We start from the raw sequence: 288,358 nt of genomic DNA on the forward strand, positions 1-288,358 counted from the left end.
TGAAGTAAGAAAAGTTAAGAGAAAAATAAAATTTCTCCTTTTTAACACACAACCATCTACAATCGATAGTAAATAGGTCTTTGCATCTAAAACCATGGTTGGTTACATTGAACGCCCAAGCACCACCCATGGAACAACCCCTTGAGGCAGAATAATGCAAAGGAACCACAAAAGTACATTTTCAAAAAAAAAAATTTGGTTAATGTGGGCCTTTGTGTGAAGCTAGGATTTTTCACACTCATATTGACTTCAGTGATGTAACATTGATGTCAGCACCCCAACTCTGCAAATTGTTCCAGCACCACTTATGTAAAGGTGCTGAACTATGTCCCCAAGTCCAGTTTTAAAACAAACAGTTGCAGGTATTCTCCAGCAAGACTCGGGGTAAAACTTCCAGTCAATTTTGCAGATTTTTTTTTTTTTACTCCACAAAGCTATTTCAACCAAGAATGTGTTCATCTGTACATGATCATTCACAATCATCCCATCTGTGTATGACTTTCACAAGTAAATTTAGAGATATGTATGTGGCCTAACAGCCAGAGCTACTGCCTTTGGATATGGGAAACCGGGCTCATGCCCCAGTGTTGGCTCTGGAAAAATCACTTAATCCACAAAACGGTGATGGCCACCAGACTACCTCTCAAGAAGGGGAGAGAAAGAGTTTAATTGATAGGGGGTACAGTCCCCCAAAATAATACCTTAACACATTAGGGTATCCCACACACAAGAGTAAACTCAAACATGTGTGTACAGAAAAACAAACCCTGCTTCAAACAACCAAAAGGTTTTCTTTGTTAGACCCTCTCCCACTCTGTTAGTGGCATGCTTCATCATTGGTTCTCATTCTTGTCCAAAAAACAAGGCTAGATTTAATCATATTCCAGGGACCACTTTGGATATTATCACAGCCGGGATCTTAGGAGTAAGATAAAAACACCTGGAACAACCCAGGTATCCTTACAATATTGGTTGTCCTGATATATATAAAACCAGAAATAGGGTAAACCAGGGATGTAATGCCTCTCTCACTTGTCAAAATATTTCAGCACTACTTTACTAGGCCTCTTGAGTCCAGGGCTTTCATAGTAACTAACAAGGTTCCCTGGACTTTTTTGTCAACCTATCCAAATAGATAGGACAAACAACATACGACATATAAACATGAAGCTATAGAGTCTACTTGCCTAATTGTAGCAATGTTTTGTCTTGATTCCCTACTTCAGAAACATATTATGCAACATGGGAGGAGGGGGTCCTATGGAACATACTTTTAGTCCCATTCTCCTACTGATTCCTCTTGGAGGTAAGAGAACAGGGCTAAAAGTAGATTCCAGAGGTGACACGGTACCCTTGATAATTGTGTGACTACAGGGGCATGTCCCCCTCCCATGTTGCAGACTCAAAATTTCTAGCCAACTACTTTCCTATCTCACGGCTACCCTACCCGACAAACATCATGGAAAAGATATTAAACAAATGCCTAGCCACCCACCTCACAGATAAACACATCCTAGACTCCATGCAGTGGGGATTCAGACTCAACCACAGTACAGAGACTGCCCTTATCGCCTACAGAGATGACATTTGGATGATCATGAACACAGGTGACACTGCAGCCCTCATCCTACTGGAATGTTATGCAGTCTTAGACACTGTCTTCTACCTCAGCCTTCTCCAACAACTGCACAAAGTCAACATCCACGGTCCAGCACTTCGCTGGTTTTGCTACTTCCTGACATGCTGCACCCAGTTAGTCAGACTGCCCCCCTTCACCTTGGATGCTGTGTGGATTTCCATAAGGATCCTCAATCAGCCTCACTCTGTTCAACGCCTACATGACCGTACTCCCCTGCATAATCCATGCCCACAGATCGAACATCATATCCTAAGCTGATGACACCCAGCTCATGTGCTCCCTCTCTGACAAAAGGCCAAACACCCAGACCAATTACTTCGACTGCATGACCGTAGTTGTCAGATGGATGAAAACCACCGGCAGCCTCCATCTCCTGCTTACACACACTCAAGATGATCAGGATGATCTTCAAATAGCTCCTCACCAACACTCGCAGCACCATCATCCAAGCCCTCATCACCAGCAAATCTGACTACTGCAACACAGTGTATGCTGGAATCAATGCTCAACTGATCAGAAGACTCCATGCCATACAGATCTCTGCAACCAGGCTCATCCTCAACCTCCTACCATGCACTCGCATCACTCCACACCTCAAAGGGGTCCACTGACTCCCAATTCATAAACAAGCTCTTTTTGACATCCTCACAAACACATACAAAGCCTTACACAACATTGGCCACATGTGCCTCAACAACCAAAAAAACTTCCACAGGCCAACCAGACACTTCCACTCAGACTCCTCATCACTCTTACCTACCCTCATATGAAGAACCAGATCCAGCAGTCATGCCGCCTTCTACCTCGCTCCTAAAGCCTGGCCCTGCACATCAGAGCCTCCTCTTCAGTTGTTGAATTCTGCAAGAAACTGAAGACCTGGCTCTTCACCTAGCCCAGACCCTAGTGCAGCCCATACAGCCCCTGCTTTAGCATCAGGATATCCTCCTAGGTGAGTTGTGCGCTTTACAAATACATGTAACATAACTGTACCCACACCTTGGAAGCAGCAAATCACAGTTCTAAAATATGTCAGCTGTACTGAATCTGATTGACTCTTGTTAAGAAAGAAAAGGTAAGATAATCGATTTTTCTTTTTATTTCTGTGTCATATAGCGGTTATAATATCTTTAGAGTCAACCATTTCCTAATCTCTCATGCATTGGTTAAATGATTGCACTACAAAGAGGAGACAATTGTTGTCTATCCCAGTGGTCTTCCTAATGACCACTGTTATTCAACTTACTTATCAAACCACATTTTTCCATAACTGGGACTGCAGATCTGAGCTTAGGCAGAAGACACATAAATGTATCTGTGAGTCAAAGGTCAACATGACGACTTCTAAATTTCAAAAAGCGGTTTAAGAGAGGTTGGGGAGACTGAACTAGAGTGAACTACAGTGGCCTCAAGCTCACTGGATCAAAGACCGAAGTTCTCCTTATGAATTTGAGACAGAAACTCCAACTTTCTGAGAAACTCAGTCGGCCTCAGGGTAGTTTGAATGTCAACATTGTTTTCCAAGAATTCAAAAAAATATTTCCGGAATGTGGGACGCACATCTCCGTTTTGAGGCCCACTTCAGCTTGACATTTGAATCTGCATTTGTTAGTCTGCGACAAGAGAAATGTACTATAGCTTAATAGGTGGATTAATTAGTACCAAAGGGTCAAATAGCCACACTGTAATATATGCAAAATATTCTGTGAGGATTTTTCAGATGCAAGAGATTGTTTAGCATTAATGAAGTACAGCGTGTAGAGGCAATTTAGTTTGTGGGTTGTGCCTTGTAAATAATATAGTAACGTATAATGACTTAAGTATATTTACTATAAGAAAGTGGTGGTTTATGTTTTTGTCGTTGAAATAATAATGCAAGTACAAAAAGTACTAAATATTTTATTTTATTTTCACCACATAACACAGAAAATGAAATGCAGAATCCGTATAAGATACATACAAAGGTTGTGCACCCTACTGAATAGCTGTTGGACTCTGATGAATCATATGTGACAATGTCTTGGGCTGTGGCAGCCATGACACTCTGCTATTTGCTGTACTGTTTCTCTTTGTAAATGTTTCAATAAACAGATTTGGAGCAACAACAACAAAAAGATACACACAAAATAGCAAGTACTGTTTCAATCAGATTCATGAGTACAGAGCAAGGCACTCTTAATATAACTGTTGATCTCATATTCCAATCCACAGCATATTTGACTATCAAGATGAATAGGTCTTCTGTTTCCTTTAACTCAATATACCTTTCAAATATTTGTCAGTTAAACATGTAAATAAGGCAGATCAAGATTCAAATCTATCAACTGTAGATTATGTTCCATATTTTCTCCCTTTTGAAACCAAGGCATATCTACTATTCATTTTATAAATCCATTTCTGGCAGCACCACTCCCTTGCACATTTACACAAATCTCCAAATATCTCTTGCATGCACAAAGTTTCCTCTTCTATTTATTCCAGCACTCACGCTTTTTGCCCATGAATTTACATGCTATATACTGAGAAATCTTCCTTAAGTAGCTTTCACCTGCTTCTTACTCGATTTCAAAATGATGTGCATGTAACAGAGATATTCCCCAAGCACCATACACTCCCACTTTCGCTTTATAGGAGTCTTGTTGACTTCTTTAGAGGTAATGACTACTGATAGTCTGCTAGTGCGGAGGTAACATCAAGGGTGCCTGTATAAACTAGGAGTGGACAACTGTGTGTTTCCTTGCACAATCAATGTGGTATCACAATTACAGGTTTTATTCGTGCTATGCATCAGCATTAGGAAATCATTTTTATTGCAAGATCACATTTTAAATCATATGCTCAGGAGTAAAATGTATCCCTCACCTCTGTTAGCTGCCCTAATAGCCACAAGGAAGGCATATACACTTGTGTAAAAAAGTCAAGCAAGATACCTATGTCCAGACAGTTCTGTCAATACATTTTCTACTCAAACTAAGAATTCCATGAAGCAAATTTAGGAGATCGCATAATTGGCATAAATGTAAACAAACAAATTAACTAAAAAATAGATAACCCAATAACCTGGGCGTACGCATGACTATACTCAAGTAACGATAATTATGCACAGCTCAACTATAAACCATTGCTTACCCCCCTTGCGGTCTTATATAGAGATCTAACCAACCTCTTGCTTCTGTTCTCACCAGGGACAGCTCCTCCATATGGGCGGAGGAGCGTCACCTCCTGCCAGCAGTAGAAGCTGCAAACCTTTCAGAACAAAAGGATGATAAACGAAATGGGTGGGCATTGGGGGAATTGGGGGTGACGTGCACTAAGGGAGAGTGCTCACTCTCGCTCAGAGTGCATGTCTGTTTGGCTGGCCGTCTTTGGCCGGCCAAACATACATGCGCAGCAGGCTGTTCCCGGGCTGCAGAGAGCCTGCACAGGCTCCCAGTCTGACTGGGAGTGCCCTGCCTGGGCATTCCCAAACAAATCCTGATGCTGCTCTGAGCAGCGTCAGGATTGGTGCAGGGCAGGCTAGGAACCTGTGCCTGCAGCAGAAGGCAGCAGAGACGTGATGTATTAAATGTAATGTATTTCCCCAATACCTTTGGGAATTTGAGGCATAACTATACCCGTTTTAAAGATGGCTCGAGAAATTGCCACCTACACAGATTATCTTAATCAATGAGGTGATCACACCTAGCCACTGTGAGTGATAACTTCCCATGAAATCATTTGTTAGGCCCTCAGAATGATGGACTTTCTGTGTTCTTACCTTTCCCAAAACGTTTTCGACCTCCACCTGTGACGAGGTTCTTACAAGCGAGGTTGCCAGTCCATGATTCACTGTATGAGGTTCCCCACATCCGTGCTTACAGTCTACAATGCACAGTCTGTCTCCATTGGGCGTGATGCCACAACCCAATTATGTCCTCAGACTCTGCATTTTCCTCCGCAAACTTATCAGATGTGTAGTAGAAGATAAATATCTGGTACCCCATATTGCAAAGATGGTTTGTATGTTATCAGGAGCTAAATTATTTTCTACATACATTTATTATAAAGGAAGATAAACAAATTCACACATTTATGAATATCACCGGTTTCAAAGTGACAGCTGTTTGATTTCACTAATGCTCTAAAAATAAGCTAAACATAGGAAAAATAATACTTCTGAGATTCAAACTGAAGTAAGTGTATTATAATAAAACATAATATAGTTAGACACATTATGGAATTTGATACCAAATTAGAAAATCTGTTTTTCACTACTTTATGTATATATTTTATTTTTATTATAACAAAAGCAGTACATTTGTTTTACACTCAACATATTTTATATTTCTACCATTCACATATCTTATTTTATTTTAGTCATAATATTTTTTGTACATAAGGAAAGGCCTTAATTTTACAATAAATAGTTTGTATTTTTGTAGCATCAGAATTATTTAGGTCCCACTTTAAAAAACTGGTTAGGTTCAAGGCAGTCATTTTTATTTTTCTCACTTTATTATGGAAGTATATCAGAGGTGAAATCACATGTGCCTATTCTGCCCAATCCTGGTATATTTAGCAAGTGTCCGCCCAGAATTCTTATGCAATTCATCGATGTGTGAACCTAACAACTTTTCAAATTCTTTAGCTCTTTTTTCTTCTTCACGGAGAAAATGTTCTGTTGCTGAGAATGACATATGTTGGGAAGGCTGAAAAACAAACATACATAGTGATTAACAGGTAGTTTTTCATTAGAAGGATTATCAGTCTGCTGATATGGACATGTATTTATATCAAAGAATAATTTATACAACCTTCTGTAGTACATGTACTCAGAATGCACAATGGAAGAAGGTGTTTCAACTGCAGCTGTAAGGAGTTTCTGAGATGATATTCCTCTATCAACAATGTTTATAATTATTTTGCTTATATTGCATAGACTGCAAAACTTAATTTTGTAGGTGCAGAAGCTTTATAATGCACTAAATGGTGATGGATACAGTGAATGAATTTGAAAAGTGGCTTACCTCACCTTGGTTACATAGTTCAGAGTATGTTACTTGTAGCAGTAACATGGGCCTGTAGGTCCCACAGCTGAGAGCACATAGTTACATTATGCCATAGATGATGGTTAAGTTAATCAGGAATTGTGGGTCCAATACCAGGCAGTTGTGGTTACTATGAATAAGTCCAATAGGTGTTAGCAGCGTCACCTGGTTTCTATAAATCATTTTATATGACATGCAAGCAAACTAAGACGTGAGTATTATACACTATGCAATATAAGCGAGTGATGGTGATGCAGGATTAAAGGGTTAGTACAGGTGATCGTTAGAAATTAAATTTAGTTATGAAATTGACACAGATGTGGGTCTATTCATTATGACCCCTCACTGTTAAAATAGGTTGCCTCAGGCAAGCTCCTATTGAACAAATTCTGCCAACGATCAGAGAGTGTGTGTTTGTGCCTGGCAAAATGGAAACTCTATAACATTGCCTGAGTTCCACGATCTCAGATTTGAATATGAGCACTATATCCTCTGGTGTAGGGTTTCATGAATAGTAGAAATGTTAAGACACTCGTGAGTGATTCAAAACATATAGGAGGACATTATGAGTCTGGCCGTCACTACCAGACTCGCGGATGGTAGTCGGTCCCCGAGCACCACATTACAGCCCAGGTGGTCGAGCTGGCTGGGAACCACCAGCTCCACCAGGGTCTGGAGCTGGTGGCGGTCCTAATCCGCCAGGACACCGCGGCAAGCAAGCATCGCTGCCCTGGGGATTATTATCCCCTCTCCACCAGGGGTTTCATGGCAGTACCACCACCATGAAAATGCTGGCAGAAAATGGGTGCAGGGGACCCCAGGGGGGTCCCTGCACTGTCCATGCACTTGGCATGAGCAGTGCCGGGGCCCCCCTGGCCAGCCTCATCACAATATTGCGAGGGTGCTGGTGCAGCCTGCAGGCTACAGCATTGCCGCTGGCTCGATTACGAGCCAGAGACAATGCTGTAGCCTCTTTCCCGCTAGGCCAGTGGACCTAGCAGGAAACTCTTAATGGGGCTGGTGGGGAGGTAGCCTGTGTGGCTGCAACTTCCCCGTCGGAAGTTCAGCGGGCGATCAAAACCGTCCGCCGAACTCATAATGACCCCCATAATGTTCTTTATTATATTTTGTATTACCATGAGCACCCAAGAGTTTTTAAATTCAGGAATTAAAGCTAACAAAATGGATTAAGGAAAATCAGTAATAAGGCAATTTTCTTGGCGCCAAGATGTGCAAATGAATCCCTGTGATTTCTCATTTATGCAACATGGACCTAGAAGCCTGACACACTGCATCCACATCAGACTAAGTTTCTCTCCTGAGATCTATCTCAGTGAGTCCAGAACCACTCTCATGAAAGAAGGTTGTTCTACTGTCTGAGTTGTTTCATTAACACAAACTAATATTTACCTAATTACAAAGGGCAACTATAGTTTTTCCTGGCCTTATCTGCTCATTATCCTCACATTTCTATTGTGTGCTACCCCTCACAATTGATGCCTCCAGTTGCTGTTGCAGCAAGGAGTATTTGTTGCTTGGGAATGTCATGTCGTTTAGCCCAACTTCTTGCTCTACCCTTTAGTCAGCTTTGAAAGAAGCAACAATATTATTAGTTGGGTGACTGAGCCTAGGTATGAGTTTCTTAGTCCTCTTCAATTGCAATCTGGCAGGTCAGATGCATGGGTTGTGTGCTCCTCACTGATATGCTTCCAGAAGAAGGTTCATCATTAAGCAGATAAGGAACAAAAACATACATCAGTAGATACCCTTATAACTAGGAAAAGCCAAGATTTCTCACCCACATAACATAGAAGAATGAACAACTGCAGAAATAATCCTTGAGTGTGGTTAAAACTCCTGTTGCACTCCACAATCAGGGATTGCTTCAACAGGGCTCGGAAGACACATGTTAGCTCTCATGGAAAAGCAAGAAAGAACATCTTACTCCCAACTAATCTTCTGTCACCTAGCACACATGGCAAAATCCTAATGTAATCTTTATAGTTTTCCTAATTAGGTACTCCCTATATTATTTCACATACTAATGTATTCAAATGCATGTTCTTTTCATTTTAAATGCACAAAAAACAGTATTGTTTAACAATGGTTTTATTGCAATGTGATAATTCAGTTTGCTTACATATATTGTTTGTTTCAGTATAATCTTAAATCTTAATTTCCAGTTATTTTGTTCCAACAGTAAACAGTGTTTCACAGAACAATAAGCAGGTGAAAGGGCATTAGGTCTCCTATATTGATTGTTTGTTTCCAACATATGCAATAAAGGTTAATCAGCATATATAAGTTGCAATACAATGTTATTTGGGGAGAGAGGGCTTGTCATTTCCAGGGGATAGCCACCTGAGGGCCATGAAGAGAAAGCTATAAACATCTTTTCATTTCTAAAGGCTAAAGGAAGGCACATCCAGCTCCAGACAGGCTTATCACTATGTCTGGAGACGCCAAAGATGCTAATAGTGGAGACAGAAATAATAGTTGTCTTTTTACGGAACAATACTTCATTTGTTCCACTAAGGTATGTGGCTTAGAGCAAGGCCACTTAAGAAACTCACACAGGTTCCTGTTAGTGCTAAGTGTAGCTTAGTTAAAGAGATCAAGGAACGAGTTGGACAGCCGATAGAGAGAAATTCATATTGTGTGCACTAGGATATGTTTTTGATTGTAATAAAATCAAAAAGAGCATTCTTAGTGGACATTCTTGAGTGGAAACAAAAGGTTTGGAGTCCACAAATACTCCTGTGAATCAGACAGGACTGATTGTTGCCTAATACATACCTTCCTTATATACGGCTTAGTTCATTGGGATCTCTGTCCCATTATGCCATGTTGACCAAGCAGGCACAGCTAGTTGGTCTAGAGAATCCAAATATTGCACCATTTTCTATAAATATGTCAGAAAACATATTATAGGTATTAATGGCCCTAGAGTCATTGCAAGGACTCTAGTTCAAGTGTAAAATTAGAGCAGTAGATGGGAGAGAGGCTAGCTGATGCTGAACTGGTAACAGCTCATATAAGCTGTAATGCTCTTTGTTGAGGATACTATTGACAGACAAAAGCAACCTAAATCCCAAAACTTCTTTTATCATCCAAATATAAAGAAATATATACTCCTTGTTTCAACTAATTTGCTCACAATGTACTACAGAGTGTGAATGGGGAGAATCCAGATAAGCATTACTTACTACATTAGACAGAAAAGGCCTACAGGTCTTAGAGATTCTGCTAATTCCACCAGAGATGTGATATTGTTGTATATTTATGATGTCATTAATCATGTCACTCTATTTGATAATATGTACTGTGTATAGTGATCATTCTGTTTCTCATTCCCAAAGTGGCTGCACATTAGAATAATAAATACAGAATTATTGTAAGACATCAATATTGAATCCTGAATATTGTTTGTAATAATATCCCCATTGGGGGTACATTTATGATGAACTCTAATAGGACAGATGGTATTTAAAACAACGTATTTATGTCAGGCAATATTCTGACAACACTATTCTGGGACTACACCCCAAGTAGGCTGGATAAGTCCTGGTTAAAGGGCCATTTTACCTAGTTCCTTCTCTAAACTCGCTTTGACTGGGTTAACCTGTAAGTAATATGTTATGCCACCAATTCATGGCCCTTTTCTAGCTTTATATTTTCTATTAGAGCTTGTCGGAGGTCAAATGGTCCTCTACAAAATGCTGCGCTTAAAATAAACTGTACAACAGAGTTGACTTTATGCTAGCAATAATACTATTACTGAATGTGTTGTTTTAACAGAAAGTGAACTCTAGCACGTTTTGAAAGGAGTACTCAGCTGTCCATAAGGACTGCAAGGCCTAAATAATTTCTTCTGCCATAACTCACTAAAAGTGATGCACACCAGGGCAAAGGGTTGGTTTCTTATTTACTTTCCAGCACACAAACAAAAACAGTGCACAGCTTTGTCTCAAGAGGGTGTCCCTTGGGTGGTACATGGGTGTTCCCATTTAATTTTCAATATGTTTTCGATGCAAAGGCCTGTCTACTTACATTTGTAGACAGAGCATTGCACCAATAAGTTATGCATCCTCGAGGCAGGCACAAAGAAGGAGAAAGGGTTTCTTTTCTCCAAATTTTTCTAACTTTGCATGTGTGATGTACAGTATAGCACAAATACCAAGTGGGGAAAGGTTACAAGTAAGCTTATTATACTGTCGCCCATCATTAACTCAGAACCATACTAATGGTTAGCGGTGTTCGTAGTGTCTCCTCTTTGGCAGTCTCTCCCACTCGCCCCCATTGGCAAAATCACACTCATGAAAATGATCGTACTACCCAGGTTGCTATACTATTTTGAAAGCCTTCCACTTGTTCCTCCCCGCTTCTTCTTCATGGAGTTAGATACATTAATGAGCTTTTTGTAATTTGGGAAGCAAATTGCCCTCGGTAGCCCTCAAGAAGCTGCAGCTCCCAGTGGCGCTGGGTAGGCTGTGAGCTCCCTCCTTTAAGAAGTACTATTTAAGCGCAGTTGCAGTGGGTATCGTGCTGGACAGCAGGACGCTACATGGGGGAGGCTAGAGACTCCAGTGGCATCCTCACACCAGCCACATTACGTAACTTACTCTTTCCTAAAGTGCTATCCTCCCCCCACGGTCCTTGCAGGTGAAAACATCACAGGCATACAGGGAGTGCAGAATTATTAGGCAAGTTGTATTTTTGAGGATTAATTTTATTATTGAACAACAACCATGTTCTCAATGAACCCAAAAAACTCATTAATATCAAAGCTGAATATTTTTGGAAGTAGTTTTCAGTTTGTTTTTAGTTTTAGCTATGTTAGGGGGATATCTGTGTGTGCAGGTGACTATTACTGTGCATAATTATTAGGCAACTTAACAAAAAAAAATATATACCCATTCCAATTATTTATTATTACCAGTGAAACCAATATAACATCTCAACATTCACAAATATACATTTCTGACATTCAAAAACAAAACAAAAACAAAAACAAATCAGTGACCAATATAGCCACCTTTCTTTGCAAGGACACTCAAAAGCCTGCCATCCATGGATTCTGTCAGTGTTTTGATCTGTTCACCATCAACATTGCGTGCAGCAGCAACCACAGCCTCCCAGACACTGTTCAGAGAGGTGTACTGTTTTCCCTCCTTGTAAATCTCACATTTGATGATGGACCACAGGTTCTCAATGGGGTTCAGATCAGGTGAACAAGGAGGCCATGTCATTAGATTTCCTTCTTTTATACCCTTTCTTGCCAGCCACGCTGTGGAGTACTTGGACGCGTGTGATGGAGCATTGTCCTGCATGAAAATCATGTTTTTCTTGAAGGATGCAGACTTCTTCCTGTACCACTGCTTGAAGAAGGTGTCTTCCAGGAACTGGCAGTAGGACTGGGAGTTGAGCTTGACTCCATCCTCAACCCGAAAAGGCCCCACAAGCTCATCTTTGATGATACCAGCCCAAACCAGTACTCCACCTCCACCTTGCTGGCGTCTGAGTCGGACTGGAGCTCTCTGCCCTTTACCAATCCAGCCACGGGCCCATCCATCTGGCCCATCAAGACTCACTCTCATTTCATCAGTCCATAAAACCTTAGAAAAATCAGTCTTGAGATATTTCTTGGCCCAGTCTTGACGTTTCAGCTTGTGTGTCTTGTTCAGTGGTGGTCGTCTTTCAGCCTTTCTTACCTTGGCCATGTCTCTGAGTATTGCACACGTTGTGCTTTTGGGCACTCCAGTGATGTTGCAGCTCTGAAATATGGCCAAACTGGTGGCAAGTGGCATCGTGGCAGCTGCACGCTTGACTTTTCTCAGTTCATGGGCAGTTATTTTGCGCCTTGGTTTTTCCACACGCTTCTTGCGACCCTGTTGACTATTTTGAATGAAACGCTTGATTGTTCGATGATCACGCTTCAGAAGCTTTGCAATTTTAAGAGTGCTGCATCCCTCTGCAAGATATCTCACTATTTTTGACTTTTCTGAGCCTGTCAAGTCCTTCTTTTGACCCATTTTGCCAAAGGAAAGGAAGTTGCCTAATAATTATGCACACCTGATATAGGGTGTTGATGTCATTAGACCACACCCCTTCTCATTACAGAGATGCACATCACCTAATATGCTTAATTGGTAGTAGGCTTTCGAGCCTATACAGCTTGGAGTAAGACAACATGCATAAAGAGGATGATGTGGTCAAAATACTCATTTACCTAATAATTCTGCACTCCCTGTATATGTTTCCCATTCACCGGCTCACACACGGTAAACTGTGTTACGCGCCCAACATCCCTCTGGTAGGCCTCCCCCACTTTCCAGGTTACTATGCCGCACAATCACTGCAATAGTGGACATCAAGCTCATTGCACACCATAGAAGATTTATATACTGAGGGCCACTTCCTCTCCTTCGCCCAAGTGATCACGGACTGCGCACTTCCTGCTAGACAAATTCGAACCTATCAGCAACTATGCATAATGGCTCAAACACTGTGGGGTGCCGCGGACACTGAACTGCCTCCACATCAGGTCATACGCACAATACTCACAATGGACACAGGTTGCCACTGTGTCACCTGGCTCTATAAGGCTGAACGCGAAACCACTGACACTCCTCTTGACGCTCTCCAACAATGGTGGGAGGCAGACATAGGGAGGACATTGCAGGACAAGGAATGGGAAATAGCATTATCACACCCGAAGCAAGTCTCCCGGTGCTTCTAATTCAACCATATACAATTCTACATTTTGCACAGTGTATATCTCACCCCAAATGAACCGCTATATCCCACTGCACATATCACCTGCCCACACTGTCCCCTCCTGGGTGTGGACTTCTGTCCCATATTGTGGTCCTGCCTATCCTTGCAACATTATTGGACCTCAGTACATGCCAAACTCCATTTGGTGGAACCGAAAGCTATAGCAAAACCTAGAGACCCAAGGGGATTTGGAGATTAATGTGTCTTCACAAACTATGTTCTATAGGATAACGTTGCCCGTCCATTCTAATGTATATGCCTGTATTATATGGATTTTAGTGCTTTAACTGCATAACTACTAGAATATCATTGGGAGCTGTTTCTCTGCAATAGATGGGACTACGACCCATGTGGTTTCTTTTGGAGTGCTGTAGCATTTTATCTACTTACTTACCGTGCCTGAAAATCCCATGGTAAGTAGAATATTTACTCAGCCAAACAAAAATTAAAAGCAGTGCACTTAACTACTGGAGAAGAAGGGTTTTCTATCATCCATTGTTTGACCGGTGTCGTTTACATAGGGACTGGTCATTTTCATTGACCCAAAAGTAATCAACCAAAGAGCTGTTCAGTCAAAACTTTCACTTGCCTACCCAGATCCATTTTGTTTATACTAATTTGCTACAGAGATCTCATACACAGTTTTGTATTCCCCTCTAGTTCAATTGAAACATAATATGATACACAGTGGCAATACACTGAGAAGCAAGAAGTCAGAGCTCAGCAGGACTCCAGTTGAACAAGGCACCTGCCGGCCGCCATCTTGACTCGAGTCTAATTACAGGGTCAAAGGAGCATACCTGCAAAGTGGAAGATGCCCACCAGTTCATCATTGAAAATGACAATCACTTGGTCTGAACCGGTAATGACCAGAGCACGGTTTACAACATCCGACCTTGAGTAGATTCCGTACTGTTTCCCAGTCATGCGGGCCGCACAACCAACTCCCAAGGGGCCGCAAGGTTTCTGCACGACCCTTTTGATAATTTCTGAATATGAAACTACAGCGGTGTAAAGCTGACCGCTTTGCTCCACGCCAGCTTTGAGCTATTGCAATCCCTTTATAAAACCTGGCGACGTTCCATGTGTTGCTAAGGTAAGTCTATGATCTCTGCTATTACTGAGACGGAAATGAAAAAAAACAGACGGCATGAAAGATTTATCAGGTGCGCTAGACTCGCTGTGGTGTCGTGACACGTCTGATGGGAGTGAAGATTCTGAACAAAGCCGAAGAGCTTCCACGGCGAAACCTATAATTCCTTTTCAGCTGACCTGTTGTTAAAACGCCTCTGTGAGTGCGCCTGAGCTGCCATCTTGCAATGGATGCTTAGCCTTTCTTTAGGCTTCTTCTCGTCCACAGTCCCTCAAAATGGTTTCTGCTCTTATAGTTACTGTTCTTTTAGTTCTTATTAACGCGCTCAAATCTATGCAGCAATAATACATCCGCTGGCATCATAAAAAAGGAATGGCTCTCAGAAAATAATTTATTTTCACATAATCGCCAATAGCCTCTTCTGTCATGCATGTCAGTTCTCATTCTATTATTATGTCGTGTTATTTCGTAGTACTTCTCATGTTAAGATTCTAGGTGAACATCAAATAGGGTCCGGGGGCCAGAGTGACAGTAAATAATTGGCCCCAGTTTAGTCTTAAACCACACAGACATCAATGAAGCATTTATTGTGGAATCATTTCTTATGGACAAAAATAGTCGGTAAAGGGAACTGGGCACAAGACTGGAAACTGTTTATTCAAATATGCAGAACGTTTTCAAATCCTCCTGTTATTCCCACAAGTACGTTACAGAATTATAGATGTGTAACAGTGAACATGTAGTTAGAGTTATTTATTAGACTGGAAGTCATAAAAGTTATTATCACTACAACGAGCAACAACAAAAAGTTACCAAAAGTCATCCTCCCTGTAATGGTCCCACGTTTATGTTGGTTTTCTTCAGATAGAATTGTTATAGTTTAATTGTATGTCTTGTTACCTTTAAAAACCAGGGCCCCTGCATAAATTTTCGCCCTGTGGATTCCAAGCGCTTCTGTTGCTACAGATGCTGCTGGAAGTCGCAGGACGAGGATCTTTTGGACTTGGGCTCCTTCCAATAAAGTACTGGAAAAATTTGTATTGACTTTGCTGTCTAGCTGTACTTCACATTTTTGCGACGAGAGTGCCCTGAAAGAGCTCACCACCCCACAGGTTTAAAATATTTATTTTTATGTTTGTACTTGGAAATTTGGCTCACCTCACAGCACAGAACTTTGCAGACGGTTCTCAATCAATCATAGCATTTGTAAAGCGCAACACTATCAACCCTAAGGGTATCTGGAAGCTGAGGGTGCAGTGTCTCCATTCTAAAGCCATGCCATGAGTCTCCTTCTAAAGTCCGCCAGGGAAAGTGCTGTTCGGAGGTGGAGGGACAAGCTGTTCCAGGACTTGGCCGCAGTGTAGGAGAAGGAGCCGCCTCTGCTGTGGCTGCGATGGATGTGGGGTGTGTGTGAGGTTTAGCGAGGTGGAGCGTAGTTGTCTTTCTGGGTTGTAGAAGCTCAATCAATGCTTAATGTAGGACAACCCTAGGTTGTGGAGAGCCTTGTATGAGAGTGTGAGGATTTTGAATTGGCATCTCTTCTGGACAAGGAACCAGTGGCTGTTCCTGCAATGTGGGGGTAATGTTTGAGCACTTGGGGAGGTTGAGAATGAGTCTGGCTGCAGTGTTCTGTAGAGTCTGAAGTCTTTTAAGTAGCTGGGAGGACACTCCGGCTTAGAGAGATTTGCCATAGTCAAGGCGGCTGGTGACCAGGGCGTTTATGATTGTCTTTTTGGTGTCGGTAGGAATCCATTTGAAGATTTGGCAGAGCATACGGAGAATGTAGAAGCAGGAGGAGGTAACACATTTTACGTGTCGATTCATGGATAGTTGGCAGTCGAAGATGATGCTGAGGTTTCATGTGTGGTCTGATGGAGAGGGCGTTGGTACAAGTTCTGCTGGCCACCAGCTGTGGTCCCACACAGAGAAGATCAGGACTTCTATTTTGTTGGTATTTAGTTTGAGGCAGCTGTTTTTCATCTGTGTTGCTACCTCAGTGAGAGCATTGCTGAAGTTGGCTTTGGTGTTGTAGGGGTCTTCGGTGAGTGAGAGGATTAGTTGAGTGTCATCAGCGTAGGAGACTATATTGAGTCCATAGGATCTGACGATGTCTGCGAAGGGGGGTCATGTAGATCTTGAACAGGGTTGAGCTGAGGAAGGATCCTTGGGGTATGCAGCAGGTGATGTTCTTGGGTGTAGAAGTGAAGGAAGTCGGATGATCTACGTGTGTCCTGAGAGGAAAGAGGTGACCCACTTAAGGGGGTTTTGTTGAATGCCTTTGCTGTAGAGTCTGTTGAGGAGAGTGTGGTGGTAATCTGTATTGAATGCTGCAGAGAGGTCCAGAAGGATCAGAGCTGCCAACTCTCCTGGGTGAAGGAGGGTCCTGATGTCATCTGTGGTGGTGATCAGTGCAGTCTCCGTGCTGTGGTTGGCCCGGAAACCTGATTGTGAGGTGTTTAGAAGGTGGTTTAATTCGAGGTAGTTGGTGAGCTGTTGGTTAATGGCTTTCACAAGCAATTTGGCCAGGAGGGGGATCAGGGAAATCAGTCTGTAGTTTTTGAGGATGCTTGGGTTGGCGGAGGTGTTCTTTAGGAGAGGTCTGACCTCTGCTTACTTCCATTCGCCCGGGAAGACTGCCATGGACAGGAAGGTGTTGAGGATGTGAGTTAGTTCTATCCTAATAGTGTTGGCCCCGAAATTGAAAAGCCAATGGGGAAGGGGTTGGTGGGTGCCCCAAAGTGGATGGCATGATTGCTGCGGTAGTCTGTGCGGTAATCAGGGACTAAGAGGCTCTTGTGTGGCTGGAGTAAACTGCTTGAGAGAAGTTTGTCTAGGCTGGAGGTGGAGGGTTGATGGTTGAAATTGTTGTATCTTGGTGTGGAAGTAGTCTGAGAGTGTGTCGCAGAGTTCCTGGGTTGGGTAGGTGGTAGTCTCTGTGGCTATCAGGTTAGAGAATTCCTTGATGATTGTGAAGAGTTCTTTTGTGTGGTTGGCTGCGGTGTTGATGCGGGCAGTGATTGCTGCTCTTTTTTCTGCCTTGAAGTGGTGGTGGTAGTTGTTAAGGGCTGCCTTGTAGGTCGCTCTGACAGAGGGGTCCTTGATCATGCGCCATTGTTTCTTGATTCAATGGCAGTCATGTTTGGAGTTTCTGAAGTCCAGAGTGTACCATCTTGCTGGGTTGGAGGTGTTGTTGGTTTTAGCTGGTTTCAGCAGGGCGACACTGTCAGTGGATTTGGTGATCCAGGTGGTGAAGTTTTGGACAAGGTAGTGGTCTGCTGTGGGCTCGGGTTGTGCAGTGCCTACGTCCTGTGCCCATAGGGTCTCAATTACCTTGCTCCAGCTTTGATGGGGGTGCTAAGATGCTTGGAAGTAGTGTGCTGGGAACTGGAGATAGTAAAGTGCACAATGACGTGGTCTGTCCAGGTTTGTTCAGTCATGTGGGTGAAATTGATTCTGTCGCTAGGTGACCAGTTGGGTGAGGCCGATGTTGCTGAGGTTCTGTATGACGGAAGCGGAGTTGGCGTCGCTGGGGTCATTAAGGTGGAGATTGAGATCACTGAGTAGGACATAGTGGGGGGAGTTGATGGCGAGGGGGGTGATGAGGTTGGCAATGGTGTCTTTGAAGGCTGGGTGTGGTCCAGAGGGTCTGTATGTGAGGATGCCTTGCATCATTGTGTTGGCATCGGTATGAAGTCGGAAGTTGAGGTGCTCCAGGAGGGGCATTGGGTCGTTGTCGTAATGGAGCATTGGATGGTTTCCTTTAATATGATGGCGATGGCCCCATCATGTTTGTTGGTGCTGTCTTGGTGTATCATCTTGTAGCCGTCAAGGGTGGCTATGGCGATGTTGGAGTTTGAGGAGGGTGTTATCCATGTTTCAGTGATGAAGGTGGCGTCTGGGTTGTGTGTGGTGATGGTGTCGGAGATGGTGTCGGAGATTTCCTTGGCATGTTTACATAAGGCGTGCACGTTTAGCAGGAGGTACTGGAGTCACAATCTGGCTCAGGAATGCTGGTGGAGCTGTCACAATCAGGCTCAGGAATACTGGGTGGAGAGGCAGGAAGGCCGTAGAGTGACTTGGGAGCTGTGACTGGAGGGGAGGTCCAGGAGGAACAACGTGAGACTGGTGGGAGTACTAAAGGGCATGGAGGGCCAGAGCATGGACTTGTTCGTAGAGGAGTTGGTCCTGAATAAACTTAAGCCAAAACGACTATCCAACTTCTTCTCAGTGGAGAGGATACCTGGCCCTCTGCCTAAAGCAGGGCCCCCACCACGCACTATAGTATCTAGGATCCTAAACTATAGAGACCGGGATGCCATCCTGCAAGCGGCCAGATCAATTGGGGATGTAAAACAAGACAATGCTGTAATCCGCATCTTCCCTGACTTTACCCTTAATGTGCAGTGCCAAAGGAAGAAATTTGAGGAAGTCAAAAAAGCACTAAGGGCCAGGAAGCTGAAGTACATCATGCTTTTCCCAGCTCGGCTGTGCGTGGTGGCGGACAGCAAGACCTGGCTCTTCCGGTCCCTGGAGGAGGCATGGGACTGGCTGGAGGGCAGGAGGCCAACAGGCAAAAGTCAGGGAGACAATGGACAGCCGCCCTCAGCCGGCACAGAAGGAGGGGCACGACCCCGTGCAGGGGGAGGCACATCCTGCAGACAGAGGAAGGGACAGACTCTGGAGTGTGATAAGGGGCATGACAACCAGGAGATGTATGGGGGGGTACCTGGGTTAAATGTTGAGGTAAAATCTGTGCAGAGACACCATACAGGCAGCAACGGATATCCCCAGCGAGACATGTTACTGTTTGGGGCGACAGGCGCTCTGCAAGATGGGATGGTGGGTAATACTGGACCCACAGAGCAGGGTTGCTGGGAGTGGGGAGTTGGGGAAACAAAGTTTAATTTTGCACCTTTGAGGGAAGTTATGTTTTCAAAGCCGAGTAGGGGGACAATTTGGGTTGACACAGCGCAGATGGGTGGGCTCAAGACACTCGATTGGGAGAGAAGGAAGTGGGCCAAACTTGCCTGGCCTCCACCTCTACAAAACACTGACAAATGGGCAGTCCTTAATGGAATCTGACCACATGATCATGGAATGTCAATGGTCTGGGTAGTAGGATCAAACGCACACTGGTGATGCAGCATGTAAGGCATCACACGCCAGACATAGTCCTGCTCCAGGAGACTCATCTCCAAGGGAATCACTATAAGGCACTTGATAGATTTGGATACATGGTCAGGGCGCACTCTGGGTATACCATTGACTCCAGGGGAGTGGGCATACTAGCTAAGATGTCGGTAAGATCTTTAAGATCTTTTGTGAGCATTCTGGCTACACGATAAACTGGCCAAAATCGGTGGTGTTCCCCCTCTCTGGGGAGAGACCCAGCCTCCCCTAGGATTGCGAGGCGGCGGTGGTCAGAGATGCTTCTGTTATCTAGGCATCTACGTGACTAGGGATCACCTGGACTTCCTGAAAAGAAACCTAGCTCCCTAATTAGAAAGACTTAAAGGGGATCTAATGCATTGGCATAGCCTCCCACTGACCCTGATGGGCAGTGCGGCACTCTTTAAAATGATGAGTCTGCCGAGACTACTATACTTGAGGCACAATGCTCCTTACAGGATTCTGAGACAAACCTTCAGCACAATAGAATCGGAGGTGCGTAGGCTGCTGTGGGGGTAGGGGTTTGCCCAGAGTCGCCCTGGCCAAACTACAGAGTGGGGTGTATGACGGGGGACTAGCAATACCAGACATCTGGAAATATTACTGGGCATTACACCTTATTGTGGCCAGCGTTCAGGATGGACTGGTGCATGATGGGTATGGGAGGACCCGAGGCTCTACTGCATGACACCAGATATGAGCAAACCCTGCCACACCACAAAAGGGCATGGAAAGAAACATCTCACTATTTGAGGTTGGCTGGGAGGCTCACTGACGTTGCTCCATTGTGGCATAGTGATGCCCTTGCTCAAGTGCGAGGCCTAGAGAGCTTCCGGAAATGAGGGACAATAGGCATAGAGCACTTGGGAGATGTGTGGAGGGGACAGGCTTATATCAGCTTTGAGATACTCAGAGAGGAATACGTGATGGCAGACACTGAACATTTTCGATACCTGCAACTGGGGCACGCACTAAGGACACACCTCAGGGAAGGGGATCAGTTGCCAGAGACCTCACCGCTGGAAGACAGGGTCCTAGTAGAACCACTTCCCCGAAAGGGAATCTCGCTGATTTACAAAAAAGTGATCAACAACTCCCCATACCAATTGAGCAAGGGCATGGGGAGCACAACCATCCCACTAGTATCAGATTAGCAGCGTGACCTAGACTGGTGCCAGAGGGCGAAGAAGGTGATATATAGAAGCAGGGGTTTTCCTAAGAAATGGGAGAAGATATGGGCAGCCTGAGTGACAGCTCAGAGGAGTGGATCTGGGGAGGGCCTACTGGAGATCACAGAGGGAGGGGATGGAGGGTGGGGTACGAACTTGACCAGAGAGGCCGTAAAAGCGCCATGTTGGTCCGGGAAGACATAGCTAGAGGCAGTGTGCCATCAGTGAGAAACACCCATGAATGAACCTTCTATGCATTGGTGCACCCAACTTTGCAAACCCTGTATTGATTGGCTTTTTTGTTTGAAATAAAAAAACAATAAAAAAAAGTTTTAAAAAAAAGAGCTTGAACGTCACAGAAAACCCAGTGCTGCCCTTTCATGGTGAGAGTGTGCACCGGTAAACGTTTTGGGCATAATTTTGGATACTGTGTCACGTGTACACAGCTCCGCCTGAAAAGACACACACATGCGAAACTCGTGCATTGCACACATCGCAACGGCGTGCTGCGGTGTCCTTGAAACAACAGGTAGCATTTGATTGGTCTCTACTGTCAGAGGCAGTCACATGAACACCTGACGTCATCACGCAACGTGTGGAGGTCATCTTGGTTTGAGTCCAAGCCTAATACAATAGCATTGGAGATTTCTGAACACACTGAATTAGTTATTCACTTGACATCGAACTTCCGTTTCAAAGGAACAGTTATCCGAGAAATATAAGAAGATACTTCACCCGAACATTTCACACTCTGGTTAGGTTCTTTATCAATATTAACTTTAAAATACAGAGTTTTCCACAGCAATGGCAGGTTCCTCACAATTAGTACAAATAAGTCAACTTCAAGCACTGCCAGACAAACCACCTATTACTTGGAAAGTGTGGTTTCGCTCTTTTGAGAGCTAACTAATTGCATTTGCATTACTCTTAAGTCACCTCGGGCAGGAATGGCAACACGTCTTTGACAATTTACCTGACTTGAGCCCTCTACCTGGGGATCAGGATGACTGAGATAAATACACAGGCAAAGTGCTTTACTAGAAAGGTACAATTTTTTCAGACAAAAACAGCTACAAGATGGAATAGTTTAGGAATAATTTGGTTTTGCGCAATTTGGCTTCAACCTGTAATTTTGGGTCATCTTTGGATACTTATGTAAGAGACCAGTTTGTGTATAGTTGTTCGCCAAAGGAAATACAAGAGTGTCTTTTAAGCTGCAGAGACCCATCAATTACCGAAGTGATGGACATAGCTGAAGGAATTAAGTGTGCCATTATTTCCAGTAAATGCATTGCTAATGATAGTCCTAGCTTGACTGCACATAACACAGAATCAGTTAATGCAGTCTTGTTGAAAGATAGATCTGTGAAAGTGTTTCAAAAGAAAAATGGTACAAAATGCTTCAGGTGTGGTTCATGAACACATTTAAAAAACAGTACTGGTTACCCAGCACATGGTAAACAATGTGTCAAATGTTGTAAAATAGGATATTTACAGGATGTATGCAGCAGGTTAAAGAATGTTATTCAAGTAAGCAATGTAGATGTTGAGGAAACTTCTCTGCAAGATTAAAATTATGTCTGTGAGCTTGATAAAATGGTCCTTACAGTTGATGTGGCAAATTTGTCAATCTAAAAATTTAACAGTGAATATGATGGCAGAGTCCGGTGCACGAGTGACAATAATTTCAGACACTCTATACATCCAAAAATGGTCAACAAAGGTACCTCTATAACCCACTGATATCTTACCAGAAGCCAATGGGGATTAAGATATTATTATAGTGGAATATGTTTTGGAACAAGGGATGTGTTTAAACAGATTAATGCATACCAACGTTTATGTTGTGGAACAAAGTAAAAACATAAATGGGTGGCAGGACTTGGAAAAGATGGGCCTAAAACTTGTTCCAGGTTCTGAAAATCCTGTACAAATCAATCAGGCATGTGTTGCCTTGGTAAATGATGATCAAAATGATATAGACATGATTATAGCAAAATATCCTGAAGTATTCAGAACAAATATTAGAAATATCAAACATGCCAATCCTTTAGCACACAAGGTATGGCCTATCCCGCTTAGCATAAGAGAAGATCTCAAGTTGTTGCCGGATGAGCTAGTTAAAGAAGGAGTAATAACGAGCACATATTCAAAAAATCCCACTTTATGCACTTTAAATAAAAATATAATCATTGACTGTCACCCTCCTGCCAAAAATTCAGTACCTTTTGTCCGCTATGGATTCAACAAAGATTTTCACACTTTTGGACTTAAGGTCAGCATACCACCAGATTCCTTTAGCCCGAGAGTCACAGGATCTCACCACCTTTGTAACACCTTTTGGTGCATATTCATTTTTTAGGCTACCCTTTGGGTTTGACTCAGCAGCAAGCATTTTACAGAAATTAATTGATAAAAGTTTGGCGGGGTTGATTGTGTTCAAGTCTACCAAGATCACATTTTGAGTTTTTCTAAAACAATTTCAAAGCATAAAATAATCTTGGAAAATGTTTTGAGCATAATTAAAGAGGTAGGAATAACTCTTAAGCTTGACAAATGTCAATTCTTGACCAAAGAATTAAACTATTTGGGGCATAACAGCACATCTTCGGGAATCAAACCAAAGTTTTCTCTGGTTCAAGCCATTGCTGATGTCACGTCTCCCAAGGATAAAGATACCTTAAGGTCTTTTCATTAAATGAGTGAATATTACTCTAGAATTATTTGTGGATATGCTCAGACTGTACGGCCTCCTCGGAATCTCTTAAAAACAGGAATGATATTCACTTTAGACACTGTAGCCAACTAAGCATTTCACATTACTCGTTTGGAAAGAAATGCTTTGTTATCATGGACGCAAGCCAATATAGCTTAGGAGCAGTACTTTCCAATGGGTGCCAGGCACAGAAAACACTGTTGCATTTGCCTCTTGTAGTCTGAAGCAGGCTGAGTCCCACTATAGTACAATAGAAAGGGAAGCTCTTGCCTGTTTTGGGGCAATAGGAAAGTTTAAGACATGTTTGTGGGAACATTTTGAAAGCCTTATGGATCATTACATCTACTAAATGTTTACAGGGCTGGCAAAGCATTTGCAAGACTAGTTAGGCTTTTGTCATGCTTGCAAGAGTACAACCTTACTGTTAAATACATCTCTGGTGGACGTAATGATGGAGCTGATTGTCTTTCTAGATGCCAATTCAAACAAATTCTGATGATGAAGACTCATATAACATAGGGTGTGTTGTACCCGCAGTAGAATATGTACTAGAGTCAACAAGGGTTGTAAAATACAAAGATTGGTTAGATGAACTGAGTAAAGATGAGGTCTTATGTAAAGTTATGGAGTATGTAAAAAAGGTTTGGCCCAAAGAAAGACCTTTACTTTCACCCCTCATACCTTATGCTCAGATTGCAAGTGAATTGACTATTGTAAAAGGCATTCTTATGTGAGCTGATATATGTGTCCCTCCTATGATGATTTGTGAGCTACTCATCAGGACCACTCATGAAGGACATCTAGGTGTGGGAGGAAGTTCAACAAATTTGAAATTGTATGTTTGGTGGTCTTACATGGACACACAAGTATCAAAATGGATAGATAACTGAACAATGTGTCTTTTATCTGATAAACACTGGAAGCCAAGTAACACTCATCTCCATAGTGTGCCATTACCTTTAGAAGTTTGGGATAAACTGGATTTGAACTTTGCAGGACCATTTGATATTTTACCATGTGAGAAAAGATATCTCAGTGTTTTAGTTGACTTCTATTCCAAATGGGTATATTTTGAGTTTGTACCTCCTCCAAACACGGCTGTCATAAAATGCTTAACAAAAGGTTTTGACATAGAACGCCCACCAAAAGAATTAGTTACAGACAACGAAACACACTTTACAAACTTCACCAATGAAAAAAAATATTTCATCACACCATATAAAACACTTACAATTTGCGCTGTATTCACTTTCTTCCAATGGACTTGTAGAAAGAATGAACAAGGAAGGAATACATACCACCCAAACAAAAACTGTGGTCATATTTTGTTAAACTAAACAACAATATTGGCATTTCGCCTATTCGTTTATTACGAAAAAGGGAACACAGATCCTGTGAAGGTGTCTAAATGTTCTCTACTTTTAAACAAAAAAGGATGGTTGAGGTAAAGATGTTTGGTTAAATTAACAGAAGAACAGGTGACTAAAATCATGCAAAGTAAGAAAAGACATGATAGTTTGCTTGACACTTCACTTTGGCCAACTACCAATTTAGGATCTATGATTGAGAATGTCACTAGAGTCAATTATGGTCTTGAGGTCAATGATAATTCTAGAAGTTCCAATGTACTTTGTGATGTGTCATCCTCTTTATCTACAAGTGATTTTGGTACTGACTCACAAAATATTCATTCGGATGAATCACAAGAGTTTCAACTAGAATCAGTATCTGGTGAGAGTGCTGCCGTGCAAAATGAGGTTAATGTGGAAACAAGATTTTCTTGTAATGTTTCCATGCCTCTGAAGTATATAGACTATTTTCTTCATTAACAAAAATGATTTTTATTTTTTATTAGGAGGAACAAGATGTTATAATGTAACCTTACTTGGTCCTACATTTATGTTGGTTTTCTCCGGATAGAATTGTTACTGTTTAATTGTATGCTTAACAGTGCTTGTTATCTTTTAAAACCCAGGCCCGTGCATGCATTCTCGCCCTGTGGATTCCAAGCACTTCTGTTGCGACAGATGCTGTTGGAAGTCACAGGACGAGGATCTTCCGGACGTGGGCTCCTTCCAATAAATTACTGGAAACATTTTTATCGATTTCGCTGTCTGTCTGTACTTAACAGAATACAGAAACAGTATCTTTGAAGTGTTGAAGATGGGCAAGGTGGAAAGAAATACTTGTCCTTTTACTGAAGTGTTAAGTATGGCTTCCATTGCAAGCTATTAGCATCAATAACCAGTTTCTAAGCCTAGGTATTCTCTGCTATTATGTTGCAATAGCAGGAAACAAAAACAAGTGAATCAAATAGGCAACAAGAGCAAAGTTCGAGTTGTCCAAGATATCACACAGAAGTCTGAGGTGAAAAATCCCTCTTATTCACTTTTTACCCATCTGTCATTTTTAGTTATGTATGGCCACTAAATCATCTGCCCTGCTTTCAAAATCTGCGCAGGGCCAGACAAGTAATGGAGGAGCCATACATAGCATAGCCTACCTTTCCAAAGTTAAAAAAACTGGTCTCCTGGCACCCATCCCAACCACCATCTGCACTACGCTGACATGCTCTCCAAGAGCCCTGTCAGTGCAGCCACAAGTTCCTTTATTATATAGCACCAATGGGAACTATATTTTCCATTTCAAACTGTTGCTGTGTTCAGTGGTGATTAATATTTCTTATTTTTGTGGTTTCTCCCTAATTGAAATTTGAGACGGAAAGAGGTGAGAAACCACAGGAAAATCCTCAAAGTTTTACATTCCTGAAAAGTAGACAAAAGTATGAATCCTGCAAGAGGTTATTTGTGTAGACTGTTCATGGTTTTCCCAAATAAACGAATTGTTTGACAACATGACATTTTTTGCACACTGACTTACATTTGAAAGCCAAAAGGTACGCACTTTTAATATATAACAATGAAAGTTCTAGTATTCTATTTTCCCCATTTGTCCTCAAGAACGCTATCTCCCACGTTTGTTTGAGTGGGTCTATCCTAGTGGACTAGAAAGGTCGTAAAACACACCATAGCAAAGTTAATATTTTTTATTTGAATTACATTGGTTCTTAGAATGTGGGTAGTAATGGTGCTTGGGCCTGAGGTTGCCAGGTACCCAAGATAACCTAATAAACACATAGAGTTTGGAAACCTAGATACTGGTAATACAAGTGGTGTAGCTTCTGTGGATCTCGCTACTTACTTTTGTTACCCAGAATGGTAAAAAGTTCTGGCATGTGCTGGGATCCAAAACATCCTACCACCCAGCATTCCCTCATGTCTCCTGATGAAAACAGTACCCTGTTTGTGTAGGTGGTATATCACCTGGGACAAGAAAGGCCCTAAAATACACTGTGGAAACATCAATGTTTTCCTTCAGATTTAGGTCATTCTGAAGATGAGGGTAGCTGTGAAATTTAGGCCTGGAAACAGCAGCCAGAATAATTTGCAAATGTCACAACTATGTATAAAACCACCCGCCTTCCCTTGGGAATGGCTATCCCTGCTGTGGCAATCACTCTGGACAGAAAATGGTACATTGAACCCTGCATCCAGGGGCTCACTCTCTCTCCATGTGCTCATATGCACTAATAGAGAACAGAAGAGGAGATCTGCATATAAAACGCTCTGAAGAGCTGGAGATCCATCTTATGCTGCAGGCTGGAAGCATAAAATGTCCCCAGAGAGGCAGTGACCATGCCAATATTATGGGATGACAGCTACCATGTATCTCCTCAAACGGGAAACCCAGAGGTCGGGGCGTGGCCTGACGCCGATGGCAGAGGAAGCCTCTCCGTGAGGCTCCTGCCAGCGATCCCCACTCCGGTCCAGCCTGGAATGCAGTGGACCCCCAACCCGCCCATTTGCCTGGCTGGAGGTGCGTAGGGGTCCCGAGGCTCATTTTGAGGGGCCCGATCCCAGAGGGAGGAGAGTTTCGGGGCCGAATTGGCGGCCGACGGAGTGCTGCGGAAAAAAAGGGAAAAAAAAGATGGCGGCTGCGATCTGAACGGCGTACCCGGCGGCAGACGATTCACTGAAGCTGCTCCCTGATCCTTTCCCGCTCACCCCTCTGGGAGACAGGAAGTACAAGGGGACCTGGTGGTTCCCTCTGGGGACCCACGCCGTCGAACAGGGGGGCCCAGCACTGAGCCTGTGCTTGGATGAGGACCGCAGAGCACACACAACATGGCGACCGACAGGGAAGGTCCGAGAGGATCACGGTGAGAAGCGATAATTCCGGGGTTCCCCCAGAGCTCCTTTGGCAGCTCCCCTCTGAGGACGACTGATCGCAGTCTGCACGGCAACACCGGGGGGTACTTCTGGGGAGGCTCGACTCCATGGACCTGCGGAGGTGAGCTGGAACGTGGAGGGCGAAGTCGGCGACTTGAGGGGGCGAACCAGGCCTGCACTGGGGCACGGTGCAAACGGCCCCCCTCTACAGAGGTCCCCCTAAATGCGCAGTGCTACATACAGGAGTGGGCAGGGGGCCCCCAGACACTGGACGGGAGTCATGCATGCTTGAAGGCGCCCTTCACGAACGGTGAGGCTGCTTGGTCCGACAGGTCCACACCCTGACTGGGAGAAGAGAGAGGGTCCTGTCTACCTGGCGTGTGATGTCCCCCAGAGGTTCTTAGCGGCCTAGAGTGCGGAGAGCAGCTGGCACTGGAAGGCGATAAACCTCTTCCAAGTGCACCGAGCGCCAGAATCAGCAACTCTCTAATAAAAAGGTCGGCGATCCCTCTGGCAGTGCAGTATACAACGCAGTGGTGGGAGAGTTGATGTCCAGAGCCCACCGCCCAGACGGAGTTGGAGCCATACCCCAGAAGATGGGTAAAGTCGGTCGCCGGAAGGACATAGAACAAAAAGGTGGGTCATCAGCTGAGGCACAGGCAGACCCGCCTGAACCCAGGAATGGCGCTTCAGGAGAGGGTCGTGACGATCCCACACTTCAAGATGTCCTACAGGCTATAACGGCTTCCCGTGTAGCACTGGAGGGGAAAATCGATGCTTTGGCCACGGATCTCACAGTACTGCGAGATGATCACCGCCGCCTGGCCGAAAAGGTGTCCACCACCAACAGACAACTTAAAGAGCTTCTTCCGGAGGTCAAGGATGCCACTAAGTCTACACAGCAGTTGGAGACCAGGATCAGGGCCCTGGAATTAAGGGCCGAAGACGCGGAAAATAGATCACAACGCAATAACATACGAGTGATTGGTATGCCTGAAAGTGTTCCACAAACTGGCCTGGCGGAATTCCTCGAGAGGTGGCTCCGAGAGGAATTAGCGGGCGACGGACTTTCTCCTTTTTTTGCGATTGAGAGGGCACATAGAGTTCCATCGCGTCCTCCCCCTCCGGGAGCCCTCCCGCGACCTATAATAGCCAGGCTTCTTCATTACCGAGATAGAGACTACCTGTTGCATCAAAACAGGACCAAAGGGGACCGCACAATGGACAATCACATGGTTCGTATCTTCCCAGACTTCTCCCGGGAAGTACAGAAACAACAGGCCACCTTCGGTGCTGCAAAACAGAAACTGCGCCAATTGGGTCTACAATATGGCATGCTGTTCCCGGCGAGGCTTAGAGTAGTGACCAAAGACAGTACACAGTTTTTCACAACGGCGGAGGAAGTATGGCAATGGCTTGATCTGCGTCCACATGAGGGGAATGGTCCTCCGACACAGGGACCTGAACATGGACGGAGGAGAAGGGCAAAACGCAACACGGCCCGTATAGTAAATAGTCCCTCGCCTGTGGAGATGCAAACTGAGAGGCAAAAAGCCATGGAGGCAGCAGCCTCATTGAGCGGCTCTGATCGCGGATCCCAAGTACAGCCTGCTGCGGACTGTGAACCATCTGATTCGGACCATGAATCCGAGACTTCCCAAGTATCCGACAGATCGAGCCCGGCCATCACACCGGGCACTTCTGACTGTATCATATGAGAATCCTCCCATCGAACTACGCTTGCGCCAGTTGTCCTGGTAATGAGAGCCTCCCCTGGCAGGCACCGTGGAGGCCGGTGAGGTGGGCGTACTAGCTGTCACTATGGGGGTCGTACCCGCCAGTTGGATGAGACCGGGGTCCACAAGTACTACTATATCTTGCAATCCGGTAGTGGGGATTAGAGCGATGGCCCACTCCTTTTGTGATCTAGGAGTTACCCCACTTTTGATAATCTAGTTGACTTTTCGCGAAGTTTGGATGAGAGCCGTTCGAACTTTTGTCCTGGGGAAGGGGAGTTGGGATGTTAATTGTTGGGGCTTGTTTAGGGGGAGTGATGAGTGGTGGATGTTTAACACTGGACTGCTGTTGATCTATAATGTGAAAGTAGGGATCTTCGTGATATATGCTATCTCTGCATGGGGTATGTCACAGACGGGGATTAAAACACAGTTATGGCGTTGTTAGGCACTTATAAATTTCTCTCATGGAATGTACGGGGCATGCACACAATATCTAAGAGATATAAGGTATTCTCACATTTACAGCGGAGGGGGATTCAGATTGCGTTGCTCCAAGAAACACATTTAACCCAAGCTGAAGGGCTAGCACTGCAGAAAAGGTGGAGGGGCCAGGCATACTATACCTCTTATTCCACATTCGCCAGGGGCGCCTTGATTTGGATCAGAGCCGGGGTTCCATTCCAGGTATTAGACACGCTCGTAGACCCAGAGGGACGTTTTGTAGCAATCCAGGGTCGATTGGAGGGAAGAGATCTAGCGTTGATCAATGTCTATGCCCCGAACTGGGACCAGGGTGAGTTCTTTACACGCCTATCGGGCCTCCTAGCCACCTATTTGCAGTTCCCTCTAGTGATGGGGGGCGACTTTAATTGTGTGGCCGATCCCTCTAGGGATCGCTCCCACCCTCCGTTACATGATTCCCCTCTGATGAGAGTAGCAGGGCTATTTTCCTCCTGGCAGATGAGTTGGGGGCTGGTGGATGTCTGGAGACGACTGCACCCAGAGACCAGAGACTATTCCTTCTTCTCCCCCCGGCATGAGCTCCATGTCCGCTTGGATGTGTTTTTCTGCTCCCCAGACATTTTCCCTCAAGTGCATAATGTTGAATACCTGACCCGCACAATCTCTGATCATAACCCGCTATTACTAGAGTTACGCTGGGGTTCGCCCCCTTCCCGCATCCCCACCTGGCGACTGAAGACTGAGTCACTAGAAGACGCACCCTTTCGTGAGGAGCTAAGACAGCATATTACCCACTACTTTGTAGATAACGAGGCTTCGACCAATAACCCCTTGATTGAATGGGATGCTTTTAAAGTGGTGGTGCGTGGGCGCTGTATCGCGGGAGCAGTGGGGGTCCGAAGGACTCTAATTAGGGACACTGAACAAGCAGAGAGAGAGCTGCGTGAGATTGAGAAAAAAAGGCCTGAAAATCCGCTCCTTCAACCTACTATCTTAGAGCTTAGAGCAACGGTCGCTGACTGTGTGGAGCGTCTTCGATGCTTTGACTACCAAAACTATATCACACCAGCACACGGGGAGAGAGACAAAGCGGGTCGGATGTTAGCTTGGGTAGTTTCGCAAACGCATAAGACATCACCTATCCTGGAAATGATATCGGAGTGTGGGAATCCCCTTCACGGGCAGGAGCAAATTAACTCACACCTCATGACCTTTTACGAACGATTATATAAAAGCACTCTTCGTCCTGACGGTAACTCCACCGATAGATATGTATCTAGACTGCAGTTGCAGACACTACCACCAGAAGCTGCGACACAACTTGAGGGCGCCATCACACAACCAGAGATTCGGAGGGCCATTAATGAACTATCGAGGGGAAAGACTCCGGGGACAGATGGTCTCCCTATCGAATTCTATGCCACGTATATAGATTTGTTAGCTCCTAGGCTCGAGATTCTATATCAATCCGCCAGAGACCAGGGAATTTTACCGGCAACAGCGAGGGAGGCGGTAATAGTGCCCTTGCTTAAACCTGGGAAAAATCCTGCGGAAGCTGGGCCATACAGACCTTTATCCAAGCTGAACCTGGATTACAAGATCCTCAGCAAGGTTCTGGCCTCTAGGCTTCTCCCCCACATGGCAACACTAATACATACTGACCAGGCAGGGTTCATCCCGGGGCGCAACACAGCGGATAATATACGCAGATTTATAGCGGTCATGAACAATCGAAAATCGACTAGCCCAGCCCCTGGAGTGCTCGCAGTCGATATAGAAAAGGCCTTTGATAGCTTGGAGTGGGCCTTCCTTTATACAGTGATGTCCCGCCTTCGTTTCGGACCTGAATATATTGCCTGGGTCAGATTGTTGTATACTGAGCCCACTGCTAGGGTACGGACTGGATGGATTATATCCAGACCTTATGTCGTTGAGTGAGGTACCAGAAAGGGGTGTCCCCTATCGCCGCTGCTATTTGCACTGGCTATGGAGCCATTAGCAGCTGCGGCGCGCGGTGATGGTGGGGGTCCCGGCATAGTGGCAGGGGGCAAGAGACATCAAATAGCGTTGTATGCGGATGATCTGTTGATCTTCTTAGACGATGTACACAGAGACCTTCCCCCGACCCAACAATTGCTCTCGCAGTTTGGTGAGCTTTCTGGACTTCGGGTGAATTGGGGCAAGACCGGCCTGTTTCCTTTGAACGCTACTGTAGCCCCGCCATTAGAGTTGGGAAATGTCCAGTGGGTTCCAAGATGCCTCTCATACTTGGGGGTCAAGATTTTCCATGACCCACAGGATATAATAGACAGCAATATTGGAGGCTCATTGCGTTCCCTCCGTTCCAACATGGCTTTCTTGCAAACCTTGCCTCTATCTGTGGCGGGGAGAGTAGCCATCCTTAAAATGGTGGTGTTGCCTCGCCTCCTATATCACTTCACTGTCCTGCCGGTTTGGATTCCTAAGGCCATATTTGCAGAACTAGAATCCATAATCATAGCCTTTATCTGGGGGAGTGGACGGAAGCGAGTGGCTCTGGCCAAACTTCAGAGGCGGTCCACAGACGGAGGCCTAGCAGTCCCGGAGTTTGAGGCTTACTACTTGGCAGCACAGCTCCAGTGGTTGGCGCAATGGATAGCCAACAGAGCAGCGACAGGGTTGGGGGTAAAGACATTTACTCCCCCAGAGTCTAGATTATACGAACTGTTGTTGGGGTGTCCGGGTACTGGGACGCATGATTCCCTTGAATTTAAAGTCCTCGCGCGCTGTTGGAAGAGCTTATTGCGTAAACTTAAAGTAAAGACCCCTTACTCCCCTGACTTACCCCTCTTGTCCCTAACAGCATTGCCCCATCGGGGTGACTGGGGTGGACTCCAGTCCTGGGTGGAGGCCGGGATACAGACGGTAGGAGCACTATTTAAGGAGGGGACACTGATGCCGTTTGAAGTCCTTCGGACACAATTCGGTCTACAAAGAGGGCACTTCTTATTGTATGGTTCAGTAGTGGCTAGTATCAGGAAACACTGGCTGACATGGACAGGAGAGCTCACTACACAAACAACCTGTACATACTTGGCGACTTCTTCTGGCACCTTTAAGGCAGTTTCTAATCTCTACAGCAGGATTCAGGCGGATAGGACCATACCTTTGACTCAGCTCAAATCGTCTTGGGAAGTAGACCTGGGCACAACTATATCCGATGTGGATTGGGAGCGTATTCTGGGGGGCTTCCCCAAAATGACTCGCAATGCCAGATTTAAGCTGATTAATTTTTATGTACTTCATAGGGCATATCTCACCCCTGAACGGATCAGCAGGTACTTTGAAGCGGAAGGAGTAAATTGCCCGAGGTGCGGGCTAGAGAAGGCGGAATTTAGGCATATGTTCTGGAGCTGCCCTACGGCGGAGGTATATTGGGCGGAGGTGAGCTGACTAGTGGCTGGAGCGATAGGAAGAGAAATCCCTTGCTCAATAGAGCATTGTCTGCTTGGCTGGTTTCCACGCACGGCTAAGTACAAAATAACCAACAGGTTCCGAGACTTGGCCTACGTACTGGCCAAGAGGGAAATAGCGATGTCCTGGAAGAATCCAATTGGGCCGAGACTGCCCCAATGGACCAGAGAGCTAACTAAGTGGGCTGGGTGTGAGAGTGCTGTTTTACATAGTGAGGCCACCTCCAGGTTGGCGGCCCCTGGAGGCGGCGCAAGGTTGGGATGCGATATTAGACTCCTTTAAGAAGGAACACCGATTAGGTCCAGTCCCATGATTGAATGATGATGATTGGATGCTTTGAGAAGTTACCAATAATCCCAATCCATTGGTGCCAATACGGATGACCTCGGGGCAGGATCATACGGTTGGACTAGAAAGGGTAAATACTCTCACACTGTGAGCGGAGGGTTGACTCCTTCATAGCACACCTACATACAATACAACTGTTCAGATATGCTACCAGTATCATCACTGGGGGGTGGGGCACTGTTGGGGAGGTTGAGGGATGGGGGGGTAGGGTAGTTGTTGCAACATCAGATTGCTATTAGTGCAGAGAAGTGTAGATTAAAAAGCCCTTGCTCTCAGAGTCACTGTATATTCTCTTATACTATGTTTACCTACTCACTGGTTGATCGAAATTGCAATAAACTTTGTTTACAAAAAAAAAAACGGGAAACCCAGAATCTGTCAGTGTCCCCCATCCTGCATGTGCCACTGTGCATGTGCCCTGCATACCTACGTGCATCTGGTGCAGATCTCTGCAAACAGTAAAACATTTCTAATTTCTTTCTGCTGGCCAACGATGGCTTAGTGGGAACCCCTCATCGAATGGTAGGAGACTGGAGAGTAGGAGAGCGTAAATGATTCCCAGATGTAGGAATGTTGAGCTGTTGTTCTACCTCAAGCATTAACTGGAGACTTATTAAAGTTTTGAGATGGATCTACTGCATTTAATTTCACCCTCATTCTGGAGGCTAGGACTCTCACCTGTTGTAAGACCCCTACCTTCAGTCTTTCCTCATCCATTTGAGCTGCCAGCCTGTCCATCTAAGCACAGATGCAGTAAAGTGAAAACTGTAGCCTGAACAGTGATGCATAGGCTCCAGCTTCCCTCAGTTGGACTCAAGAGCCCCCAGTCTTCAACCTATCCATGGGCTACTGTCCTGGCTCTATAAGTTTTGCTTTCTAAATTTCATGTTTTACCACTGCAGGGACATAAAGGCCTTAAAAGGTTAATCAGCTTCCTTGTCATTCTCTGCTCCCAGAGACCAATCTGTGCTCAATAAGGCCTAAGCAATCTTGTAGTAGCATGCGATGGGATACGGTTTAGCATAATGACCCCCAGAGTGACTGTTGGCATACCTGTTTATCTGTATAATTATTGTTAGTATTTCTTACAGAGCTCCTTGTTTCAGGTGTTCTGCCAGGTTCATATACCATTTTAGTACCACCAAAGGAGATGAAAGCCTCAAAGTGAGGTACCCTCACCATCCACAGGAACATCACATTAGGGGAGACACCTGCAAAAAGTTCCCTGGCAGCATTTATTATGTCCTGTGAGGGGATAACTAGTTTGTTTCCTGTTTGGGACCACTAGGCTTCCCCTGGGAGTGTCGATGAGGAAACAAGTAAATCAGAACAACCTTCCTAAATGGGCAATATCCCATACATACAATGATTGATGGCCTCACGGTGGACAAACTGTCAGTCAAAGGTTTCTGCCAGCCTGCTGAGGCTCTGCTGGCAGAAACTTAGTGCTTCACTCAGCACTAAATAGGCAAGTCATAAATTTGATAGACATGCATTTGCCACTTTTTCCAGATGTTCTGCAAGCCCTAACACTTAATGATCCCCTATGTCCTTTTCAGAAGAATTTTAAAATACAGAAATCCTTTCTTCAATTATTTAGGAATTATGTCACCAAAACGGTGGGGATGTAAAGATTCTCTGTCGATCTAATATTACCTTTTTTGAGGTGGTAATCTATCTATCTATCTATCCATCTATCTATCTATCTATCTATCTATCTATCTATCTATCTATCTATCTATCTATCTATCTATCTATCTATCTATCTATCTATCTGTATTCACTGAAAAAAACAAAGGCTACAGGGACATTCTAGTTAGGAAAAAGCATTGAAAAAAACTTAGCAATTTACTAAAAAACCAAAGGTTACAGGGATGGTATAGTTAGGTTCAGATGTTACACATATAAAACCTTAGAAATTCAGCAGTTATAGTTATAGTTGTCGCAAGAAACTATAACTCATGATCTAAACATGCCTTTCCCCTCCCAGGCCGATTTCAGCCCTGGGACCCATCCACTGGGACAAAGCACCATATTTAATGGGGAAGGGAGGACACAGCCTACCTCCCTGGACTGATTTTGGCCCGCCCTCCCCCCCCTGTGGTCCAGAACACTTTTTTGGGTGAGAGGGCACATGGCCCTCCTTCCTGGGCTACTATTGGCCCCAGCAATCCCATCCCATGGGGCCTGGTGTATGTTGTGGTGGAGAGGATCATGTGCCCCCCTCCTGAGCTGATATTGGCCCCGGGAATCCCATCCCCCAGGGCCCGGCACTGGCCATCGAAGGGTGGTTACCCTGGTGCCCTGCCAGGGCACTCACCACAATTTCTCTGAGGATCTTGGGGGAACTCCAAGGTCCCCGCACCTCCAGTTAGCCCCCCCCACTCCCAGTGGGAGCCGGCACTGCTCCCACCTTCAGGTAGCAGCTAAAAATGCTGCTCCTTGCAGGCGGGAGCAATCTCTTCATATGTTTCCCTGCTCGCTTCAGTGTAGGCAGGGAAACCAATGAAGATTCTGCTCCCAGCGGGTGGGAGCATTTTTCATGCTCTTACTCGCTGGGAGCAGAATTGGTGTGTACTCCTACTTGACGGTAGTTCTGAAATTGCTCCCACCAAGCGAGAGCAAACACAGTTTTCCTTGCCCAGTGTGGACAAGAAAGCTGCTATATCCCAGGTTTGGGCACACCAGGACATAGTATCAGCCAGACCTGGGAGATGGGGTCCCCAGGGCAATTAATGGCTCAGAAAGGGGACCCGCGAGGCCCCTTTCTTTTTGTTGATGTGACCATGCCCCAGGGGATGGGTTTCCCAGGGCTGACGTTGGCCCAGGAGGGGGGCCGTGTGCCCCCTCCCACTTTTTTCATAAGGCTGGACCTTATGGGATGTGGTCACCTGGGCTGAAATCGGCTGAACTATAACTCGTGCCCTAAGGTAACTATAACTCATGCCCTCGCCATGCACAGTTTCTTCATCAAAACTTTTACTGCAAATATTACAGTGATATTATCAATGATGTTATCAAATATGTCATGAGTGCCGTAATTTGCGGGGTAATTAGCAGTACATGGCGAGGGCGTGAGTTATAGTTACTTAAGATAACTCTAACTATAATAGGTGAATTTCTGTGGTTTTGTACTTTTAAAATGTGAGCCTAACTATAATGTCCCTGTAATCTTTGTTTCTTTAAGTGAATTTCTATGTTTAAAAAAAATTCTATTTCCTAACTATAATGCCTCTGTAACCTTTGTTTTTTTCTGTGAATTTCTATGTTTTTTTACTCTAAAGTAATTTTCATTACTATACCTTAATCCAACCACCGCTGCGTATGGCCTTTGGCCGTGTGCCACCGCGGTTAACCACCCAACCTAGTGCCACAGATGGCCTTTGGCCATGCACAGTGGGGTTGACCACTGGGCCTGGCATGCAGCCAGCCCCTGTGGCCCATCCCCTAACCACCCAAACCAACGCTGCGCATGGCCTTTGGCCATGCGCAACAGGAGTTGGCTGCAGGTCTGCATGACCACACTCCCCCTGCCGATTTTAGTCCCAGGGACCCCAACCCCCGGGGCATGACCTTCTATTTTTTGGGGGGTTGGATATCAGCCCTTGGGACCCCATCCCCTAGAGCCCAGTGTTAATTTATCTTTTTGGGGAGGGGGCTGCCTGGCCCCCCTCACTGGGATGATTTTGGCCCTGGGGACCCCATCCCCCAGTGCCCGGCCTTCTAAAGTTTTTGGGGAGGAAAGGGGGCCATGCATTCCCCCTCCCTGGACAATCTTGGCCCCAGGGAGCCCATCCCTGGTCTAAACATTTTTTTTTGGGTGGGAGGGCCCAAATAACTTGGCCAATCTTGGCCCCGGGGACCCATCCAACAGGGCCCGGCCATGCCACTTGGATGCCCCCCAGGGCACCAAGTCAAAATGTCTGGGACCCCCAGGGTCCCAGCCGGCTCCTCGCCTTCTGCTGGAGCCGCCATTGCTGTCACAGAGAGGGAGCTGCTAAAGATGCAGCTACCCTCTCTGTGAGAGCAATTGTTTCCTCTGTTTCCTCTGTTTCCCTTCCTGCATGTCTGTGGGCAGGAAAACACAGGAACCCTCTGCTCCCAGCACGAGAGAGCTGTTTGACAGCTCTCACTTGCTGGAACCAGAGTGTTTGGTCTGACTTGGCAGGAGCTGATAAAGCTCCTGCCAAGTCAGAGCAAACAGCTATGTCTCGGGGATGGACACCCCGGGACATAGCAGAGGCTGGCCCTGGGGGTGGCGATACCCAGGGCCCTCTATGGCTCCTCCAGGGCTCTGCACGGCCACCTTCCAACTTAATCAGCCCCAGGTAGGTGGTGGACCCCAGGGCTGGGGGGCCGTGATGGACCCCCTTCAGTGTTTAAATTCAGCCCTGGGGAGGTGGCGGTCCCTGGGGTTACGGTAGAGCTGCATGCCCCCCCCCTTGAGTAAGATAAATGGCCCTGGGCAGGTGGCAGTTCCTAGGGTTGCGGGGGTCCACGCAACCCACCTGCATTCACAATGTATTTAGCCCTGCCCCCCTGCATACACAATGGCCCGGGGAGGTCCCTGGGGCTGCAGGTTGGCCCCCCCCCACATTCACAATGTATTTAGCCCCAGGGAGGTGGCAGGTTCTTTAGCCTTTGGGCTTCTTTGTGTGTTGAACTATTTTTAAGTTAAAAGTAATTGAAAATCAATAATACATGTCTTTGCAACAATAAGAATCATATTCTTATTTTAAATATCTTAAACTACATCAGGTTTTCATACTTGTTCTAAATATATCTGCTTGTTAGGAAGCATCTGTACCATTCTAAAAAAATTACATGCAATGTTTTTTATTTTTTTATTTACACTTTTGTCGCAAGCATATGGGTGTCACATTTAGGCGGCAGAATGTTTTATTACTTCTTCTTTGTATTTGTGTTGCATAGCTTCCTTAATAGTATGTTTAATAAAACAGCCATTTTCACACATAGCTAGGAAGCTTTTGTCTTTCTGTAATGAGCTGAGGAACTGCAGGAAAGAGGTAGTCTTCCTCTTTTACAGACAAGTTTATCAGTGATGCAGAAGTGACAGAAGCAGTTTCCAGCCTTTCTCTAGAGCTCCACAGGAAACAGCTATAGAAGTGGTTTGAGCTCTGCTCACTTGGTGGCAGAATGATATCACATGCAGATGGAGGGCATCACATCCATAGTTGCAGAAAACAAGATGAAAATCACCTATACCTAAACTGCAAAATCTTCCAATAAATAAATGTGAAAAACAATTAGAGAAATCCTTCATCAGAAAGGAAACCACAGGCCAACATTTTATAAACAAGTCACCAGCATAAATAACTTGCTACTTGAGTGCTAATTTGTGTTTTAGGTCTTGCCTGCAAGAAAGCACAATTTGTCTCTTGGTGAAAATAACTATTGTGTGATTACACTGGACTTAGAGCCCACCCACTGCTTACTATTGGCTGGCATTATTATCACTCTCATTTGCTTGATTTCTGTTGATTAGCTTGTGTGGGCTTTACTTCTTCTTCTTGTGTTTGTCTCTCCCTGGGACATGGACAAAGTACTTGCATTCTTCCATTGCTCAGTTTTGAAGCACTACTACTTTCCTTTTGGGTAAGCACGCCATGAGAGTGCTTGTGTACTGCTTTTGCCTCCAACACTGTGCTTTTGTTGCTTTCCCACCGTCGTGTGCTTCTCCTGCACCCCCTCTGTGTTGTGCTATGCCTCATGTGCTTCTCCCTCTTTTCTCTTTGCTCTATAGACATACTGCCCCGTTCAATAGAGAAACCTGTGTGTCATTTTTAGGCAATGGGAGCTACTGTGGTCTCTGACCTTTGTACCTCTCCACATTCTAATGTCTGTTCCAGAGATGCACACATGGTCAGTGCTACTGGATGGGTTGTTCAGGTAAACAATGACACATCCAGACCAAAGCCAACGGTTGACTGCTTAACTTGTCTATCTGTGGCCTCCAGGTTTGGGAAAAGCGTGGCTGTCTCAACTCATGACAAACCCCATCATATAGTGAATCGTGGCTGAATCACATGGTCTCTGCTCTACATGACATCTGGGGAACCAATGAGTGAGGGCCATGCAGATGATGTTCCCTCAAGAGTACATAATTATACAGCATAGAGTCCCCTACAAGCATATTTTTAGTGTACTGCCAAGTTCAGTTTCAGACAGTCAACAGGAGAGTTCAGGCAGATCTGACTGGCAGAGGCACTAGATGGTGATGTAATGGTGCCTGATGTATCTGACTCAAGTAGCATTCAGGTGAAATAAGATCTGCTATCAAACAGGACTATTTACAATTCGAGGTCATTTGTCAAAAACACACACATGGTAGGAACTTTCTATGCCTGTTAACCAACTGATAAAGAACATAGCTTAATGTGGTCAGGTCTGGGTACTTCTTGAACTCTAAGAGGTATATCATACGTGGCAAAGGGTGCAAACAGACTGTTATGGCAAGACCTAGGGGTACCGAGGGGTCATGTAGATGCCCCACCTATGTGCCAATTCGTGCTGTAATTTCTCTGTATTAAATAATAATCATTCAATAGCATCTGAGTAGAACAGATTGACAAAGGGCATCACTTGCTGTAGAGGATGGATAAGTAAGTAAAACATTTATACATTGCACTAATAGGCCATGCAATGTCAAACAAGAAGAATCTGCTCACCGGTGGGCTGCTGTCCCCTTTGCTGTACAAAGAATCCATCAGAATGTTTGACATGTCAATCTCAGAATGCAGGCTTCTCTGGTGGTGCTGATCCCCATCAGCTGTAAATGAGGGTATATCGTCCATGATTGGTTCACCGCAGATGCTGAGTCTCTCAGAGGGCGACGCCATGCCACTGTGACTGGGACTTACATTACCTTCACTACCCAGGGCACTGTCTTTGGTGGTATGGTATCTGAGATCCATTAGACTGTCCATCGGCCATTCCTCTTCATGTTCGAAAAGTCTAAAAGAAAGTAATACAAATATATAGTTATTAATTGAATTATGTACTTGAATGAATGAAACCACTTATAAAGTGCGCACATCTACTTTTATGGAAGTGTTCCAGCGCTATAATGGAAACCTGAGATTACCAGTTATCACAAACACACTGATCCTATTTATGAATGAGCAAAAGTACAAAAAGATGGAGGAAACAGCGATAACAGGGATGGTTGCTCCAAACAAAGAAACGGCTGCCACGATTATCTAATGTAGGCCCACAGGAATGTTTTAACTTGTTTCCTCAGTAAGGTTTGGTTTAGGAAGAATGAAGAGTGACATTGAGTTCCACATCTTCCTGGTGGTAATGACCAGCGAACTGTACCTTGTCTGGCTTTCCTGAATTTAGGGGTCATGACTAGAGAGCGATGTTTGGATTATAGTTCTCAAGATGGAGCATAACAGGAGAAAAATGTCACGTCATAATGGTGGCCTCACATGGGCTATAAATTGTTTTGTGGCACAGACCCAAGGCTTTGAACAGGCATATTGGTAGCCAGTGCAAGTGCTGTAGGTGCTTTGAATTAGGTAGATCTCTCCTGAGGCCAAAGATCATTCTCACAGCTGTGTTTTAGAGAAGTTGAAAACGATATATCACATATAGCTGCAATAACTAGGGGTGGGTGAAAAATTCCACTCCACCAACAGAGTTTGGGGAGTTCTGACAAGTACGCGTTACACATGTAACATGGAGTTCTAGGCATGTTCTGCACTCCGCCGCATTATGGAATTTAGGGGCATATTTATACTCTGTTTGTGCCGGATTTGCGTCATTCTTTTTTACGCAAATCCGGTGGAAACGTAACTCCATATTTATACTTTGGTGCTAGACCCGCCCAGCGCCAAATTTATAGAGTGCGAGTCATTTTTCAACCGTGGAAACCTACCTTGCGTTAATGAGATGCAAGGTAGGCGTTCTACGGCAAAAAATGACTCTAAAGCCTTTCCGTCTTATTTATACTCCCATGCAAAAATTACGCATGGAAGGAGGAGGGCCTTAAAAAGTGACTCTAAACCATTTTAGAGTCATTTTTTAACGCCTGGGTCAGGGCAGGCGTTAAGGGACCTGTGGGCTCATTTTCATGGTTTCTGACCATGGAAGCAGTCCACAGGTGCCCTTCCCTGCCCTTCCCTGCCCCCAGGGACACCTCCTGCCACCCTCGCCCACCCCTGGAGGACAACCATGGATGGGGGACCCATTTACGGTCAGTAGAGGTAAGTATTTTTATTTATTTTTTAAAGTGCCATAGGGGGGCCTAACTTTGCTAAGACAGGAGTCATTTCCATGGGGGTTGTGAGTCAGAAAATGACGCTAGTCAGGTTTGAGTCAATATTTTTGACTCCAACCTGACTTGCACCATTCTATGACGCACAACCCCCATTCTTCCCTACGGCTCCACTGCCCGGTTAGAATAATTTATTTTGACGCTTACCATGCTTCAGCGCCGGCTAATGTAATTCCATAAATAAGGCTCCCGGCTGGCAGGTTTGAATGGTGTTAGCAGGCGGTAAACTTTTTGATGCAAATCTGCGCTAGCGCTGATTTGTGTCAAAAAGTTTAAATATAGGCCTAATTTTTATACGCGTCTCGCCAACTGTAAGTTGGTGAGTCAGAGTGAGAAATGGCATCCCCAAGCACGATTTTCAGGCTCTAGGAGTGCACCTGGCTAGAGTTTCCTACTGCGGGCGGACATGTGCGGTCACGACCGCACGTGTTGGAAAAGCTGCTGCTCGAGTTGAAAATCTACTTGAGCAGCAGCAAAACCAACTTGAGCATCAGGGCCCTCTGGTGTGCTGCATGGTGCCATTCACGCTGATTTCTCAGCACGGAACAAGCTCCCAGCGCTACAAATCAGTGCAGACAGCACAGCATACTGATCTCCACCCGCTCATGAAAACTCCTCAGAACGTCTCAGAGTTTTTATGTAACTCTGCGGTATTCTGCAGAGTGAAACTGCGAGTTTCACCCACCCTTAACAATAACCCATTCTGGGTACAATAGGAGCTCAAACAAGTCCTTCCTGCGAGAGGAGGGGGATAAACGGCAGAAATGTTCTGGTTATATGAAGCAGCTGGAATCTCTGTGTTCAATGTGTCATGAGCATAAAACTACTTCATTTTAGATTGAACACCGTTTTAACAATACATTTACAAAACATCAGTGCATGGCAGGGGCCCAAAGTACAGTTAGCTCACTGAACATTAACTGGCAGATTTTTGTGTTTTATTGTTTTTTTAAATTTTAGTTTTTGTCTCATTTTAACACCTAACTGTAATGTTTCTTTAACCATGTTATGATGAATATCTAGGGTTTTTTAACATAATCTAAGCCTGTTACCGTACCTAATTGTAGCCTCACTTTTACCTTTGGCTTTGTCTGTGAATTTCTGTTGTATTTTAATGTAAGGAAAGATCATACTACCATACCTAACTATTATGGCTCTTTACCCTTTGTCCATTTCTGTGACTTTGTTTTTCTTAAATCATATATGGTCAACACCGCACTGTGCACAGCATTTGGTAATGCCCAATGAACGTTGGCCCATGCCCGCCACATGTGGGTGACCAACTCCCATCTGTGTGTGGCCATTGATTGAACACAGTGAGGGGCAGGATGGCCCAAGGACCTGACCAGCCCCAGTTCACCCACCCCCCCATTGGTGCACAGCCTACTTGCCCACATGCACAGTACGGGATTGTCTGGAGGCCCTGAGCCCATTCCCACAGCTGACCGACAACCCCTCACTGAGCATGACCTTCAGCAGTGTGCAGCCATGTACTGACCCTAAAACAACACACTGCAAGCAGTCAACCCCCCACGATGCACAGCCTATGTCCTGCACAGTGATGATTGGCTCCAGGGTCTGCTGCCCAGCCCCTCCCACCCACCGTGCATTGTCAGCTTGCTGACATTAACCTTCTAACCTACTCTGCGTTGTCAGTTTGTTGCCCCTGTCCCTTCTGGCTGCCCTCCATGGTGAGCTGTCTGCCTCTGCCTCTCCCGCCTGTCCTCTGTTGTCTATGTGCTGCTATTGACCATCCTGCTGGCCTTCTGTTGCTGCCCATCCTCCATTGTACTTGTGCTGCACCTGCTCCCTCCTGCCTGCCCTCTGTTGTCCATGTGCATCCCCTGCCCCCTCTCGTCTGCCCTCTGTGGTCAACCTGATGTCCCTGACTGTGGCAGCCACGGCCTTTTGTGGTCAGAATGCTCCTACTGCCTATTCTGGCCTGCTTTCCGTGATCATCGTGCTGCTCTTGCCCAAAGGCCATCCTGCCCTCCATGGTCCGCTATGCCATCATAGCTCCCAGGTACTGTATTATCTGTGTGTTCCCCCACATCCCACCGGGCTGGTTGTTTTGTTTTAATAATTACCTCTTCCCTGTGGTACCAAAGCAATCATTCTTTTTATTGGTTTTATCTGTTCCATGGTACTACCGAAATCATCCATTTAGGGCCGTGCTGGGTACCCATATCCTCCATTTTTTTTCTTTTTTTTTAACCGCTGGGGCTCCCTTTGGAATACCAGCACATTACCCCGGGGGTCAGATTGTGCCCACCCTGTTCCCTTAGAGGCTATTTAAAATTTTCTCAAATACTCGGGACCAAGTCTCTTAGTCCTATAATTGCTGCTGCCACATTTTGTGGCTTGTTGCAACCAGCCAATCAACTTCCTCAGTACAGCAGTACAGCTATAGGTAATGCGGTAGCGAAAAGAACCAAGGCAGAACAAGCTCCCAGGGCCAGTCAGAAGGTCCCATCTTTTAAAATTACAGTCCTACAAAACTCCAGTGGGACCAACTTTACAGATATACCTATTTTTTAACCATTTCTAGCCCACTTGAGTGCCCTTTTAAAAGCAAATTTCTCAAACAGATTTACACCAAATCATAAAAAGCACACATTTTTAGTACAGTTCTAACTTTTTGCCAAATTTGGTGCACTTCACTTCTGCTGTTTTTTTTCTGTAACTGCAGCAGACATTTCCAGTGGGAATTAACATGGGACATGACTGTTTTGAAATTCCCCCATTTTCATGCGCCCCCACTTTGCGGATTGGAGCAAAACTTTCCAAGAAAGAGCTGAAATAGATAAAATAGTACTTCGTAATGTTTGCAAACCTCAAGAATGTTTTGAAACTAGAACACATTTCTCACCCTGGACACTACATTCTAAAAGAAGAACATGATGTGTCACAATGAGTGAAAAATGTAACATATTTTTGTAGAACATGTTGTTAACAACTCCTGTAGACTGATCTGTAAACATTGAAGAGAAGGAAAAACGTTCACATAGAGGTCATGTCAGTGTTGGGCGAATGGGTTTTGCAAACCCAGATGTTATCACTTACGGCCATGGATCTTGTGAGCAGGAGCTCTTCATACAACTCCTGGGTTATATGTCAGAATACTGAGGACCCAAATAGGGTCATACAAAAACATTGTGGCCAAAATAGCAACAACCAAATATTCGCCAAGCTACATCTTGCATGTTTAATTCAGCATACATGAGCAGTCAATATGGTTCTCCATTCACATTAGTCGTGTTCTGTCATTCTGCCATGACACCTGGACCAGTGTACCAGCAAGCGCAAGAAGCACTGGTACAGCAAACAGGTTTCACCTTTGGGACCTATTGGCTTTGCCAGTGGTTTTTAGTTATGTTGCACATGCTCCAAGTTGGACTGGTAGCTTAAAAGAAAATGTGTGAAAGTGTTTTTTTCAAGCGAGTAGGCGAAGTAACTTAGGGATGGAAGCAGTGGAGGGCAGACATGACACAGGTTTGGAGGGCGCAGATGGGTGTAGGGGGAAGGCTAGGTCAAAAAAGAGAAGTGGAGCAGCAAGCGATATGAATACTAGAGCATATCAGAGGGGGTGGGTGAGAGAACTATACAAGGGAAACAGCTGGAAAATATGTGTACTCTCATGGAGTGCTTAAACCAAAAGAAAAAACTAGTGCCTTAAAAGTGACCAGTTGAAGGACACAAGTAATGCATTCATGCTCAAGCAGAGTGAAAAACAAAAAAAAGAGGAAGGAAAGCCTGCACACTAATGTATAACAAAAAATCAAATGTGAGCAACAGACAGGCTCAAAGTCCACTGTAAGCTAACAATATGTCTCGCAATTGACTGTACATGTACTGTTTAGTTGGTGAGACTCAAAAAGGGCACTGCCTTCTCTATAAGAGTAAACATATATCTCTGTCAAAGGCCATGACAATATATAGATCACACTCTAGTTTATCTGCATTCATGGAGGGTCCATAGCCACAATTTAAGAGAAGTGACATTGCCCAGCCTTTTTAAATGAAGACCATAATGAATTACATAATGTGTCAATGGCCCAGTCCAAATATCAGTAGTGGTACTGCATATGTGTCTTGATCTCTGCAGGTTTTTGGTAAGCCAAGAAAGAGTGAAAGAAACTTATCTGCACTGTAGACTAATCTAGATATGGATCTTAGCCCCCATGGTGGGCACTGTCATTCGAAAGTAAAGGTGCTTTCATCAAAGACATGCCAGTCAGAAAATACTGATGGTTTTATTTCCGGATTTGACACACTCCTTATTTTCCGGTGGTGACTTCCAGATTGTTCTGTCTGAAATGATAAGATGTACCTCATGCACTCTGTGAATCATAAGGAAGTAAGCAAATTGATATTCTCTTATTTTATCCAATGCAGCCTCTTACAAGGGGATTGTCTTGTCATGCCATTTGGCTTAGATGGTACGAACAGGGGGTTTGTTACCTTGTGTGCTTTATAATTTATTTAGCTAACTTTATTTACTTGTGCGAATTAATGACTGTGTGCACATGAATTCTTCAATCATACTTCTGGTGGAAACCACGCTTGTACTTCTTCCTTTGCCATTTCAGGTAGGGCAGAAAAGGTTTTTGAGGAGAGTCTCAAAATCCTGTTGTCATCTGTGATAGTCAGAATATGCTTGTCCGACGTATAGGCTGTTGCCGCTGGCACTTAATGTAAGAGGAGAATTCAGTGTGCCATGCTTGATCGGGAAATCATAATATAATTTCGTGGACAATTCATAAATGGTAGAAGCATATTTTTAGATTTCACCAGATTCTTAGGTAGTTTCATTCTAATTTTAAGGTGAGGGAATAGCAACCCACAGGATAATGCTCTGAATGCTTTTGTACTTGGGTGACAAGAAAGACATTTAAGTATAACCACTACAACCTCAAGCTTAAAGAAGGATGGTGGGGCTCACAGATGTGCAATTGATTGATGGCCAGATACATATTATTGGATTTTAATTGTTATTCAAGCAAGAGGCATTTCCCCAAGAGGTGTATTTTGGATGTGGCTTCTCTAGCCAAGCATTAATGAGTAGCATAAATATGCATTCTTTTGAGACTAGTTGTTCTCTGTTTTTGGAAGCCGGTGCAAATGTTGTTTAAAGTAGTCTGATTGACTGTTTAGAAATGCAAGGGCCAAACCAATATTGTGTGACAGGTGTAGGATGGGGAGAACATCCACAGATGGAAAACATCTTCTTTGAGGTCAAGGTTTAAGAGAAAATCCAACAAAATACTATTTGTTTGCCCATGGTGGTAGGACCATCCTGATGAATGGAGGATGTGTTAGGTCTTCCCTGTCTAATAACAGGATCATTAACTGTCCGTTAATGCAAATAAAATTTGCCTGCATCAATTGTCAGAGATATTTTAGACACTTAACATCTTCTTTGAGTTGTACCCTCTGCTCTGCTTATAGTTTTACATCCAGGGTTTCAGTCCTTTCACTAGGCCGGGGGCTAGGCTGAAATCTGCACACCACACTCATGGGCTCTAAAGCAGAAATTGGGTTTTTACTTAGTGATACAAGGTAAGTCCAAGAAGGGTCTGCAATTGAACATTGTCTTGTGGCCCTTGTTTAATTTTATCAAAAGTGTGGTGACAACCACAGGCTCAGGTGTTGAGCAATCTCGCAAGGCCAGCCAGGTATTTGTGAAGAGGGTGATGAGGAGGAGAAGCTTGGAGACACTGACTACCCTTGCATTGAAAATGCCTATTGGAGGAGGTGATTTCTTGAGATTTCTGTACAAGCTGCATTTATACTACAGGTCACTTGCTGTGAATGTTTTTTACAAAGACCCTGTTGGGGCGTGACACTGTGTTTACTCTGTACTCTGGAGAGATGGGCGCCAGGGTGGAGGGATTAGAAAGAAGAAGAGTCAATAGAGTATAAGGATGAGATGGAGAAAAGAGAAATGGAATGAAAGAAAGAAAGGGAAAGAGTGAAAGATGGAAAGGAAAGGAAAAACTGATGGAAAGGAATGGGATAAGAATAAGCAAAGGGGATGGGAAAATGAAGAGAAAAGGGTGAGAAATAAGAATCCCAGGGAAAAGACCAGGAGGAAGGAGATAGATGATAAAGATGTGCTGCAAAATATAGGTTTGAGAAAAAAGGGAGGAAAGAGTTAAGGGTATGGTTAAGGGAGATAAGAGTTGGATGCAGCTAGGAGAAAGAGAAAGAGGAGACAGAAGAATTGGGGAAAAAAGAAATGCGGAAGAGAAAGGGAGGAAGGGGTTTAAGCAAAGTGAAAAAAGAAAAACTGGGCAAGGGAGGAAGGAGGGAAGGATGAGTCAGAGGTGGTAGGGGAGAAGAAAGAAAGAGGAAGGGATGAGGGAGAAATATTATGAGAGAGTCCTGAAGTGTGAGGGGACCACTGCACTCTAATTATGGTCATCTTTTTTTACTCCCCTACGGAGTAGGGGGATCATTTTCCGTGTCTTTCTTTGTACATCCCCGTTTGAAGAGTCAGTGTGGCAGATGTTTGAGTGTTCACCTACAAGCAGTCAACGTGTTTGTTAAGGATAGAAGTTGAGATGTTTTGCATAGCTCAGACAAGGAAGCACTCGACGGTATGTGGGCTGCTGGCCAAGCCAGTTCGCAGTGAGCCTTGAGGAGTTATTTTGTTGAATTCTTTGCATTCTCAATGTAAGTCTGCAGCTGGCCCTCATTCACTCCCATTTGTGCAAAGCTATAGCTGCAGAAGTGTATGCAGCACTCTATGTGCTCTATTATTAGCTGTGCTTTTTTCACTCAACACTTTCTCTTTTACATTGTTTTATTTGCCGGAGATCTTTCCACTAATAACAATTTTGGGGAGTGTTTAACCTCTCTTGCAGATGTGAGAAGGACAACCAACAGCAAGGCACCATCCTGCCGGGACTACGGTCAACTGCCTGCTAGCTGTATGGTCTCCTACCTGATTCCCAATCATGGCACAATGACTTAGTTTCTACACCAAAATAGTTATTTATTCAATCAGGCTATAGAGATGCGCACACTTGTTTTTTTTTGGGGGGGGTGTGTGGATGGTCCAATTGCGAGGCTTAAGCTAAACTGTCACACAGGAAGTAGCTGACAACAGTAGGTGTATATGAGGCAAAGCTTCAGTCCACTTACAGGCAAAACAGAGGATGCAGGTTCACAGTCCTCTGCAAAGGAAATAGTTTTTCCACCCATGCAGCATTGTAAGACTGCATCATTTTAGCAGTAGGCAGGTGGTGGCCTGTGTCCCTGCCTTATCCCCGATACCAAGAAGGGAGGGGTTCACAGCTTCCTTGATTGTATGCTTTACGAAGTCTAGTCACTGCACAAAAACCATCTGAAAAACAACAGTTCTGGTGACCATGGACTAACACAGGCCAAGAGAATACAAGGGGATTTGAAGTGGAGTAAGCAGAACAGCTATGGCAAGACGCGTGCACTAGTCATGCAAGAGAGGAATTGAGTACTCCACTCATACTAGCTCAAGCACTGTCACAAGGCTTGTCACGACTGTTAATGAGCTACCAAGACTGTGCACCCAATATAGAGAATCAGGAAGAGTATATCATTTACATAACACCTTCCAACTGAAAGCTGGTGTCAGCTGGAGACAAAAAACAAGGGCCCAGATTCACTATGATTTTGTGTTGGGGTTGCGTCACCTTTGAGGTACATCCCGAAGCAAAGTCATTTTTGGAATTTCCTAAACCATGCAAAGTCACTTTGTGTGGCTTTGCTTGATTTAGTAATTCAGAGCAATGCAACACAGCACATAGCACTGCCTTGCGTTACTTTGTGTTGGGTCGGCGTTACATGGTTAAAGAATGGCCATTCCCATGCATGCATCCATGGTTTTTGATGATGCAAACCCAGAGTTACAAAGTCTTGTAGAGCTGGGTTTTCACCAAAATGATGCGCCTACCCAACAGAGGTGTAATGACGGGAAATATCTTTCCTTCTCCTGGTTACTTCCTCTTTCTATGTGTGTTGCATTGTGCAGCACACATGGAAAGGGCAGTATGTCGCTTTGGATTGTTTTTGTGTAGAATCCTGCCCGTAATGCAGGCACCCTTGCACTATGGTGCAAGAATGCCTTTGTTGGTGCTAGACTGCACGCAGTGTGCCAGCACACAGAGAAGACATACATGCTCAATACCTTTGTTAGTTTGGAGCATTTCTTCTGTCTCCCTTTCATGCAACCCTTTGCATGGAATAATAATAAATAATAATAAAATTGCCCCAATATATCTTATGGGAAAGGAGGCTTCTTTAGCGAGGAAGGAGACTAGCTTCCTTAGTGTTTTATACACCAGTGCCTATACGTCTATACAATATTTTGCAGGAAAATGAAGTTCTTTGGCTTAGTGGTAGGAATGCCTGTCATAAAATGAGGCTCCGCCTCAGTCCAGTAAGCAGTGTGATGAGGCAGCTGGTAAGTGGTAATAAAGATATACAATTATACTCTACAATACACTGACACACCAAGGCTTTTTAACTCGCTTCAGTGTATATATGTGAATAGCGCTTATTTCAAGTTCCATAGGGTATAATGCACCAATAAGGTAATAAAACAGAACATGATAAGTGTCATGTTTGTGACGGAGTAAACTGTTTGACAAACTCTAAATAGGTCCTGTTGGGATGAAAGTGTGATTGCTCTATTGTCAGATATAGTAAATAAGGAAACAATGTTGCAACAGAGACTCATGCAGAAAGTCAGTGCTACAATGTTATTACATAGCCTCGACATTGTAGAATATCCCCTTTTAGTTTCCAGTGGCTGCAGATTACACTAGAAAAAAACAGCTAAAATTACAAAACTTTAAAAAGGAAATAATGCGATTCAATGCACCCATTAAATATCTTCCGTGGAAACATTATCTGGTGCTCTTAGCTGTTTTATATTGATTTCTCGGGTACTCTACAGAATACCGAGCAATTTATAACAATCAAAGAGTGTTTCATTTATGAACTGGCGGTCTGTGGTATGATTTTTGCTACTTTTCTCTGTGTCTTTGGAAAGAACCTGCTCAGAAGCAGATGAGTTCTCCATTGCAGGAACATCAATCATTTGTTCCCATTCACCGAGTTCAACAAAGCCACATCGAATCCGACAAAAGAGGCAAAGTAAAGAGTCTTTATGTGCAAAGATGATGTGACCTGTTTCCTCAATGTGCCACGAGGCACTGGTTAATGCTTGAGGAGTCTGCTGATGGACTAATATATGATACCCATATACACTTGGCTGTGCATACATAAGCAAGCATTCACTACACAATTATGTGTCCCACATGCACAAATACACCAACACACATGCAGGATACCATCATACTGGAGACAAAGAATTGCAATTAAAGGTATAACATGGCAACAGGTCTTCTCCATCTCTGTACCCTGGATCTCTAACATGTCCCATTTTAGGAAAGAGCTGAAGATATAACTCTTTAAAAACGACTACATCACAGAACAGGAACAGTCCAATCCCGTTATCCGAATCCAGCTACCCCTCCAATCAGTCAATAATTGTATCTTTACCTTTGACCACATACAGTCCTACGCTATAATTTGACTGGGTTAGTGCTAAACAAACGCCACCTACACATGCCTACAACATAAGCACATCTGTTGAGAATGCTTGAACCATAGTATTTATCAAAATATATATTATCAAAAAGTAGGGTCTAGCAATTATCCCCACTGTTTTAAGTAAACGGGCTTAAATCAACGAACACTTCGCAAACCAAATATAACCTTATAGCTGTGTAATGAATTGAATGGCACACATAAATGCTAACACAGGGCATGCACAGTGCTTAATTTGTGCTTGTGATTTCCATGCGGGCACCGGCACTTATTTTTCTGCCTACATATGGGAAAGATGGGGAAGAGAAAAACAAAAAATCATCACACAGGGAGAAAGCAGAAAGCTGCAAGAGAGAATGAAGGGGCAGAGAGTGGCTGTAAATGGATTGAAGACACCCGAGATGGCTTTACGATTACGCTTCCTCAGTATTCAGTGTTCACACATTTAATTGCAGCAGCCACATGTTTAAGAGGATGGCTTTTGGGCACTGGCACGTTTTTATTTACAATTTAAGCACTGGACATGCATAAAAGAAGGCAGTGCCCACAAAACCAAAAATACTCTATATAGATCTTTTAGCTCCAGCATAAATGAATGTGTTCATGGGATAACTAATTGAAGTACTGAGATGCTGCTATAAAAAAGACTGAAATAGCTGTGAAAACCATTGAAAGAGCACGGTATACCTATAGGTAAGTTTGGTCAGTCGATATCCATAACCCTCTTGGAAATACAAATAGTACAGTTCATTCTAGCAGTGTGCATGGAAATGAAGAAATTGTCTGATACATATCAACTTAGTACCAATAAGTGTGTTTAAACAGAACTTGCCCAGATTTTAATTCCTTTATTACCTTCTGTTCAAATGGGCACACAGTTTTGTCCGCACTGTGGCGGCACTGAAGGATTCTCTTATGTAGAGATGTAGGTCCTTCAGTGGTGCTGATGGTGGCATCTTCAGCGCTTCCTCCTATGGCCCTTTTCCTTCTGGGCATTGTTTTCCTCATTCAACTGCAACCAATCAGCTTTCTGCCTTATAGCAGGGTCCAAGTAGTGTCTCCTTGCAGTCTGAGTTGGAGTTCCCAGGTTTCTAGTCCTGAACCTGGATGAGGGAATTGAAGCTGACTGCACTAACTCTAGCGCACAAAGAGTTTTTCAGTCGCCACAGGGGTGGAGACCCTGGTTTCTGGTAAAGAACTCATTTCACACTAGCTGGAAGTTTCTGTCTCATCTTTATACCAACAATGAAGGCAGTAATGGTGCACTACAACAGTCAGTTGAGACTGTTTCTGAGCCGTGCTCCCTCTTTTGCTTATTTCACTCAAACTGATCCTTAGAAAATCTTTGTTACAAGGTGCTAGCAGGGAGGTGGAGCTGGAAGTCTTTTTTTCATGAGAAACCCAAGCAAGGGTACAAAATAGAGCAAGACTGTCACACTTTATTACCAGTTACGGGGCTAGAACTTCAGGCGAATGTGGCGAAGTGGCAGGAAAAGGCAGTGCAACTCACTAAGCTACAAAGGGCCCCCAGCCTTCTCTCATCCACACCCAAAAGTCAGCCCCATTATAAAGGGTCTCTGGAATGTCCTGGAGGAGCTCAGAAAGTCACATCTGCTATCTGAGCTCTCTACAACTCTACTTTGCAAGTACCACTTGGCTGTAGCAAAATGGATTCTAGTATGACATGTTTCCCACATGGTACTGACATTCAGCTCCCTCAGTCCTATGCTTACCTTCCTGCTACAGCTCCTGGGTACCCTATCAGGTAATTAGCCATGCAGTACAAATCAACATAACACAACACAACATAACACACATTCCACATGCATCCTCTATAGAAGCAGATGAGTATGCAAATGTGATATTCATGTCCCACATGGATGGGTGAAGGGCCCAGTTGCAGGGGACTGGAAGAACAATGTAAAAAGGGTATCAGTAGATGCAGGAACAGGCAAATAGGCCTGCCTGGCCTCTTCAATGTTTATTGTTGCCACCACTGTCAGTCTACTGCAGCCTGGCGAGCTGACATTAGTCAGGCTTGGTGAGGAGGGTCACATGGTGTGCCTCTCCCAGACCACAAACCCCGCTCCAGGTCTCAATACGCGATGCCATGATGAACTGAGGCGGAGAGCTCGCTCTTCAGAGGCATTCGGGGGGACCTTTCGCCATCCCAAAAAGGAGCTTGTGAATCGGCACTGAGTCTTGGCAGAAGATTATATGACATCTGAACATATTTTAAGGTTTCACCAAATAGCAAAAATAACACCTTAAGGGCCTTGTAAATCCGTGCTTAGACTTGCTCTAATGCATGCCATTACTACTTTGGAACACATTCCCATGTTTCAGCGTGTAGGAAACTCATGCATGAATTTAACAGAAATAAATCCTAAAAATCTCCTATGATTGGAAACCCTACAGAGCACACAAATTATTCTGTTGTCAAATGAAACCCATTTTACATGGATTTAATATTTCCATTTACAGTTTGTTCCTTGTCACAAAGGCATTTTTATTTTAACACAAATAAGCATATTTTTCGCCAGGTGTTTTCTAAGTTCTGACATCAGGCACTGAAGACAAAGAATGTGCTTCAGTTTAAAGCAATGATGCTTGGTAGCATATTAATCTGTGACATGTTTATTCTCGTACCTGAATATTTTATAATCGGTCTTCTTCTCCAAATCTTTATTTAGATCACAGATGTTATCATATTATCCCTCAGGCTTACAACCAAGGTAGTAAGACTTGCAATATCTTAAACACATATGTCCTCCATTCTTGCAAAGAAAGCCATAGCGCCAGGCTTTTCTTTCATATATGAAGACTGGGGACAGGAGGTGGCATTAATGAAGGAAGAGGTGACTTATAAGGAGCTATGCACGCATGGCACTGGGCAAATTTGTGCTGAGTTTGCAAGCCTTTATAATTGTAAGCAAATCGACTCAATGCTTTGCATTGCTTTGCACCAGGAGAACACCCCTGCAAAACTTTTCTAATAACTGACTGTGTTATTGAATGTTTTATAGTTGTATGTAATGTACCATATAGGATCAGTGGCACACTGTCTAATACGTAGTTAAATTATGCCAGCATTGTTATGCATGCATTTTGGTGCTATACCTTTCAAGCTTGCTTGTGTAATTTGTAATGAAGTATTCGAGTAGCACGTACAACTGCATGTGAAAAGCATATTTGTCAACTTAAAGTGGCAAGATAATACTGAGATAGACATTGAAAAGGCGCTAAAATGACTGAGTAACACAAAGAACAGAGAGGACAAGAGTAGCAGTAGCCGATCCTCACTTCACACACACGAGTGATATTACACTGCTGCAGCACATGTTGTACCTGGTGATGACAGCCCAATAGTATCTGCTACTGATGGAGGTCCCACTGCAGGGATAGTGACCTACTATTGCCTGGTTACTAGGGAGAAAGGATTGAAACCATTTGTTGACCAGGTTCAATACCTTTACCACCTCCTGGTATCATGGTTCTGGGTTTGAAAGCTGTGGACAGATCCAGACTTCATCAGAGTTCTCATAGCAGATGCCTGAACATCTAACTAAGGGCAGCCCCTCCATACGAGTGGAGGAGTGTTGTCCCGCTAAAGAAAATGCCCACAGAAAATTTAAATAAAATAGTAATAAACTTTGTTTCTTACCATTATATTTTTCGGCACCCAGTCCTGGACTGAGTGTTAGGATGAGGCGGGGTGATTGCTCCCAAGTGGCAACAGGGAGCTCTGCATTTGTTCAAAGTGCGCATGTCCCTTTGGCCAGCCATCTTGTGACTGCCAGCCTGACATGCACACTTTCTTAGTAAGCCCAAGCCTCCAGGGCTCTTGTGAGCACTGGTTACCAGCATGAAAGTAGCACCAGGATTGACTTGTGCAGTTTCCTGGGTCCTGCCACTCGTCAGAGTCAGGAGAGACGATGAGAGGAGAGAAGATTGTCCTCAGGTAAGTACCTTTTACATTTTTTTATTAATATTGTACCCCCCCACACCCTCCCATTGTAAATACGAGCCAGCCACCCATGCATCTAACAGCACAACGTCAGTCTACATCCCTTTACAGGACTACAAATCCAGTTTTGTTCCCAATAATGTTATTTTCCATGAAAATCTTGAAGTTGTATTATAGAGTCTTTCCCGAGAATCCTTAGCAAGAGCGGAACTTTCCCTTTAATATATTCTACAATACAACGAACCTAATAAATCACATTTTATTCATCAAATGGGCAGTATGCCTTCAGGACGACCTTCCACTATAATGCCTTCCTTGCTACATCTCTCACCTCAGTCATAGTCTACCACCAAGAAGGAAAGGACCTACTAGACCTAGGTGAACCAAATCCTATTGAGTTATATTATCCCCACATGTATGCGCAATTTAAGTCTCTGTTCACCCTCAGACTTTGTGGAAGGTTTTTATTGTTAAATATATTTTTCTGCTTACAATGGTCATGTCAAAGCTGCAGCATTCACTCCCCACCTCTGCTCTGAGCTCTAGCCTCTGTAGTTTGTCCATGGAGATGTTCACAGACTAAAGGATTGGCATTCCAGCAAAGGGGAAGAAGGAGAATATGTTGGCTGGTAAGTATTTTTTTCATTTAAATTACAAAAAAGATTTTCTTATTAGCTGGTGCCGGCCTCTGTGTGTACCCCCTTCCTCCTACCTCCCTGTCAAGCTAGTCTATGAGAGAAGGGGGCAATGAGTGGGTGAAGCAGTCACCAGCAAAGCCAACGTCAGTAAGGAAAAGTTTAATTAAAAAACAGGGCTGCCTTGCGGGCACTGCTACACCCTGAAGGGTGCCCAGACCAAACAAGCACAGGGAAAGCCAATAAGCCTGACTTTTAACTGAATGGTTCCAGCAGCACCTAAAAAGAAATATGTGGATAGGAAGCAAATGTGGACCAAAAGGAGCCCACTGCACACAATACATCTGTTCCTAAATCAAGTCAGTCAGTAGGCCACTTGTCCTCCCTGTCACAACTCCCTCGTTACCCCAGCATTTTGCAATATTCTTCTGATGCCACCATCAAACCACTACTCATTGCTTAGTTTGTAAAATATTAAGGGCCTGATTTTGAGTTCAGTATGTGGGAATTTATTCCATCAGGGCAATGGCTAAAGAACTCCATCAACTTGAGGGCGAGAATATTCCTGCCACATTTTGAAATGACTGCCAGCACAGTGGACATCTATTGCATTAACAGAAACTACCATCACAGAAGTGCCTGTAAATCCATTGAAAGTTTAGTAAATGGTTCCATTAGCATGATGGAGCTGGTTGTCAAACTTTCAACTTTTTATTATTTTCAAAAAGAAAATCCCAAAGAGGGATTTCCTTTTCGAAAAGAAAAAGAAAATACCCCCATCACCATGGGAGATTTCGTCCAGGGCGTCAAGATGTGGGGTTCATTTTGCAATGTTTGACAGAAAAAACTGGCCTTGTGTTCTCCCACTCTAAACAGAACGGGTGCATACATGGCCAAACCTCTGACGGCCCGTACTCCGTTGACCCATTTGAGGTGTATATACATAGTGAAGATGGAATAGTTTCTACTGTCTGCATACTCCAGTTCCATCAGGAGTGGCTCGCAGTGGCAGATAGGGGTCGGGCGGGGTTGTACGACGGAATGCCGACTGACAAAACAACGGGTGCCTAAACAACGAGGTCAGAACACCGACCTCGTTGTTACTACTAATGCCTTTACCACGAATGCCTTAACAACGATATTTCGTTGTAAAGGCATTCCTGGTAAAGTCATTAGTAACAGGCACCCATTGATCCTGCATGCCTCACCCCACCCCCCAAAACCTAAAACCCCCGACCCCCCTCCCCAAAACCAAAAACGCCCCACGCCCCCACCCCACCCCACCCCAAAACCTAAAACCCCGACCCCCCCACCCCCTCCCCAAAACCAAAAACGTCCCACCCCCCCAACCCCACGCCAAAACCTAAAACCCCGACCCCCCACCCCCTCCCCAAAACCTAAAACGCCCCACCCCCTCCAACCCCACCCCAAAACCTAAAACCCCCGACCCCCGACCCCCCACCCCCTCCCCAAAACCAAAAACGCCCCACCCCCCAACCCCACCCCAAAACCTGAAACCCCCGACCCCCCACCCCCTCCCCAAAACCTAAAACCCCCCACTTACCTGAGTCGTCGCCTCATCTGCGTCGTCCTCCTCAGCCGACTCCCTTGTTTGTACCTTAACCATGCATGTTCGTTGTTCAGGACATGCGTGGTTAAGGCACAAAATAACGAAGTCGTGGTTAAAGAAAGCGTTGTTCCGCTTTCGTTAACCAGGACTTTGTTATAAAAATGTCAGTATAAAGGATGTTTCCCATCGGGAGGCACGTGCGCGCATGGAGGGGAGGGGGGAAATTAATAAAAAAAACATACCTGTGCCGCCGCCGTCACCACCATGCTGCTCCTTTCCTAGGCTACAGACAGGCTGCGGCCAATCCTGATGCTGCTCAGAGCAGCGTTACGATTGGCTGGGAGCGCTCAGCCAGGGTGCTCCCAGGCAGACTGGGAGCCTGTGCCTGCTCTCGCCAGCCCAGCAACACAGTGCTGGGCTGGAGAGAGCCTACTGTGCATGTGTGTTTGGCCGGCTGGAGACAGCCGGACAAACTTACATGCGCAGTGAGGGGGAGTGCTGTGTACTCCCCCTCAGAGCTCGTCACAGCCTGTGGCCCCATCACTTTTTCCAAAAAACGATAATAAACATAGTTTACTATCGTTTTTTGGTAAAAGGTTTGCAGCTGCTGCTACTGCTGGTGTGGCAACGCTCCTCCGCCTAAGTGGAGGAGCGGCCACTGAGTTTCACCTAATTCGAAATGAGGCAGGCAGAACTTTCCTTTGGCAGAGAGGTACTCTGTCGCCATTTCAACAGAGTACCGTTTCTGCCAAAGTTTAAATTAGATCTTAAGTGCCGGGGCCCCATGGTTTACTGAGAAGCCTGCGGCTGGCGATAATTTGGTTTGGGGTGCTGAATACCAAGGCTGTGTAGTCTTAATTCCACCTTGTGCCTCTTAACCCACCACCAAACAATCTTTATCCCACTCTTGCAGGTTTTTCATCCCTGCCTTTTTGCTTTGTCACAATTTTCTGTTTTTCTCTTCATCTTTCTTTCCCCCGTTTGTACTTTTTTTCTCTCTTGCTCTAAATCAAAATCTGTTGCGGAAAAAAAACTGCTGGTCTCCAAAAATGAGTGCCAGTTGGCCCCATATGCAACTACAAACTCAAATTAAGCACTGCGACTTCTGCACTGGGAGGAGTTGTTAGCTAGACAACATGGAGTGCGGAGGCCATGCCACAAAAGGTCTTGGAGCATAACAGAACGAGAAAACCTTACTCACAGAATTTGGTGCTGATGTTGAGAAGTTGGGCAAGTCACTTAAGACAACGATTGTCCTTGACGATGACCATCGCTGAGAGGTGATTTATATAATGATCTGCTGTGTAGAAGCACCTGGTTAAGGAAAAGGTCACTCATACCTGCCACAAATACCCTTTTAGCTTACCAGCCCTAGATGGAATCTCAGGAATTAATTGTTGAGTCAGGTGCTGTAGAACCATGTGCAGCTGTGAAATGATGCACCTCTATTTGAAAAAAAAAAGTCTCTAGCCATATTTAGCTTTCCAAGGACAGAAGAGAAAAAAGTTGGTTCAGAGTGGCTTTATGAGGTCAGGTGGCATGTACAAATTCCCAACCGATAAAATGAGGCAGGACCCAACACCACCAAGGGATGACTTTTAAGCTGCCACAGCTATGGTGAAGATAATCACACACATGATCATATTGCTTAGGGTAACATTCATGCGAAGATAGTTTGCAGCAGTGACAGAAATGTAATATTAGTCATAAGTAACAACTTAGTGTTAGTGTCAAGTGGGACTGAAACCACACCATGAGATATAACAGGCAATGTGACAGCAGGGTCAGAGAACTGGGAAAGAAGATAGGCCCAGACACTGAAATAAAAGTCGCCTGCAATAAAAAGCTAAAAATAGTTGCCCACATTTGCAAATCAGGACAGTTTTGAACTTGTAAAGACAGGCTGTATAGGTATATTGAAAGGTATGGGAGAATGTATGGATTTGTATTTGTTGTAGGCAATGTTTGTTCTAATAGCAGGCAAATCAACAGTTAAAAAAACGACTCACCAGACCATAACACAGGCCACAAACAGCCAAACAATCTACCCACACACTGACCTGTCAGATCAGCCCATCGTGCACTGCCTGATTTCCCTATTGGCCAGTCCGGCCCTGTGTGGTAGTGATCCACAATGAGTATCCAATTATTGAAGGCGATAAAAGAATCCATCATAAGGATCCCAATGCAAGGTACAGGTAACACACAAGTCTACCATTGCATACCGCATCCGAAACGTCTTGGCCGTTGTGATACAGTTCAAAACGTACTATTCCCACATTCATATGTAGCTAAAAAAATAAGTGCATGGCAAACTTCAGGACATTTGATCAACATAGGCTAAATTAATGTGCAACAGATTATGTAGGAATCAAAATGTAAGAAAGAACTGAAAATATTTGTATTCAAACTTTAGTGATTGTAGGGCTCCTGTGGTTCCTTGTTTCTTTTCTGTCTCTAGTTGCCTAAAGCGCGGGAGACTTTTTTGAGTAGCTGTGCACTACGGAAGAACCTCTCACGCATTGATTAATTAATTCATTCAAGAGAATGGGACAGGACAACGGTCAGAACAATGAAATGCGAGCATGTTAGCAGACTGGTCTGCCGGCTCACAGTAAGATGTCCAATAATGTGCACAAAGGGCTGCAAGCTTGAAATAGCCGGCAGAGGTTCACACGAGCCAGCAAGTGCATGCTTGGTGCTTGGAATTTTAATGGAACACAAGCATCAGAAGAGCCACAGGTCCAAGTACAAGATAAACACCTGGGGGCATATTTAAGAGACCCTAGCTCCACTAAGAGTCACTTTTTGTGAATTCAGTGGCGCTATGCCCTGCGCCATATTTAAAATGTGGCTTTAAGTCACTTTTTGTGGCTTAATGTCACCTTGTAAAGATGGCCCCTTCATACGCAGCACTTTTGTATAGATGGGGCGTGCAATGGGTGTTGGTGTGGGTGTGCCACAGCAACACCCATTGCATTCTGACGCTGCCAGAGATTTACAAGATTTCGTAAAACTGATGCAGCGCCAAAATCTAATGCTAGCCCAGAGGTGGCATTAGAGTTGCACAACAAGGAGAAATGCTTTCATTTCTCCTCATTTTTTGCATAGAAAGAGCAAATCACCATTTACGAATGTTTTTGTGCAGGCATGTGTTCCTTCCTGCACAAAAACAATCTCCCCCTCAACGCAGCCATCCTTGCACTACGGTGCAAGAGTTGCTGCACTGGCACACAGCTGCTAATATAGCGCTGGAGCAGGGGGAAACACAGGGGTGCGCATATATTCAATTAAATACAGTGCATTCCTGCATTGTGAAAATGATGGTGCACGATGCTGCAAAATTTAGCGCAGCGCGGTGCACCGTCATTTCCCACTAAATCTGGCCGCTAGTGCTTTGAAGCGCACAGGAGTGACAGGGAGCCGGATAGGAGTCACTGTCAAAGGAACTTTGAGGCCTGTGGGTGATAATTTAGCATCCCGGTGATGGGGAACGCTAGGCTTCTGGTGTCAGAGGTTGGTCCTGGTGGCCAGTGTGGCGACTGCTGTGATTTGCTTCCTTGCTCTCGGGGCTGGTGCCTACTCTGATCTGGCGCCTCGATCTGTCCTGTTCAGAGGTCTCATCCTCAGGGAAAGCACGGGGAGAGAAGATGGCGCATGATGATGTCAGAGTCTGTACTGTGGCAACTGGAGCAAACAGTGGCTGCTTGCTTTTATGCTTATCTGTTAGACTATTTCGTTTGAATATAATATTGTACTTCAAGCCATTTGATGGGATGGGGCATTAAATGGTGTGATGGGCATTGGTTTTAAAGTGCTATGATGTGCCAAAATAAAATACGTTCCCACGCCCTGATCTTATTGTTGTTTTCCCTTTGTGAAAAAAATTGTTCACAAAACAGGAAACAGTAAATACTATGTAATTATTATTCTATTCATTGTTATTAGTATTATTCTATTTCTTGAGAATGTGGATTCTTTGAGTCCTTGCTGTTAGTAACATCTCCCCACCTCTCAAGCTGAAGGAAAGGGAAAGGGACAGGGAAACGAAAAGGAAAGGGACAGGGACAGAGAAAGGGGAAAGGAAAGGGACAGGGAAAGGGACAGGAACAGGAAAAGGGGTAAGGAAAAGTAAAGGGAAAGGAACAGGGACAGGGAAAGGGAAAGGGAAAGGGACAGGGACAGGGACAGGGAAAGGGAAAGGGACAGGGAAAAGGGAAAGGAAAGAGAAAGGTAAAAGACAAGGGGAAGAGCCTGGTGTGCAGGGACGGCTCATCCTTTGGAGCGTGGGGGCATTGACCCCCTACTTTGAGCCACTACACCCCAGACAGGCTCCTTTACACCCATTTGTTCGGTTCCTTTAGGGTGGAGATGGGGCTGAGGAGCTCGGTCTCTTGGAGACGACTGAATGGGAGGCTGTGTTAAGTGAACTGCATATGTCAAATCAGACAGAATTTTTCATATGAGCAGCCTCACATATGAAGTTCAGGCTTCCTCAATCAACACGACATGGAAGCTGGAAGAGCAGAGACACAGCCCAATCGGTCTCTGATGGAGCATTGTGCGTCCCTCACCCAGCCAATCCTGACAATGCTTTTATGCTCTTTGGTATTAAAAGTAGCATGCCGACAGGCTTGTATCGGCTGGGATGCTATGACCAGCATGAACATCTTCATCAGGCTGAGCTAGGCAGGAGAATGGCATATAAAGAGGTAAGGAAAAGTTTATTATTACGTTTATTTACTTTACAGCAGTACTTTCAATATGCTGCCATATTAAATTTGTATTGCAGAGGTGATCAGGGCACATTCTATTTGAATAGACTGTATCTTTGAATAGAATATGCCCTGATCACCTCTGCAACAACAAAATTAAGCACATCTGTTGTACATAAAAGCTTTACATGCCCCACCACTTTGGAAAGCCGCCAGCAGCCGATGCTGGTGTGAGCAGAAAGAAAGCTACGCCTGGTGCGCTGAAATTAAAAAAAAAAGAAAGGAGATTTCAAAACAGTATAGAAACAACCGTGAGCTTGCCAAAAAAAATCACGCTGGTAATGCCAAAAGAAACAAACTGCAGAACTACAATCCAAGTATTGCATTTACAAAAAATTAAACAAATCATGTTCCAAAGCCAAAAGCAAAAAAAAAAACAAGAACCACCATATCAAGCCAAAACTGCAGCAGAAGATCTGCACAGCTGTGAAAGGCTGTGCACTCATATAACAAGCATTGGCAAAGCCCCACCTTTATTATGAGCGTGCCAAGCTACTGACTTTGCCAATGTTTGGTTCTAAACCACTGTTTAAAAAATGGGAAAGGAAAAAACAGTTAAAAATACTGACGTTAAAGCAAACAAATATATTAAGGATTCTCGTAGATGTAAACTGAATTCATTATTTTTAATCTTTATAAAAGGAATGGTTTATTTTTCAAATAGTTATTACTTGTGAAACTCTGAACGGAGTAGAAAAAGGATAAGGAAGTCTAAAGGAAAACACTTGCAAAAGCCTAGTTTACTTTCCACTGGGCTCAGAACTGCAACGCGTTCCAGCCATTTGGTCCTCTGCATTAGCCCAGAGAGCAGATTTATTAGCCTCCAAGATAAAAGACTTATCTTTTCCAGTCATGGTAGTTGCACCTCCTGCTCAAATGCTAGTGAGTGCAGCAGCAGGCTCCATCCCCAGAATCATGAATCCTATGTGCCCTAAGGCATGACCATTTGTGCAATATGTGTAATAAAGGAACTAAAACAAAAACAACACAAGGGGCCAGATGTACAAAGCGTTTTGCATGTCGCAAACTGCGAAATTCGCAGTTTGCGCCATGCAAAACGGGCATCGCGATGCACATTCCCATTTTGCGAGTCGGTACCGACTCGCAAAATGGGAATTCGACTCGCAAATAGGAAGGGGTGTTCCCTTCCTATTTGCGATTCGCACCGCGATGCAGAATTGCTTTGTGACCGCAAACGCGGTCGCAAAGCAATTCGCAGTTAGCACCCATGTCAAGTGGGTGCTAACTCATTCGCAAAAGGGAAGGGGTCCCAATGGGACCCCTTCCCCTTTGTGAATGTCGCCATAAATATTTTTTCAGAGCAAGCAGTGGTCCAATGGACCACTGCCTACTCTGAAAAAACAAAAACAAATGGTTTCATTTTTACTTTTGTATTGCAACTCGTTTTCCTTTAAGGAAAACGGGCTGCAATACAAAAAAAAAAAAAACTGCTTTATTAATAAAGCAGTCACAGACACGGAGGTCTGCTGTCTCCATCAGGCCACCATCCCTGTGAGTGCAGGGAATCGCAAGGGGGTCACAAATTGCGACCCACCTTATTAATATTAATGAGGTGGGTCTTTGCGACCCCCTTGCGATTCGCAGAAGGTGTCTGCGACACCATTCTGCATATGATTTTGCGACTCGCAAATTGCGAGTCGCACTGACTCGCAATTTCCGAGTCGCAAAATCATATCTTCCTACATCTGGCCCAAGGTCTGCTCTTTAGTCATACCCTGTTGCTTCACTTTTACAGGCAAGGTGGGAGGGATGGAGACCAAAAGAGACCATGGGAGAGTATTTGAGAGGGCAAGCACAGTACAACAGAGAGAGTAGGAAATCCCATGCACTGTTATGGAGTGCTGAGTCAAAAACCGGCATTGGCAAAGTCAATAGGTTTCACCTATGTGAAATGTACACGGCGCAAGTGGGGTTAGTGTGACTGGAAGTTGTGCTGCTGTGCTAAATAAATAAATAAAGGTGTCCGCAACCATCAGAGACTAGCACAAGGTGCCGTGTCTGAGCAGAGGGCCGGGTAAAGCATGTCTGACCTCAGTTGGACAGTATCTAAGGACACGATGCGTGTGCTTACATCGATTGTGTGCGCGTGTCTCATTTGCACTTGCCAAGTTTTCTCTGTGAATTATCCTTTGCAGAATATGTTTTTCCCGATTTGAGACAGTGCACGAAAGGGGAAAGCATTTCAGAATCAGGCCTTGTGTCTTTTTCTCAGAGATGACATTATCCAGCAACGTGTCTCCTGAGTTATCAACATGTGCTACAGATTTTAGCTTGGGGAAGTATAGTTTATTAAGCACAACTCAGCTGTGTTATGTACTTCTTTCTGCTTATTATATGTTTTCAGATGTCACTGCTCCGTCCATGACCCCTCCCAGTGCTTCCTGCTATGATTTCTGGCATCTCACATTTGGGTGCCACCTTGGACTGAAGCTAAGCTGCATTCCCAATGCTTGGTTTCCCTTGCACCCTCAGCAGTAACACCCTGGGAAGTCATTAGGATGAGCAGACGTGGGATGACACTTGGGGCGGGGCAGGCAAGGTTGCATAGCAGGCTAGTTTTAAGGACTGTTCATTAACTAACATGTCGAACCAAAACAAAAAATGGGTTTTAAAAACAGAAAATGCCCCCACTAGGCTTCCAATTTTAATTTGGGACATTTGTTTGAAAAAGACCCAATGTGGGAGTAAGCAAGGGTTATGAGATCTGGTTTTAACTAACCAAGGCAGTGTTAGTGAGAAAGATTAGTCAGGAGACAAGTGCCTCGAGTAGGATTAAGGTCTGTCACACGTGTATCAACCTTCCAGGCATTGGGTTGCCAACATACTGTACTGAAGGATATTTTAAAATACAAGAAGCCAGAGTCACTTAGTATTTTGTTAGTGAAGCAACATGCTCTTGAAAAGGTTCACATATGAAGTTGGGGGAAACGAGGGATCTTACATCAGGCAGTTACAAGCACTGTTTTCCAAATTCCATCTTATTGCGTGTGCATATGCAGCTAAAGCGCTCCAATACCTTCGGGTGGTGTTTGCGCTGTTTAAAAGTGGTTAAAAAAAACGGGAATAGTATGGTAGGGGAGGTTGGGATCTGGCAGGGAGGAGGAGAGGCTCTGTATGTAGTAATCGGAGTTTAGCGGGCAAGCTGCAACAGGCGGGAGTGGTGGTTGTGGGTGGTATGGGGAGATTAAGTGAGTTACAGGAAGATGGAAGATGCCATAATATATCATTAAAAAAAATAAGTACCTCTGCAGGCACGTGAAGGAAAAGGGTGACAGCAAGCTGAGAGTAAAGAGACAGCTTGCACATGCTTGCATTTGGAGGAGTGGTAATGAAACGAAAAAAGTACCTGGACACTGAGTAGCCAGTGGAAGGACAAAGGCTAGCAGACAGTGGCAGTGACCAGAAGGAGTACTTGCTCCAGACTCAAGATGATGGCATGAACGGTAGCACGGCAAAGCAGCAGAGAGCAGGAAGTGAAAGCAGATGACGTGCTGGCCAATGAGAAGCACATAAATCAGAGTGTCACTGGACTTAGCCAACGGTAAGTTCAGGTAAGAAAGGGGAGCGGTTCTAAGTCTCTTCTAAGATTTTTTTCTATTCACAAAAGATTTTGCAAGCATAACACACAAGCGCACGAGTGCAGGTGAAACCTAATAAAAAGTAGCTCACTAAATATGAGCAGTGGAAGGATACAACTCAGGCAAACAAAAGGATGGTAAAGAGGCTCTGCTTTAGGGGATGGACACATTCCGAAACAGGAAGACAAGTCATGATATAAGAAGCAAGGACATAAGAATGACAATAAAGCCAAATAAAAATTAGTAAGCAATGGGGTGGCTCTAAACTCACTGTAAATTTTTTATATGGTCGACAAAATGGTTTTGCGTACAGACAGCTAAAAGCTGTTGGGTAGGCGAGCCCAAAAAACAGAATGGACAACCCCGGAATTCAGTACCTAGAAGGAGCTCACCCAAACAAGCTAATGACTGAAGATGGCTGTGCCAAAGCTCTTGTCTCCAAGGTATATGTTTTGTTGTGTGTGATTTGTCAGGCAGCTAAAGACTATTAGTAGCTAGACCTGAAAACGATGGTGTACCCGGCCCTGTAGGATCTAAACATTTCTGTAAGGCTTATGAAAAAAATGGGGCCACATTGCCTGGGGGGGGGGTTAGGGGGAGCCGCAATTCTCCTGCTTCATCTGAAAAAAACATATATTTACAGACAGATTGTTTAAGTGGCTTAGTTGCTCTTCTGACATAATTAAGCGGGGGTCCTGGATGGCACTGGTCACATGCTGGGACCAAATGGGCAGGGCACAGGAAGACATAGATGGAAGAGCAGGCATTGGCTGCCTGCCCTCTCTCCCTTGAGAAGACTGACACCTATCAGCCACATCTAACCACGTGACTCCATTTAACAACCCTCACTCCACCTGTGAAGCTAAAGGTGATCTCTTGAATGTTGCCGGCAGTCTGAAAGTGTCATAGTCCCCAACAGTGAGCGCCGGTGCTCACCACACAGCCACAAATTAAGCAGTGCTAAATACAGGTGGAGACATTGACTTCTTATGCTTTTATTGCATTCAGCTCTAAAAAGCATCTAGCTTGTCCTTTTCATGCATTGCCATAACACTGTAATTGCAATGGTTGTTGCCTCTGTGTTCACTACGGCAATTGCTAACATGCTGCAATCTCTAAATATCCTAAGGGCATAGTTCAGATGATTGAGAGTATTGCAGTCAGATTCCCTCTGGACTTGGGAAACAGAGACCTTGGATGTGCCTGAGCTGCAACAGCTACCAGCGTCTATGTGGATAATCTTCAAATGCCTGTGACCTTGTCACAGGGCTATTCATAACCTAGGCCAGATTTCAGAGGTACAGACAGCCCTGTTTGGTGTCTCCACTCTGCGACTGCTCACCACTCTTTAGTGAGCTCAAGTAGGAGGTCAGGCGTCCTCTACCTTAACTTCTAAAGTATGGAACAGTCCCCCTTTCTCTCTGGAGTGAAGCAAACTTTGAAATGTTGCAAAAAGCTCAGGATTTGGGTATCTGATACATCCTGTGCTTTGTACATTTTTCGCTTTTCTTTCAGAGTCTGCAGTTGCGGTTGTGCGGTACCAATTCCCATCATCATCTGAAATGGATGAAAGCCACTCTGTTAAAACCAGTTTGAACTTCTCTTTCACCCCGTGGTCCTCTTGTAAAGATCCCAGTTGAAAACAAGCGCTTCACCGTGATGTGAAAACCTCTATCCTGACAGATGTGTGGAGTTGACCCTATTCTAAGGGGTGTGTTTACACTGATGAATTAACCTGAAGATGGATGGCGTAAGGCCCATTTCGTGTGAAAAACTGCTGGATTTAAATTGCAGGTCTGAATAATGCATGCCTTCCTTTGTTTACCGGGCCTTCCGGAAGATGGAGAGGTGATCGGTTGTGTTGGTGCAATTATCCACCCATCTCGCAATCCATATGTAGCAGATACGATGAAATGGGCTTTTTATTTATGCAATGGAGACTGTGAAATATTAATCGCCCTGAACAGCTCTCTACGTGTCAGTCTGCAAGTGTGCGTAATTAGGCGCGCAGCATGACTGCTGCAAGAGCTCCCTCGCCAACTTGGGGACCTCATGATAGACTCTGCGACGAGTACGGTACGCGGTATTACTTTCATGAAAGATGAGGAAAAGCATGCTCGGCCGTTCACAAACTTAGTGTGTAAGTTTAGCTCACACAAACACACGCACACCCCCTTATTTACGAATGCTAAACCCCCTTACGCGCACACAGCCTTATTCACGACTGTAAAACCACCTTCCAGGCGCGCACATAAACACACACACGTACAGCCCTATTTACTAGTGTAAAACCTCTCATGCAATTCATAAAACTGGCTCTTACGTTCAAGAAAGACACACATTTTCACAAGTAAACTACTCTCAGTGGTGGGTGGGAAATGTAAATTCTAGAGTGAGAATTGCACTAAAACCTTGTGTCTACCCACAAACATATGAGGGTATTCACAACTTTTTTAAAGATTCAGGCCCAGATTTATGGTGGTCTTGCGTCATTCCAACTCCACATTAGCGTGATTTTTTGTATGCTAATGTGCCGTTGGAAGGGCAGAAACGCCACGCCATATTTACAAAGTGGCACAATGCTTACATTGTGCCACTTTGTAACCCCTTGCGCCACATTATGCCTGTGCCAGGCATAATGTATACAAGGGGGGTGTTCCGGCGCCAGGTGCAGGCATTAAAAAGAGGCTCTCATTGGTTACAATGGGCCTCTGGGTGCTTTGCAGGATTAGCGTCATAATTTTTTATGCTAATCCTGGAAAGCACTGGACTCGCATAAAAAATGATGACGCTAGTCCTCCTGACTACCGCCATGGTGTGCCGTATTTTAAATACGGCACACACATGGTGGCGTTAGGGGGGCACCCCCAAATTAGTAGGAGTGTAGTAGAAGAGGTTTCTCCGTAGAGAAAAATTATTTTCACAGTGTAGAAGGCAAAGTATAAGTGTATAACAGCCCACTTGGGACAGCATTTCCCCGTGCCTTTTGCCTGCTGCCCACATGCCTTGCTGCTGAGACAGGTATGTGGGATTTGGGGTGGCAGGGGTAGAGCTCATCTTCCTTGTAGCCAGGAGTCAGATGTCCAGTAATCCTGGTGTTGACCTAGCTCTGTTCCTTGTCCTGCCTCCAGCCAGAAGCATGGCGCATCGGCACACAGCATGGGTGCGCCATGGAAATAACCTGGGTCAAGGCCAGGCCAATTCATGGTCCACCAGAGTCTATGGGAGGCTGGACGGGGCTAAGAATCTTAGGGGCATATTTACAAGCCCCTTGTGCCACGTTAGCGTCATTTTTTTTACGCTAATGTGGCATTAAGGCGGTATTGTCGTTGTGCCATATTTACAAAGTGGCGCGATGCAAGCGGTCTGGTACCAACTTATACCTGCTCTTCTTCAGTGATGTCTAGTAGCCCTGGTCTCTGTCCGCTTGTCCTCTTCTCGCTTTACCCCTCTTCAACTCTGTCATGAGGTGAGTGGGAGGTGGTTTCTATATATAGATCACATAACTGTGGTGTGTGTTTTAGAAATTCATAGGATGTGCAATGCTTCCTTTTTGATGGTTGTTTTAGAAGCATATTTCTGAGCTGCACAATAATTTGTTTGCTTGTTTGAGAAAAGACCAGGCCTTCCCTTTCCCCCCATTTTATTGCTCCCTGTATTATTCCATCTATCTAATGGTGAAATATGAGTGGGTTAGAGACATGGGACTCCTCCCTGGAATTGACAGTTTGAGGAACACCCAAGATAACTAATCTAATTAAGGGTGTTTCTTTCATGAGCAGTGGGCCTCGGTCTAAGTGTGCCCAGGCTTCATTAGTTTCACTCTCTAATATATGTGAAAATGAAGTGTGGCGCCTCTAACAAGCAGGCCTGGCTCGAATGTGTGGTGGGTCTGGTGATGGCTTTCTGAAAATTATTTATTGGAATATTTATGAGAAATAAACAATCCTGCCCAACTAGTTACAGAAGCAGAAAAATCAGATTACATGTCCTTCATCCTAAAAAACCTGGTGACCACTTGAAGCTAGTATAGACTCAACAATTTCAATTTACACCGGCGTACCGCCATCTCAGAGCAATAAACTGAACCTCGCAGGTGGGCAACGAGAAGCAAGAGGCAAAAATTGATTAATTCTGAAAATACCTAAGACCGCAAAAGCCAAAACAAGACAGGTTTTTCCATACCTAGCTCCCAGACTGTAGAACACTGCCCGAAGCACTAACCTTACGACTTCCAGCAAAGACCTAGAAGCACATCTATTCAGACCATAGCTTCCCTATTTATCTTTTCTGTTATCACCCCACTGTTCTTCGCTTAACTTTTCATTGTTTCACTTATTACTTGTGCAGCGCTCTGCTACCCAGTAGCTAGGCCCAAGCTACAAAAATAATTGAAATATATAAATAATAAATGTATATGCATATATGTAACCAACAGTTAATCACAGTTTTTATGATACTACATATGTTTCTCAAGCGAGCTTTTGTGGGCAAATGCAAAGTCACAGCTGCAGCGAGCCTTAAATCCAAACTAAAGCAATTGTAAGAAAATAAATGAGAAAAGAGCAGCAGTGGTTTGTAAGGATTTGAGAGAAAAAACATAAATGATCTCATCTTTGACGTTGGAACAGTCTCAAATTCCCTGAATTCTAATCCGAAAGGAAGAGCTAAAGAGATCAGGCGAAGCAGCAGAGTCAGGGGAATGCCAAAGTAGAGGAATCATATTGGCAAACTAGGCTATATAAAAGTGAACAACAAACAGTGATAGCAAAACCTTACATACCTACCACCAAATCAGGCAATGTTCCATTTGCTGGACACAATTTGGGCATGGGTATGGGAAGGGGAAATAAAGTCAAATTAATGTAACACTTGTACTGTACAATATTTAGAAATGATGATCAGCATCACTGGACCAATATCAATTTTTGAAACAGTGAGTGAAAAATGCAGACACCTGATTGATGCTCGAAACCGATTGCGTGAAATCTGCAAATTTCAGTGTGCATGGGCTGAACATGTGTTTAAGGTGCAAAAGATTCTGCTACTAGAGGCAGCTTTCTCTAGCTTCAAGTCAAACAGAACGGATGTTGTTTGTCAAATAGATTATAAAGATAATGGAACAGCCTGTACCAGAAACCATTCATGTGAAGGACAATTTGAGGACCCTAAAGTAGAAGCTAAAGACAAGTCATGTGAGATAAAACTTTGATGGAAAGGTTAGATAACAAACCCGAGCGGGGATAAGGTCAAATAGAGCCTAACAGTGTTGATTTCAGTAATAACCTTGTAAGGCTGGACTTCCTATCTATTCTCTACCTCTGAAGCAACAAAGAGACCCTGAAGAGCAAAAAAGTGGAACACTGGGGCATATTTACAAGAAAGTGGCGATCTCGATGCGCCACTTTTCTTGCATTGCCCTACCCCACCTAATGACACTATGTTACAATACAGCGCACCATGGCGGCCCTTAGGATAATAGTGTCAACATTTTTGACCCTGTGTGGTGCTGTGCTGCACTAGCGTAAAAATGTTTGATGCTAGTGCAGCAAAGCACAGGGAGGCCCATTGAATAAAATAGGTGCGTCATTTTAATGCCTGCTCTGAGCAGACGTTAAAAACCATGGAAAAAATGGTGCAGTGAAATGTTGAAAATTTCAACGAGCCATTTGTTTGGGCCTCCCTGTGTCGGAACGCAGGCATAATGTGGCGCAAGGGTTTACAAAGTGGGGCAATGTAAGCATTCCATCACTTTGTAAATACGGCGTGGGAGAAAGGGAGAAACAAGAGGATGCAATTCTGTAAACAAATGTGACATAAGTGCTGCAAGGAGACTCAACATTCGCCAAAGAAATCCTGGTGTGTGGGATAAGTTTATGAACAAACGTGAGTTAACCTTCACAGATATAATTATGGCAGGAAACACCTTTGATGTTGAGACATAGTATGGCATAAAGAAGTGGGAGGCATAAGAATTTGTGGACCAGTGAAAGGAAATCAATATTATCCCTCCAGAAAAAGTGAAGGAATGTACAACCTTGGAAGCTAAACTTGTTAATGCCTATGTGGAATCCATATTGTTCCAGCTTCCGTTTCGTGACACTCTATATTACTACTCCCTCAAATATTCAAAGTGTTCTCATTTATACTTTATTCTCAATATTTGTATATTCATATCACCACCTTACATGACTACTTCAACCAATTTCCACTTCAGGTTGAGTTTTCTTTTTCTCCATGAGTTATTCCAAATTGTCTTGTATTAATTTTCTTTAGCTAGGATCACCTGGGATCTTCACTAGTATTCCATTCTTCCTCTTTTTAGGAATGTCTCCCATCAATTCATCTTTTCACACTTGCACCTGATCAGGCAAACTTTCTGTACCAACCACTTCTGTTCTTGATTCTTCCAGGCATAGTTAGGCTCCAGCAGTCACTGGCACCGTTTGAGCCCACTCATCATTATTCCTTTCTTAGATGTGTCACGTATCATTAACATAAATATTAAAAATCGGCGTATTGTACGCTCTTCTTTTCAAGAGATTTACACGTTTTGACTTAGAACTGCAAAAGGGATCTATTGATTCAATTACATTTTCCAAGTGTGTTCTCTGCATCAAGTTGCCTGCTTTCCCCCTCAGCCATCATCACAATTCTTCAAACTCCTCTAGTCATTTTCTCCTCATGAGTGTGCTACATATTTCATTAATAAATGGATTATATTTTTGCACATTAACCTTTTGCCTCTACTTTTGAAAGAACCCTTCTCTTTCGCCGCATCTAGGGATTGTTTCTCCTTCTACAATGCTGTTGTTATGCTCTTATTGAAAACATATTAATTTGATGCCTCACATTCATGAAACTTCAAGTTAATTTCCTTAACTCGTTTTCAATCTCAAGTAAAGAAAAAAACTGTACATTGTCAACATTATACTTTTCTCCACTCTCAAAACACTATTTTAGGTACAATGTTTTTTATCACTTTAGCTTTCAAACTATTTTCTCATGATCTTGTTCTTCTAGATGTGCAACTTTTGACACAGTGGATCACCCTACCTAATTAACTTGCCCTTGTTAGGTATTTCAGGAACTGTACAGTAGAAGTTTAATTCTCTGTTTAAGAGCTCTGCATTTGGACCACTTTTATTGTCCCCACTCCAGTCAATATTGTTTTTGGTTTTGATGCACATTTTGATGTTGGTGACTCTCAAAGTTTCCGTTTTCTTTCACACTGTTTCTTTTTGTAATTCCGATCTTTTTATTGATATTGATATTTTATACCGTGCCAGAAAGTTAAGATATATTTTATCACTACAGCTCTTCTCTCCAGATACCGAAAATAATGAAAACCACATCCGTAGAAAAGTGTGATTGTCTTACTACATTAGAATATTTCTTATCTCCCAGTCTCTCAATGGCAGCAATTCAATTATTACTGCTGAAAGTCTGCATAATTTGCTTCATCATAGTTGACCATCACCAATTGTTTGTTATTGTTTTAATTGCTGATTGCAATTCTTCATTATACTTCGGGTGCCTTCAATATGTTAATGTCTGATTTTTTGTTTTAATTAAACTCCTTCCTTGTCCGCTAGGTTATTCTATGTAGTCTGATTTTTTTAAGTATGGCCTTTTTCTTCCAATCCCTCCTAAACCATCTCTGTTCATAATTTGCTGTGTCTTTTGTTTGTCATGTCTCTCCCTCTGTCAATTAAGTCGCTAACCAAGTGTGTTCCATTTTTACACTTTTCTGTGTTGTATGCATTGAAATGTAATAATTCGTTACCCTCTCCATGTTTCTTTTTCCTCTTTCTACCCGCTCACTGTGTATTCTTTACTGGATGCCCTTTGTCTGTCTGATGTGTCCACCCACCCTGTGCAGCTTCTACATTTTGCGTGTCTTCTTTACTTGTATCAAATCTATCAAATGCTCTCCCTTTGTATGCCTGTCACACCCTTGCCCAACAACCTTTGTATGTTCAAAGTCTGAAATGCCATATTTTCACCCATATTTTTTTTATCATATTTTTCATTAAAAGTTACTACTTTTGTACTTTTGTATCCTAGTTTCTCTACTGTGGTTTATTTTTGTAAAGCGCTACTTTCTGAAGTGCATCTGTTGTTCGGTGAGCACTGGAAGGAAGAACACTTCCTTTCCACACAGTTTGTTATTGCTGGCTTCACAGTGGCCAGCTACACTCGGCTCTTTATCTGCTGTATGTGAGATCTTTTGACAATGAAGTTCAGGTTAAGGAGGAATGCTTTCATCGGTCAAGAAATTAAAACTCAGGGAAGGAAGCATCCAACAAATGGAGCTGGCAGAACACAGGTTTCTCTAGAAGGGTTTTTTAGCACAAACTGCTCATTAAAACAATCTCCCGCCGAGCCCCTCATGCTGCAGGCTGTCTCCCTGCTGCTCCATTTAGTTGGTGTGAAAGTTTTAGAGGCAAGGTAAAGAAATCGTGAACCATTCAAATTTAAATCTCGCAGTTCTGTTTTTATTCCGTGTTTTGTTTTTATAGGCATCGATGACATATCAAAAATTAAAATATCTGAATAGATCCATAGTTTAGCTGTCACTATGTGTATATTTACATACACTCTAAAATGCTGGTAAGATGGACCAGGGGGTTAAGGTAAGCCCTTGACATCTGCTGTGACCTGCAAGTCATAAGTTGGACAAATGGCCAGGTCAAAGCAGCCTTCCATCTTCCGAGGTCAGTGAACTATGCACCATCAAATTGGTTAGTAATGCATGTCACCTACAGTACTTAGAAATGGCAGATGTAGTGTGAGCAGAGTTATTATAATGATAAATAATTCATATATCACACTGTGTCCTTCTGTGAATCCTTCACACCTCTGAAGAAGAAGTTATATTGATTACCTTCATTTAATTAGTCCAACTGTTTTCCACCACACAGCTTACTTAATGACTAAAGAGACCCACTTGTGCTCCCTAACAAGTTTTTTTAAGCTTTCCTCCAACATTTGTGCAAGTATACACTCTATTTCACCTGAAACTTTGTAATCAACCACCTGTGAAGTAGAGAGAGATCAAAAGAACCAGGATCAGAATCAGCTCTCAGACCCCATGCTACCAACTTACACAGCCCACACCCACCTGCATTGTCAACTTCCATTTTCCCACTCGACAAAATCAACTTTTTCATTGCACATGGCTTTTTTTAATATCTTTTTTTATATTTCCAGTACCGCTCACAAAGGCCTCACTTGGGCCAAGAAGCCCCTTTCTATGTCAATAAACCCATGGACTTGCTTGTATAAAAAGCCCAAGTAAAATCGGCGACCTTCTTACAACGTAGTATATCCTGGAGCTGAAGAAACAAACCATAGAAAAACATCTCCAGCTAATGGTAGCATGTGTTTACAGAAAGGATGTGTACACAGCTTCAGGCTATAGTGGAAGGAGGCGATGGTAACTGTGGAGTACTGGTTGTGTCAAAGAAACTCAGCAGAATAGTGTTAGAAACAGCAGGTTTATTTGTTTGTTTCTGCTTTTCTCGGAATGTTAGCTCTGTAACTTTTAGCTGCAAGGACTGTGGCCACTTTTAGCCACATTCATAGTTTTCTCATTGGTAGGGTGGGTGAGATCTTCCCTCATGAGCGTTTGCTTTCCTTCTGTGCCTAGCCTCCTCTAGCCACACCACCTTTCCTCCTGGCCACACATCCTCTCCTGCACACAGCTGTGCACCAGAAACAACACAGGCGTCAGACAAGAAAGCCCACATGACAACAAAGTTACAAAAGGTTGAGATTATGCATCTCTGGATTTAGATAGTGCCGGTATCTTTTCTGCACTGTGAGTACGTACTGGTTTCTGTGTGCTGAGGGTGCCTGTGCAAACGTGTAGACAGAGGTTTGTACTGGGGTGGCTCCTCTGCGACAGTGGAGGATCGGCTGCCCCCTGGTTAAGAGCCAGCAGATGAAAAATAAAAAGAGAGCTTACTATCGTTTTATTTTTAATCTGCTGGCTCAGCCAGCAGTGCAGGAAGGGACGGCTCCGGTCCACGCGAGGTGGGAGGTGGGAGGGGCCAGGGAGGAGGAGAAAGTGCACCTAAGTGTGCATGTGTGTTTGATCGGGCGTCTCAGGCCGGCCAAACACACATCTGCACTTAGGTTTCTCCAACCCGGCTGTGTTGCACAGCCGGGCTGGAGAAATTGCACAGACCCCAGGGCAGTGTCTGAGCAGCAAGCCACTCAGACCAATCCTGGCACTGCTCTCATGCTTGGTTTAGCATCAGAGTAGCACCAGGCTTGCTGGGGAGCCTGTGCTGGTGTCCCAGTGAATGCCGGGACATCAGAAGAGGAGCGAGGTGGCAGGAGGTGGCGGCGAGAACGGTTTGTTTCCCCAATCCCCTTCATTCCCCCGATCCCCCGTGACATTTGCGGCAGTCACCGCTGGGTCTGTACCTCCACATACTGCAAAAGCCTCTCTGTATGAGTAGCCTGCAGATTTGTCTACTTGGTGACTGGCCCACATACGTCTGTTCTCTGTATCGTGAGAGCCTTTGGACCATACCAAAGCGTGTATTGAGTTTAGACTCAGGTGCTCATTTTGACTTCGGTGGTCTTTTGCGAAGACCGCAGTCGAAGAGGGCTCCAAAAGGCCGCCAGTGTTGGTGGTCCGAAGACCGCCGTATAATGACTCACCAACGGATTGTCGCCCATAAACAGGCAGAAATTCAACACTGTCAGCCTGACGAATGGCGGTTGAGAGGCGGTTCCACCGCCACGCAGCAAGGACTCCGCCCGCCATATTACGAGAAGCAATTTGGCACGGCGGTCCTTGCATGGTGGTGCGGCATTGGCCGTTGAACCGCCGACATTTACCCCCTCCCGGACGACCACCTTGACGTGTGCTGCTCTGAGGCCCAGACAGGTAGGTGGACTGACCAAAAGGGGGGGGAGTGTGGTAGGTGCATGTGTGTTGTGTGCTTGTATGTATACGAGCATGTGTGTATGTGTCAGAATGGGTGTGTGTGCATGTGTGTGTGTCTGTATGCGTGCATGGAGGGGGTGTGTGTGTATGTATGCAGAGGGGTGTGTGAATTGGGAGGAGGTGTGTGTCTGGATGCATGCGGTTGGGTTGGGGTGTTTGTATGTATGCGTGCAGTCGGGTGGGGGTGTTTATATGTATGAGTGCGGTCAGGTGGGGGTGTGTGTCAGGAAGTGCGTGGGTGAGTGGGGGTGTGTGTCTGCAAGTGTGTGGACATGCAGGGTGGATGTGCCATCGACAGGAATGGGGATTCATGTCGCCGGGTGCGTTACCGCCAGGGTTTTTGTGGTTGCGCAACCACCAGGAAAAGCCTGGTGGTTTGCTGCCTCGTAATAAGGTCAGCGGTCTTTGGTATGGCAGTGGTTTGACCGCACTGGCGGGAGTGGCAATGGTGTGGCGATTTGGCTTCAGCCAAACCACTGTAATAGGCCTCAGGAAAATGAAAGAAGGCCTACTCTGGTCAACACACGACTTAGAAGGGAAACATGAAGAAGTGTACATTGTACGAGAGAAATACAGGCCTCAATCTGGGTAAGATGTTAGACTGTAGTGCAAGGACAGGAAGCAGAATGAAGGAAGAGGCCAGGTGCAGGGCAAAACAGTTAAAGTCGGACTCTGCATACCAGAGATAATTTAGAAGGACACATACACAGGGGAGAGTCTGAGCCACTTTCTGATTCCATGGTTAGTAGAAGGGTTATATCATGACAGGCCTGAAAGGGAGACACGGCACTAGATGTTTGTGTTTCATGGCTGGCAGGGAGTAGGAGACAGGCCGTAAATCTTCAAATCCTGGTAGACGTGTATGGAGGACATATTGAAAAGAGTTCAGAGGGTAAGATCGAAGGACACTGTGCATGTTAGAAGATGTATACGTATATTATATATATGTTACAGCTGCATTTTTGTAACATGCAGTCAGATGTTTATTGAAGAATTATTACCTTTGTTAATTGTAAGTACTATGAAGGAGGTGGAACTTAATCATCGACTAAAACTATAAAAGATGCTGTTTGTAAGAGCTGAGTTGAGTGTGGTTTCAGTTACAGAACTGGATTGTACTCCTAGCTGTATTGCTTATAAATATACTCAATTGTTATCAGATTTGTGTCACTTCTTTATTTCTGAGAATTTGACTACGCCTACAAACTCAAAATGTGACGGTCTTTACGGCCAGGACCACAGTGGTAAGACTGCCACCGCGAGTGTGGTGGTCTTATAACTCCCACCCTCATAATAAGGGCCTCAGTCTCTGCCACACCTTTGGGCTGAATGGTGTCTTGGGTAGATAAAAAATGGGCCCAGTGCAATTTTATCACCTGTGAAAGTGGTAAGTGGTTGCTTACCAGGGACCTTGTGCCATAGGAGAAGTGTGGCACAATGGTTAGAGCGGCAGACCCTGATGCAGAGATCTGGCATGGGACCAGGGTTCAATTCCTGCATTGGTGGGTCTTGGGCTCAATTCCCTTGGACCAGATAATTCTCGCCTCGGTGCCTGATCTAATTAATGGGTCCCACTTTATAACTCTGGGCAATAGCTAACTTTATCTCCACAACAGCGCTTGGATGCCTGGCTTCACTCTGGGAGTTGCCCAGGAGTGGGTAACTCACAGGGAAAAGCCAGGCGGGGTTCCATAGTGGTATGCATACAGCGCCTTGAGACCCTAACGGGTGAGTAGTGCGCTATACAAGTACAAAGTTTAACTTTAAAGTAACATGCTATTTCTGGCTGGAAATGTAGTAGACTTTGTTCATGTAGCTAAAGTAAAAAGCAGAACCATAAACAAAACAATATAACAACACTTTTAAAATATAACATGTCACATCACAGCAAACAGTAAAAGCAGAATGCAAAAGAACTACTGCTGTACAATACGGCAGGAGACATAATCACCACAAAAAATACCATATTACAAATCTGCACACACATTGTTGTCAAACATTACCACCTCCAGAATCTTGTTTTCATAATACAGTGGGAAAAGATGTTCGGAACAAGCACTGCCTTAACTTATCACCAAGGACATTAAACAGCACCAGTTAAAATGTTTTGTGATCCGACACTGTGTCTTTGTGTACTGTGAATTGTGTACTCATTGTTTGAGCATTCTGTACCTCTGTGTACCTTGAGGACCTGTGTTTCTGTGTACAGTGAGTGTATGTGCCTATGTGCACAGTGTTTGTACCTCTGTCTACAGTGTGTGGGTGTGTCTCTATTGACTGCGAGTGCCTGCAGCTATCCCTAATCTGCGTCACTTTGCCTGTACCGCTGTACAGTGAGTGCCTGTATATCTATGCACATTGAATGCCTATTTCTCAGAATATGTCATAGGGGTTTGCCCTAATAACCCAACTATACCTGGGCATGAAACTAACTGAATATTAATGTGGTATATAATGGGGATAGATCATGCTATACTTTGCACAACAATGAAACTTTAATTAATCATTGGGATGTGGGTGTGACTGATATTAAACATTGTATTTTTTCTTTGCTTTGTTATGGCTTAGTAATTCTCACACCTCACACATAGGATCTGGAATATATGTTAAAGTAGACAAAAAAGCATAAAAGAGAAAAAGGAAAGACATCACCAAGAATCTCAACACAAAATACAATCAATAAGCATATGGACATATAGTCAAAAGGTCTGGGGCAGGATTGCCTACTAATGTGACACCATTCAAAGACTACCTCCTATGTGGATTACGCTGTAAAGAAGGAGCGCAACCACATCTTATTTAATACAGGAGGAAGGCCGAAGACAAGATTGTGTTTTAGTTGTTACTTTTGTGTTAAGATTCTAGGTCAGCTGTTCCCAGCTTGTGGTCTGGGGCCCCTTGGGGGTCCGCGACTGCTTGAAATATTAAATAATATTAACAGATTAGGTCCCCAACTTTCAGTAATGACTCAGTGAGGGGTCCCCACATTCCATAAATGATTTAACGGGGGTCCCCGGGTTCCAGTAATAATAAAGTGGCGGTCCACAGTGGTCAAAAGGTTGGGAACCACTGTTCTAGGTGATTTCTTTCTTTTTTCTCTTTTGTGCTTTTTTAGGGGCGAGCGCAAAGCACTCCATCCCCTGATGTAATCTCTCTTTGGACTTCTAACCACGCCCATGTCACGTCAGTCCCTTACATTGGTTCGTGGGCTTGCCTTTTAAAATCTGCTCGCTTTCATTTGTGAAAGGCATGCATACGTCATGCACTTTCCGGTGTTTAGCCCTCCTCGAGCGCACCGACCAACTACTGGAAACATACGAAGCTCCATGTGTTCTGTATGGTTTCTGGACTACTTTTTCTCTTTATTTCGCAGCGCGATCACACTAGTTTTTTTTTCTCCATTTAATGCGACAAGGAAAGTCTGGTTAGGAGTTTACAACGCTAATAGCTCTAACTCGGCGAAATGTGAGACCCGTTGCATTGCAAGTGCTTGTTCATACTGTCGCTATATACGCTATATGCCTTAATTAAATGAGGTTGGTTGACGTTTGGTACATCAAGGGTTGACCTTTTCCACATCAGCTGTCAGTGCTCAATGTCTTGGCTGTATTGCGTGTTCCATAATGTTGGCGCTGCAGGGCATGACTTGGGGTGTATTTTACGTTTCAGGAAAGGAAGAGCCACCTCTTTCCCTCTTTTGCAGGCACAGCGGCAGATTTCTCATTTATTTTCATGTAACACTTCCCAACATTGCTTATTGTGGGAGTCCACTTGGAATGTATACCGATGCTACATAAATGCCCTGTTTTTGATAACAGTAACATTGTTGCAGTCCTCCACAAGGAAATATGTTTCCCTGCAGAGAAACGCTTTCATCTAAAGCCCCATGAATTGTGCGGGTGTCCAATGTTCAGTCTCACCTTAGAAAAGTATTAACGATTGTACCTGACATCAGGATGTCTCTGAATTATTCAAGAGTGTGAACATACGTTTGTGAATACCCGCATAGTAATGAGTTGGTGGGTGCTGCCACGCTTTCCGGGGTGCCCCTGCCCTCGAACCCCCAATACCATGCCTAATATTACACCATTGCCAGGAACTATTATGTATGGATAAACTCATGTGTTGTGAACGTGAATCAAGCTATTTGCACTTTTACGTTTAATTTGTATATTTATAGAAAGAGGCCTTGGTGTACAAACCCAGAACATACGGAAAATATTCACAGAATTAAAATCACAAGGGTGTTTATCTGTTACTTTGAGTTATTTACACAGTGCTTGCTATTGCAAGTGTTGCAACACAAGTAAAATTTGCCTGTCTCAATGACACTCTTTTGATGAAGAGGGCTAGGTTTCTAGGAAAGGGAGGCTACTTATTCAGAAAAAGACATTACCTGTCCTCATTCGTGTGCCTTTGTATTGTTTCCTGGTGGGCATCCCACTGAGTTCCCGAATGCTTCTGCGCAGCGTCCAAGGACCTCTCCAGCTTACACCGCAGGCTCTCAAGGTCACCCTGTAGCGTCTCATTCTTATCCTGCAGGGTACTCATGGACACTGCATAGCTTTCTCGCGGCTCCTGAAAGGGTTTCAACCCCTACGAAGCAAAGGGAAGGACAAACAGCAATTAAAACTGTCAAACTGTGTAAATGAACACTGTATCGAGGGAACAAAAGATTCAAAACAAGGGATGGATTAAATAGACATGTAAAATTTCTCTGGCACATCGCTTCCAGGGTAGTGAGTTCAAATCAGACACGTTACAAAGATATTAAACAATTTATAATATCTTTATACAACTGACTGTCAGCAGACGCAAGCAGCCCCCCCCCGATTCTTTGTTGGAGAAGGGAAAGTCACCAAGCATGCTTCAAAAGCAATTACTGGTTGATTTCACACAAATAATGAAATTCTTTCTGACAACTTTTTAAGGTGACAGGATGAAGTTTGAACACTTGCTCACCATGACTGCTTGTTCAATGTGCAACAAGGGCAGCTCATCCGCTAAGGCGGAGGAGCGTTGCCCCACTGGATTTTGTGGAAAGGAAAAATAAAATGATAATAACGTAACATAATGTTACATTATTATCTTATTATTTTTCCTGGGGGAGAAGGGGTGGGGCAGGGCTGGTCTGCAGGGAGGGAGCTGGAGGAGGGCTATGTGCACACAAAGTGCGCATGTCTGTTTAGCCCGCCGTGTTGGGCCAGGAAAAAGGCCATGCACACTTTGCATGTTCTCTACCCGGCTGTATGGCACAGCTGAGTGAAGAAGATGCCCAGGCACCCATTCCTAGTCTGAGCAGCGAATCTGGCCGCTCAGACCAATCACGACACTGCTGTTGCTGGTGACAGCAGCATCATGATTGGCTGTGAGCCTGGTGAGCAGGATTAGGATGAGAATGGAGGGGAGATGAACGCACCCTGTTCCCCCTGCCCCGTCCCCCTCCCATCCCACCACCCAGTTGAGTGGCAGCCACCACTGATGTGCAATGTAATGGCACAGACACATGTAAAGGTCCACTTCTGCATGCAAGATGTGAGGATGTTTCATTGTATCTTTAAAACCAGTTATGTAGCATAATTGTATGAGAGCATGCATCATTTTTGCAACACGGGTCATGTAAACTGTGCAACTGAGTATTAGGACCTGCTTGTCTACAGGTGGACATGTGAAAAACGTCCTTGGTGAATTCAAGAACCTCCGGGCAACAAGTTGCACATGAGAATCAGCTGTTTTGATGCTATATTCAATTGAGATGTAGAGCTGGTAGGCTTTATCTTTGGTGGAGACCTCAAGCCTCTGAGAGGCCTTCTCCATGTTCTTTAGACATGTGCATGTCCTTTACCTTAATTTTGAATATTGCCCTCCATGCATGGGTCACATTCAACTGTCCTGTTGTTCATCTCAAAGAAAGTTCAGATTTCCGTGTGGGTCCCAGCCATGGAAGGCGCATGAATTACAGAAAGGATTTCAGTACGTCATGACATCTGTGTAAAGTGATAGCATTGAGTGCTATGTTTAAAATACTTTGCAAGTGATCACAGAACGCGGGGGCAGTGTGCCACAAGTACACAATAACAGGTGAACCCTTTAGAAACCATAATCTAACAATACCCTACGCTAAGCCTTTAAAAGTTGAATTCATCATATATCCACAGGCCCTTATTTCTCCCTGGCCTCTAGGTGTCAACCAAATCATGAAAGTACACACCAAGAAGCACTGATCAATCAGAGTAGGTCACTAGTCGTGGGTGTACCAAAATCATCCAAAGCATTATCCAGAGTAGGATTGAAATCACTCGCCGCAACCCCATATAATGTGTGCATGTAAATGAAACCTGCAGATGCACATAACACTGCTTTAAAATTTGGAGGGAATACAGAAGTCAACCAAAGTCACCAGATGACATCATAAGAAATTACGGTCTACGACCAGCCTATCCACTTTACAGTTGAGCAATTCATAAACCAGCATTCTGACCACACGTGACACAGAAGAGATGGATGCATAGCACCTTGTAGAGTCCCAGCTCCTTGAAAGTGAAGCATGAGGAGAGCTGAACAAGTGCTCCTCCTGAAAGAAAGCGATGTTGATGTCATGCCACCTCACTCATACATCTATATTCTAGGCTTTCATGTTAATTAAGTCACTAAAAATTCCACAGCGGGAGTTTCATCTTTACTATAGTAGGCAGAGGAAGATATCATTTTATGGACACAGGCAAACACTGCAGTTTGGAAGGGTCTTCATATACAGCGAATGCAGCAATGAAACAATAGTTGCAGGGAAAATAAAATTGCATTGACAGTACCATGATCAATATAGGAAGTGCATATACTATAACCAATATTGGAGAAAAAAGAGGATAATCAGTATAAGGACCAAATTTTGATGTGGCAATTAATTCATAGATAAACTGATTGTTGACTGCGCATTAGCAGGGAACCAACTATAATAAAGACAAGACACTACAAAAAATTTGAACAGCCATATTTGTTTATAATCTAAATGTAATTAAATTAATTTTGCTGATTGAACAAAATATGATTTGGTTGGGTTATATATCTTATCTGATGGTTTTATTAATATTTATATGTATTTTAAATGTGTTGTTTTTTGTGCTACCCTTTTATGGCTATATAACCAATAAAGGCCTTTTGACTGACTGACTGACAGAGTGATCCTTCCCATCATGGTCAAAGGGCAGCTTTCCCAAAAATGCTACCTGGGACTTAAATGAGTTGACCACAGGGTGCACGTTTCCTTCGAAGAGATCATCTGGAGATTGGTATAGGCGAATGCACATGTACCGCATGGCTGAGGCTCGCCAGACAAAGGGTGCCCCTCCCTTAATGAATTTGTGGTGGGCTAGAGTGTCATGAGTGGGTAAATAGTGGATTTGCCAAGTTGACCCAGAGGCCGGACACCTCGGCGAATGTATGTGACATGTTGTGGATAGGGGAGGGGGGCATTCATCTGGATGTTGCAGACAAACAGGAGTAGGTCATCTGTAAGGAGTGAGCCAGCATGTGTCTATCCTCAAAGGGGATACCCCAGTGTGCAACATGCACATAGAGATCAATCACCAAGGGCTCCATGGCCATTATGAAAAAGCGGTGGCAACAGAGGGCACTCCCACCTAGTACTTGCTCTATCGATAACATTTCCGAAATTAGATGCCCCATCCACACCTGTGAGAATGACCCTTTATACAGCAGGTGCATAGGCCAGAAGATGGGGGCTAATGACCATATGCTTGAGAACACTAGAGAGACAGGACCAGTATAGGGAATCAAAAGCCTTCTCAAGATCCTGCACCAGTCAACCTGGTCCTTAACATGGAAGAGGGGACAGAGATTGTGAGAAGTGCTGCGGCCTGGGATGAATCTATTCAATAAAGGTTTTATTGACTTTCAAAGAACAACAAAAATATCCTCATCTGCAATACACAAAACCGTTGTGACATAGATAATCACATTTTGTACACACAACATGCATACGTCTGAGTAAATACAAGACATTGCGCCCAGCAGGGGCCAGAATTATGTATCAGGCACATCCTTGAGTGGAGTGGTTGTGTCTTGAGCTAACGGTTAAGAACGAAGTGGGGCCCAAACATCCTTTGGCTGGGATGTAAGAAGTAGAAATGAGGCATATAGTTCACTCGTGGTGTCACAATATATGAGGTCCCATAGCCAGTCGTCAGTGTTTGGACGCCTACTATTACCCCATAATACGGCAATCCGCCATTTAGCTAATAAGAGTGCTATAGTCACAAACCTTCTGTGTTGCTGAGCGAGAGGATTGACATACCCCAGGAGTGCCAAGAGAGCATCTGGGTCCACTTAATGCTCCAAAATGGCAGAAAGTACTGTGAATATAGCTTGGTAATAGTGCTGAATGATGGTACAATTGTAAGTCAAATGCGCAAAATCAGCATAGTTGACTGCACATTTGGGGAATTTGTGAGAGCGTGACGGATCAAATTTGGCAAGGGTTTGAGGGTGTTGTATGCACAGTGCAAAAACTTATTGTGCAGGAGTTTGTGTTGACTATTTATTCAGATCAATTTAGTCTGCATTCAGCAAAATCCTCGCCTTATCTGAGTTAGGTGAGTTCAGATCTCATTCCGACACCATTCTGACCACAGCTGGGCACAATGACTCAGCTCGAGACTGGTATGGTATCAGTGGGAGACAAGTCTGGCACTGTCCATTGTCGAGATAATCATAGCAAGGGGGGAAATAGAGGGGGTTTTCAGGAAAGGCAGGCAATCTCTCCTGGAGAGTATTGTGCAATCGAAGATGGATAAAGTTGTCCATTGTGGAGGCCACCCCAAAAATTGAGCTGATGTCTAGTTTACCATTGATGAAGAGATCACGTGTGCAGATCTCATGCGTGGAATGTATGCATTATACCAGTGTTTCCCACGTCAAAGGGAGCCATGGGTTATCCCCAAGAGGTATATCGGGTGAGTAAAGGATGCTATAACGTAGTTATCACTGTAAGCGTGGTCCATGAGCAATAAGTCATGGAGAGGGAGTAGATATCTCAGGGTTCTCAAGGTAATCCCGTAGGGATGGCAAGGGAAGGCGATCCACCTGGTGTCTCTTTGGTTTCAGGTATGGAACTTTGGCATCTGCGTGGTACCAGTAATTTGAAAAATGGCACTGTGCCACCAATTAGTAGAGGTAGAAATCTGGCACACCAAAACCTCCCTTGGAAAAAGGGAGAGTGAGCGTCTCTCATTTAATTCCAGGATGGTGGCCCACCCATATAAGAAACGTTAGGAGGGTACGCAGTGTGGAGAAGAAGGAAATATTCTTTGGAATTGAGATGTTGAGGAAGACGTAGGGAAAGCGGGGAAGCCAATGGAAGGTCCTTAATTTTGATGGACCATCTCGTCCATTTGCCAGTGGAGAATAACTTACAACAATTAGGGGAGTCATCACACCCTTTTGGGAGGTTTTCAAGGGAGGAAGGAACAGTGGCCTCAGTAAGTTGGAATAGTTTGTATTTGTGCCACTTTATCTTTAAATCGAGAAGGCACTAAACCAAATTACCTCCCGAATAATTGGAGAGAGATGCATGACGTCTCTGATAAAGAGCAGTATTTCATTGGCATACACCGTGGCCAGGATGGGGCCTCCCTGGAAGCGCAGTCCCCTGTTCAGATGGTGCTCCTGAAGATACCGAATCAGTGGGTCAAGAGTGATGATGAAGAGGAGGGGAGAGAGGGGGCATCCCTGGCAAGTGCCTCAGGATATGGGAAACATGTCGGTAAGGTGACCATTGACTCGCAGGTGGGTTACTGTATCAGTGTAAAGTAGTAGAATCAGATCTCACAAATCCCAAGGTATGCCAGGTTTATCAAGCGTGGCTCGCAAGAATGGGCATTTTGCAGTTGAATGTCTTTTCTTTGTCAAGGAGGGCAATGGCCACAAGATGGGTGGGGTTAATCTGGTTCATTATTGGGAATATTGTGCAAACATTGATAGCCGTGGCTATAACCTTCGTAAGAATCTTATAATCATAGATAAGGAGTGACAGAGGTCTGTATGAGGTGTAAAAATGCAGAGATTTGCCAGGCTTATGGAGGAGAGTCATGACTGGCTCTCACATGGGGGGGGGGATGCCATCCTCAGCTGCTTCTGCATAAACTTCAGAAAGGTTGGGGAACAGGGTTGATTTAAAAGCCTTGAAGGAGTTTCCCATGAAGCCCTCCAGGCTTGGGGCCCTAGAGCCGTCCAGGGCATCAATGGCCTGTGAGATTTCTTCTCACGTGATGGGGACTGCTAGGAATTGCTGCTGGCCACTGCTGAGCAAGACCATGGCAATCTCAGAGAGATAAGATGTAATCTCCCCAGTAGTGGCATTATGGTGTGTGGTGTATAAAGTTTGATAATAATCTAGAAGGATGTAGGCACTGTTGTTATCACCAGTGAGTGCAGTGCCATCATCTGTTTGCAAATTCATTAAATAGGTGGCTTCATAGTTCGGTCACAGAATTTGGACCAGAGTATGGCCCAGACAGTCACCATAGCAGTGAGCATGGGTTTATTTACCAATGAACTGCAGTTAAAAATCTGCCAAGTCTCGGAGTTCCTGTAAAAAAGCATTCCCCTGAGTAGTGATGTTTCTTGGGATCCTGTGGAGGTAGCGGAGTCAATAGCGCGCAGCTTCCTCTCCATCTGAGCCAAATTGTCACATATACTTTTCAAAACGCCTGAATGTGTGGAAATGCAGACCCTCTAACATAGGATTTAAAGACACCCCACACTATAGCTGGCTTAGAGACTGAGCCAGAATTTAAAGAGAAATACTCAATAATGGCCTTGAGGAGGTCTGATCAGAATGCAGCATCATGGAGTGCTAGCTCTGGCAATCGCCACTGTCTTGGGATGGAGTGGGAATGTGGTATCACAAGGGTTAGGTTAAATGGGGCGTGATCAGAGAGCGTATGAGGCATGTATGTATGTATGTATGTATTAAGTATTTATAAAGCGCGTTCCGGCCCAAGGGCATCGAACATCTTGTGCCCAGAGTAACATATTTTGCTAAACAAACCAACAGTCCAGGAGTGACCATGAGTCGTGCGGGTAGAGTAAAAGGTGTAGCCCTTAGTATGTGGGTGCCGGGAGCACCACATGTCTGAGAGGCAGCGTATGTCTATTAATTCCTTCAATGCACGGAGTGAGTCTGGGTTAGTGCATATGAGTGTTGTGGTGGAATCTAGTGGAGGTTGATGTGTGATATTCAGATCCCTGCCAAAGAGGATAATGTCAGCTGGCATGCGAGTTATCAGGGCAGTGAGACTATGATAGATCTCAGGGGTATCGGCATTGTGGGTGTATACATTCACCAGCATGACTGCCCTGTCTGCCAAAGAGCCAAAGACAAGGAGAAATCTGCCATTCTCATCAGCAATATGCCTGGTATAAGTGAAGGGAAGTGTTTTGTGGATCAGTATACAAATCCTTCTGGAATAAAAGCTGTAGAAGGAGAAGAAACAATTCTGTCCTGAATTGTAAGTAAATTGACAGTTGTCACTAGGTGATAAGTGAGTATTCTGTAGGAAGGCTAATGTTATCTGGTGTCTTGTGAGATACACCAGAACCCTTTCCAGGGATTATATAAGCCACAAATGTTCCATGTAAGGCATTGTAACTCTATGGCCTTAGAGGACATGAGAGGTAGTAGGATATCTTGTAATGTAGTATGGCTTCATGTGCATGTAGGTGCAGTGCACTATGGTGATCATGCTCAAAAAAGGGCAGAGTAGAAATAGAAAACAAGAGCATAAAATTGAACAACATAACTCACCCCCCACCGAAAACACCCATTCCAGACAGTAAGGTGTCCAGTAAGTCCCTAGAACCATGAACATAAAAGGAAACAACCCGTAGTAGAACATGTCGGTATACACAGTGGGATAGGAGGCAACGTCTCAGGTGGTGCGGCCTGCTTTGTGGCAATATTGGGGACAGATTAAGGGATCTTGGGTTACATTTTATTGACCATATATGCCTAGATCCTACTGGATCCTATTGATCCAGATCAGAATGGGTTCATTGGTGGTGTGGCCAGGGCAGTTACCGGAGTTTCACAGGCAAATGGCCATCCAAAATGTTGTGTTCCAATGTGAACACTGAGGTTCCTGCAGCCCTTCCTATTTCACTGTCTCAGTGCAGTACAGATTCCAGGGAGGGGGTGGGGGTCAATCTGGGCAAACTCCCTGTGCTAGCCCATCACCTCAGGCGTTAGTGGTTTTCATGCACTGCCAAGGGCCCACAAGGGCCTCTCCCATCTAGTCCCAGTTTGCCCCCCAGAGTTTATCAGCGGGCAGCAGACTGCTGGTGAACTCCAGGGTGATGCAGGGGTGGGGGCTGTAGGGCCTCCGAGGAGAGTTTGGCTATGGGTGAGAGGTGGGATTGCAGCAACAATAGTAGAGTAAATCAGGATTTTAATAGCTTTGTTGACAGACCCTGGCCCTTCCTATCCGACCAGGTAAGTGTCTGCTCTTTAGGCACTGCCAAGGTGTTAGATTGTTAGGAAGGCCCTTTCCCCCAGATGGGTGTTGAAAGGTATAAGGTCAGGAAAGGGAGGGGTCCTATGTGGCGCAGTGCAAACTCTTTGGGGACGGCTGGTTCAATGGGCTTACCGGGCCAGTCTGAGTGCAGTCTTGGTCCTCAATAGATCTGGCGGCATCCCTGCCTGTCGAGGTCCAGCAGGCAAGGAAGAAAGGTCAGGTGGGTAAGCCCCCCCGGGCCTGCAGTGATTGAGTCGCTTGGTCCCCAGAGAGTGGGCTCTGTGGCGGTCAGGATTAGGCGCGGGTCTTGTAGGAACGGATGGGCCTGTGCAGCCTCATAGTCCCTTGCGGCTCCCCCAGTAGTGCCAATGCTCCCCGCATGTGTGGCTCACCGCTGGACCACAGGTGGCGCCTCTCCTGTCTACTTTGCTGCTGGTGCTGCCGCAGGCCCAGGGGACCAGGGGACCAGTGGACCAGGGGACCAGCAGAATGGGGATCACCATGTGCTTGCAGGTAGGCCACTGTAGTAAAGTTGAGCCGGTCATGGCCCTCCACCTATGCTTAGAGCCCTTGACAGCGGGTCAGAGTCATGACAATTCAGGACCGGACTCCTCGATTGCTCCTCCCCCAGTCTCAGCCCACCTCAGGTGCATGAGTCCGGCGGCTGATGAGGCATTGAGGCATGGCCAATGCAGAGGATAGTGAGCCTGCATGATGTGTGCAGGGTGGTCAGCAGGCCGGGGAAGCGTTTGAGTCCTTTTTCAACTGTTCACTAGGGAAGAAAATGTTGTGAGCTTGTGGCGGCAAGGGTACAGAAGGACGTCCCTTTGTGTCAGCCTTCAATGGTGGGCCTCAACCAGGATAACTCAGCGTTAATGGGGTGAAAAGCGCGGATCGATGTTAGGGAGCATCTGCCATAACGTTCTACTAAGCAGCGCCCCGGGGAAGCACATTAATAAAAAATTGACATGACCTGAATGTAGATCAAAATTTCACATGTTAAAAATGATTGCTATGATTCTTAAAAAGATTTTGCGGTAGTGTGATTATACTAATATGTGATATATTTATCCCCCAATACAGGTCACCAGCACTATGTGGCCCAACTGAGCTAACCAACCAGTTAGAAATTATGGAGAATATGTTTCCTAAACATATACTATTACCTAGCGACAGCACTACAATATTGCTCTTTATGGGATGGTGTATTAGGGGTATTAAGAATAGGGTTTGTCTATGCTCAATTAGATTGACCGGAATGCCTCCCATGTAATGTGACACACTTTACTGCAAAAGTTAACTTTAAGTTATTGTTACAAAAGATGGTCCCACATGTTACTTAATCAAGGGGTGCAGTTTTTCTACTTATGCTACTAAATAGTACCCATATTTTCATTCAATAAATGAAGTGTAAGAGAAATTTGTGCTTGATTTTTGTCATCTGTGATTATATGTATCTATTGTTGAAACTTGAGGAGCACTAGATCAGAATTATTTCTCTGTAAAACCATAGAAACTATAGATGGCATCGATTCACTCTCACATCAATGTAAATTGAATAAATAAAGAAAGTGATGAATTTGAAAATGTAAATAATCTCACAAAAAGGATGTGTCCTCTTTATGGCTTTGAAATAGCCTAGGTAACAGCATCTAGCAACGACCTAAAAGACCTCTGGGTTGAGATCACTGAAAGTTGTAAAAGGCTGCTAGAGAAAATATCACCTTTGTATTATCTATCAGCCCCGAAAGACCAAGGTTACCAGGGACAAATTACATAAAACAGTAAAACTCTTTAACCCTTCCTCTGAAGCATGGTCCATAACCTATCCAGATTATCATTTTCAAATGGCATGTGGTGGGGCATGAATTGAAGATTATAGATCCTTTATGTCAAAGATAATAGTGTTAGATCTTTAGACACGGGTTTGGGAAACACATAATGTTTGTAGGTAAGAAGGGAATGCAGTTAGAGGTGCCAGGGCCTTAACTGTTGATGATATAGTCTTGCAGGCCCTGTAAATAACCAGGATTTATAATGAACAGAGATAGACCCTCAACAGGAATGCCAAGGAACCTCTCCTAAGCACAATGATAAAGCCTTAAGAAGGTGAAAGATGGCATGGGATAACTGACCCAATGCTTAACTAGTGACTTGGGTTATGGAGAAATGTTAGAATAAGAACACACTTTAGGGCAGATTTGGACTTTCCAATCCAATTCATTCAATTAGAATGGCATTGTAAATAGTGCTGTTGGCTGCATACAGTTCAAGAAGTAGTAGGGCTGCATGACAACTATGTCTAGAATTAAGAAGCTCTGCTTCTGCCCTTCAAACAAGTCTGATACCTAACAGTCAGCCATCGAGAAATGATGCACCAACTACCGAGTTAGGGACTGTCTACCATATAAAATTTTCTTTGGAATTAGAAAGTCTTCATGTTAAAGAAAGGAGATTGATAACTCATGGCAGGCTAGTTTTAGCATGCAACTTCCCTCGACAAGAAAGCCTTAGCACCTTCATCTTGTGTGTAAAACACAAGAGAGATACATCAAACAGTACTCTTCATGATCAAATGATTTTATTAAGTACAGCCTCATATGTTGATACATTATTAAATTGTTTTAAAGTCTGTTTAAGCATTGTTAGCAGAAGATATGTTGGCAATTAATTGTTAATTGGAAATCAGACACGTCTGATTGCTTATAATAAAATATATGAAATTAAGGCTCCAAATAGCAGCTTGTTATTTTACTCAAATATACCACTGTAAAAAGTGCACACATTCTGTTTTATATTCCCAATATTGCCATCGCAAGGCAGAGATGCCCACTTTATTTTGTCTTTTTCCATGAAAGTATCAGGGACAGTATTATGCTAGGGGCTTGCACTATCATTCCAAGGATGGCCACAGTATACCAGGAATGTATTAGGGCCAGCATTATTACACTCGGGCCTTATCTACAAAGAATTGAAGTAGGGCAGCGCATTAAGTCATTTTGCTGCATTACCCTATGCCAATTCAAAAGGCAGGAATGCACCGTAGCTACAAAGTACGGTGCACTCCGGTCCTCTCATCCAGCACTGGTGCACAATTTGCAGCAGAGCACCAACGCAGGCACACTTGCACCATGGTGAAAGGATGTATGTGTTGTTGGTATGATTGATTTTGCAGGAAGGGGCACCTTCTTGCACAAAAGCAATCATGAGAGGCATTTTCCTCCTTCTAGGTGTGCTGCAGAATACAACACATGTGGAAAGAGGTAAAAGTGAGCTGCTCTGGGGAGGCATACGTTTTTGGTGCTGTCTCCAATTTACGCTATGTTGAGTGGGATCACCTACAGCAACACTCATGGCACGCCTCCCTGATGGAGTGTGACGCAATGCCACGACCTGCGCTGTGTTGCCTAACACCATATCTAGAAGGCCATGTAAAACCTCAGAGGGCAGCGTTATGTGGCCTCGTAGAAATGGGTCTGCACTGTGGGGCACAGGAGCGTCAAAAAGGCGTAACTCCGGTGGCGCACAGGGGCTTGTCCATAAGCCATAAGATTCTATCAAAGCCGTAGCACCACCATCTACTGCAAGACTCATATATGGTGCACACTGTGAATCACAAATCCAGACCCTCTGAGTAGTGATCTGAATGTTTGGCCAGTCTCTGCTCCAACACCCATATAGGCAGGTGAACACTGGCAGGTACTTGCAGTAATAACAACCTATGACAATGCTGGTCAGTGTCCATGACATATGCTATTTAGTCCTTTCTAAGATATGGCCAGGTGTGACAGAGATGTGTGCCTGTTGGATTCTGCCACCACTGGGAAAATAGAAGAACTGAAGGGCCATTCTATGTAGTAGAGCACACTGAAGCCCATGTGCTGGTAGGTAGGGTCACTGCTACACTGTCAGAGCCTGTGAAATATCCACGTAAAATAGTACTACTGTTGCCATCCCTGTCTGAAGGGCAGAGTGGTCAGTCAGGCAACTGGGCAAAACTCTAGGGGATGGGGGACCACATGCAGGCTTTGCTTCCCCATCCAGCTCTCAGTGAGCACTGCAAAGATCCTCACATTATGTTGACCAATTGTACAGCTGAGCTCTATGATTAGTGCACACAGCCTTACCTATTCTTGCCTAAATCCAGATGGCAGTGTAGGTTAAAGTTGCTTCTTTTGTGCATTTCTGTACATGCATGAAAGAGGAACCCTTAGTGCCCTAACTAATGACCTATCAACTAGCTACATTACTGAGGCTTTCAAGGCAGCCTATCTTGTCCACCTGTCTGCATCCACTGTCAGCAATAGCAACAGCTTTAGGTCCTGGAGCTGTTTTGTAATTTAAGGCCTCGGAGGCAGGGCGCAGACAAACTATGTAAAAGATAACCACATATAGCTTTATGCATAGGACAATGTGTTGTGCATGGTCATAATGATTTACATCAATATGACAGTGAATCCAGAAAAGAGAAAGCCATTACAAATACACAGTATCCCCAACAAAGAAAACTCATGACAACTAAAGCCAATCCAACAAACGTTTTTAATTTGCAAAGATGTCAATTGAGGGGAAGACTACCTTAAGGAGAACAACTACGGGCTGAAAGATATTGCAGTACACAGGAAGACTATAATAAAGACATAGGTCCTCATTATGAACCTGGTGGTCTACTGACCGCCATGCCACAGTGGCGGTTTCACCACCAACAGGATGGCGGTGAGGACCGCCACATTATGAGTGTGGCGGGTTGGCTTCTGCCAACATGCCACATCTCCGCTCATTCCTCCAGGGCGGTCAGACACGCTGGGCCGGAGACGATCATTTCCGGTCCGGCGGTCCACAGAAGACCGTCGGCGGTATTATGGGCCATCTTAACACTACGGGCGGCGGTAGCACTGCCACGAAAACCCTGGTGGAAAGGCTACCAGTGACAGGGAATTTCTTCCTTGTACCTGGCAGATGACTCCCCCATCCCCTCCCCCAGCAAGCACAGTACCCCCCCAAGCCCCTTCCAGGTACAGCACCTCCCTCCCCAGATCCCCTCCACCCCTCCAGGTACAGCGCTGCCCTCCCTCTGCCCCCTTCCAGGTACAGCGACCCCCTCCCGGCATACATGCACACGCACACAGACACCCACACGCACCCCGCATACACTCATTCACCAACACTGACATGCACCCATTTACTCACATGCATCCATACACGCATTCACCACAACACTCATACTCGCATTCACCCCACCACTCATACTTGCATTTACCACAACACTCATAATCACATACAAACATGCATACACACATGCATACACACTTACATTCATACACGCACTCACTTCTACATTCAAACACGCATACAGCCACGCATACACACATACATACACACACACAGACAAAACCCAATCACACACACAAACACAATACCTCCCACCCCTCCCCCTGTCGGACGATCAACTTACCTGGTCCAGGGAGGAGGTCGTCCGGCAAGGAATGGGAATGGGCGCTTCCACCTACGGCAGAGCCCCGCCATCAGGACACTGCCATGCCATATTATTGTACATAATACGGCAGGTGGAGACCTTTCTTGCGGGGTAGGGCCGGTGGTGTAACCACCCCACCGCCTCCACCCGCCAGCCCGACTACTGCTGGATTTCCACCCAAAATGTGGTGGAAATTCAGCAGTACTTGTGATATGGTGGGCGGAAGACCGCCAGCACTGGTGGTCTTCTGGTGCCCGTGGCTTTAGCGTTCTTGCAATAAGACCATTAAAGTCACAATGAAGGTCATAGTTTTTACAATGGTTACTTTCAGGGAAAGGGGTTATCAAGACCATTTTTAAAAGAATCTGACAGAATAGCAGAATAAATAACTAGAACAGAACAAACATAGCATTTTTAATGGACAAGGGGCCAGATGTAGGAAAAAAGCAAATTGCGACTTGCAATTTGCGAGTCTGTGCGACTCGCAAATTGCAAGTCGTAATTTGCTATGCAGAAAGGTGTCTCAGACACCTTCTGCAACTCGCAATGGGGTCGCAAAGACCCACCTCATAAATATTTATGAGGTGGGTCGCAGTTTGCGACCCCATTGCGAGTATGGGCACTCACGGGGATGGTGGCCTGCTGGAGACAGCAGACCACCATGTCCGTGACTGCTTTTTAATAAAGCAGTTTTTTTTTTCTATCTGCAGCCCGTTTTCCTTAAAGGAAAACGAGCTGCACTTAGAAAAAAAAACGAAACCTTTTGTTTCGGTATTTTTCAGAGCAGGCAGTGGTCCATAGGACCACTACCTGCTCTGAAAAACCATCCACTTCAAGTGGATGGTAACAGCGATTTAATTTGCGACCGCTTTCGCGGGCGCAAATGAAATTGCATAGCATTGCGAGTCGCAAATAGGAAGGGAACACCCCTTCCTATTTGCGAGTCGGAAATGCATTTTGCGAGTCGGATCCGACTCGCAAAATGCATTTCTGCATAGCAGAGAGGCTTTTGCGCCTCGCAAACGGCGTTTTTCGCCGTTTGCGAGGCGCAAACCCTTTGCTACATCTGGCCCTAGATTATTTAATATAGGTCATCACCACATACAGTAAAGAAAATGATTTCAGTTATCATTGTCTTAATAAACATTGAGGTTTCTTGAAACTTAACAATTTGAAAAAGAGATTGAGGAGCAACCTTTGATGATCGATAAAAGGGCACCTACACTAAAACATATACTCAGAGCAGGTGACACTATAAAATATAAAACCAGTAATACCAAGATAAATAGAGGGAACACGCGATACCATCTCTACTGCAAAGATGTTTCTAGTGTAATAACTGTATTTGATGTAAGAATGTTATGGACACAACTATAGCTTTTGAGGTTTCTAGTAAAACAGAAGTACATGATTGATTAACTTATTGATTGCAACACAAAAGGTTGCATTTAATTAGTAATTTGTTTGCCTGTTGTCTCAACCACATGTAAACTTAAAGAAATATTGAAAAAACACTTTAAGACTTTGTAAAATAAGAATATCAAATATCTTATTGCCTTCAGGTGTCTCCCGGTAACTGCAAATGTTCTCAATTAGTGTTTAATTAATTATTCCATAAATATACATATCATAAATATCGCGAGTGGCAAAACTGGCTTTCTTGTGGACCCTTCATAATAAAATAAGAGGATTGTAGTTTAATAATCCATTTTACACAGCAACCAGTTTGAATAAATCTAACAAAAAATAATGCATTCATTAAATTGTATGTGAATTGTATGATATGATTGCTTTGACTTGTTGAATGCAAATTAATTCAATTTAGTACTATGAAGTTCATCTTTATGTGCCTTCCTTTGAAATTTACAAAAGATCGATCAATATATTATATATAAATTTCTGTTAAGATATAACTTAACCTGTATTTCTAGTAGGTCACTCAGAACAACATTTGCTTTACAGACCTTAAGATTGAGGTTCACGTTTGATCGTGAGTTTTACAATCTCATGATACCACAATTATAATTTAGTTTACTATGTTTGCCGCTATTTGTTTTATAACTTGAGAAATGTTTTTAATACAATATCATGGAGTAATCCAATTTAGCAGATACTAAAACTAGGGCCCGGTTTACCTCATAGCTGCATAACTGCTGCCTCGCTGTCTTTAAATTAAAGTATCCAGTTTCCATTGCAATACAACTTTGAGTAACAGACAACTTCCTCTTCCGGGTTTGACCGCATAGTCTCCCACAGTTGGGAAAATCAAGCTACATATAGCCTCACAAATGGCGCCGGTCATTTCATCACACTTAATGTGAGTTTTGCCCACTAACAGCAGGGAGGCTCACACCAACTTAGAACATAATACCTAAAATAATGAATGTAAATACTGGATAGTGTATTTGACTAAAGTAAATTTATTTGCTGTTCAGTATCTTTTTCTCAAGGGTTACCAATCAACTGATAAGAACTAAATTATAACTTTGAACCAGTGCAACCTGGTACTATATAACCCCTCTAAGCTTTACATTTACTAGCTAAGGGAAAACATTCCTCTGTGTGTGTAGGAATACCTTAGAGATATATATATTTTTCTAATTGTAATTATTACTTTTATGTTTCGATTTGAAATAGCACTCTTATGAAATAGATATGGATGGCAAAAGATCATTTTAATTATATGAAATGTATGTAGTAGTTCACGCCACATAAGTAAATATTACTGAGTCTGAAACCCAATAAGACAAACTGACACTGTGCATTACTTTAGAGAAATTAAATAACTATAATAATATCTAGTACTTGTATTTTACCTAAAGTATTACCACTGCATTTTCGATGCTTTTTTTCTTAGTTGATGGGACACAAGTGAATAACATTTAGCACCATTTAGTAACTGCCCTCTATAGCAATAGTTATAGTACTTAGAATATATGTATGTATGTATGTATGTATGTATGTATGTATGTATATGGGCATTTATATAGCGCGTTCTGGCCTTATCATCGAAGAGCTTGAGGACATAAAAGATAAGAGGACGACAGAAAGCCTATATCTCTACCGTGGAAACAGACAGGTTTTCACCCTTTTCCTAAAAATCGAGAAGTTCTGTTCTTTCCTGATATCAAGTGGTAAACCATTCCAATATCTGGCAGCCGCCACTGTGAACGATTTATCTCCCCACCTAACTCTACGCGTTCTACAGACCTGGATCAGGAACGACTTGTCCGATCTTAGGACGCGTCCTGGACGATACCACCTGAGTCTGTCAACCAGATGTTCAGCACCATCCCCATATAGTGCTTTAAAGGTAAAGCAGAGAGATTAAAAAATAATCCTCTTGCCCACCGGTAGCCAGTGAAGACACTTTAGGCTAAGGGAAGCCCACGCTAAACGAGGAAGTGCCAAAATCATACGAGCAGCGTTATTCTGAATTAGTTGCAGTTTCCTCAAAGTACAATCATCAATATCCAATAACAAAGAGTTGCAATAATCCACTCTGGACATGATCAGTGCTAACATAACCGTGACTCTTTCCTCCTGCTTCAAGAACGGTAAGATTTTCCCCAGGATTTTCAAGGTCCAATAGCAAGACTTAACTAAGGCATTAACCTGCGGTTTGAAGCTTAATGATTCATCAAAGATCACTCCTAACTTTCTAGTAGCTCCGCACGGGACCGGTAATTGCCCACATTCTTCCGGCCACCAACGCGGACTCCACAGATCTTTACTGCAGCCATACAAGACAATCTCCGTCTTGTTGGTATTAAGCTTAAGCCAATTCTGTCTCATCCACTGATTAATATCCTGCATGCAGCTATTAAACTGCTCTGCCACTTCCTCCCAGTTGCTCCTAGACACAGGAATGATGAGCTGAGTGTCATCAGCATAGGAGGATGGAGTGAAACCATATGATCGAATAAGTCTTGCCAGGGGGGCCACATAGACATTAAAAAGTGTAGGACTCAACGCCGAGCCCTGGGGTACCCCACATGGCAGATGGAAATCCGGTGCTTTCAAGCCTTCCCAGCTTACAATGTTAGATCTGTCACTTAAAAAAGACTCCAGGATTTTAAGTGCTGCATGTCTTATTCCCGCATTATAAAGGCGAGAGACCAAGATATCAGGCGAAATGGTATTGAATGCCGCAGAAAGATCCAATAGCACAAGAACTGCGCCGTGTCCCTCATCCAGAAGTTTATGGAGTCAGATGTTGTTAGTAACGCTGATTCCGTGCTATGAGCCCGTCTGAAACCATGTTGAGACTGATCAAAGCCTCCAGCCTGGTTAAGAAACATGGACAGTTCATGATTAATGTGTTTTTCAAATATCTTAGCCAATGTTGGTAGCAAGGAAATAGGTCGAAGATTGCTTAAATCAAAGGCAGTTTGATCGGCCTTCTTTTTGAGGGGAATAACGGTGGCCTGCTTCAAAAAGAAGGGTAGACCCCTGAAGATAGCACATCCTTAAAAATGGTGGCTAATTTCGGAACCACCAAATCAGGAATCATCTGCAAAATGCTGGGTAGACAGGGATCCATAGGTGAACCCGATTTGATCCCCATAAGGATTTCTTTAATCCTGTCCGGCAGCAACAGGGGGAAGCATGTAAGCAACGGGATATCCTGATTTGGCGAATCCAGGGGGGTTATCCAAGGATCCATCAAGGGGAAATCTACATGTATTTGTCGAATTTTAGTTTTAAAAAATTCTGCAATTTGATTGCAAGTTGCCTGAGAGTTCAGAGAGGTGGTGGGGGGAACCGGAGGCGTGATAAGCGAGCGAACTACCTTGAATAGCACTTTAGGCGCATTAGGTGCATTTTTAATCTTAGCAGAAAAAAAAGCAGATTTAGCCTCAAAACAGGCTACCTTGTATAGTTTTAAAACGATTCTTAATTTCTCCTTCTCTGTTTCGTTAGGGTAAAGCTTCCATCGTCTTTCTTGTTGACGGTACTTCCTCTGAAGCACCTTCAAATTACTTTCAAACCAGGGCCAACTAGTTTTCTTAGGTCTACCCTCAGGCTTTAGTAGCGCCGGGGCCAATTTATCCATGGCAAGGGCTAAACCAGAATTAAAAACTTCCAGAGCAGGCAAATGAGGATTCCCTACAGCCTCCCAACCTTCCTTTACTACCGGGCACAGCTGAATCTCTGTAATTTTATTCCATAATCTCAATGTTTTGTTACCTGATTTTATCTGTTGGTTAGGGGACCCCTTCGTACTTTTAAACAAGAGAAGGTGGTGATCAGTCCAGGCCAAAGGAATGTTGGACACAGTCACCAAATCCTCTGGGCGAGCAAAAATCCCATCAAGGATATGCCCTGCCTGGTGAGTAGCCAAGGTGACTGAAAGAATCCAGTCAAACGAGGCCATAAGATTCACCAGCTCTCTGACATAGGGAAGCTGAACATTATCAAAGTGTAGATTAAAATCCCCCAGAATAATACAATTAGATGCCGCAATCAATGGTTCAATAAGAAAGGGCCAATCTAGCAAAAATGAAGCAGCAGAACTTGGAGGTCTATATATCAAGAGGCCCTCAATCAGAGTGTAATTATTCTGGCGAATTTTAAAATACAGACCCTCACAAGACTTATGGGGAGCGTTGGCTGGTTCCCACTGGCAGGACAAAGTAGACCTGCAAATAATAGCCAGCCCTCCTCCCATGCCTGCTGGCCTATCCAGTCTGAAAAAGGAATAACCACTAGGAGAGGCTTCGATAAAATCCGGATTAGAATCTGCCTTGGCCCATGATTCAGTTATAAAAAGGCAGTCTACTTTATTTGAGATAATCATTTCCGCAATTTCGGTCTTATGTTTTACCAGTGACAAGCGCATTTATCAATGCGTAAACAACAGGTTTGATTACCTCCAGCCTCTTGGGGAGAACCAGAACAGATTCTTCAAATGTCAAGACTGGGGGATCACCGGGGCCCAACCACAATCCCTACAAGCCCTCTGAAAAATCTGCCCTGAAAATGGCAGTAGCATGTGTTTACACAAATTAGCTGGAGCCAGAGCCCGAAAGCGCGGGCCCTGAGTAACAGATCCGCCTTGGGAAACTCGTGCCCCGAGCAGACCCCCCGGCCCCCGTCCTCGACCGTGCGCGGACGGGCGTAGACGGGCTTGCCTTAGGCGCCCGCTTCATCCCCTGAATTATGGCCCCTTCCCTCTGCACACACCCCACACGTAACAGGCAGCACTAGACTGCTGACCTGTTACCAAATACACAAAGAATGGCACAATAATGGAGGACGGGCGGGCTCTAACAAGCCGGAACCCGACCACGAAGGAAAAACAATTAAATGCGAGCCAAAGTGCAAAGTGCTAAAAACAGAACTAAAAATGCATTAAAAAGACATTTAACCATGAAGTGGCAAATACGTTAAAAGGCAGTGCAGTCGAGGACTCACAGTTATGCCTCCTAGAACTGATTTAGATTTTTTAGGTTCTAGCTACAGAAAAAGAATCATTATATAGAACATTGCAATTTCAAATAGGTGAGGGTGTTAATGATTATTTTGTATCTGATTACTGCTCATGAAATGTGACACTTCGTTGATTGGTATTTTTCATCTCCTAATTAGGTGTCGATAGTATTGTATATTTTGTATCTTGCTATTGATTTTTCACTGATTATTGATGAAAAGGTTACGCTGTGAAACGTGTTGACTGTCTACCTTTTCTGATCTAAAATTCTCTTCAACATTGTAGTTGGTGATATTTGTAATCTCTCCATTAATGAAAGCATTTGAAAAATGTTAATACTCTTGCATTTTAGAAATAATAAAATTACTTTCTTAATCAGATTATAAGGACTGGTACATTTACATGGGCTTCGTAAAGAAACAACTCTTCGATTAACCTCCTTAAAAGGAATTATGTTTGTGTTTGAAACATAAAATACCACAGGCCGGGCAACGGGGGATGGAGGTTTGAGCACTGGGAATTATTCTCTGATTCCACCCTCCCCAAATCCTGATTTAATATAGCTTCAAAGAATGTAAATGTGGAGTTAAGAATAGTAAATCTATGACAACTTGAGGATAATTCATACGTAAACAAGCACTGGTAAAGCCAATAGCTCGACCTTCACAGACAAAACCTATTGGCTTTGCCAATGTTTATTTTGAATCAGTGGAACGGATACAGAGGCTACGTATTTGGTACTACAGAGGGAATTGGCAGCCCAATCTGTGATGTTAAACTGTGGCCCCTGCAGGAACTGCTATTTTGATACTAGAACTTACCACATATAACACTATTTCTAAAGTAAATTCAACAAGGAGTTATTGAAGCAATAGTGGTAGGAAGACAATAATAACTTTTCTCAACACAGAGATACCAGAATGGAAAGCATCAATAGATTCTGGCCTTCACATCTGGAGATCTAGCAATCATTACGCTGATATTTTTTACTCCGTTATGTTCCTTCATTGTCATTTCACCCTTTATGTGACATGCTGCGTTTTACATTAGTTATACACTTTCACTTGCTTGAGCAAATTACACATTTGTCACCACACTCTGGGACAGATGTATGAAGCTATTTTCCATTCACAAATGGCCTGATTCACACAATCGGAACATTTACAACATTAAAAAAGCTTTCTATTACGTATGAAACCCACATTGCGATTTGGTAACACCTTGCCGAATTGTAATTTGGGTTTGTGACTAACTACTTATGTATTTGAAGGGGCATGTTTAGGTATTGGTATGTATTAATGTTTTGCAACCAGTATCTGGTGTCAAAACATTAATAATTTACTGACTAAAGGTAGTGGTAAGGAATTCACAAACAGAAAGGGACCAAAGGCATCACTTCCTGTTTGTGAGTGCTGAAAACATGTTTTTGTGGTAGGCAGTAGTCCATTGGACCCCTGCTTACTCTTAAAATTGCATTTTTATTTTTTTTAGAACACATTCAGTTTTCCTTTAAGAAAACTTGCATATTTAAAAACATTGCTTTATTTAAAAGCAAACACAAATATGTTGGTCTGTGGATCTCAGCAAGCCACCATTCCTGTAGTGTTTGCAATTCCAGGTGGGTCGCAATTTGTGACCTTTCTCATTAATGTTCATGAAGTAGGTCGAGCAGCAATCCACTAGGAATTGGTATTTTATGAACCAACCTGTTAGAACATAGGTCGGTTCACAAAGTACCACATAGGTTGCCCAAATTTCGACCAGTATTTTGCAACCAGTCCTACGTACATTTGGGGCCAGATGTATCTGACATTCTGTGTCAATGGGAAAATGCTTCGGTACATATGCCCTTGGTCCTCTGTTTCTAAAACCATCATAGTCTGTTTTCTTTCTAGTGCCTTTAGTTCATTACCGTAGTGAGGGTGCCTTCCAGATTTTCCATCAGCTCTTTCAGGTGTTTATTTTCCTTGTTAAGGGCTTCTTGATTCATTATGGAGATCTGGAAATAATTAAAATGCATAATCAGGTATTTGACAGAAATACATTTTGCGTCCTCTTTAAGCGTGCTATTATCCTTCCACAAAAAACAAATCTCGAATTCCAGCTGTGGACGTTCTAGAAACAAATTCATTTCTAGACCTTTCCATGATTAGAACTAGAACGAAATCCTTCCGCTGTTAATCGTGCTAGAGGTGATTAAACGTGCACCGCACCAGTGATAATTAATCTGCAACTGGCACTGATTCGACTAAGACAGATCCTAAACATCAGCGTGGTGTGTGGCAGGCAGCACGTCCTTGTTACTGCACAGGGCACTTATAGCGCGTAGAAAAGGAATCGGCAACACAAAAGTGCGCCATTTGGTTGGACTACAAATACTGATGAGCAGACAGGAATACTGATGCTCGAGAACAAAATAATACTCTATCGCCTTTACGTAGTGCAATGTTTTGAGCCCTTGCTAAGGCACGCGGTCCGCACCAAATCCTTTTACGGTAAATACCACTGAAGCCAGCTGTCGGCGGATGCCCATTACATGTACCCCTGCAATAATGTCAGAGCCAGTAACGAAACTTGAAGGGGGCCCCTCCCCCTGGACCCAGTCAGGGGCCTGCCGCCCGTGCACAGTGCAGGGTGCTGAGGGGGCTTCCTGGGGCTCGGGCACGCCCCCTCATCAACTCCCCCACCCCATGCCCGCAACCCGGAGGCTGCGGGAGCCTTTGTTACGCCACTGTCTATCGGCCTCAATAGAACTAGAAGCTCCATGGGAACAACGTAAATCCGCTTCACCGGAGACCACTGATGTTTGCTGTGGAAAACACTGGCTCTATCCAATGTCATTTGGGGTGTAAATTCAGAGTTTTTAAAGGCATTGGCTTTCAGGGGGCCCTCTGATAGAGCCAACTCTGTTCTTCAACTCTGTTATGCAGATTCTCCCCCTGAAAACCTTGAATAGTTCTTAAACAGATTGTTTTAAATATTGTTTTCCTTTAACCTATTTTAATGTGGGTGATGTGTGAGAGTCTATTACAGACATTTTGAAGAGAAATGTGTTTATGTTTTATGCAACATCCATAAAAAAGTTTATTATAGATCAAAACAAGGCTTCTCATGAGAAATGGGAGGGTGTCACAGAGATTATCTGAAATAATATTAGTGAGTTGGTGTTGTGTTACAATATTGAAAACACACATCACTTTCCCTGAATATTAGATGTAAACACAATTAGAATTTGGAGGTGTGTGCTTGTGCACTGTCAGTGACCTGGCCAAAGAGACTTAAAAGAGCTGAAGTTGGATTATACATTTAAAACTATCCAGGGCAAGGGCTTCCAAAATACACTTGGCTCGCAGTCCCCAAAATCCTTTAGACATCCCTGGATAAAGTATGCCAAACTGAAAGTGTGTGGCCGCTGATCTCATAGCCGACTGAAGATGGGTGGAGGACACCTTAACCTGCTTCACAGGATGGAGAGGTCCCCGTCAGGGGCTTGCCTGCGAGGTTGTGGACAGGAGGGCATATTTTTACATTATCCGTGGTCCTGTCTGCGGATCCAATCATACTGGCAGGGAATCACAGAACTGATGACACGGGTGACAACACTGTTGATCACTCTGGATGCTAAGTGGCTACTAAAAGTGAAAGGTGAACAGACATGCCCCAAGTATGCAGCACTCTGGCTTGCAATCGGGGCCATAGGTGCTAAGAGGAACATTGCTAGGATGTGGGCGGTGACACAGCTGCCTATGATTCAAGGGTGGAAGGCGCACATGGACTGGTGCCGTAACTCAGAAAAAGTAATATATGAAGGTAGAGGATGTCTTAAAAAATTGGAGAAGATCAGGGGGCAATGGGGAATCCGACCAAATGGCCGAAACAGCACCTGATTAGTCACAGCCCACTGGCTTACGAAGAATATACAATGCAACAGGGTGGGATCTGTTCAACACTATGGGGGTTATTACAACTTTGGAGGAGGTGTTAATCCGTCCCAAAAGTGACGGTAAAGTGACGGATATACCACCAGCCGTATTACGAGTTCCATAGGATATAATGGACTCGTAATACAGCTGGTGGTATATCCGTCACTTTACCGTCACTTTTGGGACGGATTAACAACTCCTCCAAAGTTGTAATAACCCCCTATATCCTTGATGCTGGGCGGTGGAGGGAGGTCACTACCTAAAGGGATGGAATGACCCCCTGTGCCTATTGTAACTCAATGTCCCTTATGTAATTGTGTGCTGTATCCACTTGATGTTACCTTACTGTGTTTTGAAAAAAACAGAATCAACAGATTTAAAAAAAAAGATGATGGGTCGAGGAGGGTCAAATAAGCCCAAGAAAATGACAAAGGCCCTCATTAGGAGTCAGACAGAGCGTCATTACCTCATGAAATTCCACTTGAAGTGGATCCGTTTTATTACACTCGTTTTTCATTTGTTTTACCATGTGGTAATTCAGGTAATTCCACACAGTAAAATCGCATGTGGCTTTGGCCTCATTCTCCATTTTAATTCAGATGGGTGGAGCAAACTCCGAGCCCTCTTGCCAGAAATATCCTTCCATTTCCCTCCTCTAATCTCTCCACACCCTCCATCCGATCAGTGGCCCCCTCATACATTTAGAACCTGCTCTGAGCAGGTGATAAATGTATGTGTCAAACCCCAAGGACTTGGGAATTCTGTGTGGTATTGCCAATGGAAACCTGAACCCACACAGCCATTCCCTATTCCAGGAGGTTCAACTTCTAATATATTACACTGGGTCGGGTTTACTGCATGGTAATGGTAAACTTGCATGTGAATGTATCATGTGAAAAATCCACCCCGTTATCCAGGAGCTCGTAATTAGGACCTAAACGTCAGTCTTTACATACATCTCCTCGACAATTAAAAGAAATTGTTACAAAAATGAACAGCCACTCCCCACCACCAGTATGACATTTAGCCAGTCACAATATTATACCATACCACGCCAATATTATGAATTATAAATCAGTGCATAATTGCAAATTCTCGGTTTAGTGAATTTCTTATTTTCATAAATCAAGCCATTTTTTCTCTGAATAAGCTCCATTTTACCATGTCCCAAATCACTGAGCGATTCACAACCTAAAATAGTTGACTTAAAATGGCCTTATTGTGGGTTTTGAAGTTCAAGCTGAAGTATTCAGATTTTTGCACCAAGAGCACACAGGTTGTTTTTCCCTGTGCCAATTTCACCAGGTAATATGTAGTAAAAGTAGAAAGACAGAAAATGTGCTGAATTCAGATGTAATAATTCACATTATTGTTATCCATAATTATAAGAAGGACAATTCCCTCGGGAGCACCTGCAGGAGGCAGTAACAGTCAGGTATTGGTGCTTCTGTACTGAAAGCAGACAACATGTCTGGGTGAAAAGCTAGAAATGGATGGGATTCTGCAATTCTTGTAATCCAGACAGGGCATATGAAATGTGAAATGGGACCCTACAGTCCTAAATATAAGTTGGCCAGACTTTGGTGCAGGCAGTCGCAGCCCGCTTTGCTTGAAATGAGCGGGGCGGGTGCGGTGCGCGGGGGGGCACTGAATATGTAATAAAATTACGTTTAAAAAAAACCCACTTTCAATTTTGACGCGGTCCCGCGTCATGCTCCTCCTCCCTGCTGGCTGCAGGCACAGGCTCCCAGCCTCAGGATTGGCTCAGAGCACACAGCCAGGACGCTCCCAGGCAGACCGGGAGCCTGTGCAGGCTCTCTCCATTCCAGCAACAGTGTTACTGTGATGGAGAGAGCCTACAACGCATGTGTGGTTGGCCGGAATGAGACAGCCTACCAAACACACATGCGCTCTGAGGAAGGACAATTCCCTCGGGAGCACTCCCCCAGCACACCCCCTCAGAGCACGTCACCCCTGTGGCCCCACCCATTTACAAGGAAACAATAACAAACACTGTTTGTTATTGTTTCCTTGTAAAGGTTTTGCAGATGCCACTGCTGGCGGGAGGGCGACGCTCCTCCGCCCTAATGGAGGAGCCGCCCCTGGGTGCAGGGATATCGCATTGCAGTGATCTATGTTACCAGCCGGCATTTTCACACCAAAGGCTGGCTTTTACAAGTTTTTCCCCGAAAAGGGAATTAACTGCTTGGTCCTGGAGTTACTGGGTACCTTTAACGGCTAATTTTCCAATATTTTAGAGTAAACAAATCACTGACATTTTCTGTCTGCTCTGAGCAGATGGAAAGTGTCAGCAGGGGTGCTGGTGGAGGTGGGAGGTTGGTAAGGCATGGTTGTGCCTGTCCACAGGAGCATTTTCATTTTCTTATCCCTAAGGTCTGCTGTAGGGGCCGGGCATGGGCCAGACAAAGCTATTGCCAATGGACTTTGATTCACAAAAATGCTAGGGGAAGCGAAAGTGACATAACTCACACTTTGATCTTAATGGCATCACAAGAAGTGACATCATATGACTTTTGGTCTTGAATCTTCCCAGGAAGTCATGTTCACATGACCTTTTCGAGATGACATCCCAATAATGGACATCGTAGAAGTTACATGAAAATTGCATATAATTATTATAGCAACACAACACAGACAAATATCTAAATTTGACACCACATGTATTAGGGTGCCTATTTGATATTGAAAAGTGGTGGGGTGTAATACTAAAAGGATTCAGGGGTCTTACTCCAAGAAAGTTTGAAAAAAATGGGTCAAATAGTGCATTTTGAAGCACAATTGTCAAATACATTTGCTGAAAAGACATAGGATCTGGAAGGGAACTAATTGGATATTAATGATCTTTTATAGGCTGCCAAGCCGATGAAACCTTCAAAGGAATTGGCCTCAATTTTTTCAAAATGTGCTGAGTTCCTACATAGGTCAAGAATTACAGCCACCATTTTTTGATTTGTGCCCCCAGTATACTAGTGCCAGAACTTTGCTATTAATGCTGCCCATATTCTGTGGGCAACCCTTATGTCAAAAATTACCTCTAAAGTATTAGGGGTCTTGATATTACTGGTCTTGGTTCCTCCTCTTTCATGTACCATGGATCTCTTCCCTAAAATTACCTCCAATGAGCTAGCAGTAGTATTTTACACAGGTGGCTCCAATGGCAATAATTTCTTCAAGTATGCCATCGATTTTTCACAGATACCCCATATGTCCAAAATGGGGAACATACGGAACAACAATTCTGGAACCACAACATAATTGTTCACGCAAGCTGAACCAGGCTTGCGTGAACAATGACTCCCCTTTTCTCTGCCTTAACCATGCATGTGCTGAACAACGCACTTGCGTGGTTAAGGCAGAGAAAAAGGGAGTCAGCTTTGGGAGAGGATGTGGTCAGGTAAGTGGGGCTGGGGCAGGGTTGGGGGTAATTTTCAGGGGTGGGGAGGGTGGATTAAGGGCTTGGGGTGGGGGAGGTCGAGTAGTTTGTTTTTTTAGAGGTGGGGTCGGGGGGATCTGGGTATTTCTGGTTTTTAGGGGGGGATCTAGCAGTTCTGTTTTTAGGGGCGGGTGTGGGGATCTGGGTAGTTTTGTCTTGGGGGTGGGAGGTCGGGTACATTTCTTTTGGGGGGTGGGGGATCGCGGTAGTTTGTTTTTTGGGGGGATCAGATTAGTTTGTTTTTTCGGGGTGGGGTTCTTTGGTTTTTGGGGGGTGGGGTGGGAGGATCAGGGTAGTTTTTTGGGGGGGATGGGGTTGTTGGTTTTTGGGGTGGGGTAGTTTTGTTTTTGGGGTTGGGGTAGGGGGATCGGGGTAGTTAGGTTTTTGGGGGTGGGGGATCGGGTCAGTTTCATTTTTGGGGGTGGGGTTCGGGGTAATTAATGTTTTTGGGTGGGGATAGTTTGGTTTTTGGGGGTGGCAGTCGTTTTTTTGGGGGGTGGGGAGTGGGGGTCGCAGTAGTTTGGCAGTTGGGGTGGGGGGTCAGGGTAGTTTGGTTTTTGGGGGTGAGGGGTCTAGGTAGGTTTTTTTTGGGGGTGGGTGGTTCGCAGTAGTTTGTTTTTTGGGGGTGGGGATCGGAGTAGTTTGTTTTTTGGGGGTGGGGTAGTTTGGTTTATGGGGATGGGGGTTCATGGTAGTTTGGTTTTTGGGGGTGGGGTGGGGGATCGGGGTAGTTTGGTTTTTGGGAGGTTTTTTTGGTGGTGGGGTAGTTTGGTTTTTTGGAGGTGGGGTGTCGGGTAGTTTGGTTTTTGGAGGTGGGGGTTCGAGGTAGTTAGTGTTTTTGGGGGTGGGGGTTGAGGGGTTGGGATAGTTTTGTTTTTGGGGTGGGGGTTGTTGGTTTTTGGGTGTGGGGGGGTCGTTGGTTTTTGTGGGTGGGGTCAGGGTATTCTTAGGGTGGGTGGGGTTTTGGGGTAGGTTTTTGGGCTCAGGGTGGGTTGGGTATAGTGGTAGTTGTATGTTTAGGGTTGGTTGGGGATGGCATGCAAATAACACACATGCCGTTCCACACATGCCTTAACTAGGCATGCCTTTACAATGAAAAATCATTGTAAAAGCATACGTGGTAAAGGCATTTGTGGAAACGACGCGGTCGTTGTTCCCACCGTGTTGTTCAGGCATGTGTGGTTGGCGCATACATTGTTCCATCATACATTCGTCAAGAATCACCTCTAGTAGGCCAGTACCAATATTTTCACATGGGTGCCCATTAAGCCAGGAATTACCTCCAGTATGCCAATGCCAGTATTTTGTTATAGATGTATGTCATGATAGGAATTGCCTGCAGAATGCCAGTGCTAGTATTTTTCTGTGGTTACCTCTATAATCCTAGCAGTACCTTCAGAATGCCAAGGCCAACCTCAGATTTGTAAGTTTAAGACTACATTCTCACTCACTCTGACTTGCACTCACTCTTACACTTACTCAACTTATTCTCACTCCGACTGACTTATTCTCACTCCCAGTTACACTCATGAAACTGTCACACCCTCATTCTCATTCTCACTCACACTCACTACACTCCCTCACACTTATTCTTATTCATTAACTTTCTTAGCCACTCTCATTCGCTTGCAGTCACACTTATTCTCACTCATTTGCACTCTGACTCACTCATACTCACTCACTGATACTCAACACCACTCATTCTCATTGACTGTCACTCACTTTCACTCACACACATGCTTACACATACAGACGCATACGAATGCAGGTACAGATGTTCTTTCACATAAACGCCCTCTCACCCGCAATCAAGCACACACATACATTTAAGGGCATATTTTACTTAATTCAGCTACCAGCGAAGGTTCGCCGCCAGAATGATTGCTTCGGGTGAAGGACCTCAACTTGTAATGAGGGCCGAAACGTAACTGTATTTTTGAGCACCGGGGTTTATTCTGAAAGGCTAGAATAACGGTTACTGAAGTAATATTGAAACCCCATTGTTAGAATGGCTCTTTGCAGTAGATTCCGCACTCGAGTAAATCGGTGGTCGCTTTCCCCCTTCAGGGTTGGGTTTCTCTATTCTTGAACCTGCAGAGACAAGTGCTCAATGTGGAATTCCTTTATCTTCTGACAACACATAATTGACTAGCGCTGTACTCGGCTAATGGATAGCCGTGGTGACTATTCACATACCTGTTGCTTGGAGAGTTGTTTTTCTTTCATTTCTAATTCTGCTTTTAGCTGCCTTTCTAGAAGCCGGGCGTCTTTAATGATAGTTGCTATAGTAATATCTTTCTGACGAAGCTTTTCCATCAGGTCGGAGGGTTCAAGCTTCGTCCTTTCCGACTGGTAGCCGGCGAGGTTGTCCTGCTGGTAAAGATGGATCCTAGCCTGCGGGGAAAGTACACAGTTTCACACGGCATACCATAGGCACAGACAAGAACTTGTTTGAAAACTGTCATGTTGACTTTTTGTGACTGGTACGTGATCAACTGGCGCAATTGGTATTAGTAAACATCAGTGGCGTAACAGGGACATTTTAAGGATTCTGGGGGCCCTGGGTCAACGTATTTTGGGGGCCCCTGTTCAGAACAGCTTAGATTTTCTGATCCATTTTCAGCTATTCCATACCCCTTTCACTTACAGTGACCAGGCACTGGTCCAAATTCTAAATGTGTTTACATTTAATGTACACGGGTAATGATGTGTTTTTTCAATATTGTAACATAGCAACAGCTCATTAATATTACTGCAAATAATCTCTGTAGTCCCACCCCCATTCCTCAGATGTGAGGGCCTGTTTGGTCTAGGAGCTTTTTTTTTATGGATGCTGCATGAAACATAAACACATTTGTCTGCAAAATGTCTTCAATAGACTCTAAGGCATTACCCACATTAAAAATAAATTGAAAGAAAAGAGTATTTACATCAATCTGCTTAAGAATCATTCAAGGTCATCAGGGCAAGACTCTGCAGAACACAGCTGGCTCTTTCAGGGGGCCCCCTGAATGGCTGGGGCCCTGAGCTAGAGCCTACTTTACCTATGCCTTAAATCATCTCTGTGGCGTAACGCAACATTATGGGGCCTCCCTGCAGAAAGTGATGGGGTACCTGAGTCTCTCAGAAATATTCTTAGTGGTGCTAGAACATTTTTCAGAGTAGGGGTGGTACCATCACCGTTACATCACTGAACACATAGGGATTCTGAGAAATCTAAGTATCACACAAAGAAGAAGTGTCAGTAGTATGTAGGTAGTGCTGCATATTGAAGCACACTGTCAAAAATCTATTACAAAACCATGAGGTGGTATTGCGCCGCCATTTACAGACACCACATTTTCTGTTTAAATGACCATTACATTTGCACATACAGTTTTACTCATAAAACGATATAGTACACTAGGGATAATGTGTGTAAAATTGGGTTTCAGCGAATAGTATTCAATTGTGCATCACAAAGCAGTGTCTTGATTTGTTGTGGTCCTATTAAGGTTTTTGTGTCCATCACACTTCAGAATTAGAAAAAAAAATATTTGTGCTTTTCTAACTGTTTATTTACTTTGAGATATTTGTACAGGTCATTTATAGCTTTTACATTTTGCTGTGTATTAAAAGAAAATGAACGTATATGGTTTTCCCTTCACATTACCAAGATTGCCACATATTTTGCTTTACAAAAGCCTCACACTTTGCAGTAAGAGAAAGAAAATTAAATGTCATCTCCATGTTAAAAGAATAGGTAACAGTTTGAAGAATCAACATTTGACTTCCGCCTTTCAACCCACAGCAAAAGTGACATGCTAAAAACAAAATATAAAGTCATCTTTAGTGTTCACTAACTTTTGGACCTCCCAAATGTTTATTTTGGGGGTGCTGCAGCACCCCTGAACCCCTACTTCCAGTGCCATTGGATATTCATGGGCCTTGGGCTGAATGGAGGCCCTGAAAAGTGTGGGCTCCCCAAAGCTTTGAGGGCCTCCCTACACTGCGGGGGCTGCGGGGGCCTGAGTTATGCCCCTGCAAAATATATATGTTTTGCACCAGACATGGCTAACTTGTCCCTTTAGCCATAAGGATGCTTAGATTCTTTAAAATTCTTTGAATAAGGGGTTATGTAAGTATAGTTACTTGTACAGCACAACCCTCACTGGGAACAATGTAATGTTGACCTGCAGGCAAGAGCCCAAGCATACTAATCAGGTTGTTTGAATTGAGGTAGGTAACATGAATAATACTTCATATATCCAGCCCTAATATATCTGCGTTGAACACCCCTTCTTTGAAGGTGGCTTAAAAAGCTGAGTTATTGCATAAACTGTTACAGAGTTGATGGATCTTTGAAAAGCAAACTGTGATGTGACCAGTGTTTAATTTGTGCTGGTGTTTGTCGGTGCTCGGCATACATAGTTATTTCATAACACTGGCACATATTTATAGCAGTGCACCAGTTGGCAGCGCTGTCAGTCTATATTTAGGAAAAACACATGAGCAAAGTGTTTACCAGTTCAATAAACAATTACAAAAGTAATAATAGCAGGGTGCTTAGGTCATTCTTACAACTTTCGTCACCTAGTGTAGTCGAAATTGTCACATTAGGACTAAAATGGCTAAGTAGGTGTTGTTGGTACTAGTACGTAGCAGCGCCAACAAGGGCCGGAAGTGGTGCAAACTTCTGTGGCCTCCTGAGAAATATTTTTAGCCCTGGCACTTATTACTTTACAAATTAAACACTGGGTCCGATTGTGGCATTTGCTACTGCTTATGCATTCAGTGCACCAATACAAAGTTAACTGTTTAGTTTCTAAATGAAAAAACTACTGCTATTTACCTCAACTCTGTATAGGATAATATATCCATACATACTATGTTGGTAGCATTTGATGATCATCTCCACATTACATTATTCTGCTGTGTACGCTTTAAAACTAAATATAAAATAACATAACCTCACCAACTGACCTTGTAGATCATCCCTAATCTCACCACTGGCTGTAATAAACGTATGTTTATGATAGTAGGAACCCAATGTATAGGTACAGTGGTTATTGCTGCCCTGCCACCTTCCATCCTCTACTATACTGTATATTGTATTTTATTGTGTTGCATTTAGAGGGTTCCTCCTTGTCTGGTGTTTCCGTCATGTAGTCTCTGAACGAGGGAGCTGTGATGGTGTGGTGTAAGTTTTCTGTGTGCTCCGTAGTCCTGGATGTTAGTGACTTTACCATGGAGTGAAAGCAGGCCACAACCGATGGGACAGGCACATGTATCATCTTCCTATTGCCTGTGTCCTGTCACCAAGGAGATTAAAGCACATCTTCTATACACTGCACAGTGACCTTCAATATTATATTATCCTAAGGACAAGGCTCCCTTATTAAAAACTGAAATTTACACTCTCTTCAGAATTCTAACCAAACACGACTGTGATGAGCGACAGTGTCCCTGCGGTAGGGATGCTGGGAAGATGTAGGCTCCAGGTTAGAAGAGTAACTAAATATTACATGTTGCTGTGGCTGTAGCAAGCAGTGATAGGATATATGAGAAATTGGGTCTCTAGTTGGCAGTCACTTTACACCCTGTCCAAGTAGGGACCCTCACTCTAGTCAGAGTAAGGGAGTCACAGACCTAAGATAATTCCTGCTCACTCCCTTGTAGCTTGGTCAAAGCATCTCAGAGGGAATGTGTAAAGTATTTGTACACACACACACACACGCACCACAAAGTATTCAACATCAGTTTAGAAGAATAGTCAATATTTATCTATATTTAACATACGTAAGTAGAGATGTCACTTTTTAAAGGTTTAAAAGGGTCTTAATTGTGAAGAATCAGTGATTGTATCCTTATAATAAGATGCAGTACCTTGGATGCATCAAAAAAAGATGATGCGGGCAGTAAAGGAGGTGCTGTGTTGGAAAAGCAAGCAATGCATCGGTTATTTCCCCGCTGGACAGGCGATGTGTGGATTCTTTTCCTGCTGGGTTAGCAATGCATCAATTCTTTTACCGCCGGACGGGCGATGCGTGGATTCTTTTACCGCCGGGTTGGCGATGCATGGATTCCGCGGTGCAGCATTGATGAAGAAAATTATCCCAGTGATGATGATTTCTGCCGCAATAGCCTTGGTGCATGGCTTTTACTTCAGGTCACTAGCTTCTATTTTCAAGGGCCCAGGGACTGGATTTGGCACCACTTGGCAAGTCAGGACTCTCAGCAGAAGAGCTCAGGCACTGGCAGATAAAGCCTTTGATGTCCCTGAGACTTCACAACAGGAGGCAAGCTCAGTTTAAGTCCTTGGAGATCCTTAGAAAGCAGGATGCATAAAGCAAAGTGCAGTCCTTTCACACTCAGGGCAGAAGTAGCAGGAGCAGCACAGCAAAGCAATAGGCAGAGTGTCAGATCCTCCTCCAGCATCCGGCTCTTCTCCCTGGCAGAATGTCCTCAGCCCAGAAGTGTTCTGCCTTTCCCTGTCCTGGCCTCAGACACACTCTATGGGGGTGGAGACTGCTTTGTGTAAGGTCAGACACAGCCCTATTCATGTGCAAGTGTCAGCTCCTCCCTTCACTCTAGCCCACGAAAACCCATCAGGATGTGCAGGACACCCCTCAGCTCCCTTTGTGAGACTGTCTGGAGTGTTTTCACCAAAAAACCCACTTGTCACTATGACCCAGATGTGTATTTCAGCAGCTAGACTGAGGCACAGAATGGTTAAGCACGAAAATGCCCACTTTCTAAAAGTGGCATTTTCAAACTTACAATCTAAAACCCAACTTCTCCTAAAGATCTATTTTTAAATTGTAAGTTCAGAGACCCCAAAATCCTCATCTCTATGTGTTCCCAATGGGAAACGGCACTTACAAGATATTTCAAGGCAATCCCCATGTTCCCCTAAGGGAGAAACAGGCCTTGCAATAGTGAAAAACGATTTTGACAGTATTTCACTACCAAGACATGTAAAACACACCAGTACATGCCAACCTTTTAAATACACTGCACCCTGCCCATGCTGTCGCCTTGGGTCAACCTTAGGGGTGACTTACATGTAGTAAAAGGGAAGGTTTGGGGTTGTCAAGTGGGGGCAGTTGCCCGGTCGAGCTGGCAGTATTAAACTGCACACACAGACACTGCAACGGCAGGTCTGAGACATGTTTACACAGCTACTTATGTGGGTGGCACAATCAGTGCTGCAGGTCCACTAGTAGCAATTGAGTTACATGCTCTGGGCACACATACTGCACTTTACTAGGGACTTACTAGTAAATCAAATGTAGCAATCATAGAGAAACTAATTGTCAATACAATTTAGACAGAGAACACTTGCACTTTAGCACTACTCAGTAGTGGTAAACTGACTAGAGTCCTAAAACCAGCAAAAACGAAATTTAGCGCAGGCTGAAAAACAGGAGGTCAAAAGCAAAAAGTACAGGGGAAACTATGCCAAGAGCTGACAGGTCTTACAGGATATCAGCACACATGTATGTATTATCTTATTTTTTCCTGTAATTATGATTAAAAACATATATTTTTTACATGTACATGAGAAGCTCCATAATCCTCACGGGACATTCAGTAACTATACAATCTTTTATCTTGTGATTGATGGTGGACTGTGGATAGGTCGCCGCTGGTGTTCAAGTTTTATTGAAAAAAGAGTATGGTGGACTGGGCAGATGTGACAGCGGGTGGTTGCGTTTTATAAATTATGAAGGACTGGGAAAACGTTAGTCCTACAACCATCTGTCAGCAACACACTTCCAATAACAAGCTTTTCTAAACAATAGAAATTTATAAGCAACACGTGAAAAAACAACCTTCACCAACGTGTCATGCATTAATATATGGTACTAGAAGTCTCTGTTAATTATGTGGCTTAAAATGCACCATCGTTGCAGCAGCCCTTAATAAGTGGTTTAAACGTGACTTCATTTCATGCACATATGTTGGTATCAAACAACTTCTCAATGTTGGGCTGTACTTGGAGAGTATTGTGTTCAGCTGTGTTGGTTCAACTGAAATAAAATAACATCACTACTCCCACAATGCATTAGAATGTTAAAGGAAAGCTCAGAAACGAAAACTAGTCTCCCGGATGACATGGAGCTCTTTGGTAACATTGTTCATGCACCCATTATATGCCTTCCTACTATGAATATGAATATGTCACAAGTATTCTAAAGATTTCAGTCTAAAGGATAACTGTGTCAAGACGTTGAAGTGGGTGAGATCTATGGGGAATGACGTGCCTACGCATTTTTTATTTACAAAAACATTTCCTATTTGTTAGACCTGACAACCTTAGGGTGGTCACCCCTAACTTTTTGCCTGCCTCCCTCCACTTTTTGAAACTGTTTTTGCTAGTTTTAGGACTCTGCGCACTTTAGCACTGCTTCCCAGTGCTAAAGTGCATATGCTCTCTCCCTTCAAACATGGTGACATTGGCTCATACCCAATTGGCTTATTTAATTTACTTATACGTCCCTAGTAAAGTTCACTACATGTGCCAGGGCCTGTAGATTAAATGCTACTAGTGGGCCTGCAGCACTGACTGTGCCACCCACATAAGTAGCCCCTTAACGATGTCTCAGGCCTGCCATTGCAAGGTCTGTGTGTGCAGTTTCACTGCCAATTCGACCTGCCAAGCCTTAAATCTCCACTTTTCTACTTATAAGTTACCCCTAAGGTAAGCCCTAGGTAGCCCCTAGGGCAGGGTGCTATGTAGAGAAAAGGCAGGACATGTACCTGTGTAGAGTATATGTCTTGGTAGTGTAAAACTCCTAACTTTGTTTCCATTGCTGTGAGGCCTGCTCCTTTCATAGGCTAGCATTAGGGCTACCCTCATATACTGTTTGAGTGGTAGAATCCGATCTGAAAGGAGTAACAAGGTCATATTTAGTATGGCCAGAATGGTTATACAAAATCCAGCTGACTGGTAGAGTTGGATTTAATGATACTATTTTAGAAATGCCACTTTTAGAAAGTGAGCATTTCTCTGCACTTAAATCCTTCTGTGCCTTACAATCCATGTCTGGCTAGGTTAGTTGACAGCTCCCTTGTGCATTTCACTCAGACAACCCCAAACACAGGATGCTCAGACACACCTGCACACATCTGCATACTGAATATGTCTTCCTGGGCTAAGAAGGTGGAGGGCCTGACACTTACATGTCAAAAGACAGTTGCCTTCCCTCACATGATGGACTGCCAAACCCCCTACTGGGACCCTGGCAGACAGGATGGAACTGAAAGGGGACCTTGTGCACTTCTAAGCCACTCTTTGAAGTCCCTCCCACTTTAAAGGCACATTTAGGTATTTAAACCGGGTCTCTGACCCTACCAACTCAGACACTTCTTGACAAGATACCTCCTGGAAAGGAGAACCTGAACCAGAACCTGCAACCTCCTAAGAGAAGCTGCCTGGCTGCCCAGACCAAAGGCTAACCACCTTTTTGCACAGGGTAAGTCCGTACTAATAGGCTCCCGCTACCCCCAAGATCCTTTAGTGTCTCTTGCATGTGTATGTGTGTGTTGCCCACAGCATGTTTATGACACCATTAGTGTGCTGTGGTTTGGATTGAAGTGGCACAATTACCTCACAACCATTTATCATTATCCTATTCTTTCTTTTTAGGCCTCCCCCAGAAGTACTCAGGTAGGCCCCACATATATATATATATAGTCTTTTGAGCACTTATCTTTCTGTTGAGCATATAATTTTGCTCTCCATCTGTAGGGATTCCCGACCCTGATGAATGCCCCAGACCTTACGGCTCTTAGCGTGGGCAGAAACATGTTGGTCCCCAATTTTTAGATCCCTTGAGTCATTATCCTCAACGGAGTCTTCACCCCTGTTTTTATTCTTACCTACGAACACCTATATTAAAAAGTCTTCCAACAAAACGGTTGATTTGTAAGGTAGTTTTATTATTCACAACCTTTATCTGGATCCCTTGTATTATCCAGCTAGATTAAATTTCAGCACTCCCTCTGCAGTTCTTTTAACAACGAGGTTGAGTCCGCCCACATAGTATTATCTTACCTGGGTGGGGCTAGGTGGTCATATGATGAAGCATGACACTATAATGTGTGTGAGACCACCTAGTCCGTAAAGGGAACTCTCTCAACGGTCTAGCCACTCATCACACTCATACTTCTCCTCTTGACTATGCTCTCAACCAGCACTCCCTGAACAGGCCCATAGAGTCCTGTTTTCTCTATCAGGACCCCACATTCCTTGTGTGTTTACAGTCTCTAGTTTAAACAGGAGTTTGTGTGGGGTTGAATCACTCCCAACACTCTCCTCTTGTGTTATAATAATGCCCAAAGGACTCACCTGACTATTTTACTGTAAAGGACTGCTGCCTTGCTGTTGCTCCGCTGCCTTGCTGCCCTCTGCTGAGAAGTGCTCTCCAAGTGTTTGGATTAAGCTTGCCTCCTGTTTCCTGAAGTCTCAGGGCCAAAAAGTCTTCACATCTGCAAAGAACTCCTTGTGCGGCACAGCCTGCCGGAATCGACACACAGCCTGCCCTGCGGTGAGAAAATCACTGCATCGCCGAACCGGAAACGACGCAGCCCAGCTTCCTGAGTGGAGATCGACGCAACGGCAGCATTGCGACCGGAACTTTGACGCACAGCCCACCGGATCGACGCATCGCTGAGCTGGAACAACGCAGCCCGACTTCCTGCAAGAGGAATCGACACAGCGCCTGCCATGCAATAGAAATTTCCCTGCATCGCCCACCTGATCGATGCAGCTCCAGTGATTTTGTCCTGTATGCCCAGGATTTCTCTGCATCGTCCCCAGGGCATCCAAATTTCTGTGCAACCTGAAGAGGATCCAAGCCTGCATGCTGGAAATCAACACAAAGCCCTTGCTGCGTGGAAAGCATTGACGCATCATCTGTGTGCACCCGGAGAAACCAATGCACACCTCCCCATTTTCCACTCATCTCCTCCTCTGCGGTCCCGTGTGGATAATTTAGATGCAAACCAGGTACTTTGTGCTTGCAAGAGATCATTTCTTTTTAAGGAATAAAGACTATTTATTATTACAAAAGTGATATTTCAACTTGTATTCATCAAATCTTGATCATTTTAACCTTAATCTACTCAGATAAATATTCTATATTTTTCTAAACCTGTGTTGTCTATTTTTCTGGTGTTATTGTATGATTTATTGCACAAATACTTTACACATTGCCTTCTTGTTAAGCCTGGCTGCTCAGTGCCAAGCTACCAGAGGGTGGGCACAGGATAATTTGGATTGTGTAGTACTTATCCTGACTAGAGAGAGGGTCCTTGCTTGGACAGGGGGTTATCTAACTGCCAACCAAAGACCCCATTTCTAACACTATTAAAAAGACAAACATCTCTGAACAGGCAATGCCAATCTCCAGGTTCCCCCGGATGAAATCAACAGTTGGAGGGGGATGCCCATGTTGTGAAGTTAAGAGTTACAGAGTTCTATGGAAGCAACAAAGCTTCTCCCCCGGTGCCTGCTTACTTAAAGAAACCTAATGTGTGCAATTTTTTAATCAGCAAATGTGAACTACTTGGGAATCAATATAGAACGTACTCAATGGAGTCATTTGAAGCTTCATGGTGATAAAGATTTAGGCCCTCATTATGAACTTGGCGGTCTGGGACGCCATCCGGCATGGCGGCCCAGACCGCCACATAATGAAGACAGGCAAGGACGCATTAGGTGGCCCTCCTCCACCGCCAGGCTGCCTCCGACAGGCAGCCTGACGGTGGACGGCATCATTATCCGACAGGGCAGCGCTGCTGCCCCTCGGATAATGATCCCATTTCCCCCAGCCCTTGGGAAAGGCTGGCGGAAGGGGTGCTCCAGGGTCCCCCTGGTGGCCCCTGCCCATGCACTTGACATGGGCAGTGCAGGAGCCCCTTTGCAGTGCCCCAGTGCGCAGGTCGGGCAGTGATCTGCACGACGGCTGCAGCTGCACCCGCCGCACAGAGGCATTGACAGCGGCTCCAATGTCCGGGCCAGGCATTCTGCTGGGCCGGCGGGTGGAAACAATGTTTCCGCCCGCCGGCCCAGTATATTATATGACTGGTGGGGTTCCAGGGGGGCTGGCGGTCGATAGAAATACCGCCAGCATGAACACGGCGGTGAAAACCGATGTGTTCATAATGAGGGGCTTAATTTTTAAAAGGTAATATAAGGGTGTTGGCAGCTGAATTCTAAAGTAAGTCTTTTAATAGACACATAAAAAATGTTTGCACTAGGTACTATACATTTTCATGTTACTAAAATATAAATTTTGAAAGCATGTGTTTTATCCTAAACATTAAGGGGGTCATTACAACCCTGGCGGATGGTGTTAAAGCGGCGGTAAGACCGCCAACAGGCTGGCGGTCTTTTTTTGCGTATTATGACCATGGCGGTTAACGCCATGGTCATCCGCCGCATCACCGTTCCGCCCGCCAGGGCGGAGACGACCGCTGGGCTGGAGACCTGGGTCTCCAGCCCGCCGGCTGCCACAATACTGCCACCGGTATTTCGACCCGGCTTACCGCCGTGGATTTCCAGCAGTAGGAACCGCCATGAAATCCAGGTGGTAAGCCCTATCAGTGCCAGGGAATTCCTTCCCTGGCACTGATAGGGGTCTCCCCCACCCCCCATACCCACCCGACTCCCTCCCCTACCCCCCCACCACCCCTGCCACCCCCCAAAGGTGGCAGGGCCCCCTTCCCCACCCCGACCCCCAACATCACATAACTCACACACACACGACATGCACGCAGGCACCACCAACACACATACACGCACACACACCAACATACATGTCTACATCCACACACTCAGTCAGTCACGCACACCCACATACAGACATACACGCACTCATTCCCAACACACGCAACACACCCGCAAGCATACACGCACTCACATCCCCCCTCTACATACACAGACTCACACCCCCATGCACCCACACAACAGACATCACCCCCCCACCCCCCCTCCCCTAATGGACGATCTACTTACCTTGTCCGTCGATCCTCCGGGAGGGGACGGGAGCCATGGGGGCTGCTCCGCCGACACCACACCGCCAACAGAACACCGCCGCGCCGAATCACAGGACGTGATTCGCTGGGCGGTGTTCTGTTGGCGTGGCGGTGGAGGCGGAGCAACCTCCACTTCCCCGCCGCCCGCCAGTATGGCTGTTGGCGGCTCTCCATCCTAAAAAGGACGGAGAGCAGCCAACAGTCATAATACGCCGAGCGGCAAACCTCCACTACTGGCGGTCTTCCGCACGGCGGTCCCTCGGCGGCCTTGTAAAAAGACCGCCGAGGTTGTAATGACCACCTAAATCTTTTTCACAATTTGTGGCAGCCTATCTTATACAACATGTAATACAATTAAAAATAATGACTCAGTCAAGGTACTTCCTTCTGTCACAGGCTGGGACCTCCAAGCACTCTAAATATGCAAGCCACTATTACCCAGTGTGCCAACCACGATTCAGTTCTGTGACACTCTGGTTACATTCCCAGGCATCTGCAGTGATTGCATTAACCAACTGAGGTCTCATAACAGAAAAGAGTAAATATCGAACTGATTATTTTAAGTAGCATTTATTTTTCATTTCAGGGGTGTGCATTATTTTCTATTCAGTTACTTGAAGGTGAAAGTCAAAACAATACAACTACGGAATATTTTGTTCTTTTCGGGTACTTCTCTAACAACGCCCCCACACTCACTAACCATTGCCTCCATGGCACTCAGGTTCCTAGTTTCCATGCTTTTTTATGCACATCAACCACTGACTGTCTCCTGTATGGTAGCGAGAAACCTCTGTCAGTCTCTTTAACCCCTTTGCTGCCAGGCCTTTTCCCCCCCAAGAGCCAGGCCTTTTTTGGCTATTTTTGGCAGTTCAAGCTTGGGCTCTCATAACTTTTTTGTCCACATGAGCTACCCACACCAATTTTGCTTCCTTTTTTCCAACATCCTAGCCATTCTAGAGGAACCCAGAGTTTGTGGGTTCCCCTGGAGGAGACCGAGAAATTAGCCAAAATACAGCAAAAATGTTGTTTTTAAAAAAAATGGGAAAAAAGGGCTGCAGAAGAAGGCTTGTAGTTTTGTCCCTGAAAATGGCATAAAAAAAGGGTTTGTAGTGCTACAATCACCATATTCCCAGCCTTCAAGGGACAGGTAGACTTAAACTAGAAAATCACATTTTTCAACACAATTTTGGCATTTTACTGGGACATACCCAATTTTTACTATTTTTTGTGCTTTCCGGCTCCTTCCAGTTAGTGACAGAAATGGGCATGAAACCAATGCTGGATCCTGAACAGATAAACATTTCTGAAATGTAGACAAAATTCTGAATTCAGCAAGGGGTCATTTGTGTAGATCCTACAAGGTTTTCCTACAGAAAATAACAGCTGAAATAAAGAAAATATTGAAATTGAAGTGAAAAAACAGCCATTTCTCTCCATGTTTTACTCTGTAACTTGTTTCTGTGATGTCAGATTTTCAAAAGCAATTTACCGTTACATCTGCTGGACTCTTCTGGGTGCGGGGATATATAGAGCTTGTAGGTTCATAAAGACCCCTGGGTACCCAGAGCCAATAAAGGAGCTGCACCTTGCAATGGGTTTTTATTGTATACAGGGTATACAGCAATTAATTTGGTGAAATATAAAGAGTGAAAAATAGGTATCAAGGAAACCTTTGTATTTCCAAAATGGGCACAAGATAAGGTACTGAGAAGCAGTGGTTATTTGCACATCTCCGAATTCCGGGGTGCCCATACTAGCATGTGAATTACAGGGCATTTCTCAAATAGTCATATTTTTTACACACTGTCTTACATTTGGAAGGAAAAAATGTAGAGAAAGACAAGGGGCAATAACACTTGTTCTTCTATTCTGTGTTTCCCCAAGTCTCCCGATAAAAATGGTACCTCACTTGCATGGGTAGGCCTAGTGCCAGCATCAAGAAACGCAACATGGACACATCACATTTTTACATTGAAATCTGACGTGTTTTTGGGAAAGTGCCTAGCAGTGGATTTTGGCCTTTAGCTCAGCCGGCACCTAGGGAAACCTAGCAAACCTATACATTTTTTAAAACTAGACACCTAGGGGAATTCAGAATGGGGTGACTTGTGGGGCTCTAACCAGGTTCTGTTACCCAGAATCCTTTGCAAACCTCACAATTTGGCAAAAAAACACTTTTCCCTCACATTTCAGTGACAGAAAGTTCTGGAATCTGAGAGGAGCCAGAAATTTCCTTCCACCCTGCGTTCCCCCAAGTCTCCTGATAACAATGGTACCTCACTTGTGTGGATAGGCTTAGTGCCCGCGACAGGAAATGCCCCAAAACACAACGCAGACACATCACATTTTCCCAAAGAAAACTTACCTGTTTTTTGGGAAGTGCCTGGCTGTGGATTTTGGCCTCTAGCTCATCCGACACCTAGGAAAACATAGCAAACCTGGACATTTCTGAAAACTAGACACCTAGGGGAACCGAGGATGGGGTAACTTGTGGCACTCTCACAAGGTTCTGTTACCCAGAATCCTTAGAAACCTCAAAATTTGCCAAAAAAACACCTTTTCCTCACATTTTGGTCACTGAAAGTTCTCGAATCTGAGAGGAGCCACAAATTTCCTTCCACCCAGCATTCCCCCAAGTCTCTTGATAAAAATGGTACCTCACTGGTGTGGGTAGGCCTAGTCCCCGCGACAGGAAATGCCCCAAAACACAACGTGGACACATCACATTTTCCCAAAGAACTTTGACCTGTTTTTTGCAAACAGTCTAGCTGTGGATTTTGGCCTCTAGCTCATCTGGGACCTAGGAAAACCTAGCAAACCTGGACATTTCTGAAAACTAGACACCTAGGGTGACCCAGGATGGGGTAACTTGTGGGGCTCTCACCAAGTTCTGTTACCCAGAAACCTCATAATTTGGGAAAAAAACACTTTTTCCTCATATTTCGGTGATAGAAAGTTCTGGAATCTGAGGGGAGCCACAAATTTCCAGCTACCCAGCGTTCCCTCAGGTCTCCCGATAAAAATGGCACCTCACTTGTGTGGGTAGGCCTAGTGCCTGCAACACGAAATGCCCCAAAACACTATGTTGACACATCAAAATGATCAAATACAAAACTAACTGTTTTTTCGGGGGGAGGGGGCACCAGCGTTTTTGGCCCTGGGCTCAGCAGCCATCTAGGGAAACCTACCAAACCCAAACATTTCTGAAAACTAGACACCTGAGGGAATCCAGGGAGGTGCGACTTGCATGGATCCCCCAGTGTTTTCTTACTCAGAATCCTCAGTAAACCTCAAATTTAGCTTAAAAATCAAATTTTTCCCACATTTCTGTGTGGGATCACCACACCAGCACAAATTTCCTACCACCCAACATTCCCCTCAGTCTCCCGGTAAAAATGATACTTCACTTGTGTAGGTGGGCTAAGTGCCTGTGACAGGGAAGAGCCAAAAACATGCCGAAAATTAGGGGGAACCAAAGCGGGTCCCAAAGGGCAGTTTGAAAAAAACATTTTTAGGCTGACAAGTGGGGCAAAATTTTTATTGGTATGGATGCAGCAATGCTGGGTGGTAGGAATTTTGTGGATTCCTGCAGACTCCGGAAGGTTCCATCACAAAACTGTGTGAAAAATGTGTGATTTCAAGCAAAGTTGGAGGTTTGCAGGGCATTGTGGGTAAGAAAATGGTGGGGGGGTGCATATGAAGCACACCACCGTGGACTCACCCAGATGCCTAATTTTCAGATGTGTCTATGTCTCATAGTGTTTTCTACATGGCAGCATCCCAAAGTCCAAAAAAGTGAAACCCTCACCATTCCAAGTGGGACGATTTTGAGAGTTAGACAAGCTCTCATGGCCCAAATGGAAAACCAAAATAATCAAATGTCCTCTTGCTTGTCGTGGGAAAAGATGTTTTAGTGTGCGAGGGCAGAGCTGAAAGACTGTTACCTTCTTAATTTGGGGTGGGGGCATAACCATGCCCATACTGGTTGGTAGCCACCACCCCACTATTTTTTTTTTAATTCCCTGGCATCTAGTAGACTTTCTGCTCCCCCTCGGGGAGTGAATCGGGGGTAATTGCCCCATCTGCCCACTAGTGGGCAGAACAACTTTGTACCCATTAATTTGGGGTGGGGGTATGGCCATACCCCCACTCTCTTTGTTTGAAAAAAATCTTCCCTGGTCTCTGGTGGTCAGAAATGGCCTAAAATAAAATAGTCCCCCAGGGGAACGACCCTTGCCTAAGGGGTCGCTCCCCATCTGTAACAAAAAAAAAAAAATCCCTGGGGCCCCTACCCTTGAGTGAAATTGACCTAAAAAAGAATACCTGGTGTCTAGTGGTTTCTGCTCCCCTTAGGGGCAGATTGGCCTAATACTAATAGGCTGATCTGCCCCCAAGGGGGACAGAAATTACCTAAAGACAATTTGCCCCCCACGGGAGCGACCGTTGCCTAAGGGGTCGCCCCTCATGTGTAAACAATAAAAAAACGTTAAAAAAAATTATCCCTGGTGTTTAGAGGTTTCTCCCCCCCCCCCCCCCCCCCCTCGAGGCAGATCGGCCTATTTACCATAGGCCGATATGCCGTCAGGGGGGCAGGAAAGGCCTTAAAAAAATGACCCTCACGGGAGCAACCCTTGCCAAAGGGGTCGCTCCCCTTTATTGTTTACACACAAAAAAAAAACATCCCTGGTGTCTAGTGGATCGCTTCACGTGCAGGCTGCAGAAATGCTCAGGGAGACATCAATGGAAAGGAAAGGCATTTCTTTTTCCTTGATGCCTCTCCCGTCTCCAGCCCATGATCGGAAGAGAAATGCTTTGGAAAAAAGCAAAATACAACAGAGGTAGAAAGCTCCTTCTCAAGTATTTTGCAAGTCTCTAAAAATCCAGACAGGCCTGGTTTACTAGCCCTCTCCACAGCAATGTTCGATTGCCCACATTTACAGAGGCATAACGAAATTTGAGGGGGCCCCCCTGCAAAGTACTTGGAGGGGGCCTCCTTCCATCTAGACTCAGTCAAGGCCTGCCGCCCAACACGGTGTACTGTGCTGAAGGGGCCCACTGGAGCTTGGGGTCCCCCATGTACAGCAGGGACTGCGGGGGCTTTGTTACGCCACTGCACGTTTACATGAATAAAAAGCAAAATACAGCAGAGGTCGAAAGTTTGTGCCGCAAATTGAAAAGTCTCTAAAAGTACAGCTATAGACCTGACTTCCTTGTGCTTCCCAGGTGGAAAGCAGTTGAAGTCAGTGTTGGCCTCTTTACAGCATTTTTGTAACTTCTGGGAGTGGAAAAACAAGGATGGGCAGGAGGGAGTGTGTTGGGGGGGAGAATAAACAGGGATGGGAAGGTCGGAGGGGGGTAGATGAACCAGAATAGGGCAGAATAGGGAAAGGTTAAAAAAAATCGATTTGACATGACCAGCGTTGACCGTGTCATGGCGTTTTTAACAAAAAAGAAATAGTACTTGAATCAGAGTGCATGCAGTGGAGGGCCAGTGGAGGGACACTAATTAAATTTAGTTAATCTGTACTTGGTCCATGTGCGACCGAAAGAAAAGGAAGTGACACATGGGAGGCGGTGCCCAATTAGAAGGCAGGAAAGAAGAGTGGCAGTGCCTCAACTAAATGGTAAGAAATGGCCTAGTTCCAAGCTGTTTATTAAATGCAAGAGTCTCACAAGCGAGAGCGCATGTCCTAGCACATCCTTATGAGGGTTGAGACCTAAAAACCATTCAGTAAGGCCTGGCTTTCTCGCACTTACCATTCTCCGCAGGGAGGAGGAGAGTTGATAGGCTCAGGGGTGTATCTTCAGGGGCAGGTTATGGGGTGGAATACTCCCCTCTACATTACTTTTTAGAATTGGGTTAAGGGGACCTCAGTTGGACTTGTGAGGTGATAGTTGGGTCCTTTCCTCCCCATTACTCAGCTGCCAATAGCAAGATTTGGAATGGTTAACGCTTGTCAGGATGATAAATGAGTGGCATGGAGGGCCTAGAGTTGCTGGGGGCAGATATTGCTTTTGCTCAAAATCTGGTGCCAGCATCGCAAATGCCTGCTTGTTACTTACTATGTGTTAGGGGGATCAGACATCCCGCATTTCCCCAGACAGTCCCAGTTTTCTGGAGACTGTCCAGGTGTCCCGACACTTTTGATAATTTTAAATAAATGTCCCGGATTTTTAGAGAAAGGTCGTCATCCTGCAACGCAGAATTAAAAGGATGCATTCCTTTACCGCAAACCCTGCTAAAGTCTGAAATTATTTAGGCAATATAACTGGTTCTCCCGGGCAGCACAGGAGGAGACTGCTCTCAGCAGAAAGACAGACCAGGGAGGAGTGCGCAAGGGGCGCAGGTCCTGCCATTGCTAATGTTAAGTTAAGTCATCTAAATGTGTGAATGCGTGTGTGTTCATACATGTATTTGTATATATGCACACATTTACAAGATTTACAACCCTAGTGCGCACGTGCATGCGCGCACCCACACACACACACACACATTTGCAAGGCTATGAAAAAAAATAAGGACAGGCCAGATACAAAAGTAAGGCTAATGGCTTTAGTCCTATTTTTATGTGAGGCCTGTCCCGGTTTTTGTTTCTCCAAATCTGGTCACCCTACGAACCTGTATAGATGGCTCCCGTGAGACCCGATGTGCAACACGTTGATTGTGGGCCTTCTGCAGGGCAGCTGCCTGCGCGAAGTAAGGTCTGATTTCACTCTGCATCTCCTGCATCAGCTTTTGTTTCTCCGACACCTTTGTGTAAGAGCACATTACACCTGCATACCCGGGATCTTTGGTGACACCTCAGCTCGGGACATAATCATCAAGTCCCAAAGCACCTCAGGTTCGGGCTTTCAGGCACTTCCGCAGCATCTCCCATCAACCATCCTGCCTATGTGCAGATGATGCAGGGCCATCAGCACAGCCCTGCCCATAAATCATTCTGATCCCATCTAGAGAAACGTCTGTCAGAAAGGTTAGCCAGAAGGTGCTGGTCTATAAATAAATAATTTTGTTAGTAGCACTTCATGAATCAGTATCATTCTGAAGGCTGTGAATAATTGATGATGCTCTTGCTCGTCATTACTCAGTTGGTTATTGCACTTACTGGAGTCATGTTTCAGAGTGTAATTTCCAGAGGCAGGTTTGAAGCATCTTAAAGTAGCTTGGAGGATCAGTGCATTGCATAAAATGTTAGGTTAGCCATTTGTATTCTGAGTAAGATAGATCAGTTGGTCACTGCTTTTGTTGCTTACCAAAACCTTGTGTAACTTGTGAGTAACAAGTTACAGTCTTGGTAAAAAGGTTCAGTGAGTTATGCACCCACTGCTAACGGCTCATTGTAACATGCAAGCCAGAAGTTTGTATCCTTGAATATTTTTACTGAAATAGTTTAGTTGGGTAGCAACAAACAACATTAAGACATATATTAGGATTTAGCCAGAACAGTATCCCAGGGGAGATACCCCTCTGGGCAATTACAGGTTTTTCGGTGTCTCAATCTGGAACCTTCCCAGGCCGGCAAATCCCGGACCCGGTTATCTCGGGCCTTTAGGCACTGCACATAGACCGGCAGGCTAGTTAATGGGGACGAGGGAATCCACAGCCCCTTGTTCCACTCCTCTACTAAAGCAAGTTGGAGAAAACAATGTTTCTTCAGCTCTCTACTCTATGGTCTTCCCTTTGCCCTACACCCTCTGCTACCTACACCATGTGGCAAAACAACAGCCTCCACATTAACTTTTCAGTTAATTAAATGTAGTGGTAAATTGGTGGTAACTCGGGCCTTCTATTTAACACGGAATACACACAGACGATTGGACCAGATACACATACACGATTGGACCTTCCTGGGTCTAAGCGTTATTCCCAATTTGGTGAAAATAACTTGTAATACTGTATTTTGTTGCTGGGGTACCAGTCAAACTGATGAGTCCACCTCCAGAAGGCCTGCTCCAAAATACGAGGAACTCGTCTAAGTGCGAACAACAAGTCAGTTTGTATTGTGATCTCTAAAAGGTTACCAATTGTGAATAAACACATGAGCATGTTTCTATGGACTGGTCCATGTTCCCTGCACCGCCTGACTCTGCCATTTGCATGTGGTCCGTCAGTGAGCTCCCTCTGACTTGCATACGCGGGAGTGGAGAGCGGAGACTGATCACACGGCCATAGTATTAAGGATAGGCCGGCTCCATGTTTAGGCACCTGTTGCATATATGTTTGAGCAGCAGGGAGGGATCGTGGTCTATTTCTCATCTGGCCTTTCATTTTGGGGGATGTGTGAAGGGGAGTTTCTCCTGAACTGTGCCACAGACCGAACAGGAGTTCTTGTCCTTAGCTCTGACCTCTGGCTCCACTTGCCCTCTCTTTTCCATCTACCTTGGGACCTCCTTATTCTTTGCTGTGCAGGGGATGGAATCCCTGACTTAAACTCATTATCTTGATTCAGCGCAGTAACATCTACACTTCCTATCATTATTGCACTTCCAGTGTTGCTCTTATGAATATCCCAACAGTGTTGGAAATTGAAAGTTTTTGCTCTAGGAACTGACAAAGTGGACGAGGCATGTTTGGTGGCAGACAGTGGAGCCACAAATAATGAGCTGAATAAATGACAGTCAGTCAATAGTCTAGTCATGATACACGCAATAATTGTATCCATTCTACCCCTAAAAAATCCATTAATAAAATATGGCAGTTAATCTTTTTTGCCTTACTCAACTTGCTACAATCTGCAATTTAGGACACTTCAGAGGATTAAACACCCTACTACAGAGACCTAGGTGCATTCAACAAGTCTCAGTTTATAATACTTGTAGGAAGCTGGCTCTGTATATACTATATCAAAATGAGATATAGTGTGCACAGAGTCCAGGGATTTCCCAGAGGCTTAGCAGAGGCTAAAGTAGATAATACTAATGCTGTCCTTTGTGGTAGTGTGGTTGAGCAGTTAGGCTTATCAGAGGGTATTGCAAAGCATTTGTTGTACACACAGAGACAATAAAGGAGGAAGACACACAATGACTAACTCCAGGCCAATGGTTTTTATATAGCAAAAATATATTTTGTGACTTTATTTCTAGAACCACAAGATTCAAGTTGCAGATAACTACATTTGCAAGTAAGTATCCAACATATGTATAAATACCACTTTGTTTAGAATTGGCAAATTATATGGTGTTCAAATAAATAGCAATAATCTATTTTAAAAGTTGACACTGCAATTTTCAGAAACAGTTCCTAGGGGGAAGAAAAGTTAGCACAGTTTTGAGGTAAGTACAACACTTACAGTTCCAGTCTCCAGGCTTTAGGATGTCCACAGGTTGGGGTTCAAGTTAACCCCAAACACCCACCACCAACAACACAGCCTGGCCAGGTGCAGAGGTCAAAGTTGAGGTTGATTTAACATATTCTCCTATGGAGACTGGGGGCACTGGGAATCAGGCCTGCTTGCAGGTAAGTACATGCGTCTTTGGAGGGCAGACCTGGGGAGTTTAGAGGAGCACCGGTAGGGGGGCACCGGTCAGCACCAAACACACCCCCTGAGCGGCACGGGGTGGCCGGGTGCAGGGTGAAAACAGAGAGTTGGGTTCTCCATACTTTCCTACCAGGGGGCCCCGGGAGTCACAAAGATGCTGCAGTTCGAGTCCAGGGGGTTGGTTCTGAGATAGCAAAGGCTGGACAAGGAGGAAGGCTGCCTGTTGGACGTTGCTGCACTGAAGGTCAGATTCCCCAAGGCCATGGGGCTGCAGATGCAGGGGTAACTTTTGGCGTTGGGAATCTTCGTCCGGTTCTGTCACGGTCAAGGGGGCCCTCCAGATTCAGTTTGCAGACGTCATTGTGTTGGACAGGGTGGGCACTTGGTCAGAATCGCCTGGGGACCAGCTCTAGTGGGTTCGGCCACCTGGACATGAGCCGTTAGTGTCGGGTGCAGCGTGGGCAGGACTTGGCAGATCTGGGGTGGGTCTGGAGTCCTTGGATAGAGTTTCTTCATGGACCGGCCCTCTGTCTATGGGAGTGCTTGGTCCTCTGTGATGCAGGCAGACCTCAGGAGGCTTTCAGAAGTCGCTGGTCCTGCAGGATGTGCCGCTTTCTTCTTGCAGGGCTTTTGAAGCTGGAGACAGGCCAGTAGGGCTGGGGCCAAGTCAGTTTGGGTCTTCAGTCTTTTCTGCTGGGGGGTCAGCAGTCCTTCTTCTTTCTTCTTGTGAGGTCATCAGGAATCTGATGAGCTAGGTTCAGGGGAGCCCTTAAATCCTGGATTTAGGGGCGTTACAGGGGTCAGAGGGCAGTAGCCAATGGCTACTGTCCATGAAGGTGGCTATACCCTTCCTGTATCTAGTCCCTTTGGGGAGGGGGGTACAGACCTAACCCTATTGGTCCCTGTCCTCCAAACTAAGATGGAGGATTTTGCAAGGAGGGGGTAACCTCAGCTCTTGACACCTTAGGGGTGGTCCCAGCTGAGGTGGTCACTCCTTGTTTTCCCTAATTTTCTCACTGGACTTGCTGCCAAAAGTGGGGCTTTGTCCGGGGGGCTGGCAACTCCACTAGCTGGAGTGCCCTGGGGCACTGTAACAGGAGGCCTGAGCCTTTGAGGCTTACCACCAGGTGCTACAGTTCTTGTAGGGGGGAGGTGTGAATCACCTCCACCCAGAACAGTATTTGTTTCTGGCCACAGAAAGCACAAAGGATCTCACCCATGTGGTCAGAAACTCATCTGGAAGTGACAGGCTGACACAGACTGGTCAGTCCTGCAATAGCAGTTTGGCTAACATACAGGGAGCATCTCTAAGATACCGTATGGGTGCATTTTCCAATAAATCCAACACTGGAATTGTTGTGGGTTTATTGTGCTGAGAAGTTTGATACCAAACTCATGCAGTGTCCCCCAGGTCTCATCCCTCAGCCCCATGGTCTTCAACGCATATATGACCTGTGCTGGCCAACATCATCATATCCCACAGTCTAAAATAATTTCCTACGCCACCCACCTCTTACTCATAGATGACCCCACCACCACCATAACCAACTTCCACAGATGCATGACAAGCATCACCAACTGGATGAAGAACAACTGCCTGCAGCAGAACACAGACAAGACAGAAGTACTGATCTTCGGCAACAGCAGCAACACATGGAACGACTCATAGTGGACATCAGTCCTAGGACCCCCACTCACTCCCTCCGACCATGTCAGAATCCTCGGAATCATCATTAGCAATAGGCTCACCATGAACTCACAGATCAGCGTCGTCTCCCCCGCCTGCTTCCTCACTCCTTGCATGCTATGCAAGATCTTCAAGTGGCTACCCCTATACACGAGATGCACCATGACACAGGCCCTCATCACCCACCAACTGGACTACGACAATACCCTCTATGCAGGAATCGCCGCACACCTCCTACAGAGACTTCAGACCATACTGAACACCACAGCCAGACTCATCCTCTGCCTTCCCCGACGTACCCACATCACACCCAACCTCTGGCAACGCTGGCTCCCCATATAGAAAAGATGCTAATTCAAGATGCTGACCGGTGCACACAAGATTGTACACAACCACCTGAACTTCCACCAACCATTGAGAAGACTACGCTACGCCTCTCTTTCACTTGCCCTTACTCCCTCATATAACAAAGCAGAAGTCGAGGATGTTTCTTCTGGCTATTCGAATAAGCCTCTGGGACCTGCAAGCACCTGCATACCCTATTCGGTGATCAGCCACACTTTATAAATCCTGATTGAATTAATTGTTCAATTATTTTTATATAGCAATAAAGGGAACAAGTAACAGTGTTCTTAGGACACAATGGAAAGGAATCACCTTACTGGACTTTGAGGTTGTCAAAGGTGAGGCACTGAGGGTCATCTGCGTTAAAGTCTTCCATGTCATCAAAAGCAACGTCAAAAAACTGTTGAGGGGACATTCTTCCAACTGTCCCTCCTGCTCTTGCTACCCCAAAATGCACATATATCATCTCCTAATTTGGAAAGCTAGAAGAAATTCTTAAACTCTTAACTGAGGGTGGATGTGAATCTTCATGTCTAAATGTGGCACACTAGTCAGTGCCTCCAACAGACTCCTGAGTACCAGTAAATAATCCTACTTGGAATGACTGTTGTCCTCTGAGGAGCAATTTGGGACCCCCTAGGACACATCAACCCCTCCTCTACCTAATCTACAGGGCAGAGTTCTCTTCATAAAGAAGAGAAGGCAGGCACATAGAGGAATGTCAGAAGACGACGACTACCATGACACATCACAAAGTGTCTTGTAGAGCATAACAGCTGCCCTAAAAAGGTGTCTTGGTGTCCATGCAATAAAGACATCAGAGTGTGTTAATGCTGCACACCACCTGCACATGGTATGCCACTTGCCAATGTTTGCCGAACATGAGCATTAATAAGAGGAAACGTAATTGGGACTAAGCAATTGAGAGGTCAGAATAAGAAGAAATGCAGGTACAGAAAGACTAGAAAGAGAGTGTGAAAGACTACGAATAAGAAAGCATGATGGGTCCCTGTGAAGTCACATTTAAAAACATCTGCTGTTGCAATTCAGAGGGTCCACGCGCCTTGCCAGGAAGCAGGCATGGTTGTCTTGCTTAGCACTTGGAACTTGGTGAGCACAGGGGAATGATACTCCAACCTGGTGCGCTGAATGTTTCCCAGAGAAGGGAAAACTGGCAGTCTGTGTACAGTGTCTGATGCTTTGCAGGCATGGAAAATACAGTACACAACAGTATCCTGAAAATGAGTTACATTTCCCAGCAGCCAGTGAAGGCTCACATAGTCTTCAGATGTGGATGCTATCTTGGACAACTGAATAAAACTTTCCTTATGGCCAATGGCATCTTTCCTAGGCAATCACGGTACAATGTTGGTGCAGCTGGCACCTTGCTATATGGCTCAGGGTTTCCTTTGCTGAAGACTAGTTGCTTCCTTAGATTGTATGGATGGACGTCGAGAGCACAGTTGAACATTGAGAGCAAAGTATTTCTGGGCTTTGTAAAATTAATAGACACAAATGTTGAACTATTTGAACATTTATATGAATTCGTATGAGACCAAGCTTGTTGTAATTCAATTGAAGGTTTCTGGTGATGGAACAGGAAGGACTAATAAACCAGGACCACGCGCTTGTGGAATGTATAAGTGTCAATATACAAGGTATTTGTGTTGTTGTATACTTATATAAGTTGTTACAGAAGGACTAGTAAAATATTTAATATTTGTTCATTACCTTACTGCGCTACATGAGTCCAGATGAAAGTGTAACTAATCTCCCACAGAGAGGGGACAGTGACAAACCTTGAGGTAGTTATCTATTCACAGGGTGAAGTGTTTAGTGACCACATATTTAAGGTATTATTATCTGTATGTTTCGTTTCAGGAACTGCAAATTCCACACCAAAGAACCGCGAGTTGGTTACACACAGATACTGCCAAGATATATTAATTCTTTATTTGAGTTAAGTGCAGAACTTTCATGAGAAGTTATTCAATTAAAAGCTAGTTATTTGCCTTCAGATGTCCACTACGGCCTGCCCCTGGCCCTCATGTTCTTGTCTATGAAGTCACTTGGGGAGATGGTGGTAGACGGAAGGGTGCATTGATCCCATTGGGTTCCAAGCAGAAGGTTAGTGTGTTCTGACAGTGATTCTCTACTTCACTCTGCATTGTTTGACCTTCTTTCTGATGCCTACCTGCACTTGTTACTCTCTTTGGGATCCCGTTCGCTCTGCCTAACACTTCACTGTTGAAGTGTGTGTGTGTACGGCTAGTCTTTTACAATTATCCACCACCCCTGAGAACCCTGTCATTGCAACATTGAGCAGGCATGTTGCTGCTGTGTTGCAGCATTTTTCACTTTTATTTTTTAATGATATGTTAATAGCACCCAACACATATATATTTCAATGTGTGGTTTGTATCATGCTACACACTTTCACTTTTGTTTTGCTCCCTCAAAGCCTTAGTGCTTCTGTCTTTTCCCATTAAAGTCTGTTCCTGCCGTACCTGCTATGATTGCATTTCTCCTTAATGACCCTGCAGTGTTTGGCTAACTGCAGGATCTCACTGGGAAGTCGGATGTTCCTTGAGATAATGAACTTTCTGAACGTGAATAAAATGGCAAAAGCAGAGAGCCGATAATGGGCCAGAAGAGGGAGGGACCATTTGTCACTATCTGCATACCATGCTTTAAATGGTTGGTTGAGAGAACTGGCAATCGATTTAATCAAATATGTACCCTCTCTAGATAATAATGCTCTGAAATACACCTTATAAACACAGCAGATACGCTTACGGTGAAGGAAAGAAGGTCATGGGAACACCACTGTAACATTTTGAAATACATGGATGATTCACTAGTTATCCAGTCCCCACGCTTCCCTTGAAAATATAGTTTGTTGGGGCACTAATAATACAGCATTTCATACAATGTAGTAGAATTTGTTAGCTGCATATCAAATTTTCACAATTTATCTACTTATGTTTGCAAAGTTATATGCATCCTACACGACCAATTGATTAATATACACATCTCCTTTTCCTGGTTCATCAGGTGGTCTGAAACATTCACATCTGTTTTTACTCAGTTGTAACCCTTCTCAAAATGACCTTTTAGGCACCTGCTCCTGTTTCTCTCCTCTCGCGGTTATATCATTCCTCTCACATTGCTCACCCGTTTACTTATTTGAGGATAATCCTGAATCTGCAAGGATCTTGTGTAAACATGTATTGGTGCCTTATTACAGTGTTCAGGTAATTCAAAACTTCAACTTTAAAAAACTTTAAACGCCCTTGGTCACCATGTAAAACCACAAATAAATAAATATGTAAATCACCTAATTCTAATAGGCTGTAATCCCTAGCCCCTTAACTAGAACCTTGCCAAGCTCCCAGTGAAAACGACAATTTATATTGCATGTTACGCTGCACCGAGTCAACGGCAACATGATTGGATCACCTCTCCAGCTGCCATCAAACAAGACCCTAAACTCTACATACAGCTCACATTTATGAATGTCCTTCCCGTCCCCTGACACACTGTACTGGGCTTTCAGCAGGAGGTGTGTATCGAGAAGATTCAACAATGTGTGCAAACCATGAGCATTGAGAGCAGAGTAGAGAGATGCAACTGGGTTAAGGAGAAGAGTAGGTGTGACTAACAGGAGATGCAGGAGTCCTTCTGAGGGTGATATTACCAAACTTTGAGACCACACTAGAGCCAGCTGTGCACTCTATAAAGCACAACAACAAAATACCATGTACTTTCTCACACAGAACATAAACAGTGACTCTGCACTTACCTTATTTAGGTCTTTCTGCTGATTTTCCTGATCCAGTCCAACTTTGGGTAACTCCTGGGTCTTCTTTGCCAGTTCATCATTCAATCGGATGCAGCTTGTAGAGGATGACTCAAAGCTGCAACGAAATACAACAAATAAAAACACTACTGCTACAAGTACCATGTTTTATGACACTTTGCCAGAATATTTTGAGCCAGAAATGCACATTTTTTCTTTTTTTACTAAAGGAGAAAATCGTCCATGGCAGGATTTGAAATTTTACAAAACTTAATTGTTAGATAAAGCGGGATTTGCAGTTATTTCAGAATATTTGGGCAAACAGCCAAGCATTATGTTCTTTAGTAATCGAAAAACGTTTAGCCTCTATTGATGGGACGCAAGGATAAACCTCAACATGTTGGTGTGCGTGGGTAAGAGACCAGAGCAGCAGGTGGTAGCACATACATTTCTAGCACATTCTACAAACTGAGATGAGAAATTAACTTTAATACCCGGTCTTGATGAAGTCTTCAAACTTTGGAGACTCAGAAAAATGCAATATATAAGAGAAATAAATAATAACCAGAAGCGGACCTATATTTACCATGTCTTAAATTCAGGTATCCTGTATATAAACTGGCCTTTTGGCTGCTTGTCCTCGAATGGCCTAGGCTGGATGTCGCTCAGGTGGCACTTCACACTGTGAACATGAGGTATGCAGAGGCACGAGCCCCAAGCGCTTCAATGTAGTGAATCCAGTTAGGAGTCACTATAGAGCTAATGGTCAGTGTCCCCTGCCTAGGCCTGATGCAGAAGACATGAGGCCCTCGAACTCCAGTACCACTTTATGCTGAATGCAAAATATGTTTCCTGCTTGACACACACAGTGGTGTTCTACTGATGTTCACCTGCCTGATTAATGAGCATGCTGCATTCCACAGCAGAACCAAAACATCACTTCAGTTAGGAAAACAACTGAAAATACTTCTTTATTAATTCACAAAACAATGTTCTTTTAATTTGGTCAGTTCTTGCCGCTAAGTCACTGTGAGACAACCTGTCATTTGTTTCCATGCATGAAAGATTCTGGATTAAATCTGACCAAATCCATTGATCAAATTTGTGTAAGAAGGCTGGATTTCACAATAGAGAAACTAAGGTTGATCAGTCCATGGTTGGATTGAATGCTAAGTGGGATCCAGCCTGATCAAACTCACTTTATGCCTACATGTCTATTCCAAATGTCCAAATCTCCATGAGTGCTACACTTGCCTGGAAAGGTAAAGCTCCTTGATTGCCCATAGAGATATGGTTCCTTCACGTTGAGGTGTTTCTCTTCACTTAGTGGTGCGTTTTTTAATATTTTTGAGTGACATGCTGGACTTTGGAATAGTGTTCATAATTTTGGGTCACTCTTCTTTATATAGAGCCAGCTAGGTGGTCAGAGTGGATTAGGTCTTGTTGAATAGGTTCTGGATGGGTAGAGGAATAAGGGAGGGATGCCCCCTCTCCCTATTATTATTCTCCATGGTCATAGAATATCTGGTATGCTGGATCAGCCATGGAACGATGGTACTGAGGCCCATGTATCATGATATAGAGACAATATTCTCATGCTTGTGGCATTCCTGGCCTAAGGTTCCTAGATCGTTGCATATCTTTCAGCAGTTAGGACTGCCTTTAGGGTTCGTTCATCTTTGTGGCGCTTGATAAACATCGGCTCAACATACAGGAAGCAAGGATTCGATATCTGAGTATTAAAATCACCGCTGGTTAAAAAGTGTTTTTTTGGCAAAGCTTGGGAGTACTTCTGGATCAGTATAAAAAACATGCAGTACACATGGGGCAACCTACCTGTGTTCCTTCCAGGTAGGGGTATGCTATTTGAAATTAAGTCTCCTCTGAAGTGTTTCTATAATTTACGTACACTGGATTCCTGAGGTTGTTTTTGGCTGACTAATGCCACACTCAAAAACCTTTTTGGGGATCCCAGACCACACTTATATCATTGATGAACATAAACTGGTCCATGTATGAAGGAGACCTTGCTGACATATGTGCAGGGTTATTATTATATGGTCTTAAATGAGCTGGAATGCTAATGGGTGGATGAACCCTGTTCAACTTCACAGATTAGGAAGCATATAGTACATATATTGCCTCTACACAGAAATGGAAAAGAATGTCTGCCATTTGCAATATCCACAGGAATCTGAACCCGAGAAAAGGCACACAAATCGCATGTAAGGAATGGAAAGATAAGATTTCCAGTGTGCAGAAACTATGCTTAGGAAAGTTGTAAAATTGAAAGAACACAGTACACTGGATTTAATCTGTATTTCAAAGCTGGGGCACATATTTGGTGGTGCTGTTATGAACACCTTCATTGCTATACAAGCAGAATTTCACTTAGTAAAGTGACTGTTTCTGTTATCTTTAAGTTCACCATTCTCTGTATGGAAGTAATTTGGACTTGAATGATGTTCAGGCTCATAATCCTGTAGGTGTTCGAGTATTGCCAGTTGGTGGACAATTTGACATGAGGAGCAGTGTCTGATATTCATAGGACTCTCCTCTGGAATGTATGATGGAACAGCGAATCCTGGAACCATGCATGCCTAAAGAACGCGGTCGGAACAACGACCGGGTTGTTACCATGACTGCCTTTACCATGCATGCCTTAACAATGATTTTTCACTCTGAAGGCATGCCTAGTAAAGGCATGTGCGGTTCCAGCATGCGACCCCCCCCACCTGCCCTAACACCCAGAAGTACCTCACCCCTAAAACTAAAACTACCCCGACCTCCCACCCGCCCCTAAAAACTAAAACTAAAACTATCCTGCCCCGCCCCTAAAAACTAAAACAACCCCAACCCCCAACCCCTAAAAACAATACTACCTCGACCTCCCCACCCCGCCCCTAAAAACAAAACTACCCCAACCCCCCATCTAGACCCTAATACTAAAACTACCCCGACCCCCCACCCGCCCCTAAAACTAAAACTACCCCAAACCCCCACCCCTCCAATACTAAAACTACCCAGATCCCCCAAACCCCCTAATACTAAAACAACCCTGACCCCCCTCCCCATAAAACAAAACTAACCTGACCCCTGACCCCCGTTCCTAAAAACAAAACTACCCCGACCCCCCACCTCCGCCCCTAAAAATAAAACTAACCCGCCCCCCAAATCCCCAATACTAAACCAACCCCCAACCCCAATTCCTGCCCCTAAAACTAAAACTACCCGACCCCCCACCCTGCCCCTAAAAACAAAATTACCCTATCCCTCACCCGACCCCTAAAAAACAGAACTACCCCATCACCCCACCGACCCTTAAAAACCAGAACAACCCGACCCCTCATCCCTGCCCCTAAAAAACAAACTACCCCACCCCTAAAAACTACCCCCCAAGCCTTCCCCAGCCCCACTTACCTGACCGTGTCCTCTCCCGATGCTGATTCCCTTTTTCTGTGCCATAACCACGCATGTTCGTTGTTCAGCACATGTGTGGTTAAGGCACTGAAAAACAAAGTTGTTGTTCACGCAAGCGTTGTTCCGCTTGCGTTGTTCACAACTTCGCTGTTCCGGAGTCGTGCTTCTGGATGTTTCCCATCTCGGAAGTTGAGCTGTTCCCAACATCTTAACTCCCAAAGTGTGAAAACAATGACTAGCTTGTTCTGTTGAAAATATTTACATAATCTGTTACTATTTGAAGGTCGTTTCACCAATCCTCTAGAGCTCAGGCTAGATGCTTGCTTTTTTTAAGGACTCAAATACATGTTCCTACAAGACATGAATGAGCACTAGTGCATACATTTGTGTCCTACAGTTGCACTGGGAGCTTGCTCCATTAGACAGAATAGGAGGAAATTCTGGCCACTTTGCTCTATGATTTATGGAACTTACGGCTTGATTTAGAACTCGGCAGATGGGTTACTTATTCACAACAGTGACAGATATCCCATCCACTGAAATCTAAATCCAATAGGATTTTTCTTTTGTCAGTAAACCTTGTCAGAGTACGATTGGCGCAGAGATTTAATTGAAACGTCTAATCATGTATGATATAAAAAGCCTGGGAATATAGAATACACTTTCATGTAATGTGTTGCGACATATAACAAAGTGATGGAAGGAATCCCTAAATTACTCTCAGGCACTGGCAATGGCTTGGGTCGCATCTCAGTTCATTTATTTACTCACTATGCCAGTCAAGACAGATACCAACAATATGCAAGTCAGGTCCTGCTTCAATTGGAAGAGTTCAGACCTATCTGTCAGGCTTAGTCCCCTTCACGTGGGAACACAAGCTATCCCAGACTAGTTTAGGCCTACTTAGGCCTTGCCAGGGAGGTATAACGTGAGTCCTGTAGCAAAGTGAGCATGGTATGCAGTACGAGATGGAGCCTCCGGATGCAGTTATTTTAGGAATTGCCTCAAGTGGTAATAATTCAAGGTAACCACTTGTGGGTACAATGCCCTCCTCACAGGTCAAATTGTCTTATACTCAAAGTGAGCATAGGACCTGAGCAAACTCATAACTAATTACAAGGTGATGGAAGGAATGTCTGAATTAATCCCATCGACTGTCAATCACTCATGGCTGCATCTTTTTCCAACCACCATAACACTCCAGAAGAAGACCAGCCAAATGCAGAACTGTCTTTGTTCTGCACCAATAAGAACAATCTAGAACAAACTATAAGGGCCTATACAGGAACAAAGGCACTCCCAGATTGGTTTCAGTCTTAGGCTTTTCAGTGCGGTATAGCTTTAGTCCTGTGGCATCGTGAGAAAAGAACCCATATCTGGGCACACGTATGGCACTAAGGGTGTCTAGTGCAACAAATGGCAAGATAATGGAAGGAGTGCTTGACTTTGTCTCAGCCACTGGTGACAGTGGCGTAACAACACTTGAGGGGCTCCCTGCAAAGTACCTTGAGGGGGACACTTTCCCCCTGGACCCAGTCAGAGGCCTGCCGCCCATGCACAGTTTACTGTGCTGAGGGAACCCGTGCAGTTCAGGGGTCCCCCACAAAACAGGTACTGTGGGAGCCTTTGTTACCCCACTGACTGGTAATTGTTGTGCTGCACCCCTATCCATTGTTTGTCACCTGCTGTGCCACAGGACTAAATCTATACATCTAAAAGTATGCTGAAACCTGTTTGGGGACCTGGCATGCCAGTTCAGGCTAGACTCTAGCTATTCGTGGTGGGCTAAGACTGGTTTACATATGGCTTGTTACTGTTTAGAGAGGCGTAGTGGGCAAAAACGATAGTCTGGAGCGCCAGCCAGTGGATGAGATTAATTCAAGCATCCTCCCATCACTCTGCTATTTATTTCTGTTCACGTAATGTGTGTCAGATCAGCAGAGTACCCTGTCCGCCAAACCTTAAATCAGGCCCATTGTCATAATAATATTTAAACAAAAGCAAAACAACAAAGATACTCTGAATTCCTGGTACAAGCATTAAAATATAACAGTAAACATTGATGCCTTTAAGTTATTTGCCAAGAATGATAAAAAACTGTTTATATTGTATCACAGCGTAAAGCACCATCATTCTTTCTTTAATTGCATTTAAGAATCAAACAGCAATAGAGAAGTGTTCTGGGATTCCAAACAAACCCAAATTGCTTTTAGAAACACATATTATAAATCCACTAAAAATATTCAGACACAAATGTCTAATTTTAATGCTTTATTTTAATAAACAGGGAAAAGGTTAATTTGCATACAAAATATTTGGATAAATAAAGGGTTATGCAGCTTTTCCTTTGAAATGTCTGTCCTTTCTGCTTGTATTGTGTGTTTCTGGACAGCAAAGTGTTTAAATGCAGTGTGTTTAGGGCTGCAGTACCGCCTTCTGTCTATAGGGGCAGAGCTGAGCAGAAATATAAACACACTTGATGAAACACAGATCCCCAAGAGGCAAGTTGTAAAAATTGACACAGATGCTCCTGAAGCCATTTTTTTATTATTTAGAAGACATTGCCTTGTGGGGACTTGGTTTCAAGTCCCCACAGTGCAATCAAGTCCCCGCAGCATGAGTGTGTTATCACACCCAAGTCCCCACAAGGATAGTAACACAAACCCACACATACACACACAGACAGGCACATACACAAAATGCAATGTGTCCATCTCTTTTATTTTACTGCGTAAAGGAACGTGGGGTGAGTGTGACAAGAAGTAGATGTGATCTAGTGGCCAAATGGAAACCAGATCTAGATATCTATATTTCAATCCTGGTTTCTTTACTTGACCAAACTGTGTGATGCTGTGCAAACTATTTGGTGTCTCATTTCACCTATAGTATTTTGTTTACTGCTGATGACTATGTTAACTGTGGGAGTTAAAGTGGCCAATTTTTGCACAAGACATAAGAATATAGCCAGTGAAGAAATGATGTTATTAGGCCACATTAGTGGATGGTTTGGAATAGCCTTGATATGTTGTTGAGTATGCCACTTCTAGACTGCTTCTGACTCCATGCTTTTCAATGGATCTCCCTCAGTGTTTGCTAGTGTCAGAAAGAAAGTGGGGTCCTGCAATCTACGTGGACTGAGGATCTTTTGAGTTGTGCACTAGTTTGGGAGGGGTCGGGGGAATATGGAAACGGAACACATGAGATGAGCAGGGAGCCTGCAGTGATTGGAGGAATAAAGAAGGGGTGGAGGGATGAAGGGGCAGCCAGAGAAGTAGAAGGGAGACAGGAACACTTCCATTTGCAGGAGTGTATTTGGATTCTGACACCTGACAATCTGAGCAAACCTGACTCCGAAGCAGCGCAGAAATTAAATACAGAGGCTGTAAAGCATCTACAAAAAATGTTTTATTCTTTCATTCCCTTCACAACACTGCTTCAGCAATACCACACCCAAGAGCTTTTCAGGACCAGTTATTTATTATGTTATGGCCCTGACAGGAAAGCAATGTAACAAATCTTTTTTCTGAACTTCAAGTGTTTACTGACATTAGAGGCTCCCCACGGCATCTGCTAAAAACTAATCTGTTTTAGTTAGTGGCTTTTTAGTTGTTTTTTATCGCTATGATGCCAATACTGGATAATGTAGTGCTCTATACGAATAAAATAAGAAAAAATATGAAACATGTTGCTCCTGATTTCACCGTGGTCCCCCACCTACATTTTTCTGCCTTGTAAATCTTAGTGGCCATGTCTTCTCCAGCCTCCGCATGTAAAGAAAGGTACACTGACATATCTAGCCCTGAAATATGACCTTTTGCGAAAATGCGGATGCGCACTGCTCATCACGTATTCCCCTCCACCTGGAAAACATCAGTAAATAACCAGCAGGTAGAGGAGGGAGAGCTGCTGCTGGCGCCAAAAACTAATAATATTCTTCTGCATCTTTACAGCCTGACTGACCTTCCCTTCCTGCGGAGTGGGCTGGGAATATCAAATCTAAAATATCAAAGGGCCACAGTATTGTGACCAGAATATCAAGGAGTGACATATTGAAAGGTAACATTTATACATTTTCTAAACCTATCTCTGCACATACATGCCTTGTCGATATACATATCTTCAAAGTACGTAGCTGTGGAGTTAATAATATCCAGTCCTTACCTCCCTCTGTGCATTACCTGTTTGATATTTTGTCCCTTGATATTATGGTCTTGATATTACGGCGCGTCAATGTTTTGGATTCCATACTCCCAACTACAGTCCTTCCTACCTATCCCTCTGGCCTGTTGCACGGCTCCCTGGGAAATTAAGCTGCAGACAAATCCCAGATCCCATAGAGTTTGTTATCGGAATGTAGGAAGGACTCTCACTAACATTTTCAGCAATCAGAGGCAGGAGAGGAATTATAGCGGCCTTGGTAAATTGAAAGCTATGGACTCTCCACCAATGTCAACAGTAATTCACGTGCTCTCTGCGTCCTCTGATAACTTGGAAGACCTGCCAAGGGGCCTACACATTCTCCAGTTTTCCAATAAGGCATCAGCACAGGCAGTGACCATTGGATTTTCCACCATCAATCTGGACAGGAAGTGACATTGTTTTCCCATCCAAACTATCTTTAAAAGAAGAAGTCAAGCAAGAGGATTTAATTTCCCATCACCCAAGGAAATGACAGCATGGCACCCTGCACTCCTCATCCCTCCCAGGACCTACTTAATGGCAGCTGCAACATTGATGTGCAGCGGACGTGCTCAGAAGGAGTGGCAAAGGCAAACTCATCTGTGCCTATCCACCCCAGGACCGCGTCCAGCCCCAGGAACCCTGTTCCGATCACTACCCAGTGATACTCCACAGAATGCCTTAGGTCACAAGACCTTGGACATCATTTCCCTAACTGCTGCTGTGCCTCACCATGCCTCAAACCAGGAAACCAGGAAAAGAGCTTTTACCTGCTGCCAGTTATTCAGCAGCCACCCACCCACACCTCATGCAAATACTAACAACGCCCTCAACATCCCCTCCCCAACACAGATGGCAGACAAGCACCAATAATGCCTAAACCACCACCCTACATCACCCACCACAGCAAATTTGCATGCCAACACCCACTCACATGCATGCTTCTCAGCACATGATCACTCAGAAAACACACAACAGAAATATGGGACCTGCTGAGCAGCAATGCACCCAACATCCTCTTCATCACAAAGATCTGGCGCAACCCTTTTATGGTTCCCGACATCACCACAGCCATCCTAGTGGGCAACAAGATTGCTTGACAGTACTACCTTTGTAAGCCCGAAGAGGTCACACTATCATCTACAAAGAAACCACCAAATACCCAACATCCACAGAGAAAGCCACCCCAGTCATGGAACACCTGCACTTCAAGCTGTAAATCTCTGAAAACTTCACCCTGAACGAAACCCTTGCCTACTGTCCACCCTCTGACCATGAGCCACCTTTACCAACTTCATCACTGATTTCGTTGCTTCACTCACCATCGACTCCAGAGCCTACTTTGAACTTTTACCTGGAAGTTCGAAACAATCACAACTTCACGGCACACCTTGAAACCCTGAGCAACACTGGACCCACTCAGCTTGTCTCAGAATCAACACACACCGCAGGGCATGCACTAGACCCCACATTCACCACAAGCAACAGCATCAAATACAACTCCACCATACTGCCCACATGGACTGACCGCTCCACTCTCCACTACCAAATCAACACACCTCAAGTCAACACCCCTACCAAATTCAGCATTCCAAGCTGCAGCTGGGGCAAAATCACAGAAGCAGACTGGCTTAGCGCCATCAGCATGGATCACTTTAGTCCCACAGACAACCCTTAACATCAACAACTTCAAAAACTGGATCAAAAACTGCGCTGACTCCCTCACACCCATCAAACCCAACAAGACTACTACATAAAAAAAACAGCCCAGTTGGAACACAGAAGTTCTCTGAGACTCCAAACGACATTGTAAACAGATAGAAAAGATTTGGAGAGCCAGCCAGGGCGCCACAGGCAGAACCACCTGCAAGGGTGCACTCAGATGCTATCCCCAACAAATAGGAAACACCAAGATAAAAGTACTAGAGGACCGCATTGAAGGAAGTTCCAAAAGCTGCAAGGATATCTTCTCGATCGTCAAGGATTTCACCTCGCCCTCAGCCACTGTCAACATTGCTGTCTCCCACCAACTCTGAAACAACCTACCTAACTTCTTCCATGGAAAAATTGCACACCAACCCAACCCAGAGAACTTATTACTAACCTACCTACCTACCACCAACCAATATGGCCACCTGACCGAACGGACAATCCTCACAAGAAACGACACAGCGGCAATCATGTGGACCATTCGCTCAGGGGCCCCAATATCTACAACCTGAGAACATAGCCAATCAGCACCACCCTGACCTACATCATCAACACCTCCATCATGTCCACCACTTTCTCAGACTGGAAACTTGCAGAAATCAACAACTTCCTAGACAACACTCAATCAGGATTCAGAAAGGACTACAGCACTGAAACAGCACTCATTGCGGCCACCAATGATATACAAATCATCTTGTACCAAGGAGAAACAGCTGCCCTCATCCTGCTTGACTCCTCCAAGGCTTCAACACTGGCTCCCACAAAACCCTCATCAGAAGACTCCATGAGATTGGCATACAAGAATGTGCTCTAAGATGGACCTGTTCCTTCCTCACAGGAAGAACCCAAAGGGTCCGGTTGCCACCCTTCATCAGAGAACAACATACTGATATAAGGAGTCCTACTGGGATCATCCCTCAGCCCCGCACTTTTCAACATATACATGACACCACTCACTAACATCATCTGATCACAAGATATCACTGTCATCTCTTACCTCAATGACATCCAACTCATCCTCTCCCTGATGGACAAGACAACCACCACCAGAACCAACTTCACCACTTGCATGACTATGGTAACAGACAGGATCTGAACCAACTGCCAGACGCTTAACTCTGACAAGACGGAAATACTGGTCTTTAGCAACAAGACCACCTATGTACGTGCACACAAGAAATCTAGGGATCATCTTAGACGACCAGCTCGGTCCAGCTGGTCGTCTCAACATGACGGCTCAAGTCAATGCAGTGTGCATCTCCTACTTCTATATCCTACACATGCTGCAAAGCATCTTCAAGTGGTTGCCTTAGAAAACCAGGTAGACCATCAAGCAAGTACTCATCACCAGCAGGCTGGATTATGCCAACACTCTCTACACCAGAACCTCCAAACAACTCCTACACAGACTCCAGACCATCCGGAGCACTGATGCGAGACTCATATTCTCCCCCCCCACTTCACCCACATCACACCGCACCTCAGGAAGCTTCACTAACTTTCTGTTCACAAGCACAGCCAATTAAAACTTCTCACGCAAGCATACTAAACCCCCCACACAACACAGTAACAGAATACCTGAACAGCCACATACACTTTGAGCAACCCACCAGATACCTACGCTCTGCCTCACTCTCACCCGCAGACACTCCCCGCATCAGCAAAAGCAAAACTGGAGGTTGCTCATTCTCCTACATTGCATCCAAGACAAGGAACAACCTCCCTCAACACATCAGTGCCTCCTCCTCCCTTCTTGAGTTCCACAAGAAGCTGAAGACCTGGCTTTTTGTGGGAACCGCACAGGTGATACCCTCTCAGGTGAATAGTGTGCTATACAAATAAACATAACATAACAATGCCTTTCATTGTTGCCTTTTATGCAGCTCTACCCAAAGTTTACCCTCAAAGGTCTTCTCTCAGCCTTGAATAGGTCCCATTTCTAGTTCCAGTTGCTCCCAGGTCAACCTTACCACTTGCTACCAGGCTCCCTAACAACTACCCTGACACTCATAAGGCTTCAGCGGGCTCTCTATGTACTATCCATACAGATTACTTGTATACCTCCCTCACAGCTTCACTAGGAGGATCCATGTACTCCTTTTACGCTTCAGAAGTTCCAGCATAGTACACCCACCTTCTACAAAACTAAAATCGTATAACTCCACTTAACGATGCCAAACACGAATTTAAAATGCCAACTCACACTATTCCTCAATATCGCCCCCCTCCAAGCTTCCGTGGAATTTCCACCAAATTATACACCTCACCATACCAGAAAATAGAGGCATAATCAGGGTATCGAGTCTAGGCTGATCATCCAGCAGCTTTGGGCATTTTGCCATACAAAGAGCATCATTTTCTGTAGAATAAGTATAGATATAAACTTCCATGTCGTGTGCTGGTGAAAAATATATATAGTGGATTCAAATGCTTTGTCAACAGAGTGATAGCATCATACCCTCTAACTCCCCTGGTAGTTCTAGTCCAGGGTAACCCTCAATGCTCATCACTACTAAATATAGTGGCCTGGTGAATGCATGGCTATATCGTTTGATGGTGTCACTGTCTAGTGTTACTTGGCAGTGTAAATGGTATATCAGCATAAAAGCAATGTTCAATAACTGGTCTGTGGATACTATCATGACAAAATTTGATCTACTTTAATGGTAAATTTCCTGCCACTTCATTGTATATGAATGAAGAAAACAAATCTAGTCCAAGAAGATTGTTTTCCCATTTTGCCATGTGGAAAAATCATTTTCAGTAAACACTCCTACTAGCCATCTCAAATTATTTTTGTCTGTCAGCTGCAAGTGTCTAACTCACTGAGATGAACAAGGTAATATTAAAAAACAAAATGTCTCTCTTCAAACAAACAAGGGCTGCTGATGCTCAGTTACTACACATCTGTACCTTTTTACACTTTCTTGTCTGGTCCTTGATGCTCTGTATTTTGCTACTTCATTTTCCAGCTCGATGTGTTCCAGTTCCACAACTCGCAAGAGGTCCTCACGCGACTGCAATGCAATTTTTGCCTTGGAAAGTTCTTCCTGCAGTTTCTATTCGGACACAAATATGTAAAATTACTGATGAGTGTATTTAATTCAGTAAGTGGCTGGAAAACATGAAGGCAAATCAACATGAGGCAAAGGATGACTTAAAATTGTTTTCAGTGATATCCCTCTTACGTTACATGTTGCCCATCATTGTCCTAAAGGAATGTTTAACACATATCATGAAAACAATTACTGCACTGGACCTGCCAATCAATACTCCATCAAGGATATTTTCAAATGGCAGGAGTGCTTTAAAAATGCAGTGTAATGGAGCCTAACAAGTTCAGTTACAACACAAATATACATAAATACTCTACGTCACATACGTTGTAAAACTGGAGTATTAAGCCAAGCCTGAGAACTTAAGGCCTATCAGAAAAATAACTGTTGGTTTCAGGCCAAAGGACATGAATATTGATGATGCTGCTGGACTGTGGTGTTATTTTACGAGGATGGTTGGACCTTATGTTTAATGTTTCCAGCAGAACTACTATGATGAAGAGGAGCCCTTTTCATGAGCCCTCAGGCCTTATCAGAAGGAAGTATTAATTATTTTTCAAGGCATGTTTCGTAGTCATCTCATGACCACGGCAGGCCAGTAGGGGGTTCAGAACATAGCATATGTTGCTGCCTCTGTCATAGGTTTAGGAGTGTGAGCTGGTGAATGCTGCTGTCTAAGCAGTGGTTTCACTGATCCCAGGAATGTTGAGACCATGAAAGAGTCCACGAAGTGCCTGAGATGCAGGGATACTAAGACAGTCAGCCTTCTGAGCCTGGAAAGTTTCCTTGAACTGAATTGTTTTCAGAGTTTTTCTGAGCTAGTGCCAGTTTGTTTAGCTTAAGAGTAAAAGAATGGGCTGTGTCCAAGGAACCTGAGGGTTCTTCCTCAGTCATTTTGACTTCTCGACTTTCTATGGCATATGAGTGATTTGTGAACTGATCTGGGATTCCTGTAGTAAGATGCAGTTTTTTAATGTGGAGAGGGCTTCTAGCCTGAGCACTGAGTACAGAATTTTGCAATGGTCCCCTTGCTGCACTGGGAGCCAGTAGTGTGACATGGGGCTTGGGCTGGGATGGTCATAACTGTTTTTGTTCAGGTACAGTTGGCCACCTTCTTTGGAATCTTTGGATTTAGCCCTCCTGAAGGTCAACATGACTTATGGTGCGATAATCTGAGGATGACAACATGTGTCATCTTCTTTGTTCCATTCAGTGGTTGGGATGCAGCAGCTGGAAATGGAGAAAAGGTGTCTGGTTGTTGAGTGCATATGTACGGAACATGTGTTTTTCACGTGTCGCTGAACATGCGTCAAAAGGGAACCCCCAAGGAGAAGGGCATTTGAAAAGTACAGAGAGCAGGAATCAGTGCTTTGCAAAATGACACTGTGTTATGAGTTCTGCAAACGCCACTTAGGACTCTATTAGAATTGTTGTGGTTAATAAGGGAATTCCAACGTTCCTGCTGAAACTGACAGAGAAGGATGACACCAGAGCCCCATGAGCAAGCACGGTACCAAATTTCACAATTCAATAGCATACCATCTTGAGCAAATCTTAGTCACTTTCAATAAGAAGTGAACAGCGTAGGACCAGATACACAAGTAGACATGAAACCCTAGTAAGGGAGGCTTGCCCAAAAGATGTGGATGTAAGAGGCCCAGGTCCCAACAATGCCCCCCTGGCTTGTTGCAAGACCAGGCAGCTAATGTCTCTGATTCCTAAAAATGTTAAATTATATGATTGAAAAACTGCTTGATGTGCTGTACTGGAGTAAAATATATCACTGAATATGACAATGAAGACGTGCAAATTGTAATTATTGCACCAACCTGCTGATCCTCCAAAAGTTTGTTGTTCAATAAAAATAAAAAAAACAATCAGTCATTTATAGAGTGCGTCGCTGTCACCCCTGGAGGTATCTGGGCGCTGGGATGCATGTCTCTGTCAAAGAGCCAGGTCTTGAGTCTCTTCCTGAAGTTTTCCAGTGAGGGTGCAGTTCGGAGGGGAAGAAGTAGGTCGTTCCAAGCATTGGAAGTGATGAAGGAAAATGAGCGGCCCGCTACATCAGTTTCTGGGTGTGTGCGCGAGGGCCAGAGAGGAAGAGCACTGGTGTCTGGTGGGTTGGTAGAAGTGCATATGGTGGTTGATGTAGTCCGGTCCTTGATCATGTAGGGCTTTGTAGGTGTGCATGAGGAGCTTGAAATTACATCTCTTCTGGATGGGGAGCCAGTGGAGGTTTCTGAGGTGGGAGGTGATGGGAGTGCACCATGAAACGGTCCAGGATGAGCCTGACGGCAGTGTTATGTATTGTCTGGAGTCTCTTTAGGAGCTGGAAAGGCATGCCATCATATAAAGTGTTGCAGTAGTCAAGGATGCTGGTGACAAAGGCCTGGATGACAGTTTTCCTGGTGAGATCCAATTGAATATTCTGTGGACCATGTAGAGGGTGTGGAAGCAGGAGGAGGTGTATGCGTTGATCTGCCACTTCATAGTCAGCTCACTGTTGAGGATGATGCTAAGGTTGCAAGCGTGGCCCGTAGGCGTGAGAGAGGGTCCGAGTTCGGCTGGCCACCAGATCCGAGAATGAAAATGGAGCAAATAATTAGCAGAACAGAGGAAAAAAGGAGCAGACAAAAGAGCAGAAACTAGACAGCAGAGGGTGGCAGTGGACAAACTGGACAGGAGACTATCACAGGGGGAGCTGGCATGAGGATCTGCTTAATGGCTCGCTCTGCGGCCTCCATTAAGTAGTTCCTGGGGGAAGGGTGCGGCGCTGGGTGGCAGGAGGCGGGAATCGGCTGGAGGACGGATATGGGGAAGAGAGGTGAAGGAGCAGAAAAGGCAAGCAGGGCAAAAATGAGCAAAAAAGAGTGAAAACTGAGAAGAAAAAGGAGCAGAAATTAGGGGAAAAGGAGCAGAAAGCGAGCAGAAAAGAGGGGAAAAGGAGTGGAAAATGAGCAGAAAAGAGTGGAAAAGGTGCAGAAAATTAGCACAAAAGAGTGGGAAAATATGTGAAAAAGAGCAGAAAAGAGAGGAAAAAGGAGCAGAAAACAAGCAGAAAAGAGTGAAAACTGAGCAAAAAGAAGCAGGATAGAGGACAATAGGAGCAGACAAACTAGCAGAAACCAGGCATCAGAGGGTGTCAGTGGGCAAGGTGGACGGGAACAGTAACTATAGAAGGAAAATAATAACTAAAATGTTCACTGCTCATGCACAGATTTGCAATAAATGAACTAATCTGGATGATATTGTTTGATAATGTTGCCCCCTAATACAAAAATAAGGAACCTTTATGATGTTATGAGATGAGGATGTGAGGATGTGTGTATAGGCAGTCCACATCACACCACATCCATTCTCCTTCCTTCAAGGATGATAGCATCTGACTAGATTATGTCCATATTTAACTTTTGAAATAATTAGCATTTGGTATCAACTGGAATTTTTCTTCTGTACTCTGAGCTACTGGGAATGGGATGAAACTCTACATTGTCCTAATGTTCATGCGTTTTAGAACTTATGCTAAGAGGTCTCGGAAAATCTGCCCCATGCGTCAAGATGACAAATTGATTTGAAGCTGAAAAGAACCCTGCATCCTTGGGTAACAAAAGACTTTCAGTGATGAAAATTAGAGACTGTGGATGACAGCTGGACGTGGAAAAGAACACCTTCACCAAAATTATTGCTGGGTATGCTCCTATTCCTGGAAAGGTAATGCTCCTAGATTCTTAGATTATGTTTATGGATGGTTTGACTGAACATTTGAAAATAATTTTTGTCACTGCTGTATGTGGATATAGAAGCTTTAGAAATTCAGTATTGTCTAGTTAGGGAAGAGGATCCGATTGGAGATTATACATGGTAAAAAACAGCATAAGGACATGGCTGATACGGTCAGAGAGAGCCTTAGCTTCCAGTAATAACAGAAACTTTGCCTTTGCAGCTGGCAATTGCCATACATGCATATGTATTGATGTAGGATACCTAATCAATCCTATCTGTAATTCTCTGGGCACATTAGGGTGAAGTTCATCTTTTGATCTACCAATGTTACCCCACATCTGTCTTTTGAATCCTGGCAGCATGGTGGGTGCAAAGAAATGTATTGGCCATTTGCCCCGAAGGTGGGTCAAAGGTAATCTTCTTTCTTGGAGTGAGGGAATTAGGAGGGCTGGATCTCAGGTGGCGTGCTCATTCATTCTTACTAGGGTGGGTAATGTACATAAGACTGATAAACTAGGTAATGTAATTTGGAGAAACATATATTTGTTATAACTTGTGAGCAATGTACTTTTATTTTAAATTGTAGCTGTGGGAAAAGTGCTACTTGTTGAGGAGGAAGAACCCCTATTCAGGCAGCACCCACAACTTTTGTCAGGGTGAAAAACAAGTAAACCCTAAATTTTAACCTGTGTTTAAACCTCTAATAGCTTTGAACCAAACCAGCCAGGCTTAACATAGAGGCAAGGTGTGAAAAATGTACCCACTGAACAAAGTATCTCAAATCCTGGATGAGAAGTATTGCGAGATCCTGTGTTGAAGATGCATTGTGAGGTAGCAGTTCTGAGGAAGCTGAGGGGCAGCGATGCGAAGTCCTGCATCATTGTCGAGGATGCCGTCTATAAGGGACATGTGATGCAAAGTCCTGCATCAAGATTGCGTCGTACAGGGGAGGTTCTGAGGAGACTGTGGGTTGCGAATGCAATGCGAGGTCCAGCATTGGGGATGCATTGCGTTGTGGCAGATCCATTGCGAATACGAGGAGATGAGTCACGGTGAGTCGGTTCTGCTTACGGGACCACAACTGGGGAGGCAGATCACCTTCAGGCCCACTTCCAGTGGTCCAGGACTGAGGGGGCACCATTTGAGGGACAAGACTCACAGAAAGTAGAGTCCACTCAGGCAGCGGGGCAGCAGGGCAACAGGGCAACAAGGCAGCAGTGCAACAGGGTAGCAGTTCTTCTTGCAGAGCAGCACTGCAGCCCTTCTGAGTCTTCCACAGGTCTACAGGTGTATTAAAGAGTTGAGTCTGAGTGTCCACTATTCATAACTGGTGCTCAATTTGAAGGAGAGGGATGGTTCTGGAGGTTTCCACACCCCCGAAGTGTCTAGAATTTCCTGCCTCCCAGCCCTAACTTTAACTCACCTGGGGTCACAAATGACTAGTGTCAAACACTTTGTGAGTGCTCTCAGGTAGAACGTTTGTGATGTGCAAGTGTGGTGGGTGACATCTCCCCCTCATCAAGTTAGAGATGGCCCATCCTGCCAACACCTATTTCCCTTTGTCTCACTGCCTAGGAGCAATACACAAAGACCAACTGCCAGCTCACCTAGTCAGGTGACCCAGGATGTAGAATGTAGGCACTAAATGGTTAGGTCAAGAAAAGGTCAATTTCTAGAAGTGGCATTATCAGAATTGTGATTTACAAGGAGACTTTACCATCGAAGAGGGCTTTAAATTGCAATTATTTAGATATTAAACTCAACATTTCTACCTGCTCCTCATTGAACGTTATCACATATTAAATGTAAGTTAGTAATGTAAGTAATTAGGTTAATCCAAAGTTATTCTACAGGAGAGGTGGGCCTCACAGTAGTGAAAAACAAATTGAGGTGTTTTTCACTATCAGGACATGCAAAACTTAAAAGTACATGTCCAACTTTTTAAATGCACTGGATCCTGCTCTCTGGGATGTTTAAGGCATATTTAGGGGTACCTTACATGCATTAATAAGGGAGCTTTAGGCCACACAAGAGGTTTACCTTGACACGTCACAATGGCAGTTTAGAACTGCACACACAGGCTGCAATGGCAGCTAGAATCTTCTGTATTTCTCTTGTGAGCAGCAATCTTCTCTTTCACAAGGAACCACTGCCTTCTCCCATTAAATCCATAGCAGCCCTGTCCATGAAAATAGGGAAGATCTTGGAAGGATCCAATTGTATTTTGACATTACTATTTATGCAGCATCCATAAGAAACATAATTGCTTTACAGTTCCAAGGATCAACAACAGGGAAAAGTGAGCGATCATGAGTAAAATATATTAGCCTGTAAACTCATTGAATAGCAGAGATTTTAGTGCCTCGCTAAGCTGGACAAAAGTAGATCACTTCTTGGCCTTCACAGGTAAGAAAAGCATTCCAAAGCATGGGGGAAAGAGTGATGTTATGAATGATATCATATAACATATCATAAGTGATGTAAAATGTAAGGTCATAAGCAGTGTGCAAGTTGTAGTTATGTAAATTAACTATAACTGGTGAATTTCTGTGAATTATTTAGGTTAAAATGTTACTTTTAACTGACATTTTCACTTAACTATAACATCAATTTAAACTTTGTTTTTTTCAGTTAATTTGTGAGTTTTTTTTAATATAAAGTAAAATATTGTTACTAGACCTATCTATAACATTCGTTGAATTTTTTATTTCCTTTTACCGTAATTTAGCAATATAAATGGGTGTCATTTTAGGTAGCGCACACCTACTGCCTTTGTCAAGGTGTCAGAACTCCAAAATATGAAAGGCAGGCCTGTTGGCTTCATCAGGGGGGCAGCATATTAACATATGTAAAGCAGAACTATTAGGTTTGTCAAACGGTCACCACAGTAATCTATTATATTCCTTATTAATACGTCACAGTACTTAATAGTAATATTGAACACAAAACTTTTTAAAATAAAGCATTCATTTTTCTTTAAAACACCCATAAACACATGTTTGAGTCTTTTGGAGACTTTTTTAATACTCCCCAGGACACAGACTGCAACCATTGAAACAGCAACAAGGGGTCCCTGTTCAAAGTGCTTTTGAAATAATGAAAAACTCCCCTGGGGTCATGAATTCAATGACCCCGTAGATTTAAAGGTAGTTTTTGGTGAGGGGGCTACTGTACCTTCTGCATCGCTCCTCAACACTTCAAAGATACGTTGGTGGTGCCCCTCCCCTCCCCTCCTTCGGGTACCACAAGGGGAGAGAAATTGACCAACAAGCCCCTGCAGGGCCTTATGGGAGGCTCCCTTGCCAGAGTAGTGGCTTCTCTCACAGCTCTTTATGAATACAGCTTTGCTCTACATGTTCTTTTTTTTTCCCGACCGCACCCACTGCAGCCATTGCCATTTAAAAAAATATTGGGGCAGCATGGGGAGCCCACTTCTGTGCTGCAGACAGATCCCTGCCCGGCCGGCAATGCTGTTTGCCGGCGCAGGAGCTGCTATCGCCATTCTCCCTGACCGCTCCATGTGGTCCCAGTTTCTGTACTATGTTGACCGCCCGCCACCCCCGGACACAGGCAGAGGGAGCTGTGGTGGCACATCACCACTGGGGAGGAAGGGGAGCAAGCTTCCCCTTCTCACACCTCACATCGAGGCCCTGAGATTGTGCCCTGGCCCCCATCAATAGTGCCAATAAGTGGCTCAAGGAGGGGGAACGCTCACACCCCTCTGCCCATAGAGTTAAAAAGAATGTGGCAACTCCCTAGGCACTGGCAGGGGGAATTCTATTTAAAAGGGTGGGAGCCTGCCCTTTCTTTAAAAACAATTACTGCGGTACCACTAAAATATATTTATTATTTTTGCTTTTGGCCCCAGGGCGTTCCTTTGGAACCCCATCTCCACGAGACCTAGGAAGGTAATTGTTTCCCTATCCTGCCCCCTGTATGTTACTTTTGGGTTTTTTCTGGACGCTGGAGTGAATGTCAGATTCCTAAAATGGCTGCTAAACATCTTTGTTGATGTGGGGCAGGTAATCAGATCTTATCTGTTGATTTGCTGGACCCACTGTACTTTTGCAGCCTGATATAGCTATACATTTTCAACCACTATTTCTCAAAAAACACTGAACGGATTTACATCAAATCAAATAAAAGCACACTTTCTGGACAAAGATCTAGCTTTTTTCCAAATTTGTGTAATTCCGTTTAGCAGTTGTGGCTGTATCACTGTTTAATTTTCCTATGGGAAACTGCATGAGAGAAATGTATTTTGGGACCCCCTTCTTTCTCGGCTCCACCTTGGTGGATCTCCTCAAAACTTTCCAGGAGGGAGCTGTGGTGGATGAACCTCTCAGATAATTTCAGTGATGACATCTCTGATGACTGATAACACAGGGCCCGGCCTCTGGTTACAGGCCAACCTGCTGTGTGTGGCCGATTCCTCTGTAAGCAACAGGGGCTATGGGGGGAAGTAGCCACAGAGCTAGGCACTGCATCCAACCCAGTCTCCCCTGACACCCATTCTGTTCCACTCTGCTCTTGCGGTACCAGTGTTGAAGCTTCACCCCAAGGTACTGCAGTACCATGCAAGCTTCAACAAGGAAGCCTGCGTGGTACCATGGGGTGAAGCTTGAGCGACAACTCACACTGAAGTACTGCTGTATTTTATGGGAGGGCTGTGATGATGCAGCACAATTTCTTTTTATTTTGGCCCACAGGGGATTATTTTGAGTCCCCCCATAAGTGCCAGAAAAATCAGGGTGTCCCTACCCTGGCCCTTTTAAAGTGTATTTAAAACATTTTCAGGTGATGGGGAACGAGTGTCCGAGTCCTGTAATGGCGGCTACAACATTTTCATCTGAGTTGTTGCCATTCAAATGAGGTCGCTCAGTACCACAGGACCATTCCTATTTGAAAACTCCAAAGGAGGGTAGGCTTTGTTGTCCCAGTGGAGTTAATTGATTTCTCAGAGAGAAGGGATGGATGTTCCACTGGAATCATGGAAGCCATGCTTTACTACCATATCTGAAAAGGCCTGTCTCATCACTATATACTAGTGAGATACCTTTGTCCTTGTTTATTGTCTTTAGCAGACTTGATGTCGAATACATCTTGTGCATGAGCTTTGGGAAGGTTGTCACATAAGTTATTTTAATCTTTTCAAATTGTATTTAGGAATAACCATTGTTGAATCTGCCAGGAATGGGACCAGGAATTCATTTTAGTATGTTTTGCTGACCTATCCACCTAAAGCTTTGCCATTTTATTCCTTAGTGTGAGAGGACATATGTTTGGGCCCTTTACCTTACCACTAGTTCAGTTGACCTGACACACGACTGGTGGGCTCTCTATTACAAAAACAGATAAGATATTTATTGTTGTTTACTTTGAGACAGGGTTTTAGGAAACAAAAGTTCAGTTTTTTCCCCAAAAAGAACAATATTTCCTGTTGCTCAAAGTCCATGCGTAGTGATGAGTAAGATTAGCCTGCTTTGGTTCCTACATCTTGTGGATGAATTTCTTTGTTGTAAACTACAAAACACCCTACCTTATCCTACCTTAACACACCCTCCCATATCCTACATCACCCTACCATACACATAGTACTGCAAAGCTACAGGTATCAGAGTGCTTATGTACAGACAATTAGACATTAAGGCAGTGGTACTTCTTAAGTGGGTTTTCTGTAGGGTAGACATCAATATATTACATGTATTCTTATATAATCTTGCCCCTGGTGCTTAACTTAGGTACACGGTCCTCAAATTGTTCCATTAGTGTTACTGCCAACAGAACGGTGCACCACATCCTATGTTATTGGTCATCAGTGCAATCCAAACTTGTCTTCTTCTCAACCTTCACCATGCAAAGCATTCTATATAATCAGCATCTGTGAGGAAAATCACCATACAAACAAATTTCAAGAGCCTTTGCTGACAGTATCATAGCTGCCAACTTTACCTACCACCATGTTTGTGCAAGTAGGTCTTTGAGCAGTAAAAACCTGCAAATCTAAAAGATGTAGTGCACAGACACAAACCAAACATCTTGTGTCATGGAAAACAATGTACACATAATATAAACTACAGGCACAACCTGTAGACGGCAAGCAATCTATGGACCCCAAGTGGAACCGGGGTAAAAAATATACTAAAAAAAGAATTCTGGTGCCCTTGCGTCACCACGGTTGTTGACAGTATGCGTTCATCAATATTTCTTTCATTTGATGAAAAATCTCATTGGCAGACTTTGCTTGACTTTTTGCCAGTGTGTGTTCAGAATCTCACTCGTTCAGAAACTTGACCCATACATGGAACTGTGTCGTCCACCAATGCCCTCCCACGAGAAGTCTCTCTGGATTGTTTCGTACCCATTTTCCCCAATCCTCTGAGTAGATTATCAACCTTCGTGTCGATTTATTTAATTGTGCCCATGTTTAAACTTTGTTTGGTGATCACTACAATCATTGAACCTCATTTGATTGTGTGTTTCTTCCCTGTCCCTTGGACAGTGAGAAGTAATTATAATTCATTGGCACAGGTCTTGTCGCAAGTCTTTCCTCATTTTTCAACTTGCAAGTTACATCGAGAACACCAGTGCTCAGTCTATCCCTCTGATGATGATGATGATGACCCATTCAATCATTGTTGTGTTGAAACACCTTCCACATATACAGCAACAAAGATGTGCTACCTTTGGTTAATAAAGGGTGCATAATCTAAACCATATGAACTCAATCATTTCAACATTCTGTGATTTTACCAGTTTTTGTTTGCAATTCAGTTATTGCTGGTTATTGTTCTTTGACCTCAATTCGCCCTTTGTCTTCGCTAATGGCACGGTGTGTGCACTTTTTACACTGACCGCCTTTAAGAAATTTGTTTGAATCTTCTGTGTCTATACTTTTTTTAAGACAAGTTATATGAAGATTCTTTTTATTTGAACTGTTTACATTACCTTTGCCAATATTAATACTTTTCTTTTGTTTCCATTTACTGTTTGTTATTTTATTATGTGTATCACAAGATTATCATTCCTTCAGTAACTGGCACCTCTTGAAGATATTGTTACTAGAAACATGGACAAAAATATAAGCTGACACAGCAATCAGATATAGTCCTTGTTTACATTTTTTGTTCTTCCTTCCACAATGTGCCAAACAAAATAATATGCAAAAATCGAATAAAAGCTTGTAAGAAAGTAAGAGAAAAGCCTGAATTTTGTAAAAAGCAAACTGAATAAAAAGCAACAGAATATGTTTGCAGCATTTTACTTTTAAAAATATGTAAATACAAATGCAACATTGTGTGCTTACACCTACCCTAGACTGATTTGATGCAGAGCCCCTACACAAAACGTCTGCATTCTCTCGGAAACTATTATACTCCAAGAGAAGGCATATTTTATACAAAGTATAATGAATTGCTCACTCCAGATTTCCTTACCTGACACTGTTCTTGGCCCCTGGTCAGTTCCTGCAGAAGTTGCTGATTTTCTTTTTGTAGCATATTCCTGCTTGATGTTACTTCACTCATAGCAAACTTCAGATTCTCAATAATCATCTCATCACTCTTGATGGTTTCCTGGGAATTATCCAGCTGGCACCTCAGACGCCTGTTGTCCGACTGACTGGAGATAATGGCCTCGTCCAGGAAATGTTTGCGGCTGTTTAGCTGAGCCTGGTAGGCCTGTGACTGTTTCTGTGGAGTCCAACGTGTGAGAAAGTAGAGAAAATACGATTCAGTGTCATTATTACTATATATGGTTCACATTATGGGCAATTCACCAAAACCCTCTAAAATATGATATGGCATAACCGCTTATGCAAAAGTACAATGATAAGGTACAAATCAGGGCGCACAACGCACATACCTAAACCTCATGCAATTACATGTCGCTCATGCTTTGTCAACCAGGTGTAAACCACACACATATAAATTATTACATTTTTCTGGCACATGTAAGATTTAGGCCTAGTGAAAACTTTGTGAATTCGCCACATGATCTTCAAGATTGTAGAAATGCAACTGGTATCACATTTTTTTCTGATGCAGAATTTCGAAGAATTGTGAACTTTTGTGACAGCAAATGTGTTGTTAGCCTCAATCTGAATAAAGAGAAACTACACACACAAGCAGTAGCAGTTTACATGCAGGGCCCTTTATGAGACAAAACAGCAGATCCAGGTGGCTGCTTGGGGCACAGATATTACCTTGCTAGGATTCCGGACCCGGGACTATATAGGAGTCTCCAAACTATGTGACATCTAGAAGGGCAACTCAGTTCGCACATTTTAGTACCTCAATGACACATTCAACATACATAGTTCACAATTTTACCGCCACCTGCAAGTACGACATGCTCTCGAACAACACTGTGACAACGTACAGTCTGTCCCAGATTGTCTCAAGTGCCTCCATCGGGTGTACTATAGCCCATCACAACTGTGTAAAATGAAACAGGGCCTTCACCCACACTGCCTCAGGTGCAGGGCATCATTGGGGACCTTTTTTCATACTGTCTGGGAATGCGCGGTGACACAGAGATACTGTTCCAGGTTATGAAGTACGCTATCCATGATGAAGGAAAGTAAGGTCATACCAAAGTCTAAAATGATGCTGCTGGGCTGGTGGATTAGTGGGGGGGGGGGACGGAAGATGCACTAGTGTACTGGTGACCACCGGCCTCTTACTCGCCAAGAGAGACACAGACCAGCAGTGAAGGGCTGAGCAGGCACCCCCCGTGAGGACACCTGTTCTAACGGCATGGACTACTGCACCAAGGCAGAAGAATATGTGTATAAGTCGCGAGGCTGCCCTCAGAAACACAGCAAGGATTGGGATGCATGAACATCCTACTTCATGAACTTCGATATGTGAAAACCTAATAACTCTCACTTGTGGTATACACATGTCTAATGGGGGGCGTAAAGTGAATTGCACCAAGAATTACAAGCTTAGATTGATATATGTGGACACTTTCTATGTTGGAAAGTCAATAAAAAGAGCTGGAAAAAAATATTACCTTACTTCTGACATACTGGGAAGTACATGGTCTAACTAATGCCCTCGGTGTTTCACCATACCCCCATGATGAGATGTATTGTCTCTTAAGCTGTTTACGTCCTTGACACATTGCTGTGACTTTCCACATCCCCACTGCTGGAAAGAAAGCCTTCATTTTCACAGTTAGAGTCCAAAGAGAAAGCCACTGTTTTCTGACGCCTGAGTATCCCAGTACTAGAAGCTCCTCTTATAATTCTCTCAGGACTTTAAGCACATTCAGCCCGGCCTATCGCATTAGACATATCCTTTCTCTAGAACTGAGATTCTCTTCCACTGACAGTGTTTAGCTTCTACAATTCCAATTTGGTGCCACACTCAAAAACATCTATATTTACACATTTGCTCTTCTAGTATTATCAACATCTGAAAGTTTTTGGGAATACACTGTTCAAGGTTTTAAGTATCTTCCTTAGCTCAGGGTCTCAAAGTTAATAATTGCTTGAAATCAGAAGAGAACACACCTAACAGTACCTTCAGTCTGTGATGACTTTGGATCTTAGAATTTCTCTTAACCACTTTAGTGCTGGTGTCAGACAGTACCTCCCTAGAGCTACTGGCCGACACTGGGGAAGTAAATCAAGGCCACTCCGGTGTAGAGCACCAGAGGGATTCCTTTATTATTTTTTAACCTCAGGCTGCTTGGGAAGAGTGTAATGACGATCAGTGCATAGGGCACGCTGATGTCATTACACTAAAGTGAAAGTAAAACGAGCTGATGGGCCCATTTTACTTTCACTGAATCTGTGCTGGAGGGGCATATCTCAGTTCCCCCCAAACACTTACTGAGGTGGGAAAGGTGATGTTAGAAAGGGGAGAATCTCCCCTTTCCAATTGTACCTCTGCCCAGTGGATCCCTGCCTTAGGAAAGTGATCCCCAAGCAGGGATCCACCCACTAGACACCAGGGATTTTGGGGGAGTGGCCCCTTGGGAAAGGGCTTGTGCTTTCCCCACCACCATATGAGAACAGTCTTTCTGCACCCCTCGGAGAGGATGGTGGTATTTGCCTCCAATCTGCCCTCCCTAGGGCAGAAAGGCCACTAGACACCAGGGTCTATTTTTAAAATAAATGTAGGGGTGGGAACTGCTCACTATGGGCATGGCTATGCCCCCACCCCCTAAAAACTACAGAGGCAGTCTTTCTTCCCCCCCTCCCTAGAGGGGCAGAAGACTCACTAGACACCAGGTAATGTTTTTTTTAAATACAGAGTTGAGGGATGCCCACCATGGGCATGACCATGCCCTTATCCCAATAAGAGAGACAGTCTTTTAGCCCCATCCCCGGCAATTACCCCTGATCTCCCTTCCCAAGGGGGAAGAACGCTCACTAGATACCAGGTTTTATTCCTAAAATAAATACAGGGGTGGGGGCAGCCCTGAATTGCCATGGCCATGCCCCACCACCCAATAAACTACAGTGGCAGCCTCTCACCACCCCGAGGGCAGGTGGGGGGATTACCCCTAATCTCACCCCCCCCTCCCCCCGGGGGAGCTCACTAGATCTCAGGGAATGTTTTTATTAAATATAGGGGTGGGACTGCCCACCATGTGCTTGGGCATGCCCCCACCCCAACAACAGAGATAGTTTATCTGCATCCCCAGGGATGCGCATGAGGGTATTTACCCTTGAGCTGTCCCCCCGGAGGGAGCAGTATTCCACTGGACACCAGGGTTTATTTTAAAATAAAATGTAGGGGTGGGGCTGTCGACCATGGGCTTGGCCATGCTCCAACCCCCCAAAAAATTACAGTGACAGTTTTTCTGCCCCCCAGAGGGTGATTAAACCTAATCTGACCCCTTCTGAGGGCAGGTAGCCTACCAGACACCACAGAATGTCTTTTTGTAAAACAGTATAGGGTTAGAGTCTTGTCCACCATTGGGATGGCCATGCCCCCACCCCAACATGAAGTCAGACAGTCTTTCTGCCCCCTCAGGGTGGACTGTAATAATTATCCCAATTTGCCTGCCCGGTGGGAGGGGGGGACTGGCTTAAAACCCACTAGACACCAGGGCCTACATTTATGCAGTATTTTCTTTTAGGGGAACAATGCCTATGGGTATGGGCTCTGCTCCCCTCCACGTTGTGGCCCAACAGAATCTTTGCCCCCAGAGGGGGTTGGATAGGGGTATTCAACCCCAATCTGCACTGGGGGAGGAGGAGGCAGAAGGCCCACTAAACACCAGGCCTTTAAAAAAGAAGGCAAAACAAAAGGAGGGTGCAGCCTATCCTGGCATTGGTCTATACCCCCTCGCCAGAAGGGGCAATAGTGTCATTCTGCACCGCTGGGGGCAGGTGGGAGGTTTGTCCCAATTTGAGAGATTGCCGCAAGTATGTCCCCAGGTGGGATTAGAAAGTCTACTTGACACTAGGGATTTTGCCTTTGTGGCAAAAGAAAGTGGTGCAGGTGTTCCATTCTAACATTGGCCACCCCCCCCAAAAAAAGGAACACATCAGTCTTTTAGGCCCCTCTTCCACTCTCATGGGCAGACAGGAGGATTGCTCCCAATTCGCTCCTGGGGGCCATAAAACCAACTGTATGGCAGGAATATATTTTTAATTAAATAATCAAATGGGGTCTTGTCCATCTTAACATCTGCCCACCTTCACCCCTAAAGCCTCAACGGTCTTTCTGCTCCCTTGCAGACTAAATACATCCCACTCCAATGGCAAATAAGAGGGCATCTGGGTGTTGTTTTTGCATATGGGGCAGTAAAGTGTAGTCAATATCTTTCCACTTGCGGTGGTGAAACTCTGCACTTTGTAGACTTGAGTAGGCTGCCATCTGGGAAAACCAACCAGACCCAGACAGTTCTGAAAGCTGGATACCCAGGGAGTCCAGTATGGTGTGCTTCACATGGATCCCACAACAATTTATTAGCCACAGTGCTCCGCAAACTGCAAACTTTGATTAAAAACACACACTTTACTCATATGTCTGTGAGGAAAGCTCCTGGAACAGGTGGGGAGCCACAAATTTCCTAGCACCCATCATTCCCCCCAATTCCTCTGATAACAATGGTACCTCACTTGTGTGGATGGGCCAAGAGACCTTGACACAAAAAGCACTAAAGTAATATGCGGAGAGCTAGATATGGGACCATGCTCGGCCACCATCCTTGAAAACCTATGAACCACAGACATTTTTGAAAGCTAGACTACCAGGGGATTCCACTGTGGTATGCCTTGCATGGATCCCATGAGATTTTCTTACCCACAATGCCCTGAAAACCTCAAACTATGGTGGAAATTACACATTTTCCTTACATTTTTGAGATGGAAACTTCCTGAATCTTCAGGAACTTACCCCACTTGTGCTGATAAAAAAAAGTGCTACGCCACCTGCATGGCTGGGACTAGTTCCTGCAACAGGAACAGATCAAACCACATTAAGTAGGAGCCCTTTGAAGGGATTCCCATTAGCCCAAAATTTATGGCTATCCACTTTGCAAAAAAGGTCAGCTTTGAGTGGAGAAATGGGATGTAGCCATGTTGCGTTTTGGGCCGCGTTCTGCCACGGGCGCTTGGCCTACCCACACAATTAAGGTACCATTTGTGTCTGAAAACTTAGGAGAACCCTGAGTGGAAGGAAGGTTGTGGATCCCCACAGATTCCAGAACTTTCCACCACAAAAATAAAAGAAAAATGTTTTATTTTTAAGTCAAAGTTTGACGTTTGCAAGGGAATTGGGGTAAAACAAACCTGGTGAGAGCCACACAAGTCACTCCACATTGGATTTCTCCTGGTGTATATTTTTCAAAAATTTGCAAGTATGCTAGGTTTCCCCTCGGTGCCGGATGAGCAGGGGCCCAAAATCCACAGCTATCCACTTTTCAAAGAAAGGATCAGTTTTGAGTGGAAAAATGTGATGTATTCGTGTAGTGTTTTGGCCTCTTCCTGTTGCGGGCACTAGGCCTACCCACACATGTGATTTAGCATTTTCATCGAGAAACGTGGGGGAATGCTGAATGAAAGGAAGTTTGTGGCTCCCCACAGATTCCAGAACTTTACATCACAGAAATGTAAGGAAATGTGTTTTTAGTCAACATGTGAAACAAGAAAACCTGTTCAGAGCCACACAAATAACCCCACCCTGGATTGCCCCAGGTGTCTAGTTTTGAAAAGTGTGCACGTTTGTTAGGTTTCTCTAGGTCCTGGCTGAGCTATGACCCATATTCAGCAGCTACCCACGTTGCAAAAAAGGGGTCACTTTTGAGTGGAAAAATGTTGTATCCTGTTGCGAGCTCTACGCCTACCCACACAAATGACGCATCAATTTTATCAAGAGACTCGGGGGAGCATAGAATAGCAGAACATTTGTTATGACCAATTGAATTTTGCTGCATTTGTGCCTTCCAAATGTAAGCCAATGTGTAAAAAAAGAAGACATTTTGAAAAATACACTCTACAGCAAATGTTAGTACCCACAAATTCAGAGATCTACAAATAACAACTGCTCCTAAACTCCATAATACATAGGTTTCCTTGATATCCATTTTCACTCTACATATTTTACCATACAAACTGGTCTATACTTGGTACACAATGAAAAACCATTGTATGGTGCTGCTCAGTTGCTGGCTCTGTGTACCTTGGGTTGTTGGAGAACCTACAAACCCTATACATCCCTGCAACCAGAAGAGTTTAGCGGACTGAAAGGTATATTGCTTTTGTAAATTAGCCATTGTGACAAAAATGTACAGTTGAAAACCGTGTCACAAATGGCAGTTGTTTCCTACTCATTTTCAGTATTTCTTTATTTCAACAGTTTCTTTGGGACAAGCTTGAGAGATCTACACATATGAACCCTTGCTTGAATCAGAATGTGTCTACTTTTCAGAAATCTATAGCTATTGTGGATCACCCATGGGTTTCACGCTGGTTTCAAACTGCAAGTAGGCTCAGAGCACAAAACATAGGAAAATGGGCTACTTTTTGAAAAATGCCGAAACTGTGGCAGAAGAAAAGGTTTTGACTCAGTTTTGCATGTTCCTGAAAGCTGGGAAGATGGTGGCTTTAGTACATCAAACCGTTCGTTGATGTCATTTTAGGGGGAAAAAACGGACACTTTTATCCAGAGCACTTTTTTCCTATTTTTCCCCAAAACCTCAAAATGTAGCTATATTTTTCCTATTTCCTCTGTCCCATCCAGGGGAATCCACAAACCATGGGTACTTTTAGACTCCCCGAGGTGCTGGAAAAAAGGACACACATTTTAATGTGAATACCTTATGTGGAAAAACAGTTATGGAGCCCTAAGCATGCTGTTACAGGTTTAAGCCAGTGTATTGAAAGCACCGCATCAGGCTCATGAAAAGTAAATAAGAGAATGACATTCTTGTATTTGACAAAATTCAACTTAGACATCAACAAAAACCACATTCTTATAATGAAAACTTTACTTAACATAGGAAGCAAAACAATTCAATAAAGTTACAGAGGTCTAACTTACATTTCAAATATAATTCTTTTTAAGAGAAGTTTGAAAAACTTTGAATCCATACAGACAGAAATTACATTTTAACTGTGTTACAATTCTGATGTCAAGAAACGAACCAAGAGGGTCACAAGGTTGTAAATATTTAAAAGCTGGAGGCTGCATTATTAAAATTCCTACAAAATTCCATTAACCTATAAAAGTGAAAGTATGATGTTGTAATCGAAATAAAAAGCTATGCCACAAAATATAACCAAGGGATGGAATGGCCTCAAAAGCTGTGAACATGATCAATTTCGGGTAGTTGGAAACTGAACCTCTTGTGTATGGTGTGGTAAGTGACAAAGGTAACTGTAATAATCAAAACCTTTTTTGAGAGTAAATGAAAACTTATCACATTTCTATACATATTGACCCACAGCTGTTTGGTTGCAATGACTGAAATTACGATACCAGCATAACACAGCTATTATTTACTTTATTTACACTAATATGAGATAAGAATTTGTTTGCATCCTTTTTCTATCACACAGGATTGGTAAAATAAAAACATCACATTCAACCATGTCATTTGTCATATTTACTTGGAATGTAAGCATCTGAAGACAATCTCCTCACCCTGAAAAGGTCTACTGTTTATATGTACCTGGAAGAGCTCACATTTCTCTGCCAATGATTTCCGTTGCGCATCCAAAGAAGCAATATGCTTTTGATATAATGATTTTTGTTTCTCCCATTCCTTTGATTTTACATTGAATTCCTGAAGAAACAAATAACAAAAAAACTGTTTATGATAAAAAAAAATAAAGCCTATATAAGTGCATTTTACTGGTGTAGATGTTATGTTCACTGAGATATATTTAACAAAGCACCGTTGCTTTGTCTTGACACTTTGGACAATGGAAAATATCTTGCCGTAAAGATCTAAATACATGAATCCTAGGTTCTAAGCAATATGCATCAACCAGTGCTTTTGAAATTTTGCACAAGTGCTTGAAGTCGCATCTTTCAGGATAATTCTACTGCACAGAACTTTTATCCGCGTATGAGGCAGTTGCAAAGGCACATAGGGCCCCTTTTGTGAGGCCCTAGCGGCACACTGTGCCACCGGAGCGTCATTTATTTTACGCTCCAGTGGCGCAGTGTGCCAGCCCATATTTACAAGGCCATGCAAAGTCCCCTTGCGTGGCTTTTCATGGCTTTGTAAATAAGGACCCCTATCACGCATAACAATGGGTATTGTTTGGGGTGCAAGACCCATGGAACACAAAGGAATCTGACGCATTCCCAGACTTACAAGTCTGATAATAAGTGAGATTCCTACACCACCTTCGGGGTGACGTAATAATGATGCAGGGGGGAGAAATATCTTTATTTGTCCCTGTTTTTTCCTCTTGCTGTGTGTGCTGAATTCTTCAGCACATCTAGAAAGAGAAAAACAACTCTTGTTACTGTTTTCGTGCAGGAAGGTGTCCCTTACTGCACAAAAACAATCATCCCTACAATGAAGGCACCCTTGCATAATGGGTGCCAGCGCAGGGGTAGAGGACAGAAATGTGCTGTATCTTGTAGATACGATAAAGTTCTGCCCTATGGTGGTGGCGCAGTGCGGCGCAGCAAGATACCGTGCCAAGGACCTCATAAAAGAGGCCCATGGTATTGTAGTCAGTATACCTTCTACTGAAAATGCACATTTATTTATTTTTATCACAGAACATTGAGATTTTAGAATTTTAGTTTCATTGCTTTAAGGATATTCTTTATAATTTTTACAATCTAACATCAGTTTCTTTATTGTAAGAGGAGTGCCAAATTCATATAAAATACTAAAACCAGAGGAAATGTAAAAAAAGACTCACAATGATCTTAAAGAAGACTGCCATGTCTGATTTACCTACAACACGCCACAGAGGGAAGTACAGAAAACAAAACTCTTGATATTACTTGAAATGGCAAAACTGTCCACATAGAACAATCATGATAGCACAGAAGCAGCTATGAGGCTTTAAGAGCCATCTATCAAGTCACCCTCAAAATAATTAAATATTGACAAGAATCGAAAGGAATCTTGAGGACACAGAGCTACTTCAAGAAAATAGATAACTCTTTCATTGAATAAATGAGAATAGACAAGTTATTTCCAAAATACATTAAGAAATCACGCACAAATAAGCTGATTGAAAACCTAAGCATCAGAGTGTGGAGTTAATCCAACATTTCTCAAATTCTGCAAAGTCGTGCAAAAAAGAACAACCCACACCAGACCAGGTAGACACTATGAACATATTGCACTTTACATTTTAAAATCTCCTAGATTTGCCATCTAATCGAATTAAAAGAACAACTACAGTCTGTCATTCTGAATATATTCATTTGCTATTCAAGGAAGCTAAGAGCCCAATATATGAACATAAAGCTTTTTGTCCATATGTGCAAAACTGTCTCTACTTAGAACCCCATAACTGATTAAGCAGAAAACAAGAGAGAAGAATCCGGTTGTACATTAGAGCCACATGGATATTGCACTATCTACAGCATCACTAAGTAACATAAGTAACTATGTCAACAGAAAAGTCATTGGGAAATAATGTGCATATACTGTCAACTTCCAAAACGCTTTACTCAATCTGGCACACGTGACTTTTCCTAAAATTCATTCAACGTTGCATAGAGGAAAGGTACACTAGGTGATTAAAAAAATCAAAACAATATTGCCCATTGTTCAAACGAGAATAGGGGGTGATGCCTTAGTCCAACTTCATTCAACATGAACCTGAAAGACCTGTGGAATACTTGACTCCAAGCACGATTTCTGAACTCTAAAATCTCACACATCTTTATGTATTTTTTCATCAAAACTTACTCTTATGAAGTGACCACAAGGCTACATGGCACACTTTACAAAATAATAAGCAGAAGACTCATTAACATCAAAACTGCCTGTTTCACAAAGAAGATCCGATTCTCAGATGCCAAATAGAGGAAGGATTACAAAATAAACTTAACATGCAACAACACTAATCTGAATTCAGGAGCTTAACAACAGAAAGAAGTATCGATTTTGCATCAAATAAGCCATATTAAGATAAACGAAGACTATATCAAACACTAGGGGCCACATGTACAAAAAGGTTTAAGTGGTCGCAAATGGAGAACTGGGCCGTTTACGACCGCTAAGTAGCCTTTAGACATGTACTAACCCTATTTTGCGATTTGGTAACCTATTACCGAATAGCAAAATAGGTTTGTGAGTCGCTATTAGGAAGGGGCCTGTTAAGGGTGTACCTTCCTAATAGCAATTCGCAGGGGGATGTATGAATGTTTTGCACTTGGAATGCGGTCTCAAAACATTTGCAGTTTACCACCCGTGGCCCATTCACAAATTGGAAGGGACCCCTTCCCACTTGCAAATGTGGGCACAAACATTTTTTAAGAGCATGCAGTGGCCCACGGATATGAAAAGAAATCATTACATTTTTGTTTTTGAAATGCATGCCATTTTCCTTTAAGAAAAATGGGCTGCATTACAAAAACAAAAATGCTCTATTGCAAAAGCAATCACCGACATGGTGGTCTGCTGACCCCAGCAGGCCACCATCCTTGCGATTTTAGCCATTCCCAATGGGTCCCAAATTGAGACCTGCCTCATGAATATTGATGAGGCAGGTCCATTTGCGGTCCACTAGGAATTTCTATATGTGTCTGAGACACATTGGTTCAATGCAGTTTGTGATTTCCTAATTGTGAGCCGCAATTAGGAAGTTGCTAAATCTAGCAGTCGTACATGTGGCCTTAGATAACATAAATCACCTCAGGGAAATTCTCTTAAATCATGAAATGTCTCCAAGAAAAGTCAATACCAGTGTTCTACACCTTAATGGTGCTGTATCAGGGTCTAAAATGCCATGTAAAACTCTAAATAAGATGATCTTTTGGAGATAATAAAACAATAATCCTCTCTGGCAGTAAATCCTTACTGGCTTGCATGTTAGCCTAGATCAGAATGTTGACACTTTTCAAGTAATGAGTAGAGGTGTAAGACAGGAGGATAGGGAAATGTAGTTCCAGGGCCATACTTTTAAAACCGATCCAACTTGGATTGTCTTTGTATTTGCTAAATTTGGTATTTTGCATCATTGTCAGAGACCATTACTTTCAGTCTGAGAAACAAATCACACAAATAAAACAAACCAATATAATACATTTAAAACATACACAGATAAAATTCAGTCCAACCCTAATATCCTACTATAATCTAAATTCAGTACAAAGTGCTGAACTCCAAACTACTAGTAGAAAATGAAGTGTGACTGTGCTAACAGTGGTATACCTCCAGAGAGTGTTTTTTTTAATTGAAATGTAAAATTGTGGGACCCAGATGAGCGTCGCAGATATTAAGGGAACTGGGTCTAAAGTTTCACCTCAATTATGCTCAGTAGTTTAGTTAAATATATTTCTCTTGCCCCCATTTTGGTAGCATATGGTTGGGATCACGTGAGGAACATGAGACCCTAAGTAAAGCTGAGTGGACAAGTAAAATAGGGAAGCACCATAAATAGTTTTCCACATTACACATGGAACAGTATATTTGAGCTATTCCTCTACTGTCAGCCAGCCTAACTGAGTATCTAAAAATCTGATCATATTTCCTCAAAACACATTAGGCCCTGATTGTCTTATTTTGCAGTGCTACATGACTGTCTAGGGAAGGGTTAATACACCACTGACAATCGCACAATGTTAAAAGTGCTACTGCATCATCCACTTGGATCAATGTTGCACTACTCAGGAAAGGGACAATGTAAGAGACTTCAAAGATATTTTTAAACATGAAAATAAGCTTTAGTAAAGTGGCACTATGTATACCCATGGTCTGTACATTAAATGCTACTAGTGGGAAAGCATGACCTATTGTGCCACCCACCTAAATAGCCCTTCAAACATGTCTCAGACCTGCTATGGCAGCCTGTGTGTGCAGGTTTAACCTACCATTTTGATGTGGGAAATTAAACCTTTTGTCACACCCAAACCTTCCTTTTTAACATATATAAGTCACCTCTAGGGTAGGCCCTGGACACCACAGAGGGCAGGTTACACTGTATTTAAAAAGTTGGACATGTACTTTTAAGTTTTCCATTGTTCTGGTAGTGAAAAACTCATAAATTCATTTTTCACTACTGCACTGTCTACCTTTCCATGGGATAACATTTGGTTACCTTGTTACATTTAATAAGTGCTAACTTTCAAATGGGAGCAGGTTGGAATGTCAAGTTTGGTGTCTAAGGAAATGGAATTTATAACTCTATTTAATGGTAAAGTCAGATTTTAAGTCACAATCCCAAAAATGCCACTTTTAGAAAGTTTGAATTTTCTTGTTCCAAACATTTGGTGCCTGAAGTCTGTATCCTGGGTCACAGGTCTAGGTGTAGCTGGCAGTTTGTCTTTATGTAATGCTCCCATACAGTTATAAAAAGGGTAATAGATTTGGCAGAATGGGGCATCTCTGACTTGATGAGGGGGAGAAGTGCCTACAACACTTGCACATCACATAGGTTCTGCCTGAGCACACTCACAAAGGGTTTGACACTACTCTTTAGTGATGCCAGTCAAGCTGGGGCGAGGCCAGAGGTGTAGGAAATTCCAAACACCTCTGGGGATGGAAACCTTTCCTACTTCAAAATGAGCAAGAGGTATAAATAATAGATCCTCAGACCCAATTCAGGACTTGTGTAAGACTCAGAAGGACTGCCGTGCTGCTCTGCAAAAAGGACTGCTGCTCTGCAAGAAGGATTGTTAATCTGCTGTCCTGCTGCCTGAGTAAAGAGGATTGGACCTTCAGCTTGAATACAGGTCCACCAGAGTGACTCCAAGCACTAGTTGGCTGGCCTCACGATCAGACAGAGCATCAGGAACAGAAAAGGCTCCAACCACCTTGAACACAGCACCTGCACACTGTTTGATGTGAGTCCTATCCCCCAAGCGGTACCACCCCAGTTCTCGACCCCTGTAAGTGGGCCGTAACATACTCTGCCAGCCCAGTTGTGGTCCTATGGGCAGAACTGTACAGTGTGACGCATCCTCTCACAGCTCTGCTTCGGAACAGTCACACCTAATGCAGGACCATTGCAGCCCACAGTATCCTTGGAACCACATTGAGTGACCCATCCTTGACCCAGATCTTTGCATCGCAAGCCCCTCATTGACAGCATCCTCAATAACAATGCAGGACTCAGCATCACAGCCCCACAGGTTCCTCAGAACAGCAGCTGGGAGATGCATCATTTTCGTGGGATCTAGCAATGCTCTGCAAACCCGGATTTAAGGTACTTTGTTCAGGCAGCCTAACTTGGTCATGGTATCAGGCCTGAATTCCATCATGGGCGGCCTGAACTTGTGACTTGGCCCCGGTCCGGCGCAACCAGATAACTATAGTTGGAGCTTTGTTAACTATCTTTACTTAAATCATAAAAATTGCATAACTTGGTTCAACTACTTGCATTTTTGTAATTTTGGACTTAAATAATTTATTACATTTTACTCTATTTTTATAAATTGGTGTGGGATTTTTCCAGTGTTGTGTCTTTGCTTTATTAGTCCTTGAAGTGCTGCATAAATACTTTACACATTGGGGGTCATTCTGACCCTGGCGGCCGGTGACCGCCAGGGTCACCGACCACGGGAGCACCGCCAACAGGCTGGCGGTGCTCCCGAGGGCATTCTGACCGCAGCGGTTCAGCCGCGGTCAGAAAGGGTAAACCGGTGGTCTCCCGCCGGTTTACCGCTGCCCCATTGAATCCTCCATGGCGGCGGAGCGCGCTCCGCCGCCATGGGGATTCAGACACCCCCTACCGCCATCCTGTTCATGGCGGGAAACCCGCCATGAACAGGATGGCGGTAGGGGGTGCCGCGGGGCCCCTGGGGGCCCCTGCAGTGCCCATGCCAGCGGCATGGGCACTGCAGGGGCCCCCGTAAGAGGGCCCCGCAAAGTATTTCAGTGTCTGCTTTGCAGACACTGAAATACGCGACGGGTGCAACTGCACCCGTCGCACCCCTGCAACTACGCCGGCTCAATTCTGAGCCGGCGTCCTCGTTGCAGGGGCATTTCTGCTGGGCCGGCGGGCGCTCTTTCGGAGAGCGCCCGCCGGCCCAGCGGAAATGTTTAAATGGCCGCCGCGGTCTTTTGACCGCGGTGCGGTCATTTCACGGCGGTACCTTGGCGGACGGCCTCCGCCGTCCGCCAAGGTTAACATCACCCCCATTGTCTCTAAGTTAAGCCTGGCTGCTGTTGTGCCAAGCTTCCAGAGGGTTAAGCACAGGTTGAATTGGAGTTTGCTTGTGTTTCACCCTGACAGTGATTGTGGGAGCTGCTTGAGTAGGGTTTCACCCCCCTCTACCAGTAACCCAATTTCCAACAGATTAAAATTGTAAATACAAGCTATTTTGTTGTAGTCACATCCAGGCCTACAATCAGTATTTGGCACTAAATACAGTTCTATTCATTGCTGTACTGTATATATCAGGCATCACCAACATTTTCTGTAATAAGAGCTACTTTTGTTCAATGAATATCATCCCGCGCTTCCATCATAACTTTGGCAATAGTGAGCATTCAGACAGGATTGCCACCAGTAATATAAAAAAGGCTTAAACAATTTGGAATGCCCTTAAGTGGGTAATACATAACAGCCATACCTGTAATACCCCTGTTACCAAGGTAATAATGAGTCATAATTCTCCCTGATGATGCATGAGCTATCACTCAAATATCGTTTTAAATATATTTTACAAAGTCTACCATTTTTTTTATACAAAACATCAGCTTATACATTATGAAAATACACACATCTTCCTCTTGAATACACACTTTTCAATTTCGGTATAGATATTTTTGACCAAGTAAAAGCTTCTGCTTCAGTAGGCTGTGCTGCACACAGGAAAGCTACTTACAGGTAGCTGGACTGCTACCCATAGCTCACAAGCTACTCATTGGAGAAGTCTGGCGTGTATATATAGTGCTGGTGGAAAACGTGGAGTATAACTTGTGATAACACGGTTACCCCTGTTGTATTCTGTGGGTTTCCAATACATTCTGTCACTGCTTATGCATAATAGAATTACCCCTAAGTACAAGCCAATGTGCTCCAAAAATATAGCAGTCTTTCTCCATAAAATCTCCTAGGGTAAGTTAAAAAAAACATGGGCATTAAAACTTTACCACAGGAGAGATTATTTGATCTAGCTCTGTTTGACTACTAACTTCAAACATGGAAGTTCGTAATGCTAAAAAAGCAAGATGTCTTGAAGAAATGAATCTTCACACCCGTGAAGACTAAAAGTGATGAGTGCAACTGCCAAAGTCTAAAGAACCAAAATGAAAATGCAGTGAAACATCACCAATAGAATAGTGAGCAATCATACTCCCTTCTTTTGCAAAACATCTTCAAGTAGTTCCCTCAGTGCACCAGACGGACCGTCATGCAAGCACTCATCACCAGCAGGCTGCAGTTCCGAAACACTTTCTATGAGGGAATCTCCAAAGAACTCTAACACAGACTCCAGACCATCCAGTACACTACTGCAATAGCCATAGTTAACTTCCCACACCGCACCCTTATTACACTGCACCTCAGGAAGCTTCATTAGCTTCCCTTTCACAAGCACAGCCAATTCAAACTTCTCATGCACACATACAAAGCCCTTCACAACACAAGACAGAATACCTGAACAGTCACATACACTTTCACCAACTCACCAGACATCTATGCTCTGCTTCACTCTCACTCGCACACATTTCATGCATCCGTAAAATCAAAAGTGGTGGTCACTCATTGTCCTTACTTGTACCCAAGACATGGAACGACCTCCCTCTACACATCAGAGCCCTTTCCTCACTTCTTGAGGTCTGCAAAAAACTGATATATGCACCTTGGGGACCACAGAACCACACACCTGTCCAAGCGCCTGGGGGATTACTGTGCTATACAAATCAATATAACATAACATTTTGGTGAAGGCCTTCCTTTCTCAGACTCTAAAGTCAGGCCGTGCAGAAATTAGCAAAATGAAAATAACAAGTAACCCTAACGGAGCCTATTGTACATGTTATGGTTGCATTTGTCACTTGGATCATTAAATGGTATGTGAAAGAAATCAAAGTATTCTTGGATTTTTCAACCATGTCAGACAGATCGCAGCAGCAAAACATAGGTTCGCCCATCTGAACTAACCACTATGATGTCCCAGTTTAGTGTGATACCGGTTGCAGGGTAGTGATGATAAAACTGTTAAAGTTGAAAAAGAGAGATGATGTCTACAATCCTAGTTGTAAAAAAACTATAGGGGTCCTCGGTACAAAGTAGTAGGAAATCTATTTTAAAAAATCATGGAACCAGATGAGCAGGGCAAATCAAGATAGGAATTTTGAGATGTTTTGGATAATTGTGGTGAAGTTCTTGTCTTATCATATTAAACAAAATGAATGTAATATTAATACATCAGCATGGGTGGCGCATCATTCAGTACTTCAGAGAAATAAGAGAGAATTTGCATAGATCCTTGAAAAGTGACACCATCCTCAAATATAGTCAGCTAAGATCATTCACACTACAAGAAATCTGCTGATCACTTTCATCCCAACCATTCAATAAAGGTCCTTGATCTGATGGAATATTACTGACAAGCTGAAAATACTCTCAGACCTAGAAAGCCGGAAAATGTGTTTTTAAAGCAGCAATTTAGTTAAGAGACTACTCCAAATCATAGAGATATTCAATAATGGTTCACGTTTCTCAAAATAAATGAAACAACTATTGAGATCTGTTATTGAGATTGCTCCCTTATTTGCAGGGCCCTGGAACAGCATGGAAATTATGTTTGGTAAGGCTGATGTTTTGTGTTGAAGACAATAATGTTTACTTGAATCGAATTGGGCAATGAGTTTGAGGTCAGCACAATGGAAATATGCTGTACGTTCTATTTTGAGCAATAACAGAAAATTAAAGAGGATTCTATATTTTTGGCTTTAGTGAACTAGAACACAGTAATGGATGTGATGGATTCTTTGCAAAGTAACATGTTGGAGATTGGGGCTGAAAACTGTAATGTCATGATTTATCCTACTTTTTTAACCTTAATTCTGGTATACGTGATAATGGATAAAAAGATGCTGCCGTAGACATTCTAAAGGTGGGAACACTCTCTTTGAGTATTGCTAGTTACTGATCATATAGTACTGTTGAGTTAAAAGGAGTTAACAGCTAACATTTACTGTCATTTCTCCAGATATTGTGATAGTTTATGAACTTAAACTGGACATCAAGAAACATGGAACTTGAATCACAATGATGCAATAGAGGTTTGACTCTGTTGGTCTATTTATCATGGGTCATGTAACATGGGAGTTCAAGTCACTAAAGCTAAGAATATGTTTGCCTAAGCTTATAGTGTCATTATATTTCGACAGACACTTATAGGTTGTTCTATAGTCTCTATTGTCAAAGATTTAAGGGTAACACCATTTCTCCAGAAGTTTAAGTGAGTGATATACTGGGATTCACTCAGATGAGTGCAAAGCATGCACTAAAATCTTAAGTGGATGTTAGAAACCCCTATCTGAATGAACGTATTATCTGGGGATATGTATAAGCAACATCAGGACAACCATAGACCTTCTATTAAAAATATGGGACAATGAGGGCAATATTTTAACATGGGGCAAACTTCATGATACTCAGAATAAAATATACAAAGACTGCCTGTTTCAGCCAATATGAAAGTGTGTATCTATATATATATTTATAAAAAAAAATTGTGACAATAATTCTTGTTTTACTTTTATGGACTTATGTATCTTAAAAAGTACACAAGAGGGTCTGCTGACGCAGGTGTTGTATAGCTCATCACAAGGCCTGGTAGACAGGCTCCCAGTTTGAGTGTAGGTGCAAATAACTTAGGAATGGTGTTGCAATCTGTGTACGTGTGGGTGGAGATAGCGTGCAATTCTACCCAAAGGGAGTAAAGAGAGATCTTCTATACAAGTATGTCCACTCAAAGATCTGAGGCAAGGCTGGATGTGTTTGAGTGTTACAATGTCAGAGAGACCTAGGACATGTCAGTGTTTTTAAACTGCTTTTTTATACATCATGTTTACTACACTGGAGGAAATTAACATGATTCTGATGGGGATCTCACACTAAACAGCTGCAAAATAAGGAGCCTCCTAGATTACAGGAACACATTTACATTTTTTAAAGACAAGAAAGCCGAATTCATATGGCACTTAAAGGACAATAGTTTAGGAAACAAGTTGTACGTCTGTCTGTGCTACAAGAATTGAATTATGAAAATGAAAGTTTTCTGGATTTATCGTTCAACACCAAGTCGCTTCTAATTCCTTTCTTAATGGCAGAAGCCCGCCCCAAAGGGGGCATCAGGGGCCGGCGCATTAACAGCCACTGGGAACATGGAAATTACCCATTCAAGCCACCCCAGCGTCTAACCAACAAAGGGAATGGCATCCTGCATCCCCCTCAGGGGAAGGAAAAGCGGGCCAAGACTGGTGCAAGGATATTTGGGCCAATGAGGGCCCAGCAAGCACAAAGGATTCTTTCAAACTCCCCTATGGGGGGACACCGCCACGCCCTAAGCTGGGAATGTGGGTTAAAAAGATTCTGCTGCCCGTGCAGGAAGTACATTGTGGGGCAGGAGGGGCAGTGGGCAAAATCAATGAAGAGAAAGCGATGACGTGTTCCTTTTCTGTTACAATGTAGCATGTGGTTGCTGGAAAGTCCTTCGCCCTCTTTACCTGTTGAGAAGTCATATGTGCAGTTAGCTTCTTTATGAGTTACTGTCTCAGAAAGCACTGCATTATTAAAATATTTTGTCTTCTGACTTGTACCTTACAATCTGTAAATGTTATTATTGCGCAGGACTCATAGAATGCTAAGGATATTAGCTGACAAGAAGGAGTACAAAGAAAATATATATCAACCAATATCCTTTTATGAAATCTCATAAATTTGTTTTATTTGATTTTAGATTGCACATAAACTACATTTCCTGGGTCTGCCAGCTAAAATGTTATATTACTGGGCTTACTATCAAATGAAATATAGAGCAGAATAAATATATTAGTGACATAAACCCATCTGAAATCTGTCATACTGCAATGATGCCTTTCTGGTTCAAAGCGCAGCTTGATATGCAAAATTCTATAGTTTATCAAATAACATTAGCCATCATTGTGAGTATTAATATTTCATTAGGCGTCCTCGCTGAGAATACGAAAGTGTTGTATCATAACATCAGACACGAAGACTGTAAAGCTCTGCAAAGTGTATCCACGAAATGACTACAGTTAGAATCGTGATCAGTTATTGCAATAAAAATGCCTCATAAAGCTTAAATTGATGTGCTAATGCACCGTGTTCATGTCAGCTGACTACTAATGCGCGGTCAATATAGGTTCCGGCAAGTTGCAGGTCTTGAGGCGAAAGCAGAGCCACATGATTCCAAAGGACTCCCCTCAAGAGGAGTCGCTTCAAAAGGACTTACTGTGAGAAGACTAACTTTAAAAAGACTGACCTCAAAAGAAATTTCTTACATGGCGTTCGTTCTCAAAGGACTCGCCTCAAAGGCACTTAGCTAGGAAGGTCTCAATAAAGAGGACTCACATCAGTGGTACTTAGCTAAGAAGGACTCATCAAAAAGGACTCATTGCAAAATGACTTGTGTCAATGGGTCTGGCTTCAAAGGAATCCCCTAGAGAGTCAACCAAAAAACAAATGTGTATTTTGAGCAAATGTACGGACCAGTGACCACGACCACAAACCTCTTAAGGTCTGAGTTCAAATACAGACTGGTATATAATAAAATATTATATGAAATACATAATAAATTGGTCTCTAAAATTGCGTTGTAAAATCTATTATCAATTCCTCACATGTACAAACAAAAATAACAAGCAGTAAACTAAGTGATCTAGCTTTTCTACACCACATGCATGGACTGAAAAAAACAAATGCAGATATGAATGCACAAAAAGGATACACGCTGGTAACATGTACAGTACTCACACACACGCCATAAGTTGACCCAAACGCAGCATGCATACATACACCACATAGGTAGTGTACATATATATGCTAGGCTGTATGTGTAAGGTCTCCAATATACGCTGCCCATGCATGCATGTTTGCATGTTCTCAGCTTGCCTGTTTGTGTTGAGTATGCATGTCTGTGCAGATTGCATGTGCATATGTTCTCCGTCCACACATATAGGCCTGCACTGTTATCGATCTGTGGATGCAGTATAGGAAACCAGGCATTTTAGCTTTCCCATTGCTCATTCTGGGCTGGTTGCTGCATGCAGCTCATCCTCCAAGCCAGGCACTGGTGCAGCTCTTTGGGGATGTACTATCTTCTGTGGGCAGAGGTGACCTGAGACATCCTAGAATTTTTTCCCTTTCCCAGATATGATTAGATCTCCTCTGGCGGTGATGGCTAAGAACAGCAACACCCTATTTTGTTTTCCTTCAGCAAGCTAAGTCAACTTTAAAAAAAAAAAAAGCCTTGGCAAAGACAATAGGTCTCACCTTTGTGACTTATTGGCTTTGCCAATGCCTTTGGAGATGCTGTAAAGAACTGGCAAAAAAAACATTTCATACTGATGTTGTGCTTTATGGCCAAGAGATAAAGAAAGAAAAAAAGGCAAGCAGACACAGCTGTTAGCGGCTGCGTCATTTTGTACGCACTCACACATGACATCAAAGAAGAGCACATGCATCACCAAGCATGCATGCATCCATGAAATGATGAGGGTGACATTTTTTTACTAAAGCAACATGGATCAGTAAAGAAAAAAATGAAAGGATGCAAAGTCACTTTTGTTTCTAAAATGGAGGTGCCGCCACAAGTTCCTTTGTTGCCCTTCAAAAAAATATATAAAAAAATATAAGAATGAATGGGTTGGGGGGGCAATGAAGGTTGGTTGGGAAGGAGGAGGGGAAAAGCAGCCCAAAGCAAAGGAGGAATGTGGAGGGTAGAGGGTAGAGGTAGAAGGGAGAGAAAATCACAGAGGTGACGGGAGAGGCATATGAAGGAGAGAGCAACATGCAGGGGAGTATGACAAAAAAACATGGGAGAGAGAGAGAGAGAGAGAGAGAGAGAGATAGAGTGACATGAAGCATAGGGTGAAGAGCAGCACACCAAGGAGATAGCTGGACAGCACATCCACTCTCATGGAATTGTTAACCAAACAGAAAAACTTGTATCCTAAAAAGTGAGCAGTGGAAGGACACAAGTGAGTCAATCAAGAGGATGGTACAGAAGCTATGCTCCAAGGGAGGGACAAACACAAGATGGAACAAGATAGACAAAGAAAGACATCGAAAAAGAAGCAATAAATAACAGTGATACTGAAGTCAACCAGTGGTAAACACTGGGTGGGATTTTTGGTTATTGGTAAGAGACATCTTGTCCTGACTGGTAGGCATGACCTAAAAAATTACTCACTAGAAAAGTAGCTGTCAGATGATTGGAGCGGTATATTTTATGACCATAGTGAAGATGACACTTTCCCCTTGCAATGATAAACAACTGCAAAGGCAGAACATAAGACACTTCTTTTAAAACAAGCATTTACAATGCACTAGGGTCTCGCATTTCTCAGCGTTACAGCTATTAGCAGCTGTAAACACCCAACCGGATTTTTCTTGCCACATTGAATGGAAAAAAAACAGCGCAATCGCGCTGCTACAGTTCACTTGTAATGAAACCTATCGCCAAAAGTGTGCAATTATCTACGTAACCGGCAAAAGTGCAATTAACTATGTAACACGGTTGATGTTATGCAAAGTGCTCGACTTCTGACAAGCGCGATTGGGCTGCGAACAAAAGATAAAAAGTAGTCCACAAACCAGACGGAAAACAGCGAGCCTCGCATGTTTTCAGTACTTGGTCGCTGCCCTCAAGGAGGGCTAACCAACGGAAAGGGCATGACGTGTGCGTGGCTTCCACTAATGAAAGCAAGCAGATTTTAACAGGCAAGCCCACGAACCAATGAAAGACACTGACGTGACGTGGACGGGGTTCCGAGCCCTTTTCCCCAACACCCACCACCCACGCACACAATCTCGGCATCATACTGGACTCATCCCTCTCCATGACTCAGCAAATCAACGCCATATCATCCTCCTGCTTCAACACCCTCTGCATGCTACGCAAGACTTTCAAATGGATTCCTCTAGAAACAAGAATGGTCACCCACGATTTATAAGCAGCAGACTGGGCTATGGCAACGCCCTCTATGCAGGGACCACAACCAAGCTTCAGAATGCAGCGGCATGTCTCATCCTCATCCTCCCTTGCCACCAACACATCTCCGCCCACCTCAGATCCCTACACTGGCTCCCCATCAACAAAAGGATCATTTTCAAAATCCTAATCCACGCTCACAAAGCCCTCCACAACACCAGACCGGCCTACCTCAATGAAGAATGAACTTCCACAACCCGACTTGACAGCTCTGCTCTGCCGACCTTGCCCTCGCAACAGTCCCCCGCATCCAACGCACCACCTCCGTCGGCAGATCCTTCGCCAACCTTGCTGCCAAAACCTGGAACTCCCTCCCCACCAACCTACGCAAGACCCAGGACCTCCTAACTTTTGGAAAGCACCTCAAAACATGGCTTTTTGAGCAGTAACCCCCACCCCCAGCGCCTTGAGACCCTACCGGGTGAGTAACGCACTTACGAAATTTGATTGATTGATTTTCGAACTCCTAAACCGCCTCGCAAGTGAAATCATGCGCAAGCGCATGCAACGCAGGCTCGTCCCTTAAAAAATGCACTTTAAGGACAGCCGCCATCAACTGCTTCTGAGGTATTAATAATGGTGATTTACTTCAATGAACTTTTTTAATGTACCTAAATACAAACACAAAGAACTCATTTAGAATTTGCTAATATTCAGTGTCAAAGGCTCTTATTTAGCTGTCATCTATTGAAACTTGCCAGTTTAAAATGGCAGTGCCTTTATCTGTCTCTGAGGGAAGAGTCATGAGGCTGAGAAATTATTATAATAGAAGCCTTTTAGATTCTGTGTCGCGGTCGTCATTCACCAACGCATTTCTGTCACAGCAATTAAGTAAGGACTGTACTATAATAACCATGGAAGATTTCTTTCAATCGGAACACATTTCAATTCATGGCATAATCAGAATTTCAGTGATGTGCAAGGAACTCATAGTTTTTGAGTAAAATCAGAGGAGCACGTTTGTGTCTGTCATGAGGCTCATTTTTGCATGGGAGAAAAATAAATGAAGCTATTTTGGCTAACTCCCAAATACAGTCATGTTTGTGCTGTATACGTTTCTAATGTTTCTAAGATCATTCTCTCTATCAGCCCCTTCTACCTGTACCTCTGGCGTTGATTAGGGTCCGCCAATTCAATTCCCCATGTCCCTTGTGATTTCAGACTTAAATTGGGTCTATCACTGTTGTCTCTCTCTCTCAACCAAAAGCTCTCCCATTCCAGGAATAACTGACCCCTGAAGGTCTTTCATACCTATTACAGTAAATCTTAACCAAGGGCTTATGCGGGGAGTCCGCAACTGTTTAGAAAAATAAATAATATTAACAGAGTAATAAAGTATATACAGATAAAAAAGCTCAGATGTAAAATTGAAAATTATTCTATGAATGGTATTGAGTTCCAAATTGGAGGCTATGGATTACATTGGTATCCATGGCTTAATTCAATGTTGGAGTAGGAACAGAATCTAGTATAAATAAATGGTGGACTCATTTGAAGCAGTGGCATGTTCTGACAAACCATGAGCATGCATTAGTTTATGTGCGAGAGTCTAGCATATTCCTCTGTCTTTCATGAGTAAAAAACACACTTCAACCTTCCCATTAAAATTAACGTGCGATTTAGAGGAAAAAATAATGAAAGAAGTGTGAAAAGAAAGAAAAATTAACATTAGTGAAAAAAGAGAGATGGTGAGAGAAACAAGCAACGAAAGAACCAGGGCATGTATGTACTAACACATTTCCTACAGACACAGATTGGGAAAACCACTTTGACACTTTGGGCCCTGACAAGTAACTTGTGGCTTCCACACAGAACCAGAAAAAAGAGGGATTTATAGTAAAGCGTGAATTGAAAGATAAAGATAAGAAAAACACCAGAGAAAGGAAGAAAGAAAGATCTTTAAAAAAAAGTGAAAGGACGCATACCGAGTCAAAGGAAAGAGCAAATAAAAAAGACAAAAAGAATGAAGGGAAGAGAATAAAATAGTGAAAGAATGAATGCCTGATAAAGAAAAAAGAGACGAACAAAACAAGCAAAGAAATAACCAAATTTTTGCAAGTTTGAAAGAGGAGGTAGCAAGAGGAAGAGGGAAAGAAAAAAAGGGAGAGGTGTAGAAATGAAGAGTTGAAATAAAGAGTGAAACTTAATGTGTGGATTTTAAGAGATGGAAAGAGAAAAGCTGGGAGTAAACAGGACTAAAGGAAAGAACGGAGTGAGATAAGTGAAACAGACCCTCCCAAATAACAATGGCAGCTAAGAATAGATTTAATTGGCTCCCCCACGTCCTGAAACAGAAGTCAGAGTGTGGAACAGCAGGGGGCGCTGCAGAACAGCAGGAGGTGCATCAGCAGAGTTGCATGTGAACCCCAATGCAGTAATATTGGGGTGCTTAAGATCAGGAATGGGGGTATAGACAGAGCGGTGTCCCGGCCCAGTGCTGGAATGACAGAAAGGCAGTGGGTCAGGAATGAGAAATGGAGCCTTGTGTAATTCCTGGTATTGGAATAAAGGGGTACTGCAGGATAGGACTGAGGTGCACTGATAGAGTTGTATGTGGGCTGCAGTACTGGAATAGTAACGGGCACACAAGGTTAGAAGTGAGGTATCTTAATAGAGCTATGTGTGGAACCTAGTACTGTCATGCCAGTGGTGCCGAGTGTTAGCGCCAAGGTGCCCTGTGAAGCTGCGAGTGGGGCCCAGCAAGGGAGTGGGATTGCCTCTAAACCACAGAAGCGAGGAGTCTTGAAGGGTGTGTGTGTGTGAGCCTCAATACTGAGAAGAAACGTGCACTGAATGTTAGGATTGATGGATTCTGGTGGAGCTGTGATGTTTCCCATCAACAGTGGCGTTGGATGTTATACTTGAGGTGCACTGGCTGAGCTGGGTTTTGCTCTTTTCGGTCCAGTATTGGCTTGGCAGTGGGACTGAATATTAGAATTGAACTGCTTTAACAACTGTATATGAGAGGGATCACAGTATAGGAAAGGAAGTGACCTCACCGGGGTACAACTGAGGTGCACTGATAGAGCTGCACACAAGGTCTCAGTACTGGATCAGCAGTGTCTACTGACTCTAAGAACTGAGTGGTGGGGTTCTGGAAGTGGCACAGCTGAGGGCCTGGAGTGTGTGAATTGAGGTGCATTGATGGAGCTGTGTGCGAGGTCGCAGTACTGGAACAGCAGTGTGTGTACTGACTGTAGGAACTGAGGTGCTCTGGCAGACAGTGTGTGTGGGATTCTGGCTCTGGCACAGCTGAGGGCCTGGAGTGTGTGCACTGAGGTGCACTGATGAAGATGCGGGCGAGGTCCCATTAATGAAACAGTAGTGTGTGTACTGACTGTAAGAACTGAGGTGCTCTGGCAGACAGCATGGGTGGGGTTCTGGCACTGGCACAGGTGAGAGCTTGGGTTTGTGAACTGAGGTGCACTGATGGAGCTGCACCCAAGGTCTCAGTATCGGAACAGCAGTGTGTGTACTGACTGTAAGAACTGAGGTGCTCTGGCAGACAGCGTGTGTGGGATTCTGACTCTGGCACAGCTGAGAGCCTGGAGTGCGTGAATTCAGGTGCACTGATGAAGATGCACATGTGGTCCCAGAAATGGAACAGCAGTGTGTGTGTACTGACTGTAAGAACTGAGGTGCTCTGGCAGACAGCATGGGTGGGGTTCTGGCACTGGCACAGCTGAGAGCTTGGGTTTGTGAACTGAGGTGCACTGATGGAGCTGCACCCAAGGTCTCAGTACCGGAACAGCAGTGTGTGTACTGACTGTAAGAACTGAGGTGCTCTGGCAGACAGCGTGTGTGGGATTCTGACTCTGGCACAGCTGAGAGCCTGGAGTGCGTGAATTCAGGTGCATTGATGAAGATGCACATGTGGTCCCAGAAATGGAACAGCAGTGTGTGTGTACTGACTGTAAGAACTGAGGTGCTCTGGCAGACAGCATAGGTGGGGTTCTGGCTCTGGCATGGCTGAGAGCCTGGAGTGTGGGAACTGAGGTGCACTGATGAAGATGTGCAGGTGGTCCCAGTAATGGAACAGCAGTGTGTGTGTACTGACTGTAAGAACTGAGGTGCTCTGGCAGACAGCGTGTGTGGGGTTATGCACTGGCACAGCCGAGGGCCTGGAGTGTGTGAACTGAGGTGCACTGATGGAGCATCGCATGAGGGACCCTCCACTCTTGCTCTCAGCACCACAGGCAGGCACATTCCTAAAAAAAATCAAAGCCAAGGAAGGGTGGGAGCCAGGCAACTGAGAGAGGATGCAGAGAGCCCACAAAGACCAAATGTGACCAAGATAACAGCCTGATTTATTGCCTTGTTTACAGCTAAGCTAAACTCAGAGTAAGAATGCTCTGGAAATAAAAAGGGAAGCTTCCCTGGACAGGAGCAGGAAAAGAAGTACAAAAAGTCCCCTACAGATTAGATAAACAGAAGTAAGTGTAGTTATACAGTAATTGGCCCCTGCTGCCACAAAGAAGGAGGAATAAAGAGACATGACTGACCACTAGCAAGCAAGGGTTTTTAAATGACACTGAAACTAACAAATGAAATAGCTGGAAGCCCACAGAAGAAGTATACTTAAAAGTATACAAGAGGTCGTACGCCTACACTCAACCTAAAAAATAAGACCAGTGTTGTTATTAGATTTCCCTAAATGCTCAGACATCTGAATCACCTGCTTGGTTCCTCTGGAGGGTTGAAAGGCTCTGGGCTGCCAGCGCTGCCTAATACCCTGCCAATGAAGGCTGCAATTTCCTTTCGCAGACACACTGTCACACAGCGAAGAGTAGTGAGAATGGATACAGAAGAGACTAACCTGTCTAGCACAAGAAATAAAGAATACACTCCTACTTTGTGACAGTCATTTTGTAATGCACTTGCTTAAATGACAGCAGGAATTCAAATATGGCAATACAGATTATGCATTCTGTTTGCATAGCTTATGTTCTGAGATAACATTTTAACAAAAGACAACATCTAGTAGCCACTAACTGAAAAATGGATTGCATTAAATTATTACCACTAAATTAGCTACAGTCTAATAAACGTTGACTCTCTCCAAGTTTCTTTCACCTTTGTTGGAACAACATTCTGAGAAGGCTACAGCTTTTACAACTCGGCTGTATAAAGGCTGAGTGGACTGTGGCCATCTAGCATTCCATGAGTGCGGCAAATGGGATAAGGTAAAAACTGTGCATAGACCCCACACAAGGAAAATGAATAGCACAATAGCTACGCATATGTGTGCATGCCTTGATGTATGTGCATGCACACCACAATATACTCCACTGCGAAGAAAGATGTGACAAGTTCCATACTAGCTGTGGAGGTGCTCACTGCAGTCTCCAGCCTCATCACCTTGTCACATTAAAAACAAAATCTTTTAGCTCCTTGGGTGTCACTGTGCAATGCATTGTGGTGTTGGCTGAATGTAGATTTCTTTACAGGTTGGTGCTTGCATCTTCTGAATGCAGACTGAGCTGCAATGGGGCAAATCTATTTCACTTATGATGGCTGACATTCTAAATACTAACTGGCTGCTCAGTGACCTAATCCAAAATGTGAATGACACTTCCAACTAAGTAATGACTGAAGGAGCCTCACCCATTGGCTCACTCTACGTATGCTGTCTTATGGACTAATCAAAAATATGATCGACACTTTGAGAAAACAATGGTTGAGGGGGCTTGACCCATAGACCATCTATGTATATTTTGTATGCATTAATGTTTATGCATTGATTTTCATTAGGACACTAGTTCTTGTAGAAAGCTGAAGCTGTTGTCATACTATACTCTAAAACCAAATTTAAAGGGAAACCATTTTAAAATAAACCCTGAATCTATTTTAAGAAGTAACATGATGGAAAAATGAAAAAAAAGTAACCTAGTAATCAGGGTTAATCAAACGCAGCCCACTCATGGCAAATAGCAAAGCTAATGTGAAAAATTAATGACAGCAATTAGCAATGGGGCCATGCTCTGCTGCAATTACCTAACCAAGAGGGACATCAAGGCAAGACATCTTCTTTTGTACTTGAAATACTTCATAGATTGTGAGCTGATCTACTATGCCCTTCTATTGACAAAATAATTAAGCATGTCCTCTCTATAGTTTAATAGTCACATAAAACGTGCTTAGTAAGAGCAAACTGCCGCACACAGACACAGAGAGAAGCGCTAAAGAGGCTGTGACAAGGATATGCTTCATGCAGAGAGCCTTATAAATACTCTATTATCCAACATATGTAAAGAATTGATTATGATAACATATTTTAAGTAATTGTTTGAATTTGAATATTTAAAACAATAAGACAGCTTTGTTAAACACATGAAATATAGGGTGGTTTCTCTCTCTCCATACGTACAGATTATCTCTCTCTGCTCTGACCCTGTTTTCTAATCATCTGCCTCCCTCATGTTGGTTCGTTTTACTGATAGCGCGCGTGAGATTCATCTTTTATGCAACATGCTCCTGACTTGTAGAAGTCCATGAAAGCACAACTCAGCGATATAGAGACAATGTACGCAGTGACTGCTATCACAGTTCTATAGAATGGGCAACAACATCACGACTGAATGTTAATTGTATCTTGAGTCCTTTAAGGAAGAATAATACATTTGAAAACGTATACTTTAAGACTCCTCTAGGTGGGATATTAAGGTATTTCCATTATAAATACAATGCAAGTCTTTTTGGCTGTAGCAATTTTGGGCGAAACACTTTTGACTGAAAATAAATTACGTTTACACTATAGGTTTGGCAAACTATTTTCAGCATTTTTGGACATATTCTTGTTTACATTGGGAGATGCCTGTAATGATCTCTTTGCAGTCTTCCTCCATTTACCACCTCATTATATATCGACGTTCTTCTATCACCTTGTCTGCAGCGATCAGTCTGTTATCCTCTGGCAACATATAACAGCGCAGGCAGTCCATCGTCATGTCCCACCTGTTCCGTGCAGGCATCACTCTGTGTCAACAAACTAATGTGGGACTTTACCCTCCAGACTCTCCGTCGCGATCGCCTCTCTGCTCCGAACCCTGCAACTGACACCAGTGTATATCACCCTCAGCTACCTTCATCTTCCTGTAGCTCACTTTGAATCCCTCAGTCTCAAGGGTTTCAATGAAGTAGCATGTTGGCTTCTGGGAGGTGCAGGGATTTCACCCTATACATTCATTCTTAGTTTTAGAATTTTCAGTATGCACTGTTCTTTTTCCATTATTCCCTTAATAAGTGACTTTCTGAAACCTTAACACAGACAACAGTCAGAAAAATTGATCTTATAACACCACCTGCTTGGTTTTGTTGCAAAGTAGCACATTAGAAGTCGATGGCATTTATGCTTCTGGCAACACATTTTTAACTAGGTGTATAAATCAGGTAGTGACTTTGTGGTCCCCTCAGTGCACTTTTTGGGGAAAAATATTGCACCCCTGGCACCCTGAATCTCAGATCATACCAGAACTGGAACAAGGACCGAAGAAGTACTGCTCTGCTGCCCCTTGAACCGCACAAAGACAGGCTGCACCTTCTGCTGGACTGCACCTGTGAAGTTGGGAAAGTTGGGAAAGTGCCTGTGGCTCCTGGCATTAGGAAAATTGTGCCCCATACCAAAGCAGTGACTCCAAAGATCAGTTGGATGATCCCCTGGAACCAGTTAAAGGGACAAAAGATCTGAAGAAACCCAAACCAGCAAGGTGGTAGTCACCGCAGATGTTTCACTGTTTCCTGCCGCTGGGCACCCAGTGAGACCGATCCTCAATAGCCAAAAGTTGCACCCGAGTCAGCCAGACCCTGGAGTGCCATCAGAGTCAGTCTAGATTGTTCGCCGAAGAGGGAGACTAGCCCTCACTAAAAGATTTTACCCTGACCAGTGTGTCTGGAGTCCAGTAGTCCAGCTGTTCTACTGCTGATAGAAGAGGACATCGTAGGACCCCGACAACTCCTGTGAACCAAGCAACCACCACAGAGGCACCCACGCTGACCGCACAGCAAACGGGGCTTCTTTGTGCATCTTTTTATCCTGTATCCTCAACATCAGGAACACTCCATTAAAGTCTATGGATGTCGTGCTGTAAAGTTCGGAAATGGACTGGAAAATGCACTAGTGGCCAGTAACTGTCCACATCTACAGCATTGGTCCCCTAGACCTTTATCTTGTCATATTTGGTCACTCAGGCCGGGCTGGAGTAGCCACATTACCTTTTACAATCTTTTGAAAAGTTTACTAACTTTTTGTTCACCAATGTTTGTTTGGATTAGAAAATGATAATATATTTAAGAATCTGTATCTCTGGAACCCTCTGCAGGGTGTTGCTCATCAGGGTCTCTAAAAATTCATAAACATACAATCTATTTTTACAAATTGGTGTCCTTTCTCTTTCGTGTTGAGTGACTTTCTTATTTCGTTGTTTCAATACTGTTAAATGCTTTACACTATGTTCTTTTGTTAAACCTTGCTGCTTAAAGCCACAGCTACCCAGGTTTGAGCTAAATCTTGTACAAATGAGCCTGACAGGACCCAAGACAGTTTTTGCAAGTGTATTCCATGGTACGGCCGTACAGCCATACCATATAACACACCTAAATCCTCACATAGCCCAATTAGTAAATCTTAATCAAATTATTTGAGTTCCGTACTTAGATGCCAGTGTAGCACCCACCATGCCTACATTATATATCATGGACCTTGACCGCAGGATAACAATGTCCTCACCACCTCCCCGGATACTGATCTTTGGTCAACGACACCTCCATGCCATTTTAAACAGGTCAACAGACTTAGCACCTTCATTGATACATTCTAAACCTCATTGGTCCTCTCAGAAATTCAAGTGATTGCCCTGAATAGTTCGGTTAGGTATGAATTTATCAACTGCAACTGCTTTGCTAAGGATACATTTTGTTTCTGGAAATCAGCTGACTGCATCGCCACATCATCGTCTGCTCAGATTCAAATGTTAATTATAAGAGTAATATTTTGAGTAAACTGTGCAATGCCTCAGAATTAAGTTCAAGTAAATTCAAGGGATATAGAAGCCAGGGATGCAAATCACAATCTGAAATGCCATCCCAGCAAGATCCACCAGGCCACATTCCTTTTTCCATTTAAAAAATGCTTGAAACCAACCTCTTCTAGCAACACCTCATCAGAGGCTAAGCACTTGAAAGATGGACTGTCCCAAAAAGCTCCCATTTCCTTACCAGCTCTTGTCCCACCTTTCATTCTGCAAATTCCCTCTTTGAGCTGATCCTTCTCACTGTACATCTTTCTTCATCACCCTTCCCCTCTTCATTGTAAACCATTGCTCGCGATGCAGTAGCTCCACACAACTTGTGTTCTACACTATGCGTTACACTGCCCACTGCAAACCCCACTCATGTACTCTCCATTGCTTTGAAGTTAGTTTGAGCTATATAAATGTGATACCCACTGCTTTAAAATACCTTTTCAACACAAAAAAATCACGCCCCTCCTCTGCTAGTAGTACAGTTTTCTTACCTCTAGTTTCTGGAGGTCTGCAGAATTCTCAGCGTGGTTGAACTTGGAGTGCTTGGTGGTGTGCAGCTGTAGCTTTTCATAGGTGTTCTTAAGCTTCCCAAGCTGAAACATCAAGGTACCATTTACTAAACATCACTTTCCTTTGTATTGACATTCAATCATAGTATTAAGTACGCTACAACAGAATCATAGATTGGCTCTTTTTTTAGGGGCTTTTGTAATGCTCTACTAACCGCCCTATGATAGCCTTAAGGTTATGTAATAAGTGTTGGAAATAACCATCTTTTGTGTGGTGTAGGCCCAGATTTTTGCCTTGACTTTTTTTTTTAACTCTGTGCACTTTAGCCATGCTAAAGAGCCTGTTCTCCCCCTTACAACATGAAAACAATTGGCATAACTCTGATTGGTGTATTTAACGTATACCTATGTAACTAGTATATGCTACTCAAAAGGTACCAGGACCTGTAAGTTAAATGTCACCAGTGGTTGCAACACTCATTGTGTCACTCACTGCAGTGAAAATGCAAACATTACTGCAGGCCTGCCACCAGTAGCCAGGCTGTGCAGGTTAAAACAGTCAATTTGGCCTGCCAAAATAACCCCTTTGGACAGGTCTAAAACCTTCCAGTTAAATACCTAAACGCCATCCCTAAGTAGGCCTTAATACCCAGTAAGGCAGTGTGCATGGCACAAAAAATATGACATGTAAACATTTAATGTTGCACATGTCCTTAAGTGAAAAGGCCGTAAAAGCAATTTTCACTATTGCAGGGTACAATATTAAATGTAATATTGCTGCCTATCACTGCCTAGGAACCAGCTACAGAGCTAATTCTTGGCCTTTTTAAAAATACTTATTATGAGCCCAATTCATTGGTAAAGTCAGCTATGTGATAAATATTTCAAAACAGGTACTTTCAAAAAGTTACCTGTTACCTGCCTAAACCTCTAGAAGCCCATCTGCATGAAATGTTATACAGGAACTGAATAACCCATCTGATGGGCTGTGACCTTTCTCCGAGAGCTTAAACAAAAGACTTTGGTGAGTGGAGGAGTTCTGTTTCTCTGGCAAGCTGACACTGTCACAGGCAGGTGTAGCTAACACCTAGGTCTCTCCCTACCTTTGTCCCCCTATCCAGTCAGGCACCAACCCCAGTGGGAGAGTAGCTGCCCCAGAACAGATTTAGGGTGACTACAGAAAAAGCGATTGTTTGTGTCTCTGGCCACGCCTCTAGGGTGGGCACTGAAACTTTGCACAGGGGAAGCAGGGTTATGCCATGCTGGTTTTGGGCAGAGAGGGGCAAAAGAGGGGTATGGTTACCCATGGTAACTTTATTCCATTAGCTAGGGAGTGGCCAGAAGTTGCCCCCACCCACAGGCTGGTGGCAGGCCTAAAGGTATTTTTAAGATGCATTTTCGGCATTCCATACTGACCAGTTCCAATTGGACCTGCCCCAGACCCTTCTGCTGGCCTCTGCTGGAATGAGTCTTGACCCCCAAATGCTGAACCTAAGGTCCTGGACCCCTGGCAGATGTAAAAGTGTAGTTCTCCTAAAGTTTCTGAAACTTTTTGCCCTGAGAACCAACCTGCAAAGCCATTCCACCCAAGTGCCTTGCTGCTGGGACTGAGTATGCCACAGCTCCTGCTACGTTATTCTCCACCACAGCAAATCTGATTCAATGGGACCCCGGTCAACCGACATCTGACAATGTCAGAGCCTCTTCATCCACAGTCTTTAGCCTTGCCCCACAGAGGAAATCCGAGCTCCAGAAAAGTTTGTACAACTGGAAAAATAGAGCTTCACCAGTCCAAGCCACTGACTGTATCCGACTGACACTGGGGCTGTTGGGACACAAAACCTGAACTTTCCCCGCTCTGAGCTTTCCCGTCTTCGTCAACAACTTCACTGAGACCTTGGACTTCTGCTTTGTTCATAGCCTTCTGCCTTTCCCCGCTGAAGACTTTTTGCTCATGTAAGTTTCTGAGTGCAAAGGTAAGGTTTTGACCGAAATGAACCTGATACTTGTATCCGACCCACGTTCCATCATCCTTACATCTTAATCCTGTCCAAGTCAGGCACAACCAAATGACCATGATTGTCACTTAAGGCTTTTTAGACTCTACTTAAATTCAAACTTTAAAAACTCAAAACTGCAATTCTACCTATTGGATCTTTTTCATGTTCATGTCAATTTTCTAATTTTTTCTAAATTGGTTTGGAACTTTTCTAGTGCTTTAATTGTATACTGTTTGAGTACTGCAAAAATACTTTACACATTGCCTCTAAATTAAGCCTTCCTGCTCTGTGCCATAGCTACCAGGGGGGCTGAGGGCAGGTTAATTTAGTGACTCTAAGGATTCACCCTGACAGGGATTGTGGTTACTATTTGAGGTGGGTACTCACTTCCTCAACTAATACCCCAGTTTCTTACAATAAGCATTGACAATAACATTTTGGTGTTTCGTTAATAGTTTGCTGAATTATAGTCAAGTTGAAGGATGACCAGCTAATTGTTGGATAAAATACATCAACCCCTCACACTCAAGCTTGCAGGAAAAAACATATTCATTAAGGGTTTCTTGAATGGCACCAACTATTAGTAGATGAGCTTGTATTTGGTAGAATCACTAGTGTGGTAAAATCTCTTGTGCCATCATTCGATTAAGCAGCTAAAGGAAATTATTTTACTCTACAGTTACAGAAATCTAGATTTCACATATCAAATATGAAATGTGAAAATGGACCCCAGTTCAATCACTTTTGAAAGATAAAAGCCCTGGTTTGGCAAAAAGAAAAACAAGCATTTGCAATGCAATCGGTCTCACACCTGTGAAAGTTGGAGCTCTTGGCATTGAAAATGACAATGTTTTTTACTATTGTTTTTTTGTATGCAGTGGAGTGATGATATTTGCATAGCGCTATTGCCATTCAAATGTCCTGGCAGTGCTGGAGAACCAGAAAAATGGAAATAGGTTATGTGGGAGAGGAGACAAGAGTAATATGCTGGCTGAAAAAAAAAAGTAACAACATCCTGGAAAACACAAACACTCATAGGGAATGCAAGATTCAGTAAAGCATGTGAAACAGAGGCAGGAACAACATGGTTACCTTAATGCTTTTACACTGACTATTCTGAAATCAATGAGCGTTTTTGCCTGAAAAGTTAAGGAAATTACTATAGGACCCGGAAGGGACCCGTTTCAATGTCAATTGCTTAAATCCTTACACAACGTAAGCAGTATGGTTTAAAAAGACCACATCCCTAAACACAGAGCTGCGTTGCACATTTTACAAACTAAAATAAGGAAAACAGCTGATAAGGATGATGTTAATCATTTTCCACTCTACACATCAACCAGGTATTGCAGTACCTCCAGGAACTGTGCTCTTCCACACCTGGGGAAAACAATGGGTTTATTTACAAGCCCCTTGCATCACCAGTGCTTCACTTTTAAAATGGGAAAAAGTGACGCACCGGTGGCACAAGGGGCTTTTAAATAAGTCTCAATGTTGTTTAAAGAAAGAGGAGAAAATGAAAGTAGAACTTTACTGGCAAGCTCTGTAAAATGTCTCTAATGTGTGTGGTTGTGAATAAAACCAATCTGCCGACTTTGAGACCACTCTGTCTTGGTTTGTTTAGGTTTTGTTCCATATATTGAACCTTTCTTTTCTCTCCGTCCGAGGCTGCACTTTGGAATACAGAAATGTAAAAAAGGATGACATTTGTAGCCAAAGTGTTTCTTTCTTTTTTGGATCCATTTTACAGGGGAACAAATAAAAGAAAGGAGAAAAAGACAACATTTGCAGCCACAGTGTTTCTTTCTTTTTAGGATCCATTTCGTAGGGCAACAAATATAGGAAAGGAGAGGAAAGAGGGGGTAAGAGCAGTTTGTTGAAGTCATGGTTTTCAGCAAGTTAGGAGGAATAATGCCATCAGCTAAGCACAGGTTAATTTGGTGACTCTAAGGGTTCACTATTACATGATCGTGGTTACTGTTTGAGGTGGGTATTAACTCCCTCAACTCATACCCCAGTTTCTTACAATGGATCTATATCATTACATAAGGTTCACAGAAGCTATACGTCTTTTATGGTGCAGATAGTTAATATCTACTCTAGGGATTCAAATCCATAATTGTTTTCGTAGGTGTATAGCTTAATCTAGGCAAAACAACCTCAAGTTTTGTATAACTAAGGGGCAAACAAAAATCACATCAGTGAAAAAACACCATAAAGTCATAATGTATGCACTTATACAAGTTTCATTTCTGCTAACAGGTCCGGGGTCATTTGGCAGAATTATTTCCTGAGATGGTATCTAAAAAACCTTTCTTTTGGCTTAGAATTTTCTATGGCCATTTTTCTCTTATGAGTACACACTACATATAATAGACACTAGATATCCTGTGTCTCAGATACTTGGCTGATGGCTATATGGTGATCTAAATCAAAGATATTTCCTTATGGGCACATCAAGGACTTTCCCCTCTGGAGAAATATTATACCTGGGTACTATGGCAGACGGTGAAGTATTCATAATGGTTAGAAGCTCGAGGAGTGGGATGCTAAACAACCAAGATGGGCTACTAAATATCTGTTACCAGTAGAATTCAAATGTTATTAGCTCTATTGAATTAACTTAGCCACTAGGGCTTTGTTCACTTGCATCTATTGTCTTCATCTGGGTGAACACTTTTGTAATTGGGTGCACTTAACTGAGATAAGGAAAATTAAATGTATCTCTCTGAACATAGAGTAACACAGTATTTACTGAAGAACTGAACTCCAATGGTTCAGTATGGAAGGCACGCCAGCTTTTTCTAGGATAATAATAAATGGCTTACTGAAGTTTAGGAAAATGTGGTGAGCAATGGGGGAATTGTAGAGAAGGTAGTGAGCTTCCTCAATACATCCCCACTGACAAACTAACAATTGGGCCATATTTTGCTGTTTAATTTTCTAACACTTTTCTGCATAACTCTTTTAGCTTTTCTATAGATTATCACTGTGTGTCAGCATAATCCCAGATTACCACCTGCAGAGAAACCATTTTGCCTAAATATCTGCTATTGTGTTCTACACTTGATAAGAAACAATGTATAAGAATTTCCATGGCTAACACACAATCCATGACCCTGTGTGATTGTCAGACTTGTATTGGGGCACAATGAGGTCAGTGCTCAAGACCTCTGTTCTGTCACTTTGGCCTCCCTTCCCTTCCTTAGTGTCAAGGGCCCCTTCAAGGTAAGTGCATTTTCTCTTTCCATTAAAACACCAAGACCATCCATGGCCCCTTCGCCATCTCCTTGGAGAGACAGTGCCCCTGTGTATGCAGTTTTGACACCACCTAATTTTAAAGTTGAAACATCAGACACTACAACTCCTCACAACTTTGACTGGAGTTTTAGACAGCACAGTGATATAGAATTAACACAGAATTGCTGATAGCACTGCTATTTAGCATTACTAAGAGGCAATTCGTTAGAAGCCAGCACTGTACACAACAAATTATTTAAACACAGAAAACTAACCACGAAAACAAAAAGGGTTCACCCTTCAACTGCACACAATCTCAGGTGGTCTTCACATAGTGGCCATAGAGCTGCCCAAAGTGAGCAGTATTTATAAGGTGGGTGCAGATGCATGTGTATCACCGAAGAGAAATGTTGGCTTCTTCAATAAAATTAACCTGGCAGAAAAACTAGAGATAGACTGCTATTATGTTAAGGTTTGAATTTAATGCAATTTTAGGTAGCAGGTCCCAATCAAACCTACTTTGAAAACTTTGTTTTTCAGGAAACATGGAAGTAAGATATCATGTGCTTCAACCTGACATAGTCACCTTCAGTCCATTCTCCCACTAAAAATACTTACAATGAGGCCAAATTACACTTTGAAAATGTGAACAACTAACCATGGAAGGTAGTGCTATGATGCTTACTTGATATTTGAGTGAATTCAGTTGTCCTTCATATTTCTGTACGATCATCTGCTGCGATGTCTCTGCACTTTCTAGCTTCTTTCTAAGGACTCCCACCTAGGTTTGATATAAAAGAAACACAATTAGTTCTTTTAAAGTAATGTGTATTGGCAAATTGACAAATTCCAATTAGCTAGTGAGACTTTAGATAAGCCCACAAAGTGCACATGTTAAAAAAAATAAAAAAACATGTTCAAATGGCAACATGTGAAATGCCCCACATGGGATTGTGTGTGGCTTTACACTATCCACCTGAGGGACGTTAAAAGCTTTACCACAGGATTGGCGAGCACTCTGTAGCTCTGTAGGTGCCTTAACCCCATAAGATATTTTAAAATGTAGACTTTGCAACCAATTAGGTAGAAGAGATGTATTACCACATTTCTCCTTGTTTCTGATCTCTTTGTGGCAGGGTTTTTAACAAATAAATGTGTAAGGCGAGGCCCAGGTTTTGCATTGGGTTGTGTCACTTTTTTGGCACAAGCCCAACGCAAATTCTCATTTGTTGAATATTGTAATGAGCTCAAAGTAACCATGTTAGACCTGCTAAACCTGTGTGAGGTCTTAAGAGTTGATGGCACTTCATGTGATGTCACTTATCGTGAGTCGTGGGTTGTGAGGGCACTTCCTGTGATGCTACATGCGATGCCACGCGCTGTGATGTCACGTACTGTGATGTCACGCGCCATGATGTCACTTGCATACTGCCTAACTTGGTTAATCCTACACTTATTTTTTTAGGACTTGCTGTGTGTGCCAATTCTCCCCATAGACCAGCGGAGTGTGGACTTGCTCTTCTTCTTCAGGGTGGCCCGCCTGTGCTGATCTACAAAGGAGTGGTGTACTCGGGCTGCTAAGCTTGTATACCCCCACACCCCCCCAGGATTGCTATGGAGGATTGACGTGAGAGGTGCTGGTACCTAGCTCGATACTGAAGAATAAGCCCCCCATCAAACTGAGAGCTGGGAGCCTCCACCGAGTATTATTGTGTAGCAACATTCGTGGCACTTCTCTCTGTGGGTTACCGGCCAGAGGTTATGAAGATGAAGTTGCGGGCACGGAAGGTCCCCTCCACTTCTTGCATGGGTAGACAATGTGCATAACCAAGGAAGTATTTTACTTCATTTCACAGAAGAAAGTGTGCACCAGCAGAAAAGACAACTGGTCAGCCACCCGTCTCCCAGGCTGCCTGTTATTTATTTTTGGTACCAGACTGACATCTGGTGGCCTTTCTTGATAATGCTATATTATTACCATTGACGTTTGTGCCCAGCTCTTTAATAAGCAGCTTTGGACGATTGTACTCTGGAACATCGAATATAAGAATATCGTGGCAGACTAATATCGTGGACAAAATATTGAAAGAAAAAATATTGGATGTTAAGTGTTCATATAGGGAAGTATATATTTACTATTAACTCCACCTTTATGTACCTATGTACGTTGGCGATATATATACATCGTGAAGGAGCATAGTTGTGAAGTTAGGTATAAAAAATCTATACATACTGACCTTTCAATATTGTGTTCTCTGTCCTTTGATAGTCTGTCTCTGATATCAGTCTCTCTACCACATTCTGTAGTCAATGTTCAGGATCACAACTTTTTGGACATATTCGTTAAAAACTCGTCTGAACAGGTTTTCTTGTTTTGGTGAGATTACAATCAATTACTTTTCCTACTTTGTACTGAATGGATTTGCACATTTTCTGTGGTTTATGTCTTGACATTACTTGCATTTTCTGTGATGGCAGCCAGGATCGCACACAGAAACCTAATTTTCTCAAGTACTACATTGTTTAATTTTGTGGGAACTACACCACAGCTCACATCAACACAGAGGCTGCTCTCCACCAATTAATGGTGCAGTTTCCTACAGTCACTTTTGCTGAAGGAATAGCAGATCTTTTATATGAGAGAAAGATACATTAATATTAAGTTACTTTGCACAACATGTGCTAGGGCACACTTCATATCTTCTTCCAAAAGTCATCAAATGAGCAAGCTCTAAGCATTTTGGTTAGCCCTTTCCGTGTTTCTTTGTAATGAATGATCAGGGGTCTCCGACCTCTCCAGTAATAAGGGTTACTTATGTTAAAGGAAAATCATCCAGGTCTACAAATATTATTAGTGTTGTAATAATGACGAGTTTGAATTGTGCTTGTTTGTGTGGTGGGAGCCAGTGGAGCTCCTTTAGGTGTGGTGTGATCTGAATACTGCAAGGGAGGTTGAGAGTCTTTTTGGCCACAGAGTTCTGAATGGTCTGCAGCCTTCTGATGAGGTTTTTGTATGACTCAGGTGGTTATGTTGAGTTTGCTGTCGATGAAGATCCCGAGATACTTTGCATGAGCAGTGGGGATGGGTGTCAGTCCTAGCGCTGTAGGCCACCAGGTGGCACCCCACGGTGAAGTGTACTTCCTGGAGATCTAATTTTTGGTCTTGTCAGTGTCCAGCTTCAGACACTTGGGCCCTTACTACGAGGATGGCGTTCGCAAGACCGCCAGCCTCGTGGTAGTGGACCCACCACCAACAGGCTGGCTGTGGGACCGCCAGATTATGACCCTGGCCACTGGCAGCCTGGCGTTCCAGTGGTTTTAATCTGCCAGGGCAGCGCTGCTTGCAGCGCCGCCCTTGGGATTATGAGTCCCCATTCCACCAGCCTTTCCATGGCAGTTTACACTGCCATGGAAAGGCTGGTAGAATGGGGGTGTCGGAGCCCCTGGGGCCCCCTGCACTGCCCCGTCATGCATTCCACTGCCCAAATTAAGAGCAGTGGAATGCGTGACGGGTGCTGCTGCACCCACCGCACGCCACTTTGCCGCCTGCTCCATTAGGAGCCGGCGTTAATGTTAAAGCCCTGTTCACCGAAAGGCCGGTGGTCAAAAACACTATTTCTGCCCGCCGGCAATGCGGTGAACTCCTAATAGGGCTGGCGGCGTTCAGGCCTCACAAGCAGCCTATGGGTAGAAAGAGTCTGGCGGGCAGCCTCTGCCACCCGCCAAACTCGCAGTGAGGGCCTTGGTCTTCATCCAGTGGATGATTTCAATCATGCAGGCATTAATGTTGATCCGGGTACTGGGTATCTTGTCTGTGAGGGAGAGAATGAGTTACGTTTCATCTGTGCAGGAGAGGATACTGATGTTGTGGGAGCGGGTGATGCTCTCACAATATGAGATGTGCTGCCCTAAAAGTGGTTATTTTCACTCCAGTTGAGCTAATGCAGCATTTAGGCCTCTGTTGAGTGCATATTCACTGCTGTAATTGAACAGCTAACATCTGCGCATTATCCAAGATAGAGATGTGGCTCTCAGTGTGCAACATGAGTTGAAGACCATCTTCAAGTTAAGGCTTTAACAATCGATCTGTATCCTCAATAAGAGTGTTGAGCTGTTCAAGCACAACAGTTATAGATTTTCAAGATCCCAAGGCAAGGGATCCACAAATGCACTACAAATACCAGACTTCCTACTCAGCTGCTGTATTTCTCATACTTCACTAGCTTCTCTCTTCCACCCATTGAGTTAGTGTTGGTGTCTCCATTAATGCATTGCCCCTAACTTCTGCAGGTATCCCTACAGTTCAACAGAAAAGCAGTCAGCAAGAGACTGTTTCCATCAACTTTAAACTGCACAACCCGTTATCACTTTGAAAGCTCTTAAAAGCAAGTGTATAAAAGTAAGTTGTTTAAGATGTCTCCTACCTCTTCACTTTTTTGCTCTGCAGAACGTCGAGCCTTTTCCATTTCCTGATCCTGGCTCTCCAGTTTTGCCTCAAGAGCTTTCATCTTCCGTTCCCACTCAGTCTTTTTGCTGTGGACCATGATGTCAATTTGATGCATTAATTCCTGAAGTTCAGCTTCACAAGACGAATTTCTAAAACAAAAAATAAAAAATATATACTCATATCAGAAACGGGCCCTCCTGGTCTAATCATTTCCTGTCTTCTATTTATTCTCCAAGATCCCAAAATTATAGGCCTGATAAACTAACTATATCGCTCTCATGGTCAAAACATACTATCCATACAAAGTTTAATTGTGATTGTAGCCAAAGTTTTAATGCAAAAATAAATGTTTCCCTGGGTTACAGATTTTTGGCCCGAGTCAACAGGCAAAGAGGAAAGCCAATAGTAACGTTGGCTGTTGTATTTCATGGACAGCCCTAAGGTTTGTTTTTATGCATAACTCTTTTATTTCTACTCTCCAAGCAGAATGCACAGATCTGAACTAGTTCTCAATTGCAGCAACTTGGTGCCAGATTTAGATTTGGGCGGAGGGGTTACTCGATATCCCGTCCACTGAATCTAAATCCCATTGTTTCTTATGACCCCTTCACCGAAATCTAAATCAGACCCCTGGTCTAAAGATGGGCGCTTCAGACCTCTGCCTCTTTTAAACCTGCTCTCCAACCTTCTAACTCACGTTGTTGCTATTTTCCTACAGTAACTGACATATAATTGTGATATTGCACTTATAGGCATGATACAATTGTGATTCAGCTTATTTAGATGAAAGTTCTTGGTTTTTATGGTTTGGTATGTTATTGATAATGTAAAATGATGCATTTTAAAACTTTTTTTAATTTAATTTATTTAATTTAAACCACTTCACTAGTTTGGAAATATATTGGGTACCTATCAGTACTTGCAAGCCAGCAACATGGTTTGTTGAGTTAAACGCTTGCTACTGACATCAGCTATGATGTGAACATTAAGAATTCAAATCTAGTCAATGTCCATTCAATCATCCAAGCGTCATAGTCTGCGTACATCGAGTATGAATAAATTGGTTAAAATAATTACCTATCTTCTTGTATAGTGCTTAGGAAAGTCAGAGAAACACTATATTGCAATAGAAAGAAAATATGGATTTTAGATCAGTGGAGTGTGATCTGTTACCAAACTGTGAGATTTATGTGTGCCATGATGTTAAGCAAAGCAAATTTAACATTATGAGACATCCACAGAAGAAGCTGAACTGTGTTTAAAAGAATGTCATTGTAGTGGTGCTTGATAGTAACTATCACAAATATAATTTATTTATGTATATGGGTGCACAATACCCCCAAGATTGAAATGTCGGTGACATCATCTCACTTGCCGGATCTATTTTCAAAGCTTCAATTTTAACTTGTATTTATTAGATCCTTTAGAATAGACTACCACCCTGAAATGGACCAAGTGATAGGGTTACTGAAGGATGCTGGGAGGAAGTCCTAGACCTCATCAGTCACTGAAAGGAAAGTCTCTCTGTGTTAGTGGGTCTAATTTGAAGTAAACATATATGGTAACATTAATAAAAGCATGGAACCATTTTCTTGGCTTGGAGCAGTTTCAATTCTAAACTAAATAAAAGAACATGGATATCCTATACACTTCTTGCCTCTCCAGCCTCAGATTAACAAAGAACCCCATTTATGATTGTCCATGTACTGTTAGGTTCTCCCGAACCAAAGACTGATCAGATTCTTGACATATCATGCCTCAACTAAAACTAAATACTTTTGGTACACTTTTGGTAGACATCCAGAATTGGAAATAACATATATCTAGACTGCAACATACAGAAACAAGCACCCACAAAAAACACTCATGGTAAAAGGATTATATTGACTTCAAGTGGAGCTCAAGATTACAATGAAAACACTATTTACTGAGCAGAAGATCTTAGGGAATAAGGGTCTAAAATAACTACAACCCACATCAACCACCAAACTCCCATAGGAAACCTCAAGTCCTATAACAAAATGAGAATCCTCTTGTTTACTGGTTTCTGAGCACGATGTTTGAAGGGTTGATATATAAATGCAGTAATGATCAAAACGTTCAGAGTTACATCTTGAAATGTGAATTATCTTAAATTGACTCAAAAAAGACAAACACCTTGGGAAGCAAAGGCTGACATCATGAAGGGCAGGAGTATTGCGTGATGTAAGTATTTAGAAACATTTATAGAGGGTTAACCTAGTTGAAAAGCAGTGGATCGATGTAAATATGTGTGACACAGTAAAATCAGGACGACAATTAGAAGGGTGGTTTGTCTCTTCAAGATGTGTGATGACTAAAGAAGGTTGTCTTTCAAGGATGACATTTTTCTTTAAGAGATGTGTCTTTGGTTCTTCCAGAAATGAAGGAAGGATGGAGCTTGTCAGAATGTGGTCAGGGTTACACATCCTCAGTGTGCAGCTAAATCCTGATATGAAGACTTCTCATTTCTACACTTCGGCATTTCTAGTTTGGTGCTGTTATTGTTGTAGGTGAAGTGCAGTCATTGGGCACCTTGATCTCGCTTGACAGGTGCAATGGAGTGCAATGTTTGCTGACTTGAAAGTGACTTTACAGCCTTTAAAGATGACGCGGGTAGGCAGAGGGAGTAATTTGAGTTCTCAGTGGAGGGAAATCATGTGAAGTTTCTCCAACAGTCCTATTGCAAGAGTTGATGTTAACAAAACGTTAAGAATTGCCTAGGTTAGTACACTTTATTCTTAAGTCATAGGTAGTTCTAGTTATAAGGACCAGAACATCAATGTTTCCGGCTATTATTGTTCAAACCAGGATAAGCTTGTTCTATATACAGTTTTAGAGAGGAACTGGAAGAAAGTCTGGCCTTGTATAAGTGGGTACTAATATATAACTTAAAAGGAACTTAAGGATAAAGTATCTGCCACAGCTCACTAGTCAAAGCCCCACATTTAGAAGTGGGTGTTAGTGGGATATCAGCCAGAAATCAGCAGAAGCCTTACCTTCGAACCTCTGTATTTCCCCCACCCTTAATTAGTGTCAGAGAAAATGGTGTTACTGTGGACGAAGCTGAGGTTGCCATTGGGGTTCTCCTTTTGGTTGTCCTGGTGCCGATGAGAATAGTGTTGTTGGGGTCACCCAATTAAGGACTGTCCTTCATACATCATTATTGCTGGAAGACCTTCTGTTTGGGACCGACATTGAAGCAATGGTGGCCCCGTGTAAGGAAATGCCTCCTTGGCATGGTTACCCCCTGACATTTTGCCTTTGCTGATGCTATGTTTTGAATTGAAAGTGTGCTGAGGCCTGCTAACCAGGCCCCAGCACCAGTGTTCTTTCCCTAACCTGTACTTTTGTATCCACAATTGGCACACCCTGGCATCCAGGTAAGTCCCTTGTAACTGGTACCCCTGGTACCAAGGACCCTGATGCCAGGGAAGGTCTCTAAGGGGTGCAGCATATCTTATGCCACTCTGGGGACCCCTCACTCAGCACAGACACACTGCTTACCAGCTTGTGTGTGCTGGTGAGGACAAAACAAGTAAGTCGACATGGCACTCCCCTCAGGGTGCCATGCCAACCCCACACTGCCTATGCAGTATAGATAAGTCACCCCTCTAGCAGGCCTTACAGCCCTAAGGCAGGGTGCACTATACCATAGGTGAGGGCACCAGTGCATGAGCACTGTGCCCCTACAGTGTCTAAGCCAAACCTTAGCCATTGTAAGTGCAGGGTAGCCATAAGAGTATATGGTCTGGGAGTCTGTCAAACACGAACTCCACAGCACCATAATGGCTACACTGAAAACTGGGAAGTTTGGTATCAAACTTCTCAGCACAATAAATGCACACTGATGCCAGTGTACATTTTATTGTGAAATACACCCCAGAGGGCCCCTTAGAGGTGACCCCTGAAACCTTAAACAACTACCTGTGTAGGCTGACTGGTTTTAGCAGCCTGCCACACTCGAGACATGTTGCTGGCCCCATGGGGAGAGTGCCTTTGTCACTCTGAGGCCAGTAACAAAGCCTGCACTGGGTGAAGATGCTAACACCTCCCCCAGGCAGGAGCTGTAACACCTGGCGGTGAGCCTCAAAGGCTCACCCCCTTTGTTCCAGCACCGCAGGGCACTCCAGCTAGTGGAGTTGCCCGCCCCCTCCGGCCACGGCCCCATTTTTGGCGGCAAGGCCGGGGGAAATAATGAGAATAACAAGGAGGAGTCACTGACCAGTCAGGACAGCCCCTAAGGTGTCCTGAGCTGAAGTGACTCTAACTTTTAGAAATCCTCCATCTTGCAGATGGAGGATTCCCCCAATAGGGATAGGATTGTGACCCCCTCCCCCTGGGAGGAGGCACAAAGAGGGTGTACCCACCCTCAGGGCTAGTAGCCATTGGCTACTAACCCCCAGACCTAAACACGCCCTTAAATTTAGTATTTAAGGGCTCCCCTGAACCTAAGAATTTAGATTCCTGCAACTTACAGAAGAAGAGGACTGCTGAGCTGAAAAACCCCTGCAGAGGAAGAAAGAAGACACCAACTGCTTTGGCCCCAGTCCTACCGGCCTGTCTCCTGCCTTCCAAAGAAAACTGCTCCAGCGACGCTTTCCCCAGGACCAGCGACCTCTGAATCCTCAGAGGACTGCCCTGCTTCCAAGAGACCAAGAAACTCCAGAGACCAGCGGCCCTGTTCAACAAAGTCAGAATGTGGTCAGGGTTACACATCCTCAGTGTGCAGCTAAATCCTGATATGAAGACTTCTCATTTCTACACTTTGGCATTTCTAGTTTGGTGCTGTTATTGTTGTAGGTGATGTGCAGTCATTGGGCACCTTGATCTCGCTTGACAGGTACAATGGAGTGCAGTGTTTGCTGACTTGAAAGTGACTTTACAGCCTTTAAAGATGACGCGGGTAGGCAGAGGGAGTAATTTGAGTTCTCAGTGGAGGGAAATCATGTGAAGTTTCTCCAACAGTCCTATTGCAAGAGTTGATGTTAACAAAACGTTAAGAATTGCCTAGGTTAGTACACTTTATTCTAAAGTCATAGTTAGTTCTAGTTATAAGGACCAGAACATCAATGTTTCCGGCTAATATTGTTCAAACCAGGATAAGCTTGTTCTATGTACAGTTTTAGAGAGGAACTGGAAGAAAGTCTGGCCTTGTATAAGTGGGTACTAATATATAACTTAAAAGGAACTTAAGGATAAAGTATCTGCCACAGCTCACTAGTCAAAGCCCCACATTTAGAAGTGGGTGTTAGTGGGATATCAGCCAGAAATCAGCAGAAGCCTTACCTTCGAACCTCTGTATTTCCCCCACCCTTAATTAGTGTCAGAGAAAATGGTGTTACTGCGGACGAAGCTGAGGTTGCCATTGGGGTTCTCCTTTTGGTTGTCCTGGTGCCGATGAGAATAGTGTTGTTGGGGTCACCCAATTAAGGACTGCCCTGCTTCCAAGAGACCAAGAAACTCCCGAGAACAGCGGCCCTGTTCAACAAAGACTGCAACTTTGTATCCAGAGGAGCAGATTTAAAGACCCCTGCAATCCCCGCAAGAAACGTGAGACTTGCAACACTGCACCCGGCGACCCCGACTCGACTGGTGAAGAAACAACGCTACAGGGAGGACCCTCCGGCGACTCCAAGACTGTGAGTAACCAAAGTTGTCCCCCCTGAGTCCCCACAGCGACGCCTGCAGAGGGAATCCCGAGGCTCCCCCTGACCGCGACTGCCTGACTCTGAAATCCCGACACCTGGAAAAGACCCTGCACCCGCAGCCCCCAGGACCTGAAGGATCGGAACTCCAGTGCAGGAGTGACCCCCAGGAGGCCCTCTCCCTTGCCCAGGTGGTGGCTACCCCGAGGAGCCCCCCCCTTGCCTGCCTGCACCGCTGAAGAGACCCCTTGGTCTCTCATTGAAAACAATTGGAAACCCGACGCGTGTTTGCACACTGCACCCGGCCGCCCCCGCGCTGCTGAGGGTGTACTTTTTGTGCTGACCTGTGTCCCCCCCGGTGCCCTACAAAACCCCCCTGGTCTGCCCTCCGAAGACGCGGGTACTTACCTGCTGGCAGACTGGAACCGGGGCACCCCCTTACCTCCATTGAAGCCAATGTGTTTTGGGGACCTCTTTGACCTCTGCACCTGACCGGCCCTGAGCTGCTGGTGTGGTGACTTTGGGGTTGCTCTGAACCCCCAACGGTGGGCTACCTTGGACCCCAATTTGAACCCCGTAGGTGGTTTACTTACCTGCAAGAACTAACATTACTTTACCTCCCCCAGGAACTGTGAAAATTGCACTGTGTCCACTTTTAAAACAGCTAAATGTGTTTTATGTAAAAAGTATATATGCTATTGTGATTATTCAAAGTTCCTAGAGTACTTACCTGCAATACCTTTCAAATGAGATATTACATGTGGTTCTTAAAATAAACCAAGAAAATATATTTTTCTATACAAAAACCTATTGGCTGGAATTGTCTCTGAGGGGGTTATTCCAACTTTGGAGGAGTGTTAATCCGTCCCAAAAGTGACGGTAAAGTGACGGATATACCACCAGCCGTATTACGAGTTCCATAGGATATAATGGACTCGTGATACGGCTGGTGGTAAATCCGTCACTTTTCCGTCACTTTTGGGACGGATTAACACCTCCTCCAAAGTTGGAATAACCCCCTGAGTGTGTGTTCCTCATTTATTGCCTGTGTGTATGTACAACAAATGCTTAACACTACTCCTTTGATAAGCCTCCTGCTCGACCACTCTACCACAAAATAGAGCATTAGTATTATCTCTTTTTGCCACTATTTTACCTCTAAGGGGAACCCTTGGACTCTGTGCATGCTATTCCTTACTTTGAAATAGCACATACAGAGCCAACTTCCTACACCCCGGACAGACAAAATTGTGAATATACCACACGTGCAAGGAGACAAATCCCTTCACGTGTGGGCATTATTATTTAAGCCCTGGAGATGGACCCCTACTTTGAAATTGGGCCCTAAATCTGAAGGTAAAAATCTTGGACAAGCCAAACATATCCCACCGGCGAGAGGACTTCCTGAGCTTTTCCCACCAAAAGTTTGGTATCTCACCAAACCCCTGCCCGACGTTCTGAGGACTTTCTTAGAGACAGCCTTCTCCCTTTCCTTGTTGAAGGATTTTGTGGTACCTCACCCAATGCCTATCTCACTTTGTGAGGGCTTTCTTAGATGTAGCCTGCTCCCTTGCCCCGCTGAAGGGTTTTGGCTTCCAGAAAAGACTTTGGCCCAGATTTAAGAAAAATAGTGCTGCATCCAGTGCAGCACCACTTTTCTTGGGCCCCTTATCACCCCCCTAACATCATCATGTGTGCACCATATCTAAGATACAGCGACCACGGTAGGTTGATTTACCAGCACTTTGGCCAAGGCTATTGTCTCAAGGTTTAGAAGGTATATGTGACAATATGATGCCCATTTATCCTTTGGTTTCCCTTTTTTGGAATGAGTGTTACTGTGGCCTGTTTAAATTGACTGTGAATTTAATAGTATTGTTGACAGTTCCCAATATGGTCAGCTGAATTTTCGAAATCTGGATAGTTAATATTTAAAACTGCTTGGCCAAGAAGCCATTTTTGGACCTAGGTTTTCCATGCAGCTTTCGGATTGGTTCACACACCTCTTCTGCATGGATATGTGCTTCAAATTCCACCTTGCTTTGCTCTGGGGACACAGACTCCTCATGAAGTCTTCAGAAGTGTGATATTCTTCTCAGCTATGGTTTTGTAAATGGTTTGACAGTATTCAGCAAAGAGCCTTGAAATCTCCACATCCAAAAGCATTGTTCATACACTCCTCCTAGTCGTCTGTTCTCCTCACCCCTTTTACATAGCTAGTTTGCCGAATGTATTACCCCCTTAATATAGTTTCTGCTGTATTCACATGCAAACTGCTTCAGGAGTACAGGTAACAGGGTTATGATAATACTTTTCCTTTTTAGTCTCCAGAGGTCTTCTGATATTAGGGGCCTCATTACAAGTCTTGCAGTCACTAGACCGCCAGACTCACGGAATGCGTTTGGGCAGTTGCCAATGCGGCAGTCCAAGCGCCACATTACAACCCTTATGGTTGGACTGCCAGGGAACCGCCAGTTCCGCCAGGATTGGAGATTCCGGCGGTCTGGACGTGGTGGCGGTCCTAATCTGCCAGGGCAGTGCTGCAAGCAGTGCTTCTCTGGGGATTACGACACCCTTCTCCGCCAGTGGTTTCATGGTGGTACCACCACCATGAAAAGGCTGGCAGAGAACAGGTGCAGGGGGCCCCGGGGAAGCCCTTGCACTGTCCATGCGCTTGGCATGAGCAGTGCAGGGACCCCCCTGGCCAGCACCCTCGCAATGTTCACTATCTGCTTTGCTCAGGTTTCTGCCCACTGACCTAGTGGGAAACTCTTAATGGGTTCGGTGGGGAGGTAGCCTGTGTGGGGGCAACCTCCCCATTGTAAGTTTGGCAGATGGTCAAAACCGTCCACAGTACTCGTAATGACCCCCATACTCTGCCTTTCACTCACTGACAAGTAGTTGTACATGTATATGTGGTATGGGTATAAATAAATGCATTTTATACATATATTAATATTTGTGTGCCCTACATAGCAAAGACTGCACCTGTTAAGCAAGCCAATTTTCTTTAAAGTGAGGGATAAGACAATGTCATCACTTCCTGTAATGCCACTCCATGTGATGTAATTTTGAGCAGTATCTGTGCTATTTGAGACATTTTCTATTTTGTGCTCTGCTCTGCAGGGAAGAGTTTCACTTCCATTTACAGAAAGTCAAAGAATGAGTAGTTTTGCCAACTGTTTCCTTATAGTATATAAAAAAAGATGTTTTGTTTGGCACTCGTACGATACTGCAAGAATGTCTCCATATAAAAAAACAGCCAGAACCATTCTTCTCTCAGATACACACTTTGCAGAAGTGTACTCAGTGCCAACATTTGGACTGTAAATATGTACAGGTTGTACTTAACATATAGTAGTCCTCCAGTATTAAAACTTTATGTACTACAGAATGTATTGCCAGAAAAGTGCCCCACAACTAAGACTATAACAACACCCTTGAAAAAACAATATCAATCTCTTTTCAAGCCAACCCTTATTATAGATTTCCCTCTAGCCAGTGTACTATACAGAATCAAAAATATCATAGAAAATATTATAGATGAGAAACTGTAGAATGTGCTATTGCTAGGGCCCTCTTGTTCATCTTGCTACATGGAGTCAATAACAGGACTGCAAGAAAGTCTTAATAATGTTTGAAATCCCCTAATAAAAATAAAAGAAAGTGTGAAACTATGGAGCTTCTCCCAAGCAACAACAGAGACTTGTCAGTTCACGGAAGGCACACTCTACCGCATATTCTCATTAACATTCTACGCATTATCAAACAAGGGACTTGCTCTGCTTTCCTATACAGATGACAAACAGCTATTGTTTCAAACAGCATTTTCCCAGAAAGTGCTGAGACACTCAACCACTGATGGTATGAAGGAAGTACAAGCATTGGGTATGCAAGATGAGCTGCTATTTTACAACCACTTGCACGAATAGTTATGTAAATACCCACAAGCAAAACCTGTAATAGTCAAAAGAGAGGTCTCTACTTACACCAAACATGTGTGCCTCAAAAGGAATCTTATGCTAGAAATACAGGTAACTCCACTGAGGAACCAATCACAACACAAGTTCTTAGTCTCATCAACGCCATTGTAATATGTGTTACTATAACAATGGAATTTTCTGTTTGTAATAATGGTATGCACGTGGGTGGAATGTTGGGGGATGGATGGGGCAGACGGTAGTTGGGAGCAGATAGAAAGGAGGTGGAATATGTGTGCCGTTGTTACTGCCACTTGTATCTTTACGTTCCTGTTGTACCTACAAAATAAAACCTCCTTTTGGAAACTTCCCGCGGTATCTCTACAATGTGTCGACGAGCGGAGTGAATTTAGACCTTCAAACTGTGTGCTCTACACTTGTTTCGACATCTGCTTAATCTTCCATCGTATGGCAAGCAACCTAGCAATGGCGCATGTATTTCACAAGATACTTCATACCGACAAGGTAGTTTTCACTATTTTACCTTCGCCGACGGTTGGCCGCGCGGGGAGAATCTGCGCTCGCATACTGTGCACACATCCAGCGCGTGACTCGTTCTCAGCTGAGGCTCTCGAGCGCATGACTTCAGCGCGTGTTCATGCGCATGATTTCCTCACAATGGGTCACGTCGAGCATATTCTGTGACCTTACACGCCGCCATCTTGGATTGGGCAACGTGGCTAAAGAGGATACTTACTGCTTTAAATAGCATCTGGATTGGGCTACGGCGCTAAAAAGAATATTGAATGGATATTGATGCATTTTGTTTTTACTTATTTTTTGGGCACATCGTTTAACTTACTCGTCTATATTTACATACTAAGCTTCTATACTCTTATCCTAATTAATTAGAAAAAAAACTGTAAGGACTGTGTTCTGTTTTTTTTTTTAAAGGCAAAGATTGGACTGCATATTGAGTGCAATATGAGTGCTCCAAGCTTCAGTCTTAGTCCCCCTCAAGCTTTTTGGCCTTCAGGGTGTTCTCCAACAATGAAGTGGGGAGAATGGAAAGAATATTTTCTTAACTACATTCAATCTATAGATGAACTTAATAAAACATCACCTGAACAAATGAAAAGAATCTTATTACATTCTCTCGGTCCTCAAGGACTGAAAAATGATTTGCAAATTACCAAAACCACTATATTTGGAGACACTAATGTTTTTGATGCTGCAATCCATGACCTTGACTTACATTTTAAACCTAAAGTCTGCATGGGTATTACTAGATTTAAATTTTTCCAACAGAAGCATGAAAAAGAGGAGTCTACTGATGATTATGTTGCTGACCTAAGGAAATTGGCAATGGATTGTAGATTTTGTGCCTTACAAGATGAACTCATAAGGGATCAAGTAGTTATGCATGCTTGCAATCCAGCAATACAAGAGTCATTATGGATAAAAGCTGACTATGCTCTTGATGATGTCTTGGCGATTGTGCGTAAAGCTGAGATATCAAGTAGACGTGCCGTGGAATTAAAAAAAGAACTCAAAGAGGTAGACAATGTCTGCAGGTTAAAAAGTAAGACAACTTACAATTCCTTTAAAAGAGACAATCAAAGCAAAACCAGACAACAACCAAAATGTAACCGCTGTGATAGCAAAGAACATTTAGCTAATAGCAAAAGCTGTCCAGCATTTAAACAAAAATGCAGTAATTGTGGTATTATGGGCCATTATGCCAAAGTGTGCCAGAAGAAGAATAGTATTAAGTGGGTTTGCGATGTTGACAGAAATGATTCTATTACTTCTGATGGTGACGATGAAACAAAACTTGGAATGGTAGCCAGTTTGTGCAGCAATTTGGTTTTGAATGTCAGTAGCGAATACCCGAAGTCTAAACCTGAATGTCTCATAACTATTTGTGGGGTGGAATTAAAGATTTTTGTTGATTCAGGTTCACCCTATACTATTATTAATGAAGATCTGTGGAAAACTAAATTTGTGGATAAAATTGGTGGACATTTACTTCCTTCTGATATCAATCCGGAAGGATACAGTGGGGAACGCATTGACATGTTAGGGTTTAGATGATTACCTTTCAGATTTAAACACAGATCAGCACATGGAAAACTTTACATAGCAAAAAAAGGTCCCCCTGTACTTGGTTGTGTTGATCAAAGAAAGCTTCACATAGTTCTTGACCCTAACAGTAAGGAACAAGTGCTAATTATTGATGAAGGCACAAGTCTTGGGGAAAAGCTTTTGAAGGAATTCCCTAGTGCTTTCAGCAATACATTAGGTAAACTCAAAGGATTTGAGCATAGAATTGTGTTGAAAGAAAAAGCCCTTCCTAAAGTTCACAAAGTTAGGAAAATACAATTTTTGGTTCGTGAAGAAGTCTCAAAGGAATTATCTAAATTGGTCACTTCTGGGGTTATTGAGCCTGTAGAAGCTTCTGATGGGGTATCTCCCTTAGTGGTAGCTAGACGAAAAAAAATTGCAAAATTAGACTATGTGTGGACTTACGGCATCTAAATAATAACATTATGGTTGACCAATTTCCACTACCTAAAATCAATGAGATGGTTGCATCTCCCAATGGTGCTACATGCATTTTCCACCATTGATCTCTCTTCTGCGTACCACCTGATTCCATTGTCTGAAGAATCAAAAAGATATTGATTATCCGTGATGGCTGTTTCCAGGTCAAACGTATGCCATTTCGGCTTGCATCAGCAGCAGCTGTTTTTCAACGTCTGATGTTTGAGCTGTTTTAAAAACTTGATGGTGTAAAAAAATTTCAAGATGATACCTTGTAATTCGGCAAAACTAAGACTGACCATGATAAAATTCTACACCATGTGCTTCAGATTTTAGATTCTAGAGATTTGACTGTTGAATGCATTTTTGCTGAAAATGAAGTAAACTACCTTGGGCATGTAATTACTAAGTATGGGATCAAGCCAAAACCTTCCTTAATCAGAGCAGTTGTGGAGGCATCCACTCCTACTTTTAAAGATGATGTTCATTCCTTTATGGGTTTAGCTGAATATTGTGCCAAATTCATTCCTAATTTTTCCGAGAAAACTTTCCATATTCGTCAATTGTTAAAGAATAAGAACAAATTTGAATAGTCATTACAGTGTGAAAAGGATTTTGTGATCTCAAGCTTGCTATTGCAAATGTCTTCTTTAAAAAGTTTTGATCCATCTGCAAAAAACATTGTTACCACAGATGCCAGCTGCAAAGGTTTGGAGACGGTTCTCGCCCAGATTGATGCGAATGGGAATGAGTATATTATTGCTTATGCGTGCAGATCCTTATCCCCTTCGCAGGAAAAGTACTCTACTATTGAACAAGAAACTGTAGCATGTGCATGGGCGTTGAGACACTTTAGAGCATTTTTGTGGGGAAAACCATACACTTTACATTGCGATCATAAACCACTTGTAAAGATTTTGACAACTGAGGGAACTATCAAAGCTTCTGCTAGGATTCAAGATTGTCTATCAAATACAAGATTTTAACTATAGGATTGCATATGTAGCAGGAAAGCAAAATGTTTTTGCTGACTTCCTTTCGAGAATGCCGATAATGTTAAAAGAGTGTGAGGATGAAGTATGGAATGGGTTTCAGGTAGCACTTGTAAATGATACTGGTACGCCTGCTGTGAGAATGGATGAGTGGAATGAAGAATATAGAAAGGATACTACATTGCAGAAGGTGTTGAATTATGTTGTTAATGGCAGGCCAAATAAGAATGAGTTAGAGGAAGATGTTAAGCCTTATTGGGAAGTCCGTTCTGAAATTTCGGAAAATAATGGTATGCTTCTGAGAAGAGAAAGGGTAATTTCACCAAAAGGGTTACGTGGTATGGTTATCAATCTTGCTCATGAGGGACATTTTGAGATCAACAGGACCAAATCAGCTATAAAAAAAAATGTTGGTGGCCTGGTATTGATATTCAAGTAGAAAGGTTTGTCAGATCTTGTACTGAATGTGTACGAGCTGATAAGTCACTTCAAACTCTCAGACCACCGATGTGTATCGGATCCAACCCTAAGTATCCTTGGGAGTCAGTGGCTATTGATATTATGGGTCCCATTGGCTCTCCTCAAAAGTATGTATTAGTTCTTATAGATTTATTCTCAAGATGGCCTGTATTTAAGGTTGTGGATCAAGCTGACACTGATTCTGTTTTGGAGTTTCTGGATCAAACGTTTACTTCAGAAGGTATTCCAACCACTATTTTGAGTGATAATGGTGTACAGGTTTTATCTAAGAAAGCTAAAGTGTACTTTGATAGGATTGGGGTACTGCATAAGACCACCTCATTATATAATCTTAGTGGGAATGGTACAGTTGAAAGGTTCAACCGTGTTATCAAAGGGGCTAATCAATTAGCTATTTCAAGCAACATTGATTGGACTACGCAACTTGGTAAATCTGTACGGGCATATAGAGTTGTGATTAATGAAATGACTGGTGTTTCTCCATTTGTAATGATGAGAGGGAGAATGAACCCCAAGATCTAAATATAACCCTGAATGGCTTTTTCATTCTGGGATCGTAGATTGGTCGATACATGATGCAAGAGACAGGACCAATTCCAATCTTGAGAAAAGCTAATTATATTTTGACTCAAAGAAAAGTACTAAATATGTAAATGTCAAAGTTGGGGATTGGGTCCGTGTGAGGAAACCAGGACATGTGGCGAAAGGAGTTAGTAAATTTTATGAACTGGAAGAACTAGTGGACGTTTTGAGGAACTCTGTCAGGTTAAGAAATGGTAAAGTGTGAAATCTAAACAGAATTGCCCTTGGGCCTTCAGAGTTGTGGAAGAGTATGCATGACGAATCGCAAGTTAACACTATGGATCCTCTTGAAGATGTTAGCAATCCTAACATTAATGATGGTGTGCGTGAATTGACATCGGACAGTGAAGCGTTTCCGTGTGTATTATCTGAAGAAGACGCTGTAGTTGACCCTAGGAAAGCAGCTGAAGAGATCATTAATGACTCTCAGGGTGCTGAAAGTAGTGGTGTAGATGGAAATGCAATGGATGGCATGAATGACATGGTTCCATGCAATGGCAAAATACCTTGGAAGCCACCTAGGTGGTTAGAAGATTATGTCCAGGATAATCTGTAGGATGAAACTGAAACCCCCTTAGGTACATATGTTTTAAATTGCATTCTTATTCGTTACTACAGTGATTCTTCACCAAAACTCTATTGTCAATTAGGCTTTAATGCTTTATTTAATTTATTTATTTGTGTAAAGGGAAAGATGTGTTATATGTGTTACTATGACAATAGAATTTTGTGTATGTAATAATGGTATGCACGTGGGTGGAATGTTGGGGGGATGGATGGGGCAGACGGTTGTTGGGAGCAGATAGAAAGGAGGTGGAATAAGTGTGCCGTTGTTACTGCCACTTGTATCTTTACGTTCCTGTTGTACCTACAAAATAAAACCTCCATTTGTAAACTTCCCGCTTCCTGCGGTATCTCTACAGCAATCACTTCATTCCTGCCAGAGATAAGATATCTAGGTGTCCCTAAAAAAGTACTTTCAGAACTCCAAGATGTCAAGTTCCGGGAAGGGTGAATTGGTTCTGGAAAGAAACCACAGCATCCCAGGTGGATACTATAAAGAGTGCCAGCAAAGAGTGCCTTAAAGGCACCGAGCCTTGTACAGGATACGCCACTCCTGTGTGGCATGTTCTTCCACTGGCTCCTCCAATACCTCCGCTTTTGCAAATTGTTTTTACAACCAACTATGCTGCCAATGGATGCTAGTCATTGCCTGGATGTGAAATTATGCAACTTTGAAAGTTTAAAAAACACCTCCTTTTCTGCAAGTTTCCGAAAACCTACATCTCACTCAAAGCTAGGTCTGGTACAACTAGGGTTACCCTGATACCAGGCTATCTAATTCTGGATAATGCTGCTCATTACATTTTCCTCGTTTTATAAACTCCCTATACACTGTTAGTAGGAAGATTTATAGGTTTGGTGCCAGGATATCTCTTAGATGGTGGGTGCTATGTAACTATTGTCAATCAATCAATCAATCAATCAATCAATCACAGATATGCCAAATACTAATGCTACCATGTGTCACACGATATCAGATCTCTTCACGCAGTCATCCGGTGTAAAATGGATATCATATGACGAGCACAAAGTGAGGTGGGTTTCCAGCTCGTGTGTGATGGTTCTCCATGAATTTCACAACCTGTCCAGATTTCAGAACCTCCCCAGGTCCCCAATTATGGCAAGTGTAGGTGTGGCCACCACCTATCCAAGCCCCACTCCCATTTTAGCCCCCATAGCAGCTTAGGCTGGGCTGTGACAGACTTAAACAGAGGTCCCATTTACAGGTACCCTCCCACATTTCCAGTTCCCATGCCCTCCGAAGCCCCACCCCCTCTCACTTTGTGAAAAAAAAATCCAAGTTGGCAGGGCTGCAGTCAATCAGGAGAGGCTGAATTGGGGATGGGGATGTATGTTTATATTTATGTTTATTTTAATACATAACTGAATTGCTTCTAGGCGCTCAGAAGAGGAAGGAGAAACATCAGAGCAGATTACTGAGTGTTCCAGGTGTTCAGATTAATGACAATAAAATGTATCATATCATTAAGCTTGTGTGTGGCAGACTTTCCATACTACCTGATGAGGTGGCTACGGGACATTACAGGGACTAGTCATCAGAGCAGAGGGCTGTCCCAATCCACAATGAGACCTGCTTAGAGTTTCCTCGAAGTAGAACCCTTACCTCAGACGAAAGAACTGCCCAAAGGTCTCCATTTGTTGCGTCATACCGTTGGTTGCCTTTTTCTCAAGTCTGTCAAAGGGGGGAAAGACAAAATGTAAATCCACCATTCCCCAAAGATGCTGGTGGCCAGTGCCTGTTGTGACCTTCCACTCTGACGCTAAACCCCTGGTGGAATCTGCCTCAGTGCACACGTGGGACATGGAATCGTCTGACGGGCTTCATCTATTGTGACATCCTGGCAAGTCAACATTCTACTATTCTCCAACTCAGCAATTCGAGCACAGGCTCGAGAACTCTCATGATTTCAACGCGAGTCTCTTGATTTCAGGGGCCATGTTTGGGTGTGTCCTCGCTGTCCTTAAAGAAAGCACACCTGTCCCCTACCACTTTCAGTAATAATAAGCAGCACAAAAGAAATGCCCATTGTACCTGGCAGACTGTATTTTATTCTAATTGTTAAAGCGTCTCGTGTTATTTTTTGTAGAAGATCTCGGCTACCTTTATGTGCCCAATTTTTATGGCACTTAAGCATATGATTGAGTATAAACTGTGTGCACTCAGGCATGAGGTGGCTGCCTGGGCGCCCCTTGGTGTACTTCTAAGCAGGAGATATTCAAGGAGTATTTGACATCGCGAGTACATTTTACTTGCCTATTCGCAGTCATCTATATTATCGCATGTATGTTATTGCCACGAGACAGGTAAAGCGGGTTAAGGTGTGCATTAATATGTATGTACAGTACTGAGACAAGGCAGGCAAACCGGATGAAAATATGCCTAGAGCTCTGGTAAAAGTCGCACTGATGCTTAAATTCATTGCATCAAAGACAATTAGAGAATTTGCTATTTTAAATCTGTTACAGGTGGTTATTTTTGGAAATGTTTTCAAATACAAAAAAAAGTTATCGCTCCACTCCTCTGAAACCAGAGCGGCAGACGCTTGGGGATTTTCCGACTATATTAAAGCATGGTGTTTTTTTAATACTCTTTCAAAATACACCGGGAAAAAAAACTGTGATTTGGCGGGGCGCGGGGCTGGGATAAAAGGTGGAGAGCGGATGGATATTCCTCCTTTTGGAACTGCTTTTCAAACTTTACATTCGATAAACACTCCTACGGTGTGCAGTAAAGGGCGACACGGGGGCATGTCCATGAACTCGAACCTCTCTGGCATAAACAAAGCAGTACATTTGTGCCAGAAGTTTTCTTTGCCTGCGGCTCCCCTAAAAAGCCCTGGAAGCGCTGAATGAAAGGTTCTTCTAGTTTCTATTACTTTCCATTTGAAGAAAAATATATCCTAATTATTAATTGATCTGGAAGCATATCTATAGAGAAGTCTCAGTATTCACCAGTCAAATACTTATCCTTACTAACAAGTGCTGGTCCTCTACTTTTCAAATTCAGAAGTGCACTTACCCGGTACCTGTAAGTGCCTGGCCATACAAAGTACCGAAAAGTGTTGTATTTCATGATGAGAACAGTTCAGTGTTCCTGTCTTCTACCGTATTTGCATAAACTAGTAAATACAAAAAGTTAACTAAAGACAGCAGTACAGACATGAGGTACACTGTGCCCCGTGTATTCCCTAGGCTATCCTGACAGATTGATGGCACCTCACTGCTACCACCGTGTGCTAAGCTGTATCCGGGCCCCTGGTGCACTCTCCCAGCGCTGCCCGGGCCCCCGCCAGCTGTCGAGCGCTGCTCCCTCTCTCTGCCAGTCCGTGTCCCCTCTCTGCGCCCACCTGTGCCCCGTGCTCCCTGGGGACAGCCGCCCCTCTCACCTGCCCTGCCGTCACCAGCTGCCGTCCCTCTGCTGCCGTCCTGCCCCGTGCTCTGGGACCTCACACACCAGCCGCGCAGCCCCTCCCGCCAGCCTTCCCCACACTGCCGGCGGCTCCCCGCGCTCCCCTGCCCGGCTCCCGCCAGCCCGGCCGGCGGTGGCGCTCACAAGGGCGCCGGCAGCGCCGCCCGGTGCCATAGTGACGGAGGCAGCAAAGGCGAGGCCCACTGGGAAGAAGAGTGAAAGAGCCGGGGCTAGGGCAGCTCATCCCACCTTCCTGGAGGGGACCCTCACTTGAGGAAACTAGGCAGAAGGGCCCACCATCCATCTCCTGTGCTGGGGCCCTATTTTGAGGAAACTAGGCAGAACACCCCCACCCCTCCGCCCCTACACCATCCATCTCTCGTGCTGGGGCCCTACTTTTCTTGAGGGCACTAGTCAGAACACCCCCAACCCTCCGCCCCTCCACCATCCATCTCCCGTGCTGGGGCCCTATTTTGAGGAAACTAGGCAGAACACCCCCACCCCTCCGCCCCTCCACCATCCATCTCTCGTGCTGGGCCCTACTTTTCTTGAGGGCACTAGGCAGAAATGCCCTGCTCCTCCATCCGCCATGCCGGGGACCTATCGTGCGGGAACTAGGCATCTCATATCATCTCTTCACAATCTCTCCAGTGCTCTCTAGTGATCTTCATTTGGGCGGTTTGGGCTTGGGATGGAAGGGTCTAATGTTACCTAAAAGTGCCAGCTGTTCCCTGGAGGGCTACTAACAACGGGCAGTCCCAGTACTTGCTAGGAGTGTGCCATGCTTACAACTGGCAGTGCCAGCACTTCTATGGAGTGTCCCATACTTACAACTGGCAGTGCCAGCCCTTCTCCGGAGGATGCTATACCTATAAGGGCAGTGCCAGCCCTTCTCTGGAGGGTACTATATTTATAACAGGCAGTGCCAGTGCTTCTAATGATGTCTGCTGTGGTATAATAAACCGTGTCGTTATGCTTCAGAGCTGCTATAATTATAATGGTGACTAGCTATCAGCGAGGTGCTTCAGCCTTTTCCTATATTGTAATTAATTTATTTGTATTTATTTTATTATTTTTTGTGGTTTTATTTAACGCAGGCTGTTAGAGGACGGTTCTGACCATCAGGTCTGCCCTGATTTTTCGCTTTTTGACCACCCAGTTTTTGACTTTTTACTGTGCGGGAGCCTCCTATGAGGGGACTCACACACAGTAAACTCATGGTAAAATGGACCGCGCGTGTTTATCGCCGGTGCCGCCGTGCTAGGGAAAGGCTGCTGTGACACAGCAAGGGCAGGTCGCCCCGGGCGGGTTACATGTGATCATGTGTGCACATGGATGTGAACCCATGTGATGGCTGTGGGAGGAGGATTCCTGGTGTGCGCAGCCCAAGAACTGCACTTAGGTAAACCTGGTGCAGGATGAACTATGCAGAGTGGGTGGTGACCTGGAGTAGGTCTCATGAGAAGGTTGTACACATGTGAGGGAGAGTCAGTGTGCTTATTGTCTTTTCACTGTAGGGACACTCAGTTAAATGCCAATGTCAGTGTGCTTAAGGTATTTGCATTGTGGGGATCATCCATTAAATGTCAATGGGAAAGAAGGGCCTAGGGTGCAACTCCAATTCTCTGGGGTCCATCAAGACCAGAGTCACACCAAAGTACACTGTAACTTGTAAGAAAAGAATGATGCAGTAGGTTACAAGAGCATAGTTGTACAACTTATGGGTCATCTATGGATGTCACCTTTCTCTGACTCAGCTCAGGATTAGGGCCAATTACTAGTCTGTCCAGTTGCTTGAGCAGGGCCTGGCATCAATCAGCCAGCTGTCATCCCATGCCAGAAGCAGGCTGGAGAGGCACTGCGAGGAATGTCAGTGAGGAGGGGCTGAGGCTTTCAGAGCACATGTGGCAACCAACTCCTGGAGGATGCCATTTTGAGCTATCCCTGAAGACTGTGCAAGAAGGAGGGGACGGGGGCAAGGAAGTGATGTGGCACATCTGGATGGGCCAGAGGTGCAGACCTGCTGGACAGTTCCACCCCCACATAAAAGGTCCTGCACAGGGGGGAGCTCTCTCTCTTGGCTGTGCTTCACTGCTGGACACTGGGACTGCAGACGGGCGTCATGGACCACTGGAAGGAAGAACCTCCTGACTGCCCTTGGGGCAGGGACTCTGCCCCTGAAGGATTCCAGGCCAGCGAGGCGAATGCCAGGGCCAGGCAAGCTGGCCCCATTACCCCCAAAGAGGACTAGTTGCTTGAAGGACTGGGCTAGTGCAAGGAGAACACGCTGCCCAGAAGGAAACGAGGGAACCCAGAGGAAAGGCTGGTACAGGGAGTCAGTGGGACTGGCTTCCTATAATCTGGGACCCTTTGAGGCCAGGAGGTCTGAGGAGAGTGCTCCTGGTGGCAAGGGCTTGTCACCAAGAGCGAAACGACACAAGAATGATGAAAATCGGCCCTTGGGGCCTGAGATATCCACGGAAAAAGGATGGCAACCTTTGACCTCTGGAGAAGCAGCTACGAAGCGTGTGGGGCTCCGCAGCTGCTCGAGACTGTGCCCCCAGGGTGGGCCAGGGCTCAGGGGCTGCCCCAGGAGGAAGAGGAAGGGGCCCCGGACCCCATCCCAGGGCCCCGTGAGGGGCGGCGCCGTTGCGCACGCCCCTGCCGCGGTGGGTAGGGATCCCAGACCCCATCCCGGGGCCCCCTGCGGTCGAAGTAAAGTCGGGGAGTGCTGTCGGGCTCCCCACGAAGATTTGATGTGTGGGGCCCCAGACCCTATCCCGGGGCCCGTGAAGAATGAGGAGTGGGGGGGTGCTGTCGCGCACCCTGCCAGATGGCCGCCGGCTGTGGAGGAGCCGGTGGCGAAGCAGAAGCCAGGGAGCACCGTCGCGCTTCCCGTTAAGGTTGGCCGGGGGGGCCCCAGACCACATCCCGGGGCCCCAAGAAGATGGTGGCATCGGGGAGCGCATTGCGCTCCCCGCGGAGAAAAGGAGGGGCCCGGACCCCATCCCGGGGCCCCGAGGCTACAGGGAGGAAGCACTCCCTTAAGCGGCCTGTCCAGCCACGAACCTCCAAGGAGCGGGCAGACAGCACAGAGAAGGCCGGCTCCCGCGGCAGCACACGGAGGTGCTGGCCGTGCGGGGAGCTGGCAGGGTCAGCCAGGGGTGGGCTCCCTGCGCCGCCCTCCAACGAGGGAGACTTTACCTTGTGCGGGTGTGCCCGGGTGGGACTGGCACCCCCCAGGGACCAGCATCGGCTTTGGGCAGCAACGCAGCTCTCTCCGGTGCAGCGGGAGAGCCGCTCATTCAAAATGCGGCCGCCCTAGCATGCTTTGTGGGGCTGGAGCCGGGTGATGGTCCCCTAAACAGGCTTGTGGTGGTCCCAGGAAGATGGGGCCACCACCAAATTCATGCCCAGGGACAGGGGGAGCTGCAGGAGCAGCCCAGCCTTCCTCCAGCGCTTGAGTCCCCACCCTAGGTAGGGTGGGACAAAAGAAGGATAACCCCCCAAGGGTCCAACCTGTGGTTGGAGCCCAAGCTTATGTGATCTTTTGTTCTGGCTTGTGCCCACTAGAGGTTTAGGGTGGTATTACACAATGTTTTGAACTGTTATTTGAGGGTCAATTAAGAGCAATTTGAAAGTAATCCAAAAGTAATCCTAATGGTTAAATTGCTTGAATATGGTCCTACATGTTCCCTGATGATGCTAATTTGAATAATGACACTGACAATCACCTCTAGGCAAGATAGATGTATTTAATTGCAAAATGTAGGTGTGTTCATTTCACATTAATGTCAAATGTTCAAATGTCACAAGGGGGACACCGGGGATTGTTTTGCCATGTGGGTTGTTGGATTATAGCCTCCCTTGGGGGAGACATGGGAGATTACACAATGTTTTCCCAGAGTGATTCCATCACTTTGTGTATATTTGTAGATTGTTGCATAGTATTGAATAGTGTGTGTGAGTAATGAATGTACTTTTACTTTATCAAAAGAAAAAGCACAGACTGGACAATCGTTTATTGAGAGTCATGCTTGTGTGCTCGTGAATGGGGATTACTAGCCCACACCACCTCCCTTGAGTAAGCCTTGGACTGCTCTGCAACGCTACCCTATGAGAGTCAAGCGCTACAATGGGGTGTTTGGTTCCCAGTGGCAGTCGTGTGCGGACTCATTACTTGTGCAGGCCACACAACTAATGACCCACCTTCCAACACAGACCGAGCGAAGACGGCGCCAGAGCGCTGTATAATTATAGACAGCAACATGAAGCAAACAATTTGAAAACATGTCAACAACATTTTAAGTTAGCATAGAAATATATACCTGCTTACATACAAATACAATAAAATACATACAATTAAAACATTGCAAAAACAGAATTGATTATTACAGGTTTATCAGGCATCCAAGGGTTGGCAGGGAAAACCATCTAGTCTGATGTAAAATGCAGTGGCCTAGTCCCCTGAGAGTCTGCGAACCACACTGGGGGTCCGAAGGGAGAGTTCTGCGACTGCTTAGAAAATTAAATAATATTAACAAATTAATAAAGTGTATACAAATAAAAAAGCAAAACTGAACATTTTAACATGTTCTGTAAATGTGAAGGAATTTAAACTTGAGGGCTAAAAATTATGTTGGTATCCACAGACAGATTCGAGGGAGCAGTGCAAATGTATCAACAAAATAAACTATGTAAGATGAGTGGCCCATTTGAATTTAGAAAATCTCCAACGGTCCCATTAAAATTAAACAACTGATTTGTTAAAATGTTTGGATTAAATAAAATATTTCATAAATCTGTGTATTTATTGCATTAGTGCTTGTTTCTGTATTTTATGTGTATTGTTTTGTGTTCAGTCATCTAAATTGCTGAGGCCGATGTCCCATGCTGCCAGTATCCACTCTGTGGGAGTCCCCGGATTCCAGTAATGATTCGGTGGGGGCCCGGGTTCAAGTAATGATTAAGTGGAGGTCCACAGATGTCAAAACGTTACGGACCACTGCTCCAGTCCATTTTCTAGAGTAGTTGAGCATTTCTATTTAATTTTTCTTCCATGATGTTTGGCCTCTTTGTTCATTGACAGTCTCTATGCAGGCCCAAATGTTCCTAAGATGAATCTGAACATTGCATGTACAAGCAGAGGATTTAATGAAGAGCATATCTAGCATCTAGCCACATCTGACAGAGCTCGGCACCTCAGACCTGCTGACAACATTAGAATTCTCAATGTAAAACATTTTTGACATCAGGGTTCCAGAGATGGAAAACTATGGGGCCATCTACCTAAGTAAACAAAAGGGAAGTAGTAAGAAAGATGCCCAAAGGGAAACATCATCACAAACTGAGCTGCTATCCTCATTAAAAAATACTGGCAGCACATCTCAGCAGGACTGCTCCTCTTGTAAGTACCAGCACTTCTCAGAAGGGCTGCTCTTCTTGTAAGTACCAGCACTTCTCAGGACAGGTATTCTTGCAAGTATTAGCACTTCTCAGCAGGGTTGCTATTCATTAAAGTATCAACACTTCTCAGCTCGGCTTTTATTATTGTAAGTCCAGCCCTTCCCAGAACTGTTATTCTTGTATCAGCACTTCTCAGCAGGGCTGCTATATACTCACTGTGTGGACTGCTAGACCTTCAGATACTTTGTAACAAACTGTACCAACACTTCTCAGCACGACAGCTATACTTGTAACATAAAGTACCAATCCTTCTTCCCCTTCATGCAATAAAATACTTGTAATTGACAGTATAAGTACTTATCAACAGTGCCGCCTTACTAACAAAGGGCAGTAAGACCCTCTCAGCAGGACAGCTATAATTAGATCAAGCAGTACCAGCACTTTGCAACAGCAATGCTATAACTGTAGTGACAGTACCAGCCCTACTAAGCAGGGAGGATTTACCTATAATGAAAAGTACTAGCACTTCTCAGCATCACTACTCTGCCCTTATAGGAAGGTAGCAGTGCTTCTTAGCAGGGCTGATTTGCCTTCAGTGAGATAATACCAGGACTTCACTGCAGCAAGTAGTTATTTAGTGAACAACTAATTACATCTGCTCCAAGGGTGGGTCCGGGTACCAAAATAAAAGTTGCCCCCAGCAGCGAATCACACAGCAAAAAAAGTGGCACACATTTACAAATCAGGCCAATTTTGAAATAGTAAGGACACCCTGTGTATGTGTTTTGCAAGATATGTGAGGCGGCATGCATTTGTGTTTGCTGCAGACAAAGTTTCTGGTAATAATATTAGGTAGTCAACAATGAAAACCGTCCAACCAGACCTTAGAACAGGCCCACAAACAGCCAGAAAAGTGGACCACATACTGGCCTGTCAGACCAGCCCTTTAGGCATTGTAATATTGCCCTACAGGGCACTTCGACCATGGTTAGCACTTGCAACAACCAAGCGTTGAAGTCTCCATGATGGTCACAGTATTAAAACAAAGGCCTGATCCATGCAAGTGGCATTACAGGCCATCATGGTGCCTAGTCCACATGATGGAGCCCAATGTGTTATCCCCCTTACCCACAGCTAGGCAGAGAGAAGGCAGAAGTAAAAGCCTGCCAAGAAGTCTACCAGAGAAGCGCTACAAGTCAAAGGCACAAGGCCACTGGCAAATTGGTACCTCTGAAAGAAGACAATCAAAGCTTATGCCCCACCCATTTTAAAAGGGATATTCATTGCAATCTGCACACACGAAGAAGGAAAATTTCTTCTCATGGGACGTCTGCAGAGAAGGACATTTGGACAAAGCTCTTCCCATCCCTGAACTCTCTAGGATTAGCAACAACTCGCTGAGGCATGGCTCAACTAAAGAGATGGCACAGGGCCAAATTGGAATGAAAAAAAGGCAAAAAGTGACCGACATTCGTAGATCCCAATCATTTGTTAAACATTGCTTAGCTGGTATTAATGGATTGAAAGAGTGCAAACCATCATTATACCACTGCAGCCCATCTGCAATCTCCTGATGCTTCTCTTCAAGTCTATAAATATCCTTCTCAGGTCCCTGAGTCCCCAGCTCAACCTTAAGGTCCCTCATCCTGGTCACAGTAGCCCCAATAAAAGGCAATATTGCTGTCAAGTCTACAACGTCGTAGCACACTGAGCTGCAGGTGGACAAATATGTGAGTTCGGAGAGTCACAGGCACCAAGGCAGATGGGAGCAGGAATCAGGATGAGCGGCCTGCTGTGATATTCACAGCAGTAGTGCAATGGAACTGTTCCTACTGATGGCAGGATCGGCAGCCAGCATTCAGGTAAAGGACTCAAGGTGCCAGGCAGTGCAAGGCAAGATGACACAGAGGAAGGCAGAAGGACTGCTAGCGCAGGTGTTTTAATTAGAAATTATGAATGAGTGTCTATGTATTTTGAATAATGAGTTGATGTTGAAAATAAAATAACATAGAAAATTAATGCACGCATTTGAAAATGTGACCTTGAAGAATGGCCATCAATGTTCACGAAATGTACTAATTAATGATTAATACTTATGAAATATTGAATATGTACTAGATTAATGCAGTAATATGTCATATTAAAGGTTTTGAAGTATGTTTTAGCTTTATTAATTATAGGCCTTAACTTAGTGAGTGTCTTGGCCTATTTTGCCAAGCCTCATGCAGAAGCTGCATTTCAAAGCGTTTCATAAAAAATGCTGACCGAGTGAATTAAACTGTGAAATGTCCATTGTCTGTTAAATGTGCTTAACGGAAGCTTTTCGTGAGTACCGACTGTAAGGAGGTGATGTTCCTGCTAATGTAACATTTTTGGTGTAATGTGTGTGAGACTGACTTTCCCAGGACAAGAACAATGAAGATACTGACTGGAGTGGAAGATGCAACAATATTGTTACCTGATGAGCCGGATGATGAGAACATCGTAAGGCGGACCAATCAACTGTATGTGAATGGTGAAATATTAGAATTCATAGATTTGATATAGAAATATTATTGGACAAAATATGAACATACGATTAACTAACCAATAGAGAATTAGGGGGTAGTTTAGGTGACTTTGATATAACAATGCCACAGAGTAGGAATACTTCAGACTTAGCCAGAAGACAATGAGAGAGATTTTAGGGAGAGTTTAGCAGATTGAGAGACAGATTGGAAGAGAGGGACATTCATACCGACATTGGGCTCATATTCCCTGACTGATGCTTTGCTGATCAGCTGATGACCTGAGGAAGAAGACTGATTCTGCTTTGCTGACCCATACTGAGGATAGGTATAAAATGATAAACTGGGACTGTTATGCATATTTTGCTTTTTCTTTCTAGGTACCAACTGCACTGTTTTGATAGAATCATAGTTAGATTGTTTTCCAAATTTGTGTCTCTAAAATGATTTTCATGAAGCCCAAAATGCTAATGCTAATCTGACGTTAGTTAAGGGCCCTCATAAATGACTGCCGATTACAGGGACTAAATGTTTGACGAATTACGTTGCTGAATTTTCATGTACATTATAACTTTGTTGCAGCTGACTCTGCTATTAATTTGCACTGTAACTTTAGAATGTGTCGTGGTTAGAGCTTTGATTAGATTGCGTTTCTTCCGCCGCTTTGGACAACCAGTGTTGTTTTTGTATGCGTTTCATTTGATCTTGAGATTAATCTACATGACCTTAGCATTGTTAATATAGGAAAATAAACTTACTAAACTTTTACTAAAGGTGTGGTTATTCATGGCTGAAAGGTTATGGTGCGTGACAATTACTGACTCCATTGACTATTGATTTTATTGATTATTAATGACTATTGATTATTGTGTATTGATTATGTACTGGAGCTGTGGTAAGAACTTCTTAATTGTGAGTCAAATGGTTCATCAACCCATTCGCGTCCCCTTGTAAGTACACTTATTAAGGTTTGATGCGCTAACAGGACCAGCAGCCTGGAGAAGAACACCAGAGGTGATCCAGTCAGACCCCCAAGGAGACTGTGGAGCAGCCTAGAGAAAGATCAAGGAGGGCTCCAAAGACCATACTGACAAGTAAGGAGCGAGACTGATGTCAGCAGCCAGCAGAGGGACACCAGGAGTCAGCTCCTCTGCAACAGGGTCACCACATACACGAAGAGTGACCAGATGAATTTTAAAAGAATGCATGGCTGCATGGAATGAAATATTTTTTAATGATCGTTATTGCTTTCGATGCGGTAGGAACTTAATGTCGTAGAATAGTTAATAGAAAAAGTTGCGGAGCATGACAGTCAGGATACAATCATGTTAATTGGATATTATTGTACAAACATAGAATACAGAGTCCTGACATGTTGAAGTAAAACAGGCATGGTTACCACACCACAGTTTCATTATGCAGATCTAACTGAACTTAAAAAAACAAATATATAATTAGTTTAGATGAGAAAAAAACAAAAACAAACTTAGGCTGGTTTAATCCAAGGTTTAATGTAGATTAAGTATGTGTAACAAAAGGGTCACAGAAGCAGGCAGAAACCACTCACATTCCTTACCGGGGGTAGAGCAAGGTAGACATTAGTCCATTCCAATGAGCACTCAACACATTCTTCATGTCAGACCACTGGGCTTGGCCTCTGGGGCAACTTGGGTCATTGCCACATACATCCTGCGCAGCTGCTCAGGGGTCAGGTATGCCCTGTGAAAAATCCCTAAGTGAATACATTGAAACCTGACATTATTGGAGACTTTGCATGGATGCACTTATAGTTGCTCCCATTCTTCCTGGTTAAAGAGCCTACCTGCTTAAATAACAGCAGGATGAGATTGTATCGCTCTTTTTATCTCCAAGACCAACCTACTAGCATTACCCTTGATGTCTACCTTTTACACCAAGAATGAGTTTAGCATTCTTTGTGGGTACTGCCTCATAACGAACGGAGGGCGGCAGGGGTTTTTCTGCCAGAAATGGCCCTGTATAAAGGCCATATTTCTTTATGTATTTCTTTATTTATTAATTTGTGATTTTATAAGGTGACATGACGCAGTCAGGTGGAGGCTCGACCGCAGGGAATTCCAGATTCTTGTGGCACTTCTGGAATATTAGTTCTTATATCGCTTGTGTTTAAAGATGAGAAGGTTCAAGGATGAGTAACCAGCTGATCCACACAACCAGAAGAACCAACTACAAAAGCCGAATAGACACCAACTCCCACAAAAACAAAGAGCTCTTCGGCATCATCAAAGAACTCTCCAACCCCAGGACCTGCTCCCACGAACCCTTGTCATCACAGGAACTCTGCAACTCCCTTGCCACTCACTTCCGTCGAAAGATCGAAGACATCCACAACAGCTTCGAACCCCAAACCCATCAGCCAACCACAGACAACCAAGAACCAGACGCATCAAACAACACTAACCCTCTATGCTCCTGGACCCACTTCAACAATGAAGACACCATCAACACCATGGCCTCCATCCACTCTGGCTCCCCCTCGGACCCCTGCCCGCACCAGATCTTCAACAAAGCCAGCAACATCATCGCACCCCACCTCTGCACAAACATCAACAGCTCCTTCGAGACAGCCACCTTCCCGGAGAGATGGAAACACGCCGACATCAACGCCCTGTTGAAGAAACCCAAAGCAGATCCAGATAACCCCATTAACTACCGACCTATCTCCCTCCTCCCCTTCTCAGCAAAGGTCTTAGAAAAAATCTTGAACAGCCAACTTTCCCGCTACCTGGAAGACAGCAAAGCGCTCAATGCCTCCCAATCCGGATTTCGCAAGAACCACAGCACAGAGACCGCACTCGTTTCTGCCACAGTTGACATCAGGACCATGCTCGACAAAGGAGAAACCGCTGCTCTCATCCTCTTGGACCTTTCTGCAGCTTTCGACACTGTCTGTCACCACACCCTTCGTCCACCCCTCCACAACACCGGGATCCATGGCAATGCCCTCAACTGGATCTCCTCTCTCCGGCAGAACCCAGAGAGTCTGCCTTCCGCCCTACCTGTCTGAATCCTCCGAAACTGTCTGTGGCGTCCCTCAAGGATCCTCCTTCAGCCCTACACTTTTCAACATTTACATGGCTCCCCTCGTCAACATCGCACGATCCCACAACATCAACATAAAACCCTACGCAGACGACACCCAGCTGATCATCTCCCTCACGAAAGACCCCACAACAGCAAGAAACAACCTCCACAAGGGACTTCACGCTATTGCCGACTGGATGGAATCAAGCCGCCTCAAGCTAAACACAGACAAAACAGAGGTTCTCATTCTCGGCAGCAACCTCTCCGCCTGGAATGAGTCCTGGTGGCCTACATCCCTCGGAGCCACCCCCACCCCCACCAGCCAAGTACAGAACCTAGGCATCATCCTTGACTCAGCATTCAGCATGACTCAACAGGTCAACGCAGTCTCCACTTCCTGCTACAACACCCTCCGCATGCTCCGCAAGATTTTCAAGTGGATTACCATTGAAACCAGAAAAACAGTCACCCACGCCCTAGTCAGCAGCCGACTGGACTTCGGCAACGCGCTCTATGCAGGAACCACGGGCAAACTACAAAAGAAAATGCAACGCATCCAAAACGCCTCCGCCCGACTCATCCTTGACATCCCATGCCGCAACCACATCTCAGCCTATCTCAGAGAACTACACTGGATACCCGTATCAAAGAGGATCACCTTTAAACTACTCACCCACGCACACAAAGCCCTCCACAACACAGGTCCGGCCTATCTCAACGACAGATTTACCTTCCACAGCCCCGCCCGCCAGCTCCGCTCCGCCAGCTTCGCCCTCGCCTCCGTCCCCTGCATTCACCGCTCCACCATAGGAGGAAGATCCTTCTCTTACCTCACCGCCAAGACCTGGAACTCCCTACCGCTCCAACTACGTCAAACCCAAGACCTCCTGGCCTTCAGAAAACGCCTCAAGACATGGCTTTTCAACCATTAGGTCCCCCCCGCCCCAGCGCCTTGAGACCCTAACGGGTGAATAGCGCGCTTTATAAATTGTTTGATTGATTGATTGAATAATTGAGCATTTCTTCAATCTCTGTTGGTGCCAGATATTTTCCGTTTCTAGGAGAGGTGTGAGGGTAATGAGGAGTGAAGAGCTTTATGAGTGGTGAGGGCAGTTTTAAGTTGAGCCTTCACCTCTATGGGAAGCCACTGAAGGGAGCATAGAACAAGCGTGTCGAATGAAAACAGGGTGCCATATTGAAATAAATCAACAGTAAGTTTGATGCTGGAATTCTCCTAAGTTTCCTGACCTGTTTTAAATGCATCACTTCCGAAGGCATATATGGTCTGGAATGTTATCATGGGGCATACTGGGAAATCTGAGATGTGATGCTTAAAGTTGTTTTGTAGCACCCTAGAGTGCAATACACAACGTGTGAGGGTAACATCAGGTAAGAAGCCTGTGCGAGAAAAATCTCCATATCTTAATCCTTGGCAGAGGGAGAAACACTGGGGTAACCTTCCAATAGTGAACGGCCAGCAAAATGCTCACAGCAACCGAGCCACCAAGTAATAGTGTTCAAAGTCAGAAGCTCCCAACCCTCCCTGGTCTGTGAGAAGCCTCAACGTAGCCAAGGACACTCAGCACTTGTTATGGCTTCAAATACCGTCACCCAACATACCATCCAGCATGTGGAAGCTTCGCTTAGGGACAGAGAGGTAAGTTTGAGAAATAATAAAGTAATCAGGGCGGCGCAATCATTTTGACTAGAGGGATGCTACACATAATGTAACTGGGCAAAGACTTCCAAAACATAATCTAGGGTCTGAGAACAACTACAGCCTTTATCAATTTGCCATCTAGAGGGACTTGATCTGAGTGGTAAATGTAAACATGCACTTTATTTTATTCAACGTTTAGCATCCGATTAAATGAGTGCGACAGTCTATAGCCATCCCTGACTTGTGACTAAGATCAGGAAGACTTATGAACATTTTTCTAGGTGACATGTCACGGCCTAATTCGATTTGTGGTGCTACCCTGAGGTGTTCTTTTTGCCCTTTCACACTAGTACGAGCACATAGCGGACCCAGGTACTTGACTTTTTTGTTCGCCACTCTTTGCACTGGTTGTTAGATCAACGTGTCCATTCGTGTAGGAGGGTCTTGAACTAGATTGTGCACTTTTCAACATTATTAAATAGTTTTTCAATTTGATCGCTGAAACCTGGACCTGCCAAAGTTCTGTATTGTTAAGTTGATGTGAGAAAGTAGCCTCTTTCTAGCCTTGTTACCCCCACTTTTGGCCTGTTTGTGAGTGTATGTCAGGGTGTTTTCACTGTCTCACTGGGATCCTGCTAGCCAGGGCCCAGTGCTCATAGTGAAAAACCTATGTTTTCAGTATGTTTGTAATGTGTCACTGGGACCCTGCTAGTCAGGACCCCAGTGCTCATACGTTTGTGACCTATAGGTATGTGTTCCCTGTGTGATGCCTAACTGTCTCACTGGGGCTCTGCTAACCAGAACCTCAGTGGTTATGCTCTCTCATTTCTTTCAAATTGTCACTAACAGGCTAGTGACCAATTTTACCAATTTATATTGGCTTACTGGAACACCCTTAAAATTCCCTAGTATATGGTACTGAGGTACCCGGGGTATTGGGGTTCCAGGAGATCCCTATGGGCTGCAGCATTTCTTTTTCCACCCATAGGGAGCTCTGACAATTCTTACACAGGTCTGCCACTGCAGCCTGAGTGAAATAACGTCCACGTTATTTCACAGCCATTTTACACTGCACTTAAGTAACTTATAAGTCACCTATATGTCTAACCTGGTAAAGGTTAGGTGCAAAGTTACTTAGTGTGAGGGCACCCTGGCACTAGCCAAGGTGCCCCCACATTGTTCAGGGCCAATTCCCCGGACTTTGTGAGTGCGGGGACACCATTACACGCGTGCACTACATATAGGTCACTACCTATATGTAGCTTCACAATGGTAACTCCGAATATGGCCATGCAACATGTCCATGATAATGTAGTTGCCCCCTCTATGCCATCCTGGCATAGTTGGCACAATCCCATGATCCCAGTGGTCTGTAGCACAGACCCTGGTACTGCCAAACTGCCTTTCCCGGGGTTTCACTGCAGCTGCTGCTGCTGCCAACCCCTCAGACAGGTTTCTGCCCTCCTGGGGTCCAGCCAGGCTTGGCCCAGGATGGCAGAACAAAGGACTTCCTCTGAGAGAGGGTGTTACACCCTCTCCCTTTGGAAAATGATGTGAAGGCAGGGGAGGAGTAGCCTCCCCCAGCCTCTGGAAATGCTTTCATGGGCACACATGGTGCCCATTTCTGCATAAGCCAGTCTACACCGGTTCAGGGACCCCTCAGCCCTGCTCTGGCGCGAAACTGGACAAAGGAAAGGGGAGTGACCACTCCCCTGACCTGCACGTCCCCTGGGAGGTGCCCAGAGCTCCTCCAGTGTGCTCTAGACCTCTGCCATCTTGGAAACAGAGGTGCTGCTGGCACAATGGACTGCGCTGAGTGGCCAGTGCCAGCAGGTGACGTCAGAGACTCCTTCTGATAGGCTCCTTCAGGTGTTGCTAGCCTATCTTCTCTCCTAAGTAGCCAAACCCTCTTTTCAGGCTATTTAGGGTCTCTGCTTTGGGGATTTCCTGAAATAATGAATGCAAGAGCTCATCCGAGTTCCTCTGCATCTCTCTCTTCACCTTCTGCCAAGGAATCGACTGCTGACCGCGCTGGAAGCCTGCAAAACTGCAACAAAGTAGCAAAGACGACTACTGCAACTCTGTAACGCTGATCCTGCCGCCTTCTCGACTGCTTTCCTGGTGGTGCATGCTGTGGGGGTAGTCTGCCTCCTCTCTGCACTAGAAGCTCCAAAGAAATCTCCCGTGAGTCGACGGAATCGTCCCCCTGCAACCGCAGGCACCAAAGAACTGCATCACCGGTACCCTGGGTCTCCTCTCAGCACGACGAGCGAGGTCCCTTGAATCCAGAAACTCTGTCCAAGTGACTCCCACAGTCCAGTGACTCTTAAGTCCAAGTTTGGTGGAGGTAAGTCCTTGCCTCCCCACGCCAGACTGCATTGCTGGGAACCACGACTTTTGCAGCTACTCCGGCCTCCGTGCACTTCCGGCAGAAATCCTTTGTGCACAGTCCAGCCTGGGTCCACGGCACTCTAACCTGCATTGCACGACCTCCTAAGTTGTCCTCCGGCGACGTGGGACTCCTTTGTGCGACTTCGGGTGAGCACCGTTTCTCTCCACTTCATAGTGCCTATTCTGGCATTTCTGCGGGTGCTGCCTGCTTCTGAGAGGGCTCCTTGTCTTGCTCGACGCCCCCTCTGTCCCCAGACGCAATTGGCGACATCCTGGTTCCTCCTGGGCCACAGCAGCATCCAAAAACCCTAACCGCACAATTTGCAGCTAGCAAGGCTTGTTGGTGGTCTTTCTTCAGGAAAACACTTCTACACGACTCCCCACGGCGTGGGGGATCCATCCTCTGAAGGGGAAGTCTCTAGCCCTTGTTGTTCCTGCAGAATCCTCAGCTTCTACATCCCAGTAGCAGCTTCTTTGCATCCACAGCTGGCATTTCCTGGGGTCTGCCCATCTCCGACTTGCTTGTGACTTTTGGACTTGGTCCCCTTGTTCCACAGGTACCCTCGACTGGAAATCCATCGTTGTTGCATTGCTGGTTTGTGTCTTTCCTGCAGAATTCCCCTATCACGACTTCTATGTCCTTTGGGGAACTTTAGTGCACTTTGCACTCACTTTTCAGGGTCTTGGGGTGAGCAATGTTTCTAACCCTTACTATTTTCTAATAGTCCCAGCGACCCTCTACAAGGGCACATAGGTTTGGGGTCCATTCGTGGTTCGCATTCCACTTTTGGAGTATATGGTTTGTGTTGCCCCTATCCCTATGTGTCCCCATTGCATCCTATTGTAACTATACATTGTTTGCACTGTTTTCTAAGACTATTACTGCATATTTTGGTATTGTGTACATATATCTTGTGTATATTTGCTATCCTCATACTGAGGGTACTCACTGAGTTACTTTTGGCATATTGTCATAAAAATAAAGTACCTTTATTTTTAGTATATCTGTGTATTGTGTTTTCTTATGATATTGTGCATATGACACTAGTGGTACTGTAGGAGCTTCACTCGTCTCCTAGTTCAGCCTAAGCTGCTCTGCTAAGCTACCATTATCTATCAGCCTAAGCTGCTAGACACCCTATACACTAATAAGGGATAACTGGGCCTGGTGCAAGGTGTAAGTACCCCTTGGTACTCACTACAAGCCAGTCCAGCCTCCTACATTGGTTGTGCAGCGGTGGGATAAGTGCTTTGAGACTCCTTACCACTTTTGTCATTGTATTTTTCATAAGAAAAAAATATTCAAAACAAGTTCAGTGTATGTACACCTAACCAAAAAGTTTTGCATTTCTTTTCTCACTTCTTTTCTAGAGTGCTGAAAAGTACTTCTAAACTTTCTAAAAGTTCTTAAAAGTTTAAAAAGTTTTTTTTTTCTGTCTTTCTAAAAAGTTCTGAATTTTTTTTTCTCTTTTTCTGTCACTTAAACTCTTTCTAAAAAATGTCTGGCACAGGCCAAACTGTTGATCTGTCCAAACTTGCATATGATCACCTTAGCTGGAAAGGAGCAAGGAGTCTCTGCATAGAGAGAGGTTTGAGTGTAGGGAAGAATCCTTCTTTGGAATTATTGCTTAACATGCTAAGAGAACAAGATAAGGCCAGAAGGGCCCCATCTGTTGAAAAAGTAGCTAATGGTTCCCAATCTGATCCAGGGACTCCCCTAGGAAAAGATTCAGGAAAGAAACTTCCTAGCCTGCCCATTACTAGACAGCCTAGCATAGTTGGTACTGATGTAGAGTCACACCATACAGATAGTGTTGTCTCACATCCTAGCAAGAGTATTCCTTCTCACCACAGTAGAAGTGATGTTTCTGTTAACCAAGCTGTTAGGGTGCCTTCTGTAAGGGATAGGTCTCCTTCTGTCAATTCTCATCATACCTCTGTTTCTAGACATGTCCCTCCCACTACCCTGATGACAGATTGTTAGAAAGGGAGCTCAATAAATTGAGAGTGGAACAAACCAGACTGAAGCTTAAAAAGCAACAGCTGGATTTGGATAGACAGTCCTTAGAACTAGAGAAGGAAAGACAGAAGTTGGGTTTTGAAACCCATGGTGGCAGCAGCAGTATTCCCAATAGTCATCCTGCAAAAGTGCATGATTCTAGGAATCTGCACAAGATAGTTCCCCCTTATAAGGAGGGGGATGACATTAACAAGTGGTTTGCTGCACTTGAGAGGGCCTGTGTTGTACAGGATGTCCCTCAAAGGCAGTGGGCTGCTATCCTATGGCTATCATTTAGTGGAAAGGGTAGGGATAGGCTCCTTACTGTGAAAGAAAGTGATGCCAATAATTTTACAGTTCTTAAGAATGCACTCCTGGATGGTTATGGCTTAACCACTGAACAATACAGGATAAAGTTCAGAGAGACCAAAAAGGAGTCTTCACAAGACTGGGTTGATTTCATTGACCATTCAGTGAAGGCCTTGGAGGGGTGGTTACATGGCAGTAAAGTTACTGATTATGACAGCCTGTATAACTTGATCCTGAGAGAGCATATTCTTAATAATTGTGTGTCTGATTTGTTGCACCAGTACTTGGTGGACTCTGATCTGACCTCTCCCCAAGAATTGGGAAAGAAGGCAGACAAATGGGCCAGAACAAGGGTGAACAGAAAAGTTCACACAGGTGGTGACAAAGATGGCAATAAGAAGAAAGATGGTGAAAAATCTCAAGATAAGCATGGGGATAAGGGTAAAACCAAAGATCCCACTTCAAATCTTAAACACTCTTCTGGGGGTGGGGATAAAACAAATTCTTCCTCTTCTTCTCAACCTACACAAGTTAAAAAGCCTTGGTGCTTTGTGTGTAAAAACAGAGGCCATAGGCCAGGGGATAAGTCCTGTCCAGGTAAACCCCCTGAGCCGACCACCACTAATACATCAAGCTCTAGTGCCCCTAGCAGTAGTGGTACTAGTGGTGGGACTGCTGGCAACAGTCAAGTTAAGGGTGTAGTTGGGTTCACTTATGGGTCCATAGTAGAAACTGGGGTAGTCACTCCCAAGACAGTTTCTGTCACACCTAGTGGCATTGGCCTTGCCACACTGGCTGCTTGTCCCCTTACAATGGATAAGTACAGACAGACAGCATCAATAAATGGTGTTGAGGCCTTGGCCTACAGGGACACAGGTGCCAGTATCACTTTGGTGACTGAAAACCAAGTGGCTCCTGAACAACACATCATTGGGCCACAGTATAAAATTATTGATGTCCATAACTCCACTAAGTTTCTTCCCTTAGCTATAATTCAGTTTAGTTGGGGTGGAGTTACTGGCCCTAAGCAGGTGGTGGTATCACCTAGCTTACCTGTAGACTGTCTCTTAGGTAATGACCTAGAGGCCTCAGGTTGGGCTGATGTAGAGTTTTATGCCCATGCAGCCATGCTGGGCATCCCAGAGGAATTGTTCCCTCTCAATTCTACTGAAATGAAAAAGCAAAGGAGAGAAGGCCTGAAAACTCAGGATCCCTCTCCATCAACAGGTAAAAAGGGTATCACAGTATCCCCTAACCACCCTGCCATTCAGGATACCATTCCTGTGGTGGGAGAAACCTCTCCTGGGGTGGCACCTGTTCCAAGGGAAGCATCAGCTGGCAAAGCTGTACTCCCTGAGGTAGAAGTACCTCTCTGTGGGATAACTAACATTGGTGAGAAAAAGAACACCATTTTAGTTAACATGGAGCATCCCTCCAACCCTCCCAGAGAAACTTTAGTGCAGAAACTCTGCACTGCCTCACAACACTTAGGACAGCATCCCTGCCCTAGTGTGGAGCTCATAGGACAGCATCCCTGCCCTGCTCCAACTCAAGAGAAACAGCATCCCTGTTCTCTCTTCCAGCCATATGGACAAAGTTTTTGCCCAGCCATGGCTTTTCTGAGACAGCATCCCTGTCTGGCATTTCCATCACTACAAATAGGTTCAGTGGACAATTCCCACTGCTCTAAACTAAAACTTACTGATAGAAACTCTGAAAATACATCTTCACATTGTTGCTTAGCTAAAAAACTTCAAACAGGGTGGTTTACATCCCCACAGGGAAGTAACCATATAGTGGATGATAACGGGAGTAACCAGTCTATTGCAGAGCAACTCTCTACTTATCACCACTTAGACAATAAAGTCTTAACTGGCCAAGGTTAGCCTTATTGTCCTTCGTTAGTGGGGGGGGGGGTTGTGTGAGAAAGTAGCCTCTTTCTAGCCTTGTTACCCCCACTTTTGGCCTGTTTGTGAGTGTATGTCAGGGTGTTTTCACTGTCTCACTGGGATCCTGCTAGCCAGGGCCCAGTGCTCATAGTGAAAAACCTATGTTTTCAGTATGTTTGTTATGTGTCACTGGGACCCTGCTAGTCAGGACCCCAGTGTTCATAAGTTTGTGACCTATAGGTATGTGTTCCCTGTGTGATGCCTAACTGTCTCACTGAGGCTCTGCTAACCAGAACCTCAGTGGTTATGCTGTCTGATTTCTTTCAAATTGTCACTAACAGGCTAGTGACCAATTTTACCAATTTATATTGGCTTACTGGAACACCCTTATAATTCCCTAGTATATGGTACTGAGGTACCCAGGGTATTGGGGTTCCAGGAGATCCCTATGGGCTGCAGCATTTCTTTTTCCACCCATAGGGAGCTCTGACAATTCTTACACAGGCCTGCCACTGCAGCCTGAGTGAAATAACGTCCACGTTATTTCACAGCCATTTTACACTGCACTTAAGTAACTTATAAGTCACCTATATGTCTAACCTTTACCTGGTAAAGGTTAGGTGCAAAGTTACTTAGTGTGAGGGCACCCTGGCACTAGCCAAGGTGCCCCCACATTGTTCAGGGCCAATTCCCCGGACTTTGTGAGTGCGGGGACACCATTACACACGTGCACTACATATAGGTCACTACCTATATGTAGCTTCACAATGGTAACTCCGAATATGGCCATGTAACATGTCTATGATCATGGAATTGCCCCCTCTATGCCATCCTGGCATAGTTGGCACAATCCCATGATCCCAGTGGTCTGTAGCACAGACCCTGGTACTGCCAAACTGCCTTTCCCGGGGTTTCACTGCAGCTGTTGCTGCTGCCAACCCCTCAGACAGGTTTCTGCCCTCCTGGGGTCCAGCTAGGCTTGGCCCGGGATGGCAGAACAAAGGACTTCCTCTGAGAGAGGGTGTTACACCCTCTCCCTTTGGAAAATGGTGTGAAGGCAGGGGAGGAGTAGCCTCCCCCAGCCTCTGGAAATGCTTTCATGGGCACACATGGTGCCCATTTCTGCATAAGCCAGTCTACACCGGTTCAGGGACCCCTCAGCCCTGCTCTGGCACGAAACTGGACAAAGGAAAGGGGAGTGACCACTCCCCTGACCTGCACCTCCCCTGGGAGGTTCCCAGAGCTCCTCCAGTGTGCTGCAGACCTCTGCCATCTTGGAAACAGAGGTGCTGCTGGCACACTGGACTGCTCTGAGTGGCCAGTGCCAGCAGGTGACGTCAGAGACTCCTTCTGATAGGCTCCTTCAGGTGTTGCTAGCCTATCTTCTCTCCTAAGTAGCCAAACCCTCTTTTCTGGCTATTTAGGGTCTCTGCTTTGGGGATTTCCTGAGATAACAAATGCAAGAGCTCATCTGAGTTCCTCTGCATCTCTCTCTTCACCTTCTGCCAAGGAATCGACTGCTGACCGCGCTGGAAGCCTGCAAAACTGCAACAAAGTAGCAAAGACGACTACTGCAACTCTGTGACGCTGATCCTGCCGCCTTCTTGACTGCTTTCCTGGTGGTGCATGCTGTGGGGGTAGTCTGCCTCCTCTCTGCACTAGAAGCTCCGAAGAAATCTCCCGAGGGTCGACGGAATCGTCCCCCTGCAACCGCAGGCACCAAAGAACTGCATCACCGGTACCCTGGGTCTCCTCTCAGCACAACGAGCGAGGTCCCTTGAATCCAGAAACTCTGTCCAAGTGACTCCCACAGTCCAGTGACTCTTCAGTCCAAGTTTGGTGGAGGTAAGTCCTTGCCTCCCCACGCCAGACTGCATTGCTGGGAACCGCGACTTTTGCAGCTACTCCGGCCTCCGTGCACTTCCGGCGGAAATCCTTTGTGCACAGTCCAGCCTGGGTCCACGGCACTCTAACCTGCATTGCACGACCTCCTAAGTTGTCCTCCGGCGACTCCTTTGTGCGACTTCGGGTGAGCACCATTTCTCTCCACTTCGTAGTGCCTGTTCCGGTACTTCTGCGGGTGCTGCCTGCTTCTGAGAGGGCTCCTTGTCTTGCTCGACGCCCACTCTGTCCCCAGATGCAATTGGCAACATCCTGGTCCCTCCTGGGCCACAGCAGCATCCAAAAATCCTAACTGCACGATTTGCAGCTAGCAAGGCTTGTTGGCGGTCTTTCTTCAGGAAAACACTTCTACACGACTCTCCAGGGCGTGGGGGATCCATCCTCTGAAGGGGAAGTCTCTAGCCCTTGTCGTTCCTGCAGAATCCTCAGCTTCTACATCCCAGTAGCAGCTTCTTTGCATCCACAGCTGGCATTTCCTGGGCATCTGCCCATCTCCGACTTGCTTGTGACTTTTGGACTTGGTCCCCTTGTTCCACAGGTACCCTCGACTGGAAATCCATCGTTGTTGCATTGCTGGTTTGTGTCTTTCCTGCAGAATTCCCCTATCACAACTTCTATGTCCTTTGGGGAACTTTAATGCACTTTGCACTCACTTTTCAGGGTCTTGGGGTGGGCTATTTTTCTAACCCTTAATATTTTCTAATAGTCCCAGCGACCCTCTACAAGGTCACATAGGTTTGGGGTCCATTCGTGGTTCGCATTCCACTTTTGGAGTATATGGTTTGTGTTGCCCCTATCCCTATGTGTCCCCATTGCATCCTATTGTAACTATACATTGTTTGCACTGTTTTCTAAGACTATTACTGCATATTTTGGTATTGTGTACATATATCTTGTGTATATTTGCTATCCTCATACTGAGGGTACTCACTGAGTTACTTTTGGCATATTGTCATAAAAATAAAGTACCTTTATTTTTAGTATATCTGTGTATTGTGTTTTCTTATGATATTGTGCATATGACACTAGTGGTACTGTAGGAGCTTCACTCGTCTCCTAGTTCAGCCTAAGCTGCTCTGCTAAGCTACCATTATCTATCAGCCTAAGCTGCTAGACACCCTATACACTAATAAGGGATAACTGGGCCTGGTGCAAGATGTAAGTACCCCTTGGTACTCACTACAAGCCAGTCCAGCCTCCTACAGTTGAGTGCAGGCTTTGAACCACTACCACTCGTTCATGGGCTTGCTTTTCAAACATCCTTTATTATCATTGGTAAATGCTTTACGTTTGTCCCTCCTTTGGGCGGTTTTGTTACCTCCTTGGACAACGACCCAGTTGTTGGGATAATTGCACATTTGCGGAAAAGTTTGACTGCAAGCAAACTTTTTTTTCCTTTTGTCTCGCTCTTTCGCGCTCATGCTCATGGCAACCATGGCACTTTGAATCAGCTCGCTAACGTCAACTGTTTACTTTTCATTTTCACTTTATGTGGCAAGAAAAGTCCAATTAGGAATTTACAATGCTAATATCTCTAACTCGAGCAAACGCGAGACCCATTGAATTGCAAATGCTTGTTTTTTATTGTATTAAATTCCACCACATCTCGTTGACTCCCATTAATGGCTGTCAGCCCTTACCGCTACTTAATGCCCAGCAGTATCGGCACTTTATTCACTTGAGGCCTAGATCACAGCTATTCCATAGGATAGGTGCCTTCCCTCTTGGGAGCGTAACCTCCACTTGTGCCCTTGTGACCAGGCATCTTTTTAAAGCATTTTACATGGAATGTTCTTTTGTAGTTTTTATTCTAAATCTAGAGTTTCCATTACCAAAGCCCTCTTGAATAAACAGTCTTTCAGATATTGTACATGGGCACCTTATTTCTTTAAGGTTTAGCATCCCATGAAACAACAGCGACAGCTTATACTTATTTCAGACCTGTGATTAAGATCAGGAATACTTATGAGCATGACTCTAGGTGACATGTCAGGGCATACTCTGATTCTTAGTGCTATGCTGAGGTGCTCCTCTCGCACTACTAAGAGCACTTAGCTGACCCATGTATTTTACGTTTTTGTTCTCCACTCTTTGCACTAGTTGCTAGATTCATGTTTCTCTTCAGGTAGGAGGGCCTTGAATTTGAATTTGCTTATTTGAACATTGCAAACTCACTTTTAATCCTGATGGTCACTGAAACCTGGAGCTGCCAAACACTATATTAATTCAATATTAACCACTCGTTCTGTTTTAACTTTTCTTGATATTATCATATTGTAATGTATTATATTGTACTTTTATGGTCTAGTTTCAACGAGACGGACTAAAGTTATTTTTGATTTTTTTAGTGGTAAACGTGTGTTCCAAGGTGCCGGAGTATTGTGTTATCCAGTCTAATTGCGCTGCCTTCACTGTCAGTTCTATGCTCAGGTCAGGAGGCGCGCAGGAGGAACAGGCATGACTTGGACTTTATTGTTATGAATGCTGTCCAGCCCTCATTAAATCTAACAAACACTGGCTAAAGGCAAAAGTGTTTTTCTGATCTTAAAAAAGTACATATTACCATGGTACACCCAGCACTGAAGAGAACAATCTTGCGTGTGGATGTTCTCCTTGTGAAAGGGTTAACATTCCATAACTCATAGTAAAATCAGTCAATGGCTGAAGTGCCATTCATTCTGGAGCTGGTGGAATTAAAATGTGAATGACCCAATAGCAGACTAACGGGTGAAGTCTTTATGAAAACCAAAATCAAAAGGTCTTGGTTAATCAAGACCTACAAAAGCCATTGGTCTGGCATTGGCTGATAGTCTTGCCTTTGAGAAATAAGGCAAAAAAAGAGGCGAAGGTAAGGAAGAAAGCAAGGGAAAAAGGAAGGATGCAGACAAAAAAAAGAAAGGATGGCAGAGAAAAGGAAGGAGGAAGTGCAAAAAATTGACGGATGGAAATGAGAAGGAAGGAAGGCAAAGAAGGGTTGAAAGAAGAAAGAAAGTAAGAAAGAAAGAAAGAAAGAATTCAGAAAAAGATGAAGAAGGAAGGAAAGGAAAAAGAAAAACGGCAAAAGAGAAAGAAAGAAGACAGAAAAAGGAAAGGAGGAAAAATGAAAGAACAAAGAAGGCAAAAAGGTGAAAGGAAAAAGGAAAAAAGAAAGAAGGAATAAAGGTAAAAAAGATTGAAGGGATGAAAGAAAGCAAAAAGAAAGAAATTAAGAAGGAAAGAAGGAACAAAAAAGTAAGAAAAAAGAAAGAAGGAAAAAACAAAGAAGGCAAGAAATAAAGAAACACAATGGAAAGAAGGCAAACAAGAAAGAAAGGAAAGAAGGAATAAAGAAAGAAAGGAAAGAAAGAATAAATGAATAATGGAAAGAAAGGGGAGAGAAGGCAAAAAAGGCAGAAAAGCAATGGGTTAAGAATGAAAGAGGAAAATAAAGCAAAAAGAAAGAAAGGAAAGAAACAAGGAAAGAAAAAGGAAGAAGACAAAAAAGAAATAAGGAGGAAAGATAGAAAAAAGTAAAAAAATAAAGGTAAAAAAGAGAGAAGGAAAGAACAAACCTAAGGAAAGAAAAATACAATAGAAAAAAGGAAAAAGGTAAGAAAAAGGAAAAAAAAGGAAAGAAAAAAGAAAGAAAGAATGAATGAAAGAAAGAGAGAAAGAAAGAAAGAAAGAAAAATTATGTCACACCTGTTTAGTCTCTCGGGTGCCGGGGATGAGGTGGTTACGTCCTCAGCCGTGGCGCTCAGGTACCAGGGACGTAACCACCTCGTCCTGCACCCAGCTCATGGGGGGAGTGATGGGGTGGGGTTATTTGGTCATACCCCCACCCCAAATAAATGGGGACAAAGTTGTTCTGCCCACCGATAGGCAGATTGGGCAGTTACCCCTGATCCACTCGTCGTGGGGGTAGAAAGACTACTAGATGCCAGGGAATTTAAAAAAAAGAAATAGTGGGTGGTGGCTACTAACCAGTATGGGCATGCTTATGCCCCCACTCCAACTAAAGGGGGTAAGAGTCTTTCAGCTCTCCCCCCGCACACTAAAATTTCTTATCCCAATGGCAAGCAAGAGGACATTTGATTATTTTGGGTTTTGGTTTTACATTTGGGCCACATGAGCTTGTCGATCTCTCAAAATCGGCCCACTTTTAATAGTGAAGGCTGCACTTTTTGGACTTTGGGACTCGGCCATGTAGAAAAATGTACAAGACCTAGACACATCTGAAAACTAAATATCTGGGTGAGTCCAGGGTGGTGTGCTTCACGTGCACCCCGTACTATTTTCTTACCCACAATGCCCTGCAAACCTCCAACTTTGCTTGAAATCACACATTTTCCCTCACATTTTTGTGATGGAACCTTCCGGAATCTGCAGGAATCCACAAAATTCCTACCACCCAGCATTGTCGCATCTAAACTGATAAAAATTCTGCCCCACTTGTCAGCCTAAAAAACTTTTTTTCCAAACTGCCCTTTTGGACCTGCTTTGGTTCCCCCTCAATTTTGAATTTTTTTTAGCTCACTTGTCCCACCTACACAAGTGAGGTATCATTTATATTGCGAGACTGAGGGGAACGTTGGGTGGTAGAAAATTTGTGCTGGTGTGGTGATCCCACACAGAAATATGGGAAAAATTTGATTTTGTTAGGTAAATTTGAGGTTTGCTGAGGAATCTGGGTCTCAATGGTGATCCAGTTGCGTGAGGTGAAAATGGGGTCCAGTGTGTGTCCTAGGATGTGTGTGGGTGTGGAGGCCAACTGTCTGAGGCTGAGGGTGGCGAGGTTGTTGAGTAGAGCAGTGGTGTTTGGGTCGGTGCAGTCCTTCAGGTGGAAGTTCGGGTCGCTGAGGAGGAGTTAGTCGACTGACGCCAGTGCCTGGGGAGTAGCGGTGTCTACGACATCGTCTATGAAAGCTGGGCGGGGGCTGGGTGGCCTGTACACAAGTGTGCCACAAATAGAGGAGTTGTGGTTGGAGTGGACCAGGAGGTGAAGGTATTCCTTGGTGGTGCACGTAGTGAGGACTTGTGTACGATGGCGAGTCCTCCACCTGGGCAGTAGGGCCGGTCACTCCTTAGGATGCTGTAACCGCCGGGAATGGAGATTTCTGGATTCGAGGTGGGGTTGGTCCAGGTCTCAGTGAGGAAGGCGATGTCTGGTCGGGTGGTGTCGATCAGGTCCCAGAGTTTGGTGGCATGTTTGTCGAGGGAGCGGATGTTCAGGAGCAGGCAGTTGATGGGGTTGTGGCGGTTGTTGGTATCTTTGTGTGCAGAGAGTACCTTCAGTTTGTTGAGGTTGGTGCTGAAGTTGCAGTTCCTGCAGGTGAAAGGTCCGTGGGTGTCCTTGGGGAGTTGGTGCAGCAGTTGCTGAGACGTCCAGTGTTGAGGCGGAGGAGGGTTTCGGAGTCATAATGGAGGCAGTCCAGGGGGTGGTGTAATGGAGATCCAGAGTTCCTGGCGCTGGCCACGGTCCAGCCACAGACGGGCTGTCCTTTGGGGCACCTTTGGCGTGCCGCTGCATGCACCCGCTGCACACGCCTGCTGTGCAGCCGCGCTGCAGCTTCCATTATGAAGGGGAGGGGGTCGGGGTGTCCTGTCGACCACACTCCAAATAATGCCATTAACTTCCCATCAGACTGTGAAATACATGTCAACATTTCAGCCTCTCAGTGTCAGTAATCAATCAATCAGAGTTTATGAAGCGCAGCTACTCACCCGTTAGGGTCTCAAGGTGCTGGGGGGGGGGGGTGTAGCGTGTACCGGAGGTGGACTAGAAAAGCCATGTCTTCAGTTCCTTCGTGAAGCTGGGGAGGGAGGTGGTTTGTCTGATGTGGAAGGGTAGGGTGTTCCAGGTGGTTGCGGCGAGGTAGGAGAAGGAGCATCCTCCTGTTCTGGTTTTCCTGATGTGGGGTACTTCTGCGTGGGACAGCTGAGCATAAGGTCCTGTGGGTAGGTGGAAGTGTAGTCGCTAAGTTATTTTTAACTAAGTTAAGTTATTCATCAGCCATTAAACATTTATGGGTGTCTTTGCATCCCTTCTTTTCAATCTATAGACAGCAGACCTGGGCCACACGACTCTACACAATTTTTCAATATGCTGATGCAATTGCTGTAATGAACCACACTAAAACGGGTATACAGTGAGCATTGCGTAGTCTCCATACTTACAATGAAAAGAATTACCTACCCATCAATCAGGATAAGACCATAGTTGTAATATTTGGCTGCCACAAGAATAAGAAATCTCTTTCATGGCATATGAGGACCAAGATTATCAAAACGTCATTGAAATATACCTACTTGGGGGTTTGGTTTACTGAGACCTCCAAACCCTCTGCCCACATAAGCTTATTAAAAAAGAAAGAGGCAGCCATTACGTAGGTCTCTCCCGTCCTAATAAGAAACTAAAAAGCGCCTCTGCTGCACCAATCCTTAAAGTTGTAAAGGCCTCTCTCCTCCCAGCATTACACTATGGCCACCAGGCCTTTCCTGGTGCCTGTGCTCTCAGTTTGGAGCAAGTACAGTCATTAGGTTATAAGAAAGTGTTTCAACTGCCTAGATATCTTCGTAGACCCAGATTCCACCTGGAATTTGGCTTGTCATGTCAAATGTTAATCTGCGAGTCTGACATCCTAAAATTCTACAGATGCATACTGAAAGCACCTGGGAATTCACTCAAAGATTGTCTGAAAGAACCCATGGCATCTGCAATTACAGAATGCAATTACCTCGCTCCAAATAGAAGCATCAGCTCTAACACTTGACACCATAACTTTTCTGACCTGGAAAAAGGCAATCAACAGCAGCTGCATTTAGCCACATTTCAGAAAGACATTGCTGTTTTGAAGTCCTCAGACATTCTACTTCCCCTGAATTCTTCATATCTGGCAGGGAGACTCCAGCCTTACCTTTCAGAGGCCATTAACAGTCAGATGTGTAGAGACATAATGTTCAGCTAGGCCTACCAATGGCAGACTTTAATTTGGTATTGGTCAATTCAGGGAAGAGGGGTGGCCTGCAGACTGTGTAACTTCAAGAGCGAATCTTGGCTGCACCCCTTGTGCTGCTGCCCCTATCTTGGTGCCGTCAGGAGGCCCTTATTGAAACCAATTTTCCTGATGAAGGGGGCTCGCACTTGTCAGGAGGCCTCTTTGATATGTTTTTCCCAATCTCATGTAAGATCTCTATCAAGGTGGGTTAGATATGTCAACGAACTTAGGCCCATATTTATACTCTGTTTGCGCCAGATTCATGTAATTGTTTTTACTCAAATTCGGAGCAAACTTAACTCCATATTTATACTTTGGCGCTAAACCTGTCCAGCACCAAAGTTATGGCGTTTGAGTCATTTTTTGTACGTGAAAACCTACCTTGCGCTAATGACATGCATGGTAGGCGTTCCCGTGTAAAAAAAGACTCTAAGGCATGGGCGCCTTATTTATCCTCCGGTGCAAAATGACGCACAGGAGGAGGCGGGCCTGAAAACATGGCGCCCAGAAGGATTTGCGCCGTTTTTTAACGCCTGGGTCAGGGCAGGCGTTAAGGGACCTGTGGGCTCATTTCCATGGTGGGAGACCATGGAAGCAGTCCACAGGTGCCCTTCCCTGCACCCAGGGACACCCCCTGCCACCCTCGCCCACCCCTGGAGGACACCCATGGATGGGGGACCCATTCATGGTGAGTGCAGGTAAGTGCAGGTAAGTATACATTTTTTTTTTTAAGTGGCATAGGGGGGCCTAACTTGGGCCCCCTACATGCTACTGTGCCCAATGGCCATGCCCAGGGAAGAGAAGTCCCCTGGGCATGGCCATTGGGCAGGGGGGAGTGACTCCTGTCTTTGCTAAGACAGGAGTCATTTCCATGGGGGTTGTGCATCAAAAAATGGCGCAAGTCAGGTTAGAGCCAATATTTTTGACTCTAACCTGACTTGCACCATTCTTTGACGCACAAACCCCATTCTTCCCTACGCCTCCACTGCCCGGTTAGAGTCATTTATTTTGACGCTAACCAGGCCGCAGTGCCGGCTAACATCATTCCATGAATGAGGCGCCCGGCTGGCGCATTGGAATGGCGTTAGCCGGCAGTATACTTTTTGACGCAAATCTGCCCTAGCGCTGATTTGCATCAGAAAGTACAAATATGGGCCTAAGAGCTCACCTTTAACTCCAAACCACTGACTCCCAACCTACTAAGTATATTCTAAAGCTTATTACTGACTATTGCACTTAGATACTTGGAACGCCTAGCTTGCATGGACCACAGGCCACTAATCGCATGTTGCACTTTTCACATCCAGTACAAAGCCAGTATCTGGTATAATGACACTTTATTTAGCTGCTGTGGTGCGTTTGTGTTCATTTTAGCTCTTAGCACTTTAAAATACTTTATTATGACCAAATGTTAATTTCGGGGTTCCCATGGTGCATTCTGAGGTTTAGATATAATTTTATTGGTAGGAAGATTATGTATTCTTCTGTAAAAGGTGGTCTCGGGTGGGTGTAGTCACCCATAATGATCTGCACATAAAACTTGTTATGGTTTTTATTAACTATCAATAAATATTGACATGACATGACATGACTAGATGATTGGTGATTCGGCCTCTAAGTGATAATACTCGCCTCCGTGTCTTTAATAAAATTTAGATTTTCTGTCATAAATTACTAGGAAAATCTACATTTTATGGCAAGACCGGAGGCTCCTATTATGCGTTTTTAAAGCATGTTAATTATTACAGAAGTTGCTTTATGAACTGGTTTACAATAAAATGTTCTAAAAACATCATCATTAGACCAATCAGCCGATTTCAGAATGTCCTCAAGTCTAGGACCTACCCAAAAGGCTTTGGAAGCCATAGCTCCTCTGGAAGAGTGAGCACCAAACATTGACGTGTCTATGCCTGCTAAAGACATGACCCAACGCACCCATCTGGCTAGAGTGGCAGATGTCACAGGTTTGTGAGGTTTGCAAAAAGAAATGAGGAGTTGAGAAGACGAGGACGTTCTGAGATTGGCTGTGCGGTCTTCGTAGACTTTGAGACATTGTCCTACACATAACTCACGTTGGTTAGGAAAATAAGGGTAAAACACTGAACCTATATTAGTTTTGGTACGTCTGTTGATGGAGAACAAAACACCAGTAGGGGAAAACTGACGGGACAAAATATCTAGCGCTCTGACATCTGATAAACGTTTAATAGAAACCAGACATAGTAACATAGTGAGTTCGGCTGAAAGCATTTTTAGCGATAAGTCTGAATTGTCCTGTCAGGAGATAAACAAATTTAAAACAACATTAACATCCCATAGTTTTTAATATTTGGGTAAAGGAGGGAAAGAAAACTTTACTCCCTTTAGTAGGCGACAGATCAAAGGATGTTCTCTGATAGGTTTTCCGTTGATGTGCACTTGTTGTAGAGAAATAGCTGATCTATATAGGTTGACTGTTCTGTAAGACTTACCTGCACTGGCTTGAGCAGCAAGGAAGTTGATAATGTAATTTAGATCGGCTGAAAGGGATCGAGGTTCCTTCCCACACACCAGCTTGACCAAAGAGACCATGGAGATTTGTATGCCTTCCTTGTACCAGGAGCCCAGGCTTTGTTAATGAATTCTGAAGCTTCTGTCGAAATAGGAATGGGAGGTTGGGAATACCCGAAACCTTCCAAGCCGAGAGAGAGAGGGTATTGTTGAGAATGAGGGGATGAAGAAAACCCATGGAGTTCCGAAGAAGTGAAGGGAAAATCGGGAGCAGAACCGGGAAGTCGGTAGTCAATTCGAGGAGAGGGGGAAACCACACTTGGGATTGCCAAAAGGAAACTACTAAAATTAAGGAAGCTTTTTGACACCTGACTTGGGCGAGAACTCTGGTAATCATTATGAATGGGGGAAAGGCGTAGTTGAGAGAGGATGACCAGTCCTGAAGAAAAGCGTCGGAAACCAGAGCTGAAGGATCCGGAAGCCGGCTGAAAAACAGAGGGAGTTGGGAGTTTAGACGGGATGCAAATAGGTCTATTTTGACGTGACCCCATTTGTGAAGGAGAGTTTGGAAAACTGAGGGGTGGAGCTTCCAGTCGCTGGAATCTCTGAGAAAACGAGAATGCCAGTCCGCAATTTCGTTGAGAGAACCGGGAAGATATTCTGCCGAAAGGGATATTCCGTTGCGAAGACAATGTTCCCAAAGGCTTTTTGCCAGATCTGCTAGCGGTTTTGATCTGGTACCTCCTAAATGATTTATGTAGCGGACAGCTGACACATTGTCCATACGTAGGAGGATGGTACACTGAACCCTGTTTTTTGCGAGGCTTTTGATTGCAAAAGAGCCCGCAAGCATCTCTAAATAATTGATATGCAATTTGGACTCCTCTGAAGACCAGAAACCTCCAGTCGAGATTGAGCCACATCGGGCGCCCTAGCCCGTCAGACTTGCATCTGACTCTAACACAAGATCTGGGGCTGACGCAAAGATAGTCCTGCCGTTCTAGGCATCTAAATGGTCTATCCACCATTGAAGTTCTGAACGAGACTCCTGGTCCAGACTGATCGTTTCCGAATAAGAAAGTCCTCTTCTGAGGTGGCAAATTTTTAACCTTTGAAGAGCCCGGTAATGAAGGGGACCGGGAAAGATGGCCTGAATTGAAGAGGCGAGGAGACCCACGACTCTGGCTAGGGATCTGAGAGAGATTTGAGAACTCTGAAGAAGTTTCAGAATCTCTAACTTCGTGGATCTTACTTTTTGTTGAGGAAGTTGAAGAATAGCGGAGGAAGAATCGATTATGAATCCCAAGAATTCTATCTTTTGTGAAGGTGTAGTGATAGATTTCTCTTTGTTGATGAGAAAACCCAGTTGAGATAGGAGGGAGCAGGTGATTTGGAGGTGCCGTTGAAGAGAGAGACAATCCTGGTGCATTAAGAGAATATCGTCTAGGTAAATCAGCAATCTGATTCCCAGGGATCTGAGATGAGCCGTTACCGGTTTCATTATTTTTGTGAAGCACCAGGATGCCGACGAGAGGCCGAACGGAAGAGAAGAAAATTGGTAAATTTGTCCTTGCCATTGGAATTGGAGGTATTTTCTGTGAGTTACGTGGATAGGGACGGATAAGTATGCGTCCTGAAGGTCCAGTCGAACCATGTAATTGTGAGGGAGAAGAATATCTCTTAAATGGACGATAGTTTCCATTTTGAAGTGTCTGTATACGACAAAATGATTGAAATTTCTTAAGTTGATGACCGGTCTTAACTTTTTGTTCTTCTTTTGGACTAAAAAGAGAGTACTGAGAAAGCCAGAGGGGTCCGGACGAGATATTTGGATGGCTTGTTTAGAAAGAAGCGACCAAATCTCTTCTGAGATGAGGGACGACATTTCTGAAGAGAAAAAGAGGGGGGGAGGATGGAACTTTTGATGAGGAACTGAATAGAGTTCTATTGTGTAACCTTGGATTGTGTTGAGTACCCATGGGTCCATAGTAATACTTTTCCAGTTTGCTATAAACAGACGAAGTCGACCCCCAACAGGAGGAAGGCCAGAATTGGGGCTTACCTTGTTGATAATTGAGTCTGAAACCACGTTGTCCACGACCACGGACGCCTCTGCCACGTTGGGGGTAGAATTGAGGTTTGAAGGATTGCGTCTCATATTTGGAATTGAAGGAGCCTCTAGGTCCTTGTGATCGGAAAGATCGGCCGGTAAAGCGGCTCCTACCTGTACCGGCCTTTCCAAAAACCCGTTGGTTGAACACTTTTTTGATCGATTGTTGTGCCTTGTCTATGGAGGGGAAGGTGGAGACAAATTTTCCTAAGTCTTTAATAAACGAATCCCTGAAGAGAAGTCCGTCCGCCTTGATACCAGGGTAGATAAAAGCGAGGTTGGCCAATTTGGGGTCTAATTTAAGTAAAAGACCTTTTAGTCTCTCATGTATAATGGCTGAGTTGGCGTTGCTGAGGAGGCAAAAGGCTCTTTGAATCCACAGAGATAGCTCTGAGGATCAATGTCCGCATTATCGCTTCTGGCCATATCAAAGATTCTGGCCAACGGACCCACCAGGTCTAAAAGTTTGCCCTGGCAGTTGCACCAGGCTTTATCAACGCCCTTGCGGGGGTCTTTACCGAATTTAGAGAAAAAAGTAAGAAGGGATTGGTCGATAGAGGGGGTAGACGTAATGTTCGAAGAAAGGGAAGGTCTGGGACACTCAGATCTTAATTTGGCTCTTGTGGGTTTTCTAAAGGGAGTCTTAATCTGGAGGCAATGTAATCACCTGCGTGAGAAGAAGGGAACCATTCGGTGGAATTAGGGTGGTGAAGGAAGGAAGGGTTAAACATGGGATTGCCCTCAGGATCTAAGATTTGTTTGGCTGTGAAAGGGTTAGTAGGCAAATCAAGTTTCGTTTTCTTGAGGGGAGGGGAGGACTGAGGTTGGGAGCCCCAAATATCTGATCATCCAGATCATCTAAGTCACCCATGTCATCATCAGTGTCGGAGATGTGAGAAACGATAATCTTTTTTGGCGCAGCTGTAATATGTTTGTTTTTTTCAGTACATTTAAGTTTAAGTTTCCCCTCCTTAGAAGGAGGCCTTGGAGGAGACTTGTCCTCGACCTGGGGTGAAGAGGTTTCACCAGTCAAATCAGCGCCATCAAGGGTGACTATATTGTGGGCTTTTTGGGCAGATAAATCCTTAATGTTTCTTTTTCTGCATTCCCCCGCAGAATGGACCAGTAAGGATTTTGAAACCATATCCTTTACAGAGGATTCAAGGTATTTTGTAATCTTGCCCATAGTATTAGAAATGGCTTTTGCCACAGACTCATTGATACAATTATCGAGGTCTTGGTCAAAGACTTCATTGTCATTGCTTTGTTGGTCAGGAATATTATTTTTAAACATTTTTGTGAGGAAAAAAGGAAATGGAAAGATTTGGGGAAAGGATGGGTTAACAGGACAGAAGAAACTGAGGAGAAACGATAGCACATGCCCCAGGGGGCGTTACCGGAGCAAAGAAGGCGGGGATGTGGCTTCCTGAAGCCGAAGAGAAAAGGCCGGTGCGGAAGCGAACAGAGGCAACTGCTGCCGGAACGAAGCGGCCGGTAAAAACACAGCTGAAGTGGTGGTGCGTGTCCGTTTTAGAGGTAAGCAGACATTGGAAGGAGAACGGCGTCAGAGAAAAAACGGCCGTTGGAACGCTCGCGCGTTTGCCAGGAAGGGAGGGAGGAGCGTCAATGGTGAGATGAGGAAAAGGACGCTTGAAAAGCGTTTGTGAGGCAGCTGTAAGGGAATGGAGCAGCGAGCAATACATATAATATAAAAATAATGTACAGTTCGAATTAAGTTATTACACACACAAACAATTTGAGGAGAAAAGGAAGTGAGGCACTTATCTTGACTGCGAGCAGCAAGAAAGAGGGTTGGTCGCAGTCAAGTATAGTGCTTATAATACGTTCTCGGTCCCCATTGGTACTCATGTCGATACATTCTTTTTTCCCATTGGCTTCTGTTTCCCCTAGCCTCATGGGAAATGTAGTTTTTCTTCTTGACTGCTGCTATTCAAAATAAAGCAAGTTAGAGAAGCATAATAGGAGCCTCCGGTCTTGCCATAAAATTTAGGGGACTGTGCTGTTAAGCAAAGTTGAATGGTTCAGAATCCCAGGGGTGAGATGGAGTCGGCTACTACTGAACCTGTAGAAATTACTGCGCCAGGCCAGAAATTCTCGTCTTGCACCTGGAGGGAATGACTTTCCAGACATGGACAGCGAGATCCTTTTAAAGAACATGAAGAAAGACTCAGCTTAAATATGCCAGTATACTATGGTATGGACAGGGTGTGTCTTTCAGAGTCGGTGTTGAATATGGCAGGAGCTATTGAACTTGCAGAATGCAAGTACAATAAGGTGAGGACACAAGGCAGATAAGAGGAGAAATCGGGGGAGCTGCAAAGAAGAGTCAGCCCCCTAAGTGGCATAGTGGTAAGGGTCAAATGATTCGATTCACGCTATTAAATGCCCTGACCAGAGGACGACTTTTGTCAAGTTAAGTGGCCATGGGATGCTAAACTGCAAACCCCACTGGAAAAGGTGTTCAACGGGGGCTCCCCCAAGACAGCCATGGCAATTGCATTGAAAAATTCAGGAGTATCCCTGTTACCGAGATCAAACTACCTGTTTGATAAGTGAAGCCTATGAAGCTAGAAAGGGGAGCAACTGACTCATAAGAAAGACCCAAGAAACAAGCTCTAAAGACTCTTTGGGCATCAGATTCTTAGTGTATGTATGAAGTTTCTTAAACATTGTTATCTAGTGTACTGGACAACGCCCTGCATGTGGAATTGTGACAATGTTTGATTTAATAAACTGCAGCCTGTAACTACAGATCTCAGCCTCCACACAATTACTGGCAAAGCAAGATGGACTGGTTGGTTGGGATAGACTCCAAGTGGTCCATGTGCAATGATTATGTGTCTGATGACTATCAGGTGTGATTAGAGGCAAATAGTATTTCTCTACGGCAAACACCCTGGCTGATGGACACTGCCTCGGGGTCTCTCAATCCCCTGTGAGCAGAAGCAGAGACCACAGCAGACTGTCTGTTAGGAGGTACCCATATTACAGTAAGGGAGTATTAGCCCTGCCGGTTTTGGGATGGTCTTCCACAAAGCGATTTGTCTTCACCCTCCTATTTTTCTGGAATTGTTTTTGCTGGCATGCGGACTTGTGCACGTTACTACTGCTAACCAGTTCTAAAGTGCTTGTGCTCACTCCCTAAAACATGGTAAAATTGACTTACACCTGTTTGGCATAATAATTTACTTCTAAGTCCCTATTAAAGTGATATACTATATACCCAGGGCCTGTAAATTAAATGATACCAGTGGGCCTGCAGCACTTATTGTGACACCCGAAATAGCCTTTTAAAATATGTCTCAGGTCTTCAAATGCAGCCTGAATACAGTTTTAAACTGCCAATTCCACTTGGTAAAATAGCTCCCTTGCCAAGTCTTAAACTCCCTATTTCATTACATATAGGTCAAACTTAAGGTAGGCCCTAGCCAGCCCATAGGGCAGGATGCATTGTAATTAAAAGATTGAATGTGTACTTTTAGGTTTTACATGCCCTGGTAGTGAAAAAAAGCTTAGATTTATTTTATACTCCTGTGAGGCCTACCTCTCCCATAGGATAACATTGGGTTGCCTTACTACATTCAATAAGTGCTTAATAAGTCCAGATTTCACTAAACATCATTAAGAATGCCGTTCAAGGCAGACGATACCTGGCAGAACAAGCTTAAGTGTGGTCTTATGTTCAAACCCCAAAAAACTGAACATCCCACAGACATAGAAATAGGACTCAAATTGTACCTCCACTAAAGGATACAGAATGACTTAGGGCCAGATATAAGAATAGTGGCCCTGCACATAGTGCAGGGCCACTTTTCTTGAGCCACTTAGAGCTCCCCCTAATGTCACCATGTGGGTCCCATATTTAAGATACAGTCACCATGGTGGTAGGGAACTAGCATCAAAGGTTTTGATGCTAGCTTGGAGATTTGAAGGATTAGTGTAAAAAATGTTGACACTAATTCTGCAAAGCCCATTGAGGCCCATTATGAATAATGGTGTGCCTCCTTTTAACGCCTGCTCTGAGCAGATTCCTTTGTGCCTTTTTTTTCAGCCCCCCCTAATGGGGGAACACCCCCCCTTGCATACATTATGCCTGGTGCAGGCATAATGTGGCGCAAGGGGTTACAAAGTGGCGCAATGCATGCTTTGCACCACTTTCTAAATATTACGTGGCGATTTTGGCCTCACTAGGCCACATTAGCATAAAAAAATTACGCTAATGCGACGCAAGGAGCACTAGGAGCTCTTAAATCTGCCCCTTATTTGATAGTGCTGATGGGAATAAAATGCAACAGTAATTCATGATATTTGTGCTAACTAAATTGCTTTCTGCTAAGAGCTGCTACTTAATCCTGAATTGGAACACATGAAAACCTGCCTCCCCCTGTGAATCCTTTGTCACAGGACCCACATTACAACTTAGGCAGAATGAAAGCTTTACCTTTGCCTCAAAAGAAGGCCCTATGGGCAAGTATATGCCATGGTTATGGAGTAGAGACCCATTTAATAAAATCAGTCCCATAAGAAGTATTCTCTAAAAGCTGATGGGCTGTCCCTGTAAACCTAAAGACAAAGCATACAAATCAATGGACAGGGTAATATTTACAAAATACAGCCCCTGTGATACCCCCCACCTCATCAGGGGCCACTGTATATTGGCTGTTATTTTCAGTAATGTGCTCATACAATAACTAAATATTTATGCATAAATATTCCCTCCACCGTACTCTAGCTTTTGAACAGAAACCTGACTCATCCCAACCTCAATATTGTGCACAGTGCAGTGCTGCATCTGAGCCAAGCTGATGGTGTTGATTTCCCCCTGGGCAATAGAAAAATACACTTCAAAAATCCCAGGAAAGACAATAGGCCTGGCTTTTAAGTGCTAATGGATGCAAACAGGAGTGGTGAATGCCCATGTTTGAACGAATTAGCAAATTTCAGTCAGACGTCTTGGATTTGTCAATGCCTATTGGGCACCGGAGTAATTTTCTCTCTCTCTCTTTTGCTGCGCAGGACTCTCAAAAAGTATGTCATTATGGTGTTTACCTGCACAATGTTGTCCTCAGTAGAAAGAGAGGTGATGTTGGGGTCCTCCAGACAGGTATGATTCTGGAAAGTGGCCTTCTTTGCCACTGCAAACTTCAGTTTTCTGGCTGCCTCGACATGGTCCGGCCTGTCTAGCAAGTGCAGGACGCAAATTGTTGCACCACCTGATGCCTGGTGGGAGTCTATAACCCATAGCCCTAAAGGTATTCACCCTTAACTGCTGAGAGGCACTGCACAGCTTGCAGGGTGCCCAGAGAGAACATCCAGGACAACAATAGTGATGTGGTTCATCATCATAGTCATCAACTCACTTCTCGTAGGTACCCAAGTGAGAGCCTCTATCCAGCAGCCTCTCTCCTCTGAAGAGATGATTTGTTTCAAGGCTCTGTACATGCCTGAACTTCATGAGCCATCTCCAGATAGATTTGTGCTTCCTTGTCAAGCATGCATATAAACTGACAAGCAGAAGGGATGGACCACCACAGTGTGAGCTGATGGCAGGTATCCTGACCCTTATACTTCTTCTATGGTGTCTCAGGTTTGTAAGTGGAGATGGTGGTGATGGGACAACCACGGCCACCTCCACACAACACATCTGTAGATTAGATCAGCAGAGCGGAGCACTTTATTTTAAGAGAGGAATACCATATGGTGAGCATGGCAAGTATAGTATGACATTGAGCAAGTTGGCAGCAAACATACTCTTGATGTTTTGGGACCCATGAGCCATATGCAGTAGGGAAGAAGCAGGGTCGAAGGAATATTAAATACGAAATGAGCAGTGCTGAGTGTATCTACAATTCAATATTCCAGCAGCAGTTGGCGTTTATCAGATCTCACACATCTGAGGATCAGTGTAGGACCTGCAGCCTAGTAATGCTGTGCCTCTCCCCTCTATGGAAGCACAGAGGAGAAGCACTGTAGAATACCTCCTGAGCCGCCAGCTGTCCATCCCTCACCATCAAAACAACCAATCAGGCTGGAGTAAAGACAGAAATCCAGGAGAGGAGGTGAGGAGATGAGGCCATACTGGATAATTACTTCCAAGGCTAATCCCTTCACTGATAAAGACACATCTAAAATAAAAGTGAGCCACTGAAATGGAGTCAGCAGCTTTCGTCCCTCTCATGAGGGACAAATAGCCCACACAATGTGATTGTGGCTGAAGTTCAACATTGTAAAGGTAAACACCTCATGGAAGATTTCTGCACCATTATGTTGATGTGGTGCCCATCGTAAAATTACGGGATTACCCTCTTTTCAGATTGAATGTTAACTGTGCTTTTAAGGAGATATTTGTGTGTGAAAAAAGGAACCAAGCAACTCATACTGCCTTAAATTATCACAGGCTCATATGTGATATGCTTGAATCCGTGTGTGGCTGCTGACACTGCCTTAGCACTGCAAATATTCCTCCATTCACTAGGACCTTGCACTGTGAATCAGATTTGTACCTTTCCCTCAACACATTATTTTTCTCCAAATGAGTCTTTTATTATACATTATATATTATACATTATATTATAATATAAGCATAAATATAATTGGCTGTGTTGTCCTGCACATGTTCCTATTCTCTACAATGCCAAAATGCCTTAGGCATTCTACCCTTAAACTATGCTTTAACAAGGCTAACCTCCTTTGTGGCAAGTATTTTCTATGCTGAGCCACTTTGTTTGCCTCGAACATCTTTCCACTTTGACCGTGGTATGACTGTTTCTCCTGTGTAAGTCAGCATTAAAGGAGTGGCTGAATGCCATGCATGTTGCCCCAGTAATATAAAAAGTCCCAGTCCTTCAAATGTCCTCTTAATTATTACACTTTCTGCTTCTGATTTCTGTGCCAAAGCACTGATCTCGGTTCACAGATGGCTGTCCAGGCTCTTACTCTGACTTTGCTGAGAAGGAAGCCCAATCAGCAAAGAAAATGTGTTCACGTTTTTACATCTTTTCTAGGTAGTGCATGCACTGTCTCTTTATGACATGCTGTACCTACTCTGTGTGCTTACAGCCTGCCCATTGCTTTTTATTTGTTGCTTTGCATGCCCCTCTCAAAGGTTTGCTTCTCTGTGGTCAATGTTTGTTATGTGTCTCTCCTTTTTGTGTCTCAACTCCTCCTCATGCCCCTATTACTTGTAGGCTTGGCCTTTTGTTTATTTATGTTTGGTTAAGCACACTATTTTTTTTTTTTCTACCTAAGTTTTCAGAATGTCATCTTTTCACCTAATGGGAGTTCATCAAGGATTGCCATAGTGCTAATAAACTTAAAGGTAAAAAGCTTCTTGACATTACATCCTAACTGGTGGTTATGTGTGTCTTTGTGATGCCTCTCAGTGTGGGGCCTCTGTGTGCCATCTGATGCCCTTGTGCTATGTAGACCCATCAACCCATTTCATTACTTTATTTCTTCTGATTGCTTTGTGTGTGTTTGCTAGTTTGTTTACATAGCCGTGTGGGCTCTGAGTTTTTTTTGCCCTTGTCTTTAGCAGCTGGCTATTCTTTTATTCAGGGAAAGCAAAAAAGGGCTCACACTCTCCTTTTATTTATTAAGGAGTGTCTTAGCCCGATTTCATTTCTATGAGGTGTGCATATTCTTCCTGTCTCCTTTAGCTTCTTTCTTTTTTAAGAGACAGCTGGTGGGTTTCCCGAGGCCTGGCGAGTGTGACCGGTTCATGCTCTCATTCTCTTTTTATTTCTTTTATGTTGACTGTCATAGAGGTTGCTGGCCTGGGGTGTAGAAACAGCAGAAATTTAAGTGTGGTTAATGGCAGACCAACTCCTTCTGAAAGGTAGTTTAGCTGCTTTTAGGAGATTAAATGCAACAGTGTTGGCCCTCGTTATTTTTGATTGCAGTCTGTTTTCTTGTGTAGCCATTTGAGGGGCCTGATTCCTGTAAACAATATGAATCCTGCTGCGAAGCACAGAAGGTTTGGGACATAGTTTCAGTCACTGAAGACCAGGTATGGTGTTTTAAATCTTTTTACTGAAAAATATTTATGTATCTTTACTTACCTGCTACCTTTCTGCTGATAGCCGGGTGGTGGTTGTGGTGGGAGACGTAATAAAACTTTAAACATACAGTGCAACTACAGTGCAGTATAACACAGCTAAAATATACTAACCCAATAGCTCTTGCTAGGTAAGACCTACTGGCATTACCAATGCTTATACTTGTTTCGCTGCGGCGGCGGACCACAGCGTGAGCCAAGTGCTTGGCTTGGGGCACAGTTCCTGGTGGACGGGCGTGCTGTGCCCCTTCTGTTCTTTATTTCCTTGCACGAGGCCCCAAAGTGGGCATGGGCCTTGGCGAGTCTTGGGCGCAGTGCGCCCTTGGTATTAAACGTGGGCACCTTCCCCCCAACCCCTCACTTACCCAGTGCAGCTTTTTCCTTTCTTCTTTTCTTCTTTTTTCTCTTCTTTCTCCTTTTCCTCTTGTTCTTATTTTCACACTTAGCAGCCATGTTCTTCTTTCTCCCAGCATGCCTTTTTTTCCCCTGCATCCCTTAGGACCCTGTTTCAAAATGGTGCCTTCTCTCTATATTTTCCTATGATTCTTTCCCAATCCAATAAGGTGTTTTTTCTTCTTCCTGTTGGTCATTTCCTGTTTTAGGGTATATAAGGTGTGTGATTCTTGTTCTCCTTGCTCTGCAACACTTCTTTTGGTGGTGATTTTAATTTCCTGTTATTTTTTCTCCAGTTTTTTCCTCGCTTGTTCCAGCTTCTTCCAGTATTGTTTTTCTTGTTGGAAGACTTACCTTTTTGCTTCTTTTTGTTCCAGGGAGTTCCTGTTATAGAGGTTTTTTCCCTTGGTTTTTTTTTCCTCTGGGACTCCTTCTGGAAGGCACAGACTGCCTTTTGGCATTCCTTCGTCAGCAGCACTGTGGCTACCAGAAAGGGCCGCCCTTACCTTGGTCAAGGCAGAACCCACAAGAAGAGAAACTGCAGTTCCAGTGGGCCAAAGACATAAACAACGAGTAGCCAGGACAATGCTAGCGCTATAGTTGACTGATTGGGCTGCACTCACATTTTCAGAAAAAGCAAATAAAGAAGCTTGGACAGCACGCCGTCTGTGAACCTCCACCTACATTAGAAGAGGCCGAGGGAGTGTGGCTGGAGAATCATGACCAATGGCATAATTAACCCCCTGCTGTAACAGCTACAGCGCAACTTGACAGATAAGAGATCCTAATTAACAAACACGAAAAAAAGAAAAGTGAATTGCTAGAAAAGGGAGAGATGGAAGGATAGATGAGTGAATTGAAGAGAGGGTGAAAGGATTGATGAGTGGTTGAAAATATGGATATGTGGGTGAAAGGATGGATGGATGAGAGGGTAAAAGTATTAGTGGATAAAATGATGGATGGGTGAGTGGGTGAAAGTATGGGTGAATGAAAGGATGGATGGATGAGTGGGTAAAAGGATGGATGAGAAAAAGCGTGGGGGAGTGGGTAAAAGGATGCATGAGTGGGTGAAAGGATGGATGATTGGGCTAAAGGATGGGTGGATGAGTGGGTTAAAAGATGTGTGGGTGATTGGATGGGTGGGTGAAATGATGTGTAGATGGATGAAAGGATGACAGAGCAAATGGGAGTCTGAGGGGATGGATGGATGGCAGAGTAAATGGAAATCTAAAAAGATGGTTGTGTGGGAAACATATGGCAGTAAATGGAAATCTGAAAGGATGGATGGGTGGGTGAAAGGATGGCAAAGTAAATGGAAATCTAAGAGGATGGCTGAAAGAATGGATGGAGAAAAGGAACAACTGATGGTTGAAAGGCTTTATTGATTGATGGAAAAGTCAAATGGTGCCTGCATGGGTGGATGTATGTACGGATTGATACATGAATAAATATTCGATGTGTGAACAGATGGATAGATGTATGACAAGGCAATGGATGGATGAAATGGGGAAGACTAAATGGATGAAACAATGAATGGGTGACAGAATGTAAAGGTGAAATCATGGATATGAGCAGATAGGTGAAGCATGAATGAATAAAGGATAAATACTTGAATAGAAGTGACAAAAGAGCTCTAGTGAAGTGTGGGCTCACTTACATCACATGCTTGGTGGCATCAAGGCTTTGGTCAAAGTGCGGGTATTTTAATTTTCTGGCTGCTCTCTTGATTGAGACATTTATTTAAACCTTTCTTTTGGGTAAGAGACAGTTCCTGGTCCCGCACAGCTCCCAGGGCCCACAGCAGGGAACTGGATGCTTCTTTGCGGGCCTGTATTAACACCCTCAGCAGAGGATGTTAACTGATGTTAACTGCGGTTAATTGATGACCTTGCAATTATGATCCTAAGGGTAAGCCTCTGGTACACATTTCACTAAACATAGGCAGGCAAACAGGCAAACTGCCCACTCCTTCTGCATATCAATTCTTCACATTCTCTCTGAACTCAAAATGTACGCAAATAACAGTATGCAGTGACAGCATCCTGAGCATTCTGGTTGGCTGAGCTAAGATCAGGATCACCTAAAGGGTGCTACTTGCATTTAAGAGTAGCATGAAGAGAGGTGTTTTAGGGTTACTTTTTTAATCACTCTTTTTTCTCTCATGGGGCCCCATTCACAAAGGTACATTTTGACGTTTTGTCTAAACTTAGACCAAGCGTTTAAGTTTATGACTTTGAGAATTCACAAAGGGCATTTACGAGTAGTATCTTTAGGTCTGCACTCGGCCATCAGTTATTCTGTGTTTCTAGACTCAGAATAGTTAATGTTGTGAATGTCTTAAGTTCATAAATTCTTCTGATAATGGACATTTACATTTTGCACATGAATGTAATCATAAGATAAAACTTGCCATAGCCTGGAAAATGGACGTTCGCAACATACTTAGGCGACAGTCGTTGGAGGCAGAGGAGGTCTATGAAGCAGTGGCGGACGGTAATTTTATGAGGGGGGGGTGCGGGGGAGGTGTTGGGATGCTGTATTAACATGCGATGTACAGAATGTAAGGGATTGAACATTCTCTAGTAGAATGTAAAATCTTGGAGGGCAAAGGAATGAGAGGATGGCAGTTGATGAGAGACAGTTGGAGGTGAGAGGAGGAGAGACGGTCGTCTATCGCAGTGTCCTACTGTGTGTTGGAATAAAGTTACTGAACCCATAAGGAGTCCGGATCTGCATAGAAGGTTACACATGCACACATACACCTCACTCACACCCATTCATTCACATACGCACTCACACACCTATTAACAGCACTCACTAACAAATACACATACATTCATACATGCATGCACACACCAAACATTAAATAATTTTTTTAAAAAAAAATCTAACCTAAAGAGCAGCAGCTCAGACAAGGAAGCCTCGGATGTCCCAGGAGGGCTGGGAGTGCTGCGTCTGTGCTTTGGCTGGCCTAAAATCAGACAATGAGGGAAGACAGAAGTTTCAATCTCGTCACAGAGTGTGATGGGGTCAGTGAGACTGGTGACCCCACCTTACTTTGTGACAAGGTGTCAGTGATTGACCCTGGGCACTTCAGGGCTTAAAACTGAAGCGTCCAGGTCCAAAGCAATAAGTGACGCTCTCCCTCCTCATGAGTGGAGGGCCTCGAGGCACCTTTGTCAGGCTGAGAGGTCAGGTCAGGAAAAATGTAGGGGGGCGTGGCCCCTCAGCCCGTATAGTCGGGCCGCTGCTGCTATGAAACAAGGCTTCAATTCAGAACCTCCCATGCTTAACACTAATCATTCTTAGAGGCTGGCATCACCAGTGATGTAGCCATTGCCTCAGGGACCCTGGTGCAAAGAAGAAAATGCCCCCCCCCAAGGCAGCTGTTTGAGCTGTGAAATACCAAAATAATCAGGGCTCACGGAGCTGCTTAGACCTCTGGCCCTTGTGCTCCTACACCTGCTGCACCAACCGAAGTTACGCCCCTGACCACCTTCTGGAACTCTCTTCATAGCGACTTCCAATTAAATCACATATTTTTGCCCCTTCCTTTGGCAGTTAAAGCCTTGCCTATTTACATGGCCTCCTAGCATTGACGAGGCATGTTTGATCCACGGTTCTGTGGAATTAACGAAGGTTTATGATTCCTCATGTTGCGTGCAATAATTGCTAAAGTGTACACCGCTCAAATGCTTTCGAGTTACGATGCTATATAGAAGAATGTAAACTAAATAAGCAGGCACATAGATTTCATGTCGGATACGAGGATATGGTTTTGCTTTACGCATCTCCCAAAACCAATAATGCTTGCTGCTTCTATTTTCAGTTTGGCATTTGTGGCTGTGTCGAAGAGTTTTCTCATCAGAGTATTTTCTAGAGCCCAGGTTGTTTACATTCAGATGTTCGAAATTGTGTTAGGTTATTGTGCCCCCTAGCGTCCTGATTGAAACATGTACACTTTTTTAAGTCAATTCAATCACATACTCGTAACCTGGCTACCCTGTCTCACAAATTAACAATCTACCACCGCTCAAGCCGTCTAGATAGAAGGGGCAATTATTTTCAATGCTTTTATTTTTGCTCTTACTTAGACCCCTCTTCATTATAGAACCGTTTTTTTTGTACAATTAAAACACACCTTTTATTTTACAATTGTACACTTGGAGCGAACTGTGTTTCACTTGTGCTCCCAATGAGCTGGGAGGAGACTAACAAGTAAATCTGCTTCGATGTTCCCTTCCGTCATCCTGCCCTGCTTTCTTTCACTACTGTAGAGAAGGCCTTAGGGCGTTTTCAATAACGACACATACACTGCTTGTGCTTGCTTGCACACACCAGGGACTGCGTCATCGCAGCCCCCTTCTTTATTTATACACCTATGCTCGGTGCCCCGCCCGAACAAGCAGGGCAAGAGCGCCCGGATGGCTCTCCCGGTAGCTCTCTACATCCCTCCCACGTTTTACTCCACACAGAAGAGACATGTTTATAAATATACCATAACCACAACCAAACACCAGACTCCAAGTACGGAGTGTGAACCAAAAGTATAAGAGAAAGAAAGAAACAAAAGACAAACATAGAATGAGAAACTTCGAATGGAACCAAAATGTTCAGGTGATTACCAGACCTGTCCTTATAGTATTGATGCCCAACATCACCAGTGTTCCATTGGCGGATGATGACACTAGACCATAGCTCACACCTGGTCTGTTTTACAGACAAAATCCTTCAGTTGACTGTTGGGAGCAGGATTGGGGTGCAAGTTATATCTTGCACTTCTCACAAGCACACCCCTATGTCCAGGATCATCACATGGCAGGACTCGCGCGGCAGGCAATGCCACAGGGACACTTCCAGTCTCTTCCAGTCTGCTTGGCAACACATCCATCGTTTCCTCCATCTCTCCTTCTGCATCCTCAAGGACGAAGACTCCTGCTTTACGGAAATGCAACACATTTCTCGTAACCCTTTGTCTTCCTCGGGCCGCTGTTATCATGCCCCTCGAATGCCAATGATTTCCCAGACTTCAGGCTCAAAAGGTGTTTGGAACTTCCCTCCTCCCTTCCGATTTTTCACTACCACTCGATCACCTTTTCGGAACTTTCCATGCTTTGCTTGCCGTTTTTTGCTGGCCTTCTGATTAGTAACTTCCCAACGCCTCTGAGTGGCCTTCACATCCAATACTGGTGGTTTCCGGCGTGGGCCAGCGAGAATACAGTCACGTGGAGAAACTTACACATCAAAGCTGCTGGTGCACACGCAGTGGTGCTATGGGGTGTCTGTCGGTAAGCACTCAAGAACTGTTGCAGGCTTTGCTCACGCTCCTCTCTTCGCTCTACTCCTATCCTAAGGGCTCTATTTAGAGTTCTTATAAATCTTTCAACATCGCCATGCGCCTGAGGCCAGTACGGCATGATCTTACGATAACGAACGGCTAATCCCTCAAGGTAGGAGCGAAATTCTTGTCCCTGAAACGGGGGCCCATTATCTGTCCTGATTTCATCAGGGAGCCCAAACAATGCAAATGTCTTTTGGAGAACAGGCCTCACATTTTCAAATGCCGTAGATGATATGACCTCAACCACAGGGAACTTGGTATAAGAGTCTATCAGAACAACAGTCAGCCGCCCATCCGGAAAGCTTCCAAAGTCCATGCTCACCTTTGTCCACGGCTTCAGCGCGGCAGGTTCTGTGACTACCGGAGAGCTGGGTGGTTCCACAGATGTGATGATACAGGAGTGACACTTTCCTACCATCTCGTCAACTTGACTATCCATGCCAGGGAACCATACTTTTGCACGCAGCCTCGCCTTTGTTTTTGCAGCACCTTGATGACCCTGATGGGCTAACTCTATTACTCGAGCCCACAAGCACTGAGGAAGTACAATCCTCCTTCCCCTCAGGATCAATCCTGTATTATCAGTGGACAGCTCATCACGTACCTTCCACAGGCCTTGCATAGCTGACTTATGTTCTGAGCTAGATGCCTTCGTCTTCTCTAGGAAGTGTTTCCATTTCCGGTGACTTAACGCTTCATTCAACTGATTCAATACTACATCATCCTTGGTGGCATTCACAATGTCTGTGATAACCAGAGCGTTGGGGCATGCAGACTGCACAACCATGCTGACAAAGACTTCGGTGCTTTCTTCATCCTGTTCTTGGTGAGAATCAAACATTTTCGGGGACGGGTGACTAGACAGATAATCCGCGGGGTTATTAACCCCTGGTCGATAAACAACCGAGAATCGGTATGGTTGAAGTAGAACAGCCCAACGTTCAATTCAAGGAGGTGCTAAGCATGGACTTCCTGCAAACAGTGAAACTAATGGCTTGTGATCAGTCACGACTTGAAAATCATGCCCATAAAGATACAAGTGAAAGTGTTTGCACGCCCATCAAATCGCTAAGGCTTCTGGGCATACTGTGTCTCTACTGCAGACAACGCTCTGCTAGCATATGCAACTGGAACCCACTCCTGATGTCTCTGCTCCTGAAGAAAAACGGCCCCAAGCCCCACAGGGCTCGCGTCAACAATCACCTCCGTCTGTTTACGTGGGTTAAAATAAGCCATGGTTGACTTATCCAGCAACGCAGCTTTGATGTCCTCGAACGCTTTGCTGGCAGCCGGGGTCCTCTCCCAGCGGTGTTGTCCTTTCGTGAGCTGTCAAAGAGGCTCTGCCATTGTGGCAAGCTGCGGTATGAATTGCCCACAATACGTGGCCATCCCCAAGAAGCTCCGAACTTCTGTTGCATTCTGTGGAACTGGGGCTTGACGAATGGCCTCAGCTTTACGTGGATCTACCTGTAGCCCATCCTTTGAAAAGATGTAGCCAAAGAACTCTACTGACGTCTGATAAAACGCACACTTCTTCTTATGAAGAGTCAGTCCTGATTCAACTAACCTTTGTAGTGTAGCCCTTAAATGTTGATGATGTTCATCTATTGTTTGTGAGTGTATAAAGATGTCATCACTCAAGTTGATTACCCCCGGCAACCCTGACAATGTCTCTCTAATGGCATTTTGAAACACTTCAGCAGCGGAGGATACCCCAAAACTCAGTCTCTTATAGCGCCAGAGTCCCACATGTGTGGAGAAAGTGGTAATGTTTCTGCTATCAGGGTCCAGCTCCAACTGATGATAGCCAGCGTTGAGATCCAACTTTGAATACCATTGTGCTCCATTCAGATCAGCTATGATGTCATCCATGGTGGGTGTTATGTGCCTCTCCCTTCGAATGGCTTTATTGGGCAAACGCATATCAACGCAGAGGCGAATAGCTCCCGGCTGTTTTGGCTTTGGAGCTATAACCAAAGGCGAAACCCAAGGTGTTGGCCCATCTACCTTTTCAATGACTCCCTGATCTTCGAGCAGTTGTAACTCTTTCTCCACAGCAGGTCGCAAATGGAATGGCACTTCCCTTTTAGCTGTCCCAGCCCCTGAAAGAGTTGCGGAAACTCACTAGCAAGGCGTTCCACTTGAGAGTCATTGACCTGGCGGGCAAAGAACACTAACTCCAAATCTTCTGCTGTGTGGCACCCCAATAGAGTGCCTCGATCTCCTGTCACCACATAGAACTTCGTTTGTATCGACCGACCTCCACTGGTTACTGACACCTCCACTGTTCCCTTTAAAGGAAGGGGCTCCCGTCATCCATAGTTGTATATTTTGGTGGTAGTTGGGATGAGAGACAGTGGGGGAGTTATCTGTTGAAACAGGGCCTCATCCATTACATTAACGGACGCCCCCGTATCAATGAGTACTGATGCTGAAGTGCCATTTACTTGTACATTGCTCATCGGAGGCGGTCTCTTCTTTTGTTGCCTCCCACCAGTGAAGGAGATCATGAAAATGTCCTCCTCCTCGTCTTCTTTAAGGACGGGGGCACTAGATACTGCACTGTCTTCAGTTTTCTGGGTTACGCTCTGGACGTTAGCGTCCTTTCCTTTTTGATCCCCTTGCTTGTTCCTTCCAGACTGGTACACTTTTGCAAAATGATTACCTTTGCCGCAACGATTGCAAGACTTTCCTTTTGCCAGGTATCCCATAGCAGTCTCATGTTCATACCCACAGCTCCCACAGACACGTTCACCAGGCCTCAATGTGTTTGGTCGTCGTCCTTGTGCTTGACGAGTTTGAATAGCATCTACTTGCTCTTCTTTCACCTGTATTGGATGCGTTGACGAAGCAGCTGCTAACGACTGACCTCGCACTGCAGCCATGGCATCTGCCCGGACCGCCGACAGTTCGTGAGACCGTGCAAGAATAAGAATTTCGTCGAGGGAGATACCTTGCTGTCGCAGAATGAGCTTTCGTAGTGCGTTAGACCGGCATCCCTGGATAATCTGAGCCCTGATCTCTTCTTGCTGATTGAGCCCTGTGCACGAACTTGCTAGCTTTCTTAACCGTGTATAAAATATGTCCATTGACTCGATTTCCGTCTGTTGCGCCTGTCGCAGCTTGAAACGCTCATAGTCTGAGTTCAATTGAGGATCAAAATGCCTATTAAAAGCTCTTACAGCCGCATCAAAGTCAGATGTGTCTCCCGTATCTGGAAGTGAATCAAACAAATCTTGCAACTCATCTCCACCCATCAGCAACATTAGTGACCTGCGCACCGCTCCATCCGTTTCCCTTGTGGCACAGAAATAGTTGTATAGTCGATTTAACCATAGGCGCCATCTTGGTGCCGCTGTAGCCGGATCAATCAGTTGGCTGAATGAGGGCAAAGTTGTAACAGAGGAGTGAACACTATTATTAAGCTGCGCCAGTAGTTGGGGATTTTCTTGTGGTTGCGCATTTTCTTGTTGAGGCGCACTCATGTTGTTGCTTTTCTTAAAAAAAAACTACAATATACTGTTTTTTTTTTTTGTGTAAGTGTACAATGTGCACAGTCCTTTTCTTTTTCCTTTTTTTTCTTCACAATCCCCTTTTTTTCCTTTTAAAAGGTATTGTTTCATGTCATCTGCAGTTCAGCCTTGAGGAGGGACACACCCCTCAGACACCGTCACTTTAATTAAATGTTTTTTTTTCTGAGCTCTTTAAACGAGCGTGCTCACTCGCTGAGAAATACAGGGCCTCCTTGGAAGTAGAGCGCCCGGCTTTAGTTTTGCCTTTCCCAGGCAACAGACACCACGCCTTATCACACGCTCCTGTTGAGCGCGTGTCTCTCTCCTGGTGAGCACGCGTCTCTCACCTCGCGTGCAGGGCAGGGCTCACCGTGCGAGAAGAGAGGAATCGAGCGGCGTGTCTCTCTCCTGGTGAGCGCGCGTCTCTCACCTCGTGTGCAGGGCGCGGCTCACCAAGCGAGAATGTAGGAATCCTTTCCTCCGATTCGGCAACCTCGCGGACGGGACCAGAAGCTTCCACACTGCCGCCTCCACTGCTGCAAGGCAGGGTAACGACATGACCGAAAGAGCCCAGAAATTTCCGACGCCTTCGCCGGAGCCACCGCCACAACACACCGCACTGCTCTTCCGGATTGCGGTAAAATAATCCTCAGTTTAGGACAATAACGGGGCAGCAGAACCCTCAATAAGCCACGCGGGTAACTCCCGCTCGTCGCCAGTGTAGAGAAGGCCTTAGGGCGTTTTCAATAACGACACATACACTGCTTGTGCTTGCTTGCACACACCAAGGACTGCGTCATCGCAGCCCCGTTCTTTATTTATACACCTATGCTCGGTGCCCCACCCGAACACGCAGGGCATGTTTACAAAACATAGGAGCTCCCGGATGGCTCTCCGGGTAGCTCTCTACAACTACAACAGTCACAGTTCCACTACAATTTTTTGGTACACTTTGAAGCAGTGTTTAATTTGTAAATAAAAACGTGCCAGTGCTCAAAGCCCTCCTGTTAAACCCGCGGCTGCTGCAATTAAATGTGGGAACACCGAAACTGAGGCAGCGAAATCCTGAAGCCATCTCAGGCCTCTTCAATCCATATAAAGCCACTCCCCACCCCTTCAGCTCACTTTTGTAGCTCTCTGCGTTACACCTTTGTAATGCTTTTCGTTTTTCTCTTCCTCCGTCTTTCCCATATGCTCGCAGCAAATGCTTGAAGCAGAAGAATAAGGCCCGGCCCTCAAAAATAAGTGCTGGTGCTCCACACCGGAAACAACAAGCACAAATTAAGCACTGCTTTGAAGTCTGCCACCAGTAGACCAGTCGTCAGTAGCAACAGTACAGTAACTGGTTCTGATGCTTTTAGGGACAGTCTACTTCCATTGGAGTCTGCGCTTCACTAACAAACTTTATGAAAATCTTCATAATTTGTATTCAGAATTTTACACCACACGCACTAGTCGTAATGTTGACCTTTTTTTCCTAATTTTTTTTAGTTAAAACTTAATACAAATTATGTATATTTTAAAATTTTATTGTTTGTTACTTTTGGTTTTCTGTGTTTTGCATATGTTTTTGTAAGGTATTGTTTAACATTAATTTTGAGACTATGTTTGATAAATATTTTACATTTTTAATTTAGTAATAAAATATTTACATTTTTTGAAATTAGTTAATTTATTTTATCAATATTTGGGGATGTTGGCTTTTGCAGGGGTCGTCGTGTGAGGCATTTTATGTTCATTTTGTAAGTTTTTTTTAATGATATTTAGCATTTTTTATTTATTTACACAACTTCTAATTAAAAAAAATATATAAATATTCTTCTTGTTTTTTCTGGGTTGTGCTTTGTAGGTGTTGTAGGTGGGTGGTATCCTAATATATGAATGTTAAAGTTTAGCCTTTTAACTTTTTTTTTTATTGTTTTAATTTTTTTCATTTAATTTTTTTCTACTTTAATTTTTTTTATTTTCTTCTGTAATATTTTGGTTATTTTTTATTTTGTATGGAATTATTTAATCTATTTAAAATGTAAATTAAATTGAATTGACTTCTTTATATTTTTTTTAATCGTTTACATTTTTTTAAATAAAAAAATGAAATGTTAAGGGCTTTTATTAGTTTAAATTCATATATTTATCTTATAAATATTAATTATTTGTATATATGTATTAGAATACACAAATCCACAAAAAGAAAAAGAAAAGGCTCCCTTGAAATTGCAGTGCAAGCAGTTTTTACTGCATCCAAAACATGACGTGTTTCACTAGACACGTGGGCTTGATCACATAATTTCCCCCATATTGAAATCCCTTTTTGAAATTTGAAAACATGAAACATAAACAAAGGACTCTCCTGACTTACTTCTTTGTGGCAGCCATCTTTAAATTTGCACTTTATCTGTCAACAGAAAACATTGTACTAATGTGCAAAAAATTCATAAATGCCCTAATGCACACAGTCTACTGCAACAGTGTACATCACCTGTACACAGTTGTGGCAAATCCACTCCCGAATATATTTTTTTATTTTTATGAAAAACCTAGGAGTACCTGCATAATGCAATAAAAACTCCAGAGGGGTGGGGGAGAACTCAAACTCAGGGAACAGAAAAGTAAACAGACTTATCTGACATCTCAGAACAAAGTGCTAATAGAAGTAGAAGTGTGGAAGAAATAGGGTCCATCCTGCACATGAATTCCATGCATTCTCGTGGGCCCTTCCATCTACCTGAAAAATACAACTGCAATTAAAAAGAATATATCAGTGAAACCCTAACATCAGTATTATTAGAAAAACATTTTTCTGTACTGCTGTACATATAAAAACAAATATCATCATTCTGTTTCACATTACCTAAGACCACCGTACAGACTGTTCTTAACATTGGAAAAATAAGCTCCCTACTATTCCTCATACAGATGTATTCCCAGTTCCTCATCAGAATTGAGCCCAGTAGGGGTCTTAGTTTCAAATTCCAAGATATACCGGGATTCCTGTTGTCTTAATTGTAAAGTTCTATAGCCTCCTCTGGGACTCTTTTGGCCATCATTGTAGTACTCCCTATGTATCTCAGTTGGCACAAGCACTCAAGTACATATATGACATATGGTTATGGTAATATCACTATGCATGACCATATCCTTAAAAGTACGTCCTCTTCTGTATGTTATGTTGGGGGATTCATCTACTTTGCTGCCAATATGGGGATCGTTTTTCACTATATTCCAGTGTTCGCAAAATCCTCTGAATCTCTTTAGCCTTGTTACTGAACATTATTATGACACCCGTGCTATTTTGTTTCTCATCTGTGGTGGTGGTACTTTTAATATAATCTATAACATACATTTTATATCACATTTTCATTGATGTTGGTTAGTTTGGATTGGAGATAGTACATCTGACCCCTCCAAAGCTCACCACTGTCTCCAGTGTAGCTTAGATTTGACACTGTTAAAAGTCCAACTCTTTCCATGCTCTTTCTTAGATTTCTCTACTTTTGCTTAGGTTGGAATGGGAATAGTCAATCTGACCCTTTCAAAGTCCAACACTTTCCCTACTTTCCATAGGTTGGAGTGGCAAAAATTAAATCTGACCCCTTCAAAGCTGAACATGTTCCCTACTTTTGCTTGGATTGGAGTGGGAGTAATCCACCTTACTTCTTCAAACACCAACACTTTCCCTACTTGTGCATAGGTTGGAGTGGGACTAGTAAATCTGACTCCTACAAAGTCCAACACTTTCCCTTCTGTCGCTTAGGTTGGAGTGGAAATAGTAACTCTGACCCATCTAAAGCCCAACACTTTAACTACTTTTGGTTATGTTGGAGTTGGGATATCAAATGTGACCCCCTCCAAAGTTCAACACTTTCCCTACTGAAGCTTAGAATGAAAAGGGAATATTTAAACCAATGCCTACAACATCCAACATGTTCCCTGAATTTTCTTAGGATAGAGTGGGAATGCTATGTATGACCCCCTTCTGAGTACAACACTTTTTTCAATGCTGCTTACTTTGGAGTTGCAATAGTAAATATCCTCTCCCCCAGTATGCATTTTTCCAAATGTTAGTTAGACTGGAGCTAGACTTCTACATGTAATTCCAAGAATAAAGTATATTTTTTGCATACCTCTTAATAATTTTATTGAATAGTTATGTATTACATTTTGTTTTATGTTTAATTTGGGTTTTATTGTAGTTCCTTTAGTTTTACACATATTTATTCTTGTGTTTATTATACTGTTACTAATTTTGTTCAATGTTTTACAAACATGCATTTTATTATTTTAGGTTATGTGTTTATGTATATTTGTAAATGTATTAAACATTAAGATATATTTACCTTTTCATAATTTCTTAATTTTTAAAAATTATATTAAAGAATAATTACAATTTACATTGATCATAATTATGAGAAATATATTTCATAAAAGTGTTGCATATACATTGCATATTTTTATATACATTAGTAGTATTTATTGCACTATATTTTGGTTTAGATGCATTTGTTAATTATAATGTTAATTGTAAAATTATTGCTGTTAGACCTGGCATCCTTGGTGTGATCTCCCCTGACTTTTGCCTCTGGTTCCCAGGTTGTTGACTGTGTGCTGGACTCTGTGTTTGCTGTTTTTGTTACTCTGGGCACTTTAATCCTCCTGATCAGTGCTAAAGTGCAAGTGCTCCATACAGTATATGGAATTGTGTGTGTAATTGGCTTTTCATAATTGACATATTTGATTTACTAGTAAGTCCTTAGTAAAGTGCGCTAGAGGTGCCCAGGGCTTGTCAATTAAACAGGTTTGGTTGTAGGGGATATTCTTCCTTTAAGTTGGGCTGATCACTGGGCACTGACTTTTAGAATTGCAACACAGGCGAGGGTGGAGCAGGAGCAGCGGAAATCAGTATCACATAGAACTTGGAGTCAAATTATATTTGAGGAAATTAATATAGCCCTCAAAAATTCCTTCATAGGGATTGACCATTTGCAGGATGCTACTGCAGAAGATTTTGCAGGATGGGTTAAGTCTGTGATAGATAAAGTGGCTCCTTTGAAAGCTAAGGTTTGCACTAGAACCAACGCATTTGCTCCCTGGTTCTCAGACGAACTTAAAATCCTTAGCCAGAAGCAAGAAAGTAAATGGAGGGCAAACTTGGTCCCAGAAGATAAAGAAAAGCATAAAGGACCATTACTTCTTTATAAGTGAGCTAATGAGGTAGACAAATCCTCTTTCTATAATAACAAAATCAGATCTGCAAGTAATTCCTTCAATAAACTCTTAAAGGTAAATGAACTCTCTATTCCTCCTGTCCACCAGTTTATGGAGAACTCTCAGTTTTTTTGTGATAAGGTTGCTCTCTATTTCAGAGATTTGAGTCTTAAGATTTATTCAGATTTCAACATTAATGATGTAAGGTTTGTTCCCTCTATGGACATTGCTGATTTGAACTCCTATGCAGTTTTGTCTCCGTTTCCCCTGATCTCTTCTCTGTAAGTAAAAAAATATCTTATGAATATGAAATCTGGTTCACTCATGATCTTTGGCCGCCTAGAATTTTTCAACTTGCTCCTGATCTGATTGTGACCTTTTTGCTCAAGATTTTCAAACTTACATTAGAAACAGGAGTTTATCCCACTTCCTAGGAGGAAGCCATTTGTATTCATTTACAAAAGAAACCGAATGGGGACCAAGAGATACTCACAAACCTTCATCCTATCTCACTACTGCCCACTTTGGCAAAAGTTTTAGAAAAATATATTAACCAGGAGTTGGTCGAATTCATTAACACTCATGATCTCCTGGATGCGTCTCGGAATGGGTTCAGAAGTGGTCACAGTACTGAGTCTGTATTTGTTGCTGCTGTAGATTCCATTTGTTGCCAGGTTGATCGGGGGTGCTGCCATCTTAGTGATACTAGACATGTCGGCAGGATTTGATATGGTATAACCCTCGTGCCTGGTCCAAAGGCACCATCAGGTGGGAGTGAGGGCTACTGCTTTGCATCTTCTCTGCTGCTTTTTGATGGATAGGGTCCAAACAGTTGTGGAGACTTTAAAGTGGAGGCTTCCAAGCTCCCCTGTGGGGTCCTGCAAGGGCCATCCCTCAGTCCAAGTCCCTTCAATCTGTATGTCTCCCCCTTGCTTAATTGGTGCTTTCATTCAGTTTCCAAGTGTTATCCTACGCGGACCATACTCAAATTATTGTTTCCATTTTAGACAATCTGCCTCTAATAGCAGATAAGTTTAAAAAGTGCATGAGCAGTGTCAGCATTTGGATGAAGCATAACTGTTTAAATCTCAGTGCTGAAAAAACAGAAATCCTGGTCTTCGGGGCTCAGCACCCAGTATGGTCAGAGCTTTGGTGGCCGGACATGTGGTCCTTTAGCAAAACAGGTTAAATCTGTAAAAAACTTGGGGGTTATTTTTAATAACTCACTTAACTTTGGCTCCCAGTTTAGTCTGAATGTCAGATCCTGTTTCTTCATCACCAGGACTTTGAAGAAAATGTTCTCTTTAACCCCTCCTGAACTTCGAGTGGGAGTGGTTATACCCTAGGTAACATGTCGCCTAAACTACTGCAATGCTTCATAGCTGAACATCAACAAGTCCGTGCTAAATAGGCTGCAGGTTATTCTGGATGCAGCAGCCAGCCTTGTTCTAAATGTGCTTAAACATCTCTTGGTGAGGGATGGCTACCTACACTGGCTGGTAGTATGTAGCAGGGGAGTATATAAAGCCCCATGCATGGACTTCCTGGTTCTCCACCACCAAGGACCTGAGCTCTTTAGAACATCTTTATAGTGGTACATGCCTAAAAGATTACTCCTGCTCAGATCATCTTCCCACTGCAAGGTGGCTGTCCCCAGATTCTGCAAAACCAGATGGGTTGGCTGCTCCTTTCCGGTGGCCGCAGCTGAATTGTGGAATACTTTACCTGTGCAAATCGCGGCCCTGGAACCCTTCTCCGTGTTTCACAAGCATCTCAAAACCTGGCTTTTCTCTCTTCTGTTAGTGTTGTTCTTGGTCTCTATTTGCTGTTTTCTAGAAAGCACTAGTCCTTTGATACCCTTGGGATTAGTGCGCTTTTCAAATATAATTTCATTTCATTCATTTTGTATGCAAGGGAAACTCATTTATGCACATTATTGCAATCACCACAGATCACGTTATAACCATGTTTAGATGGATTATTACAAACACAATTGTACTATTGAATATCAAATACAAAAAAATGAATCCAAATGTCAGAGTACAAAAATGTAGCTAACTCTACACTTAAAATTAAAATGTCAGTAGTATCAAATCAAAAATATCTGAAAATATAGATTTCAATTGTTATAAATTGGGTCTTCGGTTGGCAGTCAGGTTACACCTTGTCCAAGCAAGGATCCTCACTCTAGTCAGGACAAAGGAGAAAAACACCTGGTTAACCCGCCCCTCACCCCCTTGGTAGCTTGGCACGAACAGAAAGGCTTAACTCAGAAGCAATGTGTAAAGTATTTGTACCAACACACACAGTAAAACAATGAAAACACTACAAAATGGACACCACACCAGTTTTTAAAAATAGATAATATTTATCTAAATCAAACAAGACCAAAACGACAAAATTCCAACACACACAAGATATGAATTTTCAAAAGAATAAAAGTCTTACTCCATAGAAAACAAAGAAAACATTGATTTTACACAAAGTACCTGGTTTGCATCAAAAATAAAGCTGCACGGGCGAGCGTGCATCGGAAAAGTCAGCGATGCGTCGATTCCTTACTCGCAAGTGAGACAATGCATCATTCAGGTCAGGTAGGCGATGCATTGTTTTTCTCCCTCCCAAGAGAGCGATGCATCGATTTCCGTATGGGGCAACTCCGGTCCGCGCAGGTTCATGATGATTTTGACACCTTGCCACAATGCATGTGAAATCCAGTTGCATTTTGTTGGAAAACCGCACTGCGTGGGCTTGCATCGTTATCAGCAGCCACAAGTGGGTGTTGTATCGTTTCTCCAGCCGTGATGCCTCGATCTCCCAGCCGTGATGCAGGTGGAGCATCGATTTCAACCGCGAAGCGGGTGCCGTGTCGTTTATCAGCCGCAGATGGTGCGTCGAAAATCTTTCTGCACGGTGTTCTGAGGGTGGATTTCAGTCCTTGTTCTGCCAACTTCACCTTTCAAGGCCCAGGGACTGGATACAGCACCACCTGGCAGTGCAAGAGTCTCAGCAGAGAGTCCAGTTGCTGGCAGAGGAAGTCTTTGATGGCCCTGAGACTTCAAAACTGGGAGTCAAGCTCAGTCCAAGCCCTTGGAGATTTTTCTCAAGCAGGAATGCACAACAAAATCCAGTCATTGTCCCCTTTCACAGGCAGAAGCAGCAACTGTGGGATAGCCCAACAAAGCACAGTCAAAGACAGGGGCAGCACCTCTCCTCTGCTCTTCAGCTCTTCTTCTTGGCAGAGGTTCCTCTTGGTTCCAGAAGTGATCTAAAGTCTGGGGTTTTGGATCCACTACTTATACCCCTTTCTGCCTTTGAAGTAGGCAAACTTTAAAGGAAAGTCTCTGTTGTTCACAAGACCCTGCCTTGCCCAGGGCAGACCACAGACACACACCAGGGGGTCGGAGACTGCATTGTGTGAGGGCAGGCACAGCCCATTCAGGTGTAAGTGACCACTCCTTCCTCCACTCTAGTCCATATGGCTCATCAGGATATGCACGCCAGCTCTCTTTGTGTCACTGTACTGAGGAGATTCGGAAACAGCCCAGCTTTCTGTCTAGCACAGAAAGGGAATCCACAAACAGGAAGAGTCACAGAATGGTTTAAGCAAGAAAATGCCTACTTTCTAAAAGTGGCATTTCAAACTAACAATCTAAAACCAACTTCACTAAAAGATGTATTTTTAAATTGTGAGCTCAGAGACCCTATACTCCATATTTCTATCTGCTCCCATAGGGAATCTGAACTTTAATAATATTTAATGGCAGCCCCCATGTTAACCTATGAGAGAGATAGGCCTTGCAACAGTGAAAAACGAATTTGGCAGTATTTCACTGTTGGGACATGTAAAACACATAAGTACATGTCCCACCTTTTACACACACTGCACCCTGCCCATGGGGCTACCTAGGGCCTACCTTAGTGGTGCCTTACATGTAAGAAAGGGGAAAGTTTAGACCTGACAAGTGGGTACACTTGCCAAGTCGAATTGGCATTTTACAACTGCATACACAGACACTGCAGTGGCAGGTCGGAGCCATGTTTATAGGGCTACAAATGTAGGTGGCACATCCAGTGCTTCAGGCCCACTAGTAGTATTTGATTTACAGGCCCTGGGCACCTCTAGTGCAATGTACTAGGGACTTACTAGTAAGTCAAATATGCCAATCATGGAATGTCAATTACACATACATTTTTCACAGGAGCACTTGCACTTTAGCACTGGATAGCAGTGGTAAAGTGCCCAGGGTAACAATAACAACAAAAACAGAGCCCAGCATACATCAACAACCTGGGAAATAGAGGCAAACATTTAGGGGAGACCACGCAAAGGATGCCAATTCTAACAACCATCAATCATCAACTGTATACAATCCCAGAAGATTCTAACACTGGAATGCTACCGTCAGACGAGCATGTGGTACAGCTAACAGGTTAGTGTGATTACAAAGATAAATTAAAAGTCAACAAAAGTAAACATTTTACAGAATCATCTTTGCATATACGTTCAGTTCAAATATAGGATCTAATAGTATCTTTGTATGCTTGGAGGAACATCACAATTGCTGGGCCCAATGCTGAAGTCTACAGGTGACCTAACCTGTTGTAAATGATCTAGCTACATACAATTAGGAAACACTGCTCTGAGGCACTGTTTTTTTGGGGGGGGAGGTGCATCAAAATGTTTCTATGTAAAGCCTCATAGTTTCTGCTAGATAACACAATACATAGCCTAATGCATGCGTTGAGTCAAAGGGGACTCAAAAGAATTTTCCTCACCCGTAGATATTTACTGCACTACTACCCGACGGTAGGTTTACATTACATACGCATATTTATCGCCACTGAGAGAGGAGTTGCCCCTCACCCTGGCTTCAGTAATGTTATTTCACATGTTTGTTACTTACAAGGGCTTATGTCTAGAGGTTTTCAGGGTGATTAAATGTTCTCTGAGTCAGTGTGCATGGGATCTTGTTTTCCAAACGACATTAAAAATGTATAGTTTTGTCCTCACCTGCTTCAACAGGTACTCCACCTAATTCTGTATGTTGGCGTTGTTATCTCAGCAGTATGAAATAGCCTCCAAATTTCACCGCAAATGCCACATCAGTGGCTGCAATAAAGGGCTTTAGGGCATAGAAGGCAGAGATTGCTATCTACTGCAAGTAGTTCTCTGCCAAGGGAGTGGAGGCCATGGAGTCTTCTGATCTGGAGTGGCAGACGGTCATTTGCCAGGATCTAAATGAACCTCTAAGTCTCTCCAGATCCTGCAAAGTGGGAACCACTGATAACAGATTCCAGACAAAAGCACATATCACTTTAACTTCTGCAAAAGTAGCACTTCATCACTGAGACAATCTTGAGTCATTTTTATGTTTGTTCTTTATCCTGCGTACCATTTTCTTTTTCTCTTATAATAATATTTTTGCTCTTTTAAAACTTTAGAGGTAATTCAGTGAATACATTCACACTGAATCCCATAACTATGTGGAAAGGGTTTCTTCCCAAGCCTTAACCACAAACTAAGAAACTTGGGACCTGATTTAAAGTTTGATGGCCGGAATAGTGTCTGTTGGAATGGCAGAGGACCTCCTGAGAGTATGCCACCCACCAAATTTAGAGATCATCCCCTCCCTCTGGTCATCTCAGTTATCTGAAGGAAACTGCAATCACAGTGATACCTTTCACTGTACTAAAAGTTAGTGTAGGGGTGCATACCAAACGAGTGACATGTTTTTGTGTTTCAAAAATAAACTTCCAAAGCAGGAGTTTGTTTTAAAAAAAAACAATAAACGAATGACTCCATCAAACAGGGAATGAGTGACTGCACCAAAATTACAGAACCTCATTCCTGGTGTAAACAGGATAAACCCCTCCAGCTTCACAGGGCCAGGATGTGGAAACAAAAAGAGCTCCGACAAAAATGCTCAAGCAGTCTGGCTCACTTTGTCTCTTCACGCAATCTCTCTTTTTCCATCCATTTTCTCTGTCTCCTTCCATCCTATCTCTCTTCTCATGCTCTGATCTCTTTCTCTCTAACTTGTCTGATCCTCCCTTCCACTCCTTTTCTCTCTTTCTCTCTAAGGCTCTCATTAAGAGTGTGGCAGTACGACCACCACATACCAACCCTGGCGGTCTGGACTGCTAGGGAACCCCCAGCTCCGCCAGGATTTTGGATCCCAGTTGTCTGGCGGTGGCGGAGATCCTAATCCTCCAGGGCAGCGCTGCTCGCAGCACTGCCCTGCGGATTACAACCTCGTTCTCCACCAGCCTTTTCATGGCGGTAACACTACCATGAAAAAACTGGAGGAGAACAGGTGCAAGGGGCCATAGGTGGGCCCCTGCACTGCCCATGCACTTGGCATGGGCAGTTCAAGCCCCCCCTGCCCAGCACCGTTGCAATGTTCACTGTCTGCTGTGCAGACAGTGACCATTGCGACGGTGCTTGTGCACCCTGCTGGCTACAGCATTGCCGCCGCTTGATTACGAGCCAGAGAAAATGCTGTAGCCTGTTTCCCGCTAGGCCAGCAGGCGGAAACTTAGATTTTTGCCCGCCAACCTCGTGCGAAACTCTTAATGAGTCCGGTGGAGAGGTTGCTGCGTAGGCGGCAGCCACCCTATCTGGAGTTTGACAGATGGAGTTTTCTGTCTTCCAAACTTTTAATGAGACCCTAAGGCCCGTATTTATACTTTTTTTAGCGCCGCATTTGCGCCGCTTTTTGACGCAAAACGGCGCAAACTTACAAAATACAATGGTATTTTGCAAGTTTGCGCCGTTTTTGCGTCAAAAAACGACGCAAATGCGGCGCTAAAAAAGTATAAATACGGGCCTAATTCTCTCCGACTGCTGCAATTCACCTGAGGGAACTGGGGAAAGTGACAGAGGCACCAATGTGCGGCACTTAACTTTCAAGGTCGCTCACCGGGGAAATGTCTGGTAAGAAGTCTGTGAAGCCCTGCAACTGCATACTCAAAAAAGCAGAAATGTTTTCCACCTCTGGCGTAGTAAGGGTGGCAATGGTCCTAATGAAAGCAATGAAAATTGACCCCTGACCATGATTTGGTGGTTGAAAAAAATAATTAGGGTAGCCAGCTCTGCACCCACAGGCCCTGGTGGCACTGCACGCGTTACACCATTGATAGCTGCGCTCCTGTTTGCTACTGCCTTGTCGTCTGGTTTCTTGTTTTATTTTTGATTGTCTGGATTTCCACAGATCTCAGTAATATCCCAGTTATTGTGTATTTTGTAGATAGTGCTTCCATTACTTGTGTTTGTATATGTATATAGCACGTAACCTGTTATGCTCACACCATCGCCAATATTTTTTCCACATGCTTACTGCATGTTTATACGTCTCCTTGTAACTTATTTGCTCGGGTTTTCCGCTGTAAAGTGCTCTGCTGCGCTTTGATATTCGGTTCACAATTCAGAAAAGCAAACAAAATGAAAACGAACAAGGGCTCTTGTGTGGGTGCAGTTTTTTAGACAGCTAGTACCGAGATTGAACCCTATTAAAATGCAAATGACATAAAACTAGGGGTGAAGATTCATATATTTTCTTAAACCTATGTTTTCCAAATTCACAATAGTGGACTTGGAAAGTGGCGCTAAAGGTAGAGTTCCAGGAGCGTTACTGGGAATGTCACGTGACAATACCAGAAGTCTCCTTTTCCTGCCTAGAGTAAAAGTCTGCACAGGAGAATGGAGGCCCTTGGTGGAAACGCACACTTTCTTGATCCAAGGGGCAAACAAATTTCCCCATGGAGAAAGCTCTTTCCCTAGTCCCCCAGCAATTCTGGGGGTAATCTGCCCCCTTCCTGTCCTACAAGGGAGTTACAATAGCTCTTGGCTGGCTTCAAGAGTGGAAAGGGGTCAGAACGAAATTTTGGAATGCCAACAAACGTGCATTTTTGTTGGGCGGGGTGTGCAGGAGGGGCCCCAAACTCCCAGGGTGAACCATGACGTGGAACATGCGCTTCACACTCCTTTGATACTGTGGATTTCGCCTCACTCTTCTGCCAGAAACCCCTTTGTGAATTCATGGCAGGTGTAGATATGATATTTTCGGCCATCATCTAAGGTTTATGGAAGAAAATCCTTTTGGGGTTATTTTTTTCTTTCTCTTTATTGTAGTTCTAGATTCATGAAAGTTGTTCCCAATTTCGTCGTATTCTTTTCAATTGATTAACACTGAAATGCTACCCTTGCGTACAGGGCCTTGAGACCCTAACGGGTGAGTAGTGCGCTATACAAGTACGAAGTTTTACAGTTTACCCTTGTTATTTTTGTACCTACACGTCCTCAGTGTCGAGGAAGTTTGCAGACGTGTTTTCAATCACAATTAACAATTTGCTGCTCAGCCAAGCAGAGCAAATGAGCTAATTAAATGTAAATGATTTTTACATGCAGATTAAATTGAGCCTGCTATGCTTTCCAGGATATTGCATCATTAAAGGCAATCACAACTAATCATGTAACAATTTGTTTGGCCGCCACACAGTACATTAGATTCAAGGACGATTCAATTCGACACAGAAGACGATGTCAATGTATGCTCTTCGGAAAAGGGGCCATAGTTCCAACAGTGCGTTCAGAAGAGGAAAAAAACATCAATGAATTATAATGTATTCATTTATTTATAAAAAAGAATGTTTTTTGGTTTCAGCCTCAACCAAGTAAATATGTCTACATAAACACACCAACTTACAAAACTCCCGTGTGTAATATTAAACATCTGTTTCTATTCATAAGAATTCATAAATTTGCACGCAAGATTTGATTTATCTTGTAGGAAAACCAAGGCTGGAGTAGAAGGGATAGCTATAAGACTTTTTAGACGTCCACGGCGTCTGCTGCCTTGGCTGGCAAAGTACAGTCAACACATTTTAAAATATATAAAGGTTTCAGGCACCAGGTATTGGAATTTTGAATGCTGAAAATCATATTACAATTTGATGTTATCTGAGTTTTTCAAGCCCATTTCCAAGCTATGCAAAGTTTCAGGTTTTCATGGTTTTAGAAAAATCACCTTCTCCGCTTGGTCATTATCGATGTTATGTCTTTTATGGGCCCTATTTTGGCTGGGCTTGGAACTCTGTACACTGTTATCCCCGGTGGTAGGTGTAGTAGGTAGTGAAGTGAAACACACCAAAGGTGATGAGAGAAATGCTTGCAGTTTGTCTAACCACTAGCAAACATTTAGGGTAGCGTCCCAACCCACTGTTCTTTTGCTCCCCTGCCACCTCAGTTTTGACACAGCCATATGCAAATCGGTCTGCTCCTGCTCCTCATGGGAACATTCCAGCCCGAACTGCTAGTCCGGGTCGTCCCAGAACCAGAACACAGGCCACCTAGGACGGGTTCAGCCCAGGAGGAACAAGGCCAAGACTGGTTTGCATATGGCTGGGTCCATTGTGTTCAATTTGGTGTAATGCTCATGCTTTGTTCAACAAAGACATTATTGAAGACTGTCTATCTTAGGATACAAGATTTCCTGGCTTAGATACATGAACTTAATTTGCAACAAACTTGGCAGCTATTTTCATAAGCCACTTGATCTGAATAAAATGGATGGATGCTGGCTTAGAAATAGCTTTGTGGTCTACAGCAATGTGAACGGGATAGGGAGTAGCGATCAAAACCTAGCAACCAAGAAAATGTTTTGATCCAAACCACCCCTGATTTGAATCTGTATCTGGAATTTGTGGCTAACTAGTGAAGCAGGATGCTTTTGACAAGAATTTTACATGGGACCATTAGATGCCAACTTTGCTTCCCCGTTGTTTGTTACAACAGGGAAGATATATGGCAAATGTTTAATCAAGTACCTACAAGAATGGCCAGATCAAAATAAAATTCATAGGCCTCTCAAACAGACTTTAGAAAAGGAATTGATACACCTGAACAGACCCCTGACACTAACAAATAATCCACTCTATCTGTTTTCTATAGTCTTTAAAACTATTTTTGACTCGGTCAATGGCTCACATCTTTGGCCAACGTTACGAATCCTGGGACTAACTGAAGATCTATCCAAAGCACTGGTATGCTTACATATTCAAACCACAGCCGGAGTGAGATATTACCCAGGTGTGGAATGCACTGCAAACTTCCCAATTGAAGTTAGGGTGCGTTGCGGCTGTATACTAACACACCTGCTTTTCAATCTCTATGTAAGTCATGTAGACATCCATTATAGTTGAAACAGGATGTTCCATCCTTTAAAAAATAGTGCCAATCTTCTTTGCTGACGATGTCACAGACAGAACTGGATATGCATCATTACTCAAAGGCTTACAAACCTATTGCAATGCAAAAAATGACAGTTAATGTGAGCACTTTTTGAGTAAATGTGTCTGCTGTGGTGCAAGTTAGTTAGCCATAGCCTTTGACCATAAATTGATATGAATGTAATATCTTTAATAAAATGTAATTAACATGAATCAAGATGGTGGTGCTACACTACACTGTAAGTCAAAAATTGGTGCGTCTTGAATTACAGTTATTCTGGAAGAATACCGAATGAACACAGATTGCATGGTTCTATATTGTGCAAAATTATGGGGCTATAGGAATGTTAAAGACCAGCAAAAGTTTGAAAACCACTTTCTAAAACCTTTGTTACTTCAAGACCAGGGGACCCTCATGGAACCCTGCAGCTTGAGCTGGGAAATAAAAGCCTAAAGCATATAAAAAACACAAATACCCCATTTTGGATGACACTATGGTCAAACTAGACAACACGTATTAAGCATTTCTGAAGAATTTCATGGGTCTTGACGCCTTTGCTAGAACTGAAATGCTGCAACTTCCTAAAAACAATTGACTGTGGAATCCTACTATTAATAATGAATCTTTAAGTAATTGGTTTATCCATGGTTGGCATATTTGATTTACTAGTAAGTCCCTAGTAAAGTGCACTAGAGGTGCCCAGGGCCTGTGAACCAAATGCTACTAGTGGGCCTGCAGCACTGGTTGTGCCACCACCTAAGTAGCTCTGTAATCATGTCTCAGAGCTGCCACTGCAGTGTGTCTGTGTGCAGTTTTAAACTGTAAATTCGACTTGGCAAGTGTACCCACTTGCCAGGCCTAAACCTTCCCCTTTCTTACACGTAAGGCACCCCTAAGGTAGGCCCTAGGTAGCCCCAAGGGCAGAGTGCAGTGTATGGTTAAGGTAGGACATATAGCAAGGTGTTTTATATGTCCTGACATTGAAATACTGCTAAATTTGTTTTTCACTGTTACAAGGCCTGTCCCTCTCATAGGTTGACATGGGGGCTACCTTTAAATATGATTAAAGTGTAGATTCCCTTTGGGAGCGGATAGACATGAGGAGTTCGGGGTCTCTGAGCTCACGATTTAAAAATCTTTTTGTAAAGTTGATTTTAAGACTGTTTGAAAATGCCACTTTTAGAAAGTGGCCATTTTCTTCCGTAAACCATTTCTGTGACTCTGCCTGTTTGTGGATTCCCTGTCTGGGTCAGTTTGGCATTTGGGCTGGTTGCACCTCTCTCTAGACAGTGACACAAAGGGAGCTGGGGTGTAGTCTGCATTTCCCGATGAGCCATCCGTGCTAGGAGGGTGGGGAGGAGTGGTCACTCACACCTGAAAGGGCTGTACCTGCCCTCACACAATACAGTCTCCAACCCCCTGGTATGTGTCTGGGGCATGGCCTGAGCAAGGCAGGATTTCACAATCAAGAGAGACTTTCCTTTGAAGTAAGCCTACTTCAAAGGGAAAAAACGGGTATAAGAAGGGCACCCAAAACCAAAGACTTTAGAACACTTCTCGAAACCAAGAGGAACCTCTGCCTGGAAAAGAACTGAAGAGCTGAGGAAGAAGAGCTACCCTGCCTGTGACTGTGTTTTGTGGAGCTATCCTGCAGTTGCTGCTTCTACCTGTGCTAGAGGACAAAGACTGGACTTTGTGTGCCTTCCTTCTTGTGAAGAGCTCTCCATGTGCTTGAATTGGAGCTTGCTTCCTGTTGTTTGAAGTCTCAGGGACAGCAAAGACTTCTCTCTGCTAGCACCTGGAGCCTCTGCTGAGACTCCTACTCTGCCAAGTGGTGCCCATCCAGTTCCTGAGACCCTGGAAAGAGAAGCTGACAGACCAAGAGTGGGAAATCCACGCACCGACCCCCGTGCGGGGAAAAGAATGACACAACTCCAATCTGCTGCTGAAAAATCGACGCGCCGCAGGCTTTGCTGCTGAAAATCGACACTCCCCTGCAATGCGACCGGAAGATCAACGCCCGCAGCTGGGGAAATGACACGCAGCATCGCTGATGGAGACCGGGGAGATCGCTACCCGCACTGCGTGGTTTTCGGACCATCGTGCAGCTGAATTTCTGATGCAAACACCGCTGGGCGTGTAAAAATGACACAAGGCCCACCCAGGCCCGAGAGTGCTGACCTGATCGACGCATCGCTTTCCTGCAGAGAGAAGAAACGACACACGCTGACCCGACTGAAGGAG

At 44.1% G+C, this 288,358-nt stretch overlaps 1 protein-coding gene across 2 annotated transcripts; it reads right to left on the reverse strand.

The window, feature by feature from the left end:
• Positions 1–5,967: 5,967 nt before the first annotated feature.
• On the reverse strand, positions 5,968–220,748 carry DEUP1 (deuterosome assembly protein 1). Of its 2 annotated transcripts, XM_069202448.1 has the most exons (14): positions 220,630–220,713; positions 218,847–218,915; positions 202,452–202,623; positions 198,713–198,808; positions 192,770–192,871; positions 168,593–168,706; positions 160,894–161,148; positions 149,592–149,737; positions 137,373–137,487; positions 111,233–111,430; positions 103,572–103,658; positions 81,617–81,816; positions 40,508–40,793; positions 5,968–6,324 (listed from the first exon to the last, which is right to left on the reverse strand). In XM_069202448.1, the coding sequence occupies exons 2-14, from the start codon at positions 218,888–218,890 to the stop codon at positions 6,157–6,159; spliced, it is 1,983 nt and encodes a 660-aa protein (XP_069058549.1). In that variant the 5' UTR covers positions 218,891–218,915; positions 220,630–220,713; the 3' UTR covers positions 5,968–6,156. The 2 variants fall into 2 exon arrangements, with proteins under 2 accessions (XP_069058549.1, XP_069058550.1); XM_069202449.1 differs by lacking the exon at positions 218,847–218,915 and having other exon boundaries at positions 220,630–220,748.
• Positions 220,749–288,358: the final 67,610 nt, after the last annotated feature.

Source organism: Pleurodeles waltl, chromosome 8, assembly GCF_031143425.1.
Source record: "Pleurodeles waltl isolate 20211129_DDA chromosome 8, aPleWal1.hap1.20221129, whole genome shotgun sequence".
Classification (NCBI taxonomy): Eukaryota; Metazoa; Chordata; class Amphibia; order Caudata; family Salamandridae; genus Pleurodeles; species Pleurodeles waltl.

Bases quoted from the DNA above. Each gene is read 5' to 3' on its own strand.
- DEUP1 (XM_069202448.1), bottom strand. From the start codon at position 218,890: ATGACGCAACAAATGGAGACCTTTGGGCAGTTCTTTCGTCTGAG. The intron at 202,624-218,846 runs GTAAGGGTTCTA...TTTTTGTTTTAG, and splicing joins GGGCAGTTCTTTCGTCTGAG to AAATTCGTCTTGTGAAGCTG. The intron at 81,817-103,571 runs GTAATGAACTAA...TTTGCTTCGTAG, and splicing joins TGGAAGGCACCCTCACTACG to GGGTTGAAACCCTTTCAGGA.